The sequence below is a fragment of the Talpa europaea genome (assembly GCF_964194135.1).
Source record: "Talpa europaea genome assembly, chromosome: 5".
In the NCBI taxonomy this organism is placed as follows: Eukaryota; Metazoa; Chordata; class Mammalia; order Eulipotyphla; family Talpidae; genus Talpa; species Talpa europaea.
Genome location: NC_140071.1, coordinates 28141363 through 28429720, shown reverse-complemented (window position 1 = coordinate 28429720; position 288358 = coordinate 28141363).

Here is a 288358-nt window from a genome sequence, read left to right as displayed (position 1 = left end):
CCCCCCTTATTTTGACCCTAGTCCGTCCTCTCTCTCCCCTTCCCCCCCCCAATAGTGTGTCTCTGGTTTATAGCTGCTTGTTGATTTTGCTTTTTACTTTATATTAGTCTTTTTCCTGGTCCCTTATTTAGGTTTTCTAAATTCCTGCTATAAGTGAGACCATCCGGTATTTTTCTTTTTCTTTCTGACTTATTTCACTAAGCATAATCCCTTCTAGCTCCATCCATGTTGCTGCAAACTGCATGTGTTTATCTTTTTTGGTTGCAGAGTAATATTCCATGGTGTATATGTACCACATCTTCTTGATCCAATCATCTATTTTTGGGCATTTGGGTTGTTTCCACAGCTTAGCTATTGTAAACAGTGCTGCTATAAACATAGGGGTGCAGGTGCTCTTTGGAATTGATGTTTCTGTGTCCTTTGGGTGAATACCTAGGAGTGGAATTTCTGGATCATATGGAAGCTCTATGTTTAGTAGGTCCAGAAATCTCCACACAGATGATTCTTGAATCAATGTAATTGCTTTTGGAGTTACCAATATTTTGTATATATATAGTAGTATCGTTCTACTTGCTGATGAAGTATCAAACCCAGGAAGAGCTTCATTTTTATGGAGGGAAGTAAAACATTTGGAAGGGAATTCAGTTACCTTAGAAATAAATATATGTGCTGATTTAATCCAAGTCCCAGTTTTTTATTTTCAGACCTACATTACAACTAGCTATTCTTTGAAATGAAACCTCAGTACATGCTAAACTTTAGCTTTCCTGGCATTAACTACCCTATGTGGCCACACTGAACTGAATCATTTAACAGAGGCATTAGTGATCTTCCACTTAAATATTGCAGACATTTGGAATTTTCTTCATGGAAATTAGCTAATAAGCTCATTATTTTCTAATGACTATTCCAAATGAGAGGGAATAATGCCACATTATAGAGGCGGATGCTTGCTATAAGAAAGGGTTCCAAAGAACCAATGAGCTATGATATGTGTCAAAATTTTCAGTTTTTGATTGCTTCTGGAATCACTGGTGAAAGATCAGTGAATGCTGCAAATAACCTTAAGTTACTGAAAACATTATTGGATGTGATCAAACAAGCTTGATAGTAGGCTAATTATTCCTGAAATCTGTTTACTTTTAGTCTATTGTCCTCATTTAGTAGATTGAGACTCCAAAGGAGGAGTCTGGTGGTGCACTGGGGAATGTAGAAGATTTTTCCCTTTTTTGACAGTGGGGTCAATCACATTTGTGCCAATTCCTGGAAACACTGTGCCTCATTGAAACTTTAATTTAGTTAGTTAGACTGTCATCTTGGGACCCACCAAACAGAAGTGATTCTAAATTCTGGCAAGAAATCTCTTAGGGATTTTTTTTTTATTTTAGGTAATTAATCAGTCATTTTATAGCAGGTGAAATTATTAGCTTGCAAACTAGAATTATCCTGGAATTTACAAAGCAAAAAAGAGACTGCTTAAAAACTATATATTCAAGTGCAGATAACTTGGAGTCTATTATTAACTGAAATTGGTTAACATCTTACTTCTCTGAAAATGTGCCTGGCATACTGCCTGCTGCCTGAGAAGTGCTATCCTTAGACTTTGGCATGCAAGCTATTGATTCTGATGGCAAGCAGCACACTAGCCTCTTCTCTCACCTAGATGGTCGATGGTCAAACAATGAGAATTTTTCCACTATAGGCCCATCTTTAGAATTGGTCTCAACCATGTGTTCTATGCAAGACCTACTTTAAACTCCATTAAATACTTACATGTTGATATAAACATTATGCTACCTAACACCCCCAAAGTAGCCAAGGAAAAATAAAAGCAACAAAACCTGTCCTATTTAGATAGTAAAATGGTGGTCACCAAAGGCTAGGGAGTGGCAGGGGAGGGGAGATAGTAATGGAAGGGTACAAACTTTTAGTTACAAGATTAATAAATTCTGAAAACCTAATGGACAGCATGGTGATTGCAGTTAACAATAATGTATCACTATATACTTGAAATTTACAGGGAGTACATCTCACACACATACGCATAGATAATGATGGGAGGTGATATATTAATTCATTTGATCATGGTAATCATTTCACAGTGTGTACCTACATCAAAATATCACTTTGTAAGCCTTAAGTATATGCAATTTTTATTTGTTAAAAATAAGTAAAAAGAAAAATCAACAAGCTATCATATTTAAGACACGGCTTTTATAATTTCATGGATGTGATTTAATTTTTTGATTGTTACACTTGATTCAGATGCAACAGAGAATGTAGTTTCATAGACTAAAGTCTGTAGAAAGTAAAATAGGCATTCCAAAACAAATTCACTGAGTTTGCTAGAATAAAGCGTTGCCGATCCCTTTACCAGTAAGACTGAATACTTGTGACCCCCAAAATAGATAGAATATGCATGATGTAACGAGAAGTGTCAAACGGAGACAAGAAATATCTTGTCTGCATTTGAACTAGCAATTTCTTGTCTCTATTTGAACTAGCAAGCAGGTACTGTTTTGAGCCAGAAGTCCTGGGATTGAGTCCTGGTTCAGACACTTAATTATTTGGATGATTTTTGGTGAGTCTCTCAGCTGGTCTGAAGTCTCCGTTTTCTCATGTCATTTCACAATGACAAAATCATATTTACTTCAAAGGTCTGTCCTGAGGATTTGATGAGATGATGAGTGTAAATGTTGTTGAGGAGTAAAATTGTCACATAAACTTGAGTGGTTTCCTCATAGTCATCAAATACCCACGTCCTGAACAAGAGCTTGGTTAGCCTTTGTGAATAGTGGCTATGCCTACTGGCAAAGCCAGAGACAGTTGGCTTAAACAAATAAACCAATAACTTCAGCTAGGGCACTTAGTGGGCTGTTTATTCAGCCACTATTAGAGAACCAAAAGCATTTACACATAATTAACATTTCATCACTTTTATTTTTGCCAAGGGAGGTTTTGACCTAAAATAGTTTTAGTATTCGCATGCCAATTTTTTTTCCTTCAAATTAAGTAGTTCTATTAAAGCAGGGAAAGAGAAAATGCCATAAGCAATTGTCCCTTGCTTCATAGTTGATGTGGCTGGATAAGTATGGAAAGAGATGATCTGTTTCTGTGGCACTTTCTCCAGGTAGGGATAGAATCTCAGAAAAGACCACCCGAGTTAAGCCTGGCTGTTATTGATGAGTCCAGGGTGCTGGTTACTAGAGCATTTCTCTGATACTTTAGAAAATAAAACAAAAGTGAATGCAAAAGTGAATGCAAAAGATACCACATTTGAAGATAGTATTAAAAAAAATTTTTTAAGGAGCATACTTTTTTTTTTTAAGATTTATTTATTTATACAAGAACTGGGGTACAGGCCAGAGGCATGGGAGGGTGATAGAATTCACCAGAGACAGAGTGGAGAGCAGAACAGGCAGACTGACTGAAACGCACTGCTGAGGGGAGCAGCACGCCGGAAAGAAGAGGTCTGTCATGCCATGTGGGTATCTCCCTGGCCTGCCAGGAATTGAACCTGTGCTGCAGAGGCTGCGGACAGCTTCCCAGCACTGCACTCAACCTGTTGCGCCACCAGGGAGGCCCAATAGTGTTAAAATATTAGCAATACATGCAGCCTGCATGGCATGAATGTGGGAGAGAATCTGTCTCAGAAAGCAAAATAGCAATATCGTTTTCTAGTAGGGTTCCACCAGGTCTTGTACTGTTGTCCCTAGATCTGACTTGTTCTGGAAGAGAAATCATACAGAACTTTTATTATTCCCCAAGTTTTATTGAGAGCCAATTGGCATTTAACATTGTATTAGTTTTAGGTGTACAACCAGACAATTTGATGTATGTATACAATGCCAAAAATTATTACTACAATAAAGCCAGTTAAAAATCTATCATCTCATAAAGATACAAGTTCTTGTTGCTGTGATAAATGATAAGATCTACTTTCTTTAGCAACTTTCAAATACACAATATGGGGTTGTTAACTTTAGACAGCAGACTCTACATTACATCAAAGAAAATGAATATTGTAAGTAGAAATTTGTACTTTTTGACCCCTTCCCACATAATTCCTGCCTTTGTCAACCATCAATTTTTTTTCTCTGTATTTACTGAAAGTACTTTTTTTGATTATGTGTATGTGTGATTAATGGACTCTTAATTTTTAGAGCAGTTTTAGGTTCATAAGAAACAAGCAGAAAGTACAGAATTCCTGTATGGGCCTTGTCTCCTCCCGTCATAGCCTCCCCCACAAGCAACATTCCACACCAGAGAAGTACATTTATTATATATCGATTGTATTTTAATGACAGATACATAATGTCATGTTTTACTGCTTCTTTTCTTCATTCTGTGTTTTCTAGGAGATTTTGATTTTTGCCCATTTCAATTTTGCTAACCACATTGCAACTCACAGACCTCACCCAAGCAGATGGGTCAGGGATTATAGTACAAATTATAGCACAAATTGACCTTAAAACATCAACCTATCTGAGTGGTGGAGGTTATTATATTTTTTCTTTTGGTTGAAGTTTAACCAGTTGTTTTAATAAAACATTCAAATATTTTCCAATAAAGACCATTAAGTATCTCAAACTCTTCATCTTATGAAGCCTAAATGTTCTCATGTCTTGGCTAAGGGCTGAGTTCATATTATAATTAGTCACAGCAATCTATGTTTAGGCACAGAATGTCACCCCTGACAAATACATATAAACTGATTAGATGAAAAGATCTCTTGGGCCTCGCTGGTGGCGCAAGGGGTTAAGCACCACACTATGAAGCAATCTGCAGCCTCTGCAGCACGAGTTCGATCCCTGGCCAGGGAGCAACCTACATGGTGCAGCAGACCTCTTCTGACTCACCCACTGCTCTCCTCAGCAGTGTACTTCAGTCAGTCTGCCTGTTCTGTTCCCCACTCTGTCTCTGGTCTCTGGTGAATCCTTTCAATCTCCCCATCTCTGGCCTGTACCCCAGCTTTTATATGCATAAATAAGTAAATCTAAACAAAAAAGATAAAAAGATCTCTTAAAATGAATAATATGTGCATAATATGAAATATAACAAAGGATAAAATATGCCAGTTGGGAATTTTATAGCTAGTTTGGCCAAATTAATTTTATCAACACTCTACCCACCCCCTCTCCCACCATCACTAGCAAAGTTCTATGATTCAAAACAGGATTTCCTGTATGCTACCAGAAGCATCTGTGACTTTTTAGGTTCTTGCCAGTTCTTCTAAAGTTCCTCATTTCGCCCTTTCAATCTCTTGTCCACATTTCTCCTGAACCCCTCATATAGCACAGGGCAGGCAGTGCCTCACTTGCCCAAAGGGGAGAGTGAGAGCTGAGATCTAGCCCTGTGCCCCCACATAGGTTTGTGGGGCTATGTGCCCCCACATAGCCAAAGGGACATCTTTCAAATACTAGCAGAGGGGCTGCCATCTTCCTCCATGTCTTAATGAATCTGCGTTCCCTCCATACCCTATTTTCCATTCATAGGTTTTTAATCTTCCTTGTCATGCCCACCCGCTTCTCTCCTTCTAGGAACCCCTGTGCCTCTCCAGCTGTCCCACAGGCCATTCCAAAACTTCCTCACCCTCTTGTTTCCAAAGAAGCTCTTCTAATGCGATCATCTTTTAGAAGAGATATTCAAGTGGATGTTTTTATATCATCCGTCAGAGTACAAGAGAGAAAACAAACTTCAGGGGTCTGGTGCATTGATTTTATGACTTAAAAAAAAAAAAATGAAAGCTAGGTTGAGATGAAATGTAAAATTATCAAAAGCAAAACAGGAAACAAATGTTTTTTTCAGCTAACCATTTCCGACTGAGGACTTTCTGTGTAACATGGTCTATGAAAAGTTTACTGTTCAGCCTGAAACAGATTGAAATGATCCAGGGGGGGACATAACACCGAACCCCAGGACTGTGTGGAAGCGATGTTCAGTGCCAGGCCCCCCGAGCTGCTGTGAGAAGGCCGGCTGTGAAGGCCGATGTGTGTGTGGAAGGGAAGCCTTTGAAAGCTGTCTTTCTAACAGGATGAATGTGAAAGCCACTGGGGAGGGAAAAAAAAAAAAAAGGCAGCACAAAACTGCCACTTGAGCATTGCTTCCTGCCCGTAGCTCTAGCTCTTTGCTGACAGTTATTCTTAGGCCTTTTTTTGGCTTCAAAGGTTTCCTCTTTTCTATTTTTGGTAGTGGAATATGGATTTAGATCTGCATAACCTCTCTTGACTACTAATCCATGCCCCAAAGAGAGTAGTGCTGCTGTTTTCTGTAGTTATCAGTTCTCTTTCTTTTCAGCACCTCCAGATGATTTTTAATATTAAGGACACAGATTTATGGGAAGGAGTCATTGAGTTTTCAAACTGATTTGTAGTTTCCTAATTTGCACATTCCTTTCTCCAGCAGGGGCATCTCAGAGATCACGTCAAATAATAGGGCCTGACTTCTGTGATGAGTGAAAGAATCCAGGTTGGTAAAACAGATGGTCATCGAATAGCCCAAAAGTAAGCAGGGATGATTTGCATTGGAGTAACATGTAAACAATTAAGCACAATTCCATTTTGAAAAGAAATAATTGATGCCTATATAATCTAAAATTAGCTTAATCTATATAAACTGCAATAAAAAAGTCCAAACTTTCCCAGACTAGAATGCTCAGGCCTCCAGCTTGTACAGAGAAAAACGTATTACCCAGAGCAAGCATTTTAAATTTCTTGGGTGTTTCATTTCATGCATTCAAATCTTATTCTTGAATCACTTCTATTTTTTCTTGATCTTGGTGATTACCTGTGTTTGCTCAGGTCAACTACTAATACTAACCTCCATAATGGTCTTTTATCCAAATATCTATCTCAACACTTTAAAACATATATTATGCCATCAAGTTCTCCTATTAAAATTCTAGGGCTGTAGGGCCTCCCCGGTGGCGCAGCGGTTGAGCGCTGGGTTGCGAAGCTGCCCGCGGCTGCAGCGCCGGTTCAATCCCCGGCTGCTCCCCGGCCACCAGAGGAGGGTCCCACATGGCGTGCAGACCTCTCCTGCCGCCCGCTGCTCCCCTCAGCAGTGTCCTTCGGTCCTTCTGCCTGCTCTGCTCCCCGCTCTGGCTCTGGTGAATTCTCTCACCCTCCCGCGCTTCTGACTGTGCCCAGTGCTTGTGTAAACAAAACAAACAAACCAGCAAACAAATAAATAAAGCATGCCTCTATAAAAAAAAAAAAAAAAAAATTAAAAAAAAAAAAATTCTAGGGCTGCCCTCACTTGACTGAATGCAAGTTGGGGATCAAGAATCTGTCTTGTCAGTCCAGTTGCCTCAGCCACGTGGTCTTAATCAGATCTCCCTCCCTGCCTTTCAAAAAGAGGGGATCTTATACTTGAGGAGGATTATTATGGGAAATTGCAAACTGAAGTGTAAAGGGGTCAACCTACCTTCCCCAGGTTACTCACATATTTCTGTCCACCACAGCATCTGCTTTGACCTTCATAACTCTCTAGAACCATGAACCCATATTCCAGAAATATTCTACATGTGCCACTGATTTTATTTTGTTTTGCAAAGAACAGAATGAAGAGAAATGTATTGTGATTGGGAGTCAGAGTACCTATCCATAGATGCTTTGCAAATGGATAATTGGTATGAAACCCCCCCCCCCAAATATAGATCATATATTGGGTTTTCAATATTGGGAAGGTGTCTTTAAGTATGTTTTACATAATAGTTTTGAGCAGCAGACAGCATATCTGCTAAGTGGCGGTACTGACAGTCAGCTAAAAAGCTATATAATAGAGTTAAAAAGAAAACCTCCCTTAACTTTTTTTCAGAGTGTTTTTATTCTGATGAATTTTTTTAGGGGTTATTTTAAATGTGTTCCAATGTCAGATTTGTTCAGAAAGAGAGCACTGTTTCTCCCAAGAGAATGACAATTTGCCTTTTTTTTTTTGGTGGAGCAAAACACTAACTTTTAATAGACTATCTAGCCTTTTCCATACACAGTGAGTCCTCACTCAGAATTCCTATGCAACTATTCAAACTCCCGGGTTGAGAAAAGGTTAAAAGGAACTGAAAAAGTCTATAGTGGCTCTTTCTGAGATGCACTCCAACACTTGGCAGGATGAGGTGTTCCTAGCAGGTGCTGGATTTGCTATAAATGGACAATTTATAAACAGAGCTGACAACTGGGAAAACAGAGCAGTGGGGAATGCTGGCATTCCAGGGGCCAGTGGTTGATTTCCTATCAGATGGTCCTCAGCATGGAATTATTGATAGCTGCTGCTCTGAAAGAAAGCCAGTTGGCTGCCGCATAAAGGGCTGTATCTCAATTCATGCATGATCTGCTGCTAGATATTTTAAATAGGTCAGTGCAAATTAGCTTCTTCAGGTTGGTACTTCCTTAATTAGCAATTTAATTGCAAAGTCTTCTCCTCCCTCCTCAACCTTGACTGAATTTAACTCTCTTCCCTTTCTGTAATGCCAGAGAACTGGGAACTGGGAGAAGTCTGACTTAGATAAAAGAGGATCCTGGGTAGCAAGGGTGGATTCTGAGCAGCCCCTTCGTGACCAAGGCCAATACAGAACCTGGCTAAGGCAAGTCACATGTGTAACCCAGGGCAGCATTTTTGGCCTTATGTCCTGGGGGAGAAAGGAGCAGGGGCTTTGTGCACTGAACCCTGGGGGGAGAAACAGAAATGTGCAGCAGATGCATCTCATTTCCCTCTTGCTGTTTTTCAAGGGCTGCCAGTTACACTGGGACATTCCTAAGACCCTTCAGCAAGGCTGCTTTCAAAGTATTCCCATGGTGCATTCTAATGACCACATCCATAGTTTCCATTGCTTTTGTTTATTTTTTTGGACCATCCTCCCCCTCCCCCAATGGAAAAGCTGGATGGTAGTTTCTGGGTGATGACATGGGATGACATTCCTGCATATTTGTCCGCAGCCTTGCATACATAGGTGTAGCGTTCTGCTCAGAGCTAGTGGGGCAGCCATACCTGTTTGTTCTAGCTGTACAAGTGGTTTTTCCAGGAGATGTTTGGCTGGATCTCTGCTTTTCTCTTGACCACACCCTATTGTTTTTCTCTTCAGAGGAACAGACTGAGGGCCTGATCCTATAAAGACCTTTGGCTTCCTTACAAGGAGTGAAAATTGTACAGGCCTGAAGATTAGGTTATAGAATTGGACGCACATCTGAACACGAGAACTGGCCTGGGTATGAGGACTGTTTGAGTAAAAGCACAGGGCTTTGAGAAAATCCAGAGGGACTGTTTGGTGCCACATACAGCAAACACCTCTGGTTTAGAGAGGATCTGAGGCATTCAGGCAATGAATACTTTCTGTGGAAAGTCTTGTCTATGAGTTGAAACTCCTGAGAGTCTTGCCTCTGGGAGTCTCAGCTTCGTCAGCTGTGATAAGCTCTCTGATAAATGTGTGACAAATCTTACTGAGCATCTATTATTTACAAAGTTCAGAACTAAATACAGCAGGTCCAAGGAAGGATGGGCACAGTACTGAAGTTTATGGTGTGGTTAGGGAAATATATTCTCATGAAAAGATGGTAACTTGGGAGCAACGGGACTTTCAGATGCCACAGACAATGAAAGAATGCTCTAGAATGACTTAGGAAGACTTGGGGGTCAGGTAGGTGAGGGAAGATGTGACGAGAATGATAGCACTGAACTGGACCCTTAGTGGTGGTTGAATCTCTGTTGTGTGAAAGGGAGATTGTTGCAGGGGTGGGGATGCTGAGACCCCTGGTGAGGAGATGGCTCTAAGTTTGGGGGCAGAGCTGGGGGGGGGGTGCAACAAGAAAGTCCTGGGAGGAAGTTGAAGGATCATGAAGATCTGGAGGTGACATAAATTTGGAGTTCATCATCCTGGGACATTTCTAATCAAGGGAGATGAGGAAAGCAGTCTGTGAGGAAGGTGAAGGCTGAGGAGAGCAGCTGTCTCTGCTTACAGGGTCCAAATCAAAGCCCAAGGCTGTCTCCAGAGATTTGTGCACTGTGTGGTATGTTCTACTCTGATTAGTTGGAGCTCTCCTTCCTCAGTATCCCTCCTCTCCCTCACAGCTCCTGATCACTACCTGACTCATCAAGGACCCTGCAAGCTGCTTCTCACAATGTCCGCACAAACCCAGAGCCAGAGTGAAACAAGGCAGATTTTTTTTTTAAAGATTTATTTATTTATTTATACAAGCACTGGGTACAGTCAGAAGCACCGGAGGGTGAGAGAATTCACCAGAGCCAGAGCGGGGAGCAGAGCAGGCAGAAGGACCGAAGCACACTGCTGAGGGGAGCAGCGGGTGGCAGGAGAAGAGGTCTGTGTGCCATGTGGGACCCTCCTCCAGTGGCCGGGGAGCAGCCGGGGATCGAACCGGCGCTGCAGAAGCTGCGGGCAGCTTTGCAACCCAGCGCTCAACCACTGCGCCACCGGGGAGGCCCAGATTGATGATTTTTTTTTTTTTTTTTTTTTAAAGTTCAATGCTTCACTCTCAACTTCCCATAAGTATAGCCCTGATTGATAGGAGACCTTACCAGACATTTGGACAATTGCTTATTTTCATAGCTAACTCAGAAGATCACCTTTAGCATCTGTTCAACTTGCCAGACAACTAAGGCAGAGCCATAGATCTGGGGGTGGCAATGGGGTATGCCCCTGGTCAGGAAGGGCTCATCCGCAAAGAGCTAAAGGATGACATGGGTGTGGACTCCTGTTTCCTGAAAATCTCCTCCCATTTCCCAACACCTCTAGTGTAGCCCACAAATAACTTGGCCATCACTGGTGAGATAGTTAACAACATAGAATCTGAGGCTCCACCCACATCTAAAAGATCCGGATCTGTGTGTTTCTCAAGATCCCGAGGGATTCCCATGTACTGAAGAGTTTGAGAACTTAGCTGGATAGAAAGATCACCTGTGTAGCTTTACAACATTTCCTGCAGGGCCTCCCCGGTGGCGCAGCGGTTGAGCACTGGGTTGCGAAGCTGCCCGCAGCCTCTGCAGCGCCGGTTCGATCCCCAGCTGCTCCCCGGCCACCGGAGGAGGGTCCCACATGGCGCGCAGACCTCTCCTGCCGCCCGCTGCTCCCCTCAGCAGTGTACTTCGGTCCTTCTGCCTGCTCTGCTCCCCGCTCTGGCTCTGGTGAATTCTCTCACCCTCCCGCGCCTCTGACTGTACCCAGTGCTTATATAAATAAATAAACAAATCTTAAAACAAAACAAAAAAACATTTCCTGCATATGCCCACCCCAAACAAATGAAGTCAGAATCTCCCTGGGTAGAACCCAGGTACTAGCATTTTTTTCAAATTCTATGTGCAGCCTGAGGTGAAAACCACTGATTTACAGTCGATGTTAGCTGCTGTTTCCAAGGCACCAAATTCCCCTTGTGTTATAAAACAAACCAACACCACTAACATTTAAGCCACAAATCCAGATGGAGTCAAGATAATGCTAATCAAGCATTTATTCAGAGTTGCTTAAGAAACTGGCCAACAGCAGATGTAACCACTTACTCACTCAGAAGTGTCAAGATTGTTAAAATTTCTAGTCTTGAGTAGTCTCTTCTGCTTTGGAGGATGACTCCACATAGAACCAGAAGATAGCTACCCTGTCCCTAACCTCCCTATAACAGACATGTGCTTGAGGTGCCATGCTCCCTGCCTGCTGACAGCAGAAACACACTGAAAAATTCAGAATATTGATTTTTCACACAAATGCTCACTTTTGGGAAACATAGAAAGGTTTGAAAGTAGCTTTGCACCAATTTTCAGGCTAGGGTAGATTAAAATTTTAAGAAGTAGCATGGTTATTTCAGTACATTTTCTTTCCCATTGTGGCCTTTCAGTTACTCAATATTCAGAGTGCTCAACACCCTGGTAGATTCCTAGGTTGACAGTTCTGGCAGTTCCTTCAGGGATAGCAGAACACTTAATATTTTCTGGAAGCAGATTCATGATGAAGATCAGAGGATTTTAGACGTTGTTGCTGTGTGCAAAAGAATTCATAATTTGCACCTTGCAATGCCCAAGTTGCTCCTAGGCACCCTCGCTCTGGTGCTTGAAGTTGGTATGCCTTCTGTCCAGACAAGTAGCTTCTTGGACTATTAATTATGTAATTAAAAGTCTACACCTTCTCATTTTAAATGATAATAAAATGTTTAAAGGTATGTTGCTTGTAAACCTATTTTATATTTTGTCTTTCCATTTACTTCCTTTTTACTGTGTTTTATCGAGGGCGGGCTGACTGGCCAAGCCAAGCTAATTATTGCCCTATTGTTTTTGGAAGACTAGGTGACACCAACTCTATTATTGTGCGAGTAAACTGGGGCTGCTTTTCTCTTGCCCCTTCACTTCTAAGGTGTGTTCTGCTGTGGCCACTCTGAGGGGATGGCATCATGAAGCTGACAGTTATCACTGAGAACACTAACTGGTAAAGAAAGTATCAGCAGGGGCAGAGACTGCAGGAACCAGGGGAGTGAGACAGTCGAGAGGACCACTGTAATGGAGAGAGGAGGGTTCCAAAATGAAAATTCCACTCTCTGTTAGTTAGGAAGATGTTCAAGACCATGGCTTATTCTGGCACTGGAGCAATTTTAAACTGACTCTCATATAAATCCCACACCCTGAATTAGAGTGAAACCCAAAAGTTATGTGGTATCTCTGAAAAGGGTGAATGCTATAGGGTCAGAAGAGGTGGCTGAGTAGCTCTTCTTCCTACCATGAAATCTAAAACTTTTTTTTTTTTAAAGATTGATTTATTTATGCATACAAGACCTGGGGTACAGGCCAGAGGTGTGGGGGGTGAGAGGATTCACCAGAGACAGAGTGGGGAACAGAACAGGCAGATTGACCAAAGTACACTGCTGAGGGGTGCAGCGGGCGAGGAAGGAGAGGTCTGCTGGCCGTGTGGGTTGCTCCCTGGCTGGTCGGACTTGTGCTGCAGTGACTGCAGATAGCTTCATAGGTTGCGTCTTAAACCCTGCACCACCAGGGAGGCCCAAAATCTAAAACATTTTAATATGAAATATAATCCAACAATATCTTTTATTTTGGATTTTTGCTATTTTTTAAAAGTTTATAAAATAAATATTGATGGTCTTCTTTTTGGGGGGAGTGTTGAGGAATAATATAGCGCCAGTCACACTTAAGAAATGATAGAAGAAATAAATTATTGCTTTCTTGATAAAATTTTATTTGTCCCCAAAGTTATATAGGATATATCTTAATTTTATTTTTTAAAACATAGTGTGCTTCTTCCTTTACATAAGTAATATGGTAAATACAGAAGAATAAAAGAGAAAAATATCACTGGTCTCAAAACTATTTCTGTTAATATTTTTTCTGTAGTTTTCTTACAAGCTTTTCTATCAAGATGTTTCACCTTTTTTTTTTTTTTTTTTTTTTGGGCAGGGGAGGGGTTGGGCAGGTGGAATATGAGATACAGAATTATTTTTAAATTTTAATTCAATTGAAATTGATTTGATTTGGAGGCTTCTGTCATACTTGGAGTCACTGGGGATTCTTTGACACATTGTAAATATCTGTTTGAAGAACTTAGAATAACAGAACTGAAACTGAAAGAATACTCATTGTTGATGAAGAAGTGAGATGTAGAAAGAGTCATAACTAGCTAGTGGCGTGTAGAAACTTATTTTGGACTCCCAGCCTATGTGTCCTTCAAGTAAATATTCTTATAGAATAGGGAACCAGAGAACCAGAGAAAATTTAGGGTGACTGGAATTCTTGTAAAATATCTTCATATGAATAAACTGATTCCTTAAAAAGAGAAAATGAAGTGAACTCAGATAATGGCAAATGGTTAAAAGGGTGTGTTTGAGAGCTAAACTACTGGGTCCAAGTTCTGGGCACACCAATAACTAGTTCTGTGACCTTGGGCAAGCATCTTATTTATTAAATTTCTTTATTTTTTTGAGCACCCACTATGTGCCAGGTAATCTCTGTGCTGGGGAATGTAGCAGTGACTGAAGCAAAGCCCTTCCCCAAGAAGTTATTATGCTGAAAGTGAGAGACAAAGAAAACAAGTATGTTAAATGTCCGGATGAAACTGCAGAGAGGAGAAAAATAAAGGAAAATGTGGGGAACAGGAAGAGATAGGAAGAGGGTGCTGTTATACAAAGGGAATACCTCACAGATAAGGTAACATTTGAAGGGAAATCTAAAGGAGTTTCTTTAGATCCTCCAGTCTTAGTTCCTTCATGTCTAAATGGGATAGTCATAGTGTCCCTCATAAGGCAGCACTGAGAATTCAATAAGAAAATGCATTAAAACAAAGTACTCCATTGATGGTAGCTATAGTTCCTGTTGTAATTTCTTTTTCTGTCAAATGGAAAAAATTAAGTAGAATTGTAAGGACCTTTGCAGTAACAAAGCTGCTGTGACACTCAGTCTTTGACTTGTATGAGTCCATGATTTTGATGGAATCCTGGACCTAAAGCTCACTCCCTATTTATTCTTAGCCATATCTGCCAGCACTGCCAACCCATTTGACATCAGTTAGAGATCTTAACACACATCTGAGAACAGCTAAGCCAAGTTGAAAGGGTGAGAACTCAAGGTCTAATTCCTTATGCAATACAACTTTTCACTGTAACCTTTAAACCAAGATTCTATCTAGTGGAGAAAAGTAAATGAGATATTCCGTTCATATTCACAAGGATGTTTCTGTGGATACAAGATACTCCCTTGCTTGAAGGGATAATATTAAAACTCATTAAACCTTGAGTAGACAAAGTGCACAATGGTGCTTATTATGAAGAAACTGAAAAAACAGCTGAGGGCTCTGCCTTGTTGGCATTTCTAAAGTAATGCATTTTAGTTAAAAAAGAGAGTGCCCACATTCTCATGGTCCCACAAAATGTAGAGTGTTTGTGTTTTCAACCAATATCTGAGAAATGACTTTTCTGCCTTTGCAAAAGTTCATGTTCCAGGGAATGTCTTTTTACATCATGATAGGTAATTGTTTTTTAAAGCAAGCATTTGCAAAATTCCTCCTAGGACTTCTGAACATGTTTATTTCTTTCTTTTGAATAAGAATGCCTCTAAACCTGCATGTTGTGATTTTGCTCCGCAATATGAGTCTAAACCTCATTAACAGGCTCTGGTGTTCATGAGGTTGTAACTTCCCCACTAATAATATGTAAGATTTTCTATTTAAAAGATGATTTGATTCAAAATGAGAAGTGCTCTCCATGAGGCTTTGTCAGACAGGCTAGACTCTTGCCTGCCCCTGAGGCATCTGGGTAGTCTGGGGAGAAGCTTGAAAGTCATTCTGAGAGTCAAATTATACCTGACACTTCTGGCTGGGCATTGCAGAACTTCTTCCTTCTGGGTAACTACAGATCTATTAATGGTTTTGTACTTATGGAAGAATTTGACCTCCCCATTTTAAAGACATTTCCCATTTAAAGGCTCATGTTGTCTAGTGTTCCTTTTTTGACTGCTGGCAAAGGTGCATTCATGGTGGTCTCTGAGTTTATTGGGCCTAGGAGGCTGAGCCCAGTTATCAGCAATGCGTGTGTGCATGGTGCATGCCTGGCTAGCTGGCAGTTGCGGTCTGATTGCAGAGGCTGCTCATTTCCCCTGTTGTCTTTTCTTGAGCCTCTTCACCACGAGCCCTTCCAGAACACCACAGGGTCTCTCATAGCTAAAAATGATTTGAATCTAAAGGTCCTGCAATCTGAATTTGTAGAAATTCCTACCAGAATGAGACCCAGGTCTCAAGAGGTTTGGACTATCTTCTTTTTTTTTTTTTAAACAAAAAGTCAGAGTATCTCAGAGGGAAAACAAGGGAAGTGCTGTGTTTTCAGTGGTAACGGGAATGCCCAGCATGCTTGTTCATGCCAAGTAATAAGACTGTCCAAAATAAAAAATATGTGTCAAAGACGCAAGGACGATGTCCATTTATTTCGAGTGTTTCATCTTTTATGTTTGTCCATTTTATAATTTGATATGGAAGTAAAGGCAACGTTCATAGTGAGAGCTCTGATGTATTACCTTTCTTACATTAACTTTTGTGGTAGCAGAAGGTCTGTATGACACTTTCCTACTTCTCTGGGTGTGATCTAGTAGCCTTAGTCATGGATTTAACACGTCTAGGATTTGCCATTTCACAATTATGCCAGGGTGCTTTCCAACCTCTTCAGTGTAACCCTTAATTAGATAAGGAGGCATGTGGTTAAGGACAGAGGTCACTCCTGATTTTGGGGCCCATTGTACCTCGATAACATTTATGGATTAACATGTCTTTTTAGTATCTGTTGATTGATAAAGTACATGATATAAAAGAAAGCTACAATGAATTCAGTTACATGGTCTCTATTTAAGTGTACTTAAATAAAGGCTTATTAGTTATATAATTAATAGTTCATAATTGTATTAATAATTTGGATACAGACCATAAAACTGGAACCTCCTTCTCATTTCTTGATCTGAGCTTCAATTTCTGACCCTTCCCTGAAGGAAACTACTTTTAGTACCTTAGCTTGTATCCATCCATACCTCTCCTCTGTGCTCATCTCCATATTTACACATCTGTACAAATTCCTGGTACTGCTCTTTACGTATGGTATATGTATATTTTTACACAAACTATGTCATACTCCGTATGATGCTGCAACTCAACACTATGTCTTGAAGTCATTTCATGTCAGTTCATAGAAAACCCCACCTTTTTAATCCCTGTAAAATACCATAGTTATTTTACCCATTCCCCCACTATTGTCACATACAATTCAATTTTCCTTCATATTTTTTCCTATTATGAATAGTAGCAATATATATATATATATATATATATATATATATATATATATCTCCATCCATCCATCCATCCTTAGGATTATGTGACCAGTGGCTCTCTAGAGTAGATACCAAGAAGTAGAATTGCTATAATTTTATTTTAGATGAAGCTATATTTTATTAATCTCAAATTTAGATATATTTGAAACATAATAGAATACATGTGTTAAGGCATTGTTTATTCAGTATGAAAGCAATGCTTAGTGCCAAAGGATTGAAGGAATGCTGTTTAGGAATTTCTAGCAGAATGGAAAGAATACAGGTCTAGATGTTATCAGCCTTGCTCCTGGTACACTTGCACCATGCCTTAATATGTCTGACTTTCTTGTCTTCGACCTGTAAAATTGCAAAAATAAATCCTGTTTATCTCCCTGTCTTAATGAGTAAATGATAAAATTACATAAAGATTCTTTGGATTTTTTGGTCCCACAAAAATGACATACTAAACTATTGTGGAATCCGTGCGCTTTCCCCAAACAAACACTTAGACAAACATTTTTAAAAATACATAAATTATTTAAAAAGAGAAAGTTGAACTCAAAGGAGAAAGGGAAATCTTCAAACCAGAAACAAAGAGAGAACTCAAAACCAGTGTGAAAATTTCATGAGCAGAGGTCAACATGGCCCAAATGCTTAGGGATATGGTGGCTCAATGCCCAAAGACAAGGCCTTTTGCTACTCAAAGTTGCTGAGATCCCAGAATGAAGCAAGAGCCATGGATGCCTGCGCTTTCAATAAGAAGTGAACTTTAAAAACTCTGTAGTGACCCAAGAAAGCTCCAAGAAATTAATGAGTTTGCCTGTGCAGAAGAAAATACCTCCCATGATAAACTGAAATTCCATCAGTGTGTTATGCATGGTGAAGGACCTGAATTTACTCTATTTGCCTCTTGGGGAATCCCTGTCTGAGAAATGAATGTAAAAACTGACTAACTGACTATGGACTATTGAAAATTCTGGGACTTCTTTAATGGGAAAATTAAAAATCATTCTCAAAGTACATTTCTATAATTTAAAACATACAAACAAAATTTGCATATGCATTCCATAGGATGAAGTGATAGAACAAAAATTAGAACTTATGGAACTTAATAAAACAACATGAAAATCAGGAACTTAATAAAACAACATGAAAATTAGCAAATAATAAAATAAGCATGTCTAAAATAATTAAAGAAATAAGAAAGGGGAAGTCAAAATAATGGAACAGAGAGCAAATTTATTTGAAAAACAACACGAGAAACTTTAGAAAGGAAAATTACAGCTATTGAACTTAATTGCACTTTGCAAATAGATACACATGATGTGTCTGTTATTTTAGGATACTTATTATTCATGAAATAGTGGAGGGAAAGCAATCGTGCACATTAGGCCATGCCAAGATGCTCTAAATGCATGATTTGTCATGATTTCCCATTCATCTGATTTTGAGAATAAATTCTCTTTATAATAATCTAATCCACAAAAATAATAGCTCCAAGGCACAGAACATCTAAATCATACCCAAAATTTTCAAAAGTCTCTGAACTTACTTCTTTGAAACTTGTAGTCTTCTTTGACTTTTATCTTCTTTTTCAGGGAATAAATTCATCTGTGGGAATACGTGTGCAGCTATGTATAAATATACATATAAAATGAATTTGAAGGCAAAAAAGAAATACCTGTAAATGTTGAATGCAAGATTTCAGAAACACCTTGTATTCCATCAAAACAATGAAGAAAAGTTGTTTTTGCTCTTCTTAGGAGTTGGTTGGCTAAACCTGGAGAACTAGATGCTGCTTCCTGTCAGTAATGAAGTTGTTCTGGAGGCTTAGATTGCAAAGAGATTCTAATTGACAGGGTGCTAAGGAAGCATTTACTTACATGCCATGTGGAAGGAACAGGTGGGCACAAGAAGCAGCCCAAAGAATTTTTGCTTTGCAATAGACCAGGGATTCTTCCGAGATGTCGATTTTTGTTGGCTGTGCTGCTGGTAAGAACTATACTCCCTCTACTAAAGGGTCTAGACATTTTCTGCATGATTGTCAAGTGTTTTTCTGATCTTTAATCTCCCAAGAATGCTTATATTTTTGTTTCTATAACATTTGCAATGTCAGATCCTGAACTGATCAAAAACATGAAACCTGCTAAGAGAGAGTATTTATTAAGATATTTGTTCTTGCCTGAGCTTTCTAATCTATCTCTTTGCTTAGGAATTTGTTGTTGTTAATATTATTAATGCAACAAATACTAAGTCACTTTGTAAATAAGATGATAAAATTCTAAATTATCATTGGAAAAATATTTTCTAGAGCTTATAGGGAAAAAGTCTACAGTTTAGACTTATTGGAAAGTACAGAATGAATTAACTTAAAATGCTGAAAAAATCTGCCATAACCAGTTAAATGGAAAAGAGAGACGGAATGACATTTGGAATTGATTTCCCCCTCCCCTCCAAAGAAAATAAATATACTGTTAAGTTCTTCCCCTAAGAACAACTGAACACAAGACATGTACCATCCAATTTGAAAATAATGGGATTTACATTTAAATCATGGCTTATTTCCAGCAATAAAGACTATAGACTTGAGTGAGCTCTTGGAGCCAAATTCAGAGCTTGACAATACAGGTTGGAAAGGAAGGAATGACTGGCTGGTTGGAGACATTGAACTGTAAATCATTTCTTCTAAGCCTGTTCTGTTTTGGTGGAAACTGAAACATGCAGTGGGGGGACATATGTGATGCCAGAACATCTGAATGAAAACCAAAAGCCTTCCTCATCTTTAGAGGCCTGCCTTTCATCCCCTCCATGTGCGGGACTCGTCTTTGGGATGGCAGCCTTCTTCACATCAGTGATCAGGAATTGGCAGCCAGGGAACAGAGGGCTATTTTTGTTTTTAGTTGATACTCTGTGGGACTTTCCTCTGTCCTCCAACTTGCTTTTGTTGGCTGTGCTCCTGCACTGAACTGCTCACTCTTCCTGCTTCAGTTTGTCCTCTTTCTCAGTAAAGTCCTGAGTCTCAGTTTCCTCATTTGTAAAAGCTCAGGGCCTCTACTATGGTGAGAAGTTGGGAAATGTTCATTCCCTCCCTAAAAATGTACATTATTTCCCATCCACATAAGTGAAAATGATAATAGCAAGAGGGAGAGAAAGAGGACAGTAAGCTGATTCTCCTGCAGATCTCTCCCCTTACTGTTCATGCATCAGTGTTCATTAGGGAGATTGGCCTGTAGTTTTCTTTTTTTGTGTTGTCCTTGTTCGGTTTTGGTATAAGTGTAATGTTGGCTTCATAGAACGTGTTTGCTATTATCCCTTCCTTCTCAATTTTTTGGAAGTTTGTGAAGGATAAGCACTAATTCATTTCTGAACATTTGGTAGACCCTTACTGTTCGTGAATTCCCACATGGAGAACCCTAGCTACACCTTTTTCCTCCAGCTCTCGACCTTTTTGCTCTTCCTGTTCAGGGGAGCCATTGTGATGGAGTGATCCCCTAAAGTGTGGATGCCTGTTTTTCTTTAGATCTCTGTGTACTCTCCACCTATCTTATTCCCTTACTGCTTCCCTTGTCTTTCATTATAAAATACTGAATTTATGGGTGAATTTAGAAGGGAGCTTTCAATTTTCTCTTTCTTAGTATTCCTAGCAATGCAAGTGCCTAGAAACCCTCGACAGAAGATTTTGATTTTGCTATAGGAGAGGAAGACAAGAGAATTGGGGCAGTGGGCCAGGACAGGGGCAAAGTTTGAGGGGTATAAAAAGATGGTGACAGTAGAATGTGGTAATGGTTGAAGCAGATGGATCCACTTAAGGTGCTCACAGCAGAGTGTCTGGAAACCGATCCACACTGAGAAGGCCCTGAGAAGGGGACGAGCTCCCCAGGAGTCTGTGAGCTTGTCTTTCACCTCTGCTTCTTTGAGTTTCCCAAGATTGCCTTCTGGAGACTTCGCTCCTACTGCTGGTAGCTGGGATGACTAGTAAGAAGGAAAATCACTGATCTCACCAAAATATTCTTTGTTCTTTTGCATGGCACCTGTAGCGTGGCAGTTACGATTCAGGCTCAGCAAGTCACCACTCAGGCTTACTTCTTTGGGAGAATGTGTTTTGAGCACCCCGAAGACCTATCTTGAAATCAGACTTTGGAATAATGGCTGTTTGGAAGTTAAATTTGACTGATAATGCAGTCAATTATTCAGATTTTTCTAAATGACCAGATGGTGTGAGGCTAACAAATGCCATCTAATGGGATTAAAGGTTTCTGATGTCTGTGAGTGGCCAGTGGCTGAGGCACAGTGCTATCACAGGACACACATAAGTAAGCCAGCCACTTTAACACCTGAAATCCTAAGAAACAAGCAATCTCTTATTCGTAGGTGAACTTTATTTGATTGTAGATATACACGATTGTTTTAAGAAATAGGGCAGGCTTAGTTTTCTTTAGTACCTTATATTGCAATAAATCATTCCTGATGTTCTTAGTCTTGGTGTTTTCAATGTAATTGGCTGCACTTAAAGTGTCTGATCTTGAAAAAACAATAGGGAAGTGCATTAAAATGAGTGCACTTGAATACAAATGACTCAGTTACATTAAAAAGGGGAAAATCCATATATTATCCCATTAATGTGCTGCACTCAGAATGTCAAATCCTGAAAAAGAATAGTAATTATGTAGTCATTTAAAAATGTGTTTTCAGAGAACATTTAATGGCTTCAGAATACGCTGCCATTATAATGAGTAGAAAAAAATAGATCACGAAGATATACTTTAGAATGATCCCAGTTTTGTAAAATGATCCCAATTTTGAATATATGTACAAACATGCATACATATACATATGCATATATAAATGCACAAACTCAAAGAAAAATGAAAAGACTTGAATTTAACAAAGAAAAAGGTTAGCAGTGATTACCCAGGTGGTTAACTTTAGGTATGATTTTAATTTTCTTCTTTACAGTTTTCTGCATAGTCTACATTAGGCAACTTTTAAATTTCCTAGAATTAAAAAAAAAAAATTATAAGAGAAAAGAAAATCAAAATGAAAATAATCAAGGCCTAAAATAAAGACCCCATTGCATGGGGAAAAATATTTTCAAGTAAGGGAAAGAGGATCGTGCACAGAAGGGGGAGAAAAAGCAAAGAAGATTGTAACTAGGTCAAGAACATACAACTTTCTCTCCAGAGTTCGGGCATTTTCCTTTCTACAACTGCACCCAACCTCTCCCAAGTGGATGTCCTTTAATTTCTGGAAGCCAAGTTTCTGAACTAATCTCAAGAGAGCTCGTGTTTGCTCCTGGTGAAGCAGCCCCCACAGTATTGTGTGTGAGCCGTGTTGTTACAGGCTGCTGACTGTTGCTGTTGGGGGTAGCTGTCCGAAGCTGGTTTTGTGTGGTGCTGCCAGAAGTTTACCTCGTCTTCCCGTTCACCATCTGGAAACCCTAAGTCTGACTCTGTCACAACCCATGGTTATCACACTCTGAGGCTCGTGCTTCCTCGAGCCTGACTTGCCAACCATTCCAATCACCTGTGATCAGGTACCCCCCCCCCCAACTTTTTTGTTCCCAGGTTGTCTCCTATAGCTCTTCAGAACTTTAACCTTCCGCCTGAGCCCTGGGAGGCTAGCTACCTGGTGACATTACTCTGAGGTTGCCCCAAATGCTGATCCCAAAAAAGAAATGTGCCTGTCTCCTGTCTGGACCTGCCAGCCACACCCAGTGAGGTTGCCTTTTACGTAAAGGCTGGGTTTGCGAACAAGAGCTTGAGATTGAACGAGCTTCAAGGGTTTAGAGGGTTGTGTTATGCTCTTTTAGCTTGTTTCTGAGCCAAGATAAAAAAAAAAATTCAGAGGTTTACAAAGCAGCTGATAAAGAGGCTATAATTACTTTGGTGAAATAATTTCTCTGAAAAGAATATTGTCTATCATAGATTCTGGGCTCTGGGCATGAATAAAACAAACCTTTCCTTAAACATGGTTTTCAAAAGAGTTATAATGCATGTAAACACTGGGCCCCTATAGTGAGCACTCAGTAAGTATTAACCCCTTGTGGTCAGCTAAAGCACTAGAAACACTGGGATGTGTTTCCTTTGTGTTCAATGACAATTTTAATCACAGCAGTGGTTCTTTTGTTTCTAGACTAGAAATGTTTCAGCTCCAAGGTCTTTATGTTATTTATGTTTTTAGCTCCTTGTAAAGAACGTTTTGTCTTGGAAGAATGGAAAATGGGGTGGGGAAAGGTTAGGAGGAGGATAGGGGACACAATATGTCTCGTCCTTCTTTTTCTGTCTCTCCCCACAATCCACTTTCTTTGTTGACTCCATGGAACAACTCCACTACATGACTACCTGGAAACATTTCCTGTTCATTAAGAGATGGGCTTAATTTAGATCTTTTCTGGATGGACAGAGGAATTTGGCCAACGACCTGATGAGACGGGCATTTTGTTTCAACAATAATTTTCTTTCCCACTCAGTAGGCTATTTGCTCAATTTGTTAAAATCCAGAGACTTGGAGGCAATCCACTTCAGACAGGATCTGAGCATTGGGAAGATTGGAGGACTCCTATCTCTCTTGGAAAGAAGACTCTCATTCCATTCTGTGCTGAGGGCAGGGGTAATGTGATAAAGTTTGGGGAATTCCTTTATTAATGTGGCTGTTATCTAGCAGTTGAAAAGCAAAATTTGAAGAACCATACATTCTTGGAAAAGCTATGAAGCCTCTCCTCCAGGGTTTGAGGAGTCTGCTTTGGGAGACTTCCGTCCCATTAGAAGTGGAGAAATGCCCTCTGCCCTTCCTTCAGGTTTCTTCCATAATATCATTCTTGTTTTTGAAATCTGCCCCTTTTCCTCATTTCCTCTTCAAATGGCATTCTCAAACTAAAGAAATCAGGGACTTATTCCTCCTTTCCTGCCTCCTTCCCTCTGTTCCTTATTTCTGTCTACGGTTTGTTGTGTCTTTTCTTTTGAGGAAAATACTTTTCATTCATTTCTTTATGGCTTATTTTTAAGTATCCACTCTGTGAGAGTACTTTGTTTCTATAATCACATAGCACAGTAACATTCTATCTCTCTTATGCTCCTTGAGTCCTGTATCTCAGAGAATGCCCATCTATTACCAGAAAAAGCATGTGCAGGAGAATAACAGATACTATACAATGAATGGTTTCTTCTGGAGAAGTCTTCCCACTAGACTTTCCCCAAGTGCCTGTGTTCTCTCTAATTGGAGCAAGGTTGTCTACAGGAGAAGAATCCATCTGAATGGTAGCATTTTGAACAAATATATTTAAACATAATAATGGTAGCAATATATTATTATATTATATTCCCAAATATTTTGTTTTGTTTTTACCAAAAAGCTTACATTTTCTAATAACTCAGAGTATTTGTATGGCCACTTAAAAATCTTTTGAAATACCCATCTTTTCAGTAACAACATGCTCTCCTTAACCATGGAGTTTCAATTCTCTATTACATGCAGTGGTTCAGAGGAAATTTCCCTAACCCACTGAGCAGAACACTGGATATATGGAGACAGGCTTTTAGGAACACCCCTTCTTTACAGGAAAAGTAGAGATGTGGGGGGAGGGGAATATGAAGGGTTGCTGAGGGGTAAGAGGATGTTGCTTTCTAAATTCAAATGTAAATTAACCATCATGAACATACAAAGAATTGATGGATTCACAGTGAAAGCAGGCAGCATGAAATCAGAAGTTTATGTAATTACAAATTGTGATAGACCTCTGAGTCAAAGCATAGGTTAGTGGTTTTGAAAACAAGGTGCTTCTCTTCAGTTTTTGATTCTAAGTAATGTTATAGCTTAATGGAGTGTTAGCTTGCTAAATTGTTGTAACAGATGCCCATGTTCCCATCTTGTTTGCTCTTCAGTCTTTTTTTTTTTTTAAAAGATTTATTTATTTATTTATACAAGCACTGGGTACAGTCAGAAGTGTGGGAGGGTGAGAGAATTCACCAGAGCCAGAGTGGGGAACAGAACAGGCAGAGTGATGAAGTACACTGCTGAGGGGAGCAGTGGGCGTGGCAGGAGAGGTCTGTGTGCCATGTGGGACACTCACTGGCAGCTGGGGATCGAACTGGTGCTGCAGAGGCTGCAGGCAGCTTTGCAGCCCAGCGCTCAACCGCTGCGCCACCGGGGAGGCCCTGCTCTTCCGTCTTAATTCATGTCTGAGCAGTGGTTCTCACACTTTAGTATGTATCAGAATCATCTGTGGAGGTTATTAAACATGTAGCTTCTGGGGGCCTATTTTTGGAGCGTGTAACTCAGCAGGGCTGTAGGAGTGCCCAGAAGCTGTATTTATGATACACACTGTCGATGGCACAGGTGCAAGTAGAAACTATCATTTGAATTGAGGCTTTGAAATGTAGAGTCATAGACCTCATCTCATGTTAGTAAACATTTGTCACATATTCACCATAAGTCATGTCCTAGGCTAATATCTGGGTTAATACTTGGCTTGGCCTTCCCATCTAATACTAGGAGGACAGCAAGAATATCTCCCTGTTAATTGCAGAGCAATTAGTCAGAAAGAAAAAGACACAGACTGAATTATTTCACTCATATTTGGAATATTGAGCAAACAAACACAGACATAAAGGAACTCACAGCTGACCCAAAATAAACCCTAGAAATATGACTAGAGAATTGAGCTAATTAGAGGGAGGAGAGAGTGGTGGTGGGAACAAAGGAAGACAGGAGTCTATGGCAAAGGACTATGGGTGCTTGGATGGTGGCGTGGGGTGGTTACCGAAGAGGTCTGAATATATTGCCCTAAATCATATACAGTGTTACATACATGGCAGGAGTCTGTCATAGTGTTTGTTATTTTGTTAATGAGTACATAATAGATGCTCAAAACTTTTGACTTGCTAAATGGATGATTTTATTAACATAATTTTACTTATATTTTCAAGTTTAATAAGATTCATTGTAACCAATCACTGACAATTTGTGTATATGGTTGTTATTTTGAACATACAAATAGTCCTGGAATGTTTCTGTTATTAAATAGGATTAAAACGAATAGCTTACTTGACTGTGTTCTAAACTCTCTCCTATAATGGCATGGGATTAAGAAGCAGATGGATGAAATTATGAAAGGTTTAAAGCAGAAAAAAATTCATATGTTTGAATTTTAAATGGAAAAATTGAAGCTAGTTAGGGTGCCTCAGAAGGGGGTGATGGGTATGGAAACCATGTTTGTAACAGACATAGTAGAAGGAGTGGAAAATGCTTTGGCTGCTGTCATATATTTGGTGGAGAGGAAGGAGAACATGGTGTTTATTTCCCAGAGGGAAAACTGCAGGAGGAATCAGTATGGGGTAGTGGACAAGAGTGCAGCTGTGACAAGATGCAGGGTGTGTCCCTGCATCGCTGTGCTTTTGCCTTCTTATCTTTGTTAGGATCCTCCAGAAGTAGATTTGGAAATTGGGTCTCAAGTGCAAACACTGAGAAGGATCTCAGAGAACACTGATGGGGGGAGTGTGAAAGTGAGTGGGTGAAGGGAAAGTAGCCAATAATGGGGGTTATTGAGTGTGTCAATGTTGGAGGCAACCAAAGTTTCCTCCCACTAGTGAACTCGGGGAGCCTGTGTGAACCACACACTGCACAGCAACCCACCTGAGGGGCAGCCCTTCCAGTCACTGGTTGAGGGGATGCCGCTACGGATGTTGGTTCTTTGGCATGTCTCACCAAATAAATTTCAGGAAAGTGGTTCTGCTATTAGAGAATGATCCCTGGCCCAGAGATGCAGGCACAGGCACTGGGGAGTCTTGCCAGCACACACTAAAATGGGGAGGCTGAGGATGGATAGGGAGAGCATCACCACATTTATTAGAGAATAAAGATGTCTTTAATTAGAGAATAGAGATGATAATGCTTGTACTTACTACATATGGCTCATATGGAATTTCATGGCATGTGCCAAGCTCTAAGTACAATGCTTGGTATATAGTAAGTTCTTGATAATGATTAATTAATTTTTATATTATTATTAAAATCATATTATTATTAAAATCATATTAATTATGTTTGGCAGAAATGCCAAGCAATGAGCTGTCTGCTGATATCAGATGCCTATGTCAAGGGAGAAGTAGAAACTGTCCCTCTGTCAGTGACCTGTAAAAGCAGTCCCATACTATGTGAGAGGAGGGGCCTCTGAGGCACCCTCTTGCTCTAGTTTCCACAGTTAGTCAAATCTATGTGCCAGCAGGAGACACATTTGTGCCTCAGTCTACCCGATGTCTCCTGCAGCTGTGATGGACAGGTCTGCGTTGCTTTAGGGGCCACAGCCCTCAGCTGCCTTTCTTGGGGTTTTTCCAAAGCAGGGCAAACTCAATATGCAGCGGAGTTAATGCTTCAGGGGAGTGGACTAATGGGGTGATGTTAATGATAATGAAGACCTAGTCCCGATCCTCTCAGGGCTGATGGGACTTAGATAGAGATGGTTAAAAAGCAACCAAATAATGAAAATAGCCCTGCTACCTTGGAGATATGCTTGAGGTGCTCTGAGTAGAGCTGGGGGATCACTTGGGAGACGAGGCTTGAATCCTGAAGGATGAGCAGAAGTCAAACAGGCAGAGAGAAAGGAAGGTTTTCCATTTGGAGGGGCCAGCAAGTGCACCGGCATGGTAGAGGGAGCGTGGAGCCAGAGTACATAAGCGGGGGATCCTCCAGAGATGGGAAGGAAAGGCTAGCAGGGTTGCACAGGCAGACACTTAACCTTCAGGAAAGGGGATCCTCCAACTTTTAATCAATAGAGAAAAGGCCTTTAAAGACCAGATCAGGTAGGACTGAAGAAAGTAGACTGGAAGGAGAATTTTATTTATTTATTTTTAATGTAATTAAAAAAATATTTTTTCTTACATTGTTGTTCATTTTTGGACAGTATTTGATTTCTTCCCATAGGTGTAGTCCCTATAGTTCTCCCACCACTCATGATTCATCACCATAGTCTCTCCTGCCCTCCCCTCTCCTGTTTTGACTCCTCTCCCTCCCACTTGCCTAATTCATTTTTCTACTCGGCTGGTGGGAGATTTTAGAGGATGGCAGAATACTTAGAAAGACACTCCAGCAATGGAGGAGAGAAATAATGAAAGCCACAGATAGGGCAGCTAAGCAAGTGGGGACTACAATGATTTGCATAATCAATACTTTAATGGACAGGAATAAGGCTGTGGAGGCAGAAAAAGGAAGGATGGAAACAATAGCTTTTCTCTTGTTAAAAGTCACAACAAAGCGTTTAAAGAGAACTGCTATTAGTTGCTTCCTTAAATGGCTTGCAGATGACACAAATCTTCCCCTGGTCTCTTGAAATGGGCCCTAGAAGTATTATAGGACAGGGAGGGGGCAGCCCAAACCCCACAAACCTGCCTATTCTACATGGGTTCTGCCATCCGCCGCATCAACACAAAACATATGAGACTTTAATGGGAAGGAACTTTAATAAAACTAGGAAACAATACAGGAAAGGCAAAGAGTCTAGTTTCTAAATGAAGCACCCAAAGTTACCCGTCCCCTCGTGGGTAAAACTCCATCCATATGGGATTGGCCCAGAACAAGGCCCCAAAGCCTGCCACAAGTCTAAAGCATCTTCCAGTGGGGAGCCACAGAAAAGGGTCAGAAACAACCAGACAAGCCCGGAAGGAAAAGAGCAAAATCAACATCAAGATAAAAGCTGCCATTGTCACCTCCCCACGGGTCTCACCCACATCTGTGTCACCCAGTCCACGACCAAAAGACAAGCGCAGTTTCTTCATGTGTCTCTAGGCTCCATGTGCCTCCTTCAGGTCTCCTTCTGGCTCCATCCTGCTTCCTTCTTTCCTCAGTCTCCTCTGCATCCTCTTCTCTTCCTGCTCACCTCCACCCTCCCTTGGGTGGGGCAGGGAATCTGGAATCTCCCCCTTTCCTGGGGACCACCCTGTTACAGAAGGAGAGTTCTATATGCTCATTTTAAGTCCACTAGTAACTCACATCCAGATTTATTTCTAGAAGCATTTGGTTCAAGTGAACTAACATCAGCATCTCCTTCACAGATCTTTGGACAGAATATTAGATTGCTTGGCTTTTTTTGGTTGGTTGTTTCTTGGTGTGTGGAGCTCTTTCCTGTTACATGGTATATAAAAAGATGTCTTGGAACAACATGTATTGGAATGTGAGGGAAATTTTGTGAACTCACTCCAACCATTTGCAAGAGTGATGAATGATATGAGAAAAGGCACTTGCCAAATTCATCTTTCTACTTGGAGAACGGGTAAAATATCAGGTGCAATATAAATATAGCTCTTAAAAGGAGGAGAGTCTCTCCATTATAGATGAGCCAAAAACTGATAAGTAACAGCCCCCTGCAATTATACAAAGACTGAAAGACGAGGCAAGGAGGAGTTACTTGCATCATGCGCTCCATAGTACCCAAGAAACCCATCTGTAACAGCTTATGATTAGTGGAGCACAGAGACACCAACCCTTGGAAACATCTATGCATACATTCCAGAACAGTAACGTTGTACTTTACCCTTAATGAAATGATGAATTATTATGCAGTAAAGGAAAACTTGTCTCAGCAAACCACTGATTTGTGCTCTAGGACAATAACTTTATTCTTGGATCCTACCATTCCCAGCTTTCTTAGATTGTGGTCTTTCATCTCCAGAAGTGAACAACTTGCAAATTATACTAAAGTAAGTAAAATGAATGCTTCAGACTTGAATACCATTTGTAATATACATTTGCTCCTATTTGTAATATACAGTAGAAAGTATTTTACTCACCTTTTTGTATCTTAGTAATGATGGATTTGACATAGAATACTGTGGTTTGTGGCACTGCTGGGTCCTCAATTCCCTGCTGACTCTGGTGCTGCTAGCCTGTTGGGGAATTCTGTAGGTCATCTGGGTACTGTTTTCAAAAAGTTATTAAAGCACCAGCCCTGGAAAGATGCTGGAACTGGGGTCAGGACAGCTCTGTCTTGCCTTTACTACTTAGTAACCATCTTATCTGAAGCCACAAAGATTTATATACATGCTTAACACATCCTGATAATTGGACTGCAACTTAATAGGCTCTGGTACCTGTTGAATAACCAAATTGGGTCCAGCAGGAAATTATAGGTCATGGCAGGGAGCTGGGTCTAAAAGCCCAAAAGTTCAAATTCAAAATTACCTTAGTCCCAGACTATCTTCCTGAGTTGGCCTTGCTTTACCATGTTCCTTTCTGCAATTCTTGAGCACCTCCCAATTTGTGTCCATTTAGTTTTGTTCTTGAAAATGTATTAGTCTAAGACCATTTTGCATGCACATACACTCTCTTTTGAGCTCTGACAATATCCTATTAAAGTTCCCACTGTGGTACAGGTATCTCCCTTGTTAGAGTACATGAAACCTGAGGATTAGTAATGGCTGTGAATTAGCCATCTTTGTGCCCCAACAATGCCTCTTAAAGAATTTTGCCCATCTATCCTGAGCAAGAAACAGGAGAATGTGAGCTCTACCAGGGTGATCTTGTCAGTTTAGTTCCTGGTATAGTGTCTAATACTAGAACAGCAACGATATACAGCTGGCACTAATACATGTTTGTTGGCTGAATGATTGTTTTCCTCACTATCTATCTCCTACATCTTCCATCAGCTGAGTAGCCTCTGAATTTCTACCATCCATCTTTCTTCCATGTACTTCCAATACCTCCATGATGATATGAAGAAGGTTAATTAACACTGGCAGATAAAAGCCATGCCCTTGGAATCTTCCACCACCAGAAATACAGTTTAAAGGATGATTTAAGCTGGGATTTTAAATATTGGATTTATTAGATAGGGTATAATTATACATAATGCTCATGTTTCAAACACGATAAATATATATTTCTTAATCATGTGGAACCCCTTATTTCCAAGAAATAGCATCTGACCAAAATAATAATATCATATATTAGTAACAACAGAATTTAATTAAACCTTTTTTTATATATATTTTTTACATCATTGTTTCATTTTAAAACAATATTTGCTTCCCCCACCCCCTCAGGTAGAGTTTCCTTCACCAAATGCACCCCCCTAGAGTTTCCCCATAGTTTCCTTCACCAAATGCACCTGTGCACCATCACCTCAGTCCCCAGTGCTTCTCCCTCCCTCCCTCTGATCTCTCTCTCGCCTCCTCCCCTGCAGTATGACTCTGATTTATAATTGTTTTTGCTTTGTTGTGTTTTGTACTGTTATTATTTTTTTACACTGATGTCTTATTTGGTTTCCCTATATTCCTGTTTTAAGTGAAACTATCTGATATTTTTCTTTTTCCTTCTGGCTTATTTCACTGAGCATAATTCCTTCCAGTTCCATCCATGTTGCTGCAAATGGCATGAGTTTATCTTTTTTGATTGCTGAGTAATATTCCATGGTGTATATGTACCACATATCCTTGATCCAGTTATCTATTTTTGGGCTTTGGGTTGTTTCCAGGTTTTACCTATTGTAAATAGTGCTGCAATAAACATAGGTGTACAGGTGTTCTTTTGAATCAATGTTTTTGTGTCCTTTGGGTAGATCCCTAGGAGTGGAATTGCCAGGTCATATGGTAGCTCCATTTTTAGTAGACTGAGGAACCTCCAGAGCTTTCCACAGTGGTTGGACCAGTTTGTACTCTCACCAGCAATGTAGGAGAGTTCCTTTTTCACCACATCCTCGCCAACATTTGTTGTTGCTTGTTTTTTTTGATATGTGCCATTCTTACTGGTGTAAGGTGGTATCTCAATGTGGCTTTAATTTGCATTTACCTAATTATAAGGGATGTTGAACATTTTTATCATATGCCTGTTGGCCATTTGCATTTCCTCTTTGAAGAAATGTCTTTTAAGTTCTTCTGCCCATTTCTTGACTGGATTGTTTATTTTGTTTTTGTGTGAGTTTTTTGTATATCTTTGTGATCAGTCCCTTATCAGTTGACTGGAGTGCAAAGATTTTTTTTCCCCATTCAGTGGGGTGTCTCTCTGTTTTGGTTAATGTCTCTTTTGCTGTGCAGAAGCTTTTCAGACAAACATGATATTAAAAGAAAATCTTCAGAGCTGAGAACTATTCTAAATTCAAAACATTCTTAATTAAATTTATTAATAAAAATGGATCAATATTTTCTTTTCACAGGAAATCACAGGTGATAGGGACCAGCAGTTTCCAAACTCTGTTTGTCTGGTGATTTATCAAGGCAGCTGACTCCTGAATTGCCCTCTACTTTAGCAAGTCACATGTTGCATCCAAAGCCATCACAGGAGAGTTTTTCCCAGAGTTGGCTCACTCACTGGTTTACTTATCCTGTGGAGTCTTTCCCTAGCCTCTATAAGACCTTCCTTTCCCATCACCCACCATTCCCCAAACAAATCCACTTATCAAGTGATTTTCAGTATCAATTGAATGGGAGGAGGGGAAAAATGACAAAATTCAGTTTCGCACAGGTGCTATGACCTGCCTCCGTGAAGAAAGGCTACCTGGATGCCTAAACAGAACCCAGTTTTGCACAATAACTCCCAGCTGCAATGTGAGGCTCCAGGTAATGTGATCTGCTTTCACACAGCCTAGTGTTAGGGTGTTACTGCCACTCACTGTAAAGGTTACTATCTCTTTTATTGTAATTACAAAAGCTAACTACAAAACCTGAAACCTTGCTGGGAAATTGCCTACCTACACAAAGAACACAGAGACCCTATCATTTCAGAGTTCAGTTCTTTCCAAGCTTCCTTATAAAGGAGTTTTTGTTTGCCTTGCAAGACTCGGACCAAGGAGGATCTGCAAATCCAGGTTAGCTGATGGCCTGGAGGGGTTCAGTGGAGAAGGTTCTCTTTGAATGCTTGCACATAGATCCTTTAAAATTTGGTTTGCAAAAATTAAGTAAAACTGCAGGCCTCAAACATCTTAGGTAGCTGGTAGTGGGGGGGGGGTAAAAGAAGAGAGAAAGAGAGATTGGGGAGATAAAATGGGGGGGAAGGGGGAAGAGAGGAGGAAAGGGAGGTGCAGAGGGAGAGAGAGAGTAAGCACTAATTGACAGCTCCTGGTTTTTGAGCCCATCAACTTTCCTTGAAGGTGCTATAGTGTGTTCTTTCTCCCTCTTTTTGCTTTTCATCCTTGCGCTCAAGGGTTGAATACTATAATCACAATGCAAGAGGGTGTGGGGAGGTATTTATTTTTATCCCAACTGCCAGCATCATCACAGTGTGTGTGATCCAAATTTACACTCCGCATATATGCAGCATGTGGGCCTGCTGCTGGGCCAGCTGCTTTCCCCAAGGCTGAGATTGGTTAAGTTTCAAGTTTTGCCTCATCAAAAAATGTGATAGCAAAAATGTGTGAGTGAAACATACATTCACAGTAGCTTACTTAGCAAATATTGAAATGTGTTCTAAACATGTGATTTGCTGTTCAGTGGGAGCCAAGAATGAAGAGAGGTGGAGGGAGTATGTGTGTGTGTGTGTTTGCATGTGTGTGCATTAACTGGGGCAGACACAGGGTAAATGCTTTAAGCCAACACTGCATCCCCCCTCTCTTCTTACTAACATTGTACTTGTTCAAAGATTCAAGATCTTATTTCCTTGAGATAGGTGTGGCCTTGTGACTGGCTTTGGCTGACTAGACTTGGGCAGGGTATTCTGTGTGACTTCCAGGAAGGCTTCTTAAACAGGAGGGAGGACACGTTTACCCTTTGTCCTTCTTGTCTCCTTGCTGGCTGGGAAGCTGATAGGAGGCTAGTGCCCCAGTTAGCCATCCTTAACTCTGAGGTGATCTTGAAGACAGAACCCAGTGTTGAGATGTGGAGTGGGGGAGACAGGAGGAGCCTTGGTCCCTGAAGGCTTTGCTGGGTTGGCATATCAGCCCTGACCTGCCTCCTTTAGATTTTTCTTTTTCTATAAAATGTTTTTGTGTGCTTGGATTACTATTTTGGAGTTCTTTGTTAGGAACTGCCAGATGCAAATTTTTTTTTAAAGATTTATTTTATTTTATTTTATTTTATTTTATTTTATTTTATTTTATTTTATTTTATTTATTTATTTATACAAGCACTGGGTACAGTCAGAAGCGCGGGAGGGTAAGACAATTCACCAGAGCCAGAGCAGGGAGCAGAGCAGGCAGAAGGACCGAAGCACACTGCTGAGGGGAGCAGCGGGCGGCAGGAGAGGTCTGCGCGCCATGTGGGACCCGCCTCTGGTGGCCGGGGAGCGGCCGGGGATCGAACCGGTGCTGCAGGTGCTGCAGAGGCTGCGGGCAGCTTCGCAACCCAGCGCTCAACCGCTGCGCCACCTGGGAGGCCCCAGATGCAATTTTTAATTGCTCTACCAACCTGAAGTTTAACTTCAAGACCCAAATCAGTGGGTTACGGCAAGGGACAGAGCAGAGAGTGAGTGCACACAGGCTGGCTGTTAATGTCCCTTTGGGGAATCATTAGATTTACCAATTATCTCTGAGTTTACACTTTCCTGAAGAAATAAATACCCATTTTATTCCTACTTTGTGTGGTAATCACAAATGGTATAAAAATGTTGACTGAACTTAGCTGCCCTTTTTTACAGTTCAGCCAGTGTAATTCAAACTTGAAATTTGTGTATTTGTTTGTTTCTTCATTCATTCATTCATGAGATTTAGTGCCTATTAAGTGTGAGGGGGTAACATAAAGTAACATAAAGACAATGAGAGGAAGACTCTGACTTCAAACTTACAGAGTAGAGAGAATTAGTACTAGTAACAGTCAATATTTACTGAACACTCACTATCAGATGCAATGTTTTACATGTATTATCTTATTTAATATTGATAACCATTCTTGAAGTACATGGATTCCATTATGTCTCTCATTATACAGGCAAGGATATAGTGGTACAAGGAGATTAAATTGTGCGAAGTCATTGTGAGTGCTGAAATTAGAATTTCAAAAGTACTTATGCACTTTTAATATTGATGCAGTAGCTAATTATTTGACAATTTATTAAGTCCATTCTATGTGCCAAGCCCTACGTCATGTTATAGGACAATTGTTATCCAAGTGTGGTCCTGGATCAGCAGCTGGGAAATAAAGAAACATGACCTCAGTCCAGACCTACTGAATCAGAAACTGGGGATGGGACTCAGCTATTTGGGTTTTTGTTTTATTATTTATTTATTTATTTTTAATATTTTATTTTATATAATTCTTACATCATTTTTCATTTTTGCACAATGTATGTGTGCATTTTCATTTTGGTTATATTCCCCATACAATTGCACCCTCCCCTTATTTTGACCCTAGTCCTTCCTCTTCCTAACCCCTCCCTTAGTGTGTCTCCGGTTTATAGTTGCTTGTTGGTTTTGATTTTACTATATTATAATTAGGCTTTTTCCTGGTCTCTCATTTAGGTTTTAACAAACCTTCGAGGTGATTCCGATGCCTGCTGCAATTTGAGGAACCAATTGGTATGAATTAATAGATAAATGTGACTTATTTAAGTATGAGGGAAAAACAGATCTAAAAATATTTTTACCTCAATGTAGGCAAGATAATGTATAGAAAGGAGGATGAAATTCCAGCAAGATTAAGTTTGCTGTCAGATTTTCTAGCTTTTCAAGAGAAGTTGGGAATCCAGATTTTAATGGAAAGTTTCCCAATTCTAAATGTGGAGCCAACACAAATTAAAAAAAAAAATGAACTTGCAAGATGAAACCTATCAGGTACAGTCTGTGACCTGCTATGGACAGTGGAGAGGCTTTCAGTGTTTGATTAGGGTCTGCTGATTTTATATATGTGATGATATGTCAAGATAAATTTAAGTTCATAGAGACAGGCAACATTCTGTGTCTTTGTGTAATTTTAGGAAAGACAGAGACAAAGGTCAAAAGATAAGTTCATATATCCTGAGAAGGTCCTCATTTCTCAAAAGAAAAGAAAGAGAGAGAGAGAAATTTCTAATTTTACCTTCTTTTAATACACTTTTAAAAATTGCATACTTTTAGATTTTGACATGTCTTTTCTTGTGAGTATTTTGTATAATTGAATCCAAAGTCAACCAGCTTAAACCTAACATCTGAAAAACAGTCCCTTAAGGTCCCTTTGGGTGGAGCAAATGGAGGGTGGATTGGTGGTGGATAGGACACCTGCTGTGGGCTGGTAAGGAACTGAGGGAGTTGGGGAGGCTAGTTGGCCCCTAATAACTCTGAAGTATTCTGCTGTTCATGGCCTGATCAGTGAGCTCAGAAAGTGGAGTTTTAGCTCTGACTCTACTATAAACAACTGACTGACTTGCAGAAAGTTATCCACCCTCTCTTGGTCTCCATTTTTCCCACCTGAAAGCAAGGATTTAAGACTTGCTGTATTCTGAACTTCTCATTTTTAGAGGTCAAGGCTGACTAATGTCTAGCCTATAAAGCGTGAGATCTTCAGGCTTATTGTTGCAATTTCTCACTTTGGGGTTGATGGCCACATATGAAATGTTGTAATGAATTATTTTCTGTTGGATGGTGGTCATGAGGGAAGAATGAGAGAGAAAATAACATTGATAAGCACCTCACTGTAAGCACCATGTTTTTATAGAGGTATGTTATTTTATAAATTGTATATCCTCCATAACCAATTCTGACTTTCTCCAGATGCTCAAAAACCTTTGTTACTTATGTGTCTGTCTCTGTTCTCTCACTGTGTTTCTGCCCTGAGAGCTTCAGTTTCATTGCTGGGTAAGCCACACTGTCACTCCAACCACCCAGGCTGCCATCGAGTTTAAGTAAGAGCAAATAAAAAAATTAATCAGAGGTAAATTTTAAACTTTAGAGATAAAATTCAGAAATCTTTTCTTTTGTCCTTTATGGTACTCTACACAACATGGGGTTGCTGAGGATATGGCTCAGATGTTTTACTTTATCAGTTTTTGAGACTTTTTCCAATATGGTACGTCTCAGATAAAAAAACAAATTTTGATAGTTATGTGTTTAATTTAATGATGGAAAATGGTGTTGGTGCCTATCTATAATGATGATAAGCTTTCTTTAAAAATATTTATTTTTTAGTTTTTAAGACACGAGTTGATTTAAATATGCTGTTGAGTGACTGACAACACACATATTGTATAGAACTGGGATGTGATACTAGGGATTGTCAGTTATTGACATACACCTGCAATAAATGCCTTGAGATTGGAATTGTGGGACAAGGTGAAAGCTTATGGATATTTTTGATGAGGGGAGGAGAAAGGAATATCATCTTTAGCAAAGAAAGGTAAGGTGGATAAAAGAGGAGAAATAAAGTCAAAAGAGGGGTTGGAGTGAGGTCTTGAAGGAGAAAGTAGCATGAATTGCAGTTCTATAAAAGAGAAAGGAAAAAACTCACTTTGAGTTTGAGTTCAGAGTACCAGGTGCTATGCTAGGTGTTTTATACACATTATTTACTATGATTGAGGGCCATATAAGTCAAAGAGAGATTTGGATCCTGAAGGGAATGTAGGAAGAAATGGGTCCTAAAACTGGAGACAGTGGATGAAAAGCAAGCACAAGATGGCTGAGATTTATCTAAAGGGGCCCTTACTTTGGTCAAGGGCAGATGGACAGCGGGCATAGAACAGCATTGTTACACAGCTGCAGTGATATCTGAAGAACTTTTCATTTGTTAACCCCACATGCGCTGCTCATAAAGGAGCTTTCATCCCAGAGGATTTGTAAACTGAGGTAAGACTATTAACCATTGAGGTCTCAGCTTCCAATCCCATGTTGTATATAGCACAGTAAGAGGCAAAAAGAAAGATTTCTTAGTTGTGTCTCTAGAGTCTAACTTTCACCTTTGATCATGTGGTTTTTTTTTTTTTAATTTCAAAAAAATTTAATTTTTAAATATATTTTCACATCATTGTTCATTTTTAAACAATGTTTGCTTCCCCTCCCCCACCCCAGGTGTAGTCCCATAGAGTTTCCTTTGCCAATGTACCGTGCACCATCACCTCAGTCCTCTGTGCTCCTTCCTCCCTCCCTCTGTCTCTTTCCCTCCTCCTCCCCTGCAGGATGTCTCTGATTTATAATTGTCTGTTTGTTTTTGTTTTGATCATGTTTTTATCTGTTCTTACTCAGTCATGATGGTAGCTGGGGAACTGGTGAATGGGTGGTAGGGTGAAAGTATGGCTTATTCACAAGTCAAACTGAAGATTTCAGAATAACTCTTGTATTCCATTGTGTATATGTACCACATTTTCTTGATCTAGTCATCTATTTTTGGGCATTTGGGTTGTTTCCATAGTTTAGCTATTGTAAATAGTGCTGTTATAAACATAGGCGTGCAGGTGCCCTTTGGAATTAATGTTTCTGTGTCCTTTGGGTAAATACCTAGGAGTGGAATTGCTGGATCATATGGAAGCTCTATGTTTAGTAGGTCAAGAAATCTCCACACAGCTCTCCATAGTGGTTGGACCAGTTTGCACTAATGGAATATTATTCAGCAATAAAAAAGATAAACACATGCAATTTGCAGCAACATGGATGGAGCTAGAAGGGATCATGCTCAGAGAAATAAGTCAGAAAGAAAAAGAAAAATACCGGATGGTCTCATGTATAGCAGGAATTTAGAAAACTTAAATAAGAGACCAGGAAAAAGACTAATCAATACAAAGTAATACAAAGTAACAATCAAAATCAACAAGCAACTATAAACCAGAGACACACCGGGGTGGGGTGGGGGGGAGTGATGGGCAGGAAGAGGAAGGACTAGAGTCAAAATAAGGGGGGGTGCAATTGTACGGGGAATATAACCATAATGAAAATGCATACATTGTGCAAAGATGAAAAATGATGTAGGAATTATATAAAATAAAATATTTTAAAAAATAAATAATATTAAAAAAGAATAACTCTTGTATTGTGACAAAGTATAGTTTTTATTTATGAGATACTAGCATAATAAAAGCAAAAAAAAAAAAGACCCATCAAGCCTTTGTATGGTATTTAAGTTACCTTTTGATTTCTTCTGTGTCTTGATTCTACATGGCAGTGAGTACCATTTCTTTACCACAACTGTGGGGAAGGCATTTGACTTCAATGAGAAATTACCCAAGAAGAAATGTGGGACTCAACTGCAATATCAGAATGTCTTGGATCTTGGCTGTAGAAACACAAAACAAAATCCCCTTTCCAGTTTTATTTAGACCCATACTTTAAATTTTTTTTCCCGCTTCTTCTCTGGGGAGTGTGAGTGATGGGGAAATCATCAGAAACTATTACAACAGTTTGGCTCTCCCCTGTTCTCATCCCAAAAACCAGGGTGCAGGGGTGGACAAAGAATAAATGGAACTTGAGTTTCAAAACTTTCTATGCAATAAAGTTTCACATTTGTAGCCTTTGAAGACTGAGAAAGATGTGAACTGAAACAAACTAAATTGAACATTAACAAACAGCTTGTGGAATTCTCTTGCCTTTTTTTGGCAAGAAACTATACACAGCAATGATTGTGAGAACCCTCCTTTTTATTCTCAGTTACCGTGGCTGCCCAATATCTGAAGCTCTCTTATCTGCCTAGACATTCTTTGATCCACCCACCTTAAATAGAACAGGAAAAGATTTTGTTTGATTTTATTTTTAAGCATTGTAACACCCTGAATGGAATTTTTTAAGTTGTATTATACTAGACAAATTAAAACATCTAAAAATAATACCTCAAAATGTGTTGTTTATAATTTGATGTGGACATGAATAAAAAGTCAATTTAATCTTGGGTTAAAAAAACTTTAACAAAAATTATTAACCCCTTCCTTCTTGATGTCCTTCTTATCTTCTCTAGTTCTTTCCTCACTTTTCACTGTCATTTGAAAACATAACCAGTTGACTGAAATCAATAGAATCTATTAAAATGAACTTCTGGCAACAATTAAAATTCTTTTGACATCTTAGGATTTGAAAAAGTGACATCAGTTCAGTCATTTTGATATTATGATTTCTTGGGGAGGGGAATATTAAGAAACAATCTGTCAAATACAAAAAAGATATTACTCAAGAGATCATGAAAATTAAATTAATTTTTAGCTGTGTTAATCATAAGAGAAAGCAAAAACTATCTCCTAAAGAACTTTTATCACATGCCAAACCAATTTCCTTGGAATGGAATAAACTAGCAAGGGAATCTGATCTTTCAATCGGTTCTTTGGCATTTTTCCAACATGTGGCTAGCTAGTGACATATTATTAAGATGAATTACTAGAATCTGGGGGCTAAATTATACTGAAAACATGACCAAAAAACATGACCAAACTTTAACAGATACATAATAATGAAGGACATGAAATTGAGTATGTACTAGGACTTCTGAACCTTTAAGGGAATTGAAGTGAGTGAAAAAATACATTATGGTTGCTGTACAACATATGGTTGTATTACAAGGTAAGGACTCACATTGTTTTACTTTCAAATAAGGACATGAACCTTTGGTGCAATCTTCTTTTTATCACTTGGGGAAATTAAAGGACTTCTACCTTGATCATTCTTTGACCCAAAACCAAAGTTCAAATTCCTACAATGTTTGGAGATAATTCTTCCTGTTCAAAGAAAATGATAATAGAAAAGAACATTTCCAAGTTGTATTGTGTTGTTAGTTACAATAATATGCCATGCCACATGTTACTTTTCAAAAGTAGCTGTAAGAAAAGATTATACCTCCAGTTCCATCTATGTTATCACAAATTTAGCCCCATTCTGTACTCCTTGATCTTGTATTCAATCTCAATACTATCTATCAGATCCTAAAAACTAGTGAATGCTGTATACTATCCTCAGAAACTCATTTTCATATGGTCTGGGATGATTTCCGCAAATATGGAGTTATATGTAAAGTACTGTAGGGGATTCTGGTACATAGTCAGGCTTGTTAGCCACTCAAGTGTTATGTGGTTCTTGGACTGAGGTGGCAACAGGAAACAAATCAATCTTTATTATTTTTTGCATTGTGAAGCTTGGATATTGTAGAATGCAAATCTGATCAAAAAGGAGGTTCCACAGAGTCCTTAAATTGTTGCTTAAAGGTTGCCGAGAGGAACACACCATGAGCTTGAAAGTTGCCCTGGTCCGAGGACTTAGAAAGGACATTGGAGCTGAAGCCTCCCCCTTTGGGACTGGAAATTGCTCAACTGCAGGGTGGCTGAAGGGGAAGGGCCTGCAGGCAGGCTGCAAGTTCCAGCCTTTATCCTAATGTGGTCCCCCTTTTGTCCTAAAGCTTTGGACTATTACCCAACAAACTGCTCAAATGTGTTAAACTCTTAGTAAATCAGAATTGAAAAGGCAGAAATGTTCACATATGAGAGAAACTTAGAATCCCCAATGAAAAGGCCAATAAAAACATTTTTGAGGTCTTTGGATGATGGTTGTGATGATTCACATCGGATGCAAAAGCAAAAGAAACCCAAATACGTTGAATACATAACAAGATCAAGGATTTCCTTAGCAGAAAAGTGTCCATGATGTTTACTTGGTTATACCAGTATTTATTCTATTAACATTTTCATTTCTTGTTTCTTAGCTTTCATGTTTAAGCCTAATAGCCTTAGGTTAATTGATGTATTTTTTAAGCAAAGCTTTGACTAAGCCAGATTTTTATGATGAAAAAGGTAATAAATCCCTGATCACCAGGGTTTTTGTGTTGAACAATCCAGAGGGCTGTGGCTATGAGGAACGTGGCTATTTGCTCTTATACCTTTTTTTTCCCTCTGTAATTGAGCAGTATGGGGTGCTTACTGTATGCCAGAGACTAGACATTCTTTACATGGATTATTTAATTTATTCCTCACCATGACCTCAGGATGTAAGTATTGTTATTATCATTGTCTCTCTTTTAAGAGATTAGGAACTGACACTTAGAGAGGTTAAGTAATTTTCTCATGGTCACACAGCTGATAAGTGCTAGAGCTGGAATTCTGATACTTAGAATCATTATGCTTTTATTATCTCCCTGAAGAACTTTGTTACCACTTACAAAATAAAATTTTCAAGGCCGGCCCATCATCTGCCTATTTCTCCTTAAGTAGATAGCCTTTAGATCTGTGCTGTGGCCCTCTCTGCAATGGGACCAGCTCTTCTGCTCTATCTTCTCATCCCTTAAAAATGAATGCCTGTGCCCCTCCCTTGTCAGGAGCACCTCTCAGCTGCTGAGTAGCTCACTGTGTCCGGTGGTGCTGAAACAACCAGAGACAATGACACACGAGAGCCTCACAACTCGACAACCCCGCATCTTCTGAACTCACTTATTCTTAGCTGCAGCTCCCATACCAGAGCCATAGCAAAGGCCATGGACACAGTAGCCAAGTTCACTGGGGTGGGGCTGCCATCATTAGGAGTGGCTGGCTCTGGGCCTGGACTGGGGACTGTGTTTGGGAACCTCACCATTGGTTATGCCAGGAACTCTTCTTTGAAGCAACAACTCTTCCCCTGCATCATTCTGGACTTTGCCCCTTCAGAAGCCATGGGACTCTTGCCTGATGGTGGTCTTTCTCATCTTCTTTGCCGTGTAAAGGAGTTATTTCCACCTTCCATGGCTCATCTGCCCTGAACCTTTTCCTGTAACTCCCCAGGCAGTCTGGGGAAAGTGGTTTAACCAGGAAGACAAGTAAATACTGTACTAATAAGGAAAATAAAAAACCAGCCTGCGCTTTCAGATGCACGGTCATACCTGCTCATGGCTAAGTTTGGCCAAAGGGCCAAGTTCATTCCAAGTATGCATAACTGAATAACAGGAACTGAATTAGCTTTTCTTGAGAACAAGAATGTAAAACTATGAGCTAGAAAGAACACCATAGATTATAACCAATTTATTTTAATTCAAAGCAATTTGCTAGTACACCCAGGCTCACAGCAGCATTATTCACAGTGGCCAAGTGATGGAAGCAACCCAGTGTCCAGCCTTGGATGACTGCATAAACAAAATGTGCTATTGCAGGCAATGGAATATTATTTAGCTTTAAAAAGGCAAGAAATTTTATGGTAAGTGGAATAAATGAGTTTGAAAAAAGACACAGGTTATATGAATCCATTTCAATGAGCTATCTTGGTGTAGTCAGTCATAAAAGCAGAAAATAGAAAGGTGGTTCCCAAGGACTGGGGCAAGGGGAGCTGGTGTGTTATTTAATGGGTAGAGAGTTTCAGTTTTGTGAGATGGAATAGTTCTGGAGATGGTTTCAGAGCATTGTGAATATGCCTAACACTACTGAATCATACACTTAAAATGGTTAAAGTGGTAGATTGTATGTTTTGCATAGTTTATTGTAATAAACAAATAACATTCCTTAATAGTGAGCAATGTACTGAAAATAAGTCTTAAACCCAAATAACATTACTGTCACAGAACTCCAAAGAAATATTTACAATCTCTCTTTATATGAGAAATAGCTAACATGGACTTTTCTTGAATGTTTTTTCTTGAATGTTAACTTGTTACTCTCAGTTTATGGCGCATCTATCAAGACTAAAGGGGTGATAATTGTTCCTATGACAAAAGGAATATATAATATGTTTAAGCTATTTAGGTTATAATCACATAGTAAATATTATTATTATAATTTAAAAAAAATTATTTATTTATTTATACAAGCACCTGGTACAGTCAGAAGTGCGGGAGAGTGAGAGAATTCACCAGAGCCAGAGCGGGGAACAGAACAGGCAGAATGACGAAATACACTGCTGAGGGGAGCAGCGGGCACGGCAGGAGAGGTCTGCGGCCATTTGGGACCCTCACTGGAGGCCAGGGATCGAACAGGTGCAGCAGAGGCTGCGGGCAGCTTCGCAGCCCAGAGCTCAACCGCTGCGCCACCAGGGGAGGCCCACATAGTAAATATTTTGCTGCTGTTGCTCTCTTGAAAAATAAACTATTTGGAGCGATGACAAACAGTTTGTTAGTTCCTAGATGAAAAACAGTTTCTCTAGATTAATACCTAACAATGACAGCCATGAACTAGAACCTCTTTCAGCCCTAAAACTCTACAAAGCAGTGATTATTATAAAACTATTGTCTCCGGGCCTCCCCTGGTGCCTCAGCGGTTGAGCGCTGGGCTGCGGGGCTGCCCGTAGCCTCTGCAGCGCCGGTTTGTTCCCCGGCCGCTGGCGAGGGTCCCACAAAAAACAAAAAACAAAAACAAAAACAAAAAAAAAACACAAAAAAAACACACAAAAAGAAAAAAAAAACAAAACAAAAAAACTATTGTCTCCACCGTTGACTGCATGGTATATTTCTGAGGGCCTCTGGCTTTTTCATTGCTAATCAAACAGGCAGGATGGGAATCCATGTATTTGCAAAAGGTGGTCTGCCAGTTTGAATTTAGAATAGCAGGAGACAGGGACTATGACAAATTCTGTCGGCTGGATTTTGTCTGCAGTTGGCTCTCCAGGGAGGAGGTCGGGAAATATGGAGAGGTCTAGGCTGTCCTCCCAGTTCTTACTGCCTGGGGATAGGGATGGGGGTGGGGTGGGGAATGGGCACAACTCAATAGATCTCTCTAAATAATTCACTATTCTCATCTGTGAAAAGATAAGACTGGACTAAATGAATCTGATGTTCTCATCCTGTTTCTTCTTTAAACATACCTCCATGTGTGGAACAAGGATATAAAACAATGGCACCTCATTAAAAATAAAAAAAAAATAAAAATTTTTTTTGGAGTAAAAAAAAGGAAAGGGATAATAAGGATATTTTTAGAAAACCCATTAAAAGTCATTTAGATCCTAGTAGTGGAAGTAATTTCTCAGGGAGATTGTATAGGATGGGAGAGAAGCAACGGGAGGTAACTATGGGCAACAGCAATATGCACGCCCCTGGCAGAGCAAGACTGACACTTAGGAGGGGAAAGCAACGTGCATCAAGGAGAGGGTGGTAATAGCTTAATGCTTAATATTGAAGTAAGGAAATAAATCTTCCTTCTTAAAACACTAAAAATAAACATTATAAAGGCAATCTAGGCTATGCAGCTCAAGGAGCAGGAGTTCAGGAAGAGACCCCTCCGGTGACCACAGTTCCAGTCTGTAATTCATCCTGCCTCTTCCATTGTTTATTGAAAGGATCGTCCAAAAATGTCTATAGGTTTCATATTTTTTTCTTTAAATTTTTTTATTATGCATAAGTTTTTTGTTAACAATACATAATTTTTTTTTATTTTTAAACAATGGGTTTAATATTTATAGTTAATAAACTTTATTTTGGTTTTAAACATCTGTAAAATGCGAAGTATAGTAGTAGGGTTTAGGGTGCTGATTAATTATTAGATATTGTCTCCACAAATTTACTATGTCAGGTAGATGTGTGCTTAAGAGAGGGCACAAAAGAGGAGGCTTTGGCTGTAGACCCTTGGTGGAGGTGCTGGGGTTTGGTCATGAGGCTGATGGACAGTGGGTTGAGGGAGGGAGAGGACTGAGTGGATTTGCAAGCCTGAGGGGACAATGACAGAACTTCTGCACCTTTAGAACTTAGACCCCCAAAGCACTAGAGAATAAAGTCTACCCTTCAACTCCTCCTGCCCACGTGGACAATTCCCTACAGCTAAAGGGGAGAAAGGAAAACACAAAAGCTGGGCTGAGTACAGTGTTTCGGAAGCACCAGAGTGAAATACCGAGAACACTCAACGGAATTTTATTTGCCCTGGGTTCTCCAGGTCCCCAGGTTCTGAGGAATAGAGAGGCTCTGTCAGTACCCCCAGAGCTCAGAATCACACACCTAGAACGACAGGAGAAATGGGTAATTAACTTTATCTTCTTGGCCTCCGGTTTCTTATTTTTACCATGAAGAACTTGGATGGAGGGTATGTGTTTTCAAACTTTCCTTTTTTAGGAGTGGTGCTTTTTCTTGTTTTGTAATTTGAAGCAAAAGAGAAAATAGTCAAATAGAAAAAAATTTTAAGGATGAGAAATAAAACATTGCCGCATGCCAGAAGTTTCTCTTACTTTCCATCATGAGTCCTGATTATAATCTTCTCTCCTAAAAGGAAATGTTTTTCACTGTGTGATAATCATTTACTTTCTTTTCTTCCTAGTTTTGTTGCCTATATGTGTATCTCTGAACAATGTGGATTTTTAGTGCCCTTTGGCAAACCTTATATAAATGGAATAACTTTATTTTTTTTTGCGTCTTGCTTTTTTTCATACAAAATTGTGTTTGCAAGATATGTCCATGCTGTGGCATAAAACTCTGGTTTATTGATTTCTGCTGCTTTAAGTTTCCCATTGTATGAACTGACCATAATTTATCAAACCATTATACTAGGGATGGACATTTAGGTTGCTTCTGATTTGGTGCCACAGTAGATAATAGTGCTGTGAACGTTTATAGACATGCTGGGTCACATAGATATGCATCCTGGGCACAATATACACATTATTCTAAGATACCTATCTAGGAGCAGGATTACTGGTCTCAGGGTATATATACCTCAGACTCATTTCCAAAGTGGTTATATAGAGGCTCTTTACCTCCCTGAAGAAATCCTGATGTACAAAGTCAGGAAATAAATAGATGACAGCAGAGCTACTCTGATTGAAGCAGGGGTGCAACCTCAGGCTTGACTTTCTCTGTACTGTGCTCTGTTGGTTCTTTCTTATGGGCCAGTAACACCTTGCTCTCCAGCATTCTATGTTGCTTCTATGTTCTCAACGCTGCTTTAGAAGACAATAGATTCCAGTGGTTTCTCACCCCAAGTTCAAGAGAGAGCCTCACTTTCTGACCCCCAAATAGCATGTCTACTCAAAACTATTTTAATTTGGAAAGCCAAGAATTCTACTTTTAAAGTAGGTATTTCCTTAGATCCTCCCTAGGAAATTCTTATTCCATAAAGAACTGAAAAAAAATTTTTTTTTAAAATGTACACCATATTCCCTCTTGGGTCTGTCTATTTTGTTATGATCCCGAATTACCTTGACTTAGGTCTTGGTTGGAAGTAGAAAAATTATGTCCAGCAGTTATGTAAGAGTAGCTGAAAGCAATTGGATTAAAATATTCCATTGATTTAAGTCCAGAGAGGATGAATCAAAATACTGAGTGCTATTAGCGATATAAGGAGAATAATTGAACAGCATCTGATATATCTGCTTGTTGCTGGCTGGTGGTCATGAAACTATTGTCTTGGTTTAAGGTTTAGAGGGAGTTCAGGTTGTTAGGAGTTATTATCTCCACCAAAATGACAAAACATTGCAATGGAGTCTTTCCTCAATGCTGTCCTCTGCCAAAAGCATAACACTAAAGCAGAATTGATGCTGGAACAGTGCGGGTAGTAGACAGGCCAATGCATGTAATGCATATCATTAAAAATAGTTAGCACAAAGAAATAGTTGTTATTGTGCTTCGTCCAAGTCGGACTTAGTAGCTAATTAAGTATAAGCTCCTTCTTTTTTATTTTTTTTTCTCCATGGCCATATGCAGTTTTAGAATTCTTACAACACAAACTGTTTTAAAGAAGAAGTTAAATACAGAACGCATTGAGTTTGGTAGAGAAAGTTTAAAGGTCTGCATTTTCCCACCAAAGCTATTTAATATCAGCTGCAGAGTGGGTGTGTGTGTGTGTGTGGAAAGGTTGTGACCTCCTTATTTTTACAACCATTGCCATGATTTCATAATACTGGCAGCAGTCACCCAGAGTGAAGAAGTAGACTTTATTACAGTAATTATATGCCAGAATGTGGGTATTAAAACAGAAAAACTTTTCTACTGATAATAAATGTCAAGGAAAAAATGACTTTACCCAATAAATAGCCCTTCATCAGTGTTTTTTAACATATTAATGGCCTCAATGAATGAAGAATGAGATGTATCCATAGGGTAGAAGTTCAAACTCCCTATAGCCTTTTTGCCTTATTTGTGATGTGGTAAGAAGGGCAGCTGAAGGATATCAGGCATGTTAGCAAGTTAGGTTTGATTTTGCCCATGGCATATAGTCAGATATACTTTCACTTGAGTAAATATAGTTATTGGTTTTGCAGATAGATTAGTTATTATCCTAACTGAATTAGTCTGTTGTTTCTGGATCACTTCATGGCTTTTCCTGATGTATTTTGGAGGGCTTCTGAATGCTGGAAGAAATAATGGGGAAGAGAACCTTATCTTGAAATATGGTAGTTTTCAGACTAGATTAAATGAGAAAAATATGAGGACAGCGAAAAGCCTGAATATGTACCAAAAGGCATAACTTCTTGAAAATAACCATCTTCTGAACTATATAGGCTTATGGCTGCAAAATTACATTCATCAAGCATTAATTGTGGGGTTCACCAATATAGCTCTGAAATAATAAATGTACTGTAAATACAGAAAGTTTACACCAGGAAAACATTTAATTTACTCTCCATTGAATTTAGTGAAAGATTGATTAATCCCATGAAATAGTAAAAAAATTAAGTACTTTTTATCTTTGATTTCAATGGGCTTGTAAGCAGAGAGTTGGATCCTTCTCCAAAGTGCCCTTTCAGCCTATCATGTAAAGGAGAATATATGCAGAAAAACAGTAACAACAAAGCAAGATTTTGGTTCCTAACCTCTATCATATAAGTATCTTGAGAGCACCCTTTTCTTGAATATTTGACCAGTTGCTCAAGCCACACACACCATTTGAGGTTATCCCAGACTTTTCTCTGAATATTAATGCTTACTCTTGCATGCAGATGGTGCTTAATAAATGCTTGGGGATGAGATAGATGATTTTCATTTTAGGGCCTGCTCTAACTCTGCTTGGTCTTAAGGAAAGACTTGGATTCAGAATCTCTGGAAGTGAGTTCATTGATGGTGACCTGGCAGTATCTCAGAGGAGCTCTATGCTGGGAGACATCAATCACTGACTCATAACAGCCTAAGGTGCTGGCCACTCCCACTCAGTGTCATTGCTCAAAATCCAGACCAGTCTTCAGAACATGACACTGATTCCTCTTCTGTGTTTTCTCTGTTCTCTGCAGTGGGTTTGTCTTAACAATGAGCCATTCATGGGCACCCAGGGAGCTACCCAGGACTAGGGAGATGGCTGCAGTCCCTCCAGGCAGCTGGCAATGCTCCAGTCCAGATATTCTTGGGAATGTGGAATTATTTGAATCAAAGGGAAATAAATCTTCTGCAAATGTTAATACAAATGACTGTGGGAAGGGCTTGGTGCTAAAAGAGAAGCTGATAATTCTTGGTGCCTACTGAGTTATTTTTTGGCAGGGAATAATACTAGGTTGCTATGGGAATGATGAAGACAAAATAATAGCCATATTTTTAATGGTTGCTCTTACTGTGTCATCTTTAACTGCCTTGGGTTGGAAAAACTTCTGTTTGAATCATCCTGACTACTCCTCTCATGTTTGGTTCTTTCTTGTTTGAGCTGGCAAACATCTCTTTCTAAATCAGTTCATGAATCTAGATGTACCAAATTTTCTTTGAGCATAAAGGAACCATTACATTTGAAGCTTATACTGTTGATGCTATACTTTCTGTAGCATAGGTTTATATTAGGAGAGATACTCAGGGAGCTGAAATTCTGTGCACTTTTCTGATTGGATGGAAAGATAAACTGCACAGTGTGGGGCAAAGGCCAGCTGATGTGGGCCATATCACCCCTTTGCCACATCTAGCTGTGTCACCTTGAGGGGGCTAGTAAGCATCCCAGAACTAGGTCCTGCATTTGCAAAATGGGGCTAACTATATTCCCACCAAGGTGTTGCGAGCCCCACAGATAATGTATACAAAGTCCTTCACAAGGATCACAAATGACTGCCAACTGTAATACCATTTCCTCATTCTATGTCTGCAGCAGAAATAACAACTCTATCCTTTACCTAAAGTTAAGAGGCAGACTCAGAATCCTACACACGTAATACTGCAGGTAGCTACTACCAACCCATTAGAGTTGGCATGAGATTTGCCAAAGCATAATCCTTGGGATATGATAGAGACTTACTATTCTTTATTATTATTTTCTTGCTGTTATTATTATTATTATTTTATTTTTAAAGATTTTATTTATTTATACAAGAACTAGGGTACAGGCCAGATGTGCGGGAGGGTGAGAGGATTCACCAGAGACAGAGTGGAGAACAGAACAGGCAGATGGACCCAAGGCACTGCTGAAGGGAGCAGCGGGTGAGACAGGAGAGGTCTACTGCGCCATGTGGGATTCTCACCAGCTGGCAGGGATCAAACCCATGCTGCAGAGACTGCGGACAGCTTCACAGTGCGCCACCAGGGAGGCCCTATTATTATTTTAAAAGGAGGCTGTAGATAGCAGGGGACCTATCCTTTTTTATTATGTTTCAGCTTGCATCCAGAATCAAAAGCATCGGGTATAGTTAGCTGATCACTCACCTTGTTCCAGATGTGTTCTCCAGACTTCATATTCTTCTCTGGTCTCTTCCCTCTACCTCCTTTGTTGTTTCTTCCTCATTTTGCTTATCTCCAAACATTGCAATACTTCAGGGCCTTCATTTTATTTTTATAATTTACCCTCACTAGGTGATCCCAACTGGTTTCGTGGCTTTCAATATCAGGCACATGGTAACAACCCCAACACTTATATCTCCAGGCTCCATTTCAGCTCTGAACTCTATTGTACATTCAACAATGTTCTTGAGACACATCTTTAATAGGTTGTGTCTGTAAAAGGATGTGTCTATTAGTTGTGTAGTTAATTCCATTAATTGGCTATCTAGTAGGTGTCTCTAGGCCAATATGGCTAGGGTTGAACTCCTAATTCATAACTCCACTCTTCTGCAGCCTGGCCTACATCTCCCATAATCTTCTTCATTCTAACAAATGGTAATTTCACCTACAATTTGCTCAAATGGAAAATCTTGAAGTCATTGGCTTTTTTCATTTCCTCAGAACCCACATCTACTTCACCAACAAATCTCAGGGGTCCTATCTCCTAGAATCTTACTACCTCTTACCATCTCTGCCACTACCATCATAATCTAAGCCACCATCATCTCTCAACTGGATTATTGTTACAGCTAATTATATATTACAATTGTTTTTCAATGCACAGGCAATGTGATCTTTCAAATGGAAATCATCTCGAGTTCCATACCTTCCAGTGCCTTTCCATATGACTTTATAGGCCTTCCAAAACCCCATATGGCCCCACACAATTGGCTTCACATTTCAGACATCATCTCCTTCCATCATATCCTTTCTTTGGCCTAGACACACTGGCCTTTTGCTGTTTCAAGAATTTGCTGTTCCTGCTTCAGGACTTTACATTTGTTAACTCTGCTTGGAAAGCACTTTCTCCAGATAGACTCAAAACTGGCTTTCTCATTTATTTTTGTCTGTTTATCAACAAGGCCATCTTAAATATAATACAGAGCAACGGCCCTTCTCTAACTATTCAGCTTGGGGCCCACTGTCCTATTTTCTGTGCTTTTTTTCCCCCCGTGGCACACGTCAGCATCGAATGTATTACAGCATTTACTTGTTTATTTTCTCTTTCCCTCATTAGAATGTAAGATCCAAGAGGGCAAGAACTTTGTTCCCTGTTCTAGCTCCAGCACCAGGAAGTTCTGGGCACACAGTGAGAGCTCAATTTTTTAAAAAACTGTTAAATAAATTGTTATAAAGCTTGAATTTTTCTGAATGATTAATCAAGAAATTTTCTACAGAATTGCATAAAACTAATATTTCTTCTCACATTTGATTAATTTTTGACAATTTTATTATCTCAGTGTATTTATCACTTAAAGCAGAAGTTTGACATAGCCACTTAACCATGGGCAAATGTCTTTGCTGACTGTGTCTTTTGGTACCCAAATTTGTCTGTTTTGGAAAATAGAGATAGATTTCAATGTGGGAAAATGATGAATGCTCTTAGCTTATCTTCTTGTGACTGATTAACTTTGGGTGGTTATAAAACACAGATAGATATTTAAGATTGCCTGAATAATACCTGACCATGTTTTTATTGGACTAGGTTTTACTGCTGCCTCCTAAATTTCTATAGGGGAGAGCATAATTTGGCTGGAAAGGAAGTTGGGTCTTTAAACCTTATTGGTGTGGTTGTTTATATAAAAACATGTGAAAAACATCAATTTTCCACCTCAGGGAATATAAAAGAGCTGAGGGCTGCTAATAGGGGTTTGGGAAAGGGAAGGAAGTTGACAAAGCTTGCTCTGCCAGAAGCAGAAGCCTATATAGGATTTAGTCCTGCTAAGAGTAACTGTATGACTTCAAAATAGTCATTTAATTTCTTTGGGCCTCAGTTTCCCCACTAGTGAGTGAGGAACTAAGAATGCATTATTTTTAAAGGCAATCCTAATCTTATTTTTGAGTGGTGTCCTTAAAGGTCTCAGACTCTCACATGCAATTTTATTTAATTTGGAAATCTTGCTGAGATCCAGTCTTTTTCTGTAAAATGGAAAAAGGTTGACTAAAACAAATGTTAAGGTTTTTTCTAAATCTAACATTCCTTGCTTCTATTGTACTTTTAGTGGTTTTTCCTTACTCTGGTGAAGTTAAACGTCTGTATTTATTTTTTTGGTTACTTACTTGAGGTTGTGGTCTCTCTCACACAATTGTGAGGCTGTGTCATAGACATTTGTAGAGATACATTGTTTTGTTGCTGGTGAACACTAATTCTGCCTTGAGGCAATGAGTGAAGCAGAGATGGGTCCTTGAGGTTTGTTTTATTCTCTGACTTCTAAGTGAAAGGACAGGAAATGGTCCATTGAGAAATTTTGACCGAAAAATGCTGAAATCTGTCTTTAACCTCAATTCTGGTCAGTTCACATTGGAAACTATAATAGTTTTAATTGTAAGTTTCTACTTCTCTTACTTCTTATTCCTGTGGTTTTCTAGGGACTCTAGGTGAATTATCCTGGCCTGGAAGCAATTCAGTCAGCTGAACTACTCTACTAGATGTTAATTTTTTTTTTAAATCTGGCTTTATAAAGATTGATTGATTGATTGATTGATTGATACATACATGCATACAAGCACTGGGTACAGTCAGAAGCGCAGAAAGGTGAGAGAATTCACCAGAGCCAGAGCGGGGAGCAGAGCAGGCAGAAGGACCGAGGTACACTGCTGAGGGGAGCAGCGGGCGGCAGGAGAGGTCTGTGCGCCATGTGGGACCCTCCTCCGGTGGCCGGGGAGCAGCCGGGGATCGAACCGGTGCGGCAGAAGCTGCGGGCAGCTTCGCAACCCAGCGCTTAACCGCTGCGCCACCGGGGAGGCCCTTAGATGTTAAATTTTTAACAAAAATATGAATGTTGGAGAACAGGAGTAGGGCTTTTGAAAGATGCTATCAAATCAGCAATCTTTTCTAACATGCTTTTATAGGTAGGAACACTTTCTTTGAGAAGAATTATTGGAATGATAAAAAAACAATGGCATAGCTAATTGATTATAGGTCTAAATGTGGTTTTTGACTAACATCATTCTTACTTCACAAAGCAGATTCTTTTAAATTCAATCTGACACATCGGTGTATAGAGCATTTGGTATGAGCCAAAATCCTTGGCTTGGGCTTTTCAAACACATTACTCTATGTTATTATTATTTTTTAAAGATTTATTTACTTATGCATACAAGAACTGGGGTATAGGATTCCCCAGAGACAGGGTGGGAAGCAGAATAGACAGACTGACTGAAATACACTGCTGAGAGGAGCAGTGGGTGAGACAAGAGAGGTCTGCTGCGCCATGTGGGTCAACTCCCTGGCCAGGCACGGAATTCGTGCTGCAGTGGCTGAGGATAGCTTCACAGTGCCGACGCTTAACCCCTTGTGTCACCAGGGAGGACCTTCTATTTTATTCTCACATCAACACTTTGAGGTAGCTATTTGTATATTCTATATATGTCTGAAGAAATGTAGGTTCCGAAATATGGTGAGACTGGTCCAAAATCACATAGATGATAAACACAGATATTCTGACTCCAGTTCCTATGTTCATTCCCCAATACTGCAGTTCTATGGTATAGTAGGGACACAGGGGATAGATGTGAATTAAAAAAAAATGTTTTTATTAATCACCACTTGGTATATCTTAAATTCACACAATATTGCATGTTAATTGTATCTCAATAAACCTGGAAAAGTTACTGTATTTATTTGAGTATACATTGACTCTATATATGTAGATCCAAATTGATTTTTTACCCAGAGTATAAATCATCTGCTGCCACAATTAAGAGTCTAATTCTGTATACAAGCTCATTTAGAAGAACTGACTTCCCACAGTATGATGACCCTCTTCAATGGGATTTGAGATCCTCTTAACAATGTCTGTGTCTGGTTTGATGAAATGATCTACTGATATATCCTTGTCCCCTTGAAATATTAGGAAAGACTGGGGTTGATTTCAAAAAGTTTAATTTATTTCAGAATTTTTACTTAAATGGTGGGGGGAGATTTTGGATATCAGATTCTTTAAGGAACTCAGAGTCACAGAAGACTTTAACAATGAGGCATTAATGCTTAAGCATTGTAAACAAAAAAGTATCTTTAAGCACCCAATTTTACCTGCTGAGGTGATATCCCCTCTCTTTGCATTCCTTGGATTCTACCTATTCATTGAAATGCCATCTGTGTGAAGCCTTTGCCCCTACTCCTGTTGAAGGATATGTTCTTTCTTAAACTCCCTGAATTCCCACCTCTCAACTGACCGTTTATTATTCATGGAACCTGAACACCTCTTCCACTGACATATGGAACAATTGCCTAGATATTTTATTGTTCAACTTGGCAAAAACATGTATTTAGTCTCCTTCACTAGATTAGATTATGTACTGGTTTGGGATAAAGGAGCTTAATCTAATTCCTTGGATGACTGAAGGCCTTGAACATGTCTGGTGTTCAGAAAATGTGTGTGCTTTTCTTATATTTAATTAACTTGCCAATGAGAAAAGTGGACAAAGTCAAGAATTCCATCCCTAGGAAATAGATTTACTCTGTTTTCAAAGTAATTGCTTTTTTCCTTTACTGTCTCCCCCTCCCCACCAAAAGAAGTTTGTAAATTAGATCTCTGCTGATTCCAGTAAAGACCATAGTAACAAATGCTCTTTTGTGACTTGAATATTTTCAGGGAGAAGCAGTCAAGTTGGGGAAAAATGAAGAAGAATGTGTTTTGGAAGTTTTACATGGACATAAGTAACAAAGTCAATATTCCAGGGTCATATTTTATCATGGGATTAACAGGGTAGAGTGTCTAATAAAAGATGTACTTGCAACCTGTCCATTGGTAAATGACTTTTACCCAGAGGGCTCTAAAAATGTATGTCCTCATTATATTTGGGATTGAAATAAATGCCTCAACTGGAATGTACTCAGTGTAAGGCCATTAAGGATGTTGATAATCAAAGAGCAGAGGTATAAGTGCTGTGAGGTGAGACTAACCCCTGGTGTGAGTGGGTGGTCAGCCTCAAGGGATCCCTGTTTTTGATCATTGTTCTGAGAAAGGTGAGACCAAAGGAGGGGTTCTATATGCACAAAGCTATCCTCTTCCCTTGAAGACCATGGGCAGTGATAAAGTAATCATCACAGAGCACCATTGACTTTCTGCTGAAATCAACAGATATTCCCATTTCCACAGACTCATTTAGGAAGAAAAAAAAGATCACATATCAATAAAGGGGGAGGGAGTAGGAGGGGCAGGATTTTGTAATTCATTACAGTATTTTTCTCAATATTTTATTAACGAGCTTTTCAACCACATAGAAATGTGGAGGAATTCCACAGGAAACATCCATGTATCCACTTAGATTCTATAATAAACATTTTGCTATAATAATTTTATTACATGTCTCTCCATTCCTCTATCTTGAGAGTTGCATTCAATGTGTTTTGACAAAGGCTATCTCTTGTGTGATCCCAACCCCTATCCAGATATAAATTATAACCTTCATCTCAGAAAGTTCTTTCATGCCTCTTCTTGGCTAATTCCTGCTCCCATGCCACCCCCAGAAGCAACCGCTATCCTATTTTCTTTTTTTTAACTGTAAATTAATTTTACCTATTGTAAAATTTTGTGTGAGGTTTCTTTCACTACCAGTATTATTGAGATTTTTCCATGTTGTTGTGTGTATCCACATATTTTTTTAAACCAAAATTATCTCTTAGTCTTCCAGGCTAGCAGCTTCCTTAGAGATCAGTAGGGAAAATAAAGGCTTTTATTTTCTTTTTGAAGGAGAATTGAATGGGATCCTAGTGGCCAGTGAAAGCCTCACTGATCCTTAATTTCCTTAAGAAGTAATTAAGGACCAGTGACTGTTCAAGGTCACTGTACAGTAAGTTGAAACTGGAACCCAGGTCTCCTGACTTGCTTGAAATGGTTAGGAAGGCAGCTGAGTGGGGTAGTTGTTTTGAACTGAAGCCATGTGAGACTGGAGAGTTTCGACAGAGCTTTGCTTTAGAGGATGTGAAACTACACTAACCTCATGTGACGAGAAATCCTTGGAGGCTTGGTGTGGAGCCAGGGGAGGAAGTTTGGTGCAGCTTCTGGTTACCACCTCTAAATGTGAACCCACTAGCCTGGGGTGACTTATGGAGAGCTATCTGATTTGCAATAAAACCGGACACTGAACGGGGAAAGCTTTTCTACACCAGCATGCACAGGCAGGGTAATGCTGAAGGGAACAAAACATTAAGAAAGACACCTTCAGCCACATGGCCCATAGGAAGGGACCTGGAGCTGAAAATAAGGCACGAAGGGAGGGAAGGGTGCCGGTTACAGAGAGTCTTTGTCTCTGATTCAACCCAGGATGACAATGACCTGGTGGTGCTTGCCTGCCAGCTGTTGGCTGGCCTTTGTGAAAGTCCCTGATCCCTGGGCCAATGCTTAATGGGCAGGTATCCATATCATGAAGCCAACTGGCACTGCTGGCACCTTTGTTGGTGAAATGAGTCCAGTAACAAGGAACTGAGGCTGCTGGGTCACTCTTGCTACCAATTGGCAGGTGCAAGCCCTGTGGGCAGGTGCCCTGGGGCAAAAGGGTGGAAGTTGCCATGGTAACTGATCAAAAAGAAGATTTCTTCTTCAAAATCAGTTTGACCTCTTTTCTGCCAGGGGGCTATTGTGAGGGAGGAGTGACTTCCTGGCAGCTCTGACTGGTGAATGTGTGCCTGGTCTGTTTGCCCGATGCTTTACTTCTAATGGGATCTTATTAGTGTTACCTGCTGAGTAAATCTGGGGGCTGGTGGATTTCTTGGGGGATGCTGGCATGGATATGGATGAAGATCAGGTCCCCAGAGAAGTCCCAGAAGAGCCGAAGAGCAGACACAGTGTAAACTGACTGGTACTAAACAGAGAATTCCAAAAGTGTTTCTGAAAGGCAGTCAGTCAGGTTCTAGGGCTTCTTTGGGCTATTCCAGGATACTGGATTAGTGTTGACTCTCTGAGGTATCACCCTACTTGTCCTTTGGCCAAACTGTCCTGGGCACAGGGGTGAAGGGACCCTCGCTGTGTGTCTCATAAATTTGACATGATAAGTTTATTGTAAAGATGCAAGCTTTTCTTCTTATCACTATTGCCCTCTCTGTAAATCATTCATTCATTCATTTATCTTGGGCAGAAGCATTTCTGGCTTTGATTTAAAAGTCCAGCTTCAATTTTATATTAGTATTTTTGCATCTCACTCTGATAAAAGCTGTTCTGACCCAGATCATTGGTTTGGGTGTCAGGAATTTTCTCATGTCACATATCTAATGTGTATTTACATGATGAGCTCCCCTTTTCCTAGTGCTGGGATTTCTTTTGGTAGAAATAATAAGAAAAAAACATTGTATTAATATGGGAACTTTCTGAATCCCCTGGAGAATTTATCTGTTCTACCTACTGGGATGTTATCAAAAATACTTAGATGGGATGAAATCCTGACAGTGGGAAATACTAATTATTCTGGATAAGCCATAATCAACTTGCTTACAAATACAACACAAAGATGAAAAGCTCAAAGTAGATTCAATAATAAACAGACTGACCTTACTGACTCATGAAGTTTTGCACTCGATTCTTTCATTTAGTAAATATTTATAATTAATCTATTAAGTCAGGGCACCAGAGATACAGAAACAGATAAAACCTGAAGGATGTTCTGGTCCAGTGGGGGAAGGGTAGCAAGAAAAACATTCTCAAAGTTGGCAGGAGTTTAATGGCAAAATTCTGCTTGGGGAAAGAACTTACCTTTTGGTTTGGTAAAGCACCTCACTGGCTTATTCAAGGTAGAAGGGTGAACCTTTCCCCTCAATCCCCACACCCCCTGTACCCCCCATCACTTAGAGAGATGTGAGGTATTTATCTTGGGTGCAGAAATAAGAAGATGTCAAAAAAAAGTTAGTGATCAAGATAAATACTATTAGAATGTAATATTTAAAAGTCAAAATTAATGAAAAAAATCCATGATGAATGATGTGTGAACATTTTGAATAAAGAGAGCATCTGATCCTGCACATGTGTGATCTTGCATCACTTCCCTCAATCTAGTCCTGGCCCTATCGCCAATAAAACTTTATTTATAAAATTGCCGATTTCATTTTTTTCTCCACCATTTTCCTTTATACCCCTTTTGTCTCCCTCTCCCGTCCTTCCTAACCTCCTTCCTAACCTCAGGAGCCTCACTTTGTTTACTAGTGTCCAATAACCTTTGTATGTTGCTTTGTCAAATCATCTGCTATGTACATGTGAAATACTTGTCTTCGTCATTCTTACTTGCTACACATAATTCCTTTGAACTTCCAGTTTGCTATAAATGGCAACATTTCATCTTTCCTTGTGGCTGAATAATATTCCATTGTGTGGATATACCACATCTTCTTAAGCCAATCCCCTATCAGTGGGCATGCAAATTTCTTCTATGTCCTAGCTGTTGTAAATAATCCTGTAATAACTTGCAGAGAATAAAATTTCTTGAGTTGATGGTTTCATATTCTTTAGATAGATGCCCATAAGTGTGACTGCTTGGTTATACAGTATTTCTATTTTTTGTTTTTCAAGGTAAATCTAGATCACTTTCCAAAATAGGTGCACAGTTCAGGTTCCTAGCAACAGTGTAATAGGTTTCCGCTTTCTCTGCATCTTCTCCAGCATTGTTGTTGGAGGGCTTTTTAATATATGTCATTCTCATGAGTTTGCAATGATATCTTATTGTGATTTTGACCTGAATCTCCCTTATTGAAAACATTGGTGAACACTTTTTGATATACTTCTTGGCTTTCTGGGTTTCCTCTTTGGTGAATTGTCTGTTCAGATTTGCTGCCTGTTTTATTGCTAAATTTGATAAGTTTTTGGTAAATCTTGAATATTAACCCCATGTTGGCTATATAATGTGTGTATATTTTCTCCCATTCAGCAGGATTTCTTTTTTGGTAACATTTTTTTTTTTTCCCCAGTAACATTGGTTTACAGCACTGTATGATTTAGAGGGATAAGTTGACACCTCTTCAGATATGTGTTACCACCCCACACTTACTCGTGGGCACCCACAGTCCTCCAGCATAGGCTGTTGGGCCCCTCCCGCCTCTGTCTCTACCCCTGCCATCCCCCTCTAGCCATATTTCCAGGGTTCGTTTTAATATTGGTTTTCTCTGTTCCTTTGTTTTGTTTCATTATATTCCAGAGATGAGTGGAATCGTCCAGTGGATGTCTTTTTAATGTACTTACTTTTTCTTTTGCTGTGTAAAAGCTTTTTAATTTGAGAAAATCTCATTGTTCAGCTTTTGCTTTTATTTCCTTGCCACAGGAGTCAAATGTCCAAAGACACCTTTATCATTGATATCATGAAACGTATCACCAATGTTTACGTCTATGTATTTTATTATTGCAGGTCTTATATCTAAGTCTTTAATCCATTTTGAATTTACTTTGTGCATAGAGTTCGAGAGTGATCCAACTTCATACTTTTACTTTTTGTGTCAGTTTTCCCAGTACCGTTTGTTTAATAGACTCCTCTTTCCCCGTTTTATGGCTGTGCTCCTTATTCATGAGCTGATATGTATTATATATACATATTGATTTATTTCTGAACTTTCTATTCTGGTTCATTGATTCATATCTATCTTTACTTTAATACCATGTTACTTGAATTACTGTTGCCCTATAGTATAAAGGGAACTAATGTGATGCTTCCATTTGCCTCCTTTTTCTTAGGATCATGTTAGCCACTCACGGCCTTTTATGATTCCATATAAATGTTAATATTTTTTGTTTAATTTCTTTGAAGAATTTTGTTGGCATTTTAATGAGGATTGCCTTAAATAAATATGCCAATTTCATTTTTTACAACTATTGAATTAAAATATTAAAATAGCTCAAGATTTAGGAAAGAAGAGTATCATAGGGTTTAGGATTTGGAAGAACTGTCATCTGAGGGAGAAGAGAGGCCCTTGAGAGGGATGGCGTCCATGGAAGATGGTGGTGAACACAATTGAGAAGTTCTTCATGGAAGAAAATGGTTAATGAGTATATTGCTATATGGAGGAGATGCTAGTAAAGGTCTTGAAGTTGTTTCTTACTCTGCATTGCATTTCTTCCCCCTCAACCTACCCTTCACTTAGAAGTCTGATGTGACAATAATTGTTGAATTCATGCTGATTTCAGAAAAAAGGAAGGAAGAAGGGTGGTGTCCAGCATGGGAGGAAGTGGTCTATGAGAGGAGGACAGAGGGAGGAACCAGGCAGAATGTAGCAAGGCCCCACTCAGAAGCAGCCTCACCCAAGACATTTTGGAGAGAAGCTAGAAGCAGTGGTGGGTCTGCACTTCCTGTGATGCCTGCGATTCAACCTTTAGCTCTGCACACTTTACTTTATGAAAGTAAAGAGAGAACCTCAGGTGACAGATTGTGGCACCACATCTGTAAATTAATTGTTAGGCTATTGTGCTGGATTTTTGATTTGCTCCCACCTTCCCTAAGTACACTCACTATCCTTCTCTCTGGTTTCTTCCCGGGAGGCTGCCTTTGATGGACCACATCAAGGTGCTCTGCTGTCCTTTGGCTTCCAGCTGGCTTTGGCCAATAACGGGCACCAGTATGTAACTGGGAGGAGAGAAAGTGAACTGGCCTCTTTCCTGGGGGTTTGCTATAGCTTGATTTCATCCCTCTACTGATGGCTGCAGCTCCTGTCAAACAGCCCTCTTATTCCTTTTGCAGGCCTTGGGAACCACTCCCTCCTATTACCTTTCCAGTAAGTTGTGGTAACAGAATTCTTTCTTATTTTCCCTGGGGTATGTGTACACTTTGTTATGTGGTTTCTGTATGCCCTGCTTCTTTGTAAGGAGTCTGTATCCAAGTCCCTTGAATATAAGAGTGCTATTTGTCTCTTATTGAGACCCTGACTGATACAGACATGAGACGTGCTAAAACAGGATGTACGGAGGGTTAGAGGTTGGAGGTGGAGAAGCTACCAACTGCCTCGTGGAAAGGGAAGATTAGGTGGGTATGAAGCTTTCATGCATGATGTTGGAGCTAAATATTGTAGAATGAGATATTTCCCTGGGGTTAGGGTAAGTCCCAGCCTAAAATGGTTTTGTATCTCCCAGCCAGGTGTCCACATAAGGAAATCTCAATGGTTTGTGTGAACATAAAAGATAATTATTATTTACTGGGCTTTAAAAAGCACAGGAAAGCTTAACCAAAAAACAAAACAAAACAAAACAAAGAAGGCAATCATCCATCCTTCTGTAATTCCTCTTCATAATCTAACATGCTTTTCTCTGATTTTTTTAAACATTATATAACAAACCATTTTCCCACAACTTAGAGAAGTTGCAAATATGGTCCTTTTTGAGGTAGAGAGTAACCTTAAAAACTGAATGATAGTATATCTTGTAGATATATCTTGTATATATCTATATATATCTGTGTATATCTATATATCTTGTATATATCTTATAGCTATACTATGATTAAAAAAACACCCCAGTAATTTTGCATATTTATGTCAGTTCAATTGTTTTATCTTGCTAAATGTAAAAAAATCACTAGCAAAAAAAAAAATCCATGGCTAAATACATTTAGCATAAATGCATAAAAAATGCATTTCAGGACTGCTGAATTATATAGAATTTTTGTTAGCTATTTTCTATTTTAAGTTAAGGAAGATTAAGTTTTCCCTTGGTGGATGAAGAAGAAAGGAGTGGTACCTGGGGCCACATTCCGAGGGCAGAATAGCGACTTGGCCAAGAAGGGACTCCTGGGGTGGATATTAGCACAGTGATTTTCTGTGCTATAATTTCTTTCTAAAATTTTCAAGCCTTCAGCCTGAGTCTTATGCAACATTGCCTTATTTTGGTGGTGACATGCAGAAAGTAGGGACAAGAACAGTTATGTGTGAAGGACAAAGTGATGAGAGGAGTGGAGAGCAGAAATGGCACTGAGTAAAGGAGCAAGGGGTGGGGATTTTAAGGGAGAAGAGACTGGAAACTCGTCTCAGAAGAAGCACCCTCTAGCCACAGGGTAGCTGAAATCCTCTGAAATACTGAGATGGGCAGTAAAATCCTGTAGCTCTAATACATTATATTTAGATATTAAAGAAGATGGTGATCCTGGAGGCTGAAGGACTTGGATGTATGTTATTCTAGTAGGAACAAGAAAAAACAAAACTGGGATTGTATGGAGAGGTTTAACAAGGGAATGACTTGGTGACTTACTCTCAGAAGAGGTGCTGGGCATTCAAACTGGGTGAGGGAGGGAATATTTTATCAGAATTCCTCAAAAATGATTGAGTATATGATAATTTGAGCAGGGTTTTTGGAGAGTAAACTCCTGGAGAGAGGTAAAATTCATTTTATAGATCTGAAATGTGGCAAGGTAAGCTATGATCCAATTTATTATTTGTAATAGGACCATATAGGGAAGGGATTAATAGTCTGATCAGCTTGAGCTGCAGAAGTAATAGAATTACTTAGGTCTCCCTTCTGGTTTTTCATCCCATGATTAGACTAGTACAAACCTGAACTTAGTTGTGACTTTTTTCTCAGTGAGTTTTTTTCCCCCCACTGATTCCAAATAAGCTACTTATTTATTCTCCTGTTATTATCCAATCCATTTTTCAGTTCACACTCAACCTCTGCTCAACATGAAGCTGGGGAATGGCTTAGGAAAAACATTTGATTGAGTTGTATTTTTCACATGACTTTGCCAGAAGGGGTTTCTGCATTTACCCTGAGAGCTGCCTTAACATGATATTCAAATCTCCTTTGTGAGAAGTTGGATGTGGAATTTGAGCTAGTTTCGGACAATGGTTTGTGGAGTAGTTCTATTTCTTCCTGAGAAATGAAATAATCACATCTTTTTGGACAGGGTTTAGAGAACCCCAGGGAAATACACGGGTAAGGTTTGGCGGGTAAGGTTTGGCCATGGCTTTTATTTTCACATTGATTACATAGACTATAATTTGGGAATCTGTCTTAAAAAGGAGCACATAGGATTTTGGCAAAGGGCTATTTTATTTATTTATTTATTTATTTATTTATTTATTTATTTATTTATTTATTTATTTTTTACAGTAAGTAGTAAAGCCTTTATTCATGCAAATCCAAGATGATTCAGGTCATGTATGTGGAAAAGAACCTTCAAATCTATTTTAATAAAAATTCATCTGTAAAGATCAGGGACCCACAACCTGATGCCTAAATAGGTTAAAAGGACATTGCTTCTGCCGCACCCATAGAATCTTGTGTTTGCAGAACATGAAAAACAATACTGACCACCTCTATCCAAAATCAACTTAAGGAAAGCATAAAAACACTTCCTTATGTCCAACAATAAGATATTCTTTTGTGTGAGGTGTTTCTGTGTTGGAAAGCAGGACTAAGCTCTCAGTGTTTTGGCATCTGTTCTTGTTGTATTGACATGGTTTTAAACATGGCATTGTGGGACCTCAAACACTGGGTTTCAGAGCTCTTTATCTGACCTTGTCATTTTTGGCTTCATTTCTCTTAATTACTTGAATGGAAATATAGAAGACACGTTTGAGTGTTGGTATTACATAAATTTGGGAGATTCCACTGACTGAATCAATATTATGAAAAGATTTTCATGAGTTAGATTGAGGAACTGAAACTTAGGGGATAAAATTTAATAAGAAATAAGTATCATATCTGATATTTTAAAAAAATCAATTGATTGGACACAACTGGCTTCACAGAAATTCATGTGAAAAGTCTCATGAGTTTTATCACCAGGAAGTGCAGAGGGAGTCCAGTGTCATATGAGAGCTGCAGATCTTAGAGTGTTCTCAAGGAGGTAGATGTCTCCTCTCATGGATGATAACATCCTCTCAGCCCTGACCAAACCTCAGCTGAGTTCCCTGTCTTTAAAAAAGTCCAAGACAAATCTGAGTTTATCTGGAGACAGTTAACCAGCTGATAAAAATCAGGCAATGGTATCTTATAAGAAACTGTTGTGGGAATTTTAGAAATCACAATTTAGCCCAAATTGGAGAATCTCTTTGGAGGGCTGAGTGTTTGCTGTAGAAATATTGTCTGAAGAGTTGAGGGTTTCATGGAATTAGAGCTTTGGCCCTGGGGCAAGCCACGGGTCAACATCTGGACATTTCAGGGAAATCGTGTGGGGGCTGATGTTAGGAAAAATTCTTTGTGGAAGAAAATTTGTTCAAAATTCGAATGGACTGACATGGGTTGCGGGAGTCTCCTGATCCTGAAGGATGAGGTCAGATATCAATCCTTCTGGCAAGGAAGTTGTGGTGGGATTGAAGTGTAAAGCTACATTAGACCACTTCAAATTCTGTCAATTGCTAAGTAAGGGTTAGCCCTGCATCCTGCCACCATGATATTAATCATCACTTATAGGGATGTACACTTTGGCATATTTCCACCCAAAGAAATGTACACTGTGGCATATTTCCACCAAATAGGCATATTGCAATTCATGCAGACTATACTTGCTTCCACCCACAAACAAAAGGAGTGTCACAAGAATGGGACATTTTCATGTGTAATGGCAAGTTTCTGTAGGGAGAGATTTGGACAAGGGTCAACCTGCAGTTGTTAAATGAAAACATTTAAGCAAACCTCTGTGTCTTATGGAAACAGGAAACACAGGACAATGAGTTCTCACCTGTCTGATGTAGATGGTATAATGGTCTGTTTTCCTAGGAAAATTGTAGTCATTACCTAGTGGGCACAGGAGAAATAGAATCTTACTGTTCACGGTAATTTATATTGTTACAGGATTAAAGTTAAATAAAAATAGTAGCTGTGAGCTTGGTGTTTGATAAAAGCTTTTATCCACCACTTCCCAATCTTGGTCACTATATTTTAGCAGAGGAAGTAGACAGATGGAATATTTGAATGTGACTACAATCATGAACTCTCAGCTTTAGAGGAAGATTATTCCTTCTTTCTCTTCTCTTTTGCAGTCAGCAAAGAGAATGGAGCAAGGAATGTCTGAGTTGCAGGTAGGCAAGATACCCAGTATTTTGGGGTTGAAGAACCACTACCCCAAGAGATTGCAGGAAGACCTGGGAGGGAGAGTGGGACTGAGGCATGTTTTTCTCTCCCATTCAGGAAGCTCCTGGGGACTCCTTTCTGAACCCAGTATCCCTCCAGTTAGTGTCTTTGCAGACATGTGCAGGGGCCCTGTGCAGTTCCTGAGGAATCCTGCAGCTGCTGGGGCCTCATAGGAGATAGGCAGTTGTCTTGCGGTCCTTGTTAGTCCCACAAATAGTCCATTGAGGGGAGCGGGAGCAGGGAGAGGCATCCAGCACTGGCCCTAAGGTCCCTCAATGGGGGCACTGTTCAGTGTTGGGTGGGAGCCAGTCCTGACACCATGCTAGTTGTTAAAGCCTCATTCTTCCCAAGGAGGCGTCTGGAAAGGCAGCAGAGCAGCTGAGTCTCCAGAAAAGGTCCTTCCCTTGTTCTTCACAAGGCTCGACTGACACATGAGAGGAAGCCACTTCCTTTTCAATTATTTTCTGCTGTTCATTACATTTACATCCCAAGCATTTTCCCTCTTCCTTCTCACTCTTATTTTACTACTCAAGGCCTGAAACTGATGGGCTTTTCCTTTCTTTGTCTAATCTCAACTGAAACTTAGAAACGATGTCAAATTTTTCTCTTTGGTACCAGTCCCCTTGACCAGCCCATTGGAGAAGCCCCCCCCCGAGAATGGCTACAGTTTTATTGTTGCTCTTGAGCCCCAGAGTAGTGTGAGGTCTCTTTCAAGATGCAGAGTGGGGCTTTGGAGATAGAAAAATACTAGATACTCACTTTGGGAGATGTTGTTTTTTCTCTCCACCACCCATGTTCCTTTTCCTGGTAACATTGCCCTAACTTTCCTTTGGGGGATACTTCTTTCCATGTTCTGATGTTTAACTATTGCCACTGATGGGGTTCATCTGTTCATCTGATAATGGAGGCTCCCTGGCTTCAGGCTGCGCATAGAGCATACAGCCTCCATCTCCTATCCTTCTGCTTTGGGTGGGAGGTAGCTGGGACCCAGGCTAGACCACATCAGAGTCAATACTGAAAGTCAATACTGGAGAAAGTGTTGGGAAGGAAATTCTAATTTCACCGAGGTCGTTGAATGGGTAGATTATAACTTGGGAGCTGTAGTGATCACCTTTGCTACTATGAGAAGAGTAGGAGTGAAATACACAGAGGCCACAGAGGAAAGCTGAGCCAAAGTGACAGACCCCTGAAGGCACAAGGCATAGACTGCATCCAGCTACGCCTGAAGCCAGCACCCTGACCTCTGGATTATGCGATTAGTACATTCCTTTTCATTTCTTCATGTCATCTGAATCAAGTGTCTGTTAACTCACCTGTTTTAGATACAACTAAAGGAGGCTTAGCAGAGATGCTAAACTTTTTTTCTGGTTCCTACTTCCCAACCCCGCTACCCTTCTTCAATTATTTGCTACAATGTCTTATAATTGTCCCTGAACAGTACCAGAGCTTAGATGGTCTAACATTGTCCAATATTTCAACCTAGAGGCAAACAGGAAGGCTCTCTCATTCAGCTCCTCTCTGACTAGAAGGAGTAACAGGCATTCTGGAGACGCTACTTACATCTTGGCTCTGGAATACAAGCTCCAGCCTTGCCCATTCACTCAGCGATCATTAATTTTGAGTTCACCACATGCTAGAGAGTGACTTTACCCAATCCCCCATGCAATAGAGAGTGCAAGGAAGTATGCCAGGTACCATGATGAGAGTCTATGTCTGTTTCGATGGGGGACTCATGGAGGAAGTGGCCTGTTCTTAGCAGAATGAAGAAATTCCTCACGGACGAGGCAATGCTTGAGCTGTATCTTTAAAGATGAATGCAGGATTTTCAGCTGAAAGTATAGAAAAGGCAGCCCAATCTAGCCAAGAGAGAAATGTCAGCTATTTGGCTTAAAATTTATCATCTGTAGAACTGAGAAGGCAGTTTGATGTGTGTTTAGCAGATGCCTGACTGGTATGCTGTGCTGCCTAGACCACAGACATATGTGGCCATACTGGTTTTTTTTCTCCTTTTCCAAAGTTCAGAAAATTCATATAAAGTACTCTTACTATACATAAAGTCATGTACATGTTAGACTCAACTTTGTTTCACAGACTTACATTCCATGTTTAGTTGCCAAGCTTTGAGGATGTGAGTCAGTTGTGAGGAGATAGCAGCATCAGTAGCAGCACATCTTCTGGATCAAAGTTAGATTTTTTTTTAAAGATTTTTATTTATTTATTTACACAAGCACTGGGTACAGTCAGAAGCGCAGGAGGGTGAGAGAATTCACCAGAGCCCCCAGGGAACACAACACGCAGAGTGATGAAATACACTGCTGAGGGGAGCAGCGGGTGGCAGGAGAGGTCTGCGTGCCATGTGGGACACTCGCTTGCGGCCGGGGATTGAACCAGTGCTGCAGAGGCTGCAGGCAGTTTTGCAGCCCAGCGCTTAACCACTGCGCCACCAGGGAAGGCCCTCAAAGTTAGAATTTTATGCCCTGAAAAAACATTGTCCAGTGGTGGTTCCCTGACTCCCATTTCAGCCCTTTGAATCATTTCATAAGCAGTCCATTCCCAAGATAACTCTTTCAGCTGGAGACACCTACAGTGAGTTCTTCTGTCTATACTGGACTCTGACTGATAAGGTTTCCCACTGGGAAGTCTGCAGAGACCAAGAACTGCTTATCTTGTTCTCTGGTGGTGGGTTCTAAGTAAATAGTTCTTGAGTAAGTACATTAAATTTGTAATATGCCTAAGGAAATACATATGAATATACAAATAGTTGAAACAATTCAAAAGGTTCCAAGGGCTGCACATGGTCAAGAGCTATCTCATTAGCAACAGTGTAATGTTGTCATAAGCTAGTGGTCACTGAGACAATAGTGCTTACAGACAACTTGATGGAGAAGTCATGGTGTAAGTGAACTAGCTTCTGATGGGTAAGTAGAAATTGGATAGGGAGAAAATGGAGGGCGGGACATTTTCAATGACAGTCCTTTGTGCAACAATATTTCACATTGATGACAAATGTGTACTCACACCTGAAATGAGGACTATGCTCCCTCTGAAATGCATATGGGCTTAAAAGTGAAGAGAAAAGATCTTGGCATGATGCTCTTGGCTTTTGCCAAACCCAAATGTTGTGCTTGGCACATTCCTCTGCCCCATATGCCACAAGAATTCCCCTGTCCCCATTCCCTATCCACATCAAGCATGCTTCCGAATCTTCTGGGAAGACACACAGTGAGCAGTCAGATGTCTGATCCTGCTTCAGATCAAGCAAGGTGAGATCTGAGTTCAGAAATTTCCATGTGGAGCATTTGCCTAAGATGTTGACTCATAGCTTCTGGCCCCTAAGCTCCAGAAGTGGAGTTCCAGAAAGCTTTGGTGTATAAAACCTTCTTCATTATACTGTGATTACATGGAAAGTGATGTGGATGAGTATCTTTCTACCTGCTAGGCAAACTCATCAGTGTCTCCAGAAGGCCACTAGGCTAATGTACTCTTATTTATGTGGGAACCAAGCCAGCCAATGATAGGTTCTCGTTTCATAGTTTAGCATAAAATTAATCATTATTACCTTTAAAAATGTGACTAAAGGAACAGTCAGAATTGTGTTAAATAAATGAGCAAGTTTACCAGAATTTACAGCCCTGACATTGGATCAACTGGAGATCATCAAATTAATCAGAGATGTAGCCTTGTTATGTAAATTTAAGAGAGGAGAGCAAAAAGTCTATAGAAGCTTTGCAAGTCTGAAAAGTGTGTTTTCATACCACATTCAGATTAATAAATAGGGATGGATGAGTGGGACAAAGTTATATGGCTTCTGAACATCTGGTTGGAAGGGACCCACACACCTGAAAAGACAAACACCTGAGAGCTGGGCTATTGCTTCTTTGATTGAGACTTCTTTCTCCTATGCTTTAGTGATGTCAGGTTTGAGTACTGGAGATTTCTAATTATAGGAGAGAAATATAGGAAGCTATAACTGCCATATTTGATTTGTTCTGAGGCATTATTTCTTTGTTGACTAACCTAACCCTCCATTCATTTCTTTTTTTTAAAGATTTATTTTTATTTATTTATGCATAAAAGAACTGGGGTATAGGCCAGAGGTTCAGGGGTGAGAGGATTCATCAGAGACAGAATGGGGAGCAGAACAGGAAGATCTACTGAAATACACTGCTGAGGGGAGCAGCGGGAGAGACAGAAGAGGTGGGTTTTAGCTAACCCGTGTGGGTTAGCTCCCTGGCCGGAGATCAAACTCATGCCTCAGTGACTGGTGTTAGCTTGATAATGCTGAGACTTTAACCCCTGTGCCACCAGGGAGGCTCCCCTCCATTCATTTCTTAATCTCTGTGTGCATCAGTTTCCCCATCGATAAAATCCTTAGAGACTTTCTTGTGAGAATTTAATGAGAAAATGTATGTATATTGCTAGCTCAGAGCCTAAGAGAGTAAATCCTTAGTAAGCATCGGTCACACTTACTGTTATTATCCATACATATAAAGCTATCAGTTCAAAGAGTTATGAACAAACAAGTTGCTGAGCCATGTTAGACTACAATCATAAATCTCCTGATCTCTGCCCTTGGCTTGTTGTGTAATTTCAGTTATTTGCATAAGTTCAGGGTTGGGGAGAGATGGGACTTGGCATGATAGAAGGTCTTGTGATAAGAACTTGCCGGGGGTGTGGTTGACCAAAAGCTCCACAGAATCCAGGTAGGTAGCTGACCTGAATAAAAAAAAAGATGCTCAGTCTGAGCCTGCATAAGTTTCTTGGACCCATAATGAGGAATGTGTCATTTGGACTTACATTTGAACACAAGACTTGGAGAAAAATGGGCACAAGCTAGAGGATGTTATGGGATCATAAATGTTCTTGAACCACATCTCCTAAGGTCAAGTGAAGGGGATGGAGAGATATATTGGGGAAAGTGTGAAGAGAGCAACTGACTCAAGCATCCAGTAATTCGAGGCTAAGACTAGTGGATAGAAGTATTGGGGAAACGTTTTCAGCTCTGTTACCAGCTGGGATGAAGGTAGTAGAAACTTGTAGAAATTAGTAGTAGGGTGGGCCTTCTTGCAATGCAGAGTCTCTAGAACTGTTGAAGCTGAGTAGAGTGGTCCCAGGGAGGCTGAGGAGTTTTCCTATCTAGTAGCATATGACAGGGACTCTTAGTATCATCTTGTTGGTGGAAGTGATGACCAAGGAAGATTTTCCTGAGGAATAAGTGTCTAGAAGGAGTAGACATTAGGCAGAGAAGTTTGGGGGAGCAGGTGGAGAGAACAGAGGAGAGATTTTGATGGGTGCAGGGAACTGCATGTGGTTTGTGTGGCAGACACATGAGTAGAACTGGAATAGTGAGAATAGTGCAGAGAACAGAGAGATCATTAAACGCTTTTTATGTTATCTTAAAGAGACAGGACTTTATTCTGAGGTTTTAGGGAAGCCAGACAAAAGGTTTAAGCTAGAGAGAGGCATGGCCAGTTGTGTGGTAGAAAGGTTATTCTCTTGCCATCAAGAGTTTAAATAAGGGAAAAGGAGAATCAGCATTTACTGAGAACCCACTGTGAAGTGAGTGATGCAGGTAAATGACAATCTCCCACACACTCAAACCTCCCTCTGGATGGCTCATCATCATTCACAGACAAGGAAACTATGGACGAGAGAGGTTATTATATGATTTTCTCAACATTGCCCAGCTATTAAGTGACTGAGCAGACTGAAGACCAAATGGGTCTTATTCCAAAGTCTATGCTTTGTTTCGGTTCAATGAAAACAAAACAAAAATATTTTTGAAAATATATCCAGATCTCAAATCCTTACAGGAAGATTGTTTAGATGTCTTTAAGAGTGAGATAACACCCAAGCGCCTACCCATGAGACATTGCCTTTCCATGTGACTTGCTGCTCTCAGACTGTCTTCCCCCTTCCTGCCACCCCTTTGAAAATAAGTAGACAAAGTCCAATCTGATGCTTTTTCTGAGGAATTTGGGGTTGGGCCTCTGAGGCAGCCAGTTTGTCTTTCCACATAGTTGAACACTTGTGCTAAGGAGAAGACACATACCCTTATGTGGATGAAGAAACAAAAAACAATGGGCAGGAGAGAAAGAAGAAGGCAGTAGATTGATCAGCAGAGGGAAAACATGGAGACAGTCCTGCCTAGAACTTTCCAGTTCTTATAGTCTATCTGAATTTTTGGAGACCCTTATAGCACTATAATGCATTTCTTCTGTTACTTTCTTTGAGGTAGATTTAATTTTGGATAAACTGTAAAGAAATTGATTCATCAGAGTTCCTGAGGGACTGAGGAAGGCCTAGGCAGAGAGATAATGTGTACTCTACTCCCCAATGGGCTGAAAATGGTGGGGAGTGGATATTGGAGTTGGGGCTTTATTATACCTTATTGTAATTCCCCAGAGATTTACTAAACTCATAAATTTCTGAGTGATCCTGGATTTCTTGTAGGAAAAGAGGAGTTAGGTGTTGACAATTTCCTGGCCCAAGGTTCTACCGAGACATCCTGGTTGGGGTTCCATTAAGACACTCTGGTTTGGGGCTCCATTGTGATCTCCTGGTTGGGGCTCCATTGAGATAGTGTGCAGGGAGTCAGCAGGGCAAGGGCAAAGAGGAAGATGAGAAATGAAGGCAGGAAAATTCTGGGGAGAAGATGGATCTATCTTCTGAAGCCTCAGAAATGGGGTTCAGGCCAAGTTTAACAAATCCAAAGGAGTAGAAAGGCTTGAGCAGACATCTGGCTTATAATTGAAATCAGAGACTTAACTAATATAATATTGCAGAGTTCTCCTTTATTTTATTTTTTATAGAAGCAATGTATGAAGGTATTTTTGTAAAATTCCAAGTTATGAATAGATGTGGAGCAAAACATAAAATCCATCCCCTCACCACATACACCCATATCAACCCCAGATGAAGAGTAAGATTATAGGTGCAATCTGGTTCAATCTGAGGAGTCCAGATGACAGTGAAGTGTCCCAGACTGTAAGTGGCAGGTAAGAGATGAGCATATAGCACTGTCTTTCCTCTCCAGGAGCAGGATTTGTTTTCACTTATTAGCATCTAATAATATCCATTAAACATGATCTGTTTTCTCATAATTTTTCAAAAGGGAGGTACAGAGATTTCCCATACGCCCCTTATCCCCCCACACATGCCCAGACTTCCCCGTATTGACATGTCCCAGTAAGGTGGTACATTTGTGCACTATGAGCCAGTACTCACCCTTTGTCATCACCCGACATCCATCATTTACATTTACATTAAATTTACTCTTGGTGTTGTACACTTTCTGGGTTTGGACAAATGTATACACTGTCCTAAAAATCCTCTGTGCTCTGTCTATTCAGTCCTCTCTCCAGTTCCACCCCCTGAATACCACTGATCTTTATCCTGTCCCCATAGTTTTGCCTTTTCTATAATGTCATTTAGTTGGAATCACACGCTGGGGCAGGATGTTGAGCTTCCTTGGCTGTTCCCCACAATAGAGACAGTGGAGCCAGCTGGTAGCACAGCGGTGTCTGCCCCTGCACCCACCCACCTCCTTGCTGAGCTGCTCCCAGTTCCACTGTGTCTAGTCCCACCATGAGGGAAAAGGTGAAATTAGTGGTATTTCCTCAACCCCATCTCATTGCCCTGCAACCCAATGAATGATTCATTGGGAAAAGGACTAGCAAGAGATACTTTTTTTTTTGTCTTTTTTCAACTATTCTGTAAAATCTTTTCCATTGACTGAAAGTGTGTTCAGTCTGAAGGGTTGATTAATTAGAACTGTTTAGGTGAACCCAGCTGTCTTTTTTTGGACATTTGTCTTATGGAAAGAATACATTCTTAGATACCAGAAAGGATATAGCAGAAATGTCTAGTGTTTAATTTATTGATTGATTTTAAAAGAAATGTTTTTAAAAACATCTTTGGTAAAAAAACTAACATAAACAGAAAAAAAATACAGATTAAAAAAATTAATCTCTCTTTTCTTACCTCCAGTCCTAGTGCTATGGTCCAAATGTTTGTTCCCATGCCCAAATTAATATGTTGAAATCCTAACACCCCTCTCTCCAAGGGGATAGTGTTAGGTGGTGGGTCTTTGGGAGGAGCTTAAGTCTTGAGGGCAGAGTCCTCGTAAGTGGGGTTAGTGCCTTTATAAAAGGGGCTCCAGAGAGGTCCCTCAGCCCTTCTACAATGTAAGGAAATAGTGAGAAGTTACTGGCTAAGAACCAGGCAAGAACCTTCACAGAGCACAACCCTGCTGAGCCTTGAATTTGGACTTACAGCTTCAGAATTTTGAGCAATAGATTTCTGTTGTTTACAAGCCATCGGGCGAGTTGTACTCATTATAGGAGCCCCAGTGGACACCTACCTTTATTAGTTTCTTTAACGTCTTCCTAAAAATTTCAAAATCAATGTAATAACCTAGATATGCATACTTTTTATTTTTAAATTGCAGATAAATTCATGGTGACCATCTTTGTGTATGTATTTTTGTGTGGTTTTATATCTATGGAATACGGTTCTCACAGTGGAATTTCTGGATCAAAGTGTATGCATATTTTTTAACTTTGCTAGATGCTGCCAAATAGACTTCTATTAAGGTCCCACCAACAGTTTGCAACTGCCTGTTTCTCTCCATCTTCACCAATATTGAAATACCTTGAAAAGGAAGATGAAATCTACAAGATATAGATGATTTAAGAATGAGCCATTTAAACCCTGGCAAGATCCTGCGTTGACCCTTGTTCTTTTCTATCCAGAAGTTGACTTTCCAGTTTGAGCATCCCCCCTCCCCCTTCACTTCCTGTCTTTTTTTGGTATCTCACCACTGGGTGTTTTGCAGCTCAAGCCTCCTTCGACTAGAAGAAAAAGAGAGGGTACATTACAAACCAAGGAAACTTGCCACTTACTAACTGCTCAAGATTTGGCTATCAGCCAATGCTAGTGCCTCAATTCAAGGTTTGGGATTATGTGTGGATTTGGGTCAGGCTAACAACTGAGAATAGATATTCTGCAAGTTGGGAGGGTAGAGCTGGGTCTTTGTGGCCAGTGGTGGACTGAGAATGAACAGAAGCTGGGAGGCGGCAGCCTTCCCTCTTCCACTGCTGGATCATACTTACTTGAAAAATAGGGATGGTCCAATAGGGAAGAAAGGCATTAGGTCCTAAGAGTTGCAGAACTAGTGGGGCAGCTGTTAGTCATTTTGGAAGCAGGGTTAAAATGTAAGGGAGAAGAAAAGAAAGTCCCGCCCATTTGAAGAGGGCGGAGGGCTCAGTGCTTGGGGGATTGTGGTGAATGCAGACTTTCTCCACACTGATTAAATGGAATTAACTCCAGGGTCTAGGGTCTTACAACCTCCCGTCGCTCTCATTCTCCAAATCCTTGTTCTTCCTCTTCATAGCCCCCTGGAACCCTGAGGAATTTATTAATGAGGTCCAATTACAGAAAATTTCAGGTTTTTATTCAACGCTGGATGCTTGGCTGAAGGGTTCGGTTCAACCCCCTGAGAAAATGTACATTAAGCAAGATGTCAGATGAACTTGCACACTGTATTTCCCTGCTGTTTCCACATGTTCAGCCCTCTCCCCCTTTCCAGTCATCTACGAATCCCCATCTCTGCTTCCCCCATTCCCCTCTGCCCTCATCTTCCCAGGCCTGGTTTTCACGCAGAGTAATGGACTTTAGCTGCCCCCTGTGTTTTAAAAGCTGCAGGACAAACAGCGCTGCAGACTGGTTGACCTGGCTCACTTCTGTCCACACCCTCCCAACCCTAATTTGTGGCTTTCATCTAGGTGTGCTGGAAAGACTTTTCCTAGCCATTTCCACTCTGGTCTTGACTGCTAGCTAACAATCTTTGTTTCCTCTTCAAGGATATTTTTGAAAACAGATTAGAGGCTTGAAAAAACACTTGGGATAACTCTTTAAACAGGTTTTCCAAACACTGGGGGGAAGGAAACCAAGAAGGTGGGTGGGAGCATCAGCCCTGAATAATGCTCTGTTTATCATCCTGTGTTGCCTCAGGCCCTGAGCGGCTTGGGTTCTCCCCAGCCCGTGGAAACTTTGCGAACTTCCGGGGCTTGGTCTCTGCGGAGGCTGCTCCTCACCCTGGGACAGACAGGCCCCACTACCAGCTGCTGTGGGAATGGCACATCTGGCATTCACGCAGCCACTTCCTCTCCCGGGAAAGCCTGGGCTCCACCCTGTGCAGTTTCACAAAGTGATGCCTGGGCTCCTGGGAACCACAGGAGCGGTTGTGAGCTGTTAACATCCTCCCCAAGCTCCTATAGGGCCAGCAGGCTCTGTTCAGCTGATTAAACATTCCTCATCTGCGAAAGACATTTAAAGGGACCACTGCATGGTCTGGTAGAGTTTTCTAGAGCTGAAAATGCCATTTCACAAGGTGGGAAGCCCAGTGAAACTGAAAAGGAGAAACTAAGTGGACTGGAAGATTGACCTTTAGAGGTGGTGGCTTCACCCCTCCTCTTAGATGATGCCTTTACAGCCACGCCATGACAGCTGACAGGGACTTCCTGATGAAGTCAAGATTCTTTGGACTGCAAGTGATTGAAAGCAACTTGGTCCATATAGATTGGACAAATTAGGGCGTTTGTCAGGGTGGGAATACAGAGGGCTCAGGAATGAATACAACCCATGCATTGCTGGATCTGGTTCAACTGGTTCTTGAGAGCTGATTAATTTTTGGGACTCATGCAAGCCACTTATTAAACACAGCCATTATTAAAAATTAAATGATATAAACTTTGAGTAAAAATTATATTAAACTCAAAGATACTAAATTCTAAAAACTCACCACTTTCTAATTATTTTACTGCATTTTGCTATTATCTATGCTTTGGGGATTTTTTTTTATATCTTTTGTATCTGCACCATAGAAACTCCTTATGGTAAATATGCTACAAGCCATGTTGATACCATATTACAGTATAACATTGTTGGAAGCTTTAAATTGGCTGTGGTGGATGCATTTATACTTTAGAAATTTGCAAAGGCTATAAGTAAGGAATTGATCTATTGCTTTGTTGATTGTCTGATTTCCTAAGTCTAGACTTAGGAAAGTTATAGAAAAAATGTTAATAATGCCAATTAAACTTAAAAAAAGTCATATATGTAGTTGTTGCATTGCTAATGGCATTCTGAAAAATGAGGAAATAGTTTTGAAAACATTTTCTGCAATCTTTGATCAAGGACAGATTTGCAAATAGCCACTTACCTGGAACATATTTCCTCAGTTATGTCTGGCTGGTTAAGAGCAGCATTGTTTTTATTATCTCTGATTTGGTTGGGGTAGAGACAATCATTATCTTCTGTTCTCAGAACAACTTGGTATACTAGAAACGTGATCCCCATCATAAAGATGAGGAAACTGAATCCAAGGGTATTTAGTTAACTAGCTCAGGGTAAAAGTCTTTATAAATAGCAGAGCCAGGATTTGGACTCAGGTCTCTTTAGGCCTAGTGGAGTCTGTCATTTCTCATGCAGAGAGAGAGTGGGGGATTCTCATGGTGCCCTTCAAGTCTGCGTCTGTCTTCAAGGACTCAGGCAGCAGTTTGGTGTGTGCACTTTGCTCTCTGCAGAACCTCTGGCCCGTGGCCTTTATCCCTTCCCAACCCGGGTCTTGAGTAGAGCAGCTCAAGAGGTTTTTGTTCAAAATCCTGATTTTATATGGTCTCTTTGAACTTCCTTGAAGGAGAGCCACTTCTGCGGAGGGTGTCAGTGTGCCTGGGTTTTGGCAGGGCTGATGGAACAGGCAGGGGAGGGTGATCCTACACAGGTCAGGCAGCCCAGGACCATTGAATGGGTCATTGAGCCCATTATTCTGCCTCCACACAATTTCACTGAAACCACTTAAAGAGCAGCATATAAAAGAAAGACTTTAAGGAAACACAATTGTATTCAAGAATACATTCCAATGCCTAGCTAAATCTTTCTTTCTGCACAATAATTGATTCTCCTTATGCAGTTCTCCAGGTAGATGCAACAAAATCACTGTTTCAGATACTTGAAGCTTCCCAAGACTCTGTTCATCTTCTTTGCTGAGCAAAACTTTTTTTTTATGTCCCTCACAACAACCGAAAGACATCACTTTCCTGCCATTTGTTTTCTGTCTTTAAGCACAGGGCTTACTCTGGTTTATCTATTATTTAAAAAAGATTTGGCTTCAATGAAATTGTTCATGCTCTCTTCCATGCTGATTTTTCCCTTCTCTGAATTCTTTTAAAGTATATGGTATGTACGACTTACTTAATTGATTGCCTGTGTAAGCCCTTTTCTCTTCCTAACCAAAGTATAAACTATGGAGGGCAATATTAGCTTATACGTCCCTGTCCCTGGACAGCTGTTGAAGTGCCAGAAAAACAGGGAACATTCAGAAAGAATTTGATGATTTTTTGGCTTATTGGCTGACAGCTGTAAGAACTCTTTTTCCTTCTGACATCTACATACTTCTGGCTTGCTGCTTTCCATCTACTGACAAGGGGGAAAATCAAATGAAAACACTTGTTCAAACTGTGGACAAAACACGATAAACTTCACTCAATGATATTCTGAAAAATCTACAAATGAAATTCATGACAATTAGACATAAATGTTTTAATATCTCTTTTACCTCCACAGAAATTCCCCTGTCCTTATTGTTTGGTATTATTCTGTTTTGTTATTTGAGGTTATGAGTAAGTGATGTCACTATCATGCTTTCTACATACATTTATAAATTTTTTCCTTTCATTTTTAAAGGAAAAAGGGGTTTTATAGCTCTTGATTGATAAAATGGTTTTGCTGAATTTTTTGAAAAAGCTAACAAAAATGGGATGTTTCTAATGAAAAGGATATTTCTATTTGTCTTTGAGTAGCTGAAAGAACTAAAATATTTGCCTTCTAAAAGCAATCCAAATAAATCTATAAGCGTACTAATTCATTCAATTTTGTACAAGACAATTTTATACAAGAATTTTTTAATCTTTATAATTGAAACACTTATTATTTGGCATTTAACAAAGTGATAAAATCCGTAGTAGTATTCCCCTTTGTTTATAAATATAGGACTCAAGGAGATTTGGAAAATCAACCCAGGTATACTGTAAAAGGAGGGTTATAATTACAGTTAAGTTTCATACCCAGGTATTAGCATTTATGTGAGAGAGTATTAGATCTGTTCTTATGGAAAACCAAAGTTGGCTTGTATAGCAAGGATATTAGGTATAGACTTATTCCATAGTGAGACAGCTCCACAGCCATTCACTGATGCCTACCATGGACAGTATTCCCATGTAGATTCTCTATAGAGTATTAACCTTGCTTAGTTTCAAATATACAATAAAATTAATGTTATGAAGCTTAATGTGACCTTATATCATTAAGCAAGTATTTATTGAATGCCTACTATGTGCTATGAACTATAGTATTATCTCACATTCTTGATTATATGTGAACAAATTGAAGCTCAAGATTATATGTGAACAAATTGAAGCTTAAGATAATTTGTTTAAAGTCAGTGTTCCTTTCCATCCCATTGTTTCCGGTGGAAGTGAAACCAGAATCTGCCAGAATCTGTCATGATAGGGCCTCTCCTCCCCTTCATTTGTTTGGCAGTGGAGTTGGGAAAAAAATGCCACTCACAGCTGCTATGTGGGATAGAGACAGAAGGCTCAGGCCTCAGAAATGACCAAAATGCCTTGTGGATGGGAATTCCAGCTCTCGACTTACAGGAATTTTGAGAGTATTGGCACTGGTATTAACAAGAAGTGCTTTGAGATTTTCAGATGAAAGGCTTGAGGTGAGTATAAAGTGTGGCAATTAGAGACTGGCATGGAATTTTATGTGAAGGAGAGGGCTTACTAATTATAAGATAGCTACTCATTTGTAGATTTATTTTCTAGTTTAATCTCTCATTGGTACTATTATAAAGGCTAGAAAAGTGCCCAAAGGTTTATGACCAAGATTCAAAGCTAAGTTTGCATGTCTTAGATAGACCTCTTTGCTTAAAGTAATAAAAAGAAATAATAGTAATTATAATAAATCCTGTTTACACCTTGTCTTTGCTTGAATGCCTTCAAAGTTTCTCCAAACTTTAGCCTTTAGTATCTACATTCATTCAGTACAATTTTGCAATAATCAGAACTGACAGCACCACAGAATTAATTAGGCATCCTCTCCATTTGGCAAATACCTGTAGGGGAGGGGAGGGAAAAAAAGCTAAATGTTTTATTTAATGTAGCCTAGATGGCCACAAATCTTGCAATTCCTTTTATCTTCTTAGTCAATCCTGGGTTAACCCTGGAGGTTGTTTTTATAAAGTCCTCCCCAGGTTAATGTTTCTCTTTGTCTATTGTTTATTTTTAAATGACCCAGGTAGTGGTTCAGAAAGGAATGCAATTTCCATAAAACATTTTCCCACATTAAACAATTAAAATTACTTGGCAGTGTGGGGGGGCGGGGTGGAGAGAGAAAGCAAGACAAAGAACCTGGGGTTTTAGAACAACTTTTATAGAACTCCAGTTGGCATTTTTCTATTGTGGCTATAAATAGAAAGCCAAGGACATTTTAAGTGCCATGGCCAACATCATACAGTAGATGGGAACCGCTAAACAGGAATGAGATTTACTGACCAGGTCATCATGTGCAACAGCAACAGCTTTGTTAAAAGCCACAATTTGATATTCTTTTATTTTGGACCCTGGTTTCAAAGACTATCCATAGGTACCATCTGTCAGCCTCTTCCTTCTCCCAGTTTATTCTCCTTTCCCTTATAATTCTTACTTTGATTATTAAAAAGATGCACCAATGGGCTCTTCAGTTGCCTCCCAGCCTCATCCACATTGCATTAATGCAATGTATCATTAAAGTAATGATAGCTGCTATATTAAACTCATTCCCCGAGTGTATATTGGCTTGTACAATAGACTTGGTTTTTCTTGTTGATGTGAAGTCTAAAACAAATGTCCTGATTGATAATGGTCTATCTTCAAGCAGCAATGCAGGAATCTGAGCTCCCTTTGGCTTGTGGCTTCATCTTCAACATGTGACTTCCAAAGTCTATCACAACATAAACATCCAGCTTCTGGATGGGAAAACAGCATGGGGGAACACAGGTAGAAGATTTTTCTGTATCTAGTATGAAGTGGTGCATGTCACACTATTTTGTCTAGAACTTGATTATGTGGTTGCACATTGTAAGGAAGTCTGGAAAATGAAATGGGTTGTATGTCCAGGAAGAAGAAATGGGATTCATTATTAGACCAGATGGCCTGGTTTGGTCGCTTTCTCCAGCTTTGCGTTCTGTGGTTGCTTTACTTTTCACTAGTTCTTCAAGCAACACCTTTATTGCTCCTTTCTTACATCTTCTCAGGAGAAAGTACAATTGAGTCTCCTTAGTTACCTTTTTCTATTTATTTTATTTGTTTATTATTCATTTATTTATTAAATTGTAGTAAAATGTACATAACATACAAATCCCTGTTAACCATTTTTAATTACACACTTCAGTTAAGTACATTTGCATTGCTGAATAGTCATCACAACCATCCATCTTCAAAACCAGAACTCTGAACATTAAACAATAACTCCCCCCCTTGCAACCATCATTTTGCTCTCCATCTCTACAAATTGATCTTTTTATCTTAACCTTTCACAAAGTGTCACATTGCTCCACCACATTTATGACATTGGGCTGCTTGGATCTCATAAATGGAGATAGCCACTGTTTTTATTTTTGCTCCAACTTTATTGAGATATAATTGACATATAAAATTGTACCAGGTTTAAGGTGAGCTGGCTACTTTCTGTAGGGTTCCCTTGGCACCCAATCTCCTTTCACCCCCTCAATGCTGCTTCTCTGGATTCCTGGGTTCTGCCTTTACAAGCGTCTCTCAATTTATGCACCTTCTACCTCATAGGGGAACAAATAATTTCCTTGTGTTCTTACTTCAGTCTCGTCAATGCCCAACTCTCCTTTATTGCTGGGCAACAGCTCTTACCTTCTCTTAAGGTCCTTTTGAACCAAGCTTAAACATTCTGTGAACTGTATGCCTAATACCAAGCCGATTGTCACACCTTATGGTCCATCATCCCACATTTTTTCCTCAAATTCTGGTTGCTTTCTCCCTGTCTAACTTTTCAACCCTCAATTACCCAAAATTGGCTTTAGGGTGAAGTGACCCTTCTACAATTCAGATAAAACATATCTTCTATCTGTGGTCTCTCAGGCTCTCTGTAAGTGGTCTTGCTCCCGGTCTCCGTCCTCAACCACAATTTAGGTCATACCACTTGCAAAACCCTTGTGAACTGACAGAGCAGTTTCACAGATATTATCACATGAATCCTACAATATTCTGAATCAGATAGGCATCATGTGGCATTTCACCCATGTGGAAAGAAATATAGGGAGAAAAGTGACTTTCCCATATACACAAAGAATACACAGAATGAAGATTTAATCTCAAATTTATACAGAATAAAGGCTCAAACCTCATCATTCCTTTGAGTTTCTTAGACTTCTTAGTTATTCCCACCTAAACCATCTGTCACAAATACTTATTTCTGTTGTCTCCATTTACCCCCCCCTAGTGCCAGTCTCTTACCTCCTCTATTGCTTCTAGTCTCTGTTGTTTTTTGCATTTCTATCTTTAAACTCAAGACTTTGCATAATGGAATGGAATGCTTATGGATGGAGAAAATGCCACATGACATCTGAAATAGTGAAAAGATTTGCTGACTGGTTCATTTTATTTTTGTACACTAATGTAGGAAAAATAATGCATATACAGAATGTGGGGCTATAAACAATTTAGAAAGGACAAATTAATCCTTTCAACCAGTAGTTTTTGAGTCCCAGAAAGACAAAATTTGTGATTAGAGTTGCAAACTATGTAAAGAATGAATGACAGTCCCTGCTTTCAAGGAGTCTGAGAATAGCAGGAGAGATAAGAGTAGGATCCAGATAATAATGACCAAAACCATGGAAAATGACAGTGACAGCAGGAAGCACAAAGTTCACTTGTTGCTTCAGATGATGACTAACAAGAATATACTCAGCTGGTGAGGCTGAAGGTCGAACTCATAAAGGAAGTGGAAAATTGAACTGGTCTTTACATTCATTAATATAATTATTAACCAGACAAATCCACTGGCCTATTGCTAGACATATGTCACAGAACATGACACATGTAGTCCCTATTTTCAGGGAACTCATTGTCTAGTAAGGAAGAAAGCTACTCCACTGATGACTACACATTTAAATATTTAACAATAGTAGGGATAAGTGCCATGAAGGCGAGGTGGATGAGTGTGTAATAGGGAGGCAAAACAGGGTTTACACCAGAGGATAGGATTTGAGTGTATTGACAGTTATGTGGAGGGAGACAGCAAACTAGAAGGAAGATCTCATGGAGCTGTAAAATAAAACAGTATAAGTTAGGGTGAAAGGTGAGGTAGGAGAAGTGTTAATATTGGCCCAGGAGGGTCAACTCTGAGGTCTAAACTTGATTTTTTTTAGATAAAAAGAGACTAAAAAAGAGACTGGAGCCTATGAAGGTTGAGGTCATCAAGGAGAACATTTGTTATCTAGACCTGAACAAGACCATGTGAACATGAATTACGCAGCTTTTGTTGTTGTGCATCAAACCATCCTGGTCCCCATGAGAGGCAAGACTAGACAAGACCAGCAGTTACTCAAATGGACTCCTGGTGCTTTTCCATGGAAATCCTTCCTGCAGTTCATGACCTAAAAGCCTTGGTCTGTTTGCTCATCCCACAGTGTGAAGGATAAGAGGCAGGAGCTTTCAATATAGATCAGAAAAGATGGGGGAGGAATGTACTTTTACAGATTGGCAGGTGAAAGGCAAGTGCTTCTCAGCACATCCCTGGGCAGTGCAGGAACAGCCAAAGGAACACTCTGTTCTTTGTTTCAGAGAAGATGGCACAAAACTGAAGTCTTTTTCTGGATACCCAGAGTTTTCTCCTTAGTCCTCCTCAGGTAGAGTGTTTGGCTGCGCCAGCCTGACTCTTCTGCCACAACTCAGGCAGCGGTTTTGAAGCAAAGCTATTTACCCCCCACCCCCCACCCCAGTGTGCACCACCCGGTCTCTCTGTGCAGGTCTTCCTGAACATCTTTTCTAACAAGGTTACACCTGGCACACAGACCCTGTCGGCCACTGCATTCCTTACAAACCCAAATTACTGGCAGGCAGAGTAGCAAGATGACTGGCCACTATCCAGAAGGTAAACAAGAGAGGCAATTATTATACAGCCATTAATCTTGTCAATTACATATTAACCCAGGCAGTGTGTAAAAGGGAATACTTTTCCCTTCAGTTTTGCCCCTTTTTTTCCCTTGCCTTCCCCCCAGAAAGTAAACAGGTACTGCATTTATCCTACCACTTTTTCAATGTCATTACTGCTTTCACTTTTCCATTTATGGAAACAATCATACAGATATAGAAATTCCTCTTGACATGAGTATTGATTCTATCTTTCTTTTTTTGGTGGTTTCAGATACAGACTACATGCATTTTAGTGGGTGCACCAGAAACTGATTTTTGTTTTCTATAATGTTGTGGCTCCTTGTCCACTTTCAGTTCCTAAGTCAAGAGAACCACATTAATTTAAAATATCACCTGTTTAGGTAATACAACGATCAGTAACACAATTGTGTTGCATGTTTTACAAACATGTTCTAGAATGCCTGTTCACAGGAGACTATTTCCCACTTACCTTCTATGAGACTGACACGCTACCTACTGTGCTAACTTGGCACCTTACCACTCACCTTCTAGATGGACATCCTTGTCCATTTGAACAACAATAGCAGTTGCCTTTGTGGTCAAAGCTGATTTTTTTAAAAAGTGGTAAATATTCTCTAAAGCAATTAAATAGACTTGTTTAGGGCAGATGATGAAGTGTGAAGATTTTCTCTTCAGTGCTTACAGTTTTCCTTTTCCTGTGTTCACGTTCCCTTCAGTGCCCTTGACCTCTCCTTTCCCTCCTTTTTCTGAAACTAGTTCTAGAAAATGACCCACATCAGTCAGTTATTCCTTTATGTGCACTAGTGAGTCCAGAGAAAGCTTAGTCCTGTTATGTTTACCCTGGAAACCTTATCTTTAATTGTGGAATGAAAGGAATGTCAGGTATCAAATCACAACTTAAAGTTCAAGGTTTCAAGTTCTATTCATATAAAGGTCAGGAAAAAACAAATTCTTATTAGAAGGAGCCTCTCTTCCCAGACTCTAGAGGTGACCAGTCTCTGCCCTCCACTCTTTGTGGCGCCATCTTCAGAGAAGAGGGTATGGGACTGGGGTGAGCAGGACAAAGCACAGAGAGATTTCTAAAACATTGCTTGATAAGGTGCTTGAAACCTACTTCTGCTAACCAAAATAAATGCCAGGAATAAGAGGAGACTGGATGAGGAATATGAAAAAGATCTGTCAAAACGGGGTGTTGATCCTCTCCTTTGGAAGAATATAGCAGGGAATTCCCCAGAAGGCTTAAATACTCAGAGCATCCCTGCTACCTTGTTCTGGGGAGAACCTTGTAGTGAGGTCTTGATTGCTTAAATTAGGTTACCAGGTTATTTCCAGGGACTTGGAAATATTTTCATGTTGCTGGGCATGGACCTGTAAGTTCATTTGCTCAGATTTGGTTCTCATACATAGGGGAAAACAATGTCCTCACTAGAAAGGGTCCAGAGACAATGTTTCATCTTGGTTCTGTCTCCAGATGTGTAAGTTGTTTATTCTGGAGCTCTGAAGCAAAATTAATTGATGCAATTTGTTACAATGCTATTTAAGTCAAAATGTGTAGGTTCAGACCTCTAGTGAAAGAAAGTTAAGGGTCTGGATCATGACCATTTTCCACTTATTGCTGCCTCCCAAACTGGAGGAATTCTAGGGTCATATGAAGAAACAGAAGCTACTGGTGGCAAATCAATACTAACTGTATCACCAGTAAGATTGTTCCATTTATAAAGGGTAGGAGGAACAGACTGAGTCTGGGAGAGTTTCAGGATAGGCCAGTTTCTCCTAATGATGGTGGTTTGAGTGACAAACATGACCTCTTCTTTGGTGAAAGGATCAAATTGAGTCATAGGAGAGTTCCCTGGAAACTAAGTCACAAGTCAGCAACTATCAGATGACCAAAGTGTTTATTTCACAACTGAATGATTATTTCAATACGCTCAGTAGTCCAGATCTTCAGGTTAAAGGCCCAATAAGCGCTAACCTCATAAACAAATGGAAGGACAACAGGGAGAAGTGTAGAAGAAGCTGATGATTTCAGAGTTTTTTTTAGGATTTCTATTTTGGCAGAATGTTTCTGTCTCCAATGTACTTTCCCCAGTGGCACATCTGCTTAAAGAGTGATGTTAGTAAAGCCAAGGTCCAGTGCTGAGTCCAGTTGTCTCTAATTCAGTAACAATTGACCAAATCTTTTAATACTTTGCCAGGTAAGACAGAATTCAAGAAAGGCAAGATATGGTTTACAGCTTTGGAGAATAGAGAATTCCATTTACTGTAGATGACAAACTTGAAATTTAAGTTAGCAGCTAAACACTGTCAGCATCCCTGAGAAGCCATCTCAACAACAGGGGTCACAAGAGAGGTTGAATGAGTTAGTTGGGCCATAATAAACTCAGCATCATGCCAGAACTTAGGGACTTTGGGAGCTCTGGTGGCATCATTTCATACATGAAGGTTCATGTGTTTTCTAATTAGAGTACTGGCAATTTTTTTCCTCAATAATATAATAAATATAAGGATTTAGTGATAAAATAGGTTCAATTGGTTCAAGTTCTCCCAACTTCTAAAATGAACAGAGTGAAGATGAGGAAACTATAATGCACAGATGATAAAAATCTGTTAATCTGTCAGTATTTATTGAAAACTTATTCTGTAAGGGCACCACTCCAGTTGCCAATTCCTTTTATAACTCCTACTCACAATCCTAAGGGACAGATGGACCAGGTGTTTTGATCTCCAGAAAAACTCTAGCCAAGGGCTGGAACATAGGGTTTTATTGACTCTTGAAGCAGAAGCTGGTTTTAGAAGTAAGAAGATTAATGGGTATTTGCAGACCCTCTCATTCCACCCTTGCCTACAGGCAGGTCTGTTCCTTTTGCAGACCTGGCATGGTGTATACTCATTGAATACAAAATGTGCCAGTGTTGTTCTTGTGGTTAGCAGCTTTGGACGACTTTGATGTATTGAAGATTTCTCCTGCTACTTCCTGCTTGGTACCAATGAGTTTCTCTCCCTTTAATCTTTATAGAAAAACCATTGTAATAAAGAGAGGGGAAAAAGAAAGAAAAAGAAAACCTTCCTTTACACAGTTTGAAAAGTATTAATAGATTAGCAAATTATTTTAAAAATTGTAAAGTTGCATTTACCCAAGAATTTTAATTTGATTGTTTGTGTTACCAAATTAACCAAACAAGGCAGAGAAAGTATAGGATCAGGTGAATAAATATGAGAACATATTTGACCAAAAAAAGGTTTGTTTTTGATATTAATTCTTTAAAGAAACTAGGAATAGAAAAAAAATCCTTAATTTGATAAACAGTGTGTACAAAAACCTATGGCAAAAATCATTCTTTGTGGTGAAACATTGAGTGTCTTGGGTTAGGTTTCTTGGAAGTAGAGATTGAGAAAGAAAACCTTGAGAGAGAGCTCCTAGGTGAAATCTATAAGATGGGGCAGGAAACAGGAAGGGCACGGGGAAAGGTTAACCAAAAATGTGGATTCAGTTGAAGCCAGCCTTAGCTCTCTGACAGGGCCTCTAAAATAGCAATAGTATTCAGTTATCCCACATTGAGGTAAGGGGGCAAGTCTTTTTGATACCCCATATCTATTGGTCATAGGCTGCAGCTCCCTCTCAAGCGCAAGATATAACCTCCCACATGTTGTGAGAGTAAGTGGCTACCAATGAAATTCTAAGAATTGTGCAACTATGAGCTGCCCTTCCACCCTCCAGCAAGTGGGAGAAGAAGCATGCACCAGCCCAGTAAAGCGGGTGTGATTGGGGCACTAACAGAGTCAACTAGATTGATCTTTTAATATTAAAAGTAATTTCATTCACCTAGGGCTAGGAAAACCATTTTAACTTTTTCTGGAAATCTGGTTTCATATTCCAAGTTTTGAACTAGTTTTATCTTTTACCTATTGAACAATAGTTTTTGGTAGTATAGGTCTGCTGATCACACATTCTTTTCATTTTCACTTGTTTGAAAGTCTTTGTCTTTCATTTCTAAAGTATATTTTCACCATGACTAGATTCTGGATTCATAGTATTTTTCTTTTCAGTGTCTTCTGGCTTGTATAATTTCAGGTGAGAACCTTACTGCTACTCTTAGCTTTGTTCCTATGTAAGTGATGTTCCCTTTCTCCTTGATGCTCTTCAGGATTTTCTTTTTACATTTAGCTTGAAACCTTTTGACGGATGGATCTCAATGTGTGTGGATGGTATGGGCTTTGTTTTTTTCTTCCTCTTTTTTTCCCTCTTCTTACCCTTACTCTTTGCTATTTAATCTGTTTGGGATTCTGTGAGCTTCTTGGACCTTTTATTATTTTGAGGGAAATTGTCAGTCTTTAAATATCCTACTACCGTCCACATACATTAGATTCTTAGTTCTGACAGTTTTGTTCAGCTTTAATTTTTGCTTCTTCATTCTTTTTTCTCTTTGTGTTTTAATTTGGGTAATTTGTAATGACCTATACTCAAGAGCACTGATTTTCTTTTTCTAGTGATTCTGATTTTTTTCTCCTTTGGCTTGTTAAGTCAGTTGATCAGTTTCTTGAAGGCTCTTTATTATTTCTGTTATGATGTTTTTATTTTTAGCATTTTCATTTTTCCCCATGGTAGTTTTTGCTCTGTTGAAATTTTCCATCTGCTTTTATATACAGTTCATATTTTGTACTAAGATTTTAAAGACAGCAAGCAGTTATTTTAAATTTCTTCTCTGATAGTTTATGAACATATGGTTCATGTCAGTCTAATCTAATGCGTAGAACAGTGAAGACTGAGGTAAATCATTCTTATGCTAGAAATGGACATGTTCCTTCTGCTAGGCTATTAGTAAGAGACGATGTGGTAGTTGTGTCAATCTAATCAGGAATTGAACTGTTTGTTTTTCACTATTGCTTTAATCACCCTCAGTGTAACACTGGCCTCAAATTCCTCTATCACCTGTGGAGACGATGGAATTAGTGGAGATTTTTCAATGTTCTTCCACCATCTTAGACTTGCAGCTTTCTCTGTGCTCTTGTGCCTCAGAGAAGGTTTCTCCATATGCTTCTGCAATCCATCCAGCAACCAGACTTCTGTTTCTTGTTATTAGGACCTTGCTAGCCTGATGGAGGGAGGAGGGCATTTCTGTTACCCTGGTTCAGCTTTTGTCATAGTCCCTGTGTGTGTCAAGGGGATAGGGAGGGAAAAACATTTTTTTAAAAAATTTTCTGTTTCAAAAATATGTCCAAGTTGATCCAACAAGTGAAGGGTTGGGTTCTAAAGCCAAGGGAGACTCCAGCATTAGCATTGGGGGAAGATCAACAAAAAGACTTCTTAGCTAGTCAGAAAGTGCTTTGGCTCTTGTGTTGCTCATTTTGCCCTTGTGTAAATGTGAAGAAATGGTCTGAGGTAATGTTGCACAACTCTAGAAAATATTACAAATAGCACCTCTGGGCTGTGCAGCCAGTGGTATTGGATGAGGGCATATTTTAACGAAATATAGAAATGATCCCTGAAAGTATAAAACATCTTACAGGACATATTTAAAACCCGTGTTAGGATTTTGGGGGAGTTGGTGGAGGTTGTAGTGCACAGGGGCATTTCTTGATATTCAACAGTAGATTTCCAATGGTAACCAATAGTGAGAAGGGCAAAATGATGTACTGAACAACTTTTATGTTGTTGTTGAGTTCTATGCAATTAATTAATTTGTTATACTAGTCTGGTTTTCTTCATATTGCTTTATGATCCAGATCAAGGAAGGAATGTTCAGGGTAAAATACCACATTTGCTTGCCTATTCCTGCAATAGGAGAATTTCTGCTCATTTCAGAGCTGTGTGTGATGTCATTGATGTCATTAATTTTTTATAGTAGAAAGCTATTGGAATAACATAAATGTTAGAAAATAGAGGTTTGGAGATGTAAGGTTTTGCAACTATTTAAAAAAGTTTATGAAGAACTTGTCATGAAATAGGAAAGTGTTAATAGTATAAAGCTAAGTGGAAAAAAGAAGTTAAAAAATGTAACTGTAGTTATTTCTTAACTATGTAAAACAATAAAGTTTGTCTAAGAAAAAGGCTAGTATGGGCCTCCCCGGTGGCGCAGTGTTTGAGCACTTGGTGGTGAAGCTGCCCGCAGCCTCTGCAGCGCCGGTTCAATCCCTGGCCGCCGGGTGAGGGTCCTACAGGGCGTGCAGACCTCTCCTGCCACCCGCTGCTCTCCTCAGCAGTGTACTTCATCAGTTTGCCTGCTCTGCTCTCCCCTCTGCCTCTGGTGAATTCTCTCATGCTCCCGCACTTCTGACTGTGCCCAGTGCTTGTATAAATAAATAAATAAATCTTTAAAAAAAAGAAAAAATGAAAAAGAAAAAAGCTAGTATGGATCTACCAGAAAAATTAAGGTAATTATTAGTACGCTTATAGGTGCTTTTCCCTTTTTTAGTCCTTTAAAACTTATTAATTTCCAGATTTTTTAATGGACAAAAACTACTTTTAATATCAGAAAAAAGAGAAAAGTTAAAAATGTAAATGTGACAACAGATAAGGACTAGAATAAGTGGCATGCTTTCTAATTTAGTGATTATCTTTATGTGCAAGCCTTTAATTTTTGTGCAGGTACTGAGAGAAAGCAACTAATTTTGTATCAAATGTTTTCCTAGCTATCTTACATAATGACATTAGCCACGTGATTCATCAATTCTGAATTCTTGTTATTGTGTTCAAAGTATGCCATTTATACTACTTACATATACATAGGAATAGTATTAACATATATATCCCCCCCCTTTTTTGTTTTAGGTCAAATCTGTATAATTTAAATGTTTTCATTTTGTTTTGTTTGTATTTATTTTCAGCATTATGAAGTTGTTCTTCCAAATGAAATAAATCCCTCCATCTCTTTGTTGGGTGAAGATAGAGAACAATCAAGCACTGTTTTTTTTTTTTTTTTAACAATTTCCCTCATGGGAAGTGTTTCTCTTTTAAAGGATATTGCAAAGATTTCTTTCAATTTTGAAGACACGTATCACCAGGAGATCTATAAATATTTTTCATCCTTAGGGAATGATCAAGAAACTATTGACACTGTCTGACCTGCATGAATAATATTGTTGGAATTGTTATTTTCCATTATTACTAGATCACCATCTGTAGACCATAATGATGTCCTACAGTAGATAGCTATTTGGTGCAGGAAACAGATCAAAGGGTTTTACATTACTTTCATTTCTTTTTAGTCATTGAAAGTCCATGATTTTATTTGCTTCTGTTTTCCTAATCTCCTGTTAATTACTTATCTCCTAAGTTTTTTTTTTCTTTCCAAAATTTTATTTTTCCTTGTTTGGAACATGTTCCTCTATTTCTTCATTTTGTTGATTCTCTACGTTGGTTTCTATGTGTTAGATTAAAACAGCCACGCCTCGCAGTCTTCAAGGAGTAATCTCATGGAGGAGTTGACTGTCTCACAGACCTTTGTCATTGTCCAGGCAGCCTACTCTATTTTCAGTGGGTGAGGATGTGCCAAAACCTCTAACTATCTTAAAGGAAAGGATCACAGCGAGTACCTAGACCCAGACTGGAAGTCAGACCTTCAGGTAGCAGTTTCAAAAATGCTAATATATGCAGTGCGATGGGACTGCATACGTACACCTCATTGGCCACTAGTCAGGTGATCCGGAGGCGTGTCCCCGCCTGCAGCCATAAATGTTTGCGCTCCAGAGGCGAGTACCCTTCCCATCGGCGGAAATTTCATGAGGCCCACGAGGTGGCAGGATGGTGCAAAGATGGTGTCCACAGGCGAAGCTTCCTGAGGGCGCCTCGTAGTCCCTAGATGTGTGCCAAACCAGAGGCCTGCCCTTCATGGCAAAGCTCAAGCAAACAAGCCATTTTAACATTAAAAACTGGATGTGTTTTATTCGCTGTTGGTGCAGCCAAGAACGAACTTTGTCACAATCACATGGGATCCAAGAACACAAGCCCCCTGGCCACCAGAGCCCGAGATCTAGGGGTGTCCCTTGAGCAGCAGCCACAGAAACTGGGGAACTCCATACAAAACCAGGACAGCACACTTATTTAAAACTTTCCTTCTGGGAGATGTTGGCGCTCGGCAACAGGCAGAGGGCTAACACGAAGGTAGCAAACACCTGCTGGAATGAGGCGGAGGGAGAGTAGATAGAAGGAACGGAAAGAAGAGAGAGAAGGGGTGTAGGGTAAATAAATAGTATCAGGCTTGTCTGCCCTCCCGCCATCAGGATAGATGAAGGATCCCTGCCGTCCTGAAGGCCTGCCTGATGGCGGGCACCTGGAGTAGGGTGTGGGCCTGCGTAAGTGGGTACACCTGGGCTGAGAGGTTGGTCTTATAAGGGCAGCGTCACGGGGACACCAGCAGAACCACAAGAAGCAGAGAGTCAGAGCAAGGGAGAGTGAAAGAGAAGCGGAGACCACCAGAGAGCCCAGACAGAGTGAACACTTGCTGGGGGCTGGGAGGCTGGCAGGCTGGCACCCCTTGCCAGCCGTGTACCTGGTTAATCCCAATAAAAGCCTGAAAAGCCACCCAGTACTCTCCAGGACTCTTCTTTCACCTGTCTACTTGGGTCATAGAAAACCTGCACTGTGCCCATTCCTGCCGCTACAGGGGGCTTTGCATTAAAAAAAAGGTGGCACCCACTGACTAGAGCAAGGTGCAGGAAAGCGTGAAGATGGTGTCCAGCAGCCGGCAGGGCACTGGAAGTGTGCTCAGTCAGACGCCTGCCCCTCCTGCCAACACTGGGATTAGCAAATGAATCTCTTGCAATTGAAGTCCTGGAGCCTGTCTTCCAGCTGCTTCTGCGCGGAGCCCTGGGCCAGGTGAGCTGCGCATCCTAGTTCGTCTCAAACTTGAGCACCACTTTTTCAAAGCTGCACGTTTTGGGGATATGTCTCAGGTGCACGTCTTAAAGTTAATGTGACTGATGTGGGGTTCAAACCCATTGCTCCTCGGTGAGAAGCTCCAAGAATTGAGTTTCTTTCCAGTTGTGGCGCTTGCGCTGGGCAGGTTTAGGGCGAAACTGTGCCCCACTCTCTCCTGCTTGCATGGGCGATGTCTTCGGTGCCAGATACATTGTTCATTTTATAGAGGATTTTTTTTTCATATTTAGCTGCAGATTTGCTGTGTTTGTGAAGGGTGAGTTCAGTATCCGCCAACGTTGCCATCTTGAGAAAGAACTATTTTTTTCCCCAAACTGTTCCACATATTAGACATGATTTGTTTGACTTGAGAAGCGCAGGCGAAGGGCGGGGTGCCATGGGATGAGAAATACACGCAGGTGACTCCATGATGGACAAATCAGTGGTCAGGATTACCTTCATCTTTATTTCATCAAGGAACCACATCTTGTTGTAGGCCACACTATTAATTGCCCACTACACTATGCAGCAAAATTTGAGGAAAACCTCCTTAAAACATTTCCCCCCCCCAAATTAACTTTGGCAGGCTGAGTTTTCCTATTGTTATGAGAAGTCCCTTAAGAATTCCTGTACATTATTTCTTCTGGGACACACTATTACACAGACAGGAAAATTTAAAAGCAGAGTCAGTTTTGCATTATAGATAAGGCTGGCCTCAGCCAGACAGATGTCATTTGAAGGTATTTTCACATGACTGAAGACAGTGCAAAATGAAATTTTTTTACTTCTTTGCCTTGTTTTTAGTAGGTTAGTTAACTGCTGCCAAGAATTAAGATTTTTTCTTAAAGGAAGATAGTATAATATTTATCACCTGGGAAGTTTGTAACAGGTTGGTACTCTAATTGACATTGTTTAACCATTGGGAAAATTTCATACGCTTTATCTGTGACTGAATTACAAAAACAGATAATGATTATGTCTGCTTCCTGCATCCATTTAACTGGATGAAGCTTCTCCTTCTAGGGAAAGATTTGACAACCTTCCTGATTCTTGCCCTTGCCTTCCAACTGTCCATTCTCTACAAAAAAAGCCAAAGTGATGTTTAAGGTAGATAAAGCTGATTTTTCCGCACCTTTATTTAAAACTCCTGCAGGATTTGCCATAACATTTAGTATAAAAATCCCCCTTTGTCTTTATCTTATGCTGTTTCACTTCTTTGTTGTGTCTAACTAAACACAGTGGACTTCTTTTGACTTCTAGAAGTGGTTAAGTTTGTTCCTGCCTTAGGTCCTTGTACTCACTTTGTCAGCAAAGTTTTTGCCACTTCTCTTTTCCTAACTGGTTCCTTCTTATTAATCAGATTTTACCTCCTCAGAATTACCTTCTCTGATTTGCCTACTTTTCTCAGTGACTATGTTATCCCTCTATTTTTAATTCTTTGTGTAATACTTTATACTCTAAGATACGTTTCTTCATTTATTTTCAGTCTCTCCTTAGAATAAAAGCTTCATGATTACAGAGATTCTGTCCAATGTTACGAGTCATCCTACTCATATGGGAGGCTTTCAAAAAATAATGGTTTAATGAATAAATAAATAAAATGGTGGTAACAATAGTGATCACAGAACATTATTATGTGGATTAAATAAGATAATGTCTATAAAGTGCTTAAATAGAAACAGGCATATAATACGTTCAATGAACATTATTATTGTTGTCATTATTACTTTGCAATTTCTTTGGTGATTTCCTCTGTCAATCATTATAACAGGAAAGTTCTTTTTAAATATAGTTCAACTCTGACCACAGTTCTCTAATTTTTCTAATTTGTGGGACACAGAGAATTGTACTTCTTTTGATGTAGTTGAAAATAACAAGTTTAGCCCCTGCTATTCTTTCCTCTTAAATAATTTTTTATTAAGTTAAATAATTCTAACTCTGTTAATCTTTGTTATAGCTATTGTACTTGGAGAAGTGACTTTAAAAAATTCTTGTTTTTTGGTATTATCCTAATCTGATCACTGCGCCAGGACTACTGTACTGAGCCATCACCACATACTAATTAGCAAATTTCCGCATAACTCTAATTTGTGCAGACATAAAGGAAGCTGCCCACACAATTTTCCCTTAGAAATGACTACTTGCAATAGCAGATCCACCTACTTTGAAGGGGCAGGTGTTTCTTTGCACAGACATTCTCATAAGCACTTTCAAAAGTACATTTGCAAGTAAGGAGTTTTGGTCTTTATTCAATTCTCAGTTTACTAGGCATTTTTAGAGAGCTCCCTCCACTGTACCTTAGTTTCCCCCATTGATAAAGAAGACATAATTAAAACCAAATCTGTGAAATTATTTCATATCTGAAGTAAGTACTGTTATATTTCAAAGGTATAGGAGAAATGGTATAGTCTGACTTTTCAATACATGTAGAGGTATACTATTATCTGGAGTCTTTTTGTATTTCACTTAGATTCTGAAGATGGAAAACACTACGAGTTCTTTCGATAACTGACAGAATTCTACCTGGGTGTGCTTGACTTTAGTAGAGAACAGTGGTTATTCCATTAAAAAAGAAAAAAAAAGTATGAATATTCTCAATATATCAGAGCAGATGATGATGCTTTTCAACAATCTAAGTAGTTCATATAATAAAGAATTATAGAATAAGAAGGAATTTGTCAGCTCACTCTGGGTGTGGTTAGACTTACTCATGTTTGGCTGTTTTCCTAAATTCTTTCTCTAAATTGAATGTGCATTTGGAGAAAAGAGACAAAATAAGAGCATGTAAAGACATTATAAATGCCAATTTATCCCTTTATATTTAAATTTTTCCTTCCCATTTAAATTGTTTCCTTTTCACTCCTCAGAAATTTTCAAAATTGTGAGATGATGGCCATTTCAAATCTGAAACACTCTAGAATATTCATTACTGTAGCCCAACTGGCACTGGCATTTTGTTATAGAAATTTAAGTTACATTAGAAGCAATAAAAACAAAACAGTTTTGGTACAGTTAGGCATGAAAACTAGAGAAATAAAGGCTAGGACTGAGAAGAACCAGAAAATTTATTAAGGAAAAGAACTGAGTTGCAGGAGATTAGAAATGAAATTATAGATATAAAAATAGCCAATAGCAATTCACAGACAAGATAGAAACTAGAAACCCCATTTTAAGACATAATAGATGACAATTTCTCTACAATAAGAGATCTGAATCTCTAGCGTGAAAGGTTTTATGGTGGCCTAGGAAAATTTAATAAATAAAAACTGACATCAAGAGACATTCAAGTGAAGTGAAATAACGTCAAAAAAGAAAAGGGAAAATAAAAATATCAGATGGTCTCACTGATAGCAGGAATTTAGAAAACCTAAATAAGGGACCAGGAAAAAGGCTAATTATAATAAAATCAAAATCAACAAGCAACTATAAGCCAGAGACACTACAGGGGGTGAGGGTTAAGTGGGGTGGGGAGGGGAGGAAGTACTAGGGTTAAAATAAGGGGGGTGGGAATTGTTTGGGGAATATAACCAAGATGAAATGCATACATTGTGCAAAAATGAAAAATGATGTAAAAATATATAAAATAAAATAAAAAAATAAAAAAAAGGGAAAAAAATTCTGTACTATTCACAAATAGAACAGAACTCCATTTCTCATACGCCTCCCCCCACCCCCCCATACATCGCTATACAGAAAATAAAAACAGGCAAACAGTTCTGAAGGATTTCACACTCTTAGGATCATTTTTGAGTGGAGGACAATGGAATAGCATCTATAGAATACTTGAGGGGAGAAAGATTCATTCAGCCATGTTGTCTTTCTCATGTGAGCCTTATATTAAAATATCCTCAGGAAAGGGATTATTTGTGATCCCTTCATGGGAATTTTCTTGAAAATATAACTTAACCAATCAGAATAAAAACAGTAGCAATGAAAGGAAAGAAGGAACCCAAATTTATAAGGGAAATGAAAAGAACTGGTAAAAAGCACAGTATTGATTTAGCTTTAAAATTAGGGTAATAAATTGAAAGTATAGCAAAACCTCTTATACTATAAATATTTACAAAGGTGTAACTGAATTGGTTGTAAAGTAAGAAAAATAATTGGAGGCCTGAAACTTTCAGTTGAATTCATGATTCAAAATTGAAAGGCAAGATGTAAAATTTTTAGAAAAAATAGAGAACATCTGTATGATTTCAGGTTAGGGAAAGATTTCCTATAGTAAACACCAAAATGAACTAACAATAAAGGAAATTATTAATATTGTTGACTAAATTAAGGTCCAGAACTTCAGCTCATTGGAAAAAAGAAACTAAAGCTCATAAAGGAGAAGACATTTGCCACATACAAACACATGGCACTAACCAAAAGTTTAGTATCTAGAATACAGAAAGAATTATTTAAATCATTAAGGAAGAGATAAATAAACCAATAGAAAAATAAGCAATTGTTATGAAGTTATTTTGCAGAACAGAAAAAACAAATGGTCAATAAATGTGAAGTATCATTAACTTCATTATATATCAACACAATGTCAATAAAAACCATAATGGCATCTTTTTTTAATATCTATCAGATTAGCAAAAACTAAAAAGACCATAAATACTGGCAAGGTAGTAGAACAAGCAACTTTCAAAGGCTGCTTGTTTTACACTTTGTTAAAGAATCTGGCATTAACCTAGCATACCCTAACCTAGCTATTTATCTCCTCTGTATATGGGAATTAGAGAAATTTTTACATACAACTAGGGAAGCATTATTCCTATTAGCAAAAATCTGGAAATAACCCAAATATCTGTCAACAGTGGAACAAAGAGAAAAAGATTGGAGATATACATAGCAATAAAAAAAGGTGAACACATAGCATACAATACATGTATTCCCCCCTCCCCCGCCACGATGTGGACCACTAACGGAAGTTACAGAAAAAAAACAAAATATAGGATATTTCCATCTAGGAAATATCAGAAACCAGGCAGAAGAGAAAAATACATATTTTAGGAAAATTCACAAGTGGTGAAATGATAAAAGAAAGGAAATGTTTCATGCTACCTCAGGATTATATTTGTGGGCATAGAGGAAGACACGCCAAGAAGCAGCTCATGGAGACTTCAAAGGTCAGCATAGGAGAAGGTGTGTGGGTGTCATTTTATCATTTTTTTATCAAGATATAAGATGTATATGTATATATACACATACTGTTGCCTTTTAATGTATATCTATGCATACTTTTAATGCCTTTAAAAAGTTAAAAACTAATGAATATGGTGGCACAGTGACTTATAATAGATTGATAAAAATACAACTACATATCAAGAAAATTAATTTAGAGAAAAAAATCAGTAAGAAAAAATGAGTGATTATATATCTTGGCCCAAACATGAAATTAAAACTGTAATTATAATAACACCTATGAGACAAAAAGATGCAGATTTTAAAACAGGATACAGAGCCCATTAACAGACTCAAATACATAAAGAAATTCAATATGTAAAAAACAATAACTTATAGTTACATCATATTTACTATGTACTTCACTGTTTGAACTGTAATTCCTGATGCATTCATAATGTAAAAGGAAACCTGGATTATAAAACTCGTAATTCAGTTGTTAAACCTACTTCTTTCAGCAAGTTTTTCTTGAATTCCCTGGAGACTCCTCAGTATGCCTTCTATAAACTTCCCTAGCAACCTGTGCTTTCCCAGCTGTATAGATAATATACTTTATCATTAAAATTCCTCCCTTTCTCCAGAAGACTGAACTTGGTGAAGGCATCAACCTAGTTATTCACACTGTGTACCTAGCAACTCAGCGAGAACTTGGTTCCAGTTAAATACTCTCTGAATAGTCATTAAATTAATACATAAACGACCAAATAAAATATAATTTGGTGTGGGGCATACCTATGGAATAGCATATAGAAGCAAAAATCATGAAAATAAATAATTGAAATATTTGACATAAGAAAACTAAATTCTGAAACCTGATAGTAGATAAAAGACAAATTAAAAAAAATAGGGGAAATGTATGGTAGGTAAATAGTTAATATCCCTGATTTAGAAAAAGTTCTTACAAATTCATCAGCAAAAGATGAACAAAGGATTTTCACACTTAATTCACACTCACATACACACACGCACAATTTATCATCTCACGTGTCTGGGTTTACTGGGCTCAACTGGGCAGTTCTTGCTTGGAGTCTTATTTAGCTATAGGCAGATGCTGGTTGGAGCTGCACATCCAAGATGATTTACTTGCATATCTGGCAGCTGCTACTGGCTGTTGTCTGGGAGCCCAGTTGGGGTTGTCCACAAGAGGGTCCATATGTGGCTTTTCATGAGGTTTGGATTTTTCATGTGGATGTTGGGGCCAAGAAGAATTGCCTCACTGGTGTTTCAAAAGACCCAGGGGATGCTGCACGACTCTAATGAACTAGCCTCCAAAGTCATGTAGCTTCACTTTTGCCATGTTTATTGTGCATTAAGGCCATCTCAGACTCAAGGAGGGAATTAGATTGCACGTCTTGATGGGAGAAGCAGCATGAGAGGGAAGGGACAGCATTGATGACAACCATCTTTGGAGAGTATTCCCCGCTCCCATCTATTTGTTGCCTGCTTATTGAGCTTCTCTGGGGGACAGTAGGGCTTATAGTTCCTGCCCATAAGAAAGGCATTTATCTGTTTTACTTAGTTTTGGTTTAAGCCATTTGGTGTTTAGTGGCCATGTAATTTGTGCTTCTGACCATTAAAAAAAAATCAATTTATTTTTCAAAACAATTTGCTTCTGGCAACATATAGTGATTGTACCTTTTGCAAATTGCTGACTTTGCTAATCATCCTTAAATTCCTCTAGACAATGGGGGTGACCTTAGAGAAATGATAGCACTGGCTCTATCCCCCGCCGTCGTTTTGAATTATTACTGACTTACATGAAATTTCATAACTTTTTACAAACAGGGTGTGCATATATGGTGGTGGGATATACTACACTGGGAAAACTTTAGATTTGATAAGACAGTTTTGTATATATTTGAAAGTTTTTATTTGTGAGCTTGAGCAGTCCAAAGAGTCCTTGTGTACAAGCCCTGCCTTTGCTTAATGCCTATTATTATCTTGCTATAGAAGCTCATGCCAACTGCTTAATTATATGGAGAGTTATGAAACAGCTAGGGCACCAGAACATTATTCAACTGTGGGTTCCTAAAGGAAAATAAACTCTTCTTGCACCAAGGACAGTTGCCAATAAAACAGGCATGTTTGTCTGTCAGTGGCCACATGTATAGCTCCCTTGTATAGAGGGAGTCTATGGCTGGGCAAAAAACCTGGATTCACCTTTCTTAACAGTTCCAGCAGTTATAGTACAATAGAACCATTTTAAATTGGAGAGAGATTAAATCTGAGTACTTCAAGTCAGACTTTTCCTTTCATTGAATGTAAACAATAAAACCTCTCTATGAAGTCTTTCCTGCTTCACTCAGAGATAGGCTAATACGTTTCATAGTATACCCTTAATCAAACATCAGGCTCAATAAAAATGTGCATTTATTAAAGAGATGATTATATAGTTTAAAGTTCCCATAATCCACTTGCCCCTCGACCATCAGCCTTCAGGAGGAAACACTTTGTGCTAAGAAAATCCACGCTTAAGGAGGTGAGGGCTTTTTTTGGTCCAACCAGTTAGATTCCTCTTTGGTCCAACTCTTACCTTAAAAACACATAGATTTTGGCATTTCATGTGTTGCCTTTGATTTATACACCTTTATGCAGAAGAATGTGCTAATTCTAAATGAGCTCTTGACAAAATTAGATACTGAAAGAGAAACAGAAGCAGAGCCCTGGAGACAGTACTCTCCTGAAGAAGTGTTTTTCACACGCCAATAACTGAGATCGTCACTAACTCTTGCTTCTACAGGAAACAGCTTGCCCCACTGCAGAGGGTGGGGCCCTCTCCTATTTCTCCAAACTCTCTTAGAGAGAAAAAAAAAAAATCAGGCTCAAATGCCAAAAGACAACTTTAACCCTCAAATCCCAGAGTCCAAGGTCAACCAAAGGTCATACATGCAGTGCTTAAGCCAGAAGGTTGGCAAGCTCTCTCTCCAGGCTGTATTTGTTCCTTCTGAAATCCATGGCTAAAATTGAAGCCATGGAAACACTGAACACTCATTCTAAGTCAGAGGTACCTGTGATTTACTAAGTGGAATGAGGTGTTGTTCAGAGTATTAAGTTAAATATTGAAAGAGTCCTCCCACAGCTGCCCCTCCTTTTGAAACCTAATTTAGACCATATCAAAGTTGTTATAAAGACATTCCTAATACCATTGTGCTGTAAATCCTGTCTGATCCAACCTTCAAATATTTATGTAAACTGAAATATGTCTGGAAAGAAAATCAAAACAAAACAAATATGCCACACCATCTCATTCCAGCAGGTCCCTCCTCGCTCATTTACATTCAAGTGTAAACCTCTCCAACTGGCTTCCAACTGTTAGGGCTGGTTAATTAGTGATAATTGCAGAGACTATTTCTTGAATGCACTGATGGCCTTATGTCTTGGAACCAATTTAGCTTGGCGTTTTTAGCACGTGTGAAATGCGTTGGTAGCGTGTTTATAAATCATTACAGAGAAGTACAGTTGGTTTAGTCTCTTTAGGGCCTTCTGTAGCAATAACGAGTGTTTTTAAATCATCTCCAGATTGGTCACAATGTGTTACTTCAGCTGTGAACTCAGTCTTTACTGTCATTAGAGTGGGCTGTTTCTCCTGGGATCATTTTGGGTGAAGTGTTCTAACTCAGATGCAAATGATAATTTGTGTCACTTGAAAGTTGTAGCAATATCAGAATCTCATGGTCTATCTTTCGGCTCATGCTATCATGTAATTAGAGTGGAAAATGGGAAAGAATTTAAAGTGAATGTGTACTTATGTTACAGTTTTGAAATTAAGGGAACAAAAGAGGAACCATTATGTGATAATAATGGAATATTTTCATAGTTTTTGGAAGCCATTTTGTAGCCTTTTGATATTAGAATTAAAAATGGAAGTGAATGCCCTCAAAAAATTCACTTGTCATAGTAGTTTTTGTTTTTCATCTGCAGCCAACATTTATTGAATACTTATACTCTGCTATGTTTAGGGACATGAGAAAGAGGAAGAGTGAATGGGGCAGAGATCTTGCTTCGAGGAGTTCACTATTATGTACCATATAAATTTATTATAATTTTGTGAGGAGACAGGGTAGATGTTCATGACCCCATTTTACAGGTGAGGGAATTGGAGCCTGGAGACATTAAGTGATTTGTCCTTCACACAGCTAGTGAAGGCCAAATTAGGAATCAAGGCTATGACTCCGAGCCTAGCTTTTCTTCCTGGCATCTCAAGGTCTCAATGGTGGGGATATGGGGTACATGCAGTGTAGGATAAGTGAAAAAGTATCAGGCTTTTCTGCCCTCCTGCCATTAGGAATGATGATGGATCTGCGGTCCTGAACGCATGCCTGATGGCGGGCACCTGGAGTAGGGTGTGGGCATAGGTGGATGGGATTCACCTGGGCTGAGACTGGGTTTTTAAGGGCAGCGTCACAGGGACGCCAGCAGAAGCCGAGAAGAGAAGCCGAGAGAGAAGCAGAAGCAGAGAACGCCAGAGAGCCCAGAGAAGGTGTGGATTTGAGGCCTGCCAGCCTCCCAGCACCCCTGCTTGCCGTGTACCTGGTAATCCCAATAAAAGACCTGCAAAACCACTGAGGACCCTGGCTCCTCCTTTACCCGGTCTGCTGGATCAGAAAACCTGCACTGTGTCCAGTTCCTGCCCCTACAGTGCCCTTCCTGCCATTACATGCAGATATGCTTATAAAAGCAAAATGACTGGGCCTCCCCTGGTGGTGCAGCGGTCCAGCTCTGGGTTGCGAGGCTGCCAGCAGCCTCTGCAGCGCCTGTTCGTTCCCCTGCTGGCGAGGGTCCCACAAAAAACAAAAACAAAAAACAAAAAACCAAAAGCAAAATGACTACCAAAATCACACTTTATTGATTTCTTCAGAGCAGTGTACCCCAGAGCTACATCTGTGAAAAATAAAAATATTTTTAAAAAATAAAAATATTATTTTTAAGTGCAAATAGGGAGAACTCTGGGGTGATGGGAATCCCTAGAGACTGGACCAGCAAGCTTCACATATGAGCATATTCCTTGCCTCTGCTGTGTCCTTATCTCATCCCTTTAGTATCCTGACATTGGCAGGGGGAGTAGCCCATTCTGCCTTTGTCATGTACCAACTAAACTACATTGAACAGAACTTTGAAGAGACTGGGGTTTGACTGACCAGGATACAACACACAAACTGAATGGCATGTGGGACTTCAGTGGAAGATGGTGGCAAAATGATTTTCTTGTCTTGAGCAGGGACCTGGATTGAAGCAAATGATGGGGGCAGATTTAAGAGTGTTGGTGTAGGGTAAGGTAAAAAGTATCAGGCTTTTCTGCTCTCCCGCCATTAGGACAGATGACGGAACCCTGTGGTCCCGAATGCATGCCTGATGGTGGGCACCTGGAATGGGGTGTGGGCCTATATAGATGGGATTCACCTGGGCTGAGAGACTGGGCCTAAAGGGTGGCATCATGAGGATGCCAGCATAACAAATAGAGAAGCAGAGACCACCAAAGAACGCCAGAGAGCCCAGACAGCGAAGACTTGCTGGGGGCTGGGAGGCCTGCCAGCCTCCTGGACCCCCAGCATCCCTGCCTGCTGTGTACCTGTAAATCCCAATAAAAGCCTGCAGAAGCCAGGAGGGCTCCAGGACACTCTCCTCCTTTACCCCGTCTGCATAGAATCATAGTGATCCTGCCCTGTGGCCATTCCTGCCCCTTGCAGTTGGGCTAGACTGCAGTATTGGTGATGGTGACTCTGTGACCAGGAGGACTGATTTCTTGGGGATACAACCTATGCAATCACACAGAGCTCTGCACCTAAAAAAGCCTCAAAATTCTTAATAATTTTTGAACAAGGAGCACCCCAGTTTCATTTTTTACTGAGCCCTGCAAATTATGAGTAAGTCCTAACCAGTGTTTTACTTTGTTGTCTATATTGCTTTAGTGTTTATTAAACTGGTTTGAGTATTAATATTAACCCAGTGGTGAAAATTAGTATTAGATCAATGATATTTATGAGACTGCTGGTTGTATTTACTGGAGATGGCAAGGTAGGAAAGAAAGGAGGGACCTACTTTTATTATACATAAATTGATGTAAAATAACTTTAGCTTGGTAGAACAACAGGAGGGAAAACACAGTGAACGTACAGTCATATGTTGTTAACAATGAGGATAGGTTCTGAAAAATATCATTAGGTGATTTTGTCATTGTTTGAGTGTCATAGAACATCATTACACAAACCCAGATGGTGTAGCCTACCACACACTTAGGCTATTTTGTATCGCCTATTGGGATCTCCTTTGTATGTTTGGTCCTTCATTGATCAAAGTGTTATTAAGCAACACATTATTAAATTCCTGTCTTTGTGTAAAACTAAAAAGTGGTAGCAGTGAATTTCTGTAAAGGGAGGAGAGAAAAGCACTGCATTGATTTATTTGACCCATGATTTTCTTATTGTTTGCCCAATACCCCATGTAAATTGTCTGATAATCTGAATTCCTTGAGTTTCTGAGGCATCAGAGGAATTGCATAGAGTGGAATGCAAGAGATACTGAGTTCTACAGAAGAGATTTTCACATCAAGATACATGTAGAGAAAATCTAAGGGATTTGTTTAGATATTGGGAACTGAAGGATGGGGCATATTGTTTCTTTATCTTGAATTAGACATTTAAGCTTGTGAATTTCAAGGTTGTAAATTGTCATCAGCAATTGCAACAACAATGACAGGTTATATTTAGTGAGTGTTTATTTTGTGTTAAGGTACTCGTCAAAACATGTTTTCAAATATTAATTTACTTCATGCTTGTAGTAACTACGAGGGAACTATTAGTATTATCCTAATGACAAATGAAGAAACATAGAGTTGCAAACTTTGCTCAAGGGGCAAAGCTAGTATGCACTGGTGTTGGGTTGGAACTGACATCTGACTCTGGCACCATCTCCCAGTATTCTTTAGTTGACGTGTCTCCTAATAGATGAAAATATATGTAAGATTTTTTTTCATGTGGTTTCAACTCTTAAAACTGAAGTCTTCAACACTTATCCCACTACTGCTTTTAAATTAGATGATGCAAGAACAAGGTGGAAAAAAAGTAAATTTTGGTACCTGCTGATATAGATTCTGGTTGTTGTGAACAGCTTGAGAGGAGATGGCTAGTTGGGCAGCTGTGAGATGGTGTGTAGGGTAAGTAAATGATATCAGACTTTTCTGCTCTCCCACCATTAGGATTAATGATAGATCCTTGTGGTCCTGAGTGCATGCCTGATGGCAGACATCTGGAGTAGGGTGTGGGCATGCATAAGTGGGTACACCTGGGCTAAGGCTGGGCTTACAAGGGCAGCGTCAAGGGGATGCCAGAAGAGCCACGAGAAGAAGAATGAACGGGAGAGCAGAGAAGCAGAACCACAAGAGGAGCAGAGAACAAGGCTATGAGAAAACGCTGGGGAGCCCAGACAGAGTGAAGACATGCTAGGGGCTGGGAGGCCCACCAGCACCCCTGCCCGCTGTGTACCCAGTAAAATCCCAATAAAAGCCTGCAAAAGCCACTGAGGGCTCCAGGACTCTATTTCTCCTTAACCCAGTCTGCTCGGGTCATAGAGAACCTGCCCTGTGCCCATTCCTGCACCCTACATGGTGTCATCACTTTTCTTAGTGACTTTCCTCTCCCGGTGAAGTAGCTTGAGGTAGTGGGGGGTTCCCACTGTCCTTGTGCACAGTGAGAAGGCAATCATGGCTATTTGTCCCAGCTGATTAAGAGTGGCCTGTTGAGTTCTTTGTGACCTATCAGTATTCTCCAGCTGGGGCATCAGGAAGTAGCAGGTACATCCACACCGGTGTGGCCGATGCAGGGGTAAAGAGCCCTTCACTTCTTGATTTCTAAGGGGCTGCCTTTCCCTATCTTATTTGGAACCATGAGTTCTATGGCATGAACCAAGAGTTCTTTTTCAGGTCCTTTAAATGGGTGCATAATGTACCTCTATTGATTTTTCTGTTGACTATTGCTATGTCATCCAGCTCAATCAATTAGCTTTGTACCACTCCATATTAAGAAACAGGTATTGAATTTCACTAAGAGTTCCATTTTAGGCTTATCTTGACCCTTATCTGTATGGTCTCTTAACTTTCAATAGACATTCACTATTTAAAATGCATGCTTTTAAGTGGAATGTTTATTCAATCTCCTCAGGTACTAAAGGAAAGATTGGCAGTCAAAATAGATTAAAAAACAGAGAGAGTCTAAACAAATTTGAATAGATGTTTGTTTGTGACTAATGTCTTTGAGTTTAGGCGCTATAAAGAGTGCTTGAGGAGACACTCTAACTTCTTAAGAGACTTGCTGCTTGAGGTTGGGTGTGCTTTAGGGTGACCTTCTTATCAAACAACTCCTGCCTAGGACCTTGCATTCTTGTTCTCTTCTAGTGCTGCTTAGAGATCAGTTAGTTTGCAGCAAAAAGTTAATGGGTGGGTCAGTTTGATAAACTGAGTGGATCTAGCCCTTTGTCCTATGCCAACTCTTAGAAGCAGACCCTGAGAAGAGGATTCAAGTGCACATACTCAGCAATAAAGTGCTCTAAGGAGAAACGTAGAAGATAGGGTGGGGAGCAAGAAGCCAGGTGTATCCCTAAGTGCTCATGGAGAGGTATGGTGGGAAAGTTCTGGAAGGGGAGAAATAGGCAACTGTGCTTGAAAGCATGAAAGTAGGTGGCACTTCCCTCAAACCTTAAATATGACAGGGTTTGGGGGGCAAAATAGAACGACCAGTGCTCTGATTGTTCCTGGCAGTTCCAAGAGGTGGTAGGACCAGTAAGGGAAATGGCTGCTAGTTTTCATCAAGACTCAGCCTTGAAGCAGGGTGGCCACTTGTTTTCAGCAGTTAATGAACATCTCAGGATTGCCCACAATGGAGAAAATCTAGAGATCTAAAAAATCTTCCAACAACTCCACCCTTGATTGCCTAAGATAGAGAACATGGATAGAGAGACAGGGATCTTAAATAGTGCTCCTCATTCCATTTTGGGTAGGAGAATTTTTCTTATGAGCCCAGATTGTGTCTGTAGCACTGTACACTGGTTCTTAGAGAATCTCAGTTGAGCCCTTATAACTCTAATCATTGCTCTTAGCAAGTGGGACTCACAGTTTATGCAGAACATAGCTATTTCACCCGACCCCCACCATCTCTGTAAGCCTATCTGGAAGACTCTCACTCAAGTATTCTGGCCACTCCTGGTCAGAAAACAGTTTAAGTATTATGTCCAGTTCAATGTAATAATGAAAAATGCACACTTTCTTCATAGTTGAAACTTCTCCCCATCACTTCCACCCCATCCCCAACTCAAAAGTGCAAGTAGAAGGGCAATTGACTTCTCCATTATGCTGCTTGTTATTTCTCACCCATTCTCATCCACTCTGTAGGCTGCTGTTGGCTCCTCTTTAGTTGAAGAAAGGAGAAATAGAAGACTCAAAGAAGCCAGACAGTTCTTGGTTAACTAGCACTGCAAGGTATAGCAGAGCCTTTAACCACTGTAGATGGTGAAAGTTGGCCCTTCTCCAGGGAACTTTGTGGTTCTTCAGGTATAGACTACCCACTCTACTTCTTTTGCTGGCAACTTCTGTTTTTTCACTGTCTGGAGTTTTATAGTCCACCTTCCTGTGGCATCAGTGCCCCTCCAGAAAATCCTCTTGTTTAGAATCTAAGATGAATTCAGGCCAGCTCTCTCTCCTTTGTGGCTGACATCTGATCCATGGGAAACACTCATGACTCCCCTACGGTGCCTGTCTGGGAACACTGTCCCAGCATTGTGCAGCCATCCCACTTTTGTTCCATTGTGAGGGCAGCCTGCCATTCCTTACTGCTCACGCTTTACATGTCCCATCAGAGACATGTCCTCTGTGCCTCCCATATTTAGGCCACACAAGTTAGTCTCCTAGAATCGATCATTTATGTCCTCTCCCTTTGACTTCAGGTAACAGAAAAGCACTTACAGTGCTGCCCTCAGAGGATGGTGTGGGACTTGCAGCACACCCTTAGTTCTCTCCCCAAATCCTCCTGTCCAAAATGCCCATTCACCTTTTAATTTAGTGGGTGTGCTTCCAATGTTGTGAAAGGCTAATCATTTTAAAAACGATTTTGCAATCCCTATTTTGTAGTCTCAGATCTCCTTTGTAATGTGATGTCTATTATCTAGTACCTAAGCCTAAAAGAGTTTAAAAGATTTCTGTCATTGTATGGGAGATCAGTGGAAAAAATATCGAATGTATCGATCCCTTCATTTATTCAATGAACATTAATATGCTTTTAATATGTGGTTATGTTTAGAATATTGTAGGGGTATATGTACGTATACATATTATAAAACTATGAAATACTTTGTATACATTAAAAGATATAAATTATTGTCTGTTCTATAGTTTTCATAGTGAGTTGTAATTTTGTGGATGTAAATAAAATATATTAATAAAGAAGACCATGGCTACATAGAACTTGAGTTGTAGCTTTGAGGTGCGGTTACTACTTCTAACTGTTCCCAAACTTCCAGCTTCCTATCCAAGTTTTTGGTATAGAGTAAGGAGGCCAGAAGATCAAAATATCATGGCCTGGGCAGAAGAACAAGAAAGCCCCCACCCTGCACCTCCATTTCTACTCCTCTTCATCTATGGGCCTCTAATATTGGAACTGGGGTATACAATTCCTGGTACCCAGTCAGCCAGAAGCTTTCTGTAGTCTTAAATGTTAACTTCTCTTCGTTCTCCTTTCCATGACTCTCCCATCCTCCCCTGCATTTGAAAGGGGTTCAGAGAATTTCTTCCAGATCTAAGGAAATAATTGTGAAATACCTTTGTGATACAGTTTATGCATTTGATTAGAAGCTAGGAATTAAGCTCCCAAGCACCACAAAATGAAAGCTTGAGATACTCCCAACAAAACTCCAGCTTTCCATGAATGTGGGCTGACTCATCCATCTGTTTTCTACTCTTCCCCACTTCTCTCCAGCGCTTGTCTTTCATGCTGAAGTCATCCACTTTCTTCACCTGGTTTTGGAAAACTGCTGAGGTCTTGTTCGGCCTCATTCCAAAGTTATCCATCAAGTGCAGAGATGTGGAACATAGTTGCTTGTTGCAGGGAAAACAGGAAAAGGTTGCACTGATTGAATTTGGGAGACTTGCAAAGATTGTCAATAAGTCCTACAAATGAGAACAGATAAAAAACACACAATTAAATATGGAGCAGTGGAATGAATATGTTGCTCTAATGCTTTTTTTAAAAAAAAGATTTATTTTTATTTATTTACGTATTCAAGAACCGGGGTGTAGGCCAGAGGTGCGAGGCATGAGAGGATTCAGCAGAGACAGAGTGGAGAGCAGAACAGGCAGATCTACTGAAATACACTGCTGAGGGGAGCAGTGGGTGAGAGAGGAGAGGTCTGCTGCACCATGTGGGTAGCTCCCTGGCCACGCATCCAACTCATGCTGCAGTGGTTACTGATAGCTTCGTAGTGCTGTGCTTAACTCCTTGCACCACCAGGGAGGCCCCACTTGTGATTTGTTTTTTTTAACACATCTAAGAGGCTGAGTGATATTAAAATATGTGACTTATTTCCTTCAAAGTTGAGATAAAATGGTTGTAATTTTCTTTCTGTTTTTTGGCTTTAGGGCCCTGTGAAAGAATGTCTCTTCTCTTGCTTATGGTGGGAATTGGATGCTTGTAGATTAAGGATATGTTAAAATATTTTTCCTTTGGAAAACTGAACTGATGGCTTTTTCTCTCCAGTGAAAGTTAATCTCATCTTCATCTAGTTCTCACAGCATGTGATTCATGCCTGTAATACAGCACTTATATTCTACTTTATTCCATAGTGGTTTTTGTTTGTATTTGCCTTCTACATCAGACCTAAAGGCTTGTGTGGGGAGTAATTATGTCATGTATGTCTTTGTATTTACCTGGGGTAAGCCTAGTACATTATATATCGTAGATATCAGTACATGTTAAATTAAATTCTGAAAGATTACACAGATAGGGGTGACTGTGATAGCAATAAGTATCTTTGTAGCAGGTTCCCCAGGATTCAACTCTAGACAGCTGCTATACAAGTGGACAACCTCTTGCTTCTCTCGCCTGCAGGCATTCTCTGCCATGGATGTGAACTTGGAAACACATAGTTAGGTTGCAAGTGCCAGAAAGTTGTTGCTAGAGGGGGAATCCTTGATGTAGGAGGGACAGACCTGGCTACACAAGCAACTCCAGCCTTTTTGCTCTCATTCTGAGGAATGGTCTACATGATTTCTTCGAGGGCTCTTAGAGTAGCAAATCCTAGTTTCCAACAGTGTTTTGCACTCTTACTGGCTTTCCCCCTTCCCGTTCACTTTCACACAATATTTTCCTGGATGAACAGCTAAATAAACCACTTTACCTAAATCCTTGCTTCAGAGAAGTGCCACCAGGGAATCCAAACAGACTCTACACTGTTAAAATGCATTCTAAATGATGACTAGGCCATCAGTGAGAATAAGGAACCTGTCATCTCTGTTCTTCAAATGAAGGAACTGAAGAGGTGCATAAAATGAAAACCGGATTCTGTGGGTAAACCTGAGGCTCTGTGGGACTTCTGTACAGAGGGAGAGTGGAATTCTACTTCTGGCCAGGAAATGGAGCTGATGTGTTACAGAAAGGCACAAGGTAAAGAAGCAGAAGTGCAAGCTCAGATCAGCAGATAGAAGAACTCACAGAGGTCTAGAACCAGCTGTGCTTCATATAGACCAAATGACCAGAGGAGGAATGCAAAGTCATGGGAGAAAAGGCTTCCAGACTCAGCCACAGAAATCTTGAGACAGGTGAGGAGAAGGCACAGATCACTTGGCACAGGGGGTATAAAGCCTGGATTCCTGGGGGACAATGGATCATACCTTGGAAGAATCCATGTGAGTTGGGGACAGAGGAGAGGGGGGGAACTAGGTCTCCACTGCTAATATAGCCAATTAGGAACACAGCAATTAGATCTACACCAGGGTCTCAAAGTGCCAGCAATCTAAAACTGGTCTGGTCTTAACTGCTTTATATTCATTTCTGAGAGAGAGAGAGAGAGAGAGGAGAGAGAGAGAGAGAGAGAGAGAGAGAGAGAGAGAGAGAGAGAGAAGCTGAAAGTAGTGCTCATCTCATATCACTCATCACAGTCTTAACACATCCTTAGTCTTAGTCACCGGGCATGGTAATCTTCCAGAGGGGAAAGACCAGCAAATGAATGGAAAGGGTCTGCTATGTATATATGTGTCTTTCTGGGGAGGCTCTATTTGAATATGAGATCCATTTGGGGGATCAATTTTAATGAATTTTGTGTTAGGTGCTGTGACAGATGTAATGTTGGTTCACAGATTTGAAAAATAATGGCAAATCCCTCCTCTGGGTTTGACAGCTTGGTAACTAGTAAAGAGGTTTCTTTTGAAAATGGGGTAAGGTACCCTGCCAGACAAAAATAGACAAAAGTAAAACATTATCCTCTGATATTTATCTGTAGGAGTAGGTGATCTTAGCTCTCATACACTAGCTCTGGGAACTTAGGGATCACATCACTATCCACCTGTAAAAACCAGCAGGGTGGTAGTGGTGGGAAGTGAGGGGGAGGAACCCCTTATGTTGTGATCTCTGGTAAACAATTTCAGATGTTTTGTCACCTTTACTACTGATAGATTTGCATAAATCTGTTTGCATAGATTTACATAAGAAGACAAGTTGATTATTTGTGTCCCGTAAGGTGTATGATTCTGTGCCCAGTTTTTTCCACCAGCAGCAGCCAGAATAGCTCTTTGATGCCCTTTTCTCTGACCATGGAACCACATAGCAACTCTTTGCTTTCAACATTTTTTGAACATGTATGTTCAAATGTTTATAAACTGATGCTTATAATATATCCTTTTGAAGGAAAACAGGCCTGCCTTTCTCATGTACTGATTTTCAGGGGATTTAAAAATTGGGAGTTGCTGAGTATGGCTATGTTTATGTAGCAGGTGGCATTGTTTTAAGGAATCTAATAGTTCATTCACTGTGATCCATAATTATAATAATGCTTATAATTCCATAATGCTTTTTAATTTAAAAAGATTTTTGAATGCTCAATTTCATTTGATTTTCACAACAATCTGTGATATCAGTTGAATATTATAATCAATTTAAGGAGGGAGAAACTGAAGTCCAGGGAGATTAGGGATCTGCCCATGGTCAATAGCTAGCAAGTGGTGGTGAAATAAAATATCAAATGCTGATCTTGTGACTATTTTAAGGCAGAAGTCTCCTTACCAGTTTGAATTCTTCCTAAAAGAATAAAGAGTTGCCCTTGAACCCATGGAGGAAGAGAGCTTATTTTGGTTATCTCCGGCTCTCTCCTGTTCCCCCAGCCCACTGTCTGGTACACACCAGGCAAAAATGCACGTTTATTGGTTGAAATTAAAACCCTTCAATAAGAGAGAATAAAGAGATGGTCACATTCCTACCTTCACATTACCAGACTGTGAAGATTCTGATAACTCATTCGATTTGATTCATGTCCACACTCTGATAGAATTGCCCAAAAATATTTGTTTGTTTGAAGCATTTCATTTCCCAGCAGGCTAGGGCATTCTTGGGTAGGTGGTAATTTGTAAGATCATACTATTGAATTCATAGACCTCTTCATTCACATTATAGCCTATTTTATCATTAGTGCTATGAAAACTTGGAAGTTTCTTTGACAATACGGACTTAGACTGCTCCAGAGGCCAGTCAAGTAAATGATTTTAATAACCTCCCTATGTATTTCATAAAGGCAGGGAGGGGATGGGGCTTGTTAACAATGTCTTTTCATAACTTCCATACAGAAATAAACCAGGTACTTGTTTCAAAGTTCAGGGCTCTAGAAAATACTCCATTTGTTCCCATTCTCTAGAATCATCCTCAGCAGAGGAGAATTTACTTTAGGCTAAAATAAGCACTTGTTCCAGTCTGAAACCATTGTTGCTCAACTTCAAGGAATTTGGATAGCCTCAAGCTATCCAAATGGTTTGATGGTTTTCCTTTTGTATATAATGAGTTTTAATTTTTCTCTATGGTCAGTAGGCATGATGGTGCAATCCTTCATTCGGTCCCGACTGACCTAAGCTCTCCACTTGTATCCAGCAAGTGTAAAACCTATCTTAGATGAATCTCTGTTCCCATTCTGCCCCATCAGTGGGGAAGAAAAGGGGCAATTATTTGGTGGTAATTACTCTGACTGCAGTAATCTCTGGCAGCTGCTAAAGAAGAGACATAATTGCCTCCTACCATCCCCTAACCTTTAGAACAGAGCTCTGAAAGCTTGATAAGAGAGGCTGAGGCTGAGAGAACAATCTCAAAATAACTTTCTATCCATTTCCATCACCCAGTCTTTAATTAAACATAATTCATACCTCTGCAGAGCTTGAGACAGTGCATGTTAAAGAGCTTTATCAAGGGAATGGGCCATACAAATGTTATACATGCTATGCGTTGTTTAGATCTTCTTTCCCAGGTCAGGAGCCTTTCAGCTCTGCTGCCCTAGAAGTCTGCCTTTTAATCCTGTGGGGATGAGGCCGAATTGGAGTATTGCATTTCCTTCTGGAAATTTTGGGAGAGGATTTTCAAGTGGTAGATAAAATTCAATTGACAATTTTATGCTTTAGAATCTTTTTCCCCTATTGTAGCTGCAAGCATTTTTACCACATAACTGAACTTAAGGCAATTTTGCCATAGGAGACAAGAATGAAAAATAAAGGAGGGGTGTTCAAAAGGTGAAACATGAAAAATTGATAACAAAATACAATGTATCTGAATCCAAATGTAATAAAAAAATACAAGCTATTTGAATATATTTAAAACAATATATAAATTCATGGCAATAATACTCATAAAAAATTGACTTTCTTTTGTGTATTATACCTAAGCACTGGTGTTGCCAGTTTGTTCATGGCATTATATATATTTTGGATTTTTTTTAGGGAATAACATACCAGTTTGCAAAGAGTTGATTTCTTATTTTGTCAATAGAGAAATGGCAGTTAGCTTAAATAAATTGAGAGTGATTGGTTGAATGACTTGCCAAACTGTCAGTCAGTTAGTTCTTTTCTCTATTATGTCAAAATTACCTTACATCTACTTAGCAATAGTTAAGTGGCAAAACTACTTGAAAACATAAGGGTAAGAAAAAAGTAAGAAAATCACTGTTGGGCTTTTTTAAAGGAAATTCTCTATCGCTTCCTAGTTTTTTTTTTTTTTTAAGATTTTTTTGCTATAGAATTTGGGATTATAAAGATGCTGATTCAGATGTATATTGTGATATTTCTTCTGAATTTTGGAGAAGCAGGGTAAAAAGGGACAAAGAAGCATATTTGGAGTTGGCTGTTGGTAACAGGGATTGTGCTGCTCCGCTTCCACATTGATATTTCCTTTTTTCATATGTTACTTTGAGACTTTGGGTGCATTTTTTAAAATCTAGTCAAATCTGATAAAATTTGATTATCCGATAAGATCTGATAAAATTGTTCTGGCAGGAACATTCTTGTGCTCAGTTTAGACTATTGTCAAATGTGCTAATCACAAATTGTGTAGAATTTTCAGAAAGTCAAAGAACCTTAAGAACAATTTTTAATTTGTTAAATAAAAGTTAGAGATGGGCTTTTCCCCATCCTTATCTCAGACCTGAAGTTCCACATATCAAACTGGTTGTGGTTCCTAAATAAGATACCAGTCCTGTTTGCACCCTTTTCCTTCATCCCATCTTCCATTGCACTGATACCACACAATAATCTAATTGCACTTTCCAGCACATCCTTGTCTGATATGGCTGCTGGTTGAAGGTTACTAAGCCACCATAAAGAGTAAGAATAAGACCAACACAAACTTACATGCTGGGTCTTGTGCACCCCAGGACCGCAGGGGTGGGGCCTGAGTCCTGGGACACAATTGTAGGTTTCTTGTAGGGGCCATGTGGATCCACGGGAACACTAGCATGTGAATTGGCAATTTCTGCCTCGAGTTCACCACTCAGTTGGGACTATTCATTTATTTGAATAGGAGTGTGTCCAGGGATGTCTGAATAAAGGTGCTGTTCCCTGCTTTGGAGAGTGAAGGCACTATCTCTTTGTAGTTGTTTCATACTTGTGACAGAATCAGATTTCCCTGACAACCCGCAGGGTAACCTATGCAATAACCTCTTTGGCTTCTGGTATTCTTATATAATGAGTGCATGAATTCCTTATAGATCTTGTTAAAATGCAGATTCTGGTTCTAAGATTTGGAATGGGTCTGGGACTATGATTTCTCACATGCTCTCAGTGATGTCACTTTTTCTGGTCCATGGAAGACAGAGTAGCTCTATGAGATCTAATTATGGTGGACACCCTGTCTGGGATCTACATTAAATCCTTTGGTGGCCCATCCTTAGCCCTAAATGTAGAAATTGGGCCTCTTTCAAATATTTCTGGGAGTGAGGACTGTTGCCAAACTCTGAAAATTATTTTGTTGTCTCTTTATAGTTATTTATAAAGTATTTTCAGAAAAAGGTCTTAGTGTACATTTTTGCTAGCCAGTGCATGTAAGTATGACTTGTTATTGAATAGCACCAATCATCTCCATCTTTTATTATTGTTGAGTGTATGTTCTCAGTCCACGACAAGTTACTTTTTTCTGGGAAAATTAATAATTTTCTTTGGTACTGACAATGAAACAACCAGTGGATCTGAAACAAGCATCAAAAGGTGGCCTGTGGTCTTGGTCTTGTTCAGTCTCCTCTTACATATTAGTTGGAGTCTGGTTACCTACTGGTCATATCTCTATTTCTTCCCTGTAAGGAATGAGTGACTTAAAATATTTTTTCTTTTTTTCCACCCAAAGGCTGAGTTTATATCCATGTGTGAGAACTGGTTAGTAGAATCAACTTCTACCATATCTAACTGTAACTCACCTCTTTCTCCAAGTCTTTCAGAGGTTAGGAGAGACACTTCAGGGCAGTGGGGGAGGTGGAGGAAATAATTTGCTAACTCTCCAGGCAGCCTATGGAGCTTGTGGTTGTGGTAGCTGGGAAGGTAAAGGCTACATGACCACAGTAGTTGGGAGTGAGGAGGTATCCTGGCTGTCATTCTCATAGCTTACAAGTCTATGAGGGTAGTGACCTCTCCCCAGGTTTCTGCTGGAGGCCAGCGGGTAGGGATGTCCTACCTGACACTCATGGGTAGACTTGGAGAAAGGGGTTTTGAGGGTTGAATTGTGGTTGGAGCTCTTGACACAAGCAAATCCCTGTGCTGATGCTCTTCACATTACTGGATGGAGTCCTCTTTACAACAGCTCCGTGAAGCCGGTCCTCTTAGTTCCATTTTCAGAGAGGAATCCACAGCAAAGGGAGATAAGGCAAAATGGCAGATACTTACTAATCTGCTAGAGTAGTAAGTAGCACAACCTATATTTGAACCTAGCTCTGTCTGATTCCAAATCCCTTGAAATCCTGCCTGTAAAACAGGGAATTATGAGAACTATTGATAGTAAGTCCTTGTGATATGTAAGGCAGGTGATTGGGATGGTAGAAAGGCTGCGATCCAGATGCCAAAGTTGGTTTTTACAGTTTACATTGTTCTAAAATCCACTGTATCTGAACACATGCTGGTGGTTGAGAGACTCTAGTTTTTACAGGAAAACTAATTGCCTTTTTAGAATTCCTTTTGTAATTTGTGCAGAATTGGATTTCTAAATGCTAGCTGGCCTTCAGATACTAACAGTAGTACCTCTCAGGTGTGCAAGGAGACAGTAATATAGATGGCACATCCCTCTATGTAGGAGGCCAGAGGGTCCCATAGGATGTTTTAAGTAAGGCTCATAGAAGTCAGCTCAGATTCTATGTGGCCAAACCACAAAATGCTAGGGTTTCCTTAAAGTCTCAGAATCTCAAAGGGTGTAGGCCCTCCCAGTGAAAGAATGCTGAGGTCTGTAAAATCCTAAAAGGAGCAACTAAATCCCTTGGAGCTCGAGATGCATTTATCTACTTAAGGGAATGTGGGTGAGAGTTGAACACCTTTGAAGTTATTTACGTGGAACTGGAGTTTATGGTATAGTAGTCATACATTGCAGTAGAGGTGTGTTGACCTCAAACAACAGCAAACAATTCCAACAACAAAATAGCGTTTATTAGAAAATAACAGATAGCAGATTGGAGAGTGCTTTCAGGGTTAGATCTGCATGCACTTCTGGAATCCAAGACTAACCACCCCCTATGTAACTTCTGGAAGCTCTCCCCCTCAGTTCTACCAGAGGGGGAAAAAGCACTGCCTCCCTTGGGAGATACAAGACATGTTGAGTCCTGTCGTTTGATGATTTGCTGCATTTATAGGTACCCTCTAGCCTCTTGATCTCCATTTTATTTTATTATTTTATTTTTTAAAGATTTATTTATACAAGTACTGGGTGCAGTCAGAAGCGCGGGAGGGTGAGAGAATCCACCAGAGCCAGAGCGGGGAGCAGAACAGGCAGACTGACGAAATACACTGCTGAGGGGAGCAGCGGGTGGCAGGCGAGGTCTGTGCGCCATGTGGGACCCTTGCTGGTGGCCGGGGATTGAACCAGCGCTGCAGAGGATGTGGGCAGCTTCGCAGCCCAGCGCTCAACTGCTGCGCCACCAGGGGAGACCCGATCTCCGTTTTAATAGGGTTGTTGTATATGAATGTTCATAGGTCAAAGTTTATTGTGCAAAGGAATCATCTGGGGATCTTGCTAAATAAAGTTTCCTGGTTCTGGGTGCGGCCTCAGATCCAAGTTCCCAGGTGATGCTAATACTACTGGTTCAGGGACCACATTTTGGGGAGCAAGGAACTACAGGTTTATGCCTCCCCATTGTCCTTGTTCCCTTTTTAAATTTTTTATTGAGATAAAGTTGGTTTACATCATTGCATTTGTTTTAGGGACTTTAGGTTCAGTAACCTCTACAAATGTTTTCACACTATGCCTACTACTGAAGCCCGAATAATCTTCCATCATTTTCCGTTGGGCCCTCCTCACTGGGTGTTCCCACTCTGCACTTTCCCTTTCTGATTGCCTCAGGTTTGCAGTCGGATGGTAAGGGTTTCTTACTGGTTTTGTTTGGTTTGATCTTATCCTTTATTTTGTTTCTCTGTATTCTACATTTAACTGAAATCATCTGATACTTGTCTTTTTCCTTCTGACTTATTTTGCTTTGCATTATTCTTTCTAGTTGTCGTACATGGCAGTGATTCATTATCTTTTATTTTTTTTTTTAAATAAATTTTATTGTTATATTCCCCATACAATTGCAGCCCCCCCATTCTGACCCCAATCCCTCCCCTCCCGCCCCCCTAAAAGTGTCTCTGGTTCATAGTTTTTTGTTGATTTTGATTTTCACTATCTTATAGTTATTCATTTTCCTGGTCCCTTATTTAACTTTTCTAGATTCCTGCTATGAGTGAGACCATCCGGTATTTTTCTTTTTCTTTTTGGCTTATTTCGCTGAGCATGATCCCTTCCAGCGCCATCCATGTTGCTGCAAATTGCATGTGTTTATCTTTTTTGAATGCTGAGTAATATTCCATGGTATATATGGACCACATCTTCTTGATCCAGTCATCTATTTTTGGGCATTTGGGTTGTTTCCAAAGCTTAGCTATTGTAAACAATGCTGCTATAAACATAGGGGTGCAGGTGTTCTTTGGAATTGATGTTTCTGTGTCCTTTGGGTAAATACCTAGGAGTGGAATTGCTGGATCATATGGAAGCTCTATGTTTAGTAGGTCCAGAAATCTCCACACAGCTTTCCACAGTGGTTGGACCAGTTTGCACTCCCACCAACAGTGCAGAAGAGTTCCTTTTTCTCCACACCCTCGCCAACATTTGTTGTTGCTAGTTTTTTTAATATGTGCCATTCTCACTGGTGTAAGATGGTATCTCATGGTAGTTTTGATTTGCATTTCCCTGATGACAAGTGATGTTGAACATTTTTTCATATGCCTGTTGGCCATTTGCATTTCCTCTTCAGAGAAGTTTCTTTTAAGCTCTTCTGCCCATTTTTTGACTGGATTATTTTCTTTGTTGTTGTTGAGTCTCATCAGCTCTTTGCAGATTTTTGTGATCAGTCCTTTATCATTAGTGTTGGGTGCAAAAATGTTCTCCCAGTTGGTGGGGTTTCTCTTTGTTTTTGTTATTGTCTCTTTTGCTGTGCAAAAGCTCTTTAATTTGATGTAGTCCCAGCTGTTTATCTTTGCCTTCACTATCACTGCTTTGGGTGATGTGTCTGTAAAGATGTCTTTGATGTGCAAATCACGTAGTGTTTCGCCTATATTTCCTTCTATATATTTTATGGTTTCAGGTCTTATGTCTAGTTCTTTAATCCATTTTGAGTTGATTTTTGTGTATGGTGTGAGGTGGTGGTCAAGCTTCATTCTTTTGCATGTAGCGACCCAGTTTTCCCAGCACCATTTATTGAACAAACTTTCTTTGCTCCAATGCATATTCTTTGCTCCTTTGTCAAAGATTAGTTGACCATAAATCTGTGGGTTTATTTCTGGATTTTCTATTCGATTCCATTGGTCTGTATGTCTGTTCTTGTTCCAATACCATGCAGTTTTGATGATTATGGCTTTGTAGTATAGTTTGAAGTCTGGGAGTGTGATGCCTCCATTCCCTTCTTTTTTTTTCAGGAGAGCTTTGGCTATTCGGGGTTTTTTGTGATTCCATATGAATTTCATCAATAATTGCTCTATTTCTTTGAAGAATGACATTGAAATTTTGATTGGAATAGCATTGAATCTGTATATTGCTTTTGGAAGGATGGCCATTTTAATAATGTTTATTCTTCCAATCCATGAGCAGGGGATGTCTCTCCATTTCTTTGTGTCTTCTTCTATTTCTTTTAACAGTGTTTTATAGTTTTCTTTGTATAGGTCCTTTACCTCTTTTGTTAGATTTATTCCCAAATATTTGATTTTTTTTGTTTCAATAACAAAAGGGATGGTCTTTTTGATTTCTTCTTCTTCAGATTTATTGTTTGTGTATAGGAAGGCTACTGACTTTTGCGTGTTGATTTTGTATCCTGCCACTTTACTGAACTGATTGATGAGTTGAATTAGCTTTTCTGTGGAGTTTTTGGGGTTCTCTATATATAATATCATATCGTCTGCAAATAGTGATAGTTTGACTTCTTCTTTTCCTATTTGGATTCCTTGGATGTCTTTCTCTTGTCTTATTGCCCTGGCTAGGACTTCCAGTATTATATTGAAAAGCAATGGTGAGAGTGGACATCCTTGTCTTGTTCCAGATCTTAATGGAATTGCTTTCAGCTTTTCACCATTGAGAATGATACTGGCTGTTGGCTTGTCATAGATGGCCTTTATGATGTTGAGGTATGTTCCTTGTATCCCAAGAATTTCAAGGGCTTTTATCATGAATGGGTGTTGCACTTTGTCGAAAGCTTTCTCAGCATCTATTGATATTATCATATGGTTTTTATATTTCTTTTTGTTGATGTGTTGGATAACGTTGATTGATTTTCGGATGTTAAACCATCCTTGTGCCCCTGGAATGAATCCAACTTGGTCGTGGTGAATTATCTTATGGATACATTGTTGGATTCTGATAGCTAAAATTTTATTGAGGATTTTTGCATCAGTGTTCATTAGGGAGATTGGCCTGTAGTTTTCCTTTTTTGTGTTGTCCTTGTTCGGTTTTGGTATTAGTGTAATGTTGGCTTCATAAAACGTGTTTGGTATTGTCCCTTCCTTCTCAATTTTTTGGAAGAGTTTGTGAAGGATAGGCACTAATTCGTCTCTGAATGTTTGGTAGAATTCATTTATAAATCCATCAGGTCCTGGGCTTTTGTTTTTGGGGAGGTTTTTTATTACCATTTCAATTTCGCTAATTGTAATTGGTCTGTTTAGGTGTTCTATTTCTTCTTTATCTAGCTTTGGGTGATTGTAGAGTTGTAGGAATTTGTCCATCTCCTCTAGATTGTTGAACTTGTTTCCATATAACTGTTCATAGTAGTTACTGATTATTCTTTTGATTTCTGCTGTGTCCGTTGTGATTTCTCCTCTTTCATTGATGATCCTGTTTATTTGTGCTTTCTCCCTTTTTTCCTTTGTGAGCCTGGCTAGGGGTTTGTCTATTTTATTGATTTTTTCAAAGAACCAGCTCTTGGTTTCATTGATCTTTTGGATTGTTTTTTTAGTTTCAATTTCATTTATTTCTGCTTTGGTTATTATTTCTTTTCTTCTACTGGTTTTGGGGTTTTTTTGTTGTTCTTTTTCTAGATCTTTGAGCTTCGAGATTAGGTTGTTTCTTTGCGTTCTTTCTTGTTTCTTGATGTGAGCTTCTATTGCTATATATTTTCCTCTTATTACTGCTTTTGCTGCATCCCATACATTTAGGATATTGGTGTCCCCCTTGTCGTTCAATTCCAAAAATTTTTTAATTTCTTCTTTGATCTCCTCATTAGTCCAATGGTCTTCCAGTAGTGTGGTTTTTAATCTCCATGAGGTAGGAAAGTTCCTTGCCTTCTTTTTATGGTTTATTTCTAGTTTGATGCCTTCATGGTCAGAAAAGATGGTTGATATGATTTCAATCTTGGTGTATCTGTTAATGTTTGTCTTGTGCCCCAGTATGTGATCGATCCTGGAGAATGATCCGTGTGCGCTTGAGAAAAATGTGTACTCCGTTTTTTTGGGGTTTAGTGTTCTATAGATGTCTGTTAAGCCCAATTGCTCTAGGTCTTTATTTAGAGCTTTGGTTTCTTTACTTATTTTTTGTCTTGTTGATCTATCCATTGTTGATAGTGGTGTGTTGAAGTCTCCCACTACGTATGTGTTTTCTCTGATGTCTGTTTTCAGAGAGGACAACAGTTGTCTGATATATTTTGGTGCTCCTTCGTTTGGTGAGTATATGTTAATGAGTGTTATTTCTTCTTGAAGTATTGTCCCCTTGATCATAATGTAGTGACCATTGGGGTCTCTTTTTATCTTTTTGAGTTTGAAATCTGTTTTATCTGATATAAGTATAGCTGTTCCTGCTTTCTTTTTTGGTCCATTTGCTTGTAGGATTGTTTTCCATCCTTTAACTTTGAGCCTATTTTTATCTTTTGTAGCTAAATGTGTTTCCTGGAGACAGCAAAAGGTTGGGTTTTGTTTCTTAATCCAGGCTGCAACTCTGTGTCTTTTTATTGAAGAGTTTAGTCCATTTACATTTAGAGTTAATATTGATATGTTAGCATCTGTATTTGCCATTGTGATTGTCTTTCCTTTGATTTTATTTATTTATTCTTTTAATAACTTTTTTTTTTTTGCCTTCTTTCATTGTTATTCGTCGCTCTGAGGTTCTGTCTTTAGGACTCCTTGTAGTATTTTTTGAAGTGGGGGTTTAGTTGCAATGAAATTCCGGAGTTTCTGTTTGTCTGGGAAGGTCCATATTCTTTCTTCAAAGAGGAAGGAGAGCTTTGCGGGATAGAGTATTCTTGGTTGGCATCTGTTTTCTTGGAGTCTGTTGACTATGTCCCTCCACTCTCTCCTTGCCCGTAGTGTTTCTTCGGAGAAGTCTGATGTCAGCCTGATTGGTTTTCCTTTGAATGTTATCTGTTTCTTCCCTCTTGCCAGCTTCATTATTTTTTCCTTGTCCTGGATTCTTGGGAGCTTTACTATTATGTGTCTTGCTGTATTTTTCCTTTCGTCGTGGAAGTTTGGTGTTCTTCTTGCTTCTTGTATATCAATTTTCAGGTCCTTCTTCACATTTGGGAAGTTCTCTTCAATTATCTCTTTGAATATTTTCTCTGTTCCTACATCTCTCTCCTCTCCTTCTGGTATTCCTATAACTCTTATATTTCCTTTCCTCATGGAGTCAGATAGTTCCCGAAGTCTTTCTTCGTTCTTTTTCCTTCGTACTTCTCTTTCCTTTTCTGTTTTGGTTCTTTTTATTTCTGTGTCTTCAAGATTACTTATTCGTTCTTCCATTTCATCTATTCTGCTTTCATTGCTTTTCCCGGAATTCTTTAGTTCTTCCATTAATTCTTTGATCTCCTGCATTTCTTTTACTTCCCTCTTTAGGGACTCAATTTCTTTCTTCTGACCGTTGTTTTCCCTCTCTAGGGACTCAATTGCGTTCTTCTGATCGTTGATTATTTTTCCCTTATCATTGTTTTCCTTTATGACTTCTGTTAGTTTTTTAATCACGGCAATTTTAAATTCTCTTTCTGGAAGGCTCAGAAATTCTTCCAGGTTATTGTCTTTGCAATCTGGGGGCTGGCTTTCTTTTTGTGGTGTGCTTTTTCTCTGGAGAGTTGCTAGGTTGCGTGTGGTTCTTCTCCTCCCTACTGTCTGTTTTCTAATTTGCCGTATGCGTTGGGACACTGTGTTGTTGGGACTGGCCGGCATCTTGGGTGGGCTTCTCTGTTCCCCTCTGGTTCTTCCAGGAGTCATCTGTCAGTTTCAAGCAGTCTTTACTGGAGAAAGGTCCCTGTTCTAAAATGCCGATGTAGGGACACACTCCCCTGTGCGCCTGGTCTGCCCCGGCGGTGGGTTCCTGCTCCCCTCTGGGCTTGGACTGCAGGCCAGAGGGGGTCTGGCGTGGGCGAACTTCCCCCGCTCACCTCTGGCTCCTGAGGAAGCCTTCTACAGGTAGTCTTTACTGAAGAAATGTCCCTGTTCTAAAATGGTGATGTGGGACACACTCCCTGCGTGTCTGGTCTCAGGCACACTCTTCTGCGCACCTGGTCTGCCCCGGCTGTGGGTGCTCGCTCTCCCTGTGGGCTCAGACTACTTGTTCGGAAGGGGCCCGGTGTGGGCTAACTCCCCAGCTGGCCACTAGCTCCTTCAGTAGCCTGTGCTGGGGTCAAGTCGCTAGGTGGCGCCAGAGATCTCTCCTAGAGCCCTTGGGGAGCTGATTTTCCACCCCGTGGGACAGGGAGCAGAGCGGGGATGGTAGGGTACACCTCAACGGCTTTGGGGTGCTGTGTCTGCCTTGTGCCCCACCGTCGTGGGGAACCCACGCCCCTAATTTCGTGCCCCGGGTCTCAGATCCAAAGCCCTCAGTTCCAGGACGCGGGCTGTAGCCCAGATCAGTGGCGCGGGAATGGCGCCTTTTGAATCCCGCTCCCCTGCCTGGGCGCCTTGTTCCTGCTCACTCAGGATGGGCCTCCGCAGTCTCCCTCTAATTTCGTGCCCCGGGTCTCAGTTCCAAAGCCCTCAGTTCCAGGACGCGGGCTGTAGCCCAGATCAGTGGCGCGGGAATGGCGCCTTTTGAATCCCGCTCCCCTGCCTGGGCGCCTTGTTCCTGCTCACTCAGGGAGGGCCTCCGCCGTCTCCCCGCAAGCCTAGGTCGCAGGCGCGGGGACCTGGGCAGGGACCTGGGCAGCTGTGATCCGGTCCGGCTCCGCGCCGCTTTCCGCGCGCAAGCTTACCGGGCGGCCGGGGCTGTGTGCTGGTGCTGGTCTCCTCCTGGGGGGCGGGGCTCTCTTTAATGGCGCCTGGAGCTCGCCTCCGTGGCGGATCCTGCAGGGTTCGCCTCAGCTCCCGTTCACGGGGTGTGGTGGCTGAAATAGTTCCTTTCCACTCACAGTCCCACTTGCTGCGTCCGTTTTTCTTGTTGGCCGTTTTGGTTTGTTGTTTCCCTTCTCTCTGCCGGTCGGAGAGTGCTGACTTTGTGGGCGGGGGAGGGGAGCAGGGTTCTGAGCTTCCCTCCCTTCTCGTCCTCTTTTATGGCAACTTTCTTCTTCGGGCAGTTTGCTGGAGTCGTCCGTTTATCTTCCGTGTCCCAGTTCTCACTGGGACCTGCCACTTTTCCTCCCTATTAACTTTTTTTAATGGGAGATCTTACTCGCAGCGTCTCCTCGCCGCCATGTTGCTCCGCCCCCCTCCTCATTATCTTTTAAATAGCTGAATGCTATTCCATTGTATACCACATTTTTCTGATCCACTCCTCCTCTGTCCTTAATCTTTGTTCCCTTTCTCTCACTTCTTTGGGCTAATTTTCTTTAGGGAGTCTGGACAAACAGAAGGAAATAAAAAAGTGAGGAAGCTTTTTGAGTAGATTTCTAGGAGTCTCCTTTGCAGTATTTTTTACATGTGAAAAGGAATCATGAGGGCAGCAGTAAAAATGTGGTGGTTTGTAGTTTAAAAACGTTGGAACTATTGGGTTAGAAAGTTGAACAGGTTTCTTTTTCTCAAGGCCTTTTATTGGCTAATGTAGCTTATGACTCCCATGGGGACCTTACTCAAATTCATTTAACCAAAGAATACTTTTTTGAGGACCATCTTGAGAGCATAATGTCCACTGAGACTGACTGTTTTAGACATTGACAGTGACCAAATGAGAGAAGTAACTTCTCTATAAAACACTATGTAAATGTGAAATTGCTCTCATTCTTCATAGGATAAGAGTGACTAAGATAAATTGAACTTTAGAAATAAAAACGAATTGAACTGTGGGTTAGATTTACTGTGGTTTCCATGCATATGGAATGTTAGCATATCACTTGGGAGGTAGGGAGAACAGATTTGAGTGGATGAAGGACTTAAGAAATATTTCAGATCAACAGAGATATTGGACGGGAAGTAATCACCTAGGAAAGGCATGCCCGTGAGGAACAATTGATTAGGGGCCTTAGTCCATGAGGCTAGCAAGGGGAGGGTATGGTAGTCCCAGAAAACAGGAGCTGGGCAAATTTCTGACTTGATGAGGCAGAGCCTTTTCTCATAGGGAAGCTGCAAATGTTTTCTCAGCCTGCCTTGCAGCTGGATTCCAGACACATTATCCTGGGCCCAGCAATCAAAAGTGCCTTTCCTAAATTTTGACAGAATAAAACCTGATACCTGCTGGTCTCCATTCTGGTGAGGGTGGAACAGCAGTCACAGTATGTTTGTTTCTAGAGACCATGTGACTTGATGTGGTTTTATAACCAGCATCCAGTGTCCATTTCTGACTATGAACGTAATACCTCTCACAGGGTCTATGCCCATTAGTAATGGTAGCAGCATTTCCCTGGACCAGCCCTGTGGCTCTATTTGGGGTATTGTTCTTGGTGGAGAGCCTCTGAACCAGGCTCTGTACCATTCTAGAAACTCTGAACTTCCCATTCACTTTTTATAACTCCCTTTTCTTCTTAAATGAATATGAGTTGGTTTCTGTTACACACCACTTAGAATACTGACATATATATAGAGGCTGAGTGGAACCTTCTACTTTCAGATAAAGCATTTTCAATCTTGAATTCTTGGTTGGACTTTGGGGTTAATACAGAAGGTCTGTGTGGTCTGAGAATCAAAGTCAAAGGCATTCTGGGAGCCCAGTGACAAGGGAGGTCCAGAAATTAATATTACTGAGTGTGTACTTACAAAATGTCAGGTGGATATTTTTATCTTTATTTTTCTCATAATAATTTTGTGAAATAGGTATTATTAGCCTCATTTTGCAGAAGGGGAAGCTAAGACATAGGGTATATTATTAATTTTCCAAATAGTAAGTGTTGGAGCTGACATTTCAACCAAAGGGAGTCTGACTCAACTATTGCTACATTAAGTTGTTTCTCATTGGTTTGGCCCAAATTATCTGTGGAGCACTTTTCCCATGTTCATGGGCATTAAGACCTGCTACAGAGACACACAGTAATGTTAACTATAAACTATCTCAGAGGAGAGATAAAATGAGAACATGTAACAGGGAAACCTGACTTTAATGTGTGTGTGTGTGTGTGTGTGTGTATGGGGGGGGAGAAGGATTTACTTGAAGGGTGTCCTTTCAGCTGGGATTTGAGGAATGGGTAACTAGGTTGAATGGAGAATGGAAGAAAAGCTTTCTTAGTAGGGAGACTAAGTATAAGCCAAATATGTCCTGGGCTAGGTTAGTGCCCTGAGATTCTCCACAGTGTATCAAATTGGTTTTGTGGAATAAATGATCATCTGCTCTATTAAGGAATTATATAGGAGAGCAATGAATGTGAAAGGGTCAGACTTTCAAAGGCTTGGGAGAATATGGATGAGCAAAACCTTGTTTGGGGGGAAAATGGTCCTAAAATCTAGCACCTAGAAAATGGTCTGCATGGGTCCATTTTGTTCTACTTGAGAAATGAGTACCCTGATTTCTGAATGGAAAATAAGAATCAGGGCTGAACACAGCACCCCACAATAGCCAGACCCACATGTGTTGGGGGATTCAAACTTGGGGGTCAAAAGCCATAGCTGTATCTTTGGAAATTGCCCACTTTAGTTGAGTTTGTAGTAAAATAGCTTATGCAGTATTTCTGAGGAGGCATCTCCAGGGCATTCTTCCCCAGATGGACATTTTGCTCCACCCTTTAATTCAGACTACCCGCCCTCTCCCTGGGGGACTAGGGATCAGAGAAACCCAGGCGAGCCAGCTCAGCTGATCAAATTTTGAGAATAGTTGTAGCTCAGTATTAGGATTAGTTAAATTCTTGGTTTCAGAGCAAATACTTTTAGGTGGGTGGGAGGAAAAGGAAGAGACCAAGATGCAAAGTTCGGCTTTCATTGGTTGAGGTCAGCCTGGGCTGAGTTGTTAAGGGGGTTCCATAGTCACTGTTGTTTCTGTTGCTCTGGTAACCAGAGGAGAAATACACTACACCCAGTGCAGGTGCACTTGGGTTGAATGGGCCCATTTCCTCCAAATGACCCTTGCTGGCTCAGAGACAGTGACCTTGGGATACTCCCAGGATGGCTAGCTAAACGTTTCAGGGTGTGGAGACTAAAATGTGGAAACTCTGAATTCAGGGGACTTTGCCTATAGGGGCTATCAGCGTTGCCCAGGTGGCGCCCTTGCTCTTGGCACCAAGAAAGATGGACCTGGAGCTTGGAGAGGTCGCTGAGATCTCCTGCCTGTCCTGCTTAGCTTTCCTAATTCTAGCAGCTGCAGTTCCAGTAGTTGCATCCTGGATCTGATTAAAGCAGCTAGGTGCTGATCCAGATCCAGGTCTTGCAAGCTCTGCTCTGGAGCTCTAAGGCAAAGCTGCGGCAGCCAGGAAGGGTGTCTTGCCCTTCAGGGCTCATGCACTCTGGTGTCTGTCCTTGCTGAACTGGGGGAGCCTTACCAACTGCTCTGCTGTGCACACACCCAAGGGTTACCTCTCAACTGGTTTACATGCTTCTGTCCCTGGCTGATCAGCCTCTTCCCACCTGTAGCCAAAGTGATCTTTCCAGGCATTTAGTCAAATGGCACCTCTCCTGTCCTCAGGGCTTGCCGGAGTCTGTTAATCTTATTCTGAGCTATATCCCATCAGGTCCCCTCCTGTACGACCTTGCTTCCTATGCTCCCCTTGTTCCTCCTGTTCCACTCACCCTGGCCTCCTTGCTGCTCCTTAAATATGCCAAGCACACTCCTGTACCTGGATATTTGCACTTGGTTTCCCCTCTGCTGGAGTATTCTTCCCTCCAGTAGTTTTATGGATTTTGCTTTGAGTTTTCTGGTTCTCTGCTCAGCAGTCCCCTCAGTGAGAGCTTTTCTGAAGAGCTGTCTAAAACACCATCCCAACCTCCACCACTTTTAATCTCCCTGATTACTTTTCCTTTGTATCCCTTCTCATAACTAAAATAATCATTTATGTGTATATTTTTGGCTCCTTACCAGAATGTGAACTCTACAGAGCAGGAATTGGATTTCTCTCTTGCTGAATCTCCATTGCCTGTAACAATATTCGTCATAGAGTGTATGCTAAGTGGGTGCAAATTAAATTAATGAATGGGCTGGAGGAGATATATATATATGTATATATACATACACACATATTTATATACACATATTTAAATAATCTGCATTAAATAATGAAATCTTAGTCATTAAAAAAATACAGTACTCTAAGGATATTTTCTTTGGTACTACAACCAATGCGGGAGTATCTTCTAATAGTACAATATGCTGTGTTGGAGGTACCCATCCTACCCTCAGATGATGATCTCACTCTTGGTACAGTGACCTGGATGCAGGGTTGGTGTGGATCCATGCAGACTGCTTCTGGGAGACCTGTCTTTTATATGCAGGTGCCCTATTGAGAGCCGTTTTATATTTGTTGATTATGGTTGACTGAGGCAGGAATGTGGGAGGAAGGGAGATAGATATAGAGGCTATCGGAAGGCAGCAACATGGAAGGGAAATAATTGAAGTAATTTCCTCCAAAATACCCCAGGGATATAAAAATTAGTATCTTCCCATAGAGAGGTGAATCAGAGGCACCCACCAGGGGAAGAAAATGTTTCCAATTAGGACAGTCACGTGGTTTGACAATTTCCAGCTAGATTCCAGTTGCCCCTGATTACCCTCTGGGTCCTTTCGCCATGCCTTCATTATTTTTTTTTTATTATTACAACTCAGTGTAGAGATAAAGGTAAGAATCATTTGAAGCAATGTGAAAAGAACTGTGCAGCAAGGAGGAAAGTGAAAACACTGCCAATGGCAAGAAAGCTGCAAACTTTAATCTTCTCAAGCTAAGTAGACTCAGAGTTGCATCTGGAATCTGTGTGCTTGGCAAGCGTCAGGTGGAACCCCTCTAAAAAACATGACAGGAGTTGCCTTTCCATGAAATGTGAAAAGAAGCTCCCACCCAATTATTAAGAGGCCGCATAAGAGGAAAGGAAAAGTTTGTGCAGCTAACACAACACAGGGCTTGCCAAAATCATCCTGCCCTAATTCTCTTGTCAGCAGAGCTGCTTTTCCAAAGAGCAACTCGTGATGTGGTTGCTTGATTCTGCCTGTAATCCCACCCAGGACCCCCTGCTCAGAGCTCACCCTCTGTCCGTATTTTCACTGGTGGGGTATTCTTCAGGGCTTGAAACCTCAGAAATTCCGTTGAGAGCACAGTGATCTATACTCAGGATGTGAATGGCCACAAATGTCATACTGCTTATCTCTCTCTGCGCAACACCCAGCAGCTGCTGGCTTTTAACGAGGCATTGGCACAGGGCTCTGAGAATCGTCCTGTGTGTGCTTTGTTCATGCATTTTGCAGCTGATTTAAGACCAAGAAAGGAACAAAACCGATCTGATGTCCTTACTCCAGAGATCATCCACATCCTTCCTAGGGCAGGAAGAGCAGGTGACTAGGACACCAGACATTTGGCAAGCTGGTGGCTTTTCTGTATTGGCATGCTTTGCTGGGGTTTTCATGAAAAGACAATGACCTTTACAAAAACAATGACCTTTGTGCAGTCTCTAAACCTGGCAACTAGGTGGCAAGCTCAATTCCAAAAGTGCCCCTCTTGACTTTCCCAACAGTTGAACAACTTGGGAAAAACAAAATAATTTTTTAAAAAATCATCAAAGTTTTTGGCAAACTTTAGGCACTCTTTCCTCCACCCTGTAATTAAGACAGAAGTAAACAGTAAGGGAATATCAAATTGCAGCTTGCTTTGGTAATAGGTGCCCAGGTGGAGTTGCCACTTGTACAGACCTGTATCTTGAGACTGAAGGGCAGCCTCACTGGGGAGCACTTCAACAGGTCCTCAGATCTGACACATCAAGATTAAGACTTGAGGATCTGGAGTTGAGTGACAAGAAAGGGTGAGTCATCCGGGCATTCTCTGAAAAAAGAAAAAGTTGCTTCCTCCTTAAAAGTCACCCTTGTCCCCATCAACTCTGAATCCCTTCTCATTATTTTTGGAAATCATCTCCTGGCTGGTACTACTTCACCTGGAAGAGGTTAGTGAGTCCAAGGAACCCAAAGTCCTCCCAGCTGAGAACTCTTGGTCAGATTGGCCTGGTCTCTGCCTGTGCCCCTCACCAGCTGTGTGATCCCAGAAAAGTCGCTCCCCTTTGGAAGTTTCAGTTTTCTCAATTCCAAAAAGAGGAGAACAGTAAAACAAAGGAAACTACAGAGGGAGGGGAGCGGGGGAAGAGCCAGTGCTTACCTTATAAGATGCCATTGTTTGGCTATATGGATAGACCACATTTGTTTACCCATTTGACTGTTGGTAGACATTTGGGTTGCTCCTGAGTTTTCGGCTATTATAAATAAAACAGCTGCTGTTCATGCACAGGTCTTGTATGGACATAGTTTCCCTTTTTACTTTGATAAATACTTAGCAGTGAAATGGCTAGATCACACTGTAGGTGTATATAGAACTTTTAAAGAAACTGCCAAATTATTTTCCGAAGAGGTTGCGCTTCATTTTACATTCTCACCAACAGTGAATGAGAACTCGACTTCTTTCACATCCCTGCCAAATTTTTATATGGCAGTCTTTCTAGCACTAATCATTCTTACAGTTGTGAAGTGGTGATTTGGCCTGCAGTGAGGGTTTTTAGGTGAATATTCTGTGCGGTGGTATCATGCATTCATTGTACAGTGTGAGGCCTCAAAGCTTGAATATTATTTGAAGACAAACAGCCGTGAAACTTAATGCTTGGTGCACAGTTGGTTGCATCTGATTCAGAAAATTAAATGAATTTCAAACAGCAGCAACCTAATGATTCAGTGCTGTGGAGCCCTTAATTTTTTCCCCATCTCTCCTAAAGCCAAATAATTGCTGTGATTTCATTACTTCACATATGAAGCCAATAATGATCACTAGTCCCTATCACCTTTAGCTCATTACTAATAATAACAAACATCAGAAGATTGGCAACTCTAATGTTTGTCCCTGGGTTTATAATAATGAGGTTAGTGAAAATGTTCACTCCTTTTTAGGATCCAAAAGAGAGACTGTGCGGGAGAAATTTAACTCTAATTTTAGTTTCAAAAATAACCTTATTTTGCCTGATGGACTCTGGGACTCATGGTGTTTCTTCATACTGGTAGCCAAGAACTTGTTATTGCTATTTGCCTTTTATGCACAGTAAGTTTATCAGACTCTATACTATGCATTTGGCAAACAAACCTATGCCTATAGCTTACTTTCCTATTTGCTTTACTTTCCTTAATAGTTAAGATATTTTAAATTGCTTTATTTAAAAAAAATATGTTCAGAATCACAATTCAAAATGACAACTTCTCTCCTGCCCCCACGCCACCTTTCCTCAGGGGTAATTGCTTTACCAATTGTTATGTTTTTTTTTTTTCCCAGAGAAAAACTATAAATACAGGCATATTTATATGTAGTACTGACTGTAAGCAGTTTGTTGAATGAGTTGGCATGGGTAGGTTATAAGCAGAAAGTAAACCATTCCTGCTCATCTCTGACTCTTGAAATTTACTTTTTTTTTCTTTGCTTGCCCATAGAGGAATTCTCTGACAGATCCACTAGACTTTTTTAGTTACTTTTAGGTATTTATAGTCTCAATTTCACTTAAAATATGGGCTGATAGACGACTGGATCAAGAAGGTGTGGTATATATACACAATGGAGTAATTCAGCAGTCAAAAAGATAAACTCATGCCATTTGCAGCAACATGGAAGGAGCTAGAAGGAATTATGCTCAGTGAAATAAGTCAGAAGGAACAAAGAAAAATATCCAATGATTTCACTTATAGGAGGAATATAGGGGAACAAAATAAGACATCAGGGGAAAAATAATAATAATACAAAACACAACAAAACAAAAACAAACAGACAATTATAAATCAGAGACATCCTGCAGGGGGGGAGGAGGGAGAGGGATCAGAGGGAGGGAGGGAGGAGCACAGGGGACTGTGGGATTGCTAAAGGAAACTATGGGGGGGGGCTATACCTGAAGGGGGGGGAAGCAAACATTGTTTTAAAATGAGCAATGATGGAAAATATATATAAATTAAAAATCAGGGCTAATTCAGAATCAAAACATCGATCTCTTTTCCCAGTGAAAACATCTCATCTTTTCTAGGCAGGGCCTGACTCTGGCTCAGATGTGCATGGGGCACTGTCTACCTCCCTATATTCTCCCATCCTTGTTCTGCTGCCCCTGCACACTAACATGTTGTCACTGACCCTGGCTCTTCCAGGGTTGGTGGCAAGGGAGGCTGGCACCTGCAGCTTTCTTTGGAGGAATGCCCTTGGGCTGTTGCAGCCTTTTCACCTGCATATGTAGAGATCTGGGTATGCCTGGGAGTCTGCATGTTTATTCTCCCCTTTCCCTCAAAGCCAATGACTGATGGGAACGTGAGAAGGAAAGCCGACCTCCCTTGCTGCAAATTGGGACAGAGACTGAGATGTCATATAATGCTCTAAAATTCCCTGTGAAATCAACCTAAGGTTGGGACTATGCACCCTCCCCTGGCTGCTTTCCCGTCCCTGACTTGTTTTCCCCAACTCCTTGCCATGTTCTCTGAGCATACTTCCTTCGTCATGTACTTCCACATGAAACCATATTTCAGGGTCTGCTTCTTAGGAGCCCAACCTCAGACAGCAAATGTCCAAATTCTGAACTTTCAGCAGTGTTCTTTGAGAGAATCAGAATTTGGATATCTGAGTCCTGTCATGACTGAGGCCTGCCAGGAAAGTGTTATTTATAACTCTAGCCTCAGGTCCTAACTTCCTGGGGTCTTGAACTCTGGATATACAAAAGCAAAACTTAGTGTACTTAAGCCATGGCATATCTTCTGTTCACCTTAAAAAAATATTAGTTATGTATTCATGCTCAGGATTTATATTATTTACCTTTTGTTGTGCAAACGAAATAGTCACATTTATTTTATCTGTTCTCTCTGTTAATTGGATGAAATACACAAAGTGACCAGCAGTTCAGGCATATTGTTTCTTGTATTTTCCATAAAAGAAAAACTATAGTCACTGAGCCCTTGTGTTTTCAGAAATAATTGCCTATTGTTTTCACACTTCTCTTGGTGGATAATAAAACTCTTGGGTCACACTTTCTTTCTTTGAGGACGTTGTTGGCATTGATTTGTTTTTCTAGCACTGATTTTTTTTTCAGTCTCTTACACGTGACTCAGTATTTTTTGCTGAAATATTTTGCTGAAGCCAAACTATTTTTCTGAAACAATAACAAGTATCCCATATTCACAGAAAGAAATATACATGACTTTGAAATGAAAATAGAGAGTAGGAAATGCTGAAGTTCATAAAATTCATAAAAAAAATTTAACATGGGCTATGTAGGGGATCTTCTGGGAGAACTTGTAGAACAATCATTGTCCAGAAGGATTCATAATAATGCCTGTATGAAAGCAAGACTTTGAAAAAAACATTATTATATATTATTATTATATATTATTATTATATATTAACTATTATATATGTATTTCAGGCTATGAAAAGGATTCTCTTTTATCTTTGAGGCTGAGCTATTATTCTGTGATTTTTTTCCCCCTAGGGACAAGATGCAGCTTTCAATTTGTACATTTAAATCTTTTTTTCTTTTTTGCTGGATAAAATAGTTTTTATGCTCAGATAATCAGTTTTATTATACAAAATCTTTCTTGCGATTGGCTAATGGAATGGGATTAGAACAGCTTGATTTGATTTCTCTCTAGAGAAAAACATCCACCCCTGCCCCCACAAGGACTTCTTTGTTACAGGGGGTTACCACCTGAGATAGTAAGCAAATGTCACTTTTAATTCTATCTTGAAATATTTTACTGTTTCATTACTTAGGTCCCTTCTTCAGTGATATCAATTTTGGTCATATTTTCTCTCTTAGTTTCTTTTGTCATATTTTTTTCTAAACTTAAAAAAAATACTTTGATTTTGTTTTTCTCATTCTCTCACTCTGTCGCTTACTTTTCTCATCACTATATTTGCATCAGGGTCTAGTCTTCTTGGTGCTACATTCATTGTGAAGGCTATTTTTGTGATGCTATCATTTCCCCCTTCCACTTCTTTTCTAAATTCTGATTGTTCTTGTTTCATGTACTTCTGTCTTTTCCTATTTTTCCCCAGTGCTTGTATCTCTGTTCTGTGTTCTTGGTTTACAATGGTAACCCTACACATTTTCTCTTTGTGAAGAGTGCATTATTGTATTATCTACATTATATCAATTTCCAGGAATCCCCAGAAAAATCAAACTTTTCAAGGATGTTGAATTCAAGTTCTACCCTAGGGAAACAAGGGCCAGTGGATTTTTGCACAAATCCTCACTATAAGTTTGGTTATCTTGAGGAGCATTTTGTTTCTCTGGGCCTCAAGTAGCATAATGTATAAAACAAACGTGATATTACTATGAAGTATCATGAGATTAGATGAAATAGTGCAAAAGGTTGAGTTCAGAGTCTGTCTTATAAAAGGTACTTAATGTTCCCTTTGCACTTTGATTTTCCTGATTAAACTGATACATATATATATATCTAAGAATTTTATCATAATAAGAAGAGGTTTTGTCTAAAATACTGCATAATTTAACCATTACTCTAAACTACCCATCACAAAAATGATATTAACAAATATTTGTTGAACACTTACTATTCTAGGAATTTTGCTAACTCTATGACATATATTACTTACATAATTGGGCAACATCTCTATTAAATGTCATATAATCATACCAGTTTCACAGTCTGTCAACTTGCTCAAGGTTGTAAGTGATAGATCCACAACTTGGTCTGAACTCTAATTTTAGTGGGCATATCTTAATCACTATAAAACACTGTTTATGTGACGTTGTCTTTTCCTATGCTAGGCGATGTAGCAGAAGCAAAAAAAAAAAAATGAGGTATCATTCCTGACCTTGGTAAACTCACATACATGTATATTCACATTATGTAAACAGTGTCATAAAAACAGTTGTGTTCCCATGCCTCCTACTTACAGTAAGAACTCTCATTCTCAGTTAGATAGAATGAGATTTAAGATAGTGCTTAAAGGATGCTCACTTCCCTAGGGATTAAATCCTTAAACTAGAATTTCTCATCCTTGTCCTTCTATTTTTAGGTGGCCTAATAAAAGTGACTATAAAGTATTTAGATTATTATATTTTCTCAAAGTGTGGGTGTGTAAAAATATACCCAGTATTTGTTCTAATTAGATATGGTAAGATACAGCAGTAATTGTCACGAAGGAAAAAAATTTTATTCATAGATCTCTAGAAATTGGAGTTTCAGCACACCTGATTGTGTAGGGCCGTATATGGAAGCAATGGGACTGATTAGGGGGCAGATTAAGGGAGTTCAGGGCATGCCTCAGAGCCTTTACTGGGGTTTTGGGTAAGGAATAAACAAGGTAACTAAGTTTAGGATTGGATAACTTCAATAATTTTGGCAGGCTCTGGGTTATAGGAGTGGTTCCAAGTATACTGCCTTTGGGTGATTTAGGGTAGTAGAATATTGACTTGGTGTGTGAGAGACTGATAAAGGTCATGGTTTGGAGGTGTGGACTCTGGATTGGTTGGTTTGTTTATTGAAGTCACCCTCCCAGGGGAGTCATTTGTTATCTCTAGGAATTAGCTAGCCTTGGGAAGGGTAGTCTCTCCAGCATCAACAACCTAAATGCCAAAGTAAAAAAGAAAGTAAAAAAATACAGTCAGTATATTAGTTTTCTTACTTTTATGAATGTGTGTGCAACTTCTATAAAGAAATAATTAATGTACAATTCCCTTCTTTGGAGAGGGGAGAGGTGGAAGAGGAGGAAGAAAGGAATGGAAGATTAAGCAGGCAATGAAGATTCCATCAAAGAATAGGCCACACTATTCCCTTCATCAAAATATTTTTTTTTTTTTTGGAAAAGGGGGACAAGCATTATCTGATTGAGTTAAGAAAATTTCTCTAAGTAGGGCCTCCCTGGTGGTGCAGGTGGTTGAGCGCCGCACTGTGAAGCTGTCCGCAGCCTCTGCAGTGTGGGTTTGATCCCAGCTGGCTGACGAGAATCCCACATGGGACAGTAGCCCTCTACTGTCTTGCCCGCTGCTCTCCTCAGCAGTGTATTTCGTCAGTCTGCCTGTTCTGTTCCCCGCTCTGTCTCTGGTGAATCCTCTCACCCTCCCACGCCTCTGGCCTGTACCCCGATTCTTGTACAAAAATAAATAAATCTTTAAAAAAAAAAAAAAGAAAATTTCTCTAAGTACCGGACACTTATGTTATACTCAAAAGGAAATACAGAAAAGCAACACACCATTTTAATTCATTGTTCAGTATAAGCAAATTTGAAATTGCTCTAGGAATGAGTTTTGTACTTTGACAGTTTTTTGGTGCATGTCACATACACAAACAAAACCTAACTGAAAAAATACAGAATCTTAAGAACTGTATCGTTTGGGTTTCTCTAGACTAAACAAAAAGTTGCAAGTGTGGCTACATAAAAAGATTTTTCTGACCCTCCTTGTCCCTCACCCACCTTCCTATTTGAGGACTGAATTTTCAATACAGCACAAAAGTGTTGGATCAAGGGTCATGAACTGCTTCTATTCACAGTATGTCTCTTGGCTTTGGTCAGAGTGAGAGAACTCAACCATATCATGGAACAGGTTTGTTGGAATTCAGACAGTGAGTGTTTCCTCTAGATTACAATCAATTCTTTCCATAAAAAATATTTTTCTAGGCAAGTAGTTCTATAATTTATTAGCTTCAAGGACCTACAAAGTCAAATGAAGATAAACTTTGGTTGGGAGAAAATAAATAGGCGTTTTTAGAAGATGCAGACCACAGCTATTTGGAGAACTGTCATTTACCATCATTGCGGGGAACTAGCCATCAGTGCTGTGTAAATGGCCAGTGAGCCAGCACCATCCTGCCCTCTCCGTATCTCCTCAGGGTCTTCTCTCTTGCAAGTGAGTGTACCACTAGGCATGGATAATCCTAAGCACACAATTATCTGGCTGCTACCAAGACTTTGTTTCTTCTTTTCAGTATTGAGTCAAGTAGATTCCCAAGATTTATTTTGCTGCTTTCTTTTTAAGTAGCCCCCTCCAATCAAATCAGAGCTTGTCCTTAGTTGCTCTAGCAGTAGATTTTGCTGGACATACACTCATACTCTATATCTAGTTGGCTACTTGCCAGTGCTGCTTCCTGTTCAGAGCATGACTTGTTCACCAGTTTCTAAGTTTATAACTAGCAGGCTAGACAGGGAATCCTTATGGAAATATTACCCCTTTGGCTGGTTTCCTCTGCCTGCCTTCCTAATTCTCACTCCATCTCTTTGCATTTTCTCCTTTGCTTCTAGCCTCTCCTTTTTTTCTTTCTTTTTTTAGATATCAATTAAGTACCTACTGGGTGCTAAGGATGGCCCAGATAAGACACAGTTCTTGTCATCGATACATTCACTATTAAAGGAAACCTTTAAAACTAATAATGATAATATAGCATACAGTCAAAATACAGGTAACATCATGCAGCCCCTGTTCTTTGTTACATACAAACTGCATGTTGTCAGCCTTTTAGAGTTCCTCAGGTCTTCATGTCTTCATCTCAATCCTTTCGTCCTCTTACTCTCTATGCTTCCCCTTGGGAACATGATCTAGTCCTATTACTTCAGTCTTCACTATGCTAGAATCTCCCAAGTCTGCCTCTCCAACTTAAACTTGACTGTGCTCTGCACCAGTTCAGCTCTGGTTGAGACACAAAGTGTGTTTCGGGGGGAGGGGGGGCATGGAGAGAGGGGCATCAGCATGGCCAAAGGAGCACAGGAATAAGGCAAAGAGGATATATATTTTCAGTTGCTTGTGAGGGATTTCTAGCAATATAGTTGAGGAATTCAGATGACATGTACAGGTTTTCCCAGCTTCCCAAAAGTAGAATGTTCCTATGAAAAATTTCTTAAGCTGAAATGGCTTAAAGCATATAAGTAATTACCATTAATTTATATGGAATTTTTTTTATCATTCTCAGGAACAACAATTAACCTACCAAATTATACCAAATAACACATAAAACCAAAAAGCACACTGACATATAATAAAAGCAGGAATGAAATGATAAATATGCAGTAGTTCTCAGGGTAGAAGCTTGGGGTGCTCACTGTCTCTATAATGGCTACTGCAAAACCAACTTCAAATGCTGTTTTCAATTTTTACTTTTTGTTGTAAAAGGAAAAAATCCACTTCAAATTTCCTTTGGTTAGCAAAAACAGGGACTAACATAGGTCTTTCTTAAAAGTGAAGTTTTTTTAAATATTATTTTAATTTCTTTAGTTTCAAATGGGATATAATTTTCAAAGTGTAAAATGCAGACATCTTAACTCAGAGACTTTTTACTTTGTATATACCCATGTGGCCATCACCTAAATCAAGACTTAAATTTTTTCATCATCATAGAAATTAACATTCCACTTCCCTAGCTCAGGGTAATATTTATTTTTCTGTATTCATAGACTAGTTTTGCCTATTCCTGAAAATCATATACAATTCTAAAGTTGTACTTTTTGGTGGTTGACTTCTTTCACACTATATAATTAAAAATAATTTATCCCTGTTGTAAGTCAATGAGTTCATTTTGTTTCTTGCTACATAGTATTCCACATGTGGAAGGTAGTCCCATTGTATATTGAAATATTGTGATCTATAGTAACAAATGTATATTCTGGCCAAGAGTTCCTAAAACCATTTGAATTTCCTAAGTGATGAGAGTGGTAAAGGTGTATTTTGCCATGTTACTAAGGTAACTTTTAGAAAGCACCCACTGATGGGGATTGGTGGCCAGGGCACCCAGCCTTGTGATTAAAGGGTTGGAACATTCAGTTGATGAATCAGTTAGCAGTAGCCAATGATTTTACCCCAAAAGGACAGGTTCAGAGAGCTTCTGGGGTGATGAACTCATGGAGATTTAGGGAAACTAGTATGCTAGGGAGAGGGCATGAAACCTCTGGGTCCCTTTCCTTATGCTTTGTCCCATGCATCTGTTATCTGGCTGTTCCTGAATTATATCCTTTTGTAATAAACCTGTAATCTAATAAGTAAAACATTTCTTTGAGTTCTCTGAGCCATAATAGCAAATTAGTGGAATCAAGGAGCGAGGCTTTGGAACCTATCTTAGCTAATTGGTCAGAAGAACAGGTGATAACCTGGACTTAACAGTTGCTGTTTGAAGTGGTGGTAAAGGACAGTTTTATATCATTGTGACCTTAACCTGTGAGATCTGATAGATACTCTTTCTAGGTAGATAGGGACAGACTTGAGTTGAACTGGAGGACACCCAACTGGTGCAAGGATTGCTTGTTATGTGGAAAAAACCCACATAAGAATTGGGTGCAGAGTTGTTGGTGATCAGAGTGGCATCAGAGTCAGAACTCCATGTGTGCTACAGTTTATCCATTCTCCTCTTGGTAGACATTTGTGTTATTGCTAGATTTTACTGTTATGAATAATACTTTTCTCATTGGTATAAACCTAACGGTATGATTGTTAAGTCATGGGTTAGATGATGATTTTTGTTATTTAAAATCACCAAATATTTTCCAAAGTAAATTTAACATTTCCCCCAGCAATGTATGAGATTTCTAGCTACACTATATCCTTGATAGCACTTGAGTTTTTGGTCTTTTTTACTTCCATTTGTGTATATTGTGAAATCTCATTATGGTTTTAAATTTTCACTTCACTGATGACTAGTGATATTGAAAATATTTTCATGTATTCATTGACTATTTAGATATTTTACTTTTTGAAATGTTTATTCAGGTATTTTACCCATTTAAAAATTATTATCGATTCTTAAAATATATTCCAGATGAGTCCTTTGTTACACATCATGTTATACATGTTATCTTAGCCTATAACTATTCTTTTCACTTGATAGTATCTTCTAATAAGCAGAATTTGTTGATTTATGTGAAATACTATTTATTAATTTTTCTTTTGTAACTAGGGTGTTTAAGAACTTTTTGCCTGTCCAAGTGAGTAAAGGTTTTCTTTGAGGTTTTAATATGTAGCATTTTAGCTTTCATATTTAGGTCATTCTCAAATCAATTTTTGGATGATGTGAGGTAGATGGAATGTTCATTTTTTCTCATTTGTTTTCAGTTGTTTCCACAACCATGTGTAAGAATCTTCTCATTGATCTTCATGGGCGCCTTTGTTGAAGATCAAGTATCTGTTAATATGTGGTTCTATTTTTGGTCTCTCTATTCTCCTCCACAGATATTTTAGTTCATCTTAGTGATAGTACTACACTATTTTAATTACTTTGAATTAGTTTTCAGTAAGTCCTGACATCTGCTGATTTAAGTTCTCCAACTTTCGGTTTCTTCTTTAAAGATTATCTTGGCTGTTCTAGGTTTTTTATTTTTATACACACGCTGATAGATACTCTTTCTAGGTAGGTAGGGACAGAATTGAGTTGAACTGAAAGACACCCAGCTGGTACAAGAATTGCTGTTATGTGGAAAAAACCCACATAGGAATTGGGTGCAGAATTGTAGTTGGTGATCAGAGTGGCATCAGAGTCTCTCTCTCTCTCTCTCTCTCTCTCTCTCTCTCTCTCTCTCTCTCACACACACACACACACACACTTACAATAATCTTGTCAATTTTTCTTGTGAAAAGGTTGCTGGAAGTCTGCCTGCCTGTGACTATGAAGGCCTCTCTTTTAACAAACCTGTCCCTTTCAGGGATAGCTCTTTCTGCCTGCTTGTGTCTGTGCAAGTGTCCTTTTCTCTCTTCTCCCTTTTTATAATAAACTTACCCCTTTGGATATTGAAAAAAAAAAGCTTGCTGAGATTTTAAGTTATACTGAATGTAATAAATCAATTCAGAGAGACATGAACTTTTCCTAAGTTGTGAATATGTTATTATGTACATAAATATATACTGATGCTAATAAATCAATTCAGAGAGAAATGAACTTTTCTTAAATCATGAATATGTTATCATATACATAAATATATATATACTATATATATATATATAGGCACATGTGTAATTCATGTTAGGTAGAAAATTGCTTTTGTCCTTATAGATGCAAGGAATGATCTAGAAAGAGAACTGAAAGACTCACAAAGAACTAAGTTACTTTCTGAAATCAAGAACACAAAGTGACTTTGGTGCTCTGGGAAATAAAGAAGCTTTATTTCACAAGCTTGGGTGAAGCGTGAAGATAAAATTACAGTTCCAGGATAGTTAGGAAACAGAAGATAGTAAGAAAGAGTCAGGCTGTGATTTAGATGGAACCTGAATGTGGGGCTATCTTTCTTTGGTTTAAGAGAAAGGTGGCCCTAAGACATGAGGTTGTTTTTAATTCCTTTAAAAGTTGACTGAGAAATATCTTAAGAGGACAGAGGGCTGGGTTGACAGAAAGTGTGGGCGTTTCTGCAGCACTCATTACTTCCCTTCTCGTTGGCGCACTCTCTGAATTGCCCCATCACCATGTGAACTTATTGAATAGATAGTAATTCAGATAGAATGATCCATTAATTGCATTCAGATACTTTGCAATTGTCTGCATTTAAAAAATCCATATAGTTCTCAAGAGTTAGAATTTTCTTGGAAAAGCTTGGATGATGATGTGGTGGGCTGTTCCTAAATGGCCTCCATTAATTCCTGCCTCCTTTTATTCAGTCCCCTGTATAATTACTTCCTTTTGCATGTAGGCCTAACCTAGTGACACTGAAGAAAGAGAATATGGCAAGAGTGATGGAATCTCACTTCCAAGACTGGGTTATCAAAGACTGTAATTTCCATCTTGCTTGCATTCTCCTTCTTGGCATCCCTCTTGTCCTTTCACATGCTCACCCTGATGAGGTAGTCTGCTGTGTTCAGAGCTGTCCTACTGAGAGGCCCATGTGGCTAAGAAATCAGGGCTCTCTCCCTGAGAAACTGAAGCCCTTAATCCAACAACCTCTGGGAACTGAATCTTGCCAACTCAGTAACCTGACAAATCTTGGAAGTGGATCCTTCCCTCATTTACCCGTGGGGTGACTGCAGTCACAACTGACAGCTTGATTAGAGCCTTGAAAGAGACAGAAGCCAGAGAACCCAACTAAGCCACCCCCAGATGCCTGACCTACAGAAACTGTAGTAATTATACAACAGATAATTAAGACAAATGATAATGTTAATGACGAACATTCTTGACTGTTAACTATGTGTCAGGCACTGTACTAAGTATTTTACATATGATTTCTCTTTTAATCTCCACAATAATCCTATGAAGAAGATAGTAGCATGCTTATTTTATAGATGGGGTAACTTAGGCTTAAAGTAGTTCACCAAAGTTACAGACCTAGTTAGTAAAATCAGAATTTAAACCTGTGTAGTCTTGTTCTAGAAACTGGATGCTTAAATAGTATCCTCAATTATGAAGTAATCTCTCTTATCCTGAGTATATGTACACACACACACACACACACACACACACATAGCTGAACTGATTTAAAAAAAATTGAATTACATTATTGTTTTTTAATAAAATAGCCTCAGGCTTAGCTCTTGGTCACCTCAGCAATAGGCAGAGGAACAACAGAGAAGGGACTAGCAGCCCTGTATGAAAAACATATTTCCTGCAGTTGGGTTCTTTGATTTAGAGCTGAGATTTGTACTAGCAGTACAGAAATAGGAAAGAAAGCAAAAATTCCTAGGGAAGATTGGGGAGTTGGAGATGACAATTCATTATTTTAGCTTTTATGTCTACATATTATACTATAAGACTGAAAATAAAGCAAACTCTCCTAGAGAAAATACTGTGTTGAGATAGTTTCAAATGAGCCTCAATTGGGACTACTAAGAGGAAATCATGCTTAATATATTGTGATGTAAAACAGTTATCGTGAGAATAGCTATATTGCTTTCAAAAAAACTTTTTGGAAATAGCTTTTATCTATTTAATATAAAAATAGTTAAAATACTTGAGATAATAAAAACATCAATGGAACAACTGAGAAAATTATAGGAAGTATGTATTACTCTTAATCCCATGAAGTGGCAATACCTAGATTGATAGATTTTACTGTTTTATGATGTGTTTTTTGTCTTAATTACAGATCTTTTCATGTCAATAATAAGGTTAACATCTTTTATTGCAATGTTCTGCTATACATATATTACATCAATAATTCAAAATAATCCTCTGCATATTTTAATTGCTTCCAGTTTTCTGTAATAAGCAACTCCATAAGAGATAACTTTAGCCATTTTTGTGTTTGGGGCATGATTTCCTTGGAATAAATTTCTAGATGTGGAATAGTTGGGTCAAAGGGTTTGCATATTTTAGATTTTTATAGGTCTTGCCAAATTGCCCTCCAGAAAGGTTGTGCCAAAATTAATTCCCACCAAGACTTAATGAGAGTACCCACATCCTACACCTTTGCCAACAAAGGGTATTAGCATTCTTTTAAACTTTTGCCCATCTGATAAGTGAAAAATAAGCATCTTGTTGTTTTAGTTTGCACTTCTTTAATTATAAGGGAGATTAGGCATTTTTTCTTATTGGTTATTTGTGTTTCTTATCTCATGAATTATCTTCATATGCCATTTATGACCATTTTCTCGCTTGCATTTTTATTATTTGTTTCATTTAAAAATTTATAAATGCAGGAATTTAGCACTTTCTCTTTTCCATATGCTACATCTTAGCCCAGTTTGTAATCTGTCTGTCAACTATGCTTTAATTTATCTGCTTGGATTCTAGCTCTGTTGACATTTAGAATTTTTATGTCATCAACACTATCTATCTTTATATTTATAGCTTCTGACCTTGTTATGCCTCGAACGGCCTTTCATTCTGGCCAGATGATTTTACATGGCCAGATGATTTTACAAAGTCTGGGGAGCCATTAGAAACCAATGTTTTGAGGCAGATTTGGAAAATGAAATGTGAAAGACAATAAATTGTAAAAGTCCTCTTTAGTCTTAGAGGCCTCATGCTTCCCTCAGGGGAATGTCTTCATTTGTTATAACTTATATTAAAAACATTAAAGAAAATACATCAGGAATTGTCACATATATTGTTTAGAATACGTATACATGCATAACATTCAGTGTTCTTTCTTCAGGAATAATAATAAAATAGGTTGTAAATATATTGGTTTATCCCATTATAATTTGAATAATAGAATTTTATTACAAAATGATATATAGAGATCATTTTCAATATATTCACAAAGTTATTCAACGCACATCATTTCATTTAATTTTCACAGCAGTATGGCAAGTTAACTATTGTCTTCCTCTTACAGGCAAAAGATACTCTGGTTCCAAGAGGTTAAATGACTTACCTAATTCCATACAATCAAATGATGACAAAAATCAGGAATCAAACTCATATTGTCTAAATAAAAAATTAGTGCTGTTCCCAGTTATCAAAATAGTAATTATGATCTTAACTGCTGACAGGTGAAAATCAGAATTTAGTTGCTTTCTGGGATTTTAGCAGCTTTGACCTTACACCAGGAGGTTCCTGGGTTTTAACCTTAATTTGGTCATGAGAAGCAATGGATTACCCTTTATTAGGCTGATAACTATCTTCATACTGAGTGAAGACTGTGCAATGCAGGACAACTCCTTTATTTAACATCACTCATTCATTGGTAACATACATTCATTAGTGGATGACTATCCACCAAGAAACTGTGGAAATGTTTCTATAGTGGTAGAACAGCATGGTAAGTAATTCCTTTATTAATTATGTAGAAAAACCCACCCTGGGAAGATCAAAGTTGGTATGTGGTTTTACAGGGTGAGCACCTGCCTTTATAGATTCAAGAAAGTATTGGAAAATACATAAATCTTTGGTCTGCACTCATTGCTTCTCATATAGCTGATTCTTGCTGCCTTTCTTCCTCTTTTTCCTTCCTGGCTTCATTCCTTTCCCCTTTCTCGTTCATTCATTTATGCATTTGTTCAGTGCACATCTGTTGTGCATGGTACTTTGCTTCTTGCATGAGAAAAGGTGAATAAAACGGCATATGTAGGCTTCCATCCATTGGAATTGCTGTGGCCATTATGTTATTTATTATTTTTATTCTATTATCATTTATTATTCATTATATACATATTTATTATTGTTTTCCTACTCTTCACTGGCTATCCATTCTCTAACTAGAAATTTTGGTTTTCAGTCTTACTCTGTAATTGAATGGGAGCAGAGTTTAATAATAAATATCATATCTCAACCATACTGAAATGACTTCCCATCTCCCAAGAATATCTGTCAAGTCTTTATCAGTGTCTTAAATCATTAGACAATTGCCTACTTCATTTATACCATGTTTTCTTATGTTCCCCCCTTCTTTTTTAAAAAATGTATTTATATATATTTTACATCATTGTTCATTTTTGTACAACGTTTGTTTTCTCCACTCAGGTGTAAGTCCCTGTAAAATTCCCACCACCAACTCTCCCGTGCACCATCACCATAGTCCCTTGTGCTCTTTCCTCCCCTGTTTTGATCCCTCTCCCTCCCGCTCCCCTGCAGTATGTCTCTGATTAATAGTTGCCTGTTAATTTTGTTTATTTATTATTATGATTATTTTTTCCTGATCCTTATTTGGTTCCCCTGTATTCCTCCAATAAGTGAAACCATCCAAAATTTTTCTTTTTCCTTCTGACTTATTTCACTGAGCATAATCTCTTGCAGCTCCATCCATATTGTTGCGAATGGCATGAGTTTATCTTTTTGATTGCTGAATAGGGTTCCGTTGTGTATATATGTCACACCTTCTTGATTTAGTCATCTATTTTTGGTCATTTGGGTTGTTTCCCTATCTTTTCTATTGTAAACAGTGCTGCAGTAAACATGAGGGGGGCAGGTTTCCTTTCAAATTAATGCTTTTATGTTCATTAGGTAGATTTCTGAGAGTGCAATTGCTGTCATATGGTAATTCCATTTTGAGTAGTTTGAGAAACCTCCGCACAGCTTTCCATAGTGGGTGGACCAGTTTGCATTCCCACTAGCATTCCCACTTGCATTCCCACTTGCATTCCCCTGCCAACATTTGTTATTGCTAGTTTTTTAATTTTGCCATTCTCATTAGTGTAAGCTATCTCATTGTGGTTTTGATTTTCATTTCTCTGATTATAAGTGATGTTGAACATTTTTTTCATAGACCTGTCGACCATTTGCATTTCCTCTTTTGTCTTTTTAGCTCTTCCCATTTTTTGACTGGATTATTTACTTTGCTTTTGTATATCAGCCATACTGGGTCTTCTCAACATTCCTCGTGCAAGCCAAACATGTTTGCACTTTCTATTCTTCATACTTTCTATTCCTACTAACATTCCATTCCCTTCCTGGAGCACCTTTCTCCCAGGGATCCACATGGCTTGCTCACATTATTAGCTCTTTGTTTAAAACCTCTCCAACTTTCTCTGATCACCTTATCTGCAATAACTCTATGTTCATTGAACATGCTTTTTCTTCACTTACTATCACTGCCTAATAATACATGATGCATTCACTTACTTGTCTTTCATGTTTCTCCCTCATTAGAATATAAACTCCATGAAGGGATAAACTCCATGAAGGGATAAACCTGTGAGTGCTATATTCTTAGCACCTAGAACAGTGTCCCCCACATAGTAAATACTCTATAAATATTTAGAATATGGATGGATGAATGAGAAAGGCTGGTCTCCAAACCTTGAAGAAAAGAACAGGGTGCAGGGCAGAGAGATCTTTCTTGATCACAGGAAGAGAAAGCCAAGAGCACATGCTTATGCAGCACTGTCCCTCAGTGACAAAGGCAGAAATGATCATTTTTTGGCTCTGTATTGCAATCAGTATTGCAAGACTCCAAGGAGTAGGTAATTGCACAGAACTTTCTTTGCTTTCTATAAAGTAATCTTGATTTTGTTCCAAGATTTAGTCTAAAGCAATCAGTTTTTGCATAATGACTGGTCAAAGGCACAAGACCTGAATGCCAGGTTCCACTGCATGAAAAAAAAATTGGAAGTATGGATTTAGATGTCAAAACCTTTTCTTTTTGATGTAGGGACTTTTCTCTTGCTCAGACTTTTCATATGGCCAGAACTTCCCAAGCCAGGCAGAATTCCTTGCTTAAGATTGGCTATTATTGACATCACAAAGCTCCTGGGAGTCTGCCTGTTGCTCATTTACAGTAAAGAACCTGAGGCCACTCTTTCAGTTCATTGCACATTAGCTGCCCTCTCTGGACTTGAGTTTCCCTGCAAGCCTTCTGCACAGCCCCAATCAGCTTTCTGTGGTTGGAAGTCTTGTTTACTGCTTACTCCCATTCACTGTTTATAATAAATAGACTGGGGCATTCAGGGCTAGTTATGCTCCATTAGCTATGTGAATTTGATGCAAGGATGGGTGAGACTGGTTGGATAGCATGGATTGGGTAACAGGAGATAATGCACCCCTTCTCCTCCCCCAAGATGCAATTTCAGTTGTTCCCACAGTATGTTTTCATTGTACAGTAGATGCAAGAGCTCCAGCTAGTGTGAGAACTGAGCCTGGATTAAAAAAACACAGTGATGGCACAGTTCCTGCAGGCTCCCATGATATTTTCTCAACATTAAGAAAACCCAACATTGAAACAGCTGACCTTGTGGTGCATTGGTAGGTTTGCACAATTCCCAAGAGTCCTATTAGCATATGTATTTCAAGGGGGAGAGCAAATCAACTTTGAAAGAAGCAAAACTTGGGTGTTTTAAGACTTGACTTCCATCAGCATTCTCCCCGAGCCAGAGGAGAACAGTTGCTGAAGTCTCCCCAGGCATACTTGGACATGTCTGGGTCACGATAATGGAAATAGCTCAACTCTCAGTAGCACACGGAAGCTGCTTTTTGGTCATTAGTCCCATTGTTTGTAGATATTCCAGAAAATGTTTGTTGGAAATAACCTCTGGACTCTTCACTGTCTTGCATCAGCCTCTTTCTTCTGGAAAATATTAGAGAGTTGCTTAGTTGCTTATTGGTAGAGAGCAATCATTCCTCATCAGCCAGGGTGGAGCTCCCTGGTGGCTTTTTTTTTTTTTTTTTTAACCCATGCACTATTCCCACATCTTCTTTCTCATGTTGTAATCTCTGCTTACATTAAGCCTGTAGACTTTTAAAAACTTATTGCTCATAAAGACAGTCTTTAGAAATTGTTTATAAAGTTATTTTTAGTGGAAAATCATGCAATGAGCTCTAATTGTCACCTTTCCAAAAATTCAGGAGATTCAAAGGGCATTCTACTAAAATTCTAGGGGCCAGAACCAGGGAAACTGTCCTTTGGAGTGCCAGCACTACCATTAGAACCACCACTGAACTTGTTGATCACTTCCAAGGCCACTGAATAAGACTACTTCACTTCTGGTTGATGAGCTGGACCAAAGACTAAATGATGCTGTATGAGGCAATGACTCTGTTTAATCAATGTTGAATACAGACTGCTTTAGCACACTGCTTGCCATATAGTAGATGTTCAATAAATACATACTGAGTGAATAAGTAGCTTTCCTGTCAATGAATTGCACGCATTTACTACTAATGGATTTGAATTCCCCAAATAGCCACTGCTCTTGCTGTTTGTGTGTTTGTTTTATTTTCTCTTGATTTCAATGATGTGATCTTCTAATACTGTCTTTAGGTATAAATGAAAGTGGTTGAAATTCAGCTCTACTAAACCATATTGTTAGAAATCAGTTTAGTGGGTAACCTGAGTTGGGGTGGAGTGAGCATTGTTGGCATTGGACCATGATGCTGGTAATGTTCTGGAAATGAACTGGTGGTTTGTTCACTTTATGAAAGTTCATCAAGCTGTAAATTCAATTTGAGCACTGTTGTATATTGTGTTATTCTTCATTATAAAGTTTGCTTCCTTTTTTTAATGTAAGACTCTGGACATAACTGTCTAGTTTCACATTGTGACTCATCCATTTTCTAGCTGGATGGCCTGGGACATGTTATTGACCATTTCTATGCTTTACTTTCTTCATCTGTAAATAGGAAATAATAATGTATCTATATCACAGGGTTGTCATGAATTATATGAGTTAATCAATAGTCAGTTCTCAATAAATCTCAATTATTATTGACTCTTGTTTTCGAGAACATAAAATACTTCAAACCTGGTGTAATCACAGATTTGGGAAATATCACTGGGCATCTGGGTATTTTCTCTTTAGGCAGGACCTCTCCTAATTTCTCAAAATCTGTGTTCTTCTCAAGGTCTCTTTTTAGATATTTATTTTTAGTCACTTTTTAAAGTATGCTTGTTCTCCACAATTTTACTTAAAGAAGATATATGGAGAGAAGGCTAGAACCAAGACAATTTTAGAAAATTCTCTATCTGTGCTGTCCAGTATGATAGTCACTAGTCATATGTGGCTATGTAATTTTAACTCCAAATTAATTAGAATTAAATATAATAAAAAATACAGTTCTTTTCGGTGTTTACTAGCCACTTATCAGTAGCTATACCTGACAATATACTGACAGCTATACCTGGCTGCTGTACCTGACAGTACAGATATAGAACAGTTCCATTATAAGCAGAAATTTCTATTGGATAACACTGCTAGATCAATCTTTTCATTATTCATATGAAACTACTGAGGTCCAGAGAGGAAAGATGATCATGACAAAGTCACACAGCTACCTAAGAACAGAACAAAACTACAATTTAGGTTCTTTGATTTCTGTGCCAAAGTATTTTTCATTTGGCCTGAAGACACTTGCAGCACCTTCCCTCTGGTAGTCAGTTCGCAGGAGTTGTACCATATCTGTTACTTCTGGGGGCGTATTTTGATGGCTCCAGATTATTCATACTCTAATACCATAACCCTGAGTTTGAGGAAACACTATGTCCCCGTTTTACTAATTGGTAACTACATTTCTGTTCTGGAATCTTTTTTTTTCATACAAAAATGGTAACAAGTTGTAGTTAATGACAATTGTCAACATTTGTTGAACATTTACTATGCCCCAGTCACTTGCTCTATGTACTTTACATTCAGTTGAGCAGTATGAGATATGGAAAGGGTGTGTGGTGTGCCCAAGGTCATAGCTAGCAGGTGGTGGGCTTGGGATTTATATCCTGATAATCTAGTCTAGAGCCTCTGTTCTTATCCACTACATTATACCTTACTTAGTAGGTAGTGGCTCTCTATAAAGCATTTTGTGAAGTATTGCTGAAAGTTGAACATGGTGACAAAGAATGAGAGGGAAATGTTCTAGTTCCCAAGAAATCAAAAATCTAGCTATGGGCTGGGAGTGGAGAGAGAGAGCAGCACATCCAGGCTGCTTTTTGATCTCTTTAATCACACAAATGCTTATGGATTTGACTTTCTGTATCTCTAAATCCACTTGCTGTCTTCTCTTTTTTGTAAAAAACAAAACCTCCAAAGCAAATATCTTTAATGATAGATCCCTTTCAAACAGATGACGATTGTTCCCTGGTCATCACCTTTAATTAGGTCTTGTCTCAGGGCCTAGGATTCATCCGCATGTGCTCCTGAAAATCCACGTTGTTGACTTGCCTGGGGTGTAGGTTCATGGAGGAAGAGGAGTGGAGAGATCGCTTAATGCTTTGATTATGGTTCTAAGCTCCACACCAGGCGTTTCTCAGTCAGGTCCTTGAGTTAAGTATGTTTGTGACAAGAAGGAATTTTGCGCAGATTCATTAAATACAAATAGAGGATTTTAAAATAAAAAGTAAATAGATTTAATGGTTGATTTCATGGTTTGGCAGCATTCATTTTCAGTTTTAAAAAAATATATCTTTGCCCACACTTGCTAGTGAATCCACATTGGCACCCAACTAGCAATAACGCTGTTTAAACATGCTGTGACTAGCACCACTGAAATAGCAACAGAAAAGGCTTTAAACTCTCTGACTGTGCTGTGTAATGTCTTTTCCAAGATTTCAAATAGATGAACAAATAATGTACCAACTTGCAGTTACCACTGTAATTTGTCCAATCATATGATGCTATTATTGTGTTACTAGTTGAATATGATTTTTTCAAATTCATGTTCCATCTGCTTTGAGATTTGAATTTGAAGTGTTTGTGCTTAACATCTTTTGCTCTTGGCAAAAAGCCTCAGTCAAGGTTACTGACAATTTTTAAAGGTGTTTTAGGTCACAGGTAAGTGGAATAGAGTTTCTGAAGAAACCACTTCCCTAGCCCTGAAGCTCCAGAGAGCTTCAAAAAATTAAACTGATTGTTTAATATAATCATGCTTTCTCTCTCTCTCTCTCTTTTTTTTTTTTTTAGTTTGGAAGGCAAACTTTTCCCAGTATTATAAGAAAACCGAGGAATAGAGTAGAGGCTTTTTTAGCTGATCTCCACTTAACCAACTCCCCAGCTGACCTGCCGCTTGCCATGATTTCTGTGCAGGACACTGTCTCCTACCGTTTAGCAGTGCAAAGGTTGCTCTCTTGATGCTCAATACTTCTGTCTCACTGAGTTTTAATTAACTGACCAGTTACCTGATCCTGATTGTTCTAAATAAAAAGCCCAATTGTGCTTGTATAAATTCATAATCTTTTTTTTTCCCCTCCAAGTTTTATTGGCTAAGTGAGGGAAAAATCTGTCTGGCCAAAAGGTGATACTGACCTAGGCAGGTCCCAAACTACCAGAAAAGGCAAAGTAGGCATTACCAAAGCATGTGCCTGAGGATGAACCTACCTCTTTGTCAGATTGAGCCCATGCTGGAGCCAGGAAGATGGTGCTGTGCATAAGTCCAAAGGATATGAAAGAGCATGATAGAAAGACTGGTGGTTGCAAGAATCCAGAGACAATGGAATGGAGTATGAACACTAGGTCCAGACAAGAGATTTGGAACTAAATTCTCTTGAGTTGGAATGCCCTTTGCAGGGGATGCTCCATGTGGAAAAGTTCCTAAAAGGCCCATGTCAGGCTGCTATTTAGGGTGGGATTTAAGTTAGCTGATAGATTGGGGTTGTGGCCACTGTTTTTAAATTTAAAGCACTGAAAGTAACATGGTGAGGTACAGTGTTTGATCTTACTCATGTTTAAAGGAGAGAACATCTTCAAGAACATGGAGAGCAAGAATCTTTGTTTCTAGGGAAGAAAGAAGACAGATAAAGAGTTTGCTACTTCATCTCTGTTAAACTTTGGATTTCATAATAAATGAGGAAGCCAAACATATAACTAAGAAATCATCTCAGGAAAAAAAGAAAACTTCCAAAGGGTCTTAAGAAGTCTTGCATTAAGGGGTCTCCCTGGTGGTGCAAGGAGTTAAGATGCAATCTATGAAGCTATCCGCAGCCACTGCAGCACGAGTTGGATCCCCAGCCAGATAGCTACCACATGGCATAGCAGACCTCTCCTGCTTCACCCACTGTTCCCCTCAGCAGTGTATTTCAGTCAATCTGCCTGTTCTATGCCTCACTGTCTCTGGTGAATCCTCTCACCCCCCACACCCCTGGCCTGTACCCCAGTTCTTGTATGCATCAATAAATAAATCTTAAAAAAAAAAAAAAAGCCTTGAGTTAAAATGCCCTAGATTCCCAAAGACAGAAGAGAGCCAGGAGTGCCTCTGGAGAGAGAATCAAGCAGAGGCCAGAAGAAATTTCAGCCCAAGGATATTTCCTCCCTTTAGAGACACTCCAGGGGCAGGGGCTTATAAGACTGAAACTAGAAGGTAATTACCAGCTTCCTTCTAATCAGAATTCCTTGAGGTAGAAGTATTAACTCAAAGTTCTGATGGTCATCTTAGTTCCATCATTCTGCGGCTCCTTGTAGTTCTGAAGTAGGGACTATGTTAGGAAAATTGCTCTTTCTTTGAAGTAAATATCAAGGGAACATATGGAAGAAAGGAGGATCACTTTCTGTTGGTTCTAAGTCCAATATTCCCTTTTAATCAAATGCAGCACTAGCTACTACTAAATGGATTCATTAGTCTCATTTGTGTTTCTATAACTAAAGGTAAGCATTAGATAATCAAGCTATATTAAAATCAGTAGTTTCTCAAGTAAATCATAGGTGACCTACATTTGAAAATTGTCTTCTAGTTTTTAACATAGTTACTCAAAGGTGAGAAGAGTTGGATATAATTGATAAATGAAAACATTTCACAGTGGGAACCCAGCCCCAACACTGCTTTTTCCTTAATGGCACCTGTAATAGAGAATAATTTCAGTTAATGATTAGCTTTTGCAATAGAAGTTAGAATAAATTTATTTATTATTTTATTACTGTGCTTTCTAATGATTTTACTGGGTGCATAGAAAATATGAAAATCTCACTTTAGACTTATCTGTTAAAAATATAATTTAAACAGTTTTGAAGACTCATTTACATGATGCTTGCCTTTTCCTGACTTAGTCTGTTGGCAACCATATATTTTACATACGTGTGCTTCCACCTGTCATATTATCTTATATCCTGCCAAAGAGTAACTTATGGGGACTGTTAGGAATTCATATTTCCAACTCTTGAATGAGATAATGGAATTCTTCTAGGGAAGAGACCCACAAATGAAAACACCTATCTTAGGAGAACAGAAAGCAAATATCCAGGCTCACAAGAATGACTTACTAGACAAGAGCACTTTTTACTGGAGTGAGAATGGGAGAAATTGGAAGCAAAGATCAAACAGTCTGGGAGGAGAAATGGACATACTCTCCTTGTCCAGATGGAGGGTATGATGAAGAGCTGTGAAGATGTTGGTGCAGAAAGAAGGCACCGAATGGGACTCTGATCTGGAAATGAAGCTCAGAGATAAAACCTTTGCAAAAGTTGATGCGTTGGCAGGATGGGAAAGTCCTTGGTCCTCTCTGATCTGGAATGATATTCAAGGGAAGGATGACTATTTTTGTATTTACAGTACAGGTCAATGTTTGTTTATTGAGCTTTCTGTCCATTAAACCTCCTTCCACAATGCTGAGTTAGTTCCTGGGCAGAGCAAGTACCAATATTTTGGTGGATGAAGCTCCACCCATGGTTTTGAGGGAGGAGGGAGTGGTTTCAGCTCCTACTACTTAATGGCTTTCTGAAAACTGGGGTTTCATCAAATACTCCTCTAATTTCTTCTTTCGCATGATCTTTCCAAGAGCATGCTTTTAACTAAACATGAGACTACAGTTAATTGGACTGTTTTAAAGTAATTATTCTACAGTATCGCTAAGATTTATCAGGTCATTATGTCATTCATACAACATGGCTGGTGAGCAACTCCTCAGAACTCTGAGAAACGGAAGAGGGATTGTGTCTTTACTGCCTCTGCTCTACAAGCTCAGACCACCCACATACTCAAGTACACAGAGAATTAAAATATTTAGGGTAGATTTTGACATTGTGAACTGTGTGCAAGCATCACAATCTGACTGGTGTTTATAATGAGTGAAGACCTCCTTTTTGCTCCATTTTCTCCTTATTTCCTAAAATGCATCATTAAAATGACAGAATTTGGCTTAGCTTGAAAACAATGCTAGACCTTTAGAATCTTTGATTTTGAATCAAAGTTGAATGAAGCACTTTAATTTCCACTTAATATGAACATAATGTTTGCCTCTCCTCAAACTCAGATCTTTCCTCCTCTTCTTTTTTTAAAAATTTATTTATGCATACAAGAACTGGGGTGTAGACCAGAGGTTGGGGGAGGGTGGTGAGAGGATTCACCAGAGACAGAGTGGGGAGCAGACCAGCCTGACCTACTGAAATACACTGCTGAGGGGAGCAGTGGAGGAGACAGGAGAGGTCTGCTGTGCCATGTGGGTCAGCTCCCCTGGACTAGGATTAACTTGTGCTGCAGTGGCTGCAGATAGCTTCATAGTGCTGAGACTTAACCCCTTGCACCAGCAGGGAGGCTCTCTTTCCTCCTTTTCTAAATCCTTTAGGAGCAAAACTTTCATTAACCCTATCCATAAATAATTAACATGTGGACCCCTCAGACACTGTGGCCTGTTGTGCTTGTGGATATAAATTTACAAAGTTTTGTTACACAAACTAAGATTTGTCTAACTCAAATATCAACTCCTGAACGAACTAGAGTTTTCCCTTTTCTTATATCTGTATAGAACGGGTTCCTAATGAGAAAGGAGAAGGGAGTGGGAAAAGTAAAATATAAATCGTTATGATGCTCAAGCACTTTAATAGTTTTTATTGCTCTTCTGTTCCCTACACAGATAAAGATCAGTTTTCCCAAGATTCTTCTCCTTCCATGTTTCCCAAGGCTGAGACTGTTAGGAACAGAGAGAGTCAGAGTTTCCAGGATGGGGGGGCAAGGGGTGCAGATTGGTTAGAACAGTCTTCTGTCCTTCCCTACTGACCTAATCTAAGCTTTATTTATTTTTAAACACTCAGAATTGCTTTATGGATTTTGTAGATGAGTGCCGCAATAGAAAATTTCATTAAAAAAAAAAAAACTGTTCAAACAAACCCAGGCTCTAATCCTGGCTCAGAGATTGTTGCCATCTCCACTTTTTAAATATATATATATATATATATATATATATATATATATACATATACAGCAATGAGAAGGAAAATGACTCAACAGAGGCCTCAGTCTTCGTCTTCTTGCCCTGACCCTCAGTTGGCGATGATGGGACAGCTTTCCACCCTTATTTAGAAAAAAATCTGTTGAGAATATATGCAAGTACTTAGGTAAAGTAAGACCTTTTAGAACCTAGAAAGCTATCACAAAAATATCAGAGAACACTGTATGAACAAAATACTCTCATGGCTTCAGAATTCTTTAGTTCCTTGAATTGAGAAAAAAAAAGTTTCACTACATACAGTGAGTTGTTTTTTCAAGCTATCTAGGCATGGACAGAAAACACTATCTCAAAGAATCTGAATTCATATCTTACTTTTTTGCAACCCTACATCATTTCTCCAGTACCTCTACTAGAACATCTACAATGTATGTTGAATTATAGTTACCCATGCAGGTCTGTCTCAACCATATACTATTTAGAGCTGGACTCAATATCTACTCACTCTTATAGTCTCAGTAGCAGTTAATCCAGTCTAATTTATGCAAAGTATATTTTTGTCAAAGTTTACTGAAATAGCTTCTGTTAATATTGTGTCTTGTATGTAGCTCAGCATGATCTGTTGCCAATGCCAGATTTGCTGTTTCATGTTGGTATCTGTTTTTAATTGTCATCACTATATATGGAAGACACCCTAGTCTTTGACATTTTATATAATCCCCTGGGGATAGCTTCAAATGGATTCTGATCAAGCACAAAAATACTTAAAACTTATTTAGCCATTCAATGAAATAAGTATAGAGTGAAGAAGCAATAGCTGTGACTCACTTTTGCATACTTTTATCTTTCAATTTGCTCTTTTCTTTGATTTTGAAAAATCATTTTTATTTATAAAAGTATCATACTCTAATGGTAGAATATTTAGAAAACATAGAAATGTATTAAGAAATATATAAAGAAAATAAATATTAAAGGAATACTTCAACAGTAAATATTGTTTACAGGTGTATTTTCTTCAACTCTTTATATGTACATGTGATTCTCCAACTCTCTTTACCTGTACTCTTTATATGTACATATAAACTCTTTTTATATGTACATAACACACACATAACACACATATTGTCCCGACCCGCGGGATTCGGAGGCACGAAAAGAGAAGGGCTGAGGATTGAAATGAGGGGCTTGACAAATTGACGCTAGCGTTTGCTTCTTTATTTTTCCTTTTTCCTTTTCCTACTTTTACATGTTTTTCCTTTCCCTGTCCTACTACCTTCCCTGGCCTTCTCTATGCTCCTCTCTCAGTACGTTTCTCAGTATCCTCTCTCAAAGTCTCTACACAGTGTCCTTTCCACAGTCTCCTTCTCGAGGTCTCCTCGCCTCATCCTCTACGCAGTCTCTCTCCCTATCCTCTACACAGTATCTCCAGTCTCTCTCGTGGTTCCCTTCTTATCCCCCCTCGATCCTCCCCTCATACCTCTCAGTCCCACGTGATTTTTTGGAAACGCAGTGGTTTCTCCGAAGGCGAAACAGAAACTGAAACCTAACTTGCGCGCATGCGCAACACGGCGCATGCTCCATGCGGCTCCGGACAACATATATGCATATACATATCATTTTTTGCAACCTGCTTTTTTACTTAATATTTCATCATAAACATTTTTACATGTCATTGAAATATTTTATGAATATCACATTTAATGATAACCATTGGATGCCTGTATCAAATTTACTGGCACAACCATGGTAGTGGACATTGAGATTGTTTCTAATTTTTGGCTGCTATAAATAATGGTATATTGAAAAAAATGCTTAAAACTTTGTTTATATTCTGCTTGCTTTCTTAAAAAAAGGATTCTCAGTAGTAAAATTGTAAATTCAAATTGCAAAAATATTTTTACAACTCCTGATGCATTCTTCCAAATTCCTTTCCAGAATGTTTGTGACAGTTGCTAACTAGAATGTGTTCTGAAACTGCCATCATATTTAGAGTTTTAAAGATCACATTGGTCTCTCATTATTGGAACAGTAAAGTATAATCTTATATGTAAGAACTCTGTCTTGAATCCTTCTAATAAGAGTCCTGTCCCAGAGCCCATTAGTTAGTTATTTATTTATCTACTTTTCAGATCCATTGTATTGCATTTAAAGTGAGGAATTTGATAGGTTTAATTGAAATTGTTTAATCTGCTTTATAGTGCTAATAAGCACATTAAGACATATTTGTTTCTTACCCCCAAATCATTTAGGAGATCTGTTAACTCTGAAATTAAAAGATTAGAAAAAAATTCTTCCCTAATAACATTTCACTTTAAGATCCTTGGAAGAACAATTCATTCACATAATTAATGGATATTAAGTATTGTTATGATCCAATGCAGTCTTGAAACTCCCTCAGGGCATGCAAAGAAGACCTAGACATTTTTTTATCTCCACATTTTTGCCAATGTAGTTAAGTCCATCAAAGATGAATAGACACTTCCAAGTACTCTCACTGCAGATTTTATTCAAGCTCTTTTTTAGGAAGGTTCAGTGTCCTCTAAGGTAAAGTTGATGGACCAGATGAATATTTAGATACCTCCCAATTAAAATGATGCTCTAGTCTTTGATAATTTTTATGAAGGCGATATTTCTGCAGGTTTCAGATAAGAGATTTAGACAATGCAAATGAGTCTGTAAAACACTTGGTTTAATTAGCATTTTGATCTTCAAGAACAATGCCATCTAGACTCTGAATTAGGGGCCAGTTATTCAAAGAGGTAAAAGACTGGACTATCTTCTTTTAAGTTGGGGAGATTGGCTCATCTGCCCAATCTAGTCTGAGATGGAGCATATCCATGCAAAATATATATTACAATGCGAGCTATATGTGGTCAGTGGTGGTTTGAAAAGGATTGTAAAACCTACATTTATTTCTATGTACCACAGAATCAGGTGAGGGTACATAGAGGGATTCATTGTCAGTGGTATCACCCAGGTTGTTGAATTAATTACAGCCTTTCACACCTAAAATTCCATAGAGAAAAGAACACACTCTGGCAAAGGAATAGCCTGCAACAGTGATGGGTTCAAATAGTATGTCTACATACAGCTTTACCAAGACACCTTTTGAAAGAGAATAATGTTGGGACAGTGAAAGTACTGCAGCTTGATAGGTGAAATCCCTTATTGTCAGAGTACAATGGGACGAAATTACTAGGATAACTAAAGCATAGGTTATTTATCTAAAGGGAAGTAAAGATACTGCGAGTTTATAGTTTTCTTGAGAATGACATCTCTAAGGTCATCCCTTTAACTCCCTTCCCTCAGCCCTATCCTTCTCCACTCACAACCTTTGTCTCTGTGGTGGCACTGTTGGAGACAGAGGATTTGCTTACAAAGATCGAGAGTCTCATCCTAAAAGTTAAAGTTTTGTTCTTAAAACTCTAAGCAAAGCTTTATAGGTGCCTGTTGATTTTGATTTTTACTTTATGATAATAGTCTATTTTCTGATCCCTTATTTGAGTCTTCTAGATTCCTGCTATGAGTGAGACCATCCGGTATTTTTCTTTTTCTTTCTGGCTTATTTCACTAGCATAATCCCTTCCAGCTCCATTCATGTTGCTGCAGATGGCATGAGTTTATCTTTTTTGATTGCTGAGTAATATTCCATTGTGTGTATATGTATCACATCTTCTTGATCCAGTCATCTATTTTTGGGCATTTGGGTTATTTCCATATCTTACCTATTGTAAATAGTGCTGCAATAAACGTAGGGGTGCAGGTGTCCTTTTGAATTAATGTTTTTGTGTCCTTTGGGTAGGTTGGAATTTTACGGGGACTATAACCAAGATGAAAATGCATACATTGTAGAAAAATGAAAAATGATGTAAAAATATATATAAAATTAAAAAAACTAAGCAAAGGGACTCATACATAGTAAGTACTTAATACTGATTTAATCTAGGAAAGAAAATATGAAGTCATTAATTATGTCTTAAACTGAAAACACAACAAAGCTGCCTATCAAAAATGAAATAAGGTATCTACAAGAATTTAGAAAGCTTGTTCTCCTTAAACCAAAATAGATAGGAAGACCAATGTGCCTTTTCTTCAGGCCGTGAAAGTTTCATTAACTAAAAGAGACAGCTCCACCTCATACCAGATGTGGCTCTTTCTTATCTGTGAACATGATTTAAGAGAAAATCCCCACTTTGCTACTCTAGTAGAAATGATCTGAGTGAGTTAAGTATAGGTCCACTTTAGGGTCTTTGGGACCATTGGGCAAGCTGACTTTTCACTGGAGGACTCTGAATAGAGCCCGAAAGATTTTGATTTGATTTGATTGAATGTACTGTAACTGGATACTCAGATATAAATTTCATATATTATAGATGGGCTCAGGGGTCAATGCAACTTCACTAGGTATTTTATGGATTTTGCAACATGAATGGATTCTTGCTACAAAGTTTGAGAGCTGTGGTGCCAGAGGATAAACAAAAGTAGGAGATCATTTATGAAAGCTGGTCTTGCTAGAAAAACAGGAGAACATGTGACTGGCCAACATATTTCAAGATCAGGCAGGTACTGACAATGGCTTTATGTTGCATTTTTATGCCCCTCTAAAACAGCAACAGGCAGGTGCAGCCAGGTCAGCAGCTTGGGCAGCCAACTCTAGCAAGTGCTTGCTTTTCAGGTAACTTCAGGCCTAATTCATTGTAAAGCTGATGTCTCATTAGCAAGAATCTCACCCCTCAGAAATGAGCACCAGGTGGAGACATATTTATCCACTCCTTGAGAGGGGAGAGTTTGGGCAATGAACTTGCTTAGGTAAGACATTAGCTAAAAGGAGGAAATTTTCTAAAATAAGACTCATTTATAAGTATCAAGGGTTCCCAAGCAAGACTGTTCTGGGACAACATGACAAAGATTTAAATGGGATTAAATTAAATTTTGTAAAGAGAAGGTTTAATTATTTGAAATATAAGGAAAGAGAATTTTTTCTTGTTGAAAATCTGTGCTTTTTCAGGTTTATGAAGCTGTTAATTTCACACTTTCATACGAATAATTTGGTTCTCTTTTTTCTTGCTATCAGGCTATAAAGAAGACAAATTATATGTGTGTGTTGGCAACATAAATGTATTTTTCTGATTAATTCAAGGAGATCAGAACTTGAAAACTTTTTTTTCTCTCTAAATATTTATGGAAATAGGAGGTCTCCAATTTCTGAAAACTTAGATTCTTAGGTTTTCTTAATCATTGTTGGTCAGCTTATTGCACCTTTGCAGAGCTAATAAAGCCAAGGTCACATGGTTAGAACTACCTCTTCTTGAAATTCCAGTGACCAGTTGAATGGCCTTGACCTGACTTTGTGTATGCAGAAGAAATCATGGCCCCAGGAGGTTTAGAATGGGCTGACAGTGGGACATTTTGGGCAAGCCTGCTCTTGGCTTCCTCATCTACACTGCCCTCACCACCCCACTCCTAGGCAGCCTCTTTACTTTTCCCAACCAGTTGGCATGCTCTTCCTTTGCTCTCTTTGTAAAGAGGCAGGCTAGCAAAGTCAAAAGAACAGAAGATTGAGAACCAGGAACCAGGACTCAAATTCTGGCTCTGGCACTAGTTGATTGTGTGAGTATGGATTTTTGATTTGGAATCTTAGTTTACTTGTTGAAGAAACTAGCTTACTTGTTGAAGAAATTTGCTTCTGTGCTGTTAAAGGAGCTTCAAATGTAAATGTTCTCTGTCCAACACCTACAAGTTTGTCTGTTCATGGACTATATCTTGCTTCCTCTTCCTGCCCCTGTCTTGATTATAGAACTGATTTACTCTCAGAGAGGAGATTCTGGAAGCAACAAAAGAAAAAGCAGAGGCCCTGTGAGATGTGCTAGAGATGACTGGGCATTTAGATATGGAATTGAAAAAAATTTTTAATTTTCAGCACAACTCAGAGGCTGGGAGGGCTGATATCCCCTTTCACACTTGTGTCTTGTGCAGGTATCTGTGACTTCTCCCCATGCTAGTCAGCCCTGAGTGCTCATTTTAATTTGATTTCACATGAATAAAATATTGAGAAAAGGCCAAGTTCACAGCAGCATTTAGCCAGCCTTTGAACTCTCCAAAGGATGACACATATTTCTGCTTAGGCTTGTGGAATAATGCAAGATGTATTATATATGGTTTTGTTCTCGAGGACTTATAATCAAGTAGGGAAGATAACAGGTACATACATGTTTGCTTTATCATCATGTTTTAAATAAAATTATGAATCTTAGTCTAGTTTTATCAGGTTGATTTATGTCTGACCATGGTTTATAAGAAATCAGTAAGGGCTAGTGGAATTCATAAGGATGATAAAGAATCTGACTTTTAGTTCATTTGCTTTTCATCTGGAAAGGGAACTTCCATCATTCATCAAACATAAAAGCATAATATCTGCCAAGAACTTTTTTTTTTTTTTTTGGGCTGAGATGTAAGATGTTTAGATGGAGACACAGATCTGGATTCCAATCTGGCCATTCTCATGATTTGTGTGGACTTGAGCAAGTTATTCATCTTCCTAATTCTTGGCTTTCTCCTTTTCACAGTGGGGAACAGATTTGCTTTCCTTAAATGTTGTTAATATTAAATGGGTTAAATGATATATGTACCTAGTATTTGGAAAGCATTCAATAAGTAGTAGTTGTTGTTAAGAAGGTACAGTCCCTGGCACCCAGGGAATGTGGTTGTGGTGACAGACATACAGACTTATAATCTCATGGAATTGTGGCCTGTTGATTTTGGTGCCTCGCTGAGTGTGCTTAGTGAACATTGGTCCTTCCTGCTTTTATCTTTTATATCAAGGGTCAACACTATTGTTGTTATAGCCCATGGACATTTGTGACAGGTGGACCAATGTCTACAGGAAGGTATGGTGGCCTTTTCATCATTTTTCTATATAACTGTCATTGAGGAAAAGAGATGAAGAAAGATGGATTTTTTCCCCCCTCAATGTGGAATCCCTTCTAATGCAGGCTTTTTAAGCACCTATTTCAGAGCACTTGCTTTTCTCCAGGAATCCACAAGCTCACTCGGTGGCAAGGTAAGAGAAAGTGACATTTTCTCTTCCTAAAAGACTTCCCCAGCATCTTATTGTACTTTCTGATTCTTTCTGCCAATGCAAACCTCACTCTTGAGGAGATGCAGTGGTACTTGCCTACAATGGATGGAGCTGACTTGACCTATCTAGTTTTATGTCAAGTCTTTTACACGTATCATTTAGTATCTTACTCTATTGTAATCCCCTTTTAACAGACAAGAAAATTAAAGACTAGAGAGGAAATAACGTGTCCATAGTCTCATAGTTTAGAAGCTGGGGAGTCAGAATTTAATTCTGGGTGTAATTCAATAAATTCTTGTGAACTCACATGCGGATCTTAGAAATCTCATTGATACATGCATAAATATCTTTCTACTTACATATGCCTAAACTCCAGCCCAGAGATTCTTTTTTAATTGGTATCCGGGGGAAGGGTCCTGGTGTCAGCAGTTTCAGCAAAGTTTCTTATGTGACTCTAAAATGTAGCCAGTGTGAGAAAATTGGCTTAATTCCAAAGTCACACACCTTATAGTATACTCTCAAACTATACTACTTCCACCAAAATAGGGGATTTGCCCTATGAAAGTATCAGGAAGTGCTTTCCAAACTACATTTTAGAAACAGGAAGTTTCTGGACAAGTTTGAACTTTGAGGAAATTTCTAATCATTTCCCTTGTTTCTTTCAGTGGACGAACATTTCTATGCTCCTCTGGGCCAAAGAACTCAGAGGGAATATTTGTTACAAATTCTAAGGGGAAAAAAAAGAAATTTAAAAAGATCTTTCTGAATTTGCACTTTTTTGAATTTCTTTTGTAAGCCAGAAATGCTCCCTGACTACCCATTGTTCTGGAGGAAATTTTGACTGACAACTCACCTCTAACCCTTCCTTCCCTGCTTGGTGATGACTTCTTGGGTCACCTGAATTTTGGTTGAATATCTGTGGCCCATTTGGTTACCACAGGGAATAATAGTGCATGGTCCTTAGAGGCAGGAATGATCACTTGACTTAGTGTCATGTGCCTTTGGAGAAAGATCAAGTTATTGCCAGAGTTCTAGAGAGTAAGTGCCACTCTGCTCCCACAGATACTGTAAAGCTCTGTTCCCACAAAAATTTTCCATCAGGATGGTTATACCCTGGCTTTCTTAGCAACGAGCACTTATTGTCTACATTATGCTGTCTATGCTGTCCTTTGACATTTCTAAGCAATTTTTTTCCCTACATGTAAAAGGAGGATTTTGAAAAGCCTAATGTTTCCATCTAAGAGGCAATATTTCCAAATCTTTGAAAGATCGGGCCTCCCTGGTGGCGCAGCGGTTGAGCGCTGGGTTGCGAAGCTGCCCGCAGCCTCTGCGGCGCCGGTTCGATCCCCGGCTGCTCCCGGCCAACGGAGGAGGGTCCCACATGGCGCGCAGACCTCTCCTGCCACCCGCTGCTCCCCTCAGCAGTGTACTTCGGTCCTTCTGCCTGCTCTGGTCCCCGCTCTGGCTCTGGTGAATTCTCTCACCCTCCCGCGCTTCTGACTGTACCCAGTGCATGTATAAACAAAAACAAACAAATAAATAAAACATGCCTCTAAAAAAAAAAAAAAAAGATCATTAAGTGAAGCATACTCTTGGGTATTAGAGATAATTTCCAACTGGGCAGCAAGTTATGATGAGCACCAACATATCTATTAGGAAATCTCTTAAAATTGTAAAACAATATATATATAGCATTTGCTTTTTGCTTTTTAAAAATTGATATAAAGAAACATAGGAAATTATTAATGAAAATAGGAGGAGGAATTATGGAGATATTTATTTTTGCTTTATATTTTATAATAATAATAAATGATATTGACAGTGAATGTTTTTGCTTTTTTGGTGCTTGATCACATTTTCCCATACTATGTTTATCATTTTTATTCATAATAACCTAATATGATAAGTACTACTATGCATGGATCTATGTTTAGCTCCATTCATCTATAAGTAAAATAACAGTGCTTAAAACAAAGATGTTTTTACTTTATATTTTAGGAAACTCCATGGTAGACTGATTCCAGAAGAATCACAGAATCAGGATCTGATGTTTCTTTCTGCTGGGCCACTGTCAACATGGCAGGTTCTGCAAGTTCTACTTGTGGACCTGAGAGCACTGTGGTGTTCCAACTCTGTGGGGCAACATCCACTCTCTTCCCCAGTGGGGCTTTTGCAATAACCCTTTCCAGAACCCTTTCCCCTCCACTTCCCAAGACAGTATACACATTGCTTCACAAACCCATGTCTAAACCAACCATCTTAAGGAAAAGGGGACCACCTTCGTCGTTGGCTACCTGGACACTCAAGCTTCATCACCTCCCTTGGAACATATAGAAAAAGAAGGTAGAGAACTGGAAAAAAAATCAGTTAGGGCTGTGAGCCTGGGTTTGAGCCAGAGGAAAACATTTTCCAGCCCTGACCCAGATAGGGCTATCTACTAAAAATATAAGGCATTTATGTTGAAATGCATCAAAATTGTCCAGGGTTCTCTTATGAACTGTAGGTGGGCACTCGATCTTCTCACTCTTAACTCCAGCATCAGAGTTTTATTACAAATAAGGATAAGGTGGGTTAGATTGCTATCTCCTATGCTATTATCCAAAAGTTTACAGAATCTGAGGATAAAAGTAATTTTCCCAGGACACAGCTCCCCAAGAGCTAAGTCATGAAATTAGTTTCACTTACACCAAAAAATTTAACCACTATTAAAAAAGAAAAAACACCACCACCAAAATTCAACTGAGCAAATTTTAAAGATCTTACTGACTTTTTTAGCCATTCATGGATCAGGCAGTATTCAGTCTAGCAGATGGAAAATTCTAAGGAGCTGTACATAATCAAAGACTTTTATAGGCAGAAGGGAGCAGGAACAAGGAAGTCAAACTAGGCAAAAAATGTGGGTTAATTATTGCAAAGTCACTTTCCTTTAGGGAGTGATAGGAGTCTGTCAGGCAGATTGCTTAACTAGTGTTAATCAGGTGATTCTGATTGACTGGTTTAAGGTTCCATTTCTGGGAGAGCTGAAACTGTAATGAAATCTCTAGTGACATGGGTCTTAGCATAAGTGACTCCATCTTGGGCCTATTATCTTGTTTTTAACACCACTCACTGTGGTGGACTGACTCTGTTGCATGCTCTCATATACTGCCTCTCTTTCAACATGTATTGCTTTACTAATAATTAAAATAATGTTTTTATTTCTTTTTTAAAAATTGTGCTTTCAGGGTTCAGTTAGTTCTTAGCATGACTCCTCTGGTCTGGGAGCTTGGGAATGTCACTTAACCTTTTTGGACTTGGTATTCCTTATCAAAATGAGAGGTCTGAGCTAGATGAAAGCTAAGAATTTTTTTAGACCTAAAATCCTGTAAGTATATGGTTCTCATGTGAAAAATCATTCAAAGTAGAAACAAGTACACACACACACACACCCCACTTTAGTCATAAAAATAATGTTGTCCATCAAAAATTCAGAAGAATTTTTAGAAACAAATGTTATTCTGTCTATAAAATGCACCTCCTAATTTACCACCAGTACAGATGGTGCTGTGTAACCCCTCACCCAAACTGGATGTTTGGCATTGATATCCTAGTGTGGGTTTTACTGTCTCTTCTTTCTGTCTGGTATTATCTGTTCCAAGGGTTCAGTCACCAAGCACATATATGCCAGGAAGCCCATCTGCTGGTGACTGTGAGCAGACAACTGCTCCACTGTACCCACCAGAAACCTGGGTTTTCATACTGTGTAAGGAAGGACAACCCAAATGAGCAGATGAAGGTCCTTGTATCTAGGGAATCTGCTCTCTCTACCAAACATACACTACTTGCCTCCTGTGGTCTCCAGCTGAGATCAACCTCCTTAACTGTCTCTGAGGACTTGGACTAAGATGACGGTAAAAACAATTTTCTTACTCAACATTAATGGTAGAATAAAGGCATAGGCAGTGGGCGAGACAAAGGGAAGAAGTATGAGATGTATATGTGTGTTTGTGTTTTCTCATTTCTAGAAAACAAGGTTTATTTGGGTGAGAGGAGACAAAGCTTTCACAATTTTATCCAGACCAATACAAGAATTTGAAATTGAAATGCTAGGCATCGGCAAGGTACTACTAACATTTGCTGAGGAAATTTTAATGTTGAAATATCTCACACTTTACCATTAGACAAATATAATATTGTTTAACCTCTCTCTTCAAGTCCTGGAAAAGCTAAAACATTAATTGTTAGCAAAGATATTTTCAGGATCCCCATTTATTCCAGGTCTATATACATATTGCCTCTATGCCAAAAATAAATTGCAAAATTAAATAGCAAATAGCACATAATAAACAAGACAATGTAAATTTTATTGAATTTTTTCTCACTTGCTAGTGCCACTAGGAGTCAGGCGCATATCCCAAGAATTAAAAGAGAAAATTATCCATGTTTTTTACTCTGCCAACTGTTATTATGGAGGAAGTAATCTTGTGTGGAAAGAAAATTAAAAAAAAACAAAAATAGTAGCAGCCCACAATAAAGTCAATATTGAAATTACAATTAAAAGAGATGGGTCCTTTACTCTCTGTCTCTGACAAAGAAGAGTTTGAGGAATTCTTCACTCAGCAACGAGGAAGGTTCTGATCACTTTGGATGAGAATTACAGGTAGGCTTCCAAAACCAAATTCTGAGCCAATCACAGCTGCAGTGAGATTTATTCATTTCACATTAACAGACAACATTAGCATCTGAATCAATTCATGAATAGTCATTTCAGAAGACTAAGCATGTACTTTTGGATTAAATTATTCAGGCAATGATGGAAGAAATAAGCTCTGTACCACACTGTCACCAAAACTTGTCTGAAGCTGCTGTCTTGCCTTTTGAATTGCAGAATTCCATCTCTTAATACACGCCCAAAGACAGTCTGTTTGCTTACAGCCTCCAATACACTGGTATAACTGTGAGGAGCTAACTTTGGCAGCCACAGATTATGGAGACTATGTCTCAGCTTCTTTCAGAATAATTTTTCATTGGGAGACTCTGAATATCTCTCAAAACACAAGCAAACAGAAATGGGTACTTTAAAAGAAAGATATTTGCATTTTTGGCTTTCAATATGTGGTGCCAATGTGTATAATTGATCACTTTTGCTTTGTGAACAGTTCACTGTGGTAGAAAGAGCAATAGATATGGAGTTGTAGCAATATGGATTCCAGGTCCAGCTTTATCTACTACTCATGAGTTGATCAGTTTAGCTTCTTTTTGACCTTGGTTTCCTCATCTGTAAATTGAGAGGGTTTGACCAGATGATCTTTGACCCAATGATTCTATCAAAAGTGAATGTTGGAAGCACATGATTACCTTCTCCAGTTACCAGCTGTGTGTATGTGACTGGACCAAATGGCACTAACTGTCGAAATGTTTTAGGCTGAAGGGGAAGCATTTTGAAATGGGACAAGGGCACCTCATGTTGAAACCTGGAGCCATTCAACTCTCTGAGGGCCAGGCTATCCTTTGCTTCTGCCTCTCACCCTCACTTGTTTTAACTGGATTAGGAGGGACTCACTTAAGGATAAAAATTTATGAATCATTATGTTTCAATAGGTAGATTTGTTAACAGTTATAAATCAGCTACTTGCCAATTTTTTTAACTTGACTTCCTGTAGCTTATCTAAAATTGCTATCAAGTTCACAGTCTCAAAGATAACCCAGTCTCCTTCAGTTTACAATTGTCTTCTTTGAATAAATATTGGATTACATCAGAGTTCAAAATTCTGACCATATCTCTCTTTTCATGGAAACCCTTTTACCACCTTCCCTTCCCCAAAATGTTTTCTGGTATGTTTTTCTAGGGAAGCCTATTTTTCTTGAACATGGAAGTTGAGGAAGGAGATGTGCTTATCCAACTTGGTCACTAGGTAACCAAACCTGCACTGGTTTCCAAAGATGCTGAGCCCACCTAACACTTGGGATCTTATGTTAATATTTGGGACTTTGCCATTAATTCCAGGTTCTGAATTTATTTGAGCTATAGGCTTTTCTTGGTACATCGATCTTTTCACACATTACCCAGTTTGGCAATAAGAATTCGTCTATATGCCTCCCTAGACTTTGTGGAATCACTGACACGGTTAGCTTGTGACCAAGGGGCACCCAAGGACCTCAGACTTAAGGGATGCACACTCGGAAAGGGATCCAGCCAAGTGTGTACACAAAGGCAAAGGAAACGGCCCTTAGCATAAAAGATCTTTAATAGAATTAGTATGCAGAGAGAGAAAAGAGAAGAAAAAGGTTATTCCTGATAAGAGTTTCCCAATAAAACTCCCCAAATTATCCCCTTGTGGGCAAATGCCCAGCCAAACAAGGTTGCTTAGTCCAAAGTGGAGCTTTTGAGTCATGAAAGCTTGCCATATGTCTAAGGCATCTCTGAGAGGGAGCCCCAAGAAGATCATAAGGCAGGTCCTAGAGAACTGGGACCAAAGAAGAAAGTTAGAGTTCAAAATATTGGAAATAATCCATCATGAAGGCAGGACAGAGGCTGCCATTATCTCTGAGGACCAGAAGAGTAGCCTCCCTATGTGTCTCTTCCCCATGTGCCTCTCCTTTGCATGTCTCCTGCAAGTCTCCTTCCTAGCACTTCCAGGCTACAAGTTGGGCTGCAGAAGCAAGCTCCCCTGAGTCTGTATGTGTTCTGTTATGTATACTGAGCATGGCTGCTTGACTCTATCCCTAGGTCCCCTGCTCAGGATATCTAGTTCATCGCATACCCTGGGACGTACAGTCCAAGGTGGCTACAAGGTGGGGAAAATGGTACCCATTTACTGCTCTGCAGTGTTCCTCCCCTTTTCTTTTATTATTTTTTTTTTAAATAAATTTTATTGTTATATTCCCCATACAATTGCAGCCCCCCCATTCTGACCCCAATCCCTCCCCTCCCGCCCCCCTAAAAGTGTCTCTGGTTCATAGTTTTTTGTTGATTTTGATTTTCACTATCTTATAGTTATTCATTTTCCTGGTCCCTTATTTAAGTTTTCTAGATTCCTGCTATGAGTGAGACCATCCGGTATTTTTCTTTTTCTTTTTGGCTTATTTCGCTGAGCATGATCCCTTCCAGCGCCATCCATGTTGCTGCAAATTGCATGTGTTTATCTTTTTTGAATGCTGAGTAATATTCCATGGTATATATGTACCACATCTTCTTGATCCAGTCATCTATTTTTGGGCATTTGGGTTGTTTCCAAAGCTTAGCTATTGTAAACAGTGCTGCTATAAACATAGGGGTGCAGGTGTTCTTTGGAATTGATGTTTCTGTGTCCTTTGGGTAAATACCTAGGAGTGGAATTGCTAGATCATATGGAAGCTCTATGTTTAGTAGGTCCAGAAATCTCCACACAGCTTTCCACAGTGGTTGGACCAGTTTGCACTCCCACCAACAGTGCAGAAGAGTTCCTTTTTCTCCACACCCTCGCCAACATTTGTTGTTGCTAGTTTTTTTAATATGTGCCATTCTCACTGGTGTAAGATGGTATCTCATGGTAGTTTTGATTTGCATTTCCCTGATGACAAGTGATGTTGAACATTTTTTCATATGCCTGTTGGCCATTTGCATTTCCTCTTCAGAGAAGTTTCTTTTAAGCTCTTCTGCCCATTTTTTGACTGGATTATTTTCTTTGTTGTTGTTGAGTCTCATCAGCTCTTTGCAGATTTTTGTGATCAGTCCTTTATCATTAGTGTTGGGTGCAAAAATGTTCTCCCAGTTGGTGGGGTTTCTCTTTGTTTTTGTTATTGTCTCTTTTGCTGTGCAAAAGCTCTTTAATTTGATGTAGTCCCAGCTGTTTATCTTTGCCTTCACTATCACTGCTTTGGGTGATGTGTCTGTAAAGATGTCTTTGATGTGCAAATCACGTAGTGTTTCGCCTATATTTCCTTCTATATATTTTATGGTTTCAGGTCTTATGTCTAGTTCTTTAATCCATTTTGAGTTGATTTTTGTGTATGGTGTGAGGTGGTGGTCAAGCTTCATTCTTTTGCATGTAGCGACCCAGTTTTCCCAGCACCATTTATTGAACAAACTTTCTTTGCTCCAATGCATATTCTTTGCTCCTTTGTCAAAGATTAGTTGACCATAAATCTGTGGGTTTATTTCTGGATTTTCTATTCGATTCCATTGGTCTGTATGTCTGTTCTTGTTCCAATACCATGCAGTTTTGATGATTATGGCTTTGTAGTATAGTTTGAAGTCTGGGAGTCTGATGCCTCCATTCCCTTCTTTTTTTTTCAGGAGAGCTTTGGCTATTCGGGGTTTTTTGTGATTCCATATGAATTTCATCAATAATTGTTCTATTTCTTTGAAGAATGACATTGAAATTTTGATTGGAATAGCATTGAATCTGTATATTGCTTTTGGAAGGATGGCCATTTTAATAATGTTTATTCTTCCAATCCATGAGCAGGGGATGTCTCTCCATTTCTTTGTGTCTTCTTCTATTTCTTTTAACAGTGTTTTATAGTTTTCTTTGTATAGGTCCTTTACCTCTTTTGTTAGATTTATTCCCAAATATTTGATTTTTTTTGTTTCAATAACAAAAGGGATGGTCTTTTTGATTTCTTCTTCTTCAGATTTATTGTTTGTGTATAGGAAGGCTACTGACTTTTGCGTGTTGATTTTGTATCCTGCCACTTTACTGAACTGATTGATGAGTTGAATTAGCTTTTCTGTGGAGTTTTTGGGGTTCTCTATATATAATATCATATCGTCTGCAAATAGTGATAGTTTGACTTCTTCTTTTCCTATTTGGATTCCTTGGATGTCTTTCTCTTGTCTTATTGCCCTGGCTAGGACTTCCAGTATTATATTGAAAAGCAATGGTGAGAGTGGACATCCTTGTCTTGTTCCAGATCTTAATGGAATTGCTTTCAGCTTTTCACCATTGAGAATGATACTGGCTGTTGGCTTGTCATAGATGGCCTTTATGATGTTGAGGTATGTTCCTTGTATCCCAAGAATTTCAAGGGCTTTTATCATGAATGGGTGTTGCACTTTGTCGAAAGCTTTCTCAGCATCTATTGATATTATCATATGGTTTTTATATTTCTTTTTGTTGATGTGTTGGATAACGTTGATTGATTTTCGGATGTTAAACCATCCTTGTGCCCCTGGAATGAATCCAACTTGGTCGTGGTGAATTATCTTATGGATACATTGGTGGATTCTGATAGCTAAAATTTTATTGAGGATTTTTGCATCAGTGTTCATTAGGGAGATTGGCCTGTAGTTTTCCTTTTTTGTGTTGTCCTTGTTCGGTTTTGGTATTAGTGTAATGTTGGCTTCATAAAACGTGTTTGGTATTGTCCCTTCCTTCTCAATTTTTTGGAAGAGTTTGTGAAGGATAGGCACTAATTCGTCTCTGAATGTTTGGTAGAATTCATTTGTAAATCCATCAGGTCCTGGGCTTTTGTTTTTGGGGAGGTTTTTTATTACCATTTCAATTTCGCTAATTGTAATTGGTCTGTTTAGGTGTTCTATTTCTTCTTTATCTAGCTTTGGGTGATTGTAGAGTTGTAGGAATTTGTCCATCTCCTCTAGATTGTTGAACTTGTTTCCATATAACTGTTCATAGTAGTTACTGATTATTCTTTTGATTTCTGCTGTGTCCGTTGTGATTTCTCCTCTTTCATTGATGATCCTGTTTATTTGTGCTTTCTCCCTTTTTTCCTTTGTGAGCCTGGCTAGGGGTTTGTCTATTTTATTGATTTTTTCAAAGAACCAGCTCTTGGTTTCATTGATCTTTTGGATTGTTTTTTTAGTTTCAATTTCATTTATTTCTGCTTTGGTTTTTATTATTTCTTTTCTTCTACTGGTTTTGGGGTTTTTTTGTTGTTCTTTTTCTAGATCTTTGAGCTTCGAGATTAGGTTGTTTCTTTGCGTTCTTTCTTGTTTCTTGATGTGAGCTTCTATTGCTATATATTTTCCTCTTATTACTGCTTTTGCTGCATCCCATACATTTAGGATATTGGTGTCCTCCTTGTCGTTCAATTCAAAAAATTTTTTAATTTCTTCTTTGATCTCCTCATTAGTCCAATGGTCTTCCAGTAGTGTGGTTTTTAATCTCCATGAGGTAGGAAAGTTCCTTGCCTTCTTTTTATGGTTTATTTCTAGTTTGATGCCTTCATGGTCAGAAAAGATGGTTGATATGATTTCAATCTTGGTGTATCTGTTGATGTTTGTCTTGTGCCCCAGTATGTGATCGATCCTGGAGAATGATCCGTGTGCGCTTGAGAAAAATGTGTACTCCGTTTTTTTGGGGTTTAGTGTTCTATAGATGTCTGTTAAGCCCAATTGCTCTAGGTCCTTATTTAGAGCTTTAGTTTCTTTACTTATTTTTTGTCTTGTTGATCTATCCATTGTTGATAGTGGTGTGTTGAAGTCTCCCACTACGTATGTGTTTTCTCTGATGTCTGTTTTCAGAGAGGACAACAGTTGTCTGATATATTTTGGTGCTCCTTCGTTTGGTGAGTATATGTTAATGAGTGTTATTTCTTCTTGAAGTATTGTCCCCTTGATCATAATGTAGTGACCCTTGGGGTCTCTTTTTATCTTTTTGAGTTTGAAATCTGTTTTATCTGATATAAGTATAGCTGTTCCTGCTTTCTTTTTTGGTCCATTTGCTTGTAGGATTGTTTTCCATCCTTTAACTTTGAGCCTATTTTTATCTTTTGTAGCTAAATGTGTTTCCTGGAGACAGCAAAAGGTTGGGTTTTGTTTCTTAATCCAGGCTGCAACTCTGTGTCTTTTTATTGAAGAGTTTAGTCCATTTACATTCAGAGTTATTATTGATATGTTAACATCTGTATTTGCCATTGTGTTTGTCTTTCCTTTGATTTTATTTATTTATTCTTTTAATAACTTTTTTTTTTGGCCTTCTTTCATTGTTATTCGTCCCTCTGAGGTTCTGGCTTTAGGACTCCTTGTAGTATTTTTTGGAGTGGGGGTTTAGTTGCAATGAAATTCCGGAGTTTCTGTTTGTCTGGAAAGGTCCATATTCTTTCTTCAAAGAGGAAGGAGAGCTTTGCGGGATAAAGTATTCTTGGTTGGCATCTGTTTTCTTGGAGTCTGTTGACTATGTCCCTCCACTCTCTCCTTGCCCGTAGTGTTTCTTCGGAGAAGTCTGATGTCAGCCTGATTGGTTTTCCTTTGAATGTTATCTGTTTCTTCCCTCTTGCCAGCTTCATTATTTTTTCCTTGTCCTGGATTCTTGGGAGCTTTACTATTATGTGTCTTGCTGTATTTTTCCTTTCGTCGTGGAAGTTTGGTGTTCTTCTTGCTTCTTGTATATCAATTTTCAGCTCCTTCTTCACATTTGGGAAGTTCTCTTCAATTATCTCTTTGAATATTTTCTCTGTTCCTACATCTCTCTCCTCTCCTTCTGGTATTCCTATAACTCTTATATTTCCTTTCCTCATGGAGTCAGATAGTTCCCGAAGTCTTTCTTCGTTCTTTTTCCTTCGTACTTCTCTTTCCTTTTCTGTTTTGGTTCTTTTTATTTCTATGTCTTCAAGATTACTTATTCGTTCTTCCATTTCATCTATTCTGCTTTCATTGCTTTTCCCAGAATTCTTTAGTTCTTCCATTAATTCTTTGATCTCCTGCATTTCTTTTACTTCCCTCTTTAGGGACTCAATTTCTTTCTTCTGACCATTGTTTTCCCTCTCTAGGGACTCAATTGCGTTCTTCTGATCGTTGATTATTTTTCCCTTATCATTGTTTTCCTTTATGACTTCTGTTAGTTTTTTAATCACGGCAATTTTAAATTCTCTTTCTGGAAGGCTCAGAAATTCTTCCAGGTTATTGTCTTTGCAATCTGGGGGCTGGCTTTCTTTTTGTGGTGTGCTTTTTCTCTGGAGAGTTGCTAGGTTGCGTGTGGTTCTTCTCCTCCCTACTGTCTGTTTTCTAATTTGCCGTATGCGTTGGGACACTGTGTTGTTGGGACTGGCCGGCATCTTGGGTGGGCTTCTCTGTTCCCCTCTGGTTCTTCCAGGAGTCATCTGTCAGTTTCAAGCAGTCTTTACTGGAGAAAGGTCCCTGTTCTAAAATGCCGATGTAGGGACACACTCCCCTGTGCGCCTGGTCTGCCCCGGCGGTGGGTTCCTGCTCCCCTCTGGGCTTGGACTGCAGGCCAGAGGGGGTCTGGCGTGGGCGAACTTCCCCCGCTCACCTCTGGCTCCTGAGGAAGCCTTCTGCAGGTAGTCTTTACTGAAGAAATGTCCCTGTTCTAAAATGGTGATGTGGGACACACTCCCTGCGTGTCTGGTCTCAGGCACACTCTTCTGTGCACCTGGTCTGCCCCGGCTGTGGGTGCTCGCTCTCCCTGTGGGCTCAGACTACTTGTTCGGAAGGGGCCCGGTGTGGGCAAACTCCCCAGCTGGCCACTAGCTCCTTCAGGAGCCTCTGCTGGCTTCAAGTCGCTAGGTGGTGCCAGAGATCTCTCCTAGAGCCCTTGGCGAGCTGATTTTCCACCCCGTGGGACAGGGAGCAGAGCGGGGATGGTAGGGTACACCTCAACGGCTTTGGGGTGCTGTGTCTGCCTTGTGCCCCACCGTCGTGGGGAACCCACGCCCCTAATTTCGTGCCCCGGGTCTCTGTTCCAAAGCCCTCAGTTCCAGGATGCGGGCTGTAGCCCAAATCAGTGGGGCGGGAATGGCGCCTTTTGAATCCTGCTCCCCTGCCTGGGCGCCTTGTTCCTGCTCACTCAGGATGGGCCTCCGCCGTCTCCCCCTAATTTCGTGCCCGGGTCTCAGTTCCAAAGCCCTCAGTTCCAGGATGCGGGCTGTAGCCCAGATCAGTGGCGCGGGAATGGCGCCTTTTGAGTCCAGCTCCCTTGCCTGGGCGCCTTGTTCCTGCTCACTCAGGGAGGGCCTCCGCAGTCTTCCCCTAATTTCATGCCCCGGGTCTCAGTTCCAAAGCCCTCAGTTCCAGGACGCAGGCTGTAGCCCAGATCAGTGGCGCGGGAATGGCGCCTTTTGAATACAGCTCCCTTGCCTGGGCGCCTTGTTCCTGCTCACTCAGGGAGGGCCTCCGCAGTCTCCCCCTAATTTCGTGCCCCGGGTCTCAGTTCCAAAGCCCTCATTTCCAGGACGCGGGCTGTAGCCCAGATCAGTGGCGCGGGAATGGCGCCTTTTGAATCCCGCTCCCCTGCCTGGGCGCCTTGTTCCTGCTCACTCAGGGAGGGCCTTCGCAGTCTCCCCCTAATTTCGTGCCCCGGGTCTCAGTTCCAAAGCCCTCATTTCCAGGACGCAGGCTGTAGCCCAGATCAGTGGCGCGGGAATGGCGCCTTTTGAATCCCGCTCCCCTGCCTGGGCGCCTTGTTCCTGCTCACTCAGGGAGGGCCTCCGCCGTCTCCCCGCAAGCCTAGGTCGCAGGCGCGGGGACCTGGGCAGCTGCGATCCGGTCCGGATCCGCGCCGCTTTCCGCACGCAACCTTACCGGGCGGCCGGGGCTGTGTGCTGGTGCTGGTCTCCTCCTGGGGGGCGTGGCTCTCTTTAATGGCGCCTGGAGCTCACCTCCGTGGCGGATCCTGCAGGGTTCGCCTCTCCCGTTCACAGGGTGTGGTGGCTGCAATAGTTCCTTTCCACTCACAGTCCCACTTGCTGCGTCCGTTTTTCTTGTTGGCCGTTTTGGTTTGTTGCTTCCCTCCTTTCTGCCGGTCGGTCGGAGAGTGCCGACTTTGTGGGCGGGGGAGGGGAGCAGGGTTCTGCGCTTCCCTCCCTTCTCGTCCTCTTTTATGGCAACTTTCTTCTTCGGGCAGTTTGCTGGAGTCGTCCGTTTATCTTCCGTGTCCCAGTTCTCACTGGGACCTGCCGCTTTTCCTCCCTATTAACTTTTTTTAATGGGAGATCTTACTCGCAGCGTCTCCTCGCCGCCATGTTGCTCCGCCCCTCCCCTTTTCAACACTGCATTGGGTTCTTGCTCTCTACCAGATTATTACATGTTACAGTTTATAATCTTTCATCCTTCCTCATCCATCCCCACATTAGTGCAGGGAACCCAGTGAGATTGTTTGTCTCTTTCCAGTCTAAAAAGGAAGACTGATATAGGCCCCAGTTACCATGGCTCAGTGTGAGCACAGTGATTGACTGGTGGTGACGGACATGGATAGGGAAGGTAAAAGTGGTTGCACATGTTCTCCACATTTTCTCTCATAACTTTGACTCACAACACAGTGGCTCTTGTCTTTGAATTGACATCATTTCCTAAGTGAGGCTGGCAAATAGATATAATGACGTGACCCAGAGCCATTATTCTCAAATATTAGCATGCATTCACCTACAGGGCTTGTTAAAACAGATTGCAGGGCCCCACCCTGGGATTCTGATTCTGTAATCTAGGGTGGAGCTTAAGAATTTGTACTTCTGAAAAGTTTTCAACAGATATTGATGCTATGTTCCTGGGAGTAAACTGACCTGGAATCTGCAGGTTCTGGTGCCACACACAGACTGTGATAAAAGCAGTGCAGTTTCTATGTACAACTTTAGGCTTGGAAATCTGAAATACATATTTTTTCAATCTGAGCGATATGAGTCTCAAGAGAATAAATATTAGGAAATAGATGAACCATCTATTTTATTGTTATTTCTGTATTTTCCCTTGATCAATTTCCAGATTACTAACATGTCAATCCTTTAGTGAAGGCAGTTACAACCAAGATGTGATTTGGGGTCACTAAAAGGGCTTTTTTCTATGTATGTATCTAAAACACTTAGATTTTCTCTGAGTTCAGGTCTGAACTTCTCCAAGCTCCCTGCTTTCAGGAGGAAGAAGCAATGTAGAACACGGACACAGGCTTAACAGCTTAACATCTTAATATATTTTTAGTATTATTTTCTGTCTGTTATCTCTTATGTCTCAAACATAAACTTCTTTTTATTATAATTAGCCATTGAGTTACAAAGCCATATATATATTTCAGGGGTACATCTCCTTTATTTTTATCTTTTTTTTAAAGATTTATTTATGCATACAAGAACTGGAGTACAGGCCAGAGGTGTACAGCTCCTTTATGTGAACATAAACCTTGCCTTACCTTCCACCAAAGTTCTAGTGCCCTTCTCACTCTCTGATGCCCTCTACCCTTTCTTCATATCCCCTTCTTGTAACCACTATATTTTTCAGAGTCAAATCACTGTTTCTATTGTGGTTTGTTAGTTTATTTGTTTATAATCTACAGATGAGCAAAAGCTTTCAATAATCATCTTTTACTTCCTGATTTATTTACTTAGCATAATCACCTCAAGTTCAATCCATGTTACAAAAGGCAAGATTTCCTCTTTCTTAATAGTTTAGTAGTATTCCATTGCATATATGTACCACTTCTTTATCCAGTGATCTGTCTGTGGGCAATTAGGTTGTGCGCATTTCTGAGCTATTGTGAAGATTGTTGCTCTGAACATGGGTGCATAAATCTTTTCTTTGAGGAATATGAAAACACTAATTTGAAAAGATTTGTAAACACTAATAAATATCTAGGAGAGGAATTGATGGAGCATATGTTATTTCCATTTTTGGTTTTTTAGGTAATCTCTAAACTCCTCCATAGGGCCTGCACCGATTTACATTCCTACCGACAGTGAATGAGAGTTCCTTTTTTGCTCCACCCTTGTCAACACATCTTGTTTCCAGTCTTTGTTGACAGGAAATAGGCCATTCTCACAGGTGTTAGGTGATTGACACCTGTTTTGATTTGCATTTCAATAATAGTAAGTGAATTTGAACATTTTTTCATATGCCTGTCAACCATCTGTATATCTCTGGAGAAGTGTCTATTCAACAGCCCATTTTTTGATTGGGTTTGCTTTTTTTGTTGTTGCTGAGTTGTATGAGTACTTTATATATTTTAGATAGTAAGACCTTTTCAGATGTATTCTGAACAAATACCTTCTCCTAGGCAGTAGGTTTTCTTTTTGCTTTTGTGATGATGTTTTTCACTTTGGTGATGTTTTTCAACATTTTAATGTATATAAGTTTTTAAATTTGATGTATTCCCATTTGTTTATTTTTGCTTGTTTCCCTTGCCATTGAAACTGAGTATCCAAAGATGTCTCTGGTTGATGGCCTGGAGTATATAGTACCTATGTCAAACAAGAACATCTATTTCATTTAAAATTTTTTTAAATTTACATACCAAAAAATTGATCTATTTTAAATCACATTTTATTTATATGGAGTATATTTGCAAAGTTGTACAATGCTTACTACAGTCTAATTTCAGAACGTTTTAATGTCCTCTAAAAACTTCATGCCCATATATAGTCACTTCTCCTCGACTCTCTATCCCTGGCACCTGCTAATGTACTCTCTGTCTCTGTACATTTGCCTTGACTGGACATTTCTAATATGTGTGCTCACACAATATACATTCCTTTGTATCTGAGTTCTTTTACTGAGCACAGTGTTTTTTCAAATTTTTTTCTTTTATTTAAAATTTTTTTTAACGTTGTTTGTTTTTGTGCAGTATTTGATTTCTCCCCTTGGGTGTAGCCCCCATGACTATCACACCACCACATCACCTGTGCCCCATCCTCATGGTCTTTTATGCTCTTCCCACTCCTGTTTCAATCCATTTTCCTCCTCCTCTCCTGCCTTAAGCCTCAGGTCTAGAGGTGAGCACAATGTTTTGGAGCTTCATTCATGTTCTACTATGTATCAACACTTATTGAACACTAACTTCTATGGAATATTCTTTTCCATTTTTGCTGTGACTCTTTTATTCTGTTATTCAAAGTATAATCCCTGGCCAGCAGCAGCATTTTTCATCACCTTGGAGATAGTCTGTGTAGAAATTCAACAAGGATTTGCATTTTAATAAGGTCCCTCAGGGTTATGAGTGCAAGTTGCAGTTTGAGATGCACTGCCCTGGAAAAACTCTTCACCCCTCCTGAGAAGGCAGTTAAGAACAACCTTCCCATTAGCTCCCTGCCTTCAGCCTCAGAGCATACAGACTGCCTATTACTTATTAGTGCTGAGATTAGTCATCAATTACCCATCCCCGCTGGTCATGCTACATTTCTTATACAACATAATGGCTCTCTGTTAACTATTTGAATGCTAAGTTCCCATCACTGAAGTGAGATATTCAAAAGTTTTCAAAATAACCTCTTCTCTACCTGTGGAAGCTTCTCACCTTCTATGTTCCAACTCAGACTTTCAGTTCCTGATAATGCCAAACCTCTTTAACATCCTGATCATAATATCATTAGTCTCAATCTTACTGAGATTTTCTATTCTTCATTTACCCAATTCTGCGCACCCTTTAAAAGGGGAGTTAAGCATCATCCTTGCCTTCCCATCCCACACAGGACCTTTCCCAACCTGTAGCCTCATCCAATTTTATCTATTCTAAACTCTCAATTTACTTATTGAACATCTAATCCTATAGTTACTCTATAGCTGTTCATAGCATAACAGTGAAACAACAACAAAAATAACAATAATGAGCCAGAGATTACCACAGCAATTTATGGTTTACTAAGACATTAACATCTCATTTTGTTTGTATAATCTGTATGTATATTGTTTTAATAGAAAAACAAACTCCTAGAGAATAAGAATTATTTCTTGTGGGGATTTTGCATTGGTTACTAGCCATTTTGTCGGAATGAGTGTTCTGCAGGAATGAGTAACAGACCAGAAGCAGGATGATAAAGTTTCTCAGAAGAGATGAAGTGATTACAATAGAACTTACATATGGAGACTATTAAAAGACAAATGATAATAGATCTGTAGCTACTATTGTATTGACACTTATTGAATACTGCATTAGACCTTTTCTGTAAGTAATCTTTTACAATTTTCAGGAGAAGCCTATGAAGTAAGCACTAGTCCATAGTGAGGCACTTATTCTTCCCTGTGGATGAGGAAATTGAGATTCAATGAAATTGTACAATTTATCCACGACATAGTAAGTATGGAACAAAAATTGAAACCTGAGTTTCTGACTTATTATACTGTCTCTCTTTGTTACAAAATCAATTCCACCAAGGGACTATTGGGACATGATGGGGAATACTAGGGTCTTAGAGGTCACAACTATTTTTCCTAGTCAGGAAGTGTTTCCACAGGCAATATTCCTGTTTTCATTGGAACACTGGTGAGATTTAACGTCACTAATGAATTTCCTCCTTTGCGTCAGAGAACATTCAAAGGGAACAACCCAAAGGATACAGATGGGCTGCCAGTTTCCTAGGGTAACTTCTTCTCATTCTCTACATGTCGAGTGGGTTGATTATTCTCTCTGAATGTAATACCGTCACTATAATTGCCCTGTGAATGACTAGGAGAACAAGAGACTGCCATACTCATATTAGAATTTAGGTAGAAGATAAACTACCTTATCTGACCAGTGGCCTGTCAAAGTGTGCTATGTAAGTTGTTTTTACTGAGTGCCAATAAATTTTGGATATCATCAAACTATACAAAGTATGAAAAATGCTTATTTCCCTGCTCCGTACTTATGGTTATTGCTTAACATTTCTCTCCTCTTTCTAATGGTTCCCAGACCACTATACCAAAAAACATGAATACTTCCTAAAGCTCATAGCTTTAAATATGCTGTCCACAAAGCCACTTTCAGAATGAAATAGAATGGAACCAGGAGCGATAGCAGGGACAATCCAGTTCAGAGTTCTCTGAAGGGTTTGCTAGAGGACGGACTTCTTTGGAGGTCCTCCCCAGTCACCCAAATATGTCAGAGCCTATTAGTATTCTGTTGCTGCCTAACAAAGTATTGTAGACTTAGAAGCTTAAAATAACATCCGCAGTAGCTCACAGTATGGTAGTTTAGATGTCTGACATGGCATGACTGAGTTCTCTGCTTAGAGTATCACAAAGCTGAAATTAGGGTATTAACTGGGCTGAGTGCTTATCTAGAAGCCCTGGGGGAAAGTCCGCTTCCACACTCATTCTTGTTGCAGTCAAAGGACTGGCTGTCAGAGGGGGCTATTTTCAGTTCATAGGCGCCAAGCACATTCCTTGCCATGTGGTCTACTTCCTCTTCAAATTATCAATGATATGTTGGGTCCTTCTGGTACTATTATCTTCCTCTTGGCCATCAGCTAGAATAAACTCACATTTATGGACTTTTGTGATTTTATTAAAACCCACCCAGATAATCTCCCTTCTTAAACTCAATGAATTTGGACTCTTATTATATCTTCCAAATTTTCTTCACAACAATACTTAGTGTTTGACTAAATATTAGAAGGAAGTGTGTGTACATTGGGGCTGGGAATCTTAGGGGTCATCTTAGAATTTGCTTACATAAACCTGGACAATCACAGAAAAGCTAGACACCCCCCTCCCCCCCCCTCCAATTTTGCTTTTGTTAGAGTTGTATCATTTTGGTGAGTTTTCTCTATTTCAGTGAAGAAGCCATTGCTTGACTTAAAGGATTTGGCTATACATTCTCCTTCCTCTTTCTCATGTCCTGAACTAACTGCTTGATTTCACAAATTAGGAAGTTGAAACCCAGAAAACTTCTGGAGTATTAAGGAGACCCAGTTGGTTAGTTGGAGAATTGGACTGTGTTCCAGACCTTCTGACTCCTAGGCAACTGCTCTTTCCACATTGCCACACTACTTTACCCCAGAAGACTGCCTTCATCATTTCTCATCATCAGACTACTTTGAATTGCACATTAAGTTAAACATCTTTATGATCCCTAAAAGGCTGGTATTATTATTGTTACCTTAGGTACTGTCTAATGCAAACCACCATGAACACTTATCTCTGAGTTGTGGTTTTGTGCGGCATAATGATGGATGTGACTAGGAGAGGCAATTCATTTCCTTCAAGGGGCTGAGTAATCCTAGGATGCTTACATGCTTGTTAGTTTTTCTCACAGGGTTCTTTTTTCTGCTCTGAGATTTGCCTTTTGCGGAGTAAGTGCTGGCACATAGCTCAGGAAGTGCCAGGAATTGAGTTTGAGATGTGGTTTACAGGACAAGAAATGATGAGAACATTGTGTTTTAATCTTTCTCTGAAGTCCAACCTGTGCTGTATGCGTGTGCAGTGCCATCACCAGCAAGCAGCCAGGGACATATCTCTACTCCCCAAGCAGCAATTACTCAGTGGTTCCATGGGTTAAAAATGTACCATTAACTCTGATCCCTGAAGGGGAGACGGGGTGACTTAGGCAGGGAACTTAAGAACACGAGCCTTCCCAAATCCTGGCTTCTCAGATTTACTCTCAGTGTTACTGAGAGGACCTGTACAGAACAGCATTTTCTGAGGATGCTTTGACGACCTCTTCCTTTCAAAATATCCAACCCCACGAAATCATGAATATGAACAATCTGCAGTAACTATTGCTCTGTGAGGACTGGCCAAAGGCGATGTCTATTCCAAAAACAGAGTGTCTCAAAGTTTTTGGATATTAGCCCACAATAACAACTATACGGCATAAAATTCAGTATGCTATACACATGCACATACTAAATATACATAAATAAATACATACAAATAAATTAAAAGGAAACAAAAGTTTGGGAAACAAAAGTTTGATGGAATAATATCCTGACTACTGATGTTTCCTATCTAAAATGTTTGAGACTTGTTAGTGGGTGTAGCCTAGTTAGGAAAGAGTTCCTGGATCCTCCTGGAGGCTTAATAAGTCAATATTATTAATCCACATTCCCCACATAACAAGCATTATATCCATGCCTCCTGAAGACTGAAGTTATTCTTGAGAAGGAAAAGTAGAATGTCAGGATTTGAATTCCAGAGCTCCAGTTCATGTGCTCAAAGTAGAGGCAATGATATATCCTGAATTTATGTATCATTAATTCAATTATTGCATAAATAGTATGCTTTATCAAGATGAGGACCCGGTGAACTCAATGGTAAATATTTTATTGGAAAATGATTCTGAATTACACTTTACCTTATTTTATCTTCTTTATGATCCTCAGGATTTTATTATTATTATTTCAACTTTACAGATGGAAAAACTAAGGCTCAGAAAATTTTTGACCTGTCTGAGAATACAGCCTGTGATCTGGGCGTTGGAACAAGCATAAATAGAAAACATTGACTTTGGCTATTGGCCTGTGTTTGAAAATGTATATTCTGGCACCCCTGCAAATGTTTTAAGACCCACTCTGTTGAAAACTCCAGAAGAGCCTCCCGTCCTACATTCCACCTTCTAGCATTCCAGGGACTACCTGAGCAAGGTTAGTCAGTGACCTTCAGGAGAGATGTGAGGCACAGAGAGGAGGTGGTTTCTGGCACCCTTCAGCCCTTCCCATCTGTCAATGGCCTCAGCTGCTGCCTTTGACTTCTGTGTCAGAATGTGGTGTGGGAGGGGGAAGCAGGTAAATTGCCAGAAAGTAGGTGAAGGGTATTGGGCAAATATGAGTGGAAAGCAATAAGTCAAGAACTTCCCCAGAAGTTCTAACCATCTGATTTTTATCTCCCTCATCCTAGCTATACCCCACAGTGATATATTTTCTTTTAGTGTCCAGTTAGCCAATTTGTGCATCTTATCATTTAACAGGCCTCTCTGTTGGCCCTTTTCCTTTACAAGGTATCTTATCAATTTATCTTCAAGTCCCTAAGACTCAGCACACAGGAGGAATAGTAGTCTACTATGAGTCAGGAAGACTGGTTTCGGTCTTGAGACTGTCATTTAAAAGTTGATTGATTTTCTTTAGTGAGACTGTCTCCCTATCGGTAAAGTGAAGATAATATCAGGCACCTTCTGACCACACAGTTTTTTGTTTTTTTTGGAACGTGGTGTAAAAGCAGTTTTGCAAACATGTATTTTTTTTTTGGAAAATGCCATTTTAATAGTCTCCAGCTGTAACTTGAGTGACCTAAATGTATTCATTTGCCTGTATATGTATAGATTCTATATTATTTTGTTAGTGGAGTGGTTACTAAGGTGAGCTTTCTGGTTTCAAGGAAAGTCTATGCATTGTTGAAAGCATGACTCTAGCACAAACTGACTAATTAAATAAAAGCAGAAATGTCTTATCAATCAGTACAAAAAAAAAGAAAAAAAAAGACTGGTTTTACAAAATCATGGTTATTCCCTTTTGTCAACCATGCTGATGTGACTGGAACATGTGGATTAGGAGGGGAGTGGTTTGGGTGGAGGAAATGTGGGCAGGAATTTCATCTTACAGAGCTTTATGTAGACCATAGAAGGAGACTGAACATTGTTCAAAAGCAATGGGACAGTAAGTAGTTAACACAGATAGGTGCTTTTTTAATTTTTTGACAAGATTGTGAGTGTAGGGGGCAGTTTAGAAGGAATGGGGGCCTCTATCATGTCAAGAGTCTTGCTAGATTGACAAAGCTAATATATCAAACTTCAGGTCACCAACTGCTGATGACACCAAACTCATTCTCTTGCCACCTCCCCTAAGGGGCAAATGGGATGTATGGGGGCAAGGGGTCTCCATACTGGGGTCTTCTCATATCATCTCATGACCCCTGGGATTTCTGAAGACTTGCTTCCCACCCAAGAGGATGTAGAAGTTCTGGAAGGAAACCCACATGTACTTCCAACAGCTAACCTAGTGTTCAAGGTAAATGAAACTATTGTACACTGAACAAATGCATCCCAAAGATAGCCATGACCTGCTCCCTGGAACCTGTGAATATGTTCCCTTATCTTGCAAGAGACTTTAGAGATGTGATTAAATAAAGGGTCTTAGATGTGGAGATTATCTGAGTGACTCCTAAATGTAATCACAAGGGTCCTTGTAAGAGGAAGACAAGGAGATCAAAGAAGGAACTAGATGTAGGAGACTGAAACAAGAGGTTGGAGAGATACAAGGAAGGAATCCAAGTGACATGTAAAAGCTAGAAGAGGCAAGGAAATAGATTCTCAACTAAAACTTCCAGAAAATAACAGCTTTGCTGATACCTGAACTTTAGCCCAATGAAATTGATTTCAAACTTCTAGCTTCCAAAAATGTAAGAGAATAAATTTAAATCATTTTCAGTCACTAAGTTTATGGTAATTTCTTACAGCAGAAATACAAAACTATTATATCTCCTTCCTAGGCTTTTTTTTTTTTTTATAGAGGCATGCTTTTATTTATTTATTTATTTGTTTGTTTGTTTGTTCATACAAGCACTGGGTACAGTCAGAAGCGCGGGAGGGTGAGAGAATTCACCAGAGCGGGGAGCAGAGCAGGCAGAAGGACCGAAGTACACTGCTGAGGGGAGCAGTGGGCGGCAGGAGGGGTCTGCGTGCCATGTGGGACCCTCCTCTGGTGGCCCGGGAGCAGCCGGGGATCGAACCGGCGCTGCAGAGGCTGCGGGCAGCTTCGCAACCCAGAGCTCAACTGCTGCGCCACCGGGGAGGCCCTCTTCCTAGGCTTTTCATCAAACTTTTCAGTGACTAGATCATGCAATCTTTTGAAAACCAGAACATAGGTACTGATGTCTGCCAGCACTGGTTCTAATCCAAGCTCAGTCACTTGTCTAACTTGAGTAGGTCATTTATATTCGCCCTCTTCATTTGTAAAGTAGGGAAGATAATAGTTAAGGGAGGAAAGGGGGTTGTTGTAAAGCTTAGAGACTGTATGTTAATGCACATAACCTCGTCCTTATATATAACTGGCCCTCATAGTTTTGGAAACTCTAGGATCAGGCAGGCAGATTAAGTGTTTATTGCCAGAGAACTGGAGCTAACTTGCACTTGAGTCAAGATAGGCTGATATCCTCTAGTAAGGGACATAGAGATCGAGGGCCTAGTTATGGTTTGTACGCAGTGAACTACTCTTAAGATACAGGACTGTGCTCATCTCAGATTCCTTACTGGGTTGTGACCAGCCCATCACTGTCCTTGCTCAGCCAGCATGGACACACCCAGTTTCTCTGCATGGCAGCAGTCCTTGGACTTCAAGAAAAGGGTGGGAAGACCATGTATTAGGCTCTGTTTCCACAAAACCTTAGTGTACATGGAACTAGAACCTGCAAGCCATTAGCGACAGTAGGGCTTTTGTAGGGCCTTAGTTGTCTGTGCTTCCATCCTCCTCATGATGGCCTCTTCTCAGAGAACATAGGGCTATTTTTTGGAAAGGGAAGGGGAATGCATGACCCTGGCTTTGATAGCTGAATCTGATCAGCTTCTGTGTAGCAGGATCTATGGCAACTGAAATGTGTCTACAAAGGAATATTGCTGTGAAAAGACTGTTACCCTTGAGACAATATTTTGTGTAACAAAACAAACATTCTTTGAATGTCATCTGAAGAACTGACTTAAAATAAGCTTCATATCCAGGAACATATCACCTGTCAGAAAAACAAGTGCCATATAAGGAATTCCATTAACCAGACAGGCAGGCAGGCGCCCTGACACACCTTTTCCGCCAAGTGACTCATCACCAGGAGGGAGTTCAATCAGAAACAAGAGCAGATTGTTCTTTTCTACCTAGCCTAAGGCTTATGAAGGGGAATGCCCCTCTTCAAGGAGACCCTCCTTGTCTCTGGAAGAATATCGCTTATCCCTCCGAAGACCAGTACAAACTACTTCTACCTTCAAAATGCAGTGTCCACACAGGTCTGTTGTTGATTTAAAAAACCTAATGCTACATTCTGGAATTCAAGTTGAGGATGTATTCAGAGTCCATAATGTGAATGCTTACATAATGTTACACATGAAGAAATAGTGCCCATAAGGTGACTTGCCCAAGGTTAAGCAGTCAGGCAGTGACAGATCAAGGGCTAGCTCTGAGTTCCACTAATCTTGCTGCTTTTTTTGCCCTACAGCATGCTGAGCCATGACTTTGGACCCTCTAGGTATCAGATGCCAAAATGCAATGGTATTTAGTTGATTTAGGTTAGCCAACTGTCCCCTGGTAGAGGAAAAAGAGCTAACTACGTTTTTGAGATGGGGGAAGGGTTTGAGAGAGAGGACTACAGCTGTAGGGTGAGGGGCAGGAGTGGCTTCAATACAACCAGAGCCTGTGAGGCTTCATGCCCGGAGTTTTGCCCTGAGCTTGTCTGTGGTTAAATCTCTTGTTCATATTCTCAGGCTACTTTCTAATCACTAGTAACTCAGTCACATTCTAGAGTTTCAAAGGGACAGACATAGATTCAAGACTTGCCAAAAATTTTAATGGAAAAAAATAAACATTCCCTACCACCTAATCCAACTAACTAGTTTTTCACAAATAGCTAATTATTACTCCAAGTTAAGTGACCTGTCTGTGGCAGTGCTAATAGAACTTTCAGCAGTGTCGGGAATGTTCTATCTCTACAATCCAGATTTAGAAGTTACTAGTCTCATATGGTTATTGAACACCTGAAATGTGGCTCGTGCCTGCTGAGGAACTAAAAATTTAATGCACCTTTAATTAATTTACCTTTAAAAAGCCACTGTGACTGCCATATTAGACAACATGTCTAGGTCACAGAACTAGGATGTAGCACTCAGTCTTTTTGATTTTAGATCCTTTTATTTTCTCACTACCCTCACAAGGTGAACTTTTTTTGCAGAGCAGGAGATTGATAATGTTAGGTCTCTGGATAAAGCTTCCAGATAAACTGTAGTGATTGGAGGTGTCCTATAAGATGTCACTAGTAGGGAAGAAGGTATGTGTGCCTAGTATTAGAAATATGAGCTTCCCCAAGGTGGGAACAGAATAGAAAAGTTTGTTCATTCAGTGTTTCTTTATAAAAATATTAAGTGTTCACCTAGTACAGGAGAGGGCTATCATTGAGAACTAGAATGGTTATTTGATATCTCTGATTAAGTTTCCTAAAGATCAATGGTAAAATGTGCTACATAAGGTCAGAGATGAGCAAGCCAACTGTCATTAGGGAAAGTCACCAACTCCTTTGGCAAATACCCCACGTTGTGCTGAAGAAATATATACCTGTACAACCTCACTGATTCAATACTGTGCTCACTCAGACTCTGCGTCTAGTCTCTTAGGCAAACAGCATGGTTTTCTCTAATTCTAGACTGGTTTCCCTCCATAAGCTCAGGCAGGATGATGTAATAAAGTCTTGGTTGAGAGGAGGATCATATGGGTTGTTTTAATTTAGTTTAGAATTAGAGGTCCAAGCTCTATAGAGAAGAAGCCAGACCATTATTTTAGCATCTACATAATGTAAAATCTTTCTATCCTTTCATGGTGATGATGAGCTCTTCATAAACGACCTTGCTGACTGTTACTTTTTATAGTTCTTGTTAAGGACTTAACATGCTTCTATGTGTGTGCATACTTATTAGTGGAGTAACAATAATTAAAGATTTTTTTTAATATTCATAAGACTGACATATAGTATGAAAGAAGCACAGATAAACAGATTACTAAAATTCAAAGGGAAGTGACTTGAAATATAGATATGACATTCAGAATAAGGAAACAGTCACTCTTGCTGAACAGAATCAGGGGGGACCAGCTATTGACATGATAGCCTTGAAGTTGGCTCTTAAAATAGTTTTAAAATAGAGGAAGTCAATTAAGATGAAGAAAATGGCAGAGTTGAAGAATCAAAGGTGGGAGATCTCAGAGAAGGAATAAAGGATAGTAAACTATATTATTTGATTGGAACATGGAAATTGTTGCCTGTGGGACAGCCATAGAGAGCTAATGAGAAAAGTAACTTGGGACCTGATTGTCAGGCTAAGAAAATTGTGAGGCTATATTCTGTAATTAGTAAGTAGGGAGATATTATGTTTAAGCTCTGGAGTAATATGATGAGGCTGAATTAATATTGATTAGTTTAATGAAAGAAGGATGAATCATGGTAGGAAGAAGGTGGGAATCAGTTGAATGGCTATTTACATAGTCCAGGGAAGAGGTGATGAACAAGAGCAGTGGTAGAGGCAAATGGTTAGCTATTGTGTAGTTCTTTATCTGATTGGAAGAAGATGAGAGTCAAAAATGATGCTGACATTCCAAGCCTAAATGACTGAAGAAATGGAGATAGCATCGAGAGACATAAGAAAGTCAGGAGAAAATGCTGGTTTAGGTAAAGAGTTGATTATACTTTTGGAAATGTCAGTCAGGCACAACAAAACAAAAAGTATTGAGGACTGATGTGAGAATCTATGTACAATAGTAGTGAAATGTAGATGTAGTTCTGAGAACTGTAGAGGAGGTTGTTTATAAACTAACCAAAATCCTGAGAAGAGATGGAGATAACACTTAAGATAAGCAGACAAGATGAAGGACATGAAGTTCAGAGGAAGAATAACTCAGAGCCAAGACAGGATGAGTGAGTCCAAAAGTTTATGTGTTCAGTTCCTGTTGCTGTAGATTCATTGATGAACAAGGCATATACAGTGCTTACTATCATGGAGCCCATTGTCCACTGGAAAAGACAGATGAAGCAAGTAAACAAAGAAACTAATCAATAATTGCAAATAACAATATAAGTTATCAAGGAAATAAGTTGGATGTTGTGATAGAGGATGTTAAGAGTGTCCTCTTGGAGGGGTGGTCAAAGGAAACCTCTTTCAGTAGTTGTCATTTCAGCTGAGATGAATAGGTGGGAAGAATCTGCATGAAAGAGGAGTGGGATGAGTTTCCAAGCATAGAGAAGAGCATGGCGGAGATGTGGAGACAGGAAAAGAGCTTGAGACTTGACTTGAGGTGATGGCAGATGGTTGGGGTGAGTGGAGCTTGGAGGCTGACAAAGACATGGGATAAAGCCAGGATAGAAACACTGATTAGTAGAACAGAATTGAGAGCCCAGAAATAAACTCACATTTAAATACATACTTAATTTATGACAAGAGAACCAAGAGTATAAAATGGAGAAAGGAAAGTCTGTCAACAAATGGTGTTGTGAAAACTGTACAGGCACATATAAAAGAATGACCAAACCACTGTCTCTGATGATATACAAAAATTAACTCAAAACAGGGCCTCCCCGGTGGCGCAGTGGTTGAGTGCTGGGTTGTGAAGCTGCCCGCAGCCTCTGCAGTGACAGTTCAATCCCTGGCTGCTCCCCAGCCACCGTAGGAGGGTCCCACATGGCGCGCAGACCTCTCCTGTCGCCCGCTGCTCCCCTCAGCAGTGTACTTCAGTATGCCTGCTCTGCTCCCCACTCTGGCTCTGGTGAATTCTCTCACCCTCCCGCGCTTCTGACTGTACCCAGTGCTTGTATAAATAAATAAAAATAAATCTTTAAAAAAAATTAACTCAAAGCACATTAAAGACTCGGATATAAGACCTGAAACCATAAAATACATAAAAGAAAACAAAGACAAAATGGCACTGGCTTCAGGGATGTCTTTGGGGACTCCAAAGGTAAGGGGGAAAAAAAGCAAAAACAAATGCAACTACATCAAACTGCAAGGCAACTGCACAGTGAAGTAACTAGTATGAAAATACACCCTATTGAATGGGATAAAATCTTTGCACATCATATACTCAACAAAGGATTAATATCCAAGATCTACAAAGAATTCATGCAATGGAACAAGAGAAAAAAATACAACAACAACATAACCAAAAACTGGGCAGAAGATCTGACTAGACACTTTTCCAAAGAAGACATCCAGAAGGCCAACTGACATATGAAAAAATGCTCATAATATATCATAAGAGAAACAAACAAAAGCCACAATAAGATACCACCTCATACCTGTGAGAATAGCCCTTATGAAAAAAACTAGGAACAAGTGTTGGTGAGGGTGTAGAGAAAACTGAACTCTATTGGTGAGACTGTAGATTAGTCCAGTCCCTGTGGAAAATAGAATGGAAGTCTCTCAAAATATTAAAAATAGATCTACTATGATCTAGCAATCCCTCTCCTAGATATCTCTTCAAAGAATACAAAAACACTCATTCAATGAGGGTACATTTACTCCTGTGTTCATTGCATCACTGCTTATAATAGCCAAGATATGCAAACAACCTAAGTGCACTACAACAGATGAATGGGTTGAAAAAATGCAGTATATATACATAATGGAATACTACTTAGCAAAAGCAGATAAATAACAAAACAAAATCTTGTCATATGCAACAACACGGATTGAACTGGAGAGGATTATTTTAAGCAATGTAAGTCAAAAAGAGAAAGACAAATACTAGATGATTTTACTCATATGTGTAAAATAAAAAAAAAAACAACAACAACAAAGGAACAGGTCAAACTAAACTAAAAAAAACTTTAGAAATCCTACTGCAGAATTGAGGATAGTTAAGTATGAAGAGGGTGCCCAGTGGATAATTGTGGAGGATGTGGAGGATTATTGATGCTTGGGTGGTGGATATGGTGTGGCAGCATACATCGGAAGAGGTGTGAATCTATACACCTAAACCATAAACAGTGTTGTAAACCAGTGTTAACTCATTAAAAAAAAATAGAATTAAAAAAAAAACCTGAAGGGCAGGCAAGAGCTAGTGATGTGGGCTCTAGGAATGAAATGTAGACATTATAAGAGCAAAGATCAACTGGCATGAAACCAAAATGAGCATTAAGAAGTGAGGTTCCCCCTACCCCCTCAGATTGAGTCCCCATAGAATATTGTCTAAAAAATATAAAAAATGATAAATGTTAAAATTAAAAAAATAAAAAGAAGTAAAAACAAAAGTGAGGTTTGAGAGAAAGCCACAGATTCAGCCATAAGTGTGGAATTGATCATCAAGTTTGCAGAGGAGAGAGATGGTGGCTGAAGTCAGTTTGCAATGTTGAGGAATTTGAAGCATCTGTGGACCCCTTCTTGAAAAAATCTTGGTATTAGAAAGCAAAGAGATGGGAAATTCTTGGCTTCCCAAAATCATACTCATCATGGACACTTAGGTAATCATGCTGAGAGTCACAAACCAAGGCTTGTTTGTATCACTGTAGCTAAAGTCATAAAGGAAAAAGGAACTACCTGGCCCATGTTCAAAGGTATTCCAGAAGTCCCTCAGTAAGGCCTAGTAGAAAGTCTGCATTCCTGTCGGGTGTAAGAAAGGTGAGAGCAGAGGCCAATAGCAGGGTTAGCCCAATTTCTGTTTGAGTGGCTGGACTTTGTAACTCCTAGCTCATGGCATTGCCTCAGTCTCAGAGATGGATTAGGAAAGCCCCAGGCTGGTTAGCCAGCTAGGGAATAGACTATGCTATCTCAATTGTCACTTCACACAGTATGCTGGATTCATGGGTGTTGACAACTGCAGTGTAACTTTAATAATACTAGGCAGTGTTTCATAATATCTCTGTCAACTGATATTTGTAAAAGGCCATGAAATTTTAATAGTTGGCTGCTTTAAGAGAGCTCTTAGCTTTTAAGTTCCAGCTGAAGGAGGCTGAGTGAGATCTGGGTTATAATTATAAGGGTTGAGAAGTGGCTGGGCATACTATAAATGCCAAATTAAATAGAAACTAACATCCAAAGCCTGCTTGGGAAAAGTGTTGCCCTAGTCTTTAAGCTTTCTGGGACAAATGGCAGGGACCCAGTCATTAGTTGTCATGGTCTCCTGAGGAGAAGAAATGACCAAAATTTGCCTTCTTTGCATCTCCTGAGAATCCTAGGTTTGGATACCAGAGTCTTTGAATGGAAATCCAGGACATGTCAGTGGATAAGCAAGGTGGAAAGCCCAGCACCAGAGTGCCTGGTGGAGCAGGGTTTCTCAACTTCTTCATTGTTCTGGGGTTTTCAATAATGCCTATGCCCTGACCCTATTCCTAAACCAAAAGTATCATAAATTTTACTGCGGGATCCAAGCTTCAGAATTAAAAGACAAAACAAGAACAGCAAAGCCAACTCTGTGGTAAATTGAATAATGCCCTTCTGCCCTACAGATGGCCATATTCTAGTAATCTCCGGGCCTTGTGCATGTTATTTTACATGGTAAAAGGGACTTTTCAGATGTGATTGAATCAGGACCTTGAGATGAGGTGATTACCTTGGATTATCTGATATAATCCCAAGGTTCCTTATAGGATGAAGTATCAGAGGTAGAGAGAAAGCCAGGTGATAATGGAAGCAAAGATTGGAAATTGGAGGAAGGGGCTAAAAGCCATGGAACATAGGCAGCCTCCAGAAGCTAGATAAGACAGATTTTCCTCTGGAGACTTCAGAAGGAATACAGTTCGTATTCTTTCTGATTTTAACTAGTAAGAACTCATTTGGACTTGTTCTCCAGAAATGTAAGAGAATAAATTCAGATTGTTTTGAGCCAGCAAGTTTGTGGTAATTTTTTTTTTAATATTGATTTATTTATTTATACAAGCACTGGATACAGTCAGAAGTGCAGGAGGGTGAGAGAATTCACCAGAGCCAGAGCGGGGAACAGAACAGGCAGACTGACAAAATACACTGTTAAGGGGAGCAGTGGGTGGCTGGAGAGGTCTGTTGCACCATGTGGGACCCTCACCAGCAGCTGGGATCGAACTGGTGCTGCAGAGGCTGTGGGCAGCTTCGCAGTCCAGTGCTCAACTGCTGCACCACCAGGGGAGGCCCAAGTTTGTGGTAATTTGTTATAGCAGCCATAGGTAAATAACATAATCTCCACAAGTGATTCTAATAACCAAAGTGAACACTCTGTTGGAGAATGTACCACTCAATGTGTGGTCAAGGACCAGCAGCATGTGCATCACCAGGGTTTATTAGAAATGCAGTCTCAGTTTTTACCCCAGACCTACGTTTGCAAAATCTGCATTTCTAACAAGATTCCAGATAATTTGAGAAGCATTCAAATCTAGAACAGTGGTTTTACAGCATGGCTTTCCTTTAGAATCTGCCAAGGCGGTTAAAAAATACAGATGCCAGGTCAGGGCATGCTGTTTTGTCAGATGATTTTAATGTGAAGCCCAATGAAAATTAGTGACCTGGGATAAAGGTTTTCAAATTAAATCACCAGGAAAGATTATTAAAAGTGAGGATTCCTGGGCTCCATTCCAGAGTTTCTGATTCAGTAAGTCTGAATGGGGCCTCGGAGAAGGCATTTTTAACAAGTGTCTAAGGGAACTCTAATAACAGAAGTGACCTCTCAGATGGATGAAGTGGCCCCTGTCTGCCCCGACCCTCTGCTGTGATAGAGATGCCTTCTTCCTCTGCAGTCTGCCCCATCCAGCATTTGTTTATTATTTGTCTTTGTTTACTCATATTAAGAAGAAAAGTTACATGATAAGTCCTTGGGGGCTTCAGTCCATGGAGGTGATTGGGTGGGAGGCAGGAAGTGCTATCCCAGAAGGATAGCATCATTCTTGATTAAATTATTCCTTTTAGGTCCTGAGATATAGGTATAGTGGCAGCAAAGAAACTGGACCAGGGGTGCAGCCAGTATCCAGGAAGCAGCTACAGATGGAGATTTGTGCAGCCCTATTTAACCTTCTGTTGCTCAGGGTCCTATTAAGTAGAGTCTGACTTGCCAACTCCCTTTGTAGCAGAAGGTCACAGTATCTGTCTCCAGGGCATTGCTCTCTCCGTGCTTCCCCATTTATTTTCTATCAAATCTTTGATAGAAACATCACCACATATTTGATAGGGATATTACCAAATATTTAATAGAAATACTATAGTATATTTCTATCCAGTATTTTATTTTTGACATAAGTTCTGAAGACCATGCTTTTCCCCAAAGGATTGACTTTAATGCTGAATACTTTAAGCATTGTGCAAAAAAAAAAAAAAAATCTTTCAAATCATATTCGTGCCAAAGCCAACCTATTCTCCATAGGTGATTCTAATAGCCCAAGTGAAGATTCAGTGATGAAGAACTGTTCCACTCAATGTGTGGTCAAGGATTATAGGCTCACATGTGTTTGCTAAATTTTATTTACTGTTTTTATAATAATATTATTGTGTTGAATCCTGGCTCTGCCACAGTTGAGTGTGTTTGGGCACATCATCTGATCTCCCTAAGACTATTTATTCAACTGTCAAATAAGAAAAGTTGTACTTATTTAAAGGTCTGGTATGAAAATTGAGACATAGCTAAAACTTATAGCTTCTTACTGCAATAAATGACAGATACTATTATTAATGTAGATCATTTTACCTGGGAATGAGATCCACTCAGATAAACTAAAGGAAGGCTCAGATCCTGGGGTGGCTTTGATAAACTAAATCAAGATTCAGAACCTGGAGTAGCTTTTGAGGTAGTTGAGGTAAAGAGGAAGGTGGTTGGGCCTCCCCGGTGGCGCAGCGGTTGAGCGCTGGGTTGCGAAGCTGCCCGCAGCCTCTGCAGCGCCGGTTCGATCCCTGGCTGCTCCCTGGCCACCAGAGGAGGGTCCCACATGGCACGCAGACCTCTCCTGCGCCCGCTGCTCCCCTCAGCAGTGTACTTCGGTCCTTCTGCCTGCTCTGCTCCCCGCTCTGGTTCTGGTGAATTCTCTCACCCTCCCACGCTTCTGACTGTACCCAGTGCTTGTATAAATAAATAAATAAATAAATAAATCTTTAAAAAAAAAAAGAGGAAGGTGGTCTTTTCCCTCCTCATGATAATATTCTAGTGGATGAATGAATAATCGGAAAATTTATTTAAAAGTTGAGAATAAGCAAAAGAGAATACCAGGGATTCTTTCAGTGCTACCTTTGGCTTCTTATCATCTGGACTACTGTATAACTCTACAGTAGCGGATCTAATTTGTACATTTTTATCTGCTAAAGATGTAATATTTCTGTCTGCCAGAACAAGTAACCCAAAATCTTATAATTAATGGTACTGTTAGACATTAATCACTTTTGAATCTCACCCAGCAATCTTACCCTAACATTGCCTGTGAATACACAGCTTCTCAAATGTTCTTTGAACAGTCTTACTTGGATACAGTATTTGACACACATTCATTTTATATTTGCATGAAAATCATGATATTGGCTTTCTTGAAAATTACCACTTTGAAAATGTCTGCTTATGTGCAGTTTATCTAAAGCTTGACACTTTGAGAATATCAATTTAAGTAAAGTCTAGTACGGGTTCCATGTGACAGATCTATTTTTCCTGTTGGGGCATGTGCAGAGAGTTAAAGGGAGATATGTAGAGATATAAGTATTTGTACATTGGTTGTAGGTTATAATTTTATTCTCACTCTCTTCTTTGACTTCAAGAGGACTTTATTCCTATTATTTATCATACCTACATATTTCTGCCTTCTCCATTAAGTGGTGAGTTCTTTGAGGGAAGTGATTGTGTTGCACAGATCTTGGCATTTACAGTGCAGGGCCCAGAATTCAGCACTTAGAAGCAAATAAATACCTACTTGAAATGAACAAAGCTCTCTAGCTCCTCATAACTCCAAGTGTGGTCATCGACCAGAAGCTTGGGCATACACTGGCAGCAGTCAGAATGCAGAATTGCAGGCCTTACTCCAGACCCATTGAATCAGAATCAGCACTTCAGCAAGATCTCCAAGTGATTCTAAGTATTTTCCAGATGACTGTTGGTTTTGGGGTGCTATTAGGGATGAATGAGATCAAGACAAAGAGAGTTGATAAAATTGTCCCCAGTTTATAGCAGTTTAGCAACAAATGCAAAATTGAATCATTACCTCAGAGTATAGTTTCTTGAGATCAAAGTGGGATAGATTGTGTTCTTAGGGTGGAACACCAGTTGGATCAATTAAAATCTATTACTTTTGAAGGGCAGAGTGATTAAACAGGAGCTGGCAGAAGATAAGCCTGCATTCTTTATGGAAAATTCTACAACTGAAGATTTTTGTGCTCTGCTGGGTTCTAGCTTAGGTTTTCCCACCTTACTCAAGAGGAGGGTCAGACTCAATTTCTGTTGGCTCCAAGCCCAAACTACTAGAAGCTCAGGTTATGCCTTCACGAAATCATGATGGTTAATCATACAATTAAAATCTCTATTTGTCACATCCAGGGCTTAAATTGTCAGGACTATTTGCCTAATACCCTTAATAAGAAAACCAAAGACAAAGGAAGAAAGATAAACAGAAACTTCAGGGAGAGTCTCAAATACACAGTCCTTAAAAGGAAAGGTTGTTGTTGTCTGACTGAAATACGTGATACCTTGCAGATAAAAAGCTAGAGTTACAGAACAGGGATCTTCAAAAATATTTGCAAAGAGATGAAACATAATTTCCTATCAGAAAGTAATGATTTATTTTTTTGTTTGAGCCATGATTCAGTTGTTCCTGATAAATCCACAAGCCTAACTATAAAAGAATGAAGATTTTATGCTTTCTCCTGACCAAGAAATTGGTCAGGAGAATGCATTGGTCAGCAACTCAGCAACTCAGTAAAGCCAGCATAGTGGAGTCTTATACTTGGAGGAAGCACTCTGGTTCATCTCATCAGGGTCTATAAACCCCGATGCTTTCAGAAGCCCAGCAAGTGAGGCAAATGTGAGAAGGCTAGCAGATACTAGGGGTGGTTAATACTGGGGGAACTGGAAAGTGAATGCTTAGAAAAATCATTCACATTTATAAAACAGTGTTGGCCAGATAAAACATACCTGTGTCCTAAGTTGTCAACTTATTTATTTTTCAGAAGTCTGAAATCCAGGGCCTCCCCTGGTGGCACAGCAGTTGAGCGCTGGGTTGTGAAGCTGCCCGCAATCTCTGCAGCGCCAGATCAATCCCCAGCCGCCAGCGAGGGTCCCACATGGCGCACAGACCTCTCCTGCCGCCCGCTGCTCCCCTCAGCAGTGTATTTCGTCACTCTGCCTGTTCTGCTCTCCGCTCTGGCTCTGGTGAATTCTCTCACCCTTCCACGCTTCTGACTGTACCCAGTGCTTGTATAAATAAATTAATAAATCTTTAAAAAAAAATCTGAAATCCAGAAAAGCTAAATTTTTGGCCCACAGTCACATTAATATAACTGAAGCATTGAAACAAATAGTTCAACTGTGACAGATCCTCATGTTTACCCAAGGAGGGAACATTCAGTTAAAGTATTTATATGCACAACTTTGTGTGTATGTATGTGTGTGTATTAAACCAAATAGGTTCAATTCTAATAACTGGTGATTTGGAAGATATCTAGTTGCTAACAACAGAATGTAACAGCAGCTAAACCACACAAGGTACCTCAATGAGAAAGTAAAAACAAACTAAAACAGAAGTTTTTTCTGTTCTTCTGGCATACACTTTTACAAGGCTATAAATAATTGTATTTACAGACCTTGAATGTTTCTGAAGTAATAATCAAACTCTGTGTTTCACAAAAAAAGACTCCTGGGTTTAAAATTGAATTGACCAATTAATTAAAAAAGACTGCATGTTCTTCTGAGAAAGTGACTATTCAGGGCTGGAGCCATTATCTCAGTCATTTTGTGTGCCCTAGTCGAGGCCAGAATGCACCACCAGATTTTCCTCAAACTTGGGTTTACCAGAATGCACAATGGTAACTGTTTCTAGCTTCCTGCTGGCTTATGTCTAGAGGTCTTCCTCTGCTGGCATTCTTTAAGAAATACCAGTGATTGGCAACTACTTTTCTGTGAGAAGGTGGAGAAAGGCAAACAACAAAACCAGAGCCCTTTGGAGTCTATCTCATGTAGTGCCCTACTCTTTCGGTGGACTCAAGATCTCCCAGAGGTCAGCATTGTTCTGTGTGTATACAGTATGGTTTTATTACTTTCCATCGGCCAGGTCCTTTCTCTGTGTTTTTTCATTTAATTCTCACAAGAAGCTAATATTATTAGCATAATTCACATCCCCATTTTACTTATTAGTAATTTACTTATTCCGTTGATGAAGGATTCACTCCACAGCACAAGCTTTTAGGCACAATACTCCCTATTCTAGGTAGCGCATCCAAAGGCAAATTTGAATTCCATGGCCTTTGTCTGCCATGTCTGTGTGTTTCGCCTCTACCTTTCTGTCAATGTGCTCTTATCCATGGATGAATCACAACAACTGTTTTCTGGCAGGGCCTTGAGCTCCAAATAATGCCGACTTTGGCTCCAGTTATAGGAGAGGGGTTAGGTTTGTTCGTTACCAAGAACTCAGTGTTAAAAAAAAAAAATCCAGAGTTTTAGAAGATCCATTGGTAAGCCAATAGAAATAGGTGTTTTGAGGTACTAGTTTCCAAAGTGCCAATTTTCAAAAAGCAAATCCCATTGTTTTACTGACTTTAGTTATAAAATCAGAGGTACATTCCCACAGACTGGAATGGAAAAGGCCAATTTTTGATTCACTGGGTTGAAAACATTTGGGAAGAGCTGACCTGACCTGGTCCAGTGAGGGCAAAACTCAAAGTTTCACAGTCTTCTCTTGAACTTGGAACCTTTGTTTCAAGGCTAGCTCCTCTCTCTGCTTTTCCCCTTTCCCGTACCTTCCTCAAACCTGTGAGGAAGCTGTTAGCGCTGTTTCCTATGATTCTCTCTACTCTATTTACAAAGTTGACTCTTTGGGCAATATTTCTCTATGATGTGGGTGTAATCAATCTGGTGCAAGTGTATTCTGACAGAAAAATTCTAGATTCCAGACTTAATGCCTTGTTTTGTGAACTAGACCATGATTCTAACCAGGAAGTGATGATTCATGGTTTGGGAAATTCTCTAATATCAAGCACCTGTATATCAAATTGACATGAAATATTACATGTCTTTGAAGGAAATGGAGAGATTTTAGTGATGAAATTTTTATTTCATTAATTGCATTTAGATTTTTTCAGAATGAAATATTTTTGGGAGATTCACTCTAAGCATGTTTTGGAATAAGCAAGTCTAATAGTTAACCAAATAAAATAATAAACATTCAGAGATTTTTCTGTGACATTCCTTTAATTCTCCCTCAACTCCTTTGAGGACAAACAAATGTACACACACACACAAATAGGGGGTACAGGGCCTCTATGGTGGCGCAGCGGGTTGAACACAGCGCTGTGAAGCTGTCCATAGCCTCTGCAGCATGGATTCGATTCCCAGCCAGCCAGCCAGCCAGCGAGATTCCCACATGGTGCAGCAGACCTCTCCTGTCTTACCTGCTGCTCCCCTCAGCAGTGCTTTCAGTCTGCCTGCCTGTTCTGCTCCCCACTCTGTCTCTGGTGAATCCTCTCACCCTCCCACATCTCTGGCCTGTATGCCAGCTGTTGTATAAATTAAAAAAAACTCTTAAATAGGGGGTACAGATTTTGTTCTTGCCTGTTCTGCCTGGAATAACTGTCATTGTAATGAGGGAACTATATGGAAAGTTGGATCTCTGTTGTGTCAGAGATCTGCTACATAAATTCTGGAGGAATATCATACAGCACACTGGTTTCAAAGCCAGGAGACTCAGCTCTGAATCCTGACTGTAACTTACCATTTAGTTGTCTCTGGCCTTCATGTTGTCATCAGTGAAGTTATACCCTGTTCATGGGTTAACTATGTATGTTAGAAACTGCTGGCACCACAGTTGTTCAGTTATTATTTTTTAGTTTACCTTAAATGAATAATGTTTAACCAGCTCAAAGTGGAAGATGGGCAAAATAAAGAATATATTTGAGCCCTCAGTGACCACTTTTGTCACTCTTCCCTGATCTTTGTCATGCTTATAGGACAAAATGGGCTTGATTTCTTTTTTTCTCTTTCATCCTACTCATGGGCGATTCATATGGTGGACTGACTCAAGACCATATATGATGGTAAAACAAGGAGACTGAAGAGAATTTAAGTGACTGTGCATTGTCAAATGTCAGCACATGCCCACAGACTCTCACAGCAATAAACATGATTGCTTTAGCATTCAGTATACTTACTTTTTAAAACAATTTATTTATTTATGCATAAAAGATGTGGGAGGTGAGAGGATTCACCAGAGACAGAGTGGGGAACAGAATAGGCATAGTACTGAAATGCACTGCTGAGGGGGCAGCAGGTGAGACAGGAGAGGTCTGCTGCATCATGTGAGTCACCTCCTGGCTGGGGATCGAACTTGTGCTGCAGAGGCTGTGGATAGCTTCATAGCGCTGTGTTTTAACCCCTTGCACCACCAAGGAGGCCCCTCAATATACTTTATTAAGAGCAGGAGGAATTTTTTACTCTGAGTGCCAGTCTCTGGAGAGTCAGCATTCTGACATCTGAACTCTTTCGTAAGTGCCTGATGCTGAGGGCCGCAAGAAGTTGTCAGTCTGACCAGATGCAAGAGAAAGCCCTTCAAGAGTCAGAGCGGAAGCCAGCCAGGGCTGCTGAATATGGCCTTGCCTAATCTCTAAATTGGCATGACCTGTAATAGGGAGGGCAAATGGTGGTTTCCAAGAGTAGGTGGGGTATTATAACCCAATGCCAAGAGTTTCTAAAACTCAATCAGTTGTCAAGTAAGAATGACAAGCACCACAAAAAGCAGCTGCCTCACCTCCCACCCACATCTAATGTTGCTGCCATGTCACAGCAGAGCTCCCTCACAGAGCAGCCAGGAGCCACTCTTTGCCTGGGGCATTCCAGGCAGAACACTTCTTTCTCTCAGTGACTGGATGTTTCTCTGGGTGAATCAGAACAGACTGAGCTGACTAGAATATGCTAAAATTAGGATCGACATCTCTATAGCTGAAGGCAATATGGTAACAATCCATAGAGGAGATAGAGGAATGAAGAAGAAAATGTCTGTCTTGGTTCCACTGTTGCATTCAATTAATGTTATTTGGATTATATGTTGGATAACCACACATCCAGTCAACTATTCTGTTCTTTTAGTATCAGAAGCATAGTGATTCAGATTATGCTTAGTTATTAGTCATAAATTGTGGGGAATTTGAAACAAGGTAGAAATAATTAGAACTTTGCATTATGAGCTAAGACAACTTCTTAGGTGAATAGTGAGCAAACTAAAACTATATCAGTTAATTAATTTTATTATTTTCCCCTACCACATCCCTTATATCCTCTTATTCCTTTCCTTCCTCCTCCCTCTTAACCTCAGAACCCACATGGTGTTTATTAATGTCCATTGGTTTTTTAAAGTATTTTATAGTATCAACTTGTCTTATATGCAAATACACAGTGTTTTATTGTTCTGACTTGCTTTACTACATGTAATTCTCTAAGAATTCCTCCATTTTGTTGAAAATGGACCCATTTCATCCTTTCTTATGGCTGAATAGTACTCCATTGTGTGGATATACCATATCTTCTTGATTTAGTCATCTACTGATGAACATTTAGTCCACTTCCATGTCCAGTTATTATAAATAATGCTGCTATGATCATTATTGAACATATGGTTATTTGTGTTGATAGTTTCATATTCTTTGGATAGATCCCAATACAAAATTATATCCAGTTATTCAAAATTATACTGAATAGACTCAATTTCATTGGTGTGAGTATCAGCAGATGTAATGACGGAGAGGGGCAGCAGTCAGGTCTGACTAGTCAGTGGGCAAATGGCAGCATTGTGACTTTAAAGGATCCCTGAATTTGGAACAGGGTATTAATCAGTGGTTGGAGTTTGGAGGAACTGGCTGACACTTGGAGTGAAAAATATTCATAGAAACAGGCTGGTGCCAGAACAAAATACCAGGAAAACTGCAGGTATACAAAATAGGCAAGTGCAACTAAAGTAAGCTGTTGGTAAAGGTGGCAGTTTGGTGGGCCTATGGATCCAGAGGGCTCATTTTAAGAGGATCCTGCTGCATTCATGCCAGGCACTTGCCAGTGTTACTACATTGATATTCACAATAGATTCAGAAAGTGGGTGGTAAATCCCTGAAAGATGTGAGGCAGCCAAGTCTCAAAGAGGGTAAGTGATCTGGCTAAGATTTTAGATCTAGGAGTAACCGAGCCAGGAGTATGATCCTGACCAATCTGAATGTAAAGTCTGTGTAAGCAGAGAGCATGATGTCTTCTGATGGGGGAGAAATTGGGTATATCTGTTATAGAAGAAGCCTATGAAAGGTGATGCAAGAATAGACTGAGAACAGATAGAAGCAGCTTTGAAACAGATAGAAGCAACATAAACAGCTTTGAAAACTATGCTAATAGTTCAGACTCTAACCTGTAGGCAATGAGAAGAAACAGAAGAGTGGCAGCCTCCACTTTGTACTTTAGAAGGTTTCTTTCACCAACAGGGTGGTGGCTGGATTCTCAAGGTGGATAGCGGTGGGAGAGAACAGGAAGCCCCCTTCAGAGGGTAGTGTAGAGAAGAAACCTTTCAAACAGTGGCTAAGACCACATTGGTTCTCGGCCTTTACTTTTCAGATTCCCTATTGCCTTCTGGATGAATTAGAAGCTCTTTGGCAATCTCATAAGGCCTTTCATGACAGTGCTTGCTACCTTTCTAACACCAGTTCAATTCCCCCACCCCTATTGCAATCAGCTTACTACTTGCCTGTGATTCTTTGAATAGTTGCTATTTTCTTTGTTTATAGTAGCTTCCTCAAGCTTGAAAAACTTATTCTCAAGCTTCAAATTCTAATTCAAATGTTATTCCATAAGGAAGACTTCCTTGGCAAGATTTCATCCTCCCTTCACACACAAGTCTTTAAAAGTGACTTTATTAAAATGGCCCCCATCTAGTTTTATAATGTCTTCCTTGTTTGTTACTGAGCTTCTTATGGGTGGAAGAAGTCAGGCTGTGAAATAGCCACAATGAAGGCCTTACCCAAACCCATAGGAAACTAGGACAGTCCTTTAGAGTTATCCAGAGTTGAAATAAGGGGGCCAGAACTTTGTACCTCTCAGTCATTGGATGCAAAATTTCCTGGGAAAGGAATGTGACCTAGGGCAAGGTAACTCTTCCAAGCAGTCCCTGAAAAGGGCTGATACCCAGTCACACTCCTAGTAGTTGAAGTAACACATTCTTCAGTCTTGAAGGGGAATCCAGAATATGTATTTATATCAGAGAGGGTTTAGCTAGAGAAGACCCATCAGGAAGTATATGTTAAGATATGTATTATAAGGAATAGGGACTATCTAGGTAGGACAAGTCCAAAATCCATACAGCAGACCTTTAGAAGGAAAGGCTGGAACTTCTAGCATAGGTTGAAGGTGCTATCTACAGGTGAAGTTTCTTCAGGGAAACCTGAGTTCTGCTCTTAAGGCCTTTCACCTGATGGGATCAGGACTCCCCAGACTATCTAGGATAATCTGCCTTACTAAAAGTCAACTGATTCTGGACTCGACTCATATCTACAAAATACCTTCACATTGACACTATTGTTAGTGTTGATGGCCGGGGATAACAGATTAGTCAAGTTGACATATCAAGAAAACCTTCATAGTATCCACAGTTCCCAAAGGTAAGAGCAAGAAAATATAATTTAATTTCTCTTACACACATAACTGAAATTCAGTGGGACTCACTATTTTTTTGGTGTTTTGGTAAAAATGCTTTTTCTGTATTTAAGCATTGACTTTCAAAATTGTGACTATGACTATTATACATGGAATGGCCAAAGTATTAACAATATATCCTCATTTTTATAATGGAATCTCCATGAGGGGTGATTTTCAAAATATTTTGCCATAGACCCTTCCATGAACTTAACGAGTGAGAACAGATACCACTCAGGAACAAATACTAAAGTCACAAAAATAGGCAATGCTGAAATCAGTTGCTCTCCCAACCATGTGGGGAGATGGCTCTCTCTGAATCTGCAGTCGTATGCAGTCAGTTTATCCAGGGAGGTGACTATGTAGTTTCAACAAAACAAGTGGGCTTGGGGTCAAGCCTCTTCACAAACAGGTTGACCTGAAGCTAGGTGAATGGATTTACAAACATTTGCTGGTTTGTGAAGGAATATGAAAGCCATGTTTCTCAAACTTTCAGTGCTGTGATAGTCTGGCAATTTTAGGAAGTTAAAAAACAAGGTTTCATCACAAATTTAAAATCTTTCCCTTCTGATGGGCAATATGATCTGTAGCCTTTCACTGAAGTGCCTATATTTGGCCCCATAATAGTTGGAGCCATTGGCAAGCTGCTTGGCTCACTTCTCAATGGCAGTCTCACACCCCAAGCCCAAATATACCATGTCCTCTGCCCTCTCCAAGTTTTCGCTTCTGGAGCAGAGGAAACATTTAGTTGCTCTTTGTCATCTATTCCCTATCCTTTTGATTTCACTGTCTCCTGGGTGCCCCTCTCTCCTGCCCCTACTCCCATCACCCACATTAACCACCCAGAAGAATAAAGGGACCATATTCCTACTACTGGAACTTGCTCTTGAGAACTCTGAGTCCTTTTCCTTCTGCCTTCTGCCCACCCACAGAGCTTCTGAGTAGAAGTGAGAAAGGAGACCTGGTGGCAAGCCAGCCTCAGCCCAGAGCCCAGGATGACTGAGCTGTAGTGCGAATCCAGCTTTAAATGGAACTGGGTGAGGAACAGAGCAATGTTCCTTGTTACCTCTGGGCAAATGTAATTAAGAGCCTATTGAATTTCGGCAGAGACTTCATCTTAAGAGGTTTAAAATTTGTCAAACGTGATATGCTGCAGGCTGGGATTTGGAGTCTAAATAAGTTCATCTGTATAAGAAAGTTTGCACTATTATTGTTTAATCACAGATTTTAAGGTCCTTCCATTTTGCTGCTCTTAGATCAGAAAGTAGGTCTCTGGTACTGCATGATTAAGAAGTAAAGTGTCCCCCCACCCTCAAAATAATTAAAATGGAAAGCAAATCATATTGCGGATACTTGGTTACCTTGGGCAATTTTCCAAGATCAAAAGTAAAACTGCTGAGATGCCAAACTCCAAATGTCATCATCTTTATAAGCAACTTCTCATAGTGATGATGATTCTACATGTAGGAGCAAGTTTGCATCACATATGCTTTTACCAGCATGGACTTAACTTTTGGCAGCTTCATGAAATGAGTCCCTTTCTCTTTCTTCATGACCTTGACTTTTCTTTTGTCTAAGGAAACCCGTCTCAAGTCCCAAAGTGTTCATAAAGGTCATCATGCAAAATTAGTCCAAGGGATTGGGAATCAGAATTTGGGAAGCCAAGAGTACAACCCGATCCTGGCAATCTTTGATTTAGTCTTGTTTGTTTTATTCATTTTGCATTCATTTGCCTATTTATTTTCACCTTTGTATTTTTCTCATCTTTACTTTTATTATTTACTTTTTGGCAATATATGTTTTCTTCCCTCAGGTGTGGTCACCATAGCTTTAAATCAGTGTCTCTTTGGAGAGGCAAATTCCCCAAAGTGGTTGAGGAGCTGAATAGTTCTCCCTACCTTGAATTTTCTTAGAGTCACAAATTAAGAGGACTTCAAAGTCCTTCTTTTAACAGGTGAATTATAACAGGTATAATACAAAAACAATAATCAGGATGGAACAAGCCAAGAATCTGGAAGTTACGTGGACAGAGGACAAATGTAATACTTAACATGACCTGGCTCATATGGTTTGGATCATTTTATGAGCATGTGCTCTTCTCTACAAGTATTTTTTTCCTTGGAGTAATCATAACCTTTTTAATTAAAGTACAAATTGAGGTATCTCTTTTTTCTCCACCTTTCTCCCCAACATTTCCTTCCCTATTCATTCGTAGATTAGTTCATCTGGGGTAGATAGAAGATAAAATGGTAGCTGAGAAAGGATTATTCCATGTGTAACTTGTGAATTTGGCTGGATATACAATTAACATGTATCAAGCGATGAACACAAGTAGCAGCTTTTACAAGGGAGTCTACCTCTGGAGGAGTGGCATGTGGTGACAGAGTCTCTGAAGCATAAGCCCTAGAGCTGGAGGAGGTGGCAATAGCCTTCATCTAATTGCAGTACAGGCCTCTTTACTTTCAGAAAGGGCATGATATCCTTATATCTTACATGTTGCTAGAGGAGCCAAGAACAAGTGGGCCAGAAAGCCTGCCCCTGCCCTGAGTTGTTTCAATAATTACTTAATTATACCCCTGTCTACTCTGTTCTACCTCTAAATTTAGGCAGCTTTAAAGGACCCAGCATGGATGCACTTGGGCCTAGGCTGGTTGAAACACTGCTCTGGCCTCAGGCAGGGATGAAGGAGACTCTGGAGACATGGCCCTTTCTGCCTGCTCTGTTGAACTAGCTATGTGACCTATAATAGGTTATGGACCCATCCTGGGCCTCTATTTTCTTCCATTAACACAGGGTGTTCTAAGGTATAAATGAATTAATACCTCTCTCAAATGTTGTTTGAGGAAGTGTCACATTCAGTGATGTACCTCTCCTCCTGTCATGCTGATTTCTGCAGTGGCCCTGGATCTTATAGAACTAACAGACACAAAACTAGTCCAGGGATCACAGAGGTGAATGTCACTGTGAAAAGACACACTTTATATAATTCTTAGGGGTGTGTGAGTGAGAGAGAGAGAGATGTAGAAAGGAGGGAATACAAATGAGAGGGGTGAAAGCTCAGGCAAAAGCTCTTGCTGCCCAGGTTCTCTGGCCACACCCTCCAACCTGAATACAAAGAGTTTTTCCTCTTAAGAACCTTTCTGGATGCACAAAAGTCAAGATTCAGGTCAGAAAGCCATCAGCTGCCCATTACCAGTGCTTCAAACTGTAATCATTTCTGTCACTCAGAATGAAGAGCATAAATGGAATTTGAGCTAACTAGTTGTAGATAGGTAGATAATATTGTTCTTTATAGTCTGTTGTAAATTCATACTAATTGTCTCAAATAATCCATTTTACCAATGATATGGAGAAAGAACAACTTGCTCACTCAGCTACTAACTTGAGAAAGCCAATGAGTTAGTTTTCATTCACCATAATTCACAAACCATCTCTTCTTGGAGGAATGAAGATGTCACCTAATTCCTTCTCTTTGTTTTTACTTCTATCCTCTTTCTGAAGGCAAATTGACTCCCAGAAAAGTGAAGTATGTGAAGCAGATAGTTGCACAACATCAAAGAGAAAGCGGGGTGAAAAACAAGGTCTCGGGGCTGGTTGCTGCTGGGGATGGAGTCCCTGGCTACTGACCTTAGATGTCCCATAAGCAGCCAAGGGGCCAAATTTTTCAGCTCTGCCCACACAGCTTCCTTTGTTAATCCTGAGTGGTCACTGGCTGACTGCAGGAACAGAGTTCCAAATGCTCTGTGCCACAATGACCTTGGCTCGGCAAAGGAAAAGCACTCAACTCTTGGCTTCGCTCGCTGCAGCCTAGCACTGCCCTTCCCCAGGGAAGGTGATAAACAATGCAGAAAAAAGCTATTAGATTTCCCAAGACTCTGGGTTTGTTCTCTACCTAACTGACTCCAGGTCAAGAACCTACATCTATTCTGCTTAAGCAAATATATACCATTACAGATGGCTCAGTCCCAGATACCAGGCATCCTGTGGGCAACCAAAGAGCTTATCTTTGTGCACATAAACTTGGAAAACTGGGGTAATTCATGGAGATACTTTAGGTGGAAAACACTTGTCTAAATAGATTTTGCCATGGAGACAAATCTTTTTGGGTCTGATTGCAGGGTTAATGGTTTTAGCTTTAGGATCCAAGAATCGGTGCTGGTGGTATAAACCAGGCAGAGTAATGGCTGTCTTCACTGGGTGGATTCTGCAGTAGGATCTACAGGCAGTAGTGTTCCTGGCTGCGCAGAGCTTGAGTCTTATTTTCTGGATCACAAAAATTCTTTGCGTTACTTAAATGTCCTTCAATAAATTCCTCCTCTTCTTAAATTAGCTAGAACCTATTTCTGCTGCTTACAACAAAGCATCCCAAGAGATGCAATGCTAAAGTAAACACTCAAAAAATATTTGTTAAATGACAAATTAAGAACTTCTGATATTTCTCTAAGTCTTAATGAAATTCAAGACTCTTCTAGAGAATATGTTCAAAAATAGGGAATCAGAAATGGATGCAGACTGTCTAGGGGGACAAAGAATAAGAGAGTTTTATTACATCCAAATATTCATGGAGAAAAGTAAAGGGATATGAAGTTTCAAATTGATTGGGGAGATTGTGGAGAGCCTTAAAAAGCTAGACTAAGAAGTTTAGAATTATTAGTCTTCAGGTTTGGGTGGCGGGGGCGGTGTGTGCAGAGTAAAGAGTTTGGAACAGTGGCTGTCAGCTAATCCTTACTCTTGAATAATTTTGTATTGTCTTTAAGCACAGTAGTTTCCAAATACGTGTAGGCCCTTTATCACCAGGATATGAATAACGACTAAAGGATCTATAGTCATGTGTGTTTGGGAATTAGCAGGTCAACTGAAATTTAGATTTCTCTACTTTCCTAGGCGGATGAATTTTCAAGGACAATTCAGTAAGCAGTACTTTTCAAGCTTATTAGGTATAAATTTCACTCAACTAAAAATATTGGTGGGAAAGAGGCCCTGCCCACCAAAATTAATCCTGGCTTCTATTATCACTGATGTTACTTACTTGAATAAACTTTTAGTAAATCATCCAAAAGACCATTTGAGCTGAATGAATAAAACCATAAAACCTGATAATTATCAATTCAAAAGAGAACAAAAAATAGGATGTGACTATATCCTGGCCTCACACTGTGTTTCTCTATAGCTTTTATGTAACTGTTCTCCAGAACTTTATGGGCTTGAGGTTAATATCTATCACTGTGCTATCTTAGGGGTGCACAGTGGTCAGTTAGTGGCTTTAATAAAGGAAGAAATTTGGCAATATTCTGAGCATTACTTTATGTTTCTAAAGACAGAGTTTTAAGAACAGTTTTTGGTTTTATAGTAAAATTGAGAGGTTAGGTACAGAGATTTCCCATATACTCCCTGGACCTACACTTGTATAGATTCCCCCATTTATGATATCCCCCACCAGAGGGATGCATTTATTACGACTGATGAACCTACACTGACACATCATAATTTCCTGAAGTGAATAGTTTACACTTTATCCTTCCTATTGTACATTCTATGGGTTTGGATAAACAAGTAATGGTATGTATTCATCATTATGGTATCATATAAAATACCTACTGAACTAAATATCCTTTGTGCTCTCTCTGAACATCCCTCCCCTCACCACTTGCACTTGGCAACCACTTATCTTTTTGCTGTCTCCATGATTATTCCTTTTGCACAGTGCATAGTGTTGGAATAATATAGTGTGTAACCTTTCAGATTGATGTCTACTTAGTATTATGTGTTTTAGGTTCCTTCATTCCTTTTCATGGTTTGAGAGTTCATTTCATTTTGCTAGTGAATAATATTCCATTGCCTGGATGTACCACAGTTTATTTTTTTAAGATTTATTTATTTATACACATGAAAACTGGGGTACAGGCCAGAGGTGTGGGGGATGAGAGGAATCATCAGAGAAGAGTGGGGAGCAGAACAGGCAGACTGACTGAAATATACTGCTGAGGGGAGCAGTGGGTGAGACAGGAGAGGTCTGTTGCGCCATGTTGGTCAGCTCCCTGGCTGGGGATTGAACTCGTGCTGCAGTGGCTGGTGATAGCTTGATAGTGCTGAGATTTTAATCTCTGTGCCACCAGGGAGGCCCTACCACAATGTATTTATCCTTTTGCCTACTGGTCATCCTGTTTGCTTTCAAATTTTGGCAATTATGAATTAAGCAACTATAAACATCTGTGTGCAGAAATGGTGTGAGCCTAAGTTTTAGTTCCAACAGGTAAATATCAAGTACGCAATTGCTGGACTATATGATAAGAGTATATTTAGTTTTTTTAAGAAACTGCCAAATTGTCTTCTAAGTAGCTGTATCATTTTGCAATCCCACCAGCAATGCCTGAGACTCTTGGTTCTACCATATCCAACCACAGTTTGGTGCTGTCAGTGTTCTGGATTTTTGCCAATTTAGTAGGTATGTAGTGGTATCTCACTGTTTTAATTTGTATTTCCTTGATGACAAATAATGTGGAGTATCTTTTCAAATGCTTATTTGCTGTTCATATATCTTCTTTGATGAGTTGTCTGCTAAGGTTTTTGGCTCATTTTCTAATCAAGTTATTTGTGTATTGTTGAGTTTAAGAGTTCTTTGTGTATTTTGGAAAATAGTCCTTTGTCAGAAGTGTCTTCTACAAATTTCTTTTGAAATATTTTCTCCAGTCTGTGGTTTGTGTTCTCATTTTCTTGCTATCTTTTGGATAGCAGATGTTTTCCATTTTAATGAAGTCTAGATTATCAATTACTTCTTCAATGAATCAGGCCTTTGGTGTTTTATCTAAAAAGTCATCATACCCAATGTCCTTTAGATTTATTTCCTATGTTATCTTCCAGGAGTTTTATAGTTTTGTGTTTTACGTTTCGGTCTGTGATCCATTTGAGTTAATCTTTGTTGTTTCATTTTTTTTTTTTAAGATTTATTTACTTATGCATACAAGAGCTGGGGTGCAGGCCAGAGATGCAAGGGTGAGAGGATTCACTAGAGACAGAGTGTGGAACAGAACAGTCAGACTGACTGAAATTCACTACTGAGGGGAGCAGCGGGCGAGACAGGAGGGGTCTGCTGTGCCATGTGTATTAGCTCCCAGACTGGCTGGGGATCAAACTCCTGCTGCAGTGGCTGCGGATAGCCTCATAGTGCTGCATTATAGCCCCTTGCGCCACCAAGGAGGCCCTTTTGTGAATTAATCTTTGTGAAGGGCATAAGGTCTGTGTCCAGATTTATCAACGTAATTTTGCATGTGGATGTTCAATTGTTCTAGCACTGTTTATTGAAAAGACTGCCTTTGCTCCATTGTATTGCTTTTGCTCTTTGTCAAAAATCAGTTAATTATACTTATGTGGACCTATTTCTGGGCTTTCTATTCTGTTCCATTGATCTTTTTTCTCATCTTTTACCATTACCACACTGTTTTGATTACTGGAATTTTATAGTAACTCTTGAAGGCTGGTAGTGTCAATTTTCCAATTTTGTTCTTCTTCAGTATATTGTGTTTGCTATTCTGGGTCTTTTGCCTCTCCATATAAACTTTTGGATCCATTTTTGACATCTACAAAATAACTTGCTTTGTTTGGAATTCCACTGAATTTATAGATTAAAAAAATAAGAGACAGAGAGGCTGAAGTTCTGAGCGATTTGCTCAAGGTCATACATCTTTGTTCAGTAATGGAATTTGGACTAAAGTTGTTTTTGGTTTTTTTTTAATTTTTATTTATTTATTTATTTATTTAAAGATTTATTTATTTATTTATTTATTTATTTATACAAGCACTGGTTACAGTCAGAAGCGCGGGAGGGTGAGAGAATTCACCAGAGCCAGAGTGGGGAACAGAATAGGCAGATCGACGAAACACACTGCTGAGGGGAGCAGCGGGCAGCAGGAGAGGTATGCGTGCCATGTGGGAACTTTGCCAGCAGCCGGGAATCGAACCGAAGCTGCAGCAGCCCAGAGCTCAACCACTGCGCCACCAGGGGAGGCCCCCTTTTTTTTTTTTTAAAGATTTATTTATTTATGCATACAAGGACTGGGGCACAGGCCAGAGGTGTGTGGGGGGGGAATGAGAAGATTCACCAGAGACAGAGTGGGGAATAGAACAGGCAGACTGATTGGAATACACTGCTGAAGGGAGCAGCAGGAGGAGAGGTCTGCTGTGCCATGTGGGTAGCTCCCTGGCTGGGGGTTGAATTTGCACTGCAGTGGCTGTGGAAAGCTTCATCAGTTGTGTCTTAACCCCTTGCACCACCAGGGAGGCCCTGGACTAGAGTTAATCCTAATGACTGGTCCTCTGAAGTACACTGGCTAGTCACTTGGAAGGGATGCCTCAATGAGTTTCATTCTTTAAGTTTCGGGAGAAACTTACACTGTAGTCTGGATTGGAGCTAAGCTGGGGAAAGGGCTAGGCTTTCTCTTAAAACAGAAAGTCTCAGGAGCTGTGCAGAAATGACACAGGCCATTTACACCTGGCTTAGACTGCAATGCCATAGACTTTCAGAAATATAGACAAACCCTTCAGATAAAAGTCTTGGGAGGAATGGCACATAAAGTATTAGAAGATTCCTTAGTATTTGACATATGTGAGTTTTCATCCTTAATGATTTGGCACCTGCTATTGATTCTCTTTCCCATCAGTAAATGGTAACCTCATATGGATGGCATTTTTCTCTGCTGCTACTAGGAATGGCCAAGGTCACATTCCAGAAAAGGATGCTTGCCTTGTAAAGCATACCATTCTTGGGGAGAGATAAAGAGAGAGTTAATGTTTGAAGACATTGTCTACTTCTCTAACAACATCCACACTTACCTATCTTTCACTGTTGCTATAACTTTGTTCCCTTCCCCAGAGAAGCAATGATAACAGTATAATAAGCCCACTCAGACAATTATAGAACAATGGTTTTATAGAACTCAATTTTGCCTTTTTAAGACTACCGTTTGCATTTCGGGTTGTATTCATTTTACATGCTGAGTATAGACTGAGTGTCTATTTTTAAAAATGCAGTGTGATTTATTCAAATGCAGACATTCCTGGGGGTTAAGGGAGATGGCAAAAAAGAAAAAAATCAGGGAGGCTATCACTTGTGCATTACTTCTAGTCTTGCTGTCACTGATTAAGTCAAGGAGTCCTTGAATATGAGACCCAGATGGAAAGTTGAAATGATGCAATTCAATCCATTTCCTCCTTTATTCAATTCAAGAATCCAATGCACAGTAATCCTAACAGGTAGTTCTACATCTCTGCTTGGATGTCTCCAGTAATAGGTTGCTCAGTATTACAGATGGTTATCATGTTATTATTAGAATAACTTAATTGTTAAATAAGTTACTTATTTTTTGCTGACCAAACATGACACTGCAGGACCCTTCTCCCATTGGCTGTAGTTCTGACACCAGAGTTACTTAGCAATAAATCCAGCCCAAGAAAGATGGAGTATATCATCTGGAGTCACAAAGCCTGGGTTGAAATCCAAGTTCCTCCCCATCTTATCTAAGTACCCGTGTCTTGGTGGCCCAGAATAACCAACACAATATCGAAGAAAAAGAACAAAATTGGAAGATTGACTCTACCCACTTTTAAGACATACTATAAACTCCAGTAATCAATCCAGTGAAAAGTGTGAATTCTGTTAGTGCTTACTTAATAGAGTAGTTATGAGAAAGAAATTGTTTTATAAATTTCAGAATTACAGCAGTTTGGCACTTGGTAGGCACTCATTAAATGTTAGCTATTGACAATGTTGTTTGTATTTCATCTTGAATACTAATTCTTCTCAGAAAATAGTGCTATGCAGAATATTGTACTAAGTGCATTTTGAGGTTTTGTTTGATGTGTGCCAGATTGATAAGGAATATTTGCAAAGCATAGAAGAGGAAACCAGGTGACATAAACTAGATATTTGTGATCCTGCTTTTTCATAGCAGTTCTTCAATACCTAATGAAATAAATCAATTTCTTACCCCCAGCCTGATGTCCTCCAGACCAAAGCACCTAGTAGAAATATTGAAGTATATTAATTCCAAAATATGGAACTGTTGTGCATTTTGAAATAGCTATGGCATGTTAAAATTAAGGCATGGTGGAACATTTTTTCATTTATTACCTTTTATTAAAGATGATGGAGAAGTAAGACTGTCAATTTATATTAGTTCTAAGAGTGAATTTCTCCAAAATAAAACAGGCTGTATTTAGAAGTCAACCATAGTTTCTAGAACAGCATTAATATTAAATTATATCTCTGACTTTGGGACTTGACTACTTCCTTGATTTTCCCATACCCCCTTCACTGGATGTACACACCATTGGTCACTCTTATTGGTTCTTCCTGTTGATAGCATCTATGAAAAATCAAACACAGTACTGTTATCAATCCTGTAGTTTCAGTTCTCATTTGTGTCTGTATTTAAGTTAGAAGAGAAAAAAATCTCTTTCCATTGCCCAGGAAAAGGAGATAATGACTTCTTACAGGGGAATTCCAAATGTAGTTGATGTCTTGTTGCTACGAAGGAATACGAGCTAAAGCTTGTAAAATGTGGCAGTTGCTTGCTAGTGGAGTGACTGTGACTTGGACATTCAGATCATATGACTGCTTATTTATTCTCCATATGTATTACGCCAGGTTGTCAGGGTGAGGTGGAGGCCAAGAGACTTGAATGTATGTATGTGGGAATAAGCGCAACTGTTCAGATGTAATGAAGCTTACACTTCAAGACCCTTTACTAGTTGGGGTTCCTTCTAAGACCTTGGGAGGGACCCTAGTAGTGTGTTCACGTGGCTTGTATATTTTGGCAAAATTTGCAAATGTGAGATAATTTTATTTTGGCTGATATTGCTGTCTGTTTCCACTCATTATTTCGTCCCTTATGCTTATCCTGGAGAGAGTGTAGGGTGAGGTTGAATATGGAAAATTCTAAATAGATTTTCACTTCTCATAGGATTCACTTCTAAGTTAATATTCACTTTGATACCTAACTCTATGTTTGCAATTTTATATTATTTTTCTCATTGGAGGACCCCAAATTCTTCAGGCTCCACAAAACTTAAAAGCCAGGTATTCTGGATTTTAGGCTTTCTGTAATAAACTCACTTAATTCTTAATCTAACTTCTTATTTCCCTTCTATCCTGATATTTAATAGCTTCTAGGTTTCATACAGTGCCTGGTTGTGCTGGTCCCCCATTGTGGCCCAACACAAATTGAACACAGAAAAGGGATAGTAAATGGGGAAAATGAAAAGATAGTGAATTGAATGAAGAATGAAAGAGAATTGAAAGTATAGATAAATTAACAAGTTTTCTCACACCTCCTAGTATTGGTCCTCCTTCCTAAAGGATCAGAGGAGGAGAGTCCCTACACTTTGTTTTGATGGTTGGAGTAAAACATCACTGTGCCTGTTGGAAGCTAAGTGATATTCCAGTCTGAGATGAAAGTGGGGGTAAAGGGAGGTGACAGGATGGGGAGCTGAACTGAGTTAAGGAAAACACATGGTCTTCCGAAAAGGAAATGGAGTTATGAAAAGGGATGGAAAAACCAGTTCTTCCAGAGTAATGCCTTTTGTTGGGTCCCAACGGGAAGCTCAGTTGAGACATGAGGAAACTGGAAGGCTATGATGGATGCCCAGGTTACCTGACATGAGGAAAGAGGGCTGAAGGGAAAGACAAACAGTAAGGGAGAAGGACAAGGGGTCACGTTTTTCTTGGCATTGAAATATTTTCGAATGAGTTATTTTTCAAAAGTTTCCAAGGAAGATCCTCTTCCAGTTTCTAACTTCCATTTGGGATTTGAAACCTACAGGAAACAAAGCCCCTTCCCATGACCTCTTTCTTCCTCTCTAAATTAAATTTGGATACAGAGAGCTGGTTGAGTAGAGCTAGAGCCTTTTGCTGTGCCTGGGTGTGGCCTCCCTCTAGTACTGTCTTAGCAGCTAGTTCTGCTCCTAATTAACTGTAGTTTGGCAAATTCAGTGAAGTTGTTTTGGTCTTTGCCAAGTTGTTAAAAAAATTGACTTTCAAGTTCTATCTATAAAACAAGGAGTTTGGACTAGACTATGTTCTCAACTTTTTTTTTTAAGATTTTTTTTAAAGATTTATTTATTTATATAAGCACTGGGTACAGTCAGAAGCGCAGGAGGGTGAGAGAATTCACCAGAGCCAGAGCAGGGAACAGAACAGGCAGACTGACGAAATACACTGTTGAGGGGAGCAGCGGGCACGGCAGGGGAGGTCTGTCGCGCCGTGTGGGACCCTCGCTGGCGGCGGGGATTGAACCAGTGCTGCAGAGGCTGCGGGCAGCTTTGCAGCCCAGTGCTCAACCTCTGCGCCACCAGGGGAGGCCTAGTTCTCAACTTTTATGTTGATGTAGGGGGTTGGTCAAAGACCCTTTTCTAAACAGACCAAAAGTTGTAGAACTCCTATTCAGAAACAGTCACCTATGCCTGTTTACATATAATGTTGCATATAATCTGAAGGGTTCATGACCCTATACTAAATAGTTCTCTGAAGTAGTTTTTTTTTCCTCACAGGAAGATTGTGCTTTACCTACTGAACTCTTGCATCATCCAATAGAATGTGAACAGAAGTTCTGGGCGATACTTTAGGTGAAGATTTAGGATGTTTTCCTTCTGTACTGAAGCTCGAAGTGTTCCTGATAGTGACTTCTCTGACAGCTCTAGGAATGAGGATGGAAATGGTGCAACGAGTAAAGCTGCCAATTAACCTTGGGGGTTATCATGTGGTAGTAATAAGAAATAAGTCTTTGTTGTTCAAATTCACTGAGAATTTTGGAATTATCTGTTACCACAACATAATTTAGCTCACACTGGATCAATCCAGGAATGCTGGAGCTTTTTGTGGGCCCCAGGTTATCAATCCCAAGTCTCAGTAATGTCTATAATGTTTCTATTTCTGAAAGTCTATGAATCTGTGATACAAACTTTATTTTTTTTAAAGATTTATTTATTTATACAAGCACTGGGTACAGTCAGAAGCACAGGAGGGTGAGAGAATTCACCAGAGCCAGAGGGGAGAGCAGAGCAGGCAGACTGGTGAAATAGACTGCTGAGTGGAGCAGTGGGCTTAGCAGGAGAGGTCTGCGCGCCGTGTGGGACGCTCGCCGGCTGGCCGGGGATTGAATCTGTGCTACAGAGGCTTCAGGCAGCTTTGCAACCCAGGGCTCAACCGCTGAGCCACTGGGGAGGCCCTGTGATACAAACTTTAAAATGTAATTTAACATTCTTGAATCACATGAACTCCTATCCTGATTCATAGGGAATGCCTATTTTGTTGACTGAAGTGGCACATTTTGGAGTCAAGATATCACAATCCATGATTGTGTGGGGATTGAAATGAAAGGTTCATCAGATCCAGCTCCAAAAGTCAGTGATCTGCCTGCCCCAGGAAAGTGAGGAGGGATTACTCCAGCCCACACTCTGTTGTGGATGCTCCTGGCTACAGTCTCATGTGCAGAAGAAAAGAGAGATTCAAGAAAATAAATAAAGGCCTACTTCTAAAAGCTTCAAATGACAAAAGAAGTCAAATCAAGAGGCAGGATGTCTGTGCTTTGTTTCTATTTATGGAACACAAAACTTAAACAGAGCTCTCCATTCAGAATTCATCTGGCTATTAAAATTGTCTTCCAAGTTATTATCTGCAAGGAAATGGATAGCATTCAAACCTTTCCCTGCAGTGAGTTTGTATTTAGAGATGTTTCACATGTGTTTAATTCACTGATCAATTTTACCTTGTCAAAACAGAAAATGGTCTGTCAAAAACAGGATGAAGCTCATTAGTGAGATGGAGAAGATAGTACAATGGAGGAGAGAATAAACAGACTACCCAGAAACAAGGAAACAAGAGTCTATTTGGGAAGCAAGTGGGAATAGCAGAAAATGATACTGTAGTTATAGTAGACTGAAAGCTAGTGGGAAAGCTGAATAGTACTGTTACTTATTAAGTGACACTGAAGAGAAAAAAAAGGGGGGGTGGTTAGGAATAAAGGTTTTTAGTTGGAAGAAGTGAGTAGGGATTTAATAACTAAGGCTTTATAAACCTTTTTTGTGGGGGTAAAAAACACCCTAACGTTTTGTTAAGAGTGCAGAACTTAATGTAAGTAAGGAAATCTAAGATCTAGACGCATACTGCTCTGGCTTCCTGCTCTGAGCCTCAGTTTGCTTGCTCACAGTTCGAAATAATATGACTGGTAAGTTCTTAGCCAGCTATAGAATGTAGATAATTCAGGAAAATTCTGTTCAATGATTTTTCTACCTTCATTATCCAGAAAGATCTAGTGCATGAAGAGTCTTGATTAACATAAGGATAAATAACTGTTTACTTGTATAAACTTCCTAAACATTCCAGAGGAATGTATGGAATTTTGGAAGCTGCATCCATGCAGGTTTTTAAAGTTCAGAGAGAACCTGTCTCCCTGAGGGTTAAAAGTTGACAAGGTTTTCTAAATTCCTGCTATGAGTGAGACCATCCGGTATTTTTCTTTTTCTTTCTGGCTTATTTCACTGAGCATGATCCCTTCCAGCTCCATCCATGTTGCTGCAAATGGCATGAATTTATCTTTTTTGATTGCTGAATAATATTCCATTGTGTATATGTACCGCATCTTCTTGATCCAGTCACCTATTTGGGGGCATGCATTGTTTCCACAGCTTAGCTATTGTAAATAGTGCTTCTATAAACATAGGGGTGCAGATGCCCTTTTGAGTTTAGAAAACCTCAATAAGGGACCAGGAAAAAGACTAATTATAATAAAGTGAAAATTGAAATCAACAAGCAACTATAAACCAGAGACACACTACGGGATGAGGGGGAGGAAGAGGGATTAGGGTCAAAATAAGGGGGGTGGGAATTGTATGGGAAATATAACCAAGATGAAAATGCATATATTGTGCAAAAAAGAAAAATGATGTAAAATATATATAAAATAAAAATAAATAAAAAAATAAAAATGCAATAGGTGACTAGAAAAAAAAGTTGACAAGGACAGAAGTTGAGCCTTCTTCTAGCCATTAAACAATGTAAGAATATTTTATCATTATCTTTCCCAGTGACTGGCCCCAAGCAGAAGGAAAATAAAATCCAAAGCCAAAATTATTGATTCATTGTCCCTGTAACAATACATGTTGTAAAGAGAAACCCCACAAAACTATGACTCTTAAGGGGGGCCTTCCTGGTGGTGCTAGGGGTTAAGACACAACCTATGAAGCTCGCCCCAGCTGCTGTAGCATGAGTTTGATCCTGGCCAGGGAGCAACCCACATGGCGCAGCAGACCTCTCCTGTCTTGCCCACTGCTCCCCTCAGCAGTGTGTTTCAGTCAGTCTGCCTGTTCTGTTCCCCACTCTGTCTCTGGTGAATCCTCTCACTCCCCACACCTCTGGCCTGTACCCCAGCTCTTGTATGCATAAATAAATAAATCTAAAAAAAAGAAAAATTCTGACTCTGAAGTTTGAACAGCTTTGTTTGTACTTCTCAAGGCACTGTCATGTTTTACAGAGAGGAACCCAGTGAAGGGTGAAGCCAGTATCTGGAGCTCTCCTGCCCCACAGCTGAGCCTCCTTTTCAAAGGCTGGCTAGTGGGGAAGCAGAACCAGCAGCAGCCAGGGATTGGTTTTTCCCCAGCAAAGGTTCTTTTTTCCTCTCCTGGAATATGCTGCTGGCCTTTTTCTGCTGACTAGACTGGAATGTATTGGATCCAGTATAACTTCTAGGTATCCTACTCTGTAGCATTTTTTTTTAAACAAAAATAGAGGAAAGTCCCTTTTTGCTGCCTCTTTTCAACTTGAATAAACTATCAGTCATGAACTTCCAGCATCACTGATTAGAAAAAAAAAAAAATGTACAGTCAAGGTGGTATTGTGTCGGGGGGAGCTGTCCTTTGGAATGCCTCTGCAGTATTAACTCTAAGTTGAGATAAAAGGAGCTCCTCAAGACCTTCGAGTGGGTTTTTTAGTCCTATTTTTGGAACTGGCTCCCTTACAACTAGCCTTCAGTCCAGTTGGTCCATATGAGGCCCCCTCTGCATCCACAGAGGGGGTTTTGGTGATCCCTCCTCTCTGGTGTCCACTCTTACCTTCTCTTGGTGGTTCAGCCTGTCTCCATGTAAACCTCCCTCTTCAGGAACTCCCATGCATGCTCTGTTTGGTATTTCCTAATGTTTTTGAAAATGGTGATGCTTTTTTAATGTGAAAAAAATGTCAGCGATTGCCATTGTGATGGTAGCTCATGATCTAAGGCCTGATAATGGAATAGTTAGCAAAGGAGATTAACAGATTTCCTCCATTCTGGATGACACATGATTTTCCCAGATGAATGATTTAAAGTCAAATTATGCCTTACTTTTATAATATCCTATGTACAGATCTAATGGAGTAGAATTTTCCCTACTCCATAAGAATTCATTGACTTGAGGCAGTAACTTTTGATTGAAAGGGTATGAGAGAGAGAAAATATGAAAGTAGACTCTAAGTAACAATTTAAAATTCAATATACTACATATAACAGAAAATACAGGCTTACGATTTTTAAACTTTATGTATTTACTTGTTTATTCATTATTTAACTAAATTAAACCTTCATATAATTTACACTTCAAAGGGTATGAAACTAGCAAAAATCTTCAACTCAATTCTGTCCTTAAACTGTCCAGTTCTCCCGAACTGGAGAGGTGTACAATAATTTATTTAACCTGTCTACTAAAATGAACATCTAGGGGCCTCTCCTGGTGGCACAGCAGTTGAGTGCTGGGCTGTGAAGCTGCCCGCAGCCTCTGCAGCGCCAGTTCGATCCCCAGCTGCCGGGGAGGGTCCCACATGGTGCGCAGACCTCTCCTGCCACGCCTGCTGCTCCCCTCAGCAGTGTACTTTCGTCCTTCTGCCTGTTTTGCTCCCCGCACTGGCTCTGGTGAATTCTCTCACCCTCCCGTGCTTTTGACTGTACCCAGTGCTTGTATAAATAAATAAATACATCTTTTTAAAAAAATTCATACATTTTCAAAAAAAAAATAAAATGAACATCTAGGTTGTTTCTAATGTTGTGCTATTATAAATCCTACAGAGAATAATTTTGAATTCATGTCATTTTGTGTGAATGTCAGTAAGGTAAAAATTTTAGAAGTGGAATCATTGAGTCAAAGTATATGTGGATTTGTGTATTTGATAGATATTACCTATTCATCCTCTATAGAAATGGTACCGTTTTTACATTCCTGTAAACAATATATGAATCTTCATTTCTCCACATCCTGATCAACACAATGTGTTATCATTTTAATCTTGGCACTTTAGTTAATATAAGGTAGAATTCCAATGTAATTGTTTAATTGACTGATATATAATATGAAAATACAGTTATCACAGTATGCTGTTTAATAAATCTTCATGAGGTCTCATGAAATCCAGATCTCACTTTAGCCTATTCAAATGCAGCTTGATGATCTGTAAGTATCATGATGTGACATCTGTTAACTCTAGGGGAATAGGCATTAAGTATTAGACCTTGAAGAAACTTTTAGTTGACATGTATTACTCTGATATGTATTTCTTCCCATCAAATGCAATGCAGTATATCATTAAAAAATAAAAACATACCAAGATAAGAAGACTCAGTTTATTTTGATTTTCTGAGGCTTAGTCTTTCACTTACTTGTGAGTTATTGTTCTGCAGATTTTACTTGCCTCTCCTAAATCCCTGTATGCTAGCAACTAACATTTTCTGTATGCTGAGATAATTTTTATTCATATTTTTTGAGTTATTCATATTTTTTCAACAACATAAAGAAAATGCAATGAATTAAAACACTTTTCTAGTTTAGCACCCTTTTAATTTTATTTTTTGATTTATCTAGCGTAACACTTTTAAAATAAATTTTTATTAAAGTAACACTGATTTATAACATGATATAAATTTCAGGTATACAGCATTGTATTCTAAGTCTGTCAACACTACATCATGACCACCACCCTGGTTAAAAAGTGGACAGAAGATCTGAATAGACAGTTCTGTAAAGAAGACATGCAAATGACCGATAGGCACATGAAAAGACATTCATCATCTCTTGTTATTAGGGACATGCAATCCAAAATCACAATGCGATATCATCTCATACCTGTACAAATGGCTATTATCAAAATGATAAAATCAACATGTTGGTGGGTATGTAGAGAAAAGGAAACCCTCATTAACCTGTTGGTGGAAATGTAAAATGAGGTAACTACTATGAAAAGCTGTATGGAGATTTCAAAAAAAATTGAGAATACAAGTACCAGATGATCCAGCTGTCCCACTTCTGGGTATTTATCCAAAGGACACAAAAATGCTAGCAAAAAGGGTATATGCACCCACATGTTCATTGCAGCACTATTTACAGCAAACAAGGTATGGAAACAACCTGTGTGTCCAGTGATGGGTGAATGGATAAAGATAAGGTGACATATAAACACAATGGAATACTACTTACCCATGAAAAAAGTTTCCAATTGTGAAAACATGGATGGGCCTAAAAGGCATTAAGCCAAGTGAAGTAAGTCAGATGAAGATTTTACTTATTTGTGGAATATAAAAAAAACAAAGCAATAATAGTAATAATAATAATAATAGCTTCATGAATTGAACACATTGTATAATGAACACCCAGTTCAAGAAACTGCATAGAACCTAGAACCCAGAAACCCTCTCTATACATCCTTCAAATTCATCCACATTTTCCTTGTTATAAGAGAAGGAAACCACCTTAAAAAAAATTTCTTTATTTTGAAATTATTTTTTAAATTTGTTTTTTTATTTATTTGAGGTAAAATTGGTTTAATCACTGTATAAGATTCAGAGGAATAGATTCACTCTTCCTCAGATGTACATAATCCCACCCCACCCACCCAAAGCACTCATATCCCTTTATCATAACCATTGGATTTCCTGCCACTTTTTTCTTACCTCCGTGCTCCCCTCTAGTGGCTTCAATTCTCAGTCTCTTCTAGACTTTGTTTTGGTTTAGTTCTGTTACTTTCTTTGTTTTGTTTCCTTGACATTTCACATAAGAGTGAAATTATCTGGTATTTGTCTTTCTCCCTCTGAATTATTTAATTTAGCATAATCCCCTCCAGTCCCAGTCATATTGTTGCAAATGGCAGGAATTCATCTTTTTTTAAAGATGTATAGTATTCTATCATGTATAAGTGCCACATCTTCTTAAATCCAGTCATCTGTCATTGGGCACTTAGGTTGTTTCCATAAATTGATAATTGTAAATAGTGCTTCCATGAACATAAGAGTGCATATATCCCTTTGAATTAGTGTTTTTGCATTGTTTGAATAAATCCCAAGGAAAGGAATTACTGTATCATACAGTGTACCTATTTTTGTTTTGAAAAACATTACTGTTTTACACAGGGCTGGATCTGTCTGCATTTCCACCAACAATATATGAGTGTTCCTGTTTGCCAACATTTTTTCTTTCTGGGTTTTCTTGATATGGGCCATTTTCACTGGAGTAAGGTGTATCTCATTGTTTTTATTTGTATTTCCCTGATGATAAATGATGCTGAATATTTTTTCATGTGCCTATCGGCTATTTGCATACCTTTAGAACAGTGTTTATTTAGCTCCTGTGCCCACTTTTTTTTGATTGGATTCTTTGTTCTTAATAAGTTGTATGAATTTTTAATTGAAGAGACTCTCCTTTGTCCATTATATACTGTTGGCTCCTTTGTTGTAAATTAATGATCCACATAAATGTGGGTTTATTTCTGGACTCTCCATTCAATTCCATTGGCCTGTGTGTCTGTTTTTATTTCAATACCATACTGTCTCAAACTTTATTTTATAGTTTGAAGTCTGAAAGTATGATATATCCATTCTCCTTTCTTTTTGTTTTTTGTTCGTTTTTGGTCAAAATTGCTTTGGCTTTCAGTGTCTTTTATAGTTTCATATGAATTTCCATAATGTTTGCCCTATTTCTTTGGAAAAAACCATTGGAATTTTGATAAGGGTTGCATTGAGTCTGTAACTTGCTTTAGGTAAGGTGGACATTTTGACAATTAATTCTTTCACTCCATTAGCATGGAATATCTTTCCATTTCCTTGTGTCTTCTATTTCTTTTAGCAGTGGCTTATAATTTTTGTTGAATGGGTCTTTCACTAAATTTATTCCTAAGTATTTAATACTTTTTGATGCTAATATAAATGGAATTGTTTTCTTGATCTCTTTCTTTTCTAGTATGGTCTTTGCATTTTGGAATGCAACAGACTTCTGTATATTGATTTTGTAGCCAGCCATATTACTGTATTGCTTTATTGTTTTTTAATAGTTTTTAGTAGAGGATCTTAAGAGATCCTCTTTTTTGGGGTAATTAATTATTTTTATTTTTAATTATTTTTTTGATTTTGTATATTTTTACATCATTTTTCATTTTCGCACAATGTATGCATTTTCATCTTGGTTATAGTCCCCGCCCCTTGTTTTGATCCTACTTCCTCTTCCCCCCCCCCCCGCCCCCACTGTAGTGTGTCTCTGGTTTATAGCTGTTTGTTGATTTTGATTTTTACTTTATTATTAGTGCAAATGGTGACCTTTACTTCTTTTCCAATTTGGGTTCTTTTTATTTCTCTTGTCTAATTGCTGTAGCTAGGGCTTCCAATATTAAATTGAACAGTACTGGGGAGAGTGGACTTCCTTGTCCTGTATCTGATCTTTGAGGAAAAAGTTTTCAGTTTCTCACCACTGAATATGATGTGAGATGTGGGTTTTTCATATATGGCTTTTATTATATTGAGGTATATTCCTTCCAACCCTGTTTTAGTAAGAGTTTTTATCATAAATGGATACTGAATCTCGTCAAATGCCTTTTCTGCATTTATTGATATGCTTATGAGATTTTTTATCATTCCTTTTGTTAATATAATGAGTTACATTGATTTGTATATATTGAACCATCCTTGCATCCTAGGAATAAACTGGAGTTGTCATGTTGTCTTACCCTTTTGATGTATTGTTTAGTTTGTTTTGCTAAGATTTTGTTGAGGATTTTGCATGTCTGTTCATTAGGGATATTGGTTTATATAGTTTTCTTTCTTTTTGATCTCCTTATCTGCTTTTGGTAACAGAGCAATTCTAGCCTTATAGAATGTCTTTGGGGCATCTGTTTTCCTCAGTTTTTTTTGTAAGAGTTTGAGAAGACAGGTATTAATTCTTTTTCGAAGGTTTAGTAGAACGTATTAGTAAAACCATCAGTCCCTGGGCTTTTGTTTTTTGGAAGACTGATTTTACAGTTTCTCTGCTTGTAGTTGGACTGTCCAAGTTATCTTTTTATTCCTGATTCAATATTTGAATCCTGAATGCTTCTAAGAATTTGTCCATTTCTTCCAGATTTTCCAAATTGTTGGATAAAAATGTTCACAGTAGTCTCTTAAGATCCTCTATAATTCTGAGTGGTCTGTTTTAACTCCTGTTCTTTCATTTCTATTTCTATTTATTTGCATTTTCTCCCTTTTTCACCCTTTTTGAGCCAAGTTAAAGGTTTGTCTATTTTGCTTATTTTTTCAAAGAACCAACTTATGGTTTCATTAATCTTTTGGATTGTCTTTTTTTATTTCTATTTAATTTATTTCCGTTGTAGTTTTTATTATTTCCTTCCTTCTACTGGCTTTTGGTTTTGATTGTTCTTTTTTTAGTTCCTTAAGGTATTTCATTTGTCTCTATGTATTTTTAAATTTCTTCTTTGATTTCTTCATTAACCCAGTAGTCATTAAGTAGTGTGTTTTTCAGCTTCTCTATATTAGAGGTTTTTTCTACTTTCTTTTTGTGGTTGATTTCTAGTTTGATGTCATCCTGATTGGAGAAAATTCTTGTTATAAATTCAACTTTCATGCATTTATTAATCGTTGGTTTGTGAGCCAATATGTGGTCTCTCCTGGTGAATGTTTTATATGCACTTGAGAAGAATGTGTATTCAACTTTGTGGGGGGACGGGGAGAAGGATGTAGTGCCCTATAAATGTCTAGTAAGCCTATCTGACCTAATTGCTCTTTCAAGGCTATTATTCCTTGTTGATTTTCTGTCTGGTTGATCTGTCTATTGATGTAAGTGGGGTGTTGAAGTGCCTGCTATTGTAGGGTCTCTGTTCCCTTCCCCGCTTCCCCTTCTGGGATATTCATTATTCTTATGTTGGCTTTCTTGAGCATATCGAATAGTTCTCGAATTGCCATCCCTTTTCTTTTCTTTCTCTTTCTTCTTCCCAGGGTTCTGAGTGTATTACTATCTTCAAGGTTACCGATTCACACTTACACTTGATCTATTCTGTTTCCAAAGATTTCTCTAGAGTTCTTGATCTCATTTATTGTGCTCTTTATCTCCTGAATTTCTGTTATTTTCTTATTTAATGCTTTAATTTCTAATTTTTGATCAATTGATTTTATTTCTGAGCCTCATTAATTTGTTTTCCAGAAGTTTTTTGTATTTCTTTGATTTGTCTTTCTGAATTCTCTTGTATTTCTTTGACTTAACTTACTGAGTTTTCTTCTGTCTCCATGAGTTTATTATAGCAGTTCTGAACTCTCTCAGACACAGGGATATAGCCTTCTGTCTTTTTATGCTTGGATTCTGAATAGTTGTCCTCACCCTATAATATTTTGTTCTCTTGAGCTTGTATTTCTATGTGTTGTAGTTTTTTTGCCTGCCCATTTTGCTATTTGAGGTTTGTTTTATTACTATATTTAATAACTTTACTAATAACTTAAGGGTTTAAACTATTTTACTTTTCCCACAGTTGGTGCTATGGATTTGTTTGATTTTATTTTGGTCTTTGCTGACTTTTGTATGCATTAGGGCCTTTTTTGTAGTTACTGAGTCAGTAGGATTGGGCTTGAAAAGGCATGGACATTTATATAGATGAGTTAGGGTGGGGCTGTCTCCTGATTGAGTTACCCTCACTTCGTCTCCCTCTGAGATTTGGGATGAGAGACTCAGCAGTCCCTGTGATCTCAGTACCTTGACAAAGTAAGCACCCTCTCAGGAAGGGGGAGGGGGAGTATATATAAGAATGCTGGCTCTGTTATTATCTCTGTCAGGGACCCACCCTATATGGAGAACCAAAGGTTTTCTATAAGGCTGTTTCAACCATGTGTGCCTCTATACAACCTCTTCTGCTTCTCCAAGCTCCCTGGCTGGGGCAACAACCCTGCTACCATTGCCCTATTCCAGACTACAACCCCTAGTTTCCTCTCTCCATCCACCTCTGTTCAGTGTAGTATGAAATTTTTCAATTGACCAACCTGTTGAAATCTGTACTAGTCTCTGCTATCCAAAGGATAATCAATCCCTCTGCTATCTACAGGTCTATCTCTCAGACCAGTGTCCCTCTGGTTCACTGTAATAATAGCTGTATCCAATGGGACCCAGGCCCTGTCCCTGGGTCTCCAGCTAGTGGCTGGGCTCCCATAACTGGTGACTGGAGGCTAGGAGTAGCAGCTGTGGGCTTCTACAGCTGGAGGTTTGGATGAACCCAGCTGTAGCTCGCAAAGCTGGTGACTGGTGGCTAGCAACTGGCAGCTGGGCTCTTGTGGTTGGCAACTGGGGGCCAAGAGCAGTATGGCTTTCATTCATGAAGTTGGCAACTGGTAGCTGGGCCCTGGCTGCCAGTAACTGGAGGCCAGGAGTTGCCTAGCTCTTGCTCATGCATCTGGCAGATGAGGGAAGGGCTCTCCTGACTGGTGGCAGTAGGCTGGAGCAGCAGGTTCCCTTGGCTGGCAACTGGAGGCTGGGAGTAGCCCAACTCTTGCTGACACAGCTGGCAGTTGGAGGCTGGGTTCCTGTGGCTAGAGATGATGCCAGGGAAGGTCTGGCTCCAGCTGCTGGTGACTAGAGGTTAGGCTGCCATGACTGGTAATAGATGCGAAGGGCCATCCAGCTTTCGCTGCTAGTGGCTGTGACTGCCTCCCTTGGTTGGTAACAGGAGGCTGGGTTCCATGAGCTGGTGAATGGATACTGGTCTGGCTCTTGCTCTCAAAGCTGCCGCTGGCAACTGGCCTCCCAAAGTAACTGACAGTAAGGTGAGAACCTCCTTCCTATAGATGTTGTTCCAGTGCACACTGCAGCTCTCTGTCTTATCTTCAGGAGTTATTGGCACTATTCTTCTGCTGTCGCTGACATTATAAGGAAGAGGCAAGTTGGCCCACTTGAGGCAATCTGCCACCATCTTGCCTACTGCCAACCCTGATGTTGAACTGATTTTAAATAGACTTAACAGAAGTTAAGCATCGTTTTGTGAGTTTGAGTCATTTATATAGTTTTTCTAAAGAACTGTATAGTCATGTCTTTTGACCATTTTTAGATTAAGCTATTGATATTTTTCTCCCTTTTTTTTGTAAAAATGACAATGACATGTCAATCTACAATAGAAAAGATATGAGCATTATACTAGAAATTTATCAACTATGGCTAATCCCTAAGAGGTGATATTCAGCATTTGGAATTCTAGAAAATCAGTAAAAAGCAGTTCAGTAACTGGTATATTCAATCCAGAGAATCCCCTGCTGTGCACTAGAGCTCAGGTAGCTCACGGCCTCCTTCACTGTCAAGCTTGGCAGTCCCCAACTAACCTTCCAAAAAAAAAAAGAAAAAAAAGCCTGGAGTAAGTGGCTGATTTATTCTTAAGCATCAAGCAAATGTTTTTCAGGTCAGCAGTTGAAAACCCAATCTAGTCAAAGAAAAGACCTGTTAACAGGAATATCTGAGATGACCCTCGGGAAACATTTGAAAAGAAGCCTCTTCTAGGAGAGAGGAATGCCCACTGACAGATGACCAGTTAACCAGCGTGTTCCCAGAGTGCTTAATTGGTTCAGCTCAGCCACCACATCAAAACATAGCATCACTTAGTGTGGAGGCATTTCTTCAGAAGGCGCCTCCTGGGAAATACACACACACTGTGCTTAGGAGGTTCCTTTAAAAACAAAAGCAAGTAGGAGTTTTCGGGTTTTTTTTTTTTTCTTCGCTCCCCCTCTGACTGGACAGTAACCTTGCACCACATGCCTTCCAGCAAACACTCATTACCCAATAAATCATGTGGCCTCTTCGGTTTATTTAGAGGTGCTTGTCGGGCTGGGGCCTCTAATCCAGACCCTGATCTATAACTAATTTCAGAGTGGTTTTCACTGGAAAAGGGAACTTCTGAGGACCAGCTAGGGCAAGCTGTTCATTTGCATAGAGGTGTTCTCCTGGGTCATTCCCTGGGATGTGGAACATAAGATAGATTTGATGAAGTTGCCAAAAAAGTATGTGGAATAACTACAGAATGTGTCCTCTCAAAAGTAATATTGGGATCCTTTTTGAACCTTTATTTAATGCTTCATATTTTGGAATCAACAAAATAGAAACACAAACATTTTTGCTAATAGATTTAACAAAACCTTTAGGCTCTTGTAAGTCTCATTTTTAAAAAGGACGGGGGTGGGTGGCGGGGGGGAACTTAAAGTGTGAAGCAAGTAAACGCTGCTTCTGACCTGATAAAATGCTTCACTCCAAATCTAGAGCAGAATATTTTAGAGTAAACCTGAGAACCCCCCACATCACTACTACCTGGACTTAGTCTTGAAGTTGTGAGGTCCTCCCCCAGGCCTGAGGAACTGAAATTGCAACAAGTTGACCTCTAGAAATATTGTGAAAGGAATCAAATCAAATCAAAACAAAACAAAACAAAAAACCAGCTACAAAATACAGCTTATGGTAAATATTATGCTTAATATTATGTGACAACTCAAAAATTACCATTTCAAAGAACTAGAATTGGCTTTGTTGGGCTATGGACAACTGAGCTAGAGCAAGAAAAACTTCTGGAGGGGAAACAATCTTCACTTCATGATCCAGTATTTTGATGCTTTTCTTCAATCTGTTCTCTCACTACTTTTTTAAAAAAAGAAAATAGGTACTTTATCAAGTTTTTAAGAAGTCCTTGGCCACTAGAAGAGTACTTGGAGGACATATATCTAGCCAATACTCAGAGCTTCTATTATTGAAAACCTTGGGAAGCACCTGACAACATTAAAATAATGCTTTGTCAAAACCAGTCTTGGAAGTAGGTAAGCCATCTTGGCACAAGGGACCATGAAGATGCAGATGATGTCTGTGGTGACCACAGTGGATGGAAGACCAGAAGTTCCCCACCAATCCTTAAAGATGATAGGAAGCTTCCAAATAGTGAGTAATAGAATACTCAGATAAAAGAGTCTTGAAAACCAGGGGTATACTAGTGTACAATCAAGAGGTTGCAGAGTAGATAACTTCAATGGCAGAATGATGTCAAGGGACCAAGTGGCTTCTTTGTGATTTCTTTTGTCCCCGTCATGGGAACAAGATGGCTATTATTGAAGATGTAAGCATCATGTCTCACATGGACATTCAAAGGCAGGAAGGAATAGAGCTTTGCTTCACATGCCTTTATTTTGCTTAGGTAGAAATTGTTCCCCAAAGAATCCTAGAAACCACTCTTACCTGTCCATTCCACATTATAACTGGGAGAAAGGAGTAGATTTATTGGAATAGGTTTGGACTAATAATGTTCCACTTACTGGATTTGGATATATTACCAGAGTATATTGCTGTCCTGAACCTGAATAAAACTGGAGTTACATCAGTAAAGAGAGTGTAAGGCTACTGCACAGGTCACTAGAAGAGAGAAAAAATACCCCTGCCCTATCTTCTTAGGGAGTTCTTTCCTAATGTCCACAAGCAATGTTCTGTCCTGAAGAAAAGGAGTTGCTTTGACTTTAGAAAATAAAAAAGTAATATTTCTCATCTGAATGTTTTGTTTTCTGAACTAGGAGTAAAATTTATTCCTCTCTGTCATAAAGATAGAGGTTTGGTTTACTTCTTAACTTGGGACATTTGAGAAAGGGGTAGATTTCCTGGAATAAAATGTGAGTACCTTTTCTTTCTGCCCCTCTGTTGTAAGGTGTGTGTTTTAAGGTACACATACACATGGATTTTTTTTTTTACCAAGGAGTTTCTAGCAATTTCTAGTGAATTTTCGAAACCCACAAGTCAGACTTCTGTTTTCCTTTTTTTCTAAAGCTAATACAGTGACATCTTCAAAGTGTTGTGTGTACTCAGCAACTTTGATGTGTTAGTTTGTCTTCCAATCAGCCCCACTCAGGGTGCTTATCTCTTGGCAAGGGAGACTATTTAACCACACAGGCTGGGCTGGAAACTGCTTTACTAACAGGTTTAGAGTTTTAACTAAACAGATAACAAAAAATGCAAAACTGTGTGCAAAATGGCAGGCTTCATTCTCCTGTGAGGGTCAACCAATGAGGGAGGGAGCAGGAATCAAATTAAAGGGGAGAAGGTTTCAACTGCACCCAGAGAGGTTGGGTCTCTTGTGGGAGAGATGCGAAGGTGAGAGAAGAGTTGTCATTTCCTTCAGACCAACCGGTTGTCTCTTTAAGGCCAACTGCTGGACTAACAAGCCCTTCACCATACCCGTTGATCTGGTTTATGACTCATGCCATAAAAGAACCCTGGAGTTGTGGCAATTATGCTTCCTGTTTTTCATACCCAGAAAGTTATACAAATAATGTAATATTCCTTTGAGTTTCTCCTGATCTTGCTTTTGGGACCCAGTTGAAGAGTTTTTCCCCTTGGTTTTGGCAGAATCTGAACTGTAACCAATATATGCAAATTTGCAAGCAACTGAGGACAGGAGAATGTTATTTATTTTTTCTTTGTCCTTCCCAGTACCTCTTAATACAGTACTAGAAAAATGCTCCATAAATGTTTGTCATGATTTAGTGAATAAATGGACAGATAAATTTACTGTCTTATTTTAATAGTACTCTGCAGTATTGGGAGGTAACATTGCTTCCAAATATAAATTTATTATTCTGTTTCTAATACTGGTAGCAATATTTCAAGCTAACTCAGAACAAAGAATCACATTAGTATGCTTAACACTTAACATTTAACCCAGGAACCATTAAGAAAGAAGGGTAACTAGATCTGACATTAGAAGAACATTCAAGTATGACTAAAATGATTGTCTGTAATTGAAATCTTAATTCTCTCACATTCAGAAGGACTTGGGAGATTCATGTAAAACCTGTCACCTTCACCAAAGTTCAAGAATTCAAGATAGGCTTCTGGGGTTGAGGAAAGAGAAGGCTCCATCTCTTTTTAGAAGAACTAGAGTCTGATTTAGGTGAGAGGTCCCTCTCACACCTAGCCTCTGGAATAGTAGACCTCGCAGTGGACGGCCCCTTCCAATAGAACATGGAAACCATATGAGTTACTGTTTAGCATTTAAGACAGGAGTCAAGCAGGAATTTGAATCCTGATTCCATGTCTTACTATGTGACCTTGAACTACAGACTCTGCTTAAAAAAGAAGCTGTAAAAGATGGTTGTGAAAATGGGATATTATTCATTAATCAAAAAGGATAAACACATGCCATTCACAGCAATGTGGATGGAGCTAGAAGGAATGATGCTCAGTGAAATAAGCCAGAAGGAAAAAGAAAAGTAACGGATGGTTTTACTTACAGCAGGAATATAGGGGAACCAAATAAGACATCAGTGTAAAAAAAATAATAACAGCGCAAAACACAACAGAGCAAAAACAGGCAATTATAAATCAGAGACATCCTGCAGGGGAGGGGGAGGGAGAAGGATCAGGGGGGAGGGAGGGAGGAGCACAGGGGGCTGAGGTGATGGTGCACAGGTGCCTTGGGGAAGGAAACTCTATGGGGACTGCACCTGAGGGGGTGAGGGGAAGCAAATATTGTTTAAAAAACAAAACAAAACAAAACAAAAATAAATAAAAATGTACAATGATGTAAAAAATAAAAAAATTAATTAAAAAATTATAAAAAAAGATGGCTGTGAAGATTAAATGGGATAATATATTTAAAGAATTTAGCATAGTACCTGGCCCTTCATAAGCTTATGTAAATTTGTAAATGGTAGCTTTTTGTTATCGCCTCAGCCCCTGTTCCCCATACCACAATATTATAGAATGAAGAAGTAATTACAGAGATTGTATTGAATCTCTTTTCTGAGAGGATGGGTCCTGAATCCATGGTAATGTATTCACTTGGTCATGGACCTAAAATTGCCTAGCTACCATAGATGTGGGCTGAGGTTAAATCAGTCAAGGATAAACCCACAAAAAGGGGTTTTGTAGCCCAGCACAGCTACTTTTAGGCCTCAGCAGCACTGGAATAAATGACAATGTTTTTCTTTCTTAATTTCATTTTCAAAATGGGCACATTTGGGGCCATTTGATCACAGTCACACTGTTTACTTTTTACTACCGACCCATCCTACTACCACCACCAAAAAAATAAAACGAGAATAGAAGACAATAGCATAAAGATGGTTTTTGCTTGAAACCACCAATCCAGTGTGAGGGAAGTAGCTGAGTGGGTGGAGAGACCCTGTAGCCTGGCTGACAGATTCAGACACCAGTTTGAACATTTTCTGGTAATATGACCTGGTAGCAAGTCACTTGAACTTCCAGAGCTTCAGTTCCCTCATTTGTAAAATGGTAACAATAATACTTATCTAACAAGTTTTCTGTAAGGGTTAGTAAAAGTATATATAAAGCATATATAGTAGAGAGAGAGGGTACTCAATAAAAGTGGTAGCTGATTCTGGTTGTTATTCACTTGTACCCAACACTTAGAGGAAATGACTTCCCAAAGTATATTAATAGCTAACATTCACATGTGCATATGCCTTGACAGGAAATCCTCAATGCTATGTGTATATATATATTATATATACATATAATATACAACACACACATACACACACACACTAGTTCAGTTCTCTCAACTACTTAATGACATAGGTGAGATTATTACCCCATTTTGCAAGTGAAGTAATGCCTCAAATGAAGGAAATAAGGCATTGAAAATCTTAGTGCCTTGTTTAATACCCGCACAGCTGGTAAATGACAGCAGGGATTCATTTCAGGCAGCGTGATGCCAGAGTTTCTGCTTTTGGCCACTCTGCCAGGTTACCTCTTTTGGGTGACCTTAGAGAGGAGGAGAGGACAAACCCATGATCTCACCCTCTGGATGGTCTGTTGAGTGTCCTTGGGGCATAGACATTGTTCCAGGATATATTAAATGAGGTCAGAGGAAGAGTCAGCCCCTCCCACAGGGATTTCCATTAATCCTATTGGGAGTAAATCTAGCAAAATGGATATTGCACCTATAACAGTTTTAAAATTCCTTTTGGAAGCAAGAGTCCATTGCACAAATCCCAGGTTCTGAGATAAAAAGCCCTCAGTCTCACTTTGGGGAGGCTGTGAGGCTTTATGGAAAGCCGCCTACCCTTATAGGCAGACAAACTCTGGATGGATGATATTTTTGACTATCTGACCTCTCTGAGTCTAGGTTTAACCTATCTGTAAAAGGGGATTAATAAAACTTACATACAAACAAAATAGTGCCATGGAATTCACATTTGTTATGGAAATTAAATGAGATGATACATAGAAAGTTTCTTGTATAGTATCTGGAATATGATGGGTTCTGAGTGAAGGGGTAAAATACTCTGCTCCTTCAGCCACAATTTCCAGAGCAATTATCACACAAAATTATTCTCTTAAGAAGCAGTCAAGAATTTTGGGTTACCTGTCTCTGAAATTGGTAACTCATTGATTAAAGACCATACGCTTTGTTACGCCTACCTTGAATCTTGTCCCTACCTCTCTGGCTCCTACTACCTCTGATACCTGCAGTAAGCGGAACCTGTGCGAGGCAGGTCTGACATCCATGGACTCCTCTAATAGTGCTCTCCTGCCTTCAAGGAAAGCTGGAGAGGAAGGTGGCATGACAGGGAAGATCTTTGAATATGGAACTGGAAGTCTGGCTGGGGTTTACATTCTGCATCAACCATGAGCTAGGAATGTGGCCGTCTCTTAGCCGTTTGGGGTGCAAGTCCCTCAGAGGGAAAATGTTTGAGTAGCTATCTTTGAGACCAGATCTAGTTCTTCCTTAGACTAGTAGTCTCTTTCCCCAACTGGGTCCCTAACACCCTGAATTCAGTGACTGGGTTGATTCATGGCTCTGTGACATTTCTTGGGTTTCCCTGGAGTGAAGAGGGTGAAAGTGAAAAGTAAAGCAGCACTTTAAGATGAGACTTTCAGTTCTCTGTGATTTTACTACTACAGCAAAATCATGGATCACACTTTCTCACCCATTCCCCAAGAAAAAGAATGAATCTTTTCTGGACTTCCTGCTGCAGCAAAGAAAAGCCTTTAATTTCAGGGCCAAAGCTATTTGTATACTGTCTCAATGTCCTTTCACCGAGAGCTCCTCACACAAACAATAGCAAAGGCAAACGAAAGGCAAGCTATTGTTTTGTTGTATTTATATCCCTAATGTAGGAAACAGCATGAAAATATTGTTTAGGAAACTCAGTAAGTCTCTGCTCTAGGGTATGTATACAGTTTTGGTGCCAAAGGCAGCAGGGCCAGATGTTGGAGGACATGATCCCCCTGAAAGAACAAAAGAGAAACATGTTGGAATTCCACAAGGGAAGGGAAGAGCCTGGAGTAATCACCCAATTGTCCCTGCACAAGCCCTTGTAGAAGCCATGTAGCCAGCACCCTTCTTTTTGAATGTCAATCCAGACACCGTTGCCTGACAAATGTAAGATGTTCGACACAATTGTAATGTTTTTGTTCAATTTCTTCTATGAAAAGGGGATAATAATAGTGCCTTATTAACTCATAGGGCTGTGATGGGAATTAACAGCTTCCTATATATGTCATATAGAACTGTGCTTGGTATGTGCTAAATACTTATGTTTTACTAATAATCTTTACATGTAGGTCTAGGGTGGTCTTATAATCCCACAGCTGTAATTATAAACATCCACCATCATTTTAAGGGGGCATGTAATATAATTGAACTAGTGTTGGATCTACTACTACACAAAAATATGAATCCTGTTTCCATCACTTACCAGCTGCGCACAGTGGCTCAAGGACTAGGACTGCTGAGAAATATGGTCCTGCTCTGTATTATCTGTGGATACTGTATTGCTCTGACTTGTGATGCCCCTTTTAGGCCTCTTTCCCCCATCATTATTGATATGATCAGCATCTTGGTTATCACAAATTAGCAGCAGCAGCAGCAGCAGCAGCACTGATAACTACATAGAAAAATAAACATTTCTCATTTTAATCTTCCTAACTCCTCCCCCATTTACTTTTCCATTTTTCCAAAGAACAACTATTAGGATCAAAAGGACCTGGATAAACTGACCCTTCAAGATATTGGAGGATTTTTTTTTTATTCAAATGAAATTCATATAAAATCAAGTTAACTATTTTATTGTAATGAGTTTGGTGGCATTTAGTACATTCACATTTTGTACAACCATCATCTCTAGCTAGTTCCAAAACATTTTCATTACCCTCAAAGGAGACCCTTTCCCCATTAAGCAATCACTTCCTAATCCATCAGCCACTGGCAACCGTTAATCTGCTTTCTGTCTCTGTGGAATTACCTATTCTGGATATTTCATAAAAATGGAATTATATAGTGTATAACCTTTTGTGTCTTTCTTCTTTCACTTAGCATAATATTTTGGAGATTTATATGTTATAATATGTATTTCATTCCTTTTTATGGCTAAATAATATTCCATTGTATGTGTGTTTTATTATCCATTCATCTGTTGATGGACATTTTAATTGTTCCTACCTTTTGGCTACTGTGAATAGTACTGCTATGAACCCTGGTGTCCAATAATTTATTTGAATACCTGTTTTCAATTATTTTGGGTTCAGATTTAGGAGTGGAATTACTAAGTGATAGGGCAGTTTAGTGTTTAATTTGCTAGAGGACTACCAAATTTTTTTTCTGTACATAGAAGCTATACTGTTTCATATTCAGTACTTTAAGTTCAAGCATATTGTTATGTTCAAAAATATTCTTGATGGTTGGAATTTTTTCCTTTCTGATCCAGATTGGCAGTGCAATGGAGGGATTGACAATAGGTTGGGGCCTGGATCTCTCTTCTGCCTCCTTAGTTATTAGTTGTACTAAGTTGGAAAAGTAGGAAGGGCAAAGGGGAGGAGTATATGGATGACTCTGAACATGACGACGTCTAATAAATAAGAGGCCATTTTACAGGCCAGTATGTTTAGATGGTTTTGAAGCCTAATCACTTTCTTGAAAGTGAAAGCACACATCTTCCAGCAGCAGGGACCAGCTGCTCTGTCAACTCTTCTGGAAAACAGAGATTCCTGGGGAGTGCCTGGAGCATCTCAACCCATCATCTGACCTCCTGCCAATTTTTCTTAATGTCTTTTTTTTTTTAATGATAACATAAAAATAAGATGTTTTCACTTGAAAGAAAGGAAGAGAGATAGAAAATTAACTATTAAGTTTCACCGTCAGGGAAGACAGGGTGGGGGGGTGCAGTATAGGAACACCCGGTCTGCTTTGTATTGTATTTACTCAGCCACTCTGCCAAGGGGAGGATGAGAAGTCTGTGCCTGATGCAGAATTCAAAGCCCTGTGTGCTTAAATAGGGTGACACAAATGTCTGTGTTTCTTTTGCTTTTGACCAAAAGCCCTGAGGGAGGGGCCGCTTCAGGAAGCAGTCAGGGAGGACTGTGCCAATCCTGTCGACCCCCCACCAAAACTCTTTCCCAGCTGTGGGCCAAGCCAGCCTGGCTGAAGGGCCAGCCAATAGCATCCTAGCCTCAGAGGGACAGCGGGTGGCAGGCCAGGGGTTGGGTGGGGAGGGGTCACGGCAGCCATTAGCTCCCAACAGGCTTAGAGAGATGTAGGAGCCCTGGTCTTTGCTAGTGTGGCCTCTGTCTGAATCACATGGTGGGTTGCTTTTGCAAAAAAAAAAAAAAAAAAGGAGGAGTTGTCCACAATTCCCTGCCTTCTTCCTACTCCCTTCAATCCTAATTCCCCACCCCTCCCCTTCCGCGCCCCCCCCCCATCAGCCTCAGTGGGCTCTCCCTCCCTCTTCTTGCCCTCCTTGGCCGGGAAGAGCTTTCCGCCGAGGTCAGCTGGCTGCCTTTGTGGCTGCTTCCCAGGAAGGAAGAAGCGTTGTCTGCAGATCAGTTTATCAGCTGGCTTAGCTGGCTTTCCTGAGCCGGAGCGCCGCTGTTTTCCGGGGACTGCTGCCACCCCCGTGATTCCCAGCCTGGCTGCGGTGGTGCGTGAGAGCTGGATAAATAGGCCTTTGTGAGGCTCTTCAGACTCCAGGTTGCTTATCAAATTATCCATCAGAAGGAAAGAAATTCTGCCCCTGCTGCCGGTCCTCCCAGCTTCTCAATCTTTTCTCTGCAATTGCAGACGTTTCTGGTTTTTTTTTTTTTTTTTTTTTTTTTTTTGCAGTTTTGAAGGGAATAGTCAGAAAGCAATTTACTTGTGCAACTTACTGTGGAGACAGGGACTTGTGGAGTGTCTCCTAACCAAGAGTGTTTTCTAGGGTTTTCTGTTAGCAGCCTTGATTGAGCTTCTTTGAGGTTCTACTTTCCCTCTCTTGAGGCAGCCACATCATTCAATACCAACTGCCAGCAGTAGGGGGGCAATTCTGTAAGACTATAGATACAGTGGGAGGTTTTGTTTCTGTTTTAGAATGCCTTAACTGCTTCATGGACACTGAAGATTTGAAGTGATAAAAAATACTAGTGGAAACTGGTCATCTGATGGTAGAGTTGATGCTGATGATGTCTCCTTTTTTTTTTTTTTGTTTTGGTTTTCTGCTGCTGCACTTGGTCTGAAGAAGCTGAGGATTTTTGGTGCTTCATTTGGTAGACAGCAGCCAGGGCTGGTTCTATAGTCAATGACCTGTGCAGTTGCTCAGAAGGTGACCCATGCATGGCTTAAAATAAATAAATAAATGTCTTGAAATAATTCATAATTTTTGGAAATGATTGCATTTGGAAATGACCGTGTTTTCATTTTGTGCTGGGACCTGGGCGGTGCTGTTAGTAGGAGCTCCTATTCATTTGGATAAGCTTGAATAATGGTTTGAATAAGTGCCCATTTGAGATAATGGCCTGCCAGTTAGTTGATAAACTGCTGAAGGTGAGTCTCTTCCTTTTCAAAATATCTATTGCAGCTGTTCTAATACCCTAGAGGGTGTTCTGCAAACTCAACTGGGCCCTCTGATATTACAACATGTGCTGTAAGCTGTAACACCCCTCTGTCAGAACACAAACATGCATCCAGGCAAGACTTGCTGACCTTGGCCTACTCACAGCTCTTCCTTTAGAAAACTCAAAATGCATACTCCTTAGACCTAGCGATTTCCATAATAAGGTGCTTGTCTTTCCTTTCATCTGCTCTGAAATGCCTGGTTTTTATACCTGCAGGTCACAGTAAGGTTAAAATTCCCTCATCCTATCAAAAATGATTTTGGAGATTGTGTTTAATACTTTTAGCACCTACAAACTTAGGAAAGATTGAATCTGGGGCTTGGCATCCCTGAAATATAGGGGAGGGAAAGTGGGAGACATTTCATAATAAATAAGCACAATGCTGTTTTTGTAGGCATAGTTTGTATATGTTTGTTTTGGCTTAAAGAGACAAATATTTCCTTTAAGAGAGTATTCACTTGCTTAGTCCTTCACTCATTAATTTATGGTATTACTTTCCATTCATTCAAAAAAGCTTCTAATTGAACTGGTATTAGATTATATTTTGTGATATAACAATGAAAAGGTGTTCAAAATACTGGGGATACAAAAAAGTAAACAGTACAATGACATGTTACTGATGCTAAGACAAGAAGGTTTAGGGCTGCAAAGTGGTTAATAGAATTAGTTCCACTTGCTCATCATTCATGAATTCTCTAGGTATCTTTTTCTTCAGGAATCTCTGTTTTATTATTGCAAATAGGTAATATTCATAAAGAGACATGCTCAGGAACAATGCTAAACACTGTCTATGCATTTTCTCACTTAACTCTTAGTATATGATAAATTGCAGTCATTTAGAAAAGTTCCATTTTATAGAGGAAATTGAGGCGAAGACATGAAAGAAATTACTTAAACCACAAAGTTCTGAGAGGTAAAATCAGAATTTATTCCAGCTCTATTCCTCCAAAGTGTGCCTTCTCAAGGAAAGCTACACTGCATCCAACACAGCTGCTGCACCATGTATAATCATGTTTGCAGAACTTAACAGAAAAGCCATCATTGCTGTTCACATGATTGCTTTCTTTCTCACTAAATGCACTGGAATTAAAACTTCCGAAGGGTAGCAACTTGTTATGCCCTTACCAGTAAGATCATACTTACATATTTCAACAGTTTATGGAGGTCAGTGCTATCAATGGCTCCCATGAGGTGAAAGTCACATTCTAAAATGTGGGCAGTATGAAGAGTGGTTTGCTGTGGATTTCTATAAGTGAAGATTCTGTGGGGATTATCATGCCTCAGGGAACCGATGAATTCTATCCCCAGGGAAGATCATCTATGCCCATTTCTACTCCTTAATGGTCAGTTTTAGACTTTTCATGTCAGAAATGCAGGAAATCAACCTTACAAGCATCACACCCAGAATTTTTATAAGGCTGGTTGGCACTCGTGGCTCCTTGTTAAAACAACCACTTGGGTTTGAGCTTTTAGAGAAGCTCCTTGAGTCTTAACCACATAGCACTGAAGTAAAGAGTGGAATGGAGAAGACTAGTGGTGCAGAGCTGGGATGGGGCTAGGAGTGGGACAAAGCTGAAGCAGTAGCCAGGACAAGGTCACAGAGCATCAGAGTAAGAGCTAGAAATAGAATTCAAGTCTAGCACTTTCCCCACTACAGGGACTTGCCTCTTTGTAATCTGAAACAGGGTTAGCTTGGGGCACGGCAAAGAAAAACTGGCACCTTCTTAAGGAAGATTTTTTCTCTTTCTTTCTTTGTTTTTTTTTTTTTTTTTTCTTCCTTTCCCCCAGCTGGAATCTAGAGATAGACTCCTTGGCTGGGTGCTAAATGTTTTCATTGGGTAGAGGCCCTGGGTGACTAAATTCAGTTTCTCCCACCCTGATAGAGTCCCTTGCTCTGACCTTGACCTGAATGTTTAACAAAGCTGTGAAATGGAAGGCAGGACTAGAAAAGACCAGCAAAGAGAGAAAGAAAAGAATCATTCATTGCTACATTGCTACATTGTGAAGAGCTTCAGTATCTGATTACCAGCCTTAAGAGGTCAAGATTGTTATTATTCTCCACTCTTACCCCTGTGTGGGGATATATCTTTTGGGGAGAAGGCTCCCCAGTTTCCAGGAAATATGAAAAGGGAGCCTGACTCTGCTGTTCTGCTTGGATCATGGTGAGACTGTGCGTGGGGAGAGCTGCCCTGACATCATGAGGGGGTTGCAACCTTGGGAGCGTTGCCTGGGCCACGGTTCTCAGTATTGTCTGTGGCACTGAGTAGCAGCACTAGAGGCAGTGGTGAGAGGCTTGTCATACAGAGTTCTGAACCTTATTTTTTTCACTTACTGACATGCAACATTCCATATCAACACACATTTTCACGGCTATAGAATAGTGCTTGGGTATATTCTGATCATTGAAGAATGTTGGCACTAAGAATAGCATAATGAATGCTAGGGAGATTTCTCTAATGGACAGTTAGAAGTATTTCCCAAGACTGTTGTAGAATTTTCTTTTCTTTTTTTTAAATTTTAACATTTATCATTTTTTACATTTTTTAAACAATATTTGCTTCCTCCCACCCCCTCAGGTGTAGTCCCCATAGAGTTTCCTTCACCAATGCACCCGTGCACCATCACCTCAGTCTCCTGGCTCCTCCCTCCCTCCCTCTGATCCCTCTCCCTCCTCCTGGTTTATAATGGTCTGCATGTCTCTGGTTTATGATGGTCTGTTTTTGCTTTGTTGTGTTTTGTACTGTTATTATATATATTTTTTACACTAATGTCTTATTTGGCTCCCTTATATTCCTGTTATAAGTGAAACCATCCGATTGTTATAGAATTTTGGATTTGTTAAGCAGTTAGCCTACTCTGACATGCATAATCATAAAAGGTATTACAGAGATAGGATGTCTATCTATGTACCTACAAGCTAAGGAAACATCAGATAGACAAGGAAAATGGAAATTATATGTTTAAAGATTAAAGATTCCCAGGTGTAAGCATTTTTGGTTGCTCATTAATCATGTGGCAAATATGTTTAAATAAACACAGACAGGCAGTTCCCATCCAACAAATGTCTCAAGGGAAGGGGGTTTTGTTGAGATTTGGGCCAGTATGTTAATGCCTCCCTTTAAGCATAGCACAGCAATTGCAGCAGAAATCTGAGAAAGATCTCCCAGGGCAAGGTGAAAATATAGTACAAGGGGAAAAAATCAGGAGCCCCTATTACTAGAGTTCCTGTCTAGAGTTCTTATTCCCTCTAAGCCTTGGAGACTTGAAACAACTTCTTTTTTTTGTTTTTTTTCATAATACTCAATGCCAACATCAACAAAGGAAATTAAGGTATCCTGACACTTAGGTGTTCCCCAAGCAGAAACTGTCCAGTCCTATTCCTGGTCCTAAGTTGTTTTCACGGACAACATATTGGAGACATGGATTCCTGCTTCTTGAACCTAGCTCTGCTGAATGGCTTCCTGAATTCAGCAACTCAAGACAAGCTGTCTACCCTGCCTTAACTTGGAGAGAAGTCCTCACCTTGGCCCTAGTGCAGAGCTTTGACAAATGGTACTGTCAGTCAGTTTGTCCTTTCTAGTGTAGAATAGCCTCTCAGCTTCATTGCTATGGTTCTTCCAGTTCTGAAGTTCTCACGAGTCCTTCTTCAGGGATTATTTTGCTACATTGACCCTTCAATGCACTTAAGGTCTTTTTCCTGTGCTACAAGGCTCTGCATGATCTGGCCTCTGCCCCTGTTACTCAAATGTCTTAAACTGGCTTGCCCTCTTACCTACCACAGCCACTCTGATTTTTCAATTCCTAATAGATGTAGAAAACTGGAATAAATTCTGGAATAATTGCTGGAATAAAAGCTGGAATAAATTCTGATTTTACCTCTCAGGTCATTTCAACATGCTGTTTTCTGTGCCTGGAGATACTCTTCCACTAACTTTTGGTTTTCTTAGCTCTTTCTCTTCCTTAGAACTCAGCTAGAAGCTACTTCCACAAAGAAGCCTTCTCTGACCTGCCCAGCTAAGTATGTCACCCATTATGCCTGCTTAAAGGCCTAGTAGTCTACTTCTTACTCCAGCCATTGTGGACAGCAATGGCTTTATCCAGTTACCTGAGAGCACTGTGGCTCATCTGTACTGGCTTCTTTCAGTTTCTTTTTTTTTTTTTTAAAGATTTATTTATTTATACAAGAAGTACAGGCCAGAGGCATGGGAGGGTGAAAGAATTCACCAGGGACAGAGCGAAGAACAGAACAGGCAGACAGACCAAAAACACTGCTGAGGGCAGCAGCGGGGGCAATAGGAGAGGTCTACCGCACCTTGTGGATATCTCCCTAGCTGGCCAGGAATTGAACCCGCGCTGCAGAGGCTGCGGACAGCTCCACAGCACTGCGCTCAGCCTGCTGTGCCCAACCTGTTGCAACACCTGGGAGGCCCTTCTTTCAGTTTCTACTCTAGGGTTTCTCCATCTCTGATGTTACTGTAAGAGCTTTGCAGGTACAGCCTGAGAATGAGAGTGAATTGACAACCTATGACCAGTGGGAGTTGGTGGACCAGTGATTCTCTCTTCCACCTCTCAGGCAGACAGTTTTGAGGTGCATTCTGTACTAATGTCCCAGAAACATCATCACCGTAGAACATAGTGGTTACCATATTAAGAATATATCCTAGTGTTGGCAATTTTTTTTTAAAATTTTCCTTTATAGTCAGTCCTCACTCGTCTCTCCTGGGGTCACATCCCAAAATGAATTTCCTGCATGCTTTATATACAGTTTGGATTTTAACCCCTTGTTGGATATGTGATATGCACATATATTCTACCAATCACCAGATTGCCTTTTTTATTTTTGTGGTAGCTTCTTTCACTGTATAAATTTTTTTTAATGTACTTATTTTTATTAACTTTTGCATCTGTTTCCCTTGCTGTTCAAGTTGAGTCCCCAAAGACATCACTGAGGTTGATGTCCTAGATGTATCACCTATGCTTTCTTCTATGTATTTCATGGTTGCCAGAAGGGAAGAGAAATGGTGTGGGAGGGTTGAGTAGAGTGATTTAATTTGATAATGGTGAATGGTACTAGAACTATGGTGGGTGCAGTGTGATATATATACATATGGAAGTGTGCAACTGTATTCCTAAACTATATAGTATTATAAACCCATGGCAAATCAATAATTTAAAACAAGCAAGCAAACTATCTGCATGCAATCCCTTGTCAACTTTTCTATGGAGAACCTAGGTAAAGAGAGTTCTTGCCTTTATTTAATATCTCAATATCTTCATTTCTTTCATAGCACTAATTGTAGCTTATATTAATTTTATATATTTCTCTTTTATTGCTGTATACAATTCTAGTCTATATAATTATAATGTAAATTCCAGAGGGTGGAACCTACTCAGTTTTCAATTGTTTGTAAACTCAGCTCCTAATGTGAAGTGTCTGGCATGTACAGACAAACCATAATTAAATATATATTATCAAATACATTATTAAAAGCTCACAAACATTTTTTGGCAATTACAATAACTACCCAAACGGTGATCACATGTTATATTAGATGCTGCTGGAAAACATAAAAGAGAAGAAATGCTACCAGAGGATCTGAAAAGATACTTCTCCAAAGACACACAGATGATCAATAGGCACATGAAAATATTTTCATCATCTCTTATTATTAAGGGAATGAAAAACAAAACAGTGAGATATTACCTCATACCTGTGAGAATGGCTATTATCAAAAAGACAAGAAACACCAAATGCCAGACAAGAGGTAGAAGAGAATCCTTGGATACTGTAGGTAGGAGTGTAAATTAGTGTAGACATTATGGAAAATAGTATAGCAATTCCTCAAAAAATTAAAACTAGAAATTCCATACTATCCATTTATCCCACTATTAGACATTGACACAGAGAATACAAAAACACTAATTTGAAGACATGAATATGTCCCCAATGTTCATTGCACATTATCTACAATAGCCAAGAGTTGGAAACAATCTATGTGCCCATCAACAGATGATTGGATAAAAAAATATATGGTACACACTGGAATACTACTCATCTATTTAAAAAAATGGAATTCTGCCATTTGCAACAAATGGGTAAACCTAGAATGTATTATATGCTTAGTGAAATATGTCAGATGGAGAAAGACATAGTATGATTTCAGTAATATGTAGTAAACAAACCAAATGAACTAAATGAGACAAGCAATTTGGGCTGGAGAATGTTAGTACCTTAGTTCCAACCAGTTCCTCGCCTACAGAGTCACTCCAGCTCCTCATCTACTGAGTCACTCCAGATAGCACTCCTCTGACTTGGGTCACAAGCCTCTTTCTTCCGGTGACTTTTAGAAACACTTCTTAAATCCATTCACCCTTGGGAGAGAGAAAACAAAGACAGTGGGCTTTAACACTAAAATGTTCAGTCCAAGACAAACAAAGTGGCAGTACGTGGGAGGCAATGGACGCCTCGATGTTGTTCTTGGGTTGTGGAAGGGAGACATTGCTGAATTCTCCCCATCATTGTTACTTTAACCTCCCCACTTGCAAAGAGGAGCACATCCCACTTCTCTCTTAACTTTCCCTTCTGACTAATACCCCTGAGCATTAGTGCTAAGGCAGGAGGCCAGGGCCCTGGGTCAGAGTTGGGCAAGGCAGGTGACGGGTGGCATAAACCTAGGAAGTAAAAGGCTGGTGAGAGTGAGAGATTATGTGTCAAGTGTTTCCCTCTAATGCGGTGTTGCAGTGTGCCATCAGAAAGTAAGATGGTGGATGTGGTATTGTAACCTATACCAGCCAGGTGTGAACCCATACCCCCAAATTATATGCAATGTTGTAAAACATTGTTACCTTGATAAAATGGGATATCGGGTTTAAATAACATATCATCTTTTCATTTTTTCTAAAGATTCTTCATGATATTCCATGTGATTCCATTATGATGTTGTTATCTTCTATTTATCTCCATTACTTTCTTGCTTCATTGTCATTCCTGCCCATATCGCTGCTCAAGCACAATTTTAAGAACACCTCAAGGTGCTTATAAACGAAGCAAGTAGACAGCTTTAGCTGACATCTCCAGCATGACATGGTGACACAAGCCAAAACAAACAGAGAATGGGAGGTTTGCTGACAGCTTTGGGCACTGAGACCTCAAGACTGGTTTGGTGAGGCAGATTCAGAATCAAGCAGTGGCTCGTGGAGGAGCCGGAGAGGACTCAATCATGTTGTCTCTTGTACTAGTTCCCTGCATGATACAAGGAATTCTAGAAGAGGCTAAACATGCTTTTAGTCAAAGGAAGAGAAGAATCATGTAAGACCAGACTGGGAATGCAGTCACACAGATGCTAGCTCAGCAACTCCAGCATAAGTGCTGTGACTGGGCTGCATCCACGTATCTTCCTTTGTGTTTGGCGTCCTGGAACCATAAGAAGAACTCCAGTTATCCTGTGTATTAGGATACGGATCGGGACATTATAATGACAAGATCCAAACACAGTGACTTAAATAAGAAGAGTATTTCTTTCTATATTTACTCTCCAGTATCCTGTCCAGAGATGAGTGGTACCTTATGCTATTGTAAAGTGTCTTCTTTCACTAAATGTTTTTCAGTTACCTAATGTAAACGTAAGCTTTCTTGTCTCTTGGGTGAGACAACTCTGACACATGTACTGCAGAAGTGCCTTAGGTGACTGAGACCCTAACCTGCTCATTGACATATCCTGTATTGCTTCCTTGCCTTCCAAGGCTCATTTTCTCACTCTTCTGTTATCCCAAATTAAGTACTCGCATTCAGGATCAGCCTCTGCAAAACCCAACTAAGACTCTCCCCTTCCTACACACTATCTAACCTTGATTATTTGGTACTTGATGTGCTCTGATCCTGGAAATCCTTCCATTTTCATGCACCTTCATGTTCATCGTCCAGTGTTCCATTTTTCACAACAATAACAACATCTGCACCAGTATGAAACAAATGCAGACTCCCTTGCCCCTCACTGTAACCCCCTCCCACCAATACCACTGAGGTATATACAGAATCCTATGAAAAGCAGGCCACAAAGGAAACAGAGTATCCTGACAAATAATGGTGTCTTTGGAGCTTGCTGTCCCGCCTGACTTTCTTCAGTCTTGGTTTGTATTCTTTTGGTGACTGCACCTATGCTGTGTAGGTTTGTACCTGGGTTATGGCTGCATGTTAAATATGACACACAGGGAAGGACGCAGGCACACAGTTCTACATCCTGTTATGATAAGCATTTTCTCTCCATTTCCTCCCTGGAGCAGGGAGAGGATGGAAGTGTTTTTCACGAAGACAGGAAATATCTTCACTACTGCTTTGCTTTGTGAGCTACATGGAATTATCCTAAAAGTGCAAGAGCCATTCGGATATGGAGAAAAGATATTAGACTAAATTTTCAACTGAATGATTAAACAGTGATGTTCTCTGTGACCACACCCTACTATTTTGCACAAAGAAAAAAACAAAATGGCAAATTTAAATCAATGTTGTCTTCTTTAAAATGTACTATCATTTCATTGTTACATTTATGCAAGACCCGGCACCAAGTCTTGTATTTGCAGGATTCCCATAGGTATGAATTTCAGGAACCACAGTTTAGTTAAATAATACTAGTTCCCTTCCAAACTGCTGTTCAAATTTCAGTTACCATGTTATGTCAACTGTGAGTACTTGCATGAAGTACAAACTTTGCTAACTCTTCAGTACACAAAACGCTTTATAATATTCATTAGTTAGTGAACTCATCACATCACCTCTGTCAAAGTCTGAATTTGCTATTCAGTTTACACATAAACAGCAAAGTGTGTAGTTGGGTTGCCTCCTTGTCTACCAGGGATAACCCATGTGACATTTTATAAAAATGCATAATCAGTGGAGGGACTTAGCTAACAAAAATGGGAAAAAAGAGGAAAGGTAATAATTTTCATGATATTCAAAACAAATACAAGTGGAGGTCAGAAAATCTAGCTGAGCATAGAAAGGTTGATACTACAGCCATTCTAGAGACTTGAGATAAGCAAGAAAGGAACTTAGTGAAGGGAAGCTAATTTTTATAAATTAAAAAAAATGACAAAAATGATGATGTCTTAAAGGGCGTGACACTAACAAAAAAGTAATACTAAATGAACTCCCAGATATTTTGTGGCATTGAAAGTCCAACATATAAAACTGTTGGAAGTTTAGCCAAAGTCAGAAAGGAGATTGAGAACTTACCAAACATAGAAAAATACTTGTTTTGCATTCTAAGTTATATGACAAGAAGGCAAGCACTGCTCTGATGTTTTTACAAAGACGTAAAAATACATTAATATTTGCAATGTGCTAAATTACAGTGTGCTAAGTATTTGTTTTACTATTTTTCTACTTCTCTGTACAAAGCAGAAGAGTTTTAAATATTTTGTAAAATTTATACAGGTCATAACAATTGTAATTTTTCCCAGTGGTTGTTAAGCTCACTTGCTTCAGCCTGTATTGTAATTTTCACAGCACTGTACTACCATGCAAAAACTACCTGTAATTGGAATTTTTCTCGTTATTAAATATTTATATAAATATATTAAATATAATGGTTCAGATGTTGATCCTAGCACTGAACTACTTGCTGACTGCTGTTGGCCAAACAAACCACTTTTCTGAGAATCAATTTTCTTACTTGAAAAACATAGAAGTAACAGTACTTACTGCAGTGAGTTCTTTTTTTTTTTTTAAGATTTATTTATTTATTTATACAAGCACTGGGTACAGTCAGAAGTGCAGGAGGGTGAGAGAATTCACCAGAGCCAGAGTGGGGAGCAGAACAGGCAGACTGATGAGGTACACTGCTGAGGGGAGCAGCAGGTGCAGCAAGAATGATCTGCGTGCCATGTGAGACCCTCACCAGAGGCTGGGGATTGAACCAGTGCTGCAGAGGCTGTGGGCAGCTTCGCAGCCCAGCACTCAACTGCTGCACCACCAGGGAGGCCCTGCAGTGAGTTCCTGAAGTGACACATGGGAAATCCTGTGGAAATGCACCTGTTATTCAGGAAATTAAAACAAAAAACGAGCTCCCTGGAAGTGGAAGTACTATCTTTTTTTCTTCATTGTAGTATCCTTGGTATTTAGAGCAAAGTTGGACATGTTAGTAGTTGCTTAATAAGTATTTGGTACCTAAAAGTTCAAACTGTTTTAATTAATATTCAACACTTTAGGCACCTCTTCCTCTTTTCTTACTTGAATGCTATACACTGTCAGGGAATTTAAGAAATCATGGACCCCAGTTTTACTAGAATCCAGTAGAATCTTCAAAGGTCCGTGTCATTTCTATCATTTCTGTCTTATTAGTCCCTGCCCGTGTAATTTAGGTGGCAAGGCCACTTCACTCGGTTAACAATCTTTAGGAAAAACTCTAAGACTTAAACATGAGAAGAGGAAAGAATAATTAAATTGGAAATTTTGGAAAAATTTAACCTCACTAATAATCAAGGAAATGTAAATCAAGACTAGAGATGCTCTCTTTGTGATCATATTTGCACAGATATTCAGGAAGAATATCCAGCAGAGACTAATGAGAACAAGGTGAGAAGCCCCTCTTCTTGATTTGCTTTTGCTTGTGAGAATTTGCATAATCCTTTTAGAAACCAATTGGAACACAAGAATCATGGGCTCTTGACCCAACAGTAATTCTGCTTCTGGAAATTGATCATACATGTTCAACGTGGACAAAGCTTTATGTTGAAGATTTTTGTCACAGTGTCACAGTGTAAGAGCAAAGACGTCCAGCAATAAGGATTGTTTATGTGGACAATGGTATATGTACTTTTTATTAAGCAATATATATAATGAGACAAGTTTGTGAAAGCAAATTGTACGCAAAAAATATTTGAAATTATATATAAAATCCAAATAACCAATGCCTTAATGCCATCCTGGAAGAATAAACTTCAAAATGTTAAAAAATATCATTTATTATGACTCCATTGTATTTCAGGGTTTTTGTATATTTTATCTCCAATTCACACAACAATCTTTCATGGTAGATACTGTTATATCCATTTTACACATGAAAATTAAAGCCGAAATGAGCAGGTAACTTTGCTGAAATACCAACTAGTTACATACATATGTCTGAGAGTAGACCCTGTAGTTTTCTGTTGTCAGGTTCTTTTCCTTGTTTAAGATGAATTTTTTTGTTTTTGCTTTAAATTATGAGAAGACTAATTTTCTCTAATTTTCTAGTTTTAAAAAATATTTGGAAGCGTAGATTACTTTAACTGATCATGAGCATAGTTAACAAGGAAACAATGCAACCTTAATAAATCAGTAATCACTCTAAGTCTCAGCTGTCATTTTATAAATAGTACCTACCCCTGCTCACTTTTTTTTTTTTTAAGATTTATTTATTTATTCATACAAGCACTGGGTACAGTCAGAAGTGTGGGAAGGTGAGATTCACGAGAGCCAGAGCGGGGAACAGAACAGGCAGACAGACGAAACACTGAGGGGAGCAGCGGGCACGGCAGGAGAGGTCTGCATGCCATGTGGGACCCTCACCCTGTGGCGGGGGATTGAACCTGCGCTGCAAAGGCTGAGGGCAGCCTAGCAGCCCAGCGCGCAACCGCTGCGGCACCAGGGGAGGCCCCTGCTCACTTTTTTAGTGAAGTATAATTGACATAGAAGATTATAGTAGTTTCAGGTACAACCAAATGATTTGACATTTGTGTACAATGCAGAATACTCTCACAGTAACCTATTTTCCATATATCTTTAGCACTTTTCAAATTTGCAGTACTTTATTGACTTCTTTTATAACTGGAAATCTGTACTTCTTGATTCCTTTCATCCATTTGGTCCATCCCCCACCCTCTCCCTTATGGTAACCATGAGTCTGGTTTTTTTTTTTTAAAGATTTATTTTTATTTATTTATACAAGTACTGGGTACAGTCAGAAGCACGGGAGGGTGAGAGAATTCACCAGAGCCAGAGCGGGGAGCAGAGCCATGAGCAGGGAGCAGTGGTTGTGGCAGGAGAGGTCTGCGCGCCAAGTGGGACCCTCCTCCGGTGGCCGCGGAGCAGCAGGGGATCGAGCAGGCACTGCAGAGGCTGCGGGCAGCTTCGCAACCCAGCGCCAACCGCTGCGCCACTGGGGAGGCCCCATCAGTCTGTTTTTTGTGTCAGTGAGATTGGTTTTGTTTTATTTGCTAGATTTTCAGTTTCTGCATATAAGTGAAATCATACAGTGTCTTTCTGTGTCTGGCTTATTTCACTTAGCATAATACACTCAAGCTCTAGCCATGTAGCTCTGTTGTGACAAACAGCAGGATTTCATTCTTGTTTTAATTTATGGCTGTGAAGTATTCCATCTTCTTTATCCATTTATCAGTGGACACTTTGGTTGTTTTCAAAACTTGGTTATTATGAATAATGCAGCAGTGAACGTAAGAGTACACTCACCCTGCTCATTTCATATGACTTTATATTGACATTAAAGTGAGATATAGCAGATAACATATATCAAAACCCTTTCAAGTTGAATAAATGGAAAGTACTAAGTTTTAACTGTTCTTTTCCTAACTTCTTAAATGGATATTTTTATTTATTTCAGTTATTTATGAGTTATCTCTGTTACCTTAAATATTACAAGAGCTGAAAACCTTCAACAAAATGAGTGATTCACAATCACTGATTTTAATATCTGTCCCAGTTAAGAAACAGGGAGGGGAAGGCATTGTTTTCAAGGGTTGATAAGGAAAACCTAGCACATGTCCAGCATTCTTTCGAAAGGAAGTGGAAAGCTCCCAAATCAGATGTTTTGGTAAGAAGGTAACTGTGGAATAGGTTGGAAGTGACAGATGGGAGCTTTCAAAGGCACTTTTATTGCTTCTTGTTGAATAATCATGGAGTTGAAACTTTTTGCTTCTGTTATCCAAGTGTGGCACTTCGCAGTCTATAGTTTTTAGGTTGTTTTCCTGAGGGTTTGTTGGTGATGTTTGTGCAGCATTAGGCGCACGTGCGTGTGTGTGTGTGTGTGTGTGTGTGTGTGTGTGTGTAAAAAGCATTGCCAGACCCTGGGCATTTATGCAGTGTTGCCTGCAGGGCCTGTTTACGCTGGATTCATTCCAGAATGCCAGTCTCATCTTAGATGACTCCTCCTGACAAAAGGACAGGGCTAGGCTCATCCTCAAAAATTATTCTGATCACTACAGCTTGACAGTTTATTTGGATTTTTCTGGGGGCAACCTGGAAGCCCCTGGAATAACATAGGAAATGCAAATGGCTTGCAGTTTCTGCTCCCAAAGAGAGAACCCTAAGCAGCTTCTATGGAAGCAAGTAGAAATGTTTCATTGAGGCAACTGCAGCTTGACATTCCCACTAAGTTAAAAAGGATTTTTGTCAATGACTCCCTCCTGCAACCATCTTTTGTGCAGCAACACTTTCAACAGCAGGACGGTCTGCCACCCAGATCATTGAAAAGGAGTCATCTTCAGAGCACAGCATTGCCTGGTGAACTTTCTAAAAAGTGATTTTTTTTTTCTCCTTTAAGAGAGGAGAAAATGTGGCAGGGAGTCAAAGCACTAATTAAATATACACTTGGTTCCATTTACATGACAAACTTTAGTCCTGCTTAATGTAATGAAAGTAGTTATCTGCCCAGCAGAAGATGTAACTGTGAAATTGGGTGCTTCAGGCTTGTCTACTGGAAACTCGTCCAGGGCTCTTTCTCTCTCAGCTGAAATAACATTCCCTGTGATGTAAGCTCCACCAACATCGTTCAGCCAGGGAGGAAGTTTAGTTTGGCTGATAGAAGCTTAACGAGTAAAGAAAGACTGTTTTTTTTGCTGCAGTTTTGAATTGATTGTTGTAATCACCTGTACTTACTTATATATGAAAAGCATTTTTCACCGATTGACCACAACCTTTGGCAGAGAAGATCCCAGATAATCTGGGAAATGAATGAAAATTGTTTCTGTGCCTGCATTGTATATCTTCTTCTTTTTTTATTTTATATATATATTTTACATCATTTTTCATTTTTGCACGATGTATGCATTTTCATCTTGGTTATATTCCCCATACAATTCCCCCCTCCTTATTTTGACCCTAACCCCTCCTTGCCTCCCCTTACTCCCCCCGCTCCCAGTGTGTCTCTGGTTTATAGTTGCTTGTTGATTTTGATTTTTACTTTATTATAATTAGTCTTTTTCCTGGTCCCTTATTTAGGTTTTCTAAATTCCTGCTGTGAGTGAGATCTTCTTATTGAACTCTTTCTCTCTCTGTATAGCACCTGGTCTTCTATGCAGGAATATGGCCAAAGATAATTTTTGCAGAAACTATAAAAACAATATGTAACAATAATGGAAGGGTTGTATTGAAGAATGGCAAAATTTTTCATTCTTGAAAGGGCCAAATAGCATAATTGTCAGTCCATTCAGTCTCTATCACAGCTACTCAACCTTGCTGTTGTGGTGCCAAAAACCACAGGCAGAGGTCTGTATGTTAGCCTGTGTTCCCATAAAACTTCATTTACAGGAAGGAGCCATCGACCCTACTGCCTCATCCAGCTGGTCCTGTCCTCCTGGGTCTTGGCGCCATCGTATTGCACACATTCTGGGGAGGTCTTTGTACCACCCAGAAATACATTCAGGTCTTCCTAAAGAAAAACAAAAAGCAACTTTATTTACAAAAGCAGGCAACTGGAATAGTTTGACAAATTGTGGCATATGATATAATCCATTTGATACATCTGGCATGTTGTTCACAGATGGAAAAAGGGAATTACCAGCTAAAAATAACCTTAAAAAAATCACATTCATGTCATGCAAGAACATTATCTCACATAAGAAGACTCATAATAGGAGGTTTCAGAGCTGGTTAATCAAAGCGGTTGACAATGTCATCAAAGGCCCAAGGTTTTTCTATTTTCTGCTCTCCCACTCTTGGCTCAATAGCTTGTTCTCAGGCTGGTATACTTCATGGCCGCAAGAGCACTGCCACAGTTCTAATGCTACATGTAGAGGCAACAACATCCAGCAGAAGAAACAAGATTTTTTTTTTTCATGTCTGTCTTTTTAAAAGCCAAAAAAAAAATCTTTCCAGGAATACCCTTCTGCTCCATAGACCTTCCATGTTTTATTACCAGAACTGGGACAGATTGTCAAGAAAGATTTTCTAAAGAGATTAAATCAATTATTGACAAGAGGGAATCAAAATGATTATTTTATATTGATCAAGAATTATTTAAGAAATATTTGGATAAGGTCATTATATTAGTTGCCTGTGGCTACAGTGATATGAAACTGGTGATTTAAACAATGAAAATATGTCTTGTTATGGTTCTGAAGTCAGTATCACTGGGATGAAATTATGCTGTTAATAGTGTTGTGTTCCTTGAAAGTCTTAAAGGAGAAATCATTCTCATCGCTTCCATCTCCTGGTGACTGTTGGCATTCCTTAGCTTATAACCACATCACTCCAATATTCACATTTCTCTCTACTCCATGTTCATATTGTTTTCTCTGTATGTCAGTGTCAAATCTTCCTTTGCTTTCCTCTTATAAGGACATGTAAGCTGTCAGTTGGCACCCACCTGTATAATCCAGGATAATATAATCATCTCAAAATTCTCAACTTAATCATATCCGCAAACACTCTTCATCTAAATAAGGTAACAGTGGGCCTCGCTGGTGGCGCAGGCGGTTGAGCGCCGTACTGTGAAGCTGTCCGCAGCCTCTGCAGCATGGATTTGATCCTGGCCAGCCGGTGAGAATACCACATGGCACAGCAGACCTCTCCTGTCTCGCCCACTGCTCCCCTCAGCAGTGTATTTCGTCAGTCTGCCTGTTCTGTTCCCTGCTCTGTCTCTGGTGAATCCTCTCACCCTCCCGCACATCTGGCCTGTACCCCAGTTCTTATATAAATAAATAAATCTTAAATAAAATAAATAAGGTAACAGTATAGGGATTAGGACCTGACACATTATTCAATCTGCTACAGTCTTGAGGAATTCTGATTATCAAAACAAAAAACTTTGACATTTTCTAAAGAGATTAAATCAATTATTGACAAGAGGGAATAAAAATGATATTTTTGATCAATATAAAGGGTTTTTTTCCTTTGCACATGTAGACTCTCATGGGATTCTATAAAATTGTGTGTTTAGAGAGGGCTCAATCCTATTTTGATCTCTTCTGCCACTTGAAGGAAGTGTGTTTACCTCTGATCAGTACCTAACCCTATGCCTAGATCAAAGTAAGAGCTGAAAAAAAATTGTTGAATTAATGGAAGGTACAGTGGAAGGATAAAAAAAAGAAAGGGATAGAAGGAAGGAAAGGAAGGAGGAATAAGGAGAGGGAGGGAGGTGATGATGAAGAGTAGCTCAGACATGACTTGTGCTGTGGAGCAGTGCTTAAGGGAGATGGTGGAATTGGAACTCTAATCCCTAACCTGTGCCTTATGTAAAGATATATATGCTGGAACAGTAATTTAACTATTCAGGTTGGTTCCCTCCTTGGAGGTTGTTTTCAGCAACTTCTCTTAGGTGAAAAGGGTAGAGGCCTCTCAGAGCACCTGAGAAAAGGGCTTTGTGAGCTACAAAGCAGAAGGCAAATGGCGATTAACTAAGGCCGCACAAGGTAAGACAAGTCTTCTGGGCAGTCCCAGAAGAGACTCTTTGGCTTCTTTTTTGTCATTTGGGTTCTCAAAATTGTCCCCAGCTTAGGAAAAAATCAATCTCAAATGGTCTATGATTAAAATTTCCACTCTGAAAATCTGAATAACTTAAGAATTGTAGGAACTGGACCATCTGGAGATAATTTATAAATTACACTAGTCTTTCAAATTGGCTCTGTCTTCCCAAAGAGTCCTCTGTCCTGTTAGTGGGACTGCTGCCAAGGCACAAACCCTGCTAAAATTGGGCTAACAACACTGAATTTTCTGGCAGGAGCTTCTTATCTGATTCTTCTAAGAATTTGGGACAGTTCATTGAAAGTTTGTTTTTCTTTATGTAAAATGTAAGCTAAAAGTTATTGGTGTTTAGATTGAGAAAGGCTTTTGGGATTTTAATACATGTGATTTGCCCAGCCTTTACTTTGTCTACTGCTAAAATAATTGAAACTCAAATCAAATACCAAATTTAACCCAAAAGATCCTGGATATTTAGGGCATTAAAAATAACTAAGCCTCTTGCTCCTTTTTCACTGAATCCTAGTGACATGAAAGGAAACCATTAATGGCATGATCTCTCATTCCTGTATCTTTCATGTCAGTCCGAGTCACTGCACTGTCTCTCTGAAGAGCCAGTCCAGCTGTGTTAAATTGTGCAGTGGTACTTTTAGAGACTAAAGCACACAAGACCATAGAGAGTTGACCAATGGGTTAAGAATCCCTGTTCTCATATCTCCATGGGGTTGCCACATTGGTGTTCTTTCCTCATGTCTGCTGAGCTAGAGCAATAGAAGTCTCTCGTCTCTGTTTGTTCACACCTTGGGATAATGACTGTCACAAGACCTTATCACTGCTCAGAGAGAAGCAAAGTTTAAAATCAATCAGCTTCAAAAGAAAACCCTCAACCTGTGATCTCTAATTCTTTATTTCCACTAGCCCCACTCCCCATACCCAGTATGCACCCACATATAGCCCTTCCTGCCCATGACTAGATTCTCTGAGTTCGCATATCTGCCTGCAGTTGGACTCTGTGGACTCATGGCCCTCACATTGCTTCTCAAGTTCTACCAATAGTAAATGATAAAATTGAACAGATGGTGTAAGAGAGAGAGAGTCTTATTGGACTCATTGCTTGAAGAATAGGAAATTTATAAAGCGGGACTTTTCTGGAGGTTGGGATGAAAAGTTTTTCATATGGGATGCATGCAGTGTAACGCACAGAGCTGTGATATTTCAAAAATAATAGGCATGGCATACAATTTAGACAACATATGCCTATTCCCTGAGAATACTATTTGGCATGGGAAACATGTAAAAAGATAATTTCATAGTGAGACTCTTCTCTGTTTCTCTCTGGGTCCTATGAAGTTGTTCTTTTTTGTGTGATGTCTACCTATTCCCTTTTGTTCTCCTAATATTTTATAGCACTGGCTTTCTAAGAGAGGTGAAGAAACTTCGTAGGGATGTGTATCAGCATTTCTAGAGGGAAATGTATGTATCCTGGAAACACCATTATTTCCTATTACAGAATTTCTTAATTTTGGAATCAATAGAATGCCACTACTCTCATAATGTTAGAAGGAGAGCAAAATTTAACACATTCTCTCTGCTGGAGAGTAACTTAACTGAGACAGGAGTTCCCCCTGCTAAGGTAGGACCACCACATTCAGGGTCCATGGTCCAAGACCCTGAAAAGAAGGAGAAGTGTTGTATGTGTAGACAGCCCTGGCTTGAACAGCTAGGCTTTGCCTTCATCGTGTGGATGCAATTGCTCTAGGAAAATGGAAAGAATTGGGATTGAGGCGGTGAGTTCAACAAGGGGCCTAAGAATGGGGGTCTGCAGAGTTGGCAGTTCAGGTTCTGCAGTGGCCTTCTTCAAGAAATAGTCATGAAGCATGTGGGGAGGGGAAGGAGATGGAGGCTGCTTCCTAGTCTCACTAGGGGTACTGTGGGCGGGGGTATGGACAGAGGCTCTACCTGAGCAAGCAAACAGTAGAGTTCAATCCTGGAACTCTGCAGAGAGGCAACTCTGTAGGCAACTTCATGATGTCACTTCTCCAGAGCCTGTTGAATCTACGTAGGGATATTAATCCTGATACTGTGCAATAAGGGGCACTAAAGCTGGCCAAGGACAGTGCCCAAATAGTTTGCTGGTAACCCTGAGTTCTTCACCCATGCACACAATGGCAAGACCATTCAGGTTCAGAAAACAACAATAATGAGATTTATTTAACAAACAAGGAAAAACAAAGTGTCACTAAGGCAACAAATGGCCGTTTATCTCACCTGAAGCAGTGTCCAGTGTTTTGAAATTCTAAACAAAAGGCATCTTTGGTGGCGTCTTCCTGCCACTGAAGATGTGGAACTCCTGTCCCAAACAAAAGGCCATGCTCCCAAGATGTTGTGTTCCAGCCACTGGAACTCCTGGAGCACATGGCAGCCAGACAATAGGCTGGGATCCAGCTCATGAAGACAGCAGAAGATACAACAGGAGATGCTCACCAGAGAGGCCAAGATGTGCCAGCACAATTCCAGACAAGTGACATTGGAAACAGCAGTTGTAGCAGCCAAATGACCTGACAAAGGGCCCACACTCACACAGCTCAGTGAGGCGCCCAATTCCATATCTCCACCTTCCCTTCCAGGCTGTAACAGCAGCAAAGCTGGAAACAGTTTAAGTTGCTGCAAAGCCTCTGAACTTGTCTTCTCTGCGGTTGGCTGCTGGAAGCCTCTCCATGTCCTTTAGAGGCCTGCAACAGCTTTCTGGAAGATTGGCATGATGGGGGCAGAAATGGCAGACCGAGCTCAGAATTGCTGAAGATCCAAAAATGCTGAAATTCCAGAAACATTGAAAAATCCCCAGAAATGCTTAATTCCAAGAACTGCTTATGCTGTGACTTATATTTCCTATCAGAGGCCCCACCACCACCACCACCAATACTTTGTCTGTATTTCACCTGGGGCTATTCATTTTCACCTGTGCCATCCTCCAGGGGGCACCACCTGTAACAGCCTTTGGCTTCAGCCCCCATTTCAGTCCCACATTCTCCAAGAGCAAGAGTGTATTGAGTAGGTATGGTGATGCAGGGAACAGTATCAGCAACATAGCAAGACATGTCAAGTAAATGATTTTTAACAGCTTAACAGTGAAAAGAATCTCCACATTCCACAGCTGAAGATGGGGCAAGGGAAGACACCTGGGCATGATTTTGGTGCAATGCCTGGAAAGACCCTGTGTTGGTTAAAGGATATGACCTATCCATCCTGCTAAGGAGGCATAGCAAGCTGCACTGAGAGAGATAAAGCTATGAAACAAAAGGATGGGTAGAAGCTATACACAGACCATGAAAGATCATGTTTGAGCCATGTGAGGCCTTGTCAGAGAGGAGGAAGGATTTGGTGAACTGCAGTCCTCTGAATTCCCTGGTGGGAACCCAGCACCCTTCGAATATACTCTTGCAAGCTCATGTATAGAAGGCCTGCTGATGCTACTAAATACATGGAATAAGGGTAGAAACCACAGAGGGCAACTAAGACCTTGGAGACAGGTTGAAAGGAAAGATGGCAGAGGGAATCCAAGGAGAAACATGTTGCTTAAGAGATTTAGGGTGTTGCTAAGGTGGCAAAGAGAAATCAGAATGGTCCATGGTAAAACACAGGCATAAATTAGTAGAAATACATATCAATCTTTTGGAATCCTCGTCCCATCTATATCTCTTGGATGTAGATGTTTAATGTAAATTTTGTTACAGTCTCAGTCATGATTGTCTACACACCAAACTTGTCTGTACCCCAAGGCTTAGTTCTAGCAGCCTCGATGTGTTATCTAAATTAGCAATCAGGTCCTCTCCAGTGGCTCATCAGTTGAGCGCTGGGTTGCAAAGCTGCCCGCAACCTCTGCAGCGCTGGTTTGATCCCCGGCCACTGAGCGAGGGTCCCACATGGCACACAGACCTCTCCTGCCGCCCACTGTTCCCCTCAGCAGTGTACTTCATCAGTCTGCCTGTTCTGCTCTCCGCTCTGGCTCTGGTGAATTCTCTCACCCTCCTGCGCTTCTGACTGTACCCAGTGCTTGTATAAATAAATAAATAAATCTTAAAAAAAAAATTAGCAATCAGGAAAGAAAGCTGTATGCAAATTTAGGCCAGGGCATTTTATTCCGTGTTCTGAATTATATGGCGAAAAGTGAAAATAGTCTAGGACTGTGCTAGAAGGAAGAGTAATCTCTGGCACAATTCTGGCTGAACTGCTATCCAGGCTAAAAAAATTGAGCGTTTGGGACAAATAAATAGCATTTTATTGGGAATTGCCATCAAGAGGCTCTTCATTCACTCTCCCTAATTAGCTGGGACATTTGGGAAAGTAATGTAATAAATGGCACCAAGACTGAGTTTCTTCCCACAAAGAACATGAGTGTTAAGGCAGCTGTTTCCTAGGATCCTTCCTCATCTTCACATCTCAATTCAAGTAGATTTAGTCCATAGACTAGAACATTGCCTCCCTGGTTTTTCAAGGTGAATACTATTCCTTTAATATGTCCTCAGATAATAACATGATCCTTCCCATTCCAGGGAATGTTTCCAGTTAGAAAATTCAGGAGATGGACCCCTTTGTAACTGGATAAGTGACCTCATTGTTTTTCTGCATGGCTCTGAGTTTATCTTGTGTTTGATTTCCAGTGTGGGCTAAAACCCTGTCAACCCCATCCAGTTTATCCACCAAGAACTGTGATATTCATCTGGGCTGTGGCACTGTTGCCCCACCAGACAAGCTTCCCTGTCATTAAGGAGACCTAAATGCTGATACTGAAGCCACATCTCAGGGAAAGACTGTTGTTAGTTTTCCTTTGCTTTTGAGTCCAGTTATCAGATCAGGTACATCAAGTATGCTGGGTTGTCTTTAACTATTACAAAACATTTGTAATGACATGCTTTCACTTTGAAGCCTAAGGGAAATGTGACAGATGCTAGAGTCTGAGCTCTGGGCTTCCCAAGGGCATACCTGGCCATCTATTGTAAAGGAGAGGCTGTTGTTTATACTCCACCCATGTCAGTACACTCAGCATCAGGATGTTTGAGGTGAGTTTTATCTCCTTCATCTCTTCTGGAACCCAGTATTTGTTCATTCTTCCACTCAATGAATATTTGCTATGACTAAGGTTCTAGGTGGAATACTATAGCAATAACTTTTTTAATGTTCCTTCAAGGAGTATTTACTTGAGCCTCTAACCCAGGGCTATTTACATAGCCCCAGGTCAGATCCAATCCTCTACCTTGTCTTGGCCTAGCAAGTATAGAATAGATTTACATTTTTAAATGGTTAAAAAGAAAATAAAGAGAATAATATTTGTTACATGTGAGCATTTTATTCAATTCAAACTTCAGTTTCTATAAATAAAATCTTATTAGCACACAGCTAATATCCCCTTTTTATAATCTCCTCTTGTTGAATGTGGGTGAAACCTATGACTGTAATGAGATCTCACTCCTGTGACGGTGTTACATATATGGTGACAAGGGATTATGTAGGTGCGATTAAAGTTATTAATCAGTCGATTTTGGATTATTCAAAAGGGAAATTATCCAGGTGGGCCTCACTTAATCATCTGAATCTTTTAAAAGTAGAGTTCTCTCTGTCTGGTAGTAGAAGAGAAAATTAAGGAGATTTGCTTTAGCTACCCTGGCAGGTAGCAGAAATTCATATTATGAAGTCCCTATTCTGTGAGGCTTAAGAGAAATCGCTAAGAGCTGAGTGGCCCCTGCTGACATGTCTCAAGGAAAGCAGGACCTTAGTTTTACAACCATGAGGAACTGGAGTCTTCAACACCCTGAATAAGTATAGATGCAAATCCCTCTCCAGAGGTTACAGATAAGAGCTGATCCAGCCAACACTTTGATGTTAGTTTTGCGAAACCTTAGGTGGGGGAACTCCACCAAGCACACTCAGACTTCTGACCTATGGAACTAGAAATAATAAGTGAATTTTTTTTCAATCCTGTGTTTGTTTCCCAGCAATAAAATGGTGATATAGTAGCCCTGCTCATTCATGACGTAGCATTTGAATGCTATCACATGATTGCAAGGACACAGTGGAGTTGAGTAGCTGCAACAGGGACTTCATGGCCTGCCAAAAATGTAAAGTATCTGCTTTCTAGCCCTCGATGGGAAAAAAAATGTACAAATTTGTGCTCTAACTAGAAATATAAATTATCTCAGATGAACTCAGTGAGAGAGTTGTGCCTAATTCAAGGTTTATAAGAAAAGGGACTTTAATCCAGGAATTTTCCACCTCAGCAAACATTCCTTTTATCAAACTGAATAAGGTCAATCAACTGGTAGATAACATTCTATCCTGCAGACACACTCACCCTTTCCACTCTTTATAAGGTTGGAAGAGATAGAGACAGAGAATGTTTATACATTTAGAGAGAAAAAAAGAGCAAATGTGTACCATTCGCATAATGGAAGTTGCCATTTTCTACATTATGAATTTCTGTAAGTAGCTGAATTTTGTGTAATAAGTAAATGTTAATAATAGTTTTTAACTTTATCATTTTAAAGGGTACGCTGTGCTACAATGTGAGCTCTTTGGTGCAGAGGCCTAACAAAGAAAAGTGTAAAAATTTATGGCGTTATGGTCAAATTTTAATTCATTTTACTTGTCTCTTTTTCCCTTTATGACATCCTTCTGCCTTTACAATAGGACAGGCTCAGATAATCCAATTCTTCACCACTAAAGTTGGTAAAGAAAGTAATCTTCAACCATTTTAGAATTCAATACTCTCTAACACACACACAAATTAAAAGATTTGGCAAGATATGTATTTTGCTTTAAATGGTCTCAAAATTCATGTAATTCTGAGGATTGGAAGCAGTAGTTGAAGAAGGTATATTCTTGTCCTCCGACTGCCATAACAAATTGCCAAAATTTAGGTGGCTTAAAAACAACAGAAATTTATTCTCTCACAGTTTGTGGGGCCAGAATCCTGAAATCAAGCTGTTGGCAGAGTTAGTTCCTTCTGGCGGCTCCAAGATCGAACCCTTTCCATGCCTAGCTTCTGCTGGCTGCTGGCACTCCTTGGTATTCCTTTGGCTTATAGCTGCCTCAGTTCTCTCTGCCTTTCTCTTTCAAGGACATACCTGTCGGTGCAATTTAGGCCTACCATAAATCCAGGATGATCTCATCTTGAGATCCTTAACTGTCCCTTATAGATACGGAACTCCTCCCCCATTGTCCTGTGTTATAGATTGGACAATTCTTTGATAACAGGGCATGTGAAACATGCCAAAACCCTCACCATTGTTTGATATGGTTTGCCCATCTTGTCTTGCCCTTTTCACCTATCCTGCAACATTAAGAGGAATGTCAAAAGTCAGGATAGTTACCCTCAAGTTATCCTCAAGGACAGAACATGTAGAGTCTTTCTGTTAAGTAGAAAATTGCTAATGCTCTGTTGCTGAAGAGTATGGATCTCTTTGGAAAGGAGTCCATGCTACTTATTATCCATTTTGCCTTGGGAAAAATCTGATGCTGTGATCTGGTTTCTTTCTCTGTAAAGAATGCATAACAATGCCTTGCTACCTTACCAGGGTGTTGTGTGAATTTGCTGACACCCATAAAGCTCTCTGAAAATGAAGAGGCTTACATAAGTCCCTGGTATTATTCACACAGCAAACGTTTTCCCCCTGAGAGTAAAGTAATAAATGGTACCATTGTGCAGCTGGTGGAACGTGTTCAAAAGTTTCCGTTCACAACTAGTAGATCAAGTTGTGGGTGGCTGTATGGACTTTCTGTGTTCATGCCAAGCTGCATCCAAAACAACCAGCACAATGGGCTCTCCTGGAATGAAAAGCTGTACTGTAAGAGACGGCCAAATCATGGCATCACATCACATAGGACAATCCTGTGTAGCGAGGACTTCATATGCACCTTCTCCTTACAGCAAAAGGGAACAATAGCAGGAAAAGTGGACACAGGAATGTCTGACATGGCAGCAATTGAGAAGTGATATCTTCTTCCACTACAGTGACAACCCTCCCACCCCCACCCCAGGCTAAGGATGCTCACAATTGTGGAGGAATATAATTACAGCTTTTCTTTCTGAATTCTTCAGCCTGGAAAAACCACGATTCTAAATCACATGGAGTATTCAGGTTAAATACTATTCCTTTGGGTGGGAGTGTGTGGGAATAGTCTGGACAGAACACTACTGGCTGACACAGGAGACAGGAGATCTCCTTTGCAGCATTGTAAGCCCTGGAAATACTCTAGGACAGGATACAGGGGCCAATGCTTCCTTCTTTTTGGGACCCTCGGTGTTTCAATGTCACATCTGAGATGACAGATATTTTAATTAAAGGAGAGGTGGATTAACTACTGAAGATATTTCACCTGTTTTTAAAAAGTAATCATGTTCAAATAGAGACATTTGGGGATTGCACTAACAAATTTACTTGGATCAGAGTTTCTCCCTTGCTGGTAAATATCTTTACATTAAAAAGCTAAGGTGGAATCATAGGATCTGGTATTTTTGAGATATTAGTGGCCTATCTCAATATTAAACTCTGGCAACTGTTTGAATTCAATGGACAAGCTTATATTTTTTTCATATTTCTTTCCAGTGGCAACCAGGGACAAAAACAAACAAAAAACCTTGAAGAGTATGCACTTAGGACAACAAAAGTGGAAAAGACAATCCATGTAATTATTTAATGTTTGTGTAAAAATTTTAGATTTTAATGCAAAGGCCATGGAGAAGTACTGTGCGACCCACAGGGTACAGACAGGAACCCCTGAACCCTGACTCCACACTTTGGTTACTTTTTGATTTTAGAGAATCTTTTGTCTATTCATTTAGTACTCATTTGTTGAATATCCATTATGCACTAGGCAGTGTGCTAAGTGTTAAAGGTACAAAAAGAAAATAACAGACACACAGTCACTGCCCTCATGCAGCCCTCTTACTGAGTAAAAAACGAAGTGATAAATGTCATGATGGAGGCAAGGTGAGAGCTGGAAATCCTCAGGTTTTTTTTAGTAACGCCTTGCCTTAGGCCTTAACATTGAAGATACCAGCCCCTTCTGTAGATTTGTCTTTTTTTTTTTTCCCCCCGGAATGCATTCCGCTGCATGTGTAATAAGAACCACCACATGGTTCCCTCAGAGTTCAGTGAGTTTCAGTCACTTTCTGGAGGATGTAGAGCATCACAGGCCCCCTGGACAGAGAGGGCTCTGGGTCCATGCCTTCATGTCTGAGGAAAACTCAGGGGATACTGTACGAGTATTTCTGCATGACTGGTCCCATCTTATTTAACATTTACCAACATTTCTTCATCATTGTACAGTCTGGGAACCCAAAGCCTGGGCAGTCCCAATCTGTGGTGACAAAGTTCGGAGGCTTTAAAGGAGTTATTTGTCTGACAAGACTGAGTGTGCTTGTGAACCTGAGAGAGGCAAACATTTGAACACTTATATGCTGGCCTTTCAGTTAGCTTCAAGGAAGCAGACAGTAATTTCTCTGATGAATTTCCCTGAGCCTCAGACCACAGGCTGTTACTTCCCAGGACTAGGCCATCTAGGGGGAAAAAAAAAATGGTTAAGACGCAGAGAGGCAATTTCCCACTCTGTTCCCAAAGTCTCGGTTTTCCCTCTAGCAGTTTCATAGTAAACCTTGTCAGTTACCTATCCTACATCCAGTTCCTCACTTCTTTCCAATTTTGTGAAGGTAACAATATACTCAGTTACCTATTTGCTTTCGTAGCCTCCCTCACTACCGTAGAAACTTGTCACAATAACTAAATCAGTGAGATATAAGCTGAAGTTAGCTTGGCACTTTGGGGAACGTTTTTGCTTTCTGATAAAAAGGGACCAGTGTATTTGGCAACACACTTCCTATCCCCTCCACCCCACCTGTTGCCTGCTATGGACATGGATATACTGACTGGAAAACTGTGGCCATCAGGTAACCATGAGGCAACAAAGATGAAGATGAAGGCCACACTCTTAAGACAGGTGAAGCAGAAAGACCCGTTTATTCATTTATTCAACTAATATGAATTGTTTACTCTGGTCTTGTTACGTTGCTAGAGACACAGACATGAACCAACAAAAACTCCCCTCACCTCCTTAAAGACACATTTCAGTTGCAATAGGAGAAAGACAGATGTAATTTATAAAAAGTAAAATATGTCATATGTCACATGATGGTAAATACAATAGAGAAAAGAGAAGCAATTATTCACCCTGGGTGGTGCTTTGAGTGCTCCTGTAAGGAACTTTGGTTGTTCCTCTGAGCAAATTATTGAAGGGTTGGGAGTACAGCTGTGATGTGGTCTGACTTACATTTTAACAAGATCCTTCTGGCTGTTGCATTCAGAATCCATTCAAAAAGGAAAGATAGAAAAAGCCAAAGCGCCTAGTGGCATCAGTGCACAGCTGACACCCATAACCACCTGCTTCCAGAAACCTTGTTGTCTCAAGGAAACTACTCCCACTATCAAGCTACTTTTTTTTAATTAATAATAAATTTTATTTTTATATTCCCCATACAATTTCAACCCCCCCATTCTGACCCCAGTCCCTCCCCTCCTGCCTTCCACCCCCCAAAAAGTGTCTCTGGTTCATAGTTTTTTGTTGATTTTGATTTTTACTTTCTTACAGTTATTCATTTTCCTGGTCCCTTATTTAAGTTTTCTAGATCCCTGCTATGAATGAGACCATCCGGTATTTTTCTTTTTCTTTCTGGCTTATTTCGCTGAGCATGATCCCTTCCAGCGCCATCCATGTTGCTGCAAATTGCATGTGTTTATCTTTTTTGAATGCTGAGTAATATTCCATGGTATATATGTACCACATCTTCTTGATCCAGTCATCTATTTTTGGGCATCTGGGCTGTTTCCAAAGCTTAGCTATTGTAAATAGTGCTGCTATAAACATAGGGGTGCAGGTGCTCTTTGGAATTGATGTTTCTGTGTCCTTTGGGTGAATACCTAGAAGTGGAATTTCTGGATCATATGGAAGCTCTATGTTTAGTAGGTCCAGAAATCTCCACACAGCTCTCCACAGTGGTTGGACCAGTTTGCACTCCCACCAACAGTGCAGAAGAGTTCCTTTTTCTCCACACCCTCGCCAGCATTTGTTGTTGCTCCACTATCAAGCTACTTTTAATCAGATATTCCATCACTTATAGCCAAATGTCTTCCTAACTAACTTGTTACATCATCTATTGAGTACCTAGTATGTGCCAGGTGTTGTGCTAGATCATAGGGATATAAGTATAAAAATACATATAGTTCTTATTATAAAATAGCCTTTCAGGAACCTTACAATCCAGTTGTGGGAGATCAACAGGTACACCATTACACTGCAACAAGACATTGCTTTAGTGAAGTTTGCCTGGAGAACAGGGTAAACTTAGAGGAAGAGAATCTCTAAACTCAGTGAAGGACCGGGGAAGGCTTCATGGAAGCTGAGCAACTGTTTCTCAGTGGAACCTGTTGGTGGAGAACATTCCAGCCAGGAGAAACTAAGTGCATGTGTAATACAGGACATGAAGTGTTCTGGGATATGTAAATAGATGAGTATTCTTGGATGGTACAGTTTGATTGGGGGTGGATGGTAAATGGGAAAAGGATGGCAAAAAGCAAAGGGGCATGAGGCAGAAGGTGAAAGGAAAAGATGATAAACTATTTTACACGTGCCTCATTCAGTGGTGTTGTCCCATCAGTGGGTGGTTTACTAAGCAGCTATTCTATTTGGAGTGTTGCTTTTGTTACTGGGAAGGTAAGAAGGAATGGAGACAAAATAAGAAGCTGAGTCATGCCCCCTCTTGGAACTTCTTGAAGTGAAAAACATAGTTATCTACATACTAGCAAAGCGTAGCAAACATAATTCTTAGACTTTGTGAAAAATAAAGTGATGGAGGGAGGGAAGTATAGAGGAAAGAAGGGGAGAGGACATAGACATGGTAGTTTTCGTGGAGGGTGAGTGAAGCATGTGCACATATGAAAGTGTGAAATTTACCCCCAAAGCTATATAGATATGTAAAGAGTGAATAAAAATGATCCTTTAGCTAATATAAGTGTAATAGCTTGTTCTTTTATGTCATCTTTACCAAACTTATTGTGTATATTAGTTGGATGCAAAAGAAGAGTCTAGTATCTCCTACACTCCCAGAAAGAAATGGTTACATGATCCCTGATGAGTATCTTTATTGAAAAATAGTATTTTCATTTTTTTCTGCAATAAAGTCTTTTTAATTTTTGTTTTTAAAAGGAGTGGAGGAAGAAAAGACTGAAAGAAAGAAGTGATAAAGGGAAAGAAAGGGAGAGAAGGAAGGGGAGAGAAAGGGGCGAGAAAGAAAAGAAAGAACATAATAATCAATGTTCCCAAAAGTTAAAGCAGCATCACATACGTCACAGACACACAGTGCCATAGAATTTAATAACTAGGTCTCAGAGAACACCTGTACAACTCTTAGAGTTTATACATAATGAAATTATGCCCAATGGAGTATTTTACTTGCCTGAGGTCACAAAAATAGTTGGTGTGAGAACTACCTCTGCCTTGAATCTGTTTATACTGCTATTACTTTCAAGAATTTATTTTAAAATAGTTAATTTATCACTTAAGAGGAAAATAGAAACCCTTCTATTTAATTCAGTAAAAACCACCAACAAAGCCAAGGGATTCCAGCCCATTACTTGCATAGGTTATGATCATGGCAGGTATTGGCACATGTGTGCGGGACCTGCATTGTAGCGTTTTTATAGGAGACAGTTTGAATTACTATCATTAGAGGACTGACTGTATTAGAGTTTATTCACGCGATAGAATATTATACAGTTGGTAACAAGATGGGACGGATGGATGTGTAATGGATATAGATGTATTTTAGGTGAGAAAATCAAGATGTAGATGAGTGTTATATCTACACCCATTTTATATAGTCCAGCTCAGTATGAATTAACATTAGTTTGTTTTTCCCTATAATAACTGTAGTAGATAGTATCATTTCTGTTGCCCCAAATGTATGAAACATCTTTTTCACATTTTAATACTTCCCCACAGTTTAAATTCCAGTTTCCAATGTTGAATCAACAACAACAATCTTCCATTGTCATTTCCCAAGGGTGACAACAAAATTTATATACTCACAAAACACTTTAATTTGGATCTAACATTTGTTTAAAAAGTCCAGACATGGAGCATCCATTTGTTCCCTCTCAGCACAAGTAGTGTCTTGGAGCTATAAGTTATTGTAGCTTTCTGATTGCATTTGTTTTTTTTTTTTGTGGCAAAGGAAAAAACATTTTTGAAGTCATTTCCCTAGAGCTCAGTCTGGAGTCTGTTTCATCAGTACTCTCTGTGGTTATATGAATTTTCTAGATCCTTAAATAAATACATTTTTCTAGATCCCTAAATAAATACATTGACTGCAACTAAGTGTAATCATCAGTATAATCCTTTCACCCATACTCTATCACAATCTCCCTTACCATTATTTAATGACACCCTCGACAGGTCTCATTATGAAAAATTTAATCTAGTTTACTTTAGATTTTCCATTCATGTTCCTTCCAAGCCTTTTTTATTAATTTTTTATATCATTGTTCATTTTTAAACAATATCTGTTTCCCCCAACTCCCTCAGGTGTAGTCCCCATAGAGTTTCCTTCACCAGTGCACCCTGTTACCTGTAATAGGAGCCAAGACTTAGTCTTCCCTTACTGCATATACTCTCAGACTCTACCAATGATTCCCTAAGTGTCTACTTCCTTCTTTTGCTATAGTGAGAGAATGGTCGGTGGAAGCTCTGCCTGAATGAGGATGAAAGAGTATGGAGTTTTGAATGGGGTCCAGAAAGAGCTTCCCAACATGAGCCCTATATTCCTGATAACTCTGGCTTCTTTCACTCTCTTTCGCCCCTAGTTATACTATATATACTGGGAGGAGTGGAGCAAGGGTGATGATTAGGGTAAAAGGTTCAGTGTTTCAGCTTCTTGACAAATTCCCAGAGAGGTGTCTAAAATTTCTCTTTAAAGTACAAGGTTCTCTTTGTTCTCAGGTCTGCAGATTTTTGACCAGCCCTATGGTATCAGGAAAGGTCTCACTCAATATTCCAATAGTTTCTAGATCCAAGTTTTTATGGCAGACAGGTTTATTGAAAAATTGATATTAAAAATGTGCATAACATTGACTTGAGAAGGAAAAAAATGCCTCTATTTAACTCAGAATAAAACAACAACAGAGCAAAGAGATGTCTCTTTCTGTGATGTCTCCTATCATAGAAACTGAATACTTAAGCCCCTCATTCTCCCAGGTACTTTTGCAACTAGGATAGAGGCATATTGTCTGGGCTCAGTCGATCAGATACATAAATTCTGGACTTTGAAGAAGGATTTAGTGATACTTAGTAGTACAGACAGGGAAGACCAGTCTGGTTATTACTGGCAACAACTAGGGCAGTAAGAGGCATTGTTGGGGGAAGGACACAATAGAAACTTCCAGGCATTCTGTAGTGGTCATTGACCTGCAACTGATACATTGGTGCTCACAGAGCAGGGGTAGGAGTTACACTATTGATTGTGAACCCACCTACTGTCTCCTTATTGTTCTTGCCTATATGTTTGCTTTTCCAGCCATCCTTTCAGTTCTTTGAGTTTTCCAGTAACCTTTCCGATGTGAGTGTATAATGTCCTGCATGTCTAAGTCCTACTTTAGCTGCATCCCGCAAATTTTTATCTATCATGTTTTCATCTGTTGTTGATTCAAAATACTTTCCAGTTTCCCTGATGAATCCTTCTTTGACTATGGGTTTTTAGTACATGTTGTCTAATTTTCCAATATATGGGGATTTTATAGACATTTTATGTTATTGATTTCTTCTTTAATTCTATTATAGTCAGAGAACTTACCTTGAATGTTTTAAATATTTTAAGTCATATATATTTTTTATGTACTGCTGCTGTTTGGTTAAGTGTTCATTTAGGTCAAATTGGTTGATAGTTTTATTTAGATCATCTGAATTCTTACTTATTTTGTCTCTTTGTTGTATATATTGAGAGAGAAATGTTAAAGACTTCAACTATAATTATGGATGTGCTATTTCTTTCAGTTTTATCAGTTTTTGCTTTGTGCATTTTGAAGCTATCTTGTTAAGTGCATAAACATTCAGGATTGGTATGTCTTCTTTATGAATCAGTGTCTTTTTGTAATGTAAATTCCCTTTATCCTTGATAATAACTCCCTTTCCTAAGTCTACTTTGTCTATTAACACAGGCACCCCAATTTTCTTTTGACTCAGGTTAGTGTTTGTTTCTTTCCTTTTACTTTTAATCTATCTACATTTTTAGATTTAAGGTAACCTTTTTTGTAGGTAGCATATAGTTAAGTCTTGTTTTTTTTTTCTGTTAATTTAGTCTGACATTCTTTGCTTTTTTTTTTTTAATTAATGTGTTTAGACTACTTATAACCAATGTGGTTATTGATGAGGTTAAATTAAAATTCATCATTTTTTTATGCATACTTTTGACTTAAGATTCTACTTTTTCTTGACTTTGAAATTTGTCATACACATTTATTACCTGTTTAGATCGATTCATAATGTAATGAGTATTTGTCACCAGCCCCGATCCATATTTTGAGGTTCTAGCCCATAATGTGATGGCATTTGGAGGTGGGAATCTTGGGAGGTAATTATGTTTAGAATGACATCAGGAGAGTGAGGCCTCCATGACAGAATTGGTGTCCTTTTAAGAAAAGCAGGAGAGACCAGGGTTTTTTCTCTCTCCATTATGTGAGGGCTCAGTAAAAAAGACTGCAGTCTGCAACAAGAAGAGGGCCTCATTGAGGATATGAAGAATTGAATCTGCCAGCACCTTAATTATGGACTTCTCAGCCTCCAGAACCGTGAAAAATGAGTGTCTGGTGTTTAAGTCACTCAGTCTATAGTATTTTGTTTTGTTAATTCAAGATGACTAAGCAGTTAGATAGGTATATAGATAGCTTGGGGGGTGGGGAGAGAGAGAGAGAAAATTTTTATTATTGCTTTTTTAAAAAAGCAAGTATAACCCTTTAACTCAAATTTCATCTCTCACTTCTTACTTTCTCTTGTGCTAGATAAAACATTGGCACATGTGCCTAAAAAGGTATATATAAGGGTATTCATCATAGCAATTGTTGTAATAGTAGAAAATTTTTAAATCATCCAAATTTCCATTTGGGGGGAGCTAATCAAATAAACTACTATATATTCATCTTATGGAAACTATGCTTCCATTAAAAATAGTAAGATCAATCAATAAGCATATTTTCCATTAAAAAATATGCTCAATGTTTATTAAGTGAGAAAAACCAGTTGTCATACAGTATGAACAGTAAGGAACAATTTGTGTGTTAGACAAAAACTCCCACCAAATAAAATATATGCTGCCTTATACATGAATATATGTGAATTCATATGCTTAGAAAATGTCTAGAAAGACACACAGTGAATTGATAATAAGGTTACACAGTGGAGGAACAGTGTAGCCTTAAGGCACTAGGCAAAGAGAAGTTTTATTTGTATTGTTTAAATTTTTATCATTGAGAATTATTGCAATTACATAATTAAAATTATTTCATTTTTATAAGGAGTGGTATTAGGAATATAGCATTGAAAAGAAGGAAAGAAAGATATATATTATCTGGAATTTTTTTTTCTTAATCTGACACTTCATTTCATTAAGGGTAGGAGATTTGGGAAGAAAAGCAAAAGATCATCATCTGCTTTTTGTTCTACAACAGCAACAACAGAAGCAATGTTGAGTGTCCGGGGAGTGTACACTGTGTCTGGGGTGTGCCCCAGTGTGTTTAACTACGCTTATTCATGCTGAGACATTGCTTTTTACCCATAAAAGGAGGAATTACAACATCAGACCTGGATCGTTCTCATTTCCAAACAGCTTCAAAATGTCAACACAGGACTGTCAATCTCTTGTTCTCTCCCTCTCTCATAAACACTCCCTGGAACCCAGGCCAATAGTAGAAAACAGATGTAGGCAGACACTGTTTTGACAACACTGGAAACGCCCATGATTTGGAGTCAGAAGAGCGTAAAAGTGATTAATATGCTCCTAAAAGAACAAGGAGTGCGCCTCTAGAAGAGATCACTGGATGGGTGTCCCTGCTTTTATACACACTCTTTTACAAACAAGCACTAGTCCTCACACAAGTTTCTTCTAAGCAACTTCTTACTGAGTGTTTCCTGTAGCATTTTCATCATGGCGAGGCAGGTAGGATGGAAGTTTCTTGGTAGATGTGGGAAAAGACTGGAGGATGGTAAAAAAAAAAAAAGTGCAAAAGTCTGCCTCCATTATACAATAAATAACCTTCAAGCAGTAAAGTAGATGTTGGTATCCTTTCTAAACCACAGACAAGTATTCTCTGAATTTAGTAGCAATCCATGGGATGGGATGTGGCAGTTAACAATGCAATTACTAGTTCTTAATTTATGAGACAGAAAATCTTTGTTTAGCTCATTGCACATAAATTAAGGTTGCCCTTGAGTAACCATAATTACATACCTGTCTCTTTACCAAGCAGTTGTCTTTTTCCTGTAAATGTATTCTCAAATGTGAATCGTTTTGGAGCTAAGCCACTACCTTAACTTGTGACGGAGGAAAGAACTCTGGGATGCAAAATTAGTCATCTCACTGCTTATTAGCTGGGTAGTCTTTCACAAAACCCCAACTTCCATGGATATCAGGCTTCCCGATTTGTACTGTTGATCTGAATTTTTTTTAAAGATTTATTTATTTTTATACAAGAGCTGGGGTACAGGCCAGAGGTGCAGGAGAGAGGACCTACCAGAGACAGAGAAGGGAGCAGAACAGTTAGATGACAGAAATACACTGCTGAGGGGAGCAGCAGGCAAGACAGGAGAGGTCTGCTGCGCCATGTGGGATCCTCGCCACCCAGCCGGGATGGAACCCACGCTGCAGAAGCTACAGACAGCTTCACAGCACGGTGCTCAACCCGCTGCACCACCGGGGAGGCCCTGTTGATCAGATTTTGATGAGTTGTCTTCAAGCTGTGAGCAGATGCTGTAGCAGGGTCAACTGTGGGGCTTTTAAACTTCAACCAGTTAATCTGTTTGAACTGGACGTTTTTTTTTTTTTTAAAGATTTATTTATTTATTTATACAAGCACTGGGTACAGTCAGAAGTGCAGGAGGGTGAGAGAATTCACCAGAGCCAGAGTGGGGAGCAGAACAGGCAGACTGATGAAATACACTGCTGAGGGGAGCAGCAGGCATGGCAGGAGAGGTCTGCGTGCCATGTGGCACCCTTGCCGGTGGCGGGGGATCGAACCAGCGCTGTAGAGGCTGCGGGCAGCTTTACAATCCAGCGCTCAACCGCTGCACCCCCAGGAGAGGCCCGAACTGGACTTTTTAAAGAAAAAAAAAGGAAAATTATGTAACTCTTTTATCCAACAAGTATTTACTGAGATTTTTCTATATAACTGGCACTATTTTAGGGCCAGGAGACACAGCTGCGATGGATGAAGATACTTCTTCTCTCATGAAGCTCACACTTTCCTACTACATGGACCAATAGATCTTTAAGGTGCTTTCCAGACTCAGTGTCCTGAACTTCCATGACACCTACAATGCATACCCTCCAGCATGCCAGAGAACTATGTTTCTCAGTGTTGATTGCCCATTTATAAGGACACAATAGAGGCCAGCAGAGAATTTAAAAGTGAGATGTATTTGAGTTAAAATGACATAGTTAAAATGTTGTTTCTACTGTTCTGTGATTTCACTCAAATTAATTAACCACTCTGTGCCTCAGTTTTTTAATAAAACGGGAGCAATAATAATACCTACCTCATAATATTGTAATTAGGATTAAAAAACTTAATGCATGCAAAGACTTAGGACTTTGTCTGCAATTCTTTAAATTATGCTAGATTATTATTAGTTGTTATAATATGCTGTTTGACTTATATCAAGATAAAATATACCTGGAAAGGCCCTATAAAATGGCTTAATACAGTATGGAATTCTACAAGGTAACATAACTGGACCCTCAACAAACCTTCCCAATCATTGTCAACCATACTATGGCCCCAACTTGAACCCCAGGGCAAGGCCCTGTTGATGTTTCATATGCACCTGTCATAATACTTACCATATGGTAGATAATCAATATTTGTTGAATCAATGAGTTTCTTCCCATCATGATGTTTAAATCCTGTGCATAGTTTTATTTAAAGCCATTGTTGCCTGATTGAAGTCTTTCTAAAGTTTATTTTTAATTATGAAATGTTTTAAATAATAGGTATAATACCTAGGTATCCAGGATCAAAATTTTATAAATGCTGCCTCAGCATATTGTCTAATTAGCTTCAATAGTCTTTCTGAAGTAAAACCCCATCCACCTTCCTCTTTTCTCCCATAATCCTTACTTGGAGCAGAGGTGTATCATTCCTGTATGTGTTTTCGTGTCCTTAAACAACCCACTCTGCTGCTTTTTGTGTTTCCATTACTCCTCTGTGGACATTAAGTCCATATCTGTCTCACGTACAGGACTATGATAATAAACACCCACACATTTGTCAAAGACATTTGGAAGAGATGGTACATACATCTTCAGCTTTATTAGATATTGCCTAGTCTCTGTCCACCTGGTGGTATACCCCATTCACAAACATACAAATTTCTATTCCCTCACATCCTGGTCAACTTTCATTGTTTTCAATTCCCTGATGGTGAGCTAGAGTATCATCTTCCCATCTGCTCGTTAACTATTTATATTGCCTCTTCTGTGAACCGTTAATGTCATTTTCACTTGGATTTATTGTCTTTTTCTTAATAAGTTAAGGGATTTCTTCTTATGTAGAATGCAAACAACTTCCCCCAGGCTATATATTTTTCCTTCCTTCTTTGTTTATAGTGTCTTTTTTCCCACAGTTTTCATTTTAATAAAGTTCAAGTTTATTTGCATTTTCCTCTATGATTTATTTTTGTGTCCTATACAAGACCATTTTCCCTATTCCAACATCATAATAATATTCTCATATGTTTTCTTTGAAGAGTTTTAAAGTTTCATTTTTCACATTTAGATCCTAGTGCATCTGGAATTTATTGTGTATGGAGTGAGGAAAGGATCTAATTTTATCTTTTCCATTCTGCTCACTCTTTTCATTAGTGTATTTTCTTATGGTTTGTATTTCTTTTTTTATGCCCTTAATCACTGAATTAATAATATTAATCAAGGTATTAATGAACTTATTAAGTTAGTTGAACTTCTTAGGTTCTAATCCTACTATTTGTTTTGTGCCTAATTTTATAATTTAGAGGATTATTTCTTTGATAGTTTATAAATTTAGCTTGTGAACTCATCTTCAGTAAAATTTTATTTGTGAATCTAAGTAAGTTGACTTTAAAAGTTTTCTTTTTACTTCTATCAAGTTATATTGCAGGCTCTGTCATATCACAGGCCCAAAAACAATCCTTAACATTTATTTCTCAGCCAGGGCTTCTAAAACCAGATAGATAAAAAGATAATCTCAAAACTCAGGAGTGGAGACTTGTGAGTACAATTCTCAGGGAGACTTTTGTTTCTCTATAGAGTTCTATCAGAAACAGACAGGCTTTCTTGAGATGGTAAGTGGAATGTTTTTCCTGCTTCAGTCTCTCACTGAAATGCAGTCTTTTCTTTTTTTTTAGAGATTTATTTATTTATGCATACAAGAACTGGGATACAGGCCAGAGGTGTGGGGGCGGGGTGGGAGGGTGAGAGGATTCACCAGAGACAAAGTGGGGAACAGAACAGGCAGATTGACTGAAATACACTGCTGAGGGGAGCAGTGGGTGAGACTGAAAAGGTCTGCTGAGCCATGTGGGTTGCTCCCTCACCAGCTGGGGATGGAAACTCATGCTGCAGTGGCTGCAGATAGTTTCATAGTGCTGATGCTTAACCCCTTGTGCCACCAGGGAGGCCCTGAAATGCAGTCTTTTGGAATGCCAAGCTTATGGAATGGGGTCTCAGTTTCAATTTACATACTTACCTGTTCCCACATAGCCTAGGCCTTAGCATTCAAGCTCTGAGATTAATATTTACCTTATGGTAAGTCTTCCATATTAGCTGCTGTGGACTGAAAATTAATGTGTTGTGTTGAATCTCTAATCCAAATATGATCATATTTGGGGTGGGGTCTTTGGTTGATGATTAGGTCATGAGGATGGAGCTCTCATGAATAGGATTAGTGCCTTTGTAAAAAGAGACCCAAAGGAGATGTTCTCTCTCAGCTATGTGAATATACCATGAGAAGGCAGTTGTCTACAAGAAAGTGGGCCCCACCAGACACTGGATCTGTCAGCACCTTGATTTTGGACTTCCTGATATCTGGAACTATGAGAATTATCTGTTGTGTAAGCCACCCCCACCTTATGATTTTTTTTATAGTAACCCAAGTTAAGACACCAGCCCTTCCTCAATAGCAATTGACCTGGTTTCAATTTCCCTTTGTATTTCTAACACATGGGGATTATTTCCTTTTCTTTCTTATAAACTCAACTATGCATCTAAAAGAATGTTTGTGAGTACATATGATTTATATATACTCATAATTTATAACAAGATGCTGTATAATTTATAGCATTTGTTATATAATTTATAACAATGTTTTCATTTATCATGTAGTTCTGATATTTGTAGTAACACGTTGGGAAGACTGGGTTTAAATAATCTAGACTATTTATTAGAACCACCCCTCGATCAATTTAATGTGTTTGTGTGTGTGTGTGTGTGTGTGAGAGAGAGAGAGAGCGAGCGAGCGAGTGCATGAGAGAGTGCTGGCGCACAAGCAAGACCATCAAATTCCTTTTCCTCACTTTTGCAACCTCACAGTTTTCTCAAAGCATCACACATTTCAAACATATGGTATCTGTTTCATGTCTTCAATGAGTTTGGGGTGACTATGATAAATCTAGATACATGGAAACTTTGGAGGCTTATAGCAGGTCAGAAATGAGGTGGGATGTTGATCACATTGTGTCTGAGTACCTTTAATGCTATGTTGCTCTGTTTTGGTGGGAATGTCCAGAATATAGTTATACCCATTCACCTGCCTCCCATATTCCTGCATAAGACTGAATTACTATGCAGAGAGTTTCCTGGGATTAGATCAATGAGAACACTCAAGTTAATACCATACTTTTCTAGCACTGTGGGACTGGGCCATGTGCATCCTTATAGGTTTGAAATTGCCCATGACTGGTTCTGACTCTCAGCTCTTGGTTCTCCTCACATAGCTTCACCATGACATTACTGAAAGTGATGAGTCCAAAGCATTGGAGACCATTTTACCCAAATATTAAACATTTTGTATTTTTCTTAAGATTATCTAGAAATATTTCACTTAGATCTGGGACTGAGTTAAAAAATAATTTCCCTAAAATTCATGCTGGACTAAAATGGAATAAAAAATGGATTTTAAGGCTATGGAATTTGATTCTTTTCAAGTATATGTCAAACTAGGTCAGTCAAGTCTATTTAATTATTTTTTTTCATGTATAATAAGATCTTAGCAGATGTCCTTAGAAGTATTTTTAATAATAGATGCATTTTTTAAGATTTATTTTATTTATTTATACAAGCACTGGGTACAGTCAGAAGCGCAGGAGGGTGAGAGAATTCACCAGAGCCAGAGCAGGGAGCAGAACAGGCAGAAGGACCAAAGTACACTGCTGAGGGAGCAGCAGGCACGTCAGGAGAGGTCTGTCATGCCATGTGGGACCCTCACCAGAGGCCGGGAATCGAACTGGCAATGCAGAGGCTGCGGGCAGCTTCACAGCCCAGTGCTCAACCGCTTCGCCACCAGGGGAGACCCCTAGATGCAATTATTTTAAAATGATGTTTCTATTGTATATAATGGAAGGTTCTAAAGCACTCTAAGATACTTTTAAATTGTTTAGAAACATCACCTGATGACTTCTCATGTTGTTTTGCTTGATCAGTTGGGAAGAACAGGCTATTACTATACCCATGCCCTCCCTGAGTACCTACCAATTCCCAAATATTAAGGTCTAAATTACTGAGGTTTTGGAACAATCTCTGAATGGGTGAAGCTGACCTGAAAATTCCCATTATTTGTGTTGTGCATTTAGCATTCATACTCACTGTATAATAGATGTCATTATGCTTCACGAAGGTAGCCAACTTATAAGAAGAAAGGCCAAAATGGAAAGCCTTCAGATGACGCACATAATGAGTAAATGCAGAAGTGATTTCCCTAAGAAATGGCTTTGAATGTGGTGTTCATAGAAATGTATAGGATATGTAGGTAATCAGAGTGTAGACTCAAAAATCTAGGCCAAGAATGTCACTGAACATAGAAAGATGTGACCTACTCAAGTAGAACAAACCATTGGTTTCCTACCCAATAGCAATCTCTTTCTTCTTTCTTGCTAATAGAATCTTCATTTTATTCTTTCATGAGTTTGATGGAAGTGGGCCCCATTCCAAGCTTCAGGAGTAACTCATGATTGGTCTGTGTCTTTAATGGTGATCTTATTCTGCCTGTTGATAGTTAGTATGGGCAACAGATATGTGCATGGCTTAAGACAATGAGATATTCGAGAAGTGTTCTGATAGACTTCTAGATGTTCCTCTTTTGGATAACAAGAGATATTAAGGAAGAAACAATTGTTTTTCTACTTTTGCGTATTCTCGAACCTGAGATGATGTCAATCATGTCATTCCTGAGATGATGTCAATCATCCTGTGACCATCAGGGAAGTTAAATAGAAAAATCTTAAGGATGGCACAATAAAAATTGAAATAAACATGTCTTTGATGAATCCATATGTAGTAGATACAGGGAAATTGCTGAGTAGCAACAAAAAGGTTCTGAAAATGTGAGGGATGGTGAAGACTTCAAATCAACCAGAGTAGCTGAAAAGAATGGAGGTAAGAATGCACCAAAGAGACAGTCACAGAATTATGGAATTCTGGCCTCTTTGACAAACTTTTCATTTGTCATTGTTCACTGAACCACATGTGATATTTATCCTTGGGCACCTTGAGAAATGTGGAGCTCTTTTTGTTCTTATTCTGCCTTCTAACCCTCTTCCTCTGTGTGCAGGTCTCTCTTAAATCCTTCTGAACTTTGGTCAGGTGTGAAGTCCCTGCCATTTTCCTATCTGCTTTCACAAGAACAGTACTGATTAATATCGTGAATTATTAGTGAATCATAAAGAAAAGGAAGTCACCATTTTCTGAGTTATAGTAACTAACCATAATCAGGGATCTCCATATAAAGTTGTGGGAACCATTTCAATATTATCCTTTCCCTCCAAACCCCTATATCAGTGTGTCTCAATATTAGGTGCTCCCCTCTAATCTTCCTGAAAGAGGCACCATTCTCTCTTCCTTTACTTTGTAAAATAAACCGGCTTAAAAGTCATCTCATTCTTGGTGAGGGACCATCTAGTCCTTAGCAAGTACAGGAGGCAGCAGACACATCAGTCTTCTAGACTGGAACCCTGGCTTGTACTGCTACACTTCAACTCTGTAAATTCCACTTGGGCATTGTAGCTGTTTAAAAATGTTTGTAGGATTTTTATTCCAAGTATGAATGAATGAATTGATGCCAGAAGACTTAATAGCATAGTTCCCTAAGGATTATGATGATGTAGGCCTAGACCTATACACAGCCACTTGCCTTTTTGACACTGCCCTCCTTATAGAAGGCACCCTGCCACAGCTTTCTCTACCTTGTACTTGGGTGATCAACTGCTGTAGAACTCTCCTGGCCCATACTTGGCAAATGGAAATGGAAAAAAAAAAAAAAACACTCTGGTAGGTTTGCCTTATGAATACCAATGATTTAATCTAATAAATAGAAAAAAGATGCTTATGTTACCAATGTAGAGGCCTTTTTGTTCAAATAACTTTTTAAATACCTGTTATTATTGACAATTAGAAAAGTGATTGATTAAATTATTTCAAAATTAGTTGAAAAGAACTTCTTTGGAGGTGAAGATGTTGCTATGTTGTCATTTGCATTTAACAATTAAAGGCAACAAAATAAGAGGCACAAGAAGAGGTACCAAGTAGTTTATGAGGTCAATAGGAAAGGCAGAATAAACCAGCTCCAAAAATGTCTTACTCAGTAACCAAATTTATTCAAAGGTGCTAGGTTGAAGTTTGAATCTGCAAAGCAGACTAAACATATGGTTCTTGAGATTTAGCTACAAGGTGAAACTGAAATGCTTAGAATGGTAGCTATTGCATTTTCTGTCTTTTTTTTTTTTAAAGTTCTGTTGTTGTTGTGTGCTTTTTCTTTTTTTATGATTGACTCCTAAGGAGCATCTTATATTTCTAATTTGGTTTTTGTGCAAAAAGTTTGCTCATTAATGCCCTTTGTGTAACTGTTGTAATAGAGCAAAGTCTCAAAAAGAGAGGATTCTGTTAACTGGGCAATGTTGGAGATGGTAGAAAAGTATTTTCAGGACTAGTGGGGTTTTTGTTAACTCCTGAAAAGGTTCCTCAGCATCCACCCAAAACATCATCCGTAGTACAGGCTCCATAGACTTGGCAGTTTATAAGACCAATCATTATGGCCACATAGAAAATAAAAATCTGCCTTGGTGATTTTGAGAAATCACCAAAGGAAAACTAGTTTTTCTACCACTCCAAATCTGTGCATTTGTATATATTTGGAAGGTATATTTTGGTCTGTATGGCCAGCAGGAGAGACTTCAGTAAGTTCCACACTCCACAAACACATGATCACAGGGAAAAGGCAACAGCCCTCTCCACACCAACATTAGGAACCTGGTGCTGAGCTCTCATTTGATCAGGTAAGAAGTTTAAAAAGGTTAAGGAAGGAAATCATGAGTGAGGTTGGAGAGTTTGCCCAGAATTTATGATTTAATTCATCTACCTGCAATACTTTTTTAGCTATTGGTGGGGGGGGGGGATAGATTTCTTTTCTGACTCAGCCTGATGACTGATGAACAGAATTGCCCTATTGCAGTCTAAATTAAATGCAGTAGAGTTATAGTAGTGACAGCTGCCCTTTCATATCCTGATTTTCAGAAAGGACAAGGGCAAATAATTAAGAAAATAAGGCCTTATTACTATAATAGTATCAGACCTGGGGAGAGAGAGGTAGAAGAAAGCACTTGTCAAGTCAGGGTCTTGGGACTGGCAAGAAACTTTCATGATACTAAAGGGCACTGATGCTATATATGATTCTTGATAACATTCATTAGTGATGGCTGCTTTGGACACTGAATGAGCATCAGTACACAGCACAGATGGACTTTAGGACATTCAGGTGGGCATTTTAAAGGGAGGGGAATTGTGTGTCCCTTTAAGTCTTCACCATCTAGTAATATTTTACAAATCCTTCATAGGCTTATCAACTCTTGGTGCTTGAATGCTTTTCATCAGAAATACCTCATGTTCTGAGCCCCATGGGCATAGTCATAGTGAATAGAACCTCTCTCTGCTGACCAATATAGCTTTAGAATTTACCTTGAGTTCACAGTGTCAGAGCATAGAAGGAAACTTTTCATTATTTGATCTGAGGATACATTTTGCAAATGAGGAAGCAAGGCCCAAAGAGTTGAAATGACTTTCTAAACTAGTCACTGGAAAGACCAGCTTCAGAACTGTCTAGACTCAGTCTTGTGCTAGGTGACCTATAGGGACAGAGTGTGCACTGGTCTGGGAGAAGCCCTTCAGAAAAGTGCATACTCCTGTCCTCCTTCTCATTTCTTCATCACCTGCAACTGTTCCCACCCCCTTGTGATACTCAAGACACTTCTAACCTACTAGAAATACCACTGACATAAAATTTTTACATGGCAAGATACCTGGAAAACCCCTAGGTCATGAAGAAGTCTTGGGCAGTAACAAAACCACGTGTCTGTAGACCCAGTACTCAGGGGGTATAATGGCATCTCTGTGCAGTTACAAAACACTCTCTTGTTGACTCAAGAACATAGGAAGAAGTTGCTTATTTTGTTGTTTTTAAAAGTCAATTTTCATCCCTTGCCTTGTGTTCCCACAGGCATAGTTAAACTGCATCAGCTTAAGAAAACTTTCAGGCAGAGTAACTCTCTTAAGTATAAAGCAAGAAAATACTCTTGGACTTCATAGACATTTCCACATGGAGACTGGGGTCTAGGAATTCTTAGAAAGGCAGCTGAAAATTGGGTTGAATTAGAGTTTCTTTCTGAAACTTCTGGTTCTCATCATGTTTTTCTTAGTGTTTGTTTATAAAGTGGAAGGATTTTATTTTATGTTTTTAGCTTTTGCAAATGCACTAATAGCCTTTAAGGGCCTTAGGCTATATTGTTTATGTTCTTTTAAAAGACAGTTCTCTGAGAGATAGAACTTCTTTAATTAGAGCCAGAGACCAGGCTAGAGGAAGTTGCTGCAGGACTCCATCCCTCTTCCTGGAATCCCTCACCCCTCTCTCCTCTGTTGTTCCAAAGAGTAAGGAGAGGAAATATGAGATTATTCATCTCTTTGCTTAGTGAAGAGGTTCATGGGAATGAAATCAGTGATAAATGTTTTTAGACAATCATGGTAAGCAAAAAGTGAATACCCCTAAATCCATCAAATAGGGTATCAGTTGCCAGTTGAGAAGAGCTACCTAATTTTTCCAAAGAATTGAGTTAAGATATTTTTTTCTACAGGCTGTATTTTTCCCATGCTATATTATTCCCACTGCTCCCCAAAGCTAGTCCTGGGTTTCTCTTGGTCAGACTTCTTCACTGTCCCCTGCTGTGATGTGTTGATTCCTATGTCTGTCTTCCTGCAGGATTCTCCCTCCTGCTTGGAATGATCATCCATCCCCTGCCTACTTTGTCTCTGGCTCAGCTGAGCCCTGCCTTCATCCCAACTTCATCCCATGCTTCCCTAGTCATTTTCCCCCTTTGAATTTCTCTCAGCTAAGTCTGCCCATGTTTAAAGTCTCAACCCCTCACTGGAATACATAGCTAATAGCTGCTCTTTTGTTCATCCAATGTCTCTTTTCCTCATCTCCTGATGTCACTTCTTTCTCCTTTGGGTGACCTGCATCACATACCTTCTGTGGGGTTTCCCTGAAGTATATTCCAAGTATCCCGATCTCTAGCACTTTTATTCTTCTTTAGTGACCTTCCCAATAGAGCGAAAGATGCTCAAGAGGGGACTCACAACTGTCTGCAGGGCTCACAATTGTGCCTCCATACTCACCTTGCTTCTGGGCACATAGTAGTAGCACAAGGGATTCTTACAGAAGGAAATGAACAAGGAGGAGGCAGGGTTTCCTGACTCACAAAACAAAGGAAAATTCATTGTTTAGATAATTCAGGCACAACTTCCCTTTTGCACAGACAGGTCAATGCTGTTCTTACCAACACATGTCATGATTTTTTTTTTTTTTACTTCAGTTTAACTGCAGTAAGTCAAACTAGCATTGAATCCCTGTGCTCACGTCAGCACCACATAAACTAGACTGAAACCCATTTTAGATGAACAATTTAGGAGGATGCCTTGGTAGACACTGGGGGATGCATCCATGGGAAACAAAGGGAAATGTGAGGAAGTTAGGGCTGTAGACAGGGATGGGGTAGGGAAAGGCAAAGGGTCATGATGGAGGAACTGGGCAAGAGGAGCTCAGAAGAATCCTAAGACATTAGAAGTGTCTAACCTGGATCTTCAGGCCACAGTAAAACTACTCTCCTGCCTCCCACTCAGTCGGTTACATTTTTGTTTACACTTTTTGCATTTATAGTTTAGGGGCTGGAATGCAAAGGGCTTCTCTTGTCCCATTGTTTCCCTGGGGGTTTATTTGGAAGAGTTATAAATAGCAAGGCGGGCAGGCAGTATCTGTCTGTCTGTCTGTCTCTCTCTATCTGCTATCCCTGACTTGACTTCCGCACTGAAGAGTCTAATTGGATCTTCCATATCTTTTGGGATAGAGTCTGAATTTTCGACAAATTTTTTTTAAAAGAAAAGTCAAGTCAGAGAAGAATTGGCCAGAAAAATCACCGATCACTGATTTTCAGTTATTATTTCAGCTGGTTCAGAGCTCACCTTAAGCTGTGAAATCACCTCAAGGTCCTCCAAACTCTTCATGGATGCCTATTTCTCCTCCCTTCACTCTACCCACCTTTCTACAGCAGCTTAGAACCTTTATGATCACTCTAATTTTCCTCCTAAATGATAAGCAAAACATAATCTGTTGCTTCTCAGGGGTACTTGTAATTTATAAGGGACAAATCCTTTAGCCAAAATCTGAATCTCAAGGTTTTAGGGGTTTAGGCATTATGAGGAATGTTTTTGAGGTAAAGACTTTCCTAGAATTCTGAAATCATGCTGTGCATGTACTTTCCAATAATCCTATTGTTAAGACCAACCTTCCTTATATTATGTTTCTATGCCTGATTTTTATCATTTCTGGGAAAGATGCATTCTCAAGCATCCTTCTCAACCCTCAGGTACAATCCAATAGCGTGAGGGCATAGCAGCCCTATTTCCCCAAGAAAATTTCAGGAAGTTTCAGACTTCCCTTTCAATTTTATTGAAATGGAGTTTTCAGAACACAGACTATTTCTTTTTCATGTTCAAGTTCTCAGTATCTGCAATAGATCCTGACACATAATAGGTGTTCAGTAAATATTTAGTGAATTGAATTGACTCTAACCAGACAAGTATAACTAGGCTTTGTATAAATATACCAAAACTTTTTGATCCCTTTATACTGCTTTGGGAGTATAAACTGGTGGAGCCACAATAAAAAGCTGTGTGGAGGTTCCTCAGAACACTGAAAATGGATCTACCATATGATCCAGTGATTCCACTCCTAGGAATCTACCCAAAGGACACAAAAACACTGATTCAAAATGAAACCTGCACTCCTATGTTTATTTTAGCACTATTTACAACAGCCAAGATATGGAAATAACCCAAATGTTCTAAAATAGATGAATGGATCAAAAAGTTGTGTTATATTTATACAGGACATTTGCAGCAGCATGGATAGAGCTGGAAGGGATTATGCTAGCCAAAAAATAGTCAGAAGGATAACGATAAATACTGGATAGTCTCACTTATATGTGGAATATAGAGAAACCAAACACAAAAGGTCAAGAAAAAGTCAACACTAGCAAGCTGACCATGGAACTGAAGCATACAGCAAGGAGGAGGGGCACAAAATGGGAGGGAAGAACACAAGGGAATATGGTGATGGTTCACGGGTGATATGGTGGCAGGAGAACTATGGGGACTATTACAATGTAGGAAAAAATAAATTTAAAAAACTTACAGAAAAACATCCTTTTAAAAAAAATTTCCCAATAAAACACCCAGAATTACCCACCCATTTGTGAGCAAATGCTCCACCAAATAGGGTCAGCTGAAATGTGGGCCACTGAGACCTAAAAATGCTAGCCACAAGTCTAAGGTAGCTTCTGGTAGAAAAACACAAGAAAGGGGAAAAGAGGGCCAGGTCGTTCTGGGACCAAAGGAGTAAAATCAAAGTACAAATCAAGATAATGGCTATTGTCAGCCTCCCCACATGTCTGTCACCCCTGTGTCTCTTTCAAGCATCTCTATATGTCTCTCCTGCACAGGTCTCCCCCAAATCTTCCCAAGTCCCTAGGTGCAAGTCAAAGCAGGAAAAGTAAGTGCCCTTCCTCAGCCCACCTGCCTGCCTTGTTATGCAGCTTTACCTGGCCACTCAGCTCCATCCAAAGTTCCCAGTAGCTCCCCTGCTCAGGAAGTCTGCATTGCATACTGGGACTTGTAGTCCAAGGCAGCTGCATGTAAGTGGGGGTGGGAAAAATGATCCTAGTTCACTGTGTTGCAACACCCCTTTGCATTTTATGGAGCTGCCTCTCTAACACTTCTACACCAATAACTTTGCCGAGGGATGAATCACTCTCATGGCCTTACACAATCTGAGTCTTCACTGGCCAAGAATAGACACTTTTCTCCAATAGCTTTGACTCCAGCCCCTGATCACAGTGGGCAGAGGGGAATGTTTATCTGGTGAAGAGCCAAGAGAGTCAAACCAGACTCACTGTCAATTATAACAAGAGTTCTCTCAGACTTTTTACTGTTAGGTATAATAAATCCAACTTGTCTCCTTCCTAAGATTGGTAGTTAGTTAGTAGGGGAGACTTTAATCCTATCAAATTAGAATACCTTCCCTACCTTATAACCTCATTTAACCTTAATTCCATCTTCCAGACCCTTTCTCCAAATTTGGTTACAAATGGGGTTAGGGCTTTAATATATGACTTTGGGGGTTAGGAGAGCCAGGATAAACAATTTAGTCCATAAGGGCCAGTAAAAGAATCCCTGTGAAGGTATTAGGCCAGGAAGTTCTCAAGGTAGTTCTCAGCCTAAAACTTGGCTTTGAATTGGAAGCGTACCTTGAGTGAAGCTGCGTGGGAGGACAGGTTGTAAAAAGAGTTGGTTGAGGAAAGGGTCAGAAGCAGAAGCTGGAGCAATGTCAGATGATAACCAGGATCTCTTTTCCAATGGATCTCAGATATAAATGGGAGAAGTCTGAATGCCAACTGTCAAGGTAGACAGGGTTCTGAGTTAGTTCATTTGGTTATTGAAATAAGGAGTGATGCAAGAAGACTGGAGGGCCAGAGAACATTTGGATGACAATTCCTGGTTTCTTTGATTCTGTGATTTTTTGAATAGTTGTTAGTTTACAGGAGTTGTTTCCTTTTGACTGTGGTATGCTTTTGCTATTCTCTTTTAGGCACAATAAACATATATATCTGCTAGGTTTTCTATAGGGTAGGTATTCCTGGTGTAAAAAAAAATTGAATATTATGGAGTAATTAGTCTCAGTCAGGGGAGGAAACTAATTAGCCT